Source organism: Pristis pectinata, chromosome 34, assembly GCF_009764475.1.
Source record: "Pristis pectinata isolate sPriPec2 chromosome 34, sPriPec2.1.pri, whole genome shotgun sequence".
Lineage (NCBI taxonomy): Eukaryota > Metazoa > Chordata > Chondrichthyes > Rhinopristiformes > Pristidae > Pristis > Pristis pectinata.
In genome coordinates, this window is record NC_067438.1 from 9,212,766 (window position 1) to 9,492,821 (window position 280,056).

Below are 280,056 nucleotides of genomic sequence, written 5' to 3' on the forward strand. Positions count from 1 at the left end.
TACTTGAGGGTTCGCATGGGCATGGTGGGCTGAAGGGCCTGTTACTGTGCTGTCAGCTGCAACAGGCTCTGCCTCACCGCCTCACTGTGAGAGAACAATCCAGGCTCCAGCAACCTAGTGCAGAATGTCCCCTCCCCTCCCATTCTCCGAGGGACAGCGTCTATAAATATAGGAGACCCATACTCCCGTTTTCAGGGGAAACAATCTTTCCTTCTTCATTCGATCAAACTGCTTATGGTTTATATTAATAACTTTTGATTCACTTTTGCTGTCTCTACCCCAGTACTGATTTACACAGACTGCATTCAAACAACCACCATCAACAGGTGATGAAAAATGTACCCTCATGACGTCACCCATAAACTGAGCTTACCGTGAATGGTTAGCAGGTAGCTTGCCTGTACAGAGCTGACAGGATTGGTGGCAACACAGGTGTAATTTCCACAGTCACTTCTGGAAGCGTTCAGGATAACAAGGCTTCTGTTCCCATCTCGGAGGTGATGATGAGAGACCTCCCTTCCATCTTTCCACCACTGATAGCTCGAAGCATCTCCCACATTACACATGAGCTGGATGGTGGAACCCGGAGAGCTGGCGTTACTCCATATCGAAGGCTCGGACAGCTTATCTAAAGGAGAAACTACTGGTTAATGAGGGGCAACGTTAGCAACGTGCTGTCACTGTGACCTAGAGACGAGTGTGTGAGAAACCAGTGCTCAGCAGGGCAGGCAGCTTCTGTGGAGGGAGAAATACAGCTGGTGTCTCAGATCCAACAAAGTCAACCCCAAACTTCACTTTATTTTTCTACGCAGATGCTGCTTGACCTGCTGAGTGTTTCTGCCGTTTCCATTTCATTGAATAAATTTGATCAACTAACAAGTATTAAAAGCAGTATTTGATGAATCTCTACACGTATCAGTCTGTTATCAGTAATTGTTGCCATTGACCTGATTTCACATTGATCTGATACAAAATCAATCTCTGATTTAAATAGTTTAACTCTTTAAAATATGCCAGGTGTGATTTTTATTGAACCCTTTATTAAATTCATCAGTTCTTTGTCAAAACATACATTTGCGAGATGTTTGTGCATCCATGAACATCCCAAAGAGTTTGATAGCAATGAGCCCATTTTCCAAGTTGGTTGTTTTTGATGACTGAGGAACTTTTCCTCAATCGTACACGAACAGGAATGGGATCGGTGACCACTTGATACATCACCTTTGTGCCGGGGATCCTTAATCCCTTCAGTAACAAGCGGAATAAAGAGTCTTCCAGGGAAAACAAGTCTCCGCAACATATCAACAAGCTGCTGAGTCACAATATCTTCTGGCCTTTCTGTCACCAATGATTCATCTACTAATTTAACAATGGGATCAGTGAAAACAGCTTGGTGTTCAACACCATCATCTTCTCAAAATTCCAAGACCCGAGCCTCTGTACCTCCCTCTGCAACTGGATCCTTGACTTCCTCATTGGGAGACCCCAATCAGCGCGGATCAGAAACCTCACCTCCTTCATCAACACAGGTGCACCTCAGGGCTGCGTGCTCAGCCCCCTGCTCTACTCTCTCTATACCTACAGCTGTGGGGCTAAGCACAGCTCTAAGAAATTCACCGATGACACCACTGCTGTTGGCAGAATCACGGATGGTGACGAGGCGGTGTACAGGAGCGAGATAGGTCAGCTGCTTCAGTGGTGTCGTAACAACAACCTCAGCAAGACCAAGGAAATGAATGTGAAGTTTAGGAAGGGGAAGTCAGGTGTACACACACCAGTCCTCGTTGAAGGGGCTGCGGTGGGAAGGGTGAGTAGCTTCAAGCTGGGTGTCAACATCTCGGAGGACCCATCCTGAGCCCAGCACGTGGATACAACCACAAAGAAGGCTCGCCAGTGTCTTTACTTTCTTAGGAATTTAAGGAGATTCAGCACGTCATCGAAGACTCTGATAAACTTCTACAGATGTACAGTGGAAAACATTCTAACTGGTTGCATCATGGCCTGGTGTGGGATCTCCCATGCACAGGAACACAAGAGGCTGCAGAGAGTGGTGGACTCAGCCAGTTCCATCATGGGCACTGATCTCCCCACCATCGAGGACATTGACAGGAGGCGATGTCTCAGGAAGGCGACATCCATCATCAGGGACCTCCCCCCCCCCCCCCCCCCACCATCCAGGCCATGCCCCCTTCTCGATGCTGCCATCAGGCAGGAGGTACAGGAGGCTGAAGACCCACATCTCAAGGTTCAACAACAGCTTCTCCCCCACTGCTGTCAGTTCTCGAACCCACCTGAAAAACCTGAACACTACCTCAGAATGTATTCCTTTTCCTCTCTCTCAATCTTGCACTAGTGTCGTCATTTATTTCTGTGCATGTGTAAGTTGTATATAATTTATGTTAATTTAAGTTTGTCAATTATGTTTGTCCTCATCTTGTAATGTACTGTGCTGCTTAAAGCTAAATTTTCATGGCATTTACACCCCGTGTGTGTATGCCTACGACAATAATAAACTTGAACTGTCCATTCAAATCAGAGATTTTATGTGGAATCAATGTACAGTCACTGAAATCAGGCTAATGGCGGTAAATACTGACCATGACATGTCAGGACCTGACTTGTGTATCAGTCCTGACACGAGTAACTTATCAAAGACTCTTTTGGACTTGAAATGATCTAAAAACGAGCCTTGTTGAAGTGAAGATAATGAATCAATTCCAAATCAAAAAATTTAGCAGAAATTTAAGAGTTGCCTTCTGCGCACAGGAATTGGTTGGGTTAGCTGTTGGTCCTGATCTGAGATTGACAGCGACTTGTGAATCAGTGGGGTTAGAGGCTGCCTGCAGTTGTAACTGTGAGGATATGGAGTCAGGTGACACATCTGCCATGATCTCAGAGAGTGACAGAACGAGCTCGGGGGACTAAGTGTCAGGGACACCACATTGATTTTTAATTTACCCTTCAGGTGTTACGGTGAGCATGGGAAGACAAAGATGGGAATTGCTGGACCACATGGCATCAAATGGAATCGGTAGCAAATGCTCAAGTGAAGTGGTTACCCACAACACACAAAATGGCGACCTGGGGATGGAGGCCAATGAAAAAAAGGGGGAAACACATTAAATTGGGCGTTTGTTTCTGTAGAGTTGAGGTTGAAGTGGATTTACGTTGTACATCACGGGCACAACCCTCCCCACCATCAGTTGTATCTACAGGAGGTGCTGCCTCAAGAAGGCAACATCCATCATCAAAGATCCCCACCATCAGGGCCATGCCATCTTCTCCCAGCTCCCAGCGGGCATCAGGTACAAAAGCCTGAAGTCCCTCACCACCAGGTTCAGGAACAGCTATTTCCCTTCACCCATTCGGTTCTTGAACCAACCTACACAACCCTTATCACTACCTCAGTATAGCAACACTATGAACACCTGGCACCACAGTGCACTTTTTTTTTGTTCTAATTGTGTTCTTTCATGCAAAAATTGTGCTTAATTTATGTTTAATTTATGTTTTTTCTATTGAATTCTGCTTATCTGTGCCTGTAATGCTGCTGCAGGTGAGTCTTTCATTGCACCTGTGCACACATGACAATAACGTTCTACTTTAATCAAGGTGACACTGAGGTGAAGGAGAGAATCTCATTCACTTCTTTTTAACATTTGGATAATGATACCCACACCTCCACAGGCAGCAGTTCCTCTTCAGATCTCCGGGATCAGCTCGGGAATGCTGTTTGGGAAATTCCACTCCTGTGCTTTGCAGGTTTAACCCTTTAAACTACAGCAGGATGGGGACCAAAATTCAAACTTATCTCAAACATACCCATTATACGCAGACGAACGGTTCGAACAATGGTTGCTCGTAGATTGATGGAAAGTCTATAAAGACCATCATCTGCATAAGTCAGATGACTGAAGACAAGCGATCCATCGGAGGGGGAGAAGTCGATGCGCCCGTTGTATTTTTGTATTAAGGAAGGTTTCATGGATCCCACATGATACTCGAGAACTGGTTCCACGGAGGATTCCTTCTCTGGGTGTTCTTGCAGTTTTTCCCAATGAAAAACTTCAGTAATCTTCCTTTCATTCTCATCCACTCCAAGAAAAGCCACTGAGCTGCCGGGTGAACGGTAAACCTCTGTTGTATATTGTGCTGTAAAACATACAAACCACTGGTGAGACTACACTTGGAGTATCGTGGACAGTTCTGGTTGCCACCCCACAGGAAGGATGTGGTTGCAATAGTGAGAGTGCAGAAGAGAATTGACCGGGATTTTGCCTGGAATGAAGGGCTGTAGTTATGGAGTATGTCTGTAATGGAGGGCTCTCCCTGTAATGGAGAGATTGCAGAGGCTGGGTTTGGTCTCACTGGGATGTAGGAGGCTGAGGGATGACCTTGTAGAGGTTTATAAAATTACGATAGGCGTAGATGGGATAGATAGTCAGAGTCTGTTTCCCATGGCAGGGATCCTAGAACTAGCAAGCACAGGTTTAAGGTGAGAGGGGAGGGATTTAAAAGAGACCTAAAAGGCAGGTTTTTCCACATAGTGGTTGGTGAATATCTGGAGCAAGCTGCCAGAGGAGGTGGTAGAGGCAGATAGAATGTTCAAAAGGCGTTTGTTCAAGGAATTGGACTGGAAAGACACCAAGGTGATACAGGCCTCATGTGGGGAAATGGGATTAGCACAGGTAGATGGTTGGCATGGACGAGACGGGCCAGTACAAATGGCCCGACGAGAAAAACCTCAGTAATCTTCCTCTCATTCTCATCCAGCCCCAGAAATGTCACCAAGCTGCTGGGTGAACGGGAAAGAGCCGGTGCAACCCTGTGCTGTGAAATATACAAAACATTAGTAAGACCGCACTTGGAGTTGCTTCGGAGAACATCCTCAGGCTTGTTTGCCAGTTTATCAGCCAGGCTATGATTATTCCTCATCGATCACCTTCTGCCGCCGTTAAATTCTCATGTCAGATGCGGAGGTCAAATGAACATCAGGAGTGGGGAATGCAGCAACTTTGGTGACTTGGGAGTCAGTGTGTGTGGACTTCGAAAACAAAATGCCAAGACGCCAGTCCTAACCCCTTCCATCTTCCACCCTGGGCAGGTTCCCAGAATCCCAGCTTCCAACTCAGTATCTAATCACTGAGCAGAGAAGTTTAATACAACAGATTGCAGCTTCCCAGGGAGAACTGACAATCCTTCACTCATCTGTACATTTCTTCACCCCATTTCCCACAAAAATCTCAGGCCTTTCATGATTGCCCCTTCTCACCTTCCATCCTTTCCATCTTAGGATGATTCTCCACCCCCTCCCCTGCACCTTCCCTCCACCTGGCCCCCTGCCCCTCTTTCACCTTCCCAACAGAAATTCCAACTTTCTGATTTAACAAACATTCCCACAGTCCGAGCTGACACCATTTTGTGTTACACACTACTGCAGGTAGTGAGCAGGAATCAGAAATAACTTTTGGCTAATTTTACTCTTTCCTTACAGATTCTCATCAATAACATCAAGGCTGCTAAAACAGTTACTAAAACAAGTTAGATAGAATATTAGTTTCACAAGATGACTGGCTGGAAACACAACATTGAGCTACTCAGATCTAATCTCCTTGTCCCAGACACAGACCGATTGTCACTAGGAAGCCCCTCTCTCACACCCCAGATGTAGGGGCGTCTCTCTTTACCATAGGTTGGTCTCCATGAAGATTTTGCACCAGTGTGGATTCTCCGTCCCTTCTTATATCCTCCATGTACAGTTATTTGTTCACTTCATGAGTTGAGCCCACCCGGCCCCTTGAACCTGCAGACCCAGAATTTCGTGAATTCCTGAATTTCGTGAATTCTGGATCTGCAGAATTCCGTTTCCGAGCCCAGAAATAGAGACTGTGGCATTTAGTTTCAAATTTAAATCATTCCCTTACCTTCGGCACCGATCACCCAAACCCGCAGCAGCAGAAAGAAGAGGTGACCGAGTGAAAACCTCTGGCAGCTGAGCCGGGGTCCCGGACTCTCAGACCCAGAATGAATTTCTTTCTCGACATCCGTCCTGACGCCATTCCGAGCCACACGCGTCCCCGAACGACCCAAACCCCATCTGCTCCAGGACCCTGAACCTATTCGCTGGAAGCACCAACAAATGAGGAACAAGTGAAGTTCCTCACGGGTCGCAGAACCTCGCAACCGCAAGTCCATGGTGATTGGGAAATGAGGAAGCTTGACCACAGGCAGAGATGTCGCAATGTAGAGTCGAGCATCTGGTAGTTTCAGTTTCTATTGCAGGAAGTTGTAATTTTGGGTTCCTGTGTTGTGTTAACAGCGAGACTTTTAAGGACAGCTCTGAGCTAGTTTGTGCAGTTCCTTTTCCGAATTTCAAATATAATCTTTATTCATAATAATATATCTACAAAAAGAAAAACACTGCAAAAAAAGTTTACATTCTTAGTGTCGTATTGTCAATAAAGTCAGCACTTTTTTAAACAGTTGCACCCACTGTGTTATTCTGTGTTATGTAATTATAGTATATGCCAGGGGTCACATGGGGAAAAGGAGGTGGCTGTGAGAAGAGAGAGGAAAGCAAACAGTCTGTTGTTGGTTAGCGCTGTGTTTGTTTCTTCATCAAGAGACAAACTTCCCGTGGGTTTAACATCTGTACATTTTATCAACCAACAACACCAGACTGGCTTGTTTTCCTTTCCTTTTTACAGCCACTTCCAGTTCCCCCATGTGGCCCCTGGCATTGTCTGCATTAACCTGTTGGTCACTCTTTTCTGTCTTGTCGACTGCTCGAGGCAGCACATCAGCAGCAAACATACCTTTTCCTGGTGTGTAGATCATCTTCACGTCATATTTCTGCAGCCTTATCAACATGCGCTGTATCCTCATGGGACAGTCATTCAGTGGTTTGGACATAATTGAGACCAGTGGTTTATGGTCTGTCTCCACTTCATAGATGTACTGATGGAACTTTTCACGTGCATATGTACTGGCGAGAAGCTCTTTCTCTATCTGTGCATAGTTGTCTTCCACACTTGTTAAAGCCCTTGATGCATTGGCCACAGGTCGCCATGTGCCATCATGCTGCTGCAGTAGTACTGATCCAAGGCCGTGCTGGGATGCATCAGCTGATATCCTGATACACCTTTCTGGATCATAAAACTTCAGCACGGTCTCTTCAGTTACGACCCTTTTCAACGTCTGGAAACACTCATCTTGCTCATGAGACCAAATCCATTCATTTTGTTGCTCAAGGAGTGACCTAAGTGGTGCTGATACTGTTGACAGTCGAGGGATGAACTTAGCCAAGTAAGTCACCATCCCTAAGAAACGTCTCACCTCCTCTTTGTTTTGCGGCCCCTCCGTGTTTTCAATGGCTGACGTCTTTCTTGGGTCAGGCTTCACTCCCTCTTCAGATATGACATCTCCTATGAAGATCAGTGTCGTAACACCAAACTCACATTTCTCTTTATTTAATTTCAAATTGACATTCCTTGTCACGTCAAGCACTTGTCTCAGTTGAGTATCACTTCCTCCTTGGTGGATCCCCAGACGATGATGTCATCCATTTTGGTCTCGACACCAGCTATGCCCTCAAAAATCATGTAGATGGTTTTATGGTAGACTTCTGGTGTGGACAAGATCCCATATGGCAGCTGAAGATAGTGATATCTTCCCTGTGGTGTGTTAGAAGTACATAGTCTCGAACTTGCCTCATCAAGCTTCATCTGCCAAAACCCAGACGATGCGTCGAGCTTGCTAAACCATTTGGCACCTGAAAACTGGGACATGATCTCCTCCTGTGTTGGCAATTTAAAATGCTCTCTCTTGATGGCTTTATTGAGATCTCTTGGGTCTAGACATATCCGCAATGCTCCATTTTTCTCTTGCACAATGACCAGTGAACTCGCCCAGTCTGTTGGTTCTTCAATTTTCTGTAGGCCATTCATCCATTCCATGCGTGCAAGTTCTTGTTTAAGTTTATCTCTAAGTTGAAATGGAACTTACCTGCATGCATGGACAACAGGAGCCACTGCCTCATCTATGTGAACTTTGTGTACACATAGATGAGGCAGTCAGCCCTTCAAAGATATCTGCATACTCTTACATGAGTGTTGTGTGGTTATCTTTGGTATGAGAAGCTACTGTGAAAACTCTTTTCACTAGGTTGAGCTTTTCACATGCACTCAGACCTAATATTGGCTGTACTCTCTTCTACAATCAGTAGCTGTGATTTTAACTGCTGCCCCTTGTGCTTAAAGGTCACCATACTTTTACTGGAACTTTCTCTCCAGTGTAGCCTGTCACTTTTAACTTCACAGGGTAAATCTTACTCTTTATACTGTGAGAGTCTTATAATCATCCATGGATAACAGATTCACCTGAGCTCTGGTGTCAATGGAATTACTGTCTCATTCACAGTTACTGGAACAATCCATTCTGAAGAGAGGTTAAACAGATTGGACCTACACTCACTAGAGTTTAGAATAACAAAATATAATCTCATTAAAATCTACTAAATTCTTAAGGGCTTTGATAGGCTAGATACAGACTTTATGTTTTCCCTCTCTGGGGTGTCCAGAATCTGGGGTCAACAACCTCAAAATAAGTGGCTGGCTACTCGGGACAGAAATAAGAAGTTTCTTCACACAGAGGCTTGATCTTTAAGCATCGTCTATTCAAAACAGAAACTGATAGGGTTTTAGATGTTAAGAGAATCATGAGTTTAGTGCAGGAGAGTGGTACTGAGGTAAAATGTCAGTCATGATGTTATGAATGGCAGAGCAGGCATAAGGGGAATGAGTGGCTTAGTCCTTTTATTTCTAATGGTAAAGCTACAAAGTTCATCAGTGTTGCAGCAGGTGGTGCGGCTACCTCCCAGCTCCAGTGACTCAGGGTCAGGCCTGGCCTCTCTGAGTTGAGTTCGCGTGGGCCTCGGAGACAAAATAGGTCACAGGGAAATGAAGGGAGGATGGGATTGAAGGGATGGCTCTGAGAATTGCAGAGAGTCAGTGGGCCCAATGACTTCCTTCTCTGCCATGAGGGAATGAGGAGAACCTACATGGAGGAGGAAATTCCATGTGTGGATTTGGCAGTGGAGGTAAACCAATGCTGCAACTGACCATGATGGATCAATTAATGCAGAGTAATGCAGAGATCTTTTGGTCAAATACAGTCGGTGATAATTTTGATAGCTTGACCACTTTGAGCTTCAAAAGTTGATGCCAATTACTGAATATCAATGTGAATAAATAATAGTGGAAGTTGGTTTTGAAGGTAGGCATGTAATTTATGTCAACATACTTGGAAATAAGATGTAAGATAAAGAAGGAAAACTGCAAATCTCGGAGTCTGTAATGGATGACCATCATGATTTTGTCCTTGAGGTGACTGCCCTTGAATCCATTCCATAACAAATTGTCCAGCTTCACTGCCACCCTGACCAACAAGATGTTGAAGAAGCCACATGACAACTGAAAAACAGCAAGGCCTTGGGAGTAGGCTGCTGAATATCTACAGCTTGATGTGGAGGGACTTAAGTCATGGACGACGTCGCCGTCTTCTGCTCGGACCCAAGGTCAATTCTCAGATTGCTCAGCATCTGCCCCCAGTTTGAGTTGGCATCAGGGGCCAGAGTCAACCGCGCGACGAGCGAGGCCATACTCTTCGGCAACTGGCCCCACCGATCCAACGTCGAAGAACCTCTGCGAGGTTTTTCACCCAGAGAGTGGTTGGTGCATGGAATGCACTGCCTGGGGTGGTGGTGGAGGCAGGTACATTGGACAGGTTCGTTGGCTAGGCATATGGAGGAACGTGAGATAGAGGGATATGCAGGAGGAAAGGGTTAGGTAGTGTGAGGGTGGTTTAATGGACGGCACAACATGGTGGGCCGAAGGGCCTGTTTTGTGCTGTATGGTTCTATGGTTCTATGATTCTATGGTCCCCTTCACCGTCAAGCCTGACTGCCTGAAGGTGCTGGGGGTCTGGTTTGGAGGAGCTGGGGCGTGCAACACAAATTGGCGGGAGTGGATTGGGAAGGTGAAGTAGAAACTGGGACTGTGGGAACGGCGCTCCCTATCGATAACTGAGAAGAACTTGGTTATCAGGTGTGAGGTGCTCTCAGCACTGCTGTACTAGGCACAGGTGTGGCCTGTTCCTCGCTCCTCCAGCTTGGAAATCACCCGGGCCATTTTCCGGTTCCTCTGGGGATCCAAGCTGGAGCGGGTCCGATGGGTCACCATGCACAAGTCCATGGACAATGGGGGTAAAGGTGTCCCCAGTGTCGCCCTCATGCTGATGACAACCTTCGTCTGTGGCTGCATCAGGCTGTGCGTGGAACCCAAGTACGTGGGCACCAAGTGTCACATCGTGCCGAGATTCTACCTGTCCCTGCTGTTGCGAAGGATAGGCCTGGCCCCGTGGCCACACAACGTCCCAGTCAGCTGGACATTGCCGCACTACCTGTCCTTCGTGGAAAAGTTCTTCCAGACCAACACCTTTGACCACAAGTCCGTTGGGCAGTGGTCAGCACGTAACGTCCTGCAGACACTGCAGTAGAAGGGCCTGATGGACACTGTGGGGTGGTTCCCCAAGCAGACTGTCCAGACTATCTGGCAGAATGCCTCATCGCCAGAATCCACCAACAAGCACCAAGACCTCGCTTGGCTGGCGGTGAGAGGGGCCCTCCCAGTCAGATCCTTCCTGCATGGTCAGAACCTCGCTCTCAGTGCGCGCTGCCCCTGTGAGGACTGCGCTGAGGACGAGACGGTCACCCACCTCTTTGCGGGCTGTGGGTTTGTGAGGAGGGTGTGGTGAAAGATGCAAGGGTCCTTGTCACGGTTCATCCCCAGCAGCAGCGTAACAGAGGATTCTCTGATCTACGGGCTGTTCCCGGGGACACACACAGAGACGGACATCAACTGCTGCTGGAAGGTCATCAACTCGGTGAAAGACGCCCTTTGGTCTGCCTGAAACTTGTTGGTCTCCCAGCACTGTGAGATGTCTGTAGGGGAATGCTGCCGGCTGGCACATTCCAGGCTGCAGGAGTACGTGCTGAGGGACGCACTGAAGCTCAGTGCAGCCAATGCAAAGGCTCAGTGGGGACAGACCACAGTTTAAGGTTCTTCTGCCACTGGAGAGGGAGGGGCGGGGTCAGGCAAGAAATCCCCTTAAGTATTGTAAATATGGGACTGGGTAGGCCCCAGGAAGCCACACAAGCGGCATCGGTGCTGTTTTTTTATATAAAAAGCTAACAGTAATGAATGATCTGTACAAGAATGTAAAGGCTTGCACTGTTTTATAATTGTATATAGTTTGTCTTTTATTATGAATAAAGTTTATTTTGGAATAAAAAAACTTAAGTCACATTTAAGATATCTTTATTAGTCACATGTACATCGAAACACTCAGTGAAATGCATCTTCTGCGTAGAGTGTTCTGGGGGCAGCCCACAAGTGTCGCCACGCTTCTGGCGCCAACATAGCATGCCCACAACTTCCTAACCTGCATGTCTTTGGAAAGTGGGAGGAAACCGGAGCACCCCACGCAGACTCAGGGAGAATGTACAAACTTATTACAGACAGTGGCCAGAATTGAACCTGGGTCTCTGGCGCTGTAATAGCGTCGCGCTAACCGCTACACTGCCATGCCTGCCCAACATTTACAACCTTTCTGTCATGTAGAGGTGATGGCAAAGGGTCTCAAGATTAAGACTAAGATATCTTTATTAGTCACATGTACATCGAAACACACAGTGAAATGTATCCTTTGCATAGAATGTTCTGGGGGCAGCCCGTAAGTGTCGCCACGCTTCCGGCGCCAACACAGCAAACGTCGTAACTGTGACAAGCTTCAAAAATGGAGACAAATCTGACTACAGTAACAACAGACGGGTCTCCCCACTATCTGCAACAGAGAACGGCATCATCAGGATTCTTCTCAGCTGGCTTCTCCCAGCGGCCAAATTCCAGCTGGTCTTCCATCTATCTGGAGTCACCACTGACACAGGAAGGACATGATAAACACAAACAAGGTAGGCCATTCGGTTGCTCGAGCTTCCTCCACCGCTGAGCAAGATTGTGGCTGATTTTCCACCTTTGCACCACTTCCCGGGCTATCCCCGTATTTCCTGACTTCTCTAACATCAAAAATATCTATTAATTTCTCTTTTGAATGCAGTCAGTGACCGAGCCTCCACAACCCATTCTAAGGGTCCACCACCCTCAGAGTGAAGAGCTTTCTCCTCATTTCAGGTTTAAATAACCTTGCCCTTCTTTAGTTCTGGATGTCGACAGTGGAGAGCATTCTGTCGAACCCCTGACGTGCTTTGTAGTTAGTTGTTGATTCAGCAACAAGAGTGCTACTAACTGAGCTGATGCTGACACCTTGTGGTTCTGCTGATGTGAACACTAGTCTCACATTCTGGTTACCACTGTATTAAGATAATAGTTCGGATAAGTGCAAGGTGTTGCATTTTGGGAAGACAAATCAGGGTCGGACATTCGCAGTTAATGGTACGGCCCTAGTGAGTGATTATCTTATATCACATCTCAGCTGTATGACATCACTGGAGGAGTTCGTAGCGGTTAGCGCAACGCTATTACAGCGCCAGCGATCAGGGTTCGATTCCCGTCACTGTCTGTAAGGAGTTTGTACATTCTCCCTGTGTGTCTGCGTGGGTTTCCTCCGGGTGCTCCGGTTTCCTCCCACATTGCAAAGATGTACGGGTAGGTTAATTTGGGTTTAAAATGGGCGGCGCGGACTCGTTGGGCTGGAAGGGCCTTTAACCACGCTGTAAATAAAATTTAATAAAATTTAAATTTAATTGTTCTCAGCCTAACTATATTCAACTGCTTCAGAAGCTTTCTTTATTAGTCACATGTACATCGAAACACACAGTGAAATGCATCTTTTTGCGTAGAGTGTTCTGGGGGCAGCCCACAAGTGTTGCCACGCTTCCGGCGCCAACGTAGCATGCCCGCAACTTCCTAACCCGTACGTCTTTAGAATGTGAGAGGAAACTGGAGCACCCGGAGGAAACCCACGCAGACATGGGGAGAACGTACAAATTCCTTACAGACAGTGACCAGATTTGAACCCGGGTCGTTAGCGCTGTAAAGCGTTACGCTAACCGCTACACTACCGGATCTTTCGGCAATGTCTGTCTCCAGCAACAGAGAGTCAAATTGCTACCCTTAGCATTCAATGACATTACCATCATCGAGACCCCCACCATCAGCATCCCCATGTGAATGCTGTGGCTGCAAGGTCAAGTCAGAATCTGCATATCCCGTGCTGACTAATTTACCTCTCAATGAAAGTTCATCAACACAAATCATTATTGCTGTTTCCCTCCTGCCTAACCTGCTGGGTATTTCAGTATTTTCTGATCCTCGTATCAGTTTACTTCTTTGAACTGTCTCCAAGGCAAAGTACATTCTCCCATACGTCAAAATAGATGCAGTACTCCAGGTAGGTCCGATCAAAACTTTGCACAGTAGCAGCAAGCCAACCTGACTTTTGCACTCCATCCCTCTTACAACAACCTCTTTGCTTTTCTAATTACTTGTTGTACCTGCAAATTAACTTTGTGTTCTGTTTCTGAGGGTGACTGATCTCTCTAAATCTGAATTAGCCTCCCTCCATTTTAAATTCCAATGTGGCTATTCTATTCTATTCCAGTTACCATACTTTTGCTCACTCTCTTAACCTCCCTTTATTCTGCCTGAGGTTTTTTGTTTATGTCTTCTCACAACTTACTTTCCAACCCAAGTCTCTTCGTTGTGGTCATTCATACAAATGGAGCTGAGACTAGCTGTGTCACCTCACTGGTTCTTGATCCAGCAAAACTGAAAATGACCATTTATACCAATTCCCCATTCTCAAACAGTAACCAATCTTCTGTCTATGATAATATGTTTCTCTCAATTGGACAAACCTTTATGCTGTGGGATATCTTTTCTAAATTTGGTCACTATCCCTCTGGAGGTAAGACTTGATGTAAATAAGGGACTTGACATGTGTCATGAGGTAACATAAATGTTAAATAGTAAATTAGGAACACAAGGAGAAATCAAAAGCCCGATACTTTCTGATTAAAGATTGAAAGATCAGTTTTAATTAAATGTTCATATCCAGCAGTAAAACAGGAAATAAACACAATGACAAAATATCTAATTGATTTGCAAATAGCATTTAATATTCACAATTAGGAGCACACAATGATGAAGGTATTTATTGTACTCTGTAGAATTCATTCAGACGTCTTCATGTGCAGTTGTTAAAATTATAAATAGAAATTATTCCACTTATTGTAAACAGTGGTATTATTTTATTAATTTACTGAACTAAGAACAACAACTAAACACTTCATCAGAAAATGGCCAAATATAAATCTGGTCATCAATATTTTATGATTATTTCTAAAATCTTTGAATCTGAGCATATTCTGTACTCTCTTCAGAAACTTGCATCTTCCTTCCCGCGGTTCTTGTGACACCTGATAACTTTACTTCCGTATACAACACAGCAGGGCAGTCCGTTGATGAATCCTGAGATCAAATGAAACAAAACCTGGTTACAAATTGGACTCTTAATGTGGGTCTGCATTTATATAGCTCCTCTAACATCTTGGAACGCCACTAAGTATTTCACAGGAAGATAATTAAAGTATAGCACTGTGTAACATAGGGAGATATTAGGAATGATCACTGAAAGAGTTGCTTAACGAAATGGATTTTAGGAAATTTCTTAATGGAGAAGAAGTAGACAAGTTGGGAAGGAGCCCCAGAATTTGGGCCTTAAGCCAGGAGAAGGCATGGCTACAGATGGTGAATTGACTGAAATAGTGGTTTCTATAGGAGACCAGAAGTGGAAACTCCATGGCTGAAGAAGGTTATAGAGCAAGGCATTCATAGATCTGCAAGCTGGACATTGACCTAGGCACTTACTTCAGACATGGCAAGGGCACTCCTAGTCCAGTCGACCTTGCGAAGTCCCCCTCACAAACACCTAGGGACTGGTGTCTGAGTTGGAAGAGCTGCCCCACTGACTAGTCAAGGAACAGCCTGACTGAATCACACCTTTCAGACAATGTGCCGGACTCTTCCATCACACTCCCTGGGTATACCTTGTCCCACCAGAATATGGCAGTACAGGAGAGGGAGAGCATTTGGAGCCCTGAACATCATCTCCAGACCCAGGAGGTTTCAATGCATCAGGTCAAATATAGACAAAGAAAACTCCTGCAAAACATAAACTGCTGGAGGAGCTCAGCAGGTCAGGCAGCAAGGAAACCTTCTCCTTCCTCAGCTGATGTTTCAGTGAACAACATCTGGAAAAAGCATCGAATATAGTAAGGGCACAGAATGTACCCTTGATAGGGGATTTCAGTGTCCATCGCCAAGAGTGGCTTGGTAGCCCACTACAGACCAAGTTGCTTAGGTCCTGAAGGACATAGTGGTCAAACTAATTCAAGGGATACAAGGCACGGTAGCGTAGTGGTTAGCACAATGTGCCAGCAACCTGGGTTCAATTCCAGCCGCTGTCAGTAAGCAGTTTGTACGTTGTCCCCGTGTCTGCGTGGGTTTCCTCCGGGTGCTCCGTTTCCTCCCACATTCCAAAGACGTACGGGTTAGGAAGTTGTGGACGTGCTATGTTGGCGCCAGAAGCGTGGTGACACTTGTGGGCTGCCCCCAGAACGCTCCACGCAAAAGATGCATTTCACTGTGTGTTTCGATGTACATGTGACTAATAAAGATCTTATCTTATCTAAATCTCCTTGACCTTGTCCTCAGCAAACTACCTGCAGCAGATGCATCTGTCCATGACATCACTGGTAGAAGTGACCCCACTGAGGTCTTGTGCAGAGAACGCCCCAACTTCCTTTCAAACGTGCTAAGTGCAGTAGTCCTGTAACAGATCTGGCAGCTTAAAAACTGGCCATGCATGAGGTGCCTTGACCCATGAGCAGTAGCAGAAGTGTACACCACCACAGCGTGTAACCTCATGACTTGGCATACCCTTAATGTTACTGTCAAGCCAAGGATCAACCCTGGTTCAATGAGGAGTGCAGAGGGTTTGTCAAGAGTAACATCTGGCATACCGATAGATGAAGTGGTACCAGCCTAGTGAATCTGCAATACAGGGCAACTGGAGTGCTGGACAGAAAAAACATTCAATGGTCAGAGTTAATGGATCTCACAGCCAGATCTGATCAAAACTCTGCAGTCCTTCCACATCTAGTGATGGACGGTGGTGAACAGCTTTTGAGAAGGCTCCAGTATCATCCCCATCCTCAAATGCTGGTGGGACCCAGCATGCAAGTGCGAAAAGAAAAGGCTGAAGCATTCATAACCATGTTCACCCAGGAGTGCCGAGTAGGTGATCCATCTCAGCTTCCTCCTGAGATCCCCAACATCACAGAAGCCGGTATCCAGCTAATTCGATTCACTCCAAATGATGTCAAGGCTGAAGGCACTGGATACAGCAAAGGCTACAAGACCAGATAACTTCGCAGCTGTAGTATTGGAGACCAGAACCAGCCATGCCTCTAGCCAAGATCATCAAGTACAGTTACAACACTGGCATCTACCCAACTATGTGGAAGATTGCCTGGGTACATGCTGCTCACAAAAAGCATTGAACCATCTTCAAGAGGCGGTGCCTTGAGAAGGCGGCATCCATCACTAGGGACCCTCACCATCCAGGACATGCCCTCTTCTCCTTAGGGGAGGAGGTACAAGAGCCTGAAGACCCACACTCGATGATTCAGGAACAGCTTTTTCCCTTGCAATTAGATTTCTGAACAGTCCATGAACACTACCTCGTTATTCCTTTTTCTTTGCAATATTTCTTTATTTTTGTAATTTATAGTAATTTTATGTCTTTGCACTGTACTGCTGCCACAAACCAACAAATTTCACGTCATCCAAGTCAGTGATAATAAACCTGATTCTGAAGTCAATGGGTGTCAAGGGGAACACCCTCCATCGAATGACGTGTTACTTTGCATGGAGGAAGATAGTTCTGTTTGTGGTGGTGAATCGTCCCATTCCTGGGACATCACTGCAGGATTTCCTCAGGGTAGTCTCCTTGGCTCAACCATCTTCAGCTGCCTCAATACTGACCTTCCTTCCATCAGAAAGTCAGAAGTGGGGATGTTCACAGATCATTGCACAATAATCAATTCCTTTCAAAATCCTCATCAAAAGCAGCAACTCATGCCTACATGCAGCAAGACCCAGACAACATTCAGGCTTGGGCTGATTAGTGGCGAGTAACACTACCAAAGAGCCTGGCAGTGACCATCTCCATCACGAGCGAGTCTAACCATCTACCCCTGACATCCAATAACATCACCACCGGTGAGACCCCCACCATCAAGATCCTGGGAACCACCTCTGGCCAGAAGTTCAACTGGATCAGTCACATTAATACCTTGGCTACACAAGAGGAAGTCAGAGGCAGGGTATCCTGCAGAGAGTGACTCGTCCCCTGACACCTCAAGATCTGTCCATCAGCAAGGCACAAATCAGGAATGTAATGGAATATTCTCTACTTGTTGGTGCTGTACTCTCCAGACTCAGCACCATCCAGGATAAAGTAGCTTGATTGATTGACACCCCATCAGCTACCCTAAACATTCACCTCACCCACAACTGGCGCACAGTGGCTGCAGAATGTACCATCTTCAAAATACACTGCAGTTAGTTATCCAGACGATCCAACAGCACTTACAAAACCCACGATCTCTACCACTAAGGCAATAGGCACAGAGGAACACGACCACTTGCAGGTTCCCCTCCAACTCGTACACTGCCCTGAAGGCACTATATTGCTGTTCCTTCCTGGTTGCTGGGTCTAAGTCCACGAACCCCCTCTCCAACAGCACTGTGCAAGCACCTTCACCAGCGGTTCAAGGCAGTAGCTCACCCCTGTCTTCACATAGGAAATTAGGGATGATCAAGAAATGCCGGCCTTGCCATGGATGCCCAGATCCTGGAAGTGAATCTCAAAAGATGCATATTTAAAAATTTGATGTTCAGTCGCACTATGGCGTTGCTTTCAGTACTAGGAGATCAAAATCATTAACCTGGATTGAAATGCATTTGTGACTATTATCGAGTATTTCACCTGTGCTAGCATTCTGTTGCTGGAAGACTTGATAATGGACCCCTGGCAGGCAAACAGAGACAATGAGGAGCCCATCATAGATCTTACCCAGCAAATGTTTACAGAGTCCCATTTTCACCTCTTGACTTTGACGTGAAATTTCTACAATTCCGTCCTCACTGTGGTCTGTGACTTACTGCAGGTTACCTACATGTTCACACAGCTCTGACAGCTCATCTGTTTCATAGAGTGTGCAGCTTGCCACGGCTTTTTGGAGATCACTTATATTTTACCTTCAAAGACAAATAATTTCATGGAGACACAGGAGACTGCAGACACTGGAATCTGGAGCAAGGAACAAGCTGCTGGAGGAACTCAGCGGGTCGAGCAGCGTCTGTGGAGGCAACGTGATGATCGACGTTTCGGGTCGAGACCTTGCGTCAGGACTGAGTGGAGAGGGATGATAGCTAGTGTACAGGAGGGGTTAGACGGTGGCTGATCGGTGGAACCAGGTGAGGTGGGGGGTGATGGGCAGATGGGGTCAGGTGAGAGGGGGGAGGATGAGTTTAGAGGCAGAGGCTTGTCAGTGATAGGTGGAAACATAACAAATAAAAGGGACAGATGGAACCAGGTGGGGGAGGGACAGGAAGGGTAGGCCAGGGGGGAGAAAACCCAGGTGGATAGGGGTGTGGGTGACGGACAGGTGAACAAAGGGAGAGAGAACCTATTGGACTGGTAGCAGTGGGAGAGGAACGCTGGAGGAGTGGGATACGTGAAATGATTTCACAGATGATTTGATAATTTCATTGATCGTTATCCAGAAGGGGCTTTTCCAACCATGGAGTCTTCGCCAGAGTTGAGATTTAATCTCCCTTTAACAATCAAGAGATAATCATTCATCATAAAGGATTCAATGGGCGGGCTGCCCCCCCCCCCCAAGAACACTCCACGCAAAAGGTGCATTTCACTGTGTGTTCCGATGTACATGTGACTAATAAAGATATCTTATCTTAATTCACTCAGTGCTAAGCTTGTAGTCAATCATCAGATAAACTTCCTGCTGGTCAATGGACAGCTTGCATGACCTCTTCATCCTAAGGCATTTATAGCTACCTATCGCCTTTCAGGGACAAACCGCCTCACTAGATGAGCACCATTTCTTCCAGATATAGCTTCTCTCGAGTGACGTACAGACAGTGCAGCTGAGTGCCACTACAGCAAAAGCTAAACCACCTGGGGGTAGCACAGTTCTCATCGGCCGGGATGTCATACTGCTGTTTATTCCACAGTCCAACTGTGATGAGGGCAAAGCCCTTGCATGAGGACATAGCTCCAAAGGAAGTAGCAGGAGGTTGAAGAAGATGGAGACAACCACAAAGATGAAGATGATGAAGCCCAATCACACACAGCACAGCGGGGTGTCTATTTCTGGCCAAACAGACTAGTAAGTCAGAAGTTTTCCTCAGGGAAAAGCATCAAGGTTTCACAGCCCAATCATTCCCAGTTGATTCACATACTCCCATCTTCATTTAATAGATTAGAGCTTTGGCCAATTATTCTTAAATACCATGCCATCCATTCATTTGAGCACATTTAAGGTCCATCTTATCTTCAGGATGTTGTATACCCAGACGAGTAAATCTTTGAAAAGGTCCCTCATGGTAGGCTGATCCAGAAGATGAAGGCACGGGGAATCCATGGAGACTGGGTAGAATAGATTCAAAATTGGCTTGGCCATAGAAAACAGAGGGTTGTGATGGACGGGTGTTATTGTGACTGGAGGTGTGTGACCAGAGGAGTTCCGTAGGGATCAGTGCTGGGGCCTCTGTTTGTGATCTACGTAAATGATGTGGATGAAGTGCAGGTGGACTGATTAGTAAATTTGCAAATGACGCAAAAATTGATCAGTTGGAAGTATGGGTGGAGATATGGCAAATGGAGTTTAATCTGGACAAGTGTGAGATGTTGTACTTTGGGAAGTCAGATGTTAGAGGAAAGTACACAGTAAATGGCAGGACCCTTGGGAGCATTGATGTACAGAGGGACCTTGGCCCCAAGCCCATGGCTCCCGGAAATGGCAAAGCAAGTAGATACGGTAGTGAAGAAGACAAAAGGAACACTTGCCTTTGTCGGTCAGGGTGTTCAGTATAAAAGTCAGGAAGTCACGTTGTAGCTGTATAAAGCTTTGGTTAGGCTGCATCTGGTGTACTTTGGTCGCCCTATGACAGGAAGGATGTGGAGGGTGCAAAAGAGGTTCACCAGAGTGTTGCCTCGATTAGAGAGAATTAGCTCCAAGGAGAGGATAAACAAACTCTGGAGCGTCGGAGGCTGAAGGGCGACCTGATAGAAGTTTATAAAATTATGAGGGACGTAGAAAGGGCAGATAGTCAGTGTCTTTTTCGCAGGGTGGAAATATCAAATACTAGAGGTTGTAACTTGAAGGTGAGGGGGGCAAGTTTAAAGGAGATTTATGAGGCAAGTTCTTAGCACAGAATGTTAGGTGTGTGGAATGTGCTGCCAAGTGAAGTGGTGCAGATACAATGGCAATGTGTAGGAGGCATTTAGACGGGCACATGAACAGGCAGGGAACGGAGGGATATAGACCATGTGCAGGCAGATGGACAGTTTAAATTGGCATCATGGTCAGCACAGATATTGTGGGCTGAAGGGCCTGTTCCTGTCCTGTACTGTTCTATATCCCATGTTCTTAACATTCCTGACGCTACAGGTGTCTGTGACTGAACATGTTCTGAGATTGGAGGCTCCTTGACATCAGCCTCATGACGATCGCCTCTACTGGAGAACGGCACTGAACTCACAAGGACCCCACTCCCGAGCTGGTAGCTTTCCCACTTTTCATCAATGTCTTTTCCAAAGTGGAACAGGTACAGCATAGTTAGTAAGTGGAATCTTGAGGTGTGTGTGTGGATGGTAGAGAGTTGAGAATGTCAACGGTAGGGCAAATTTGGGGGGTTTATTGATGGTTTGGGGATTCTCACCGTAGGCAGACTGAATATCAGCCACCTCCAACTCGTATGGTAGGTGTGGCTGGTCTTCTGAACACCCCCCCCCCCCATCCCTCCCACCCACCCTTCCTCACCTTCCCTGGTGCACAGGAACCTCCCCCAGCATCACCTGTGTAAATCTGAGAACTCTCTCCTCCCTCTCAGCTGTAATGTTTTCCTGCAGCATGGGGAGTGTGCCTTTAAAGGCCCTTCTGAGATCAGTGCACAGGAAAGTATCTGCAGTTGTGCTAAATCGATGAGGTTCCCTGTGGATTGTTTTAACATGGTTTGGATGTAGAGCACCCTAACAAATTTTTTAATGGGGTTTTGGGAAGTTTTGGAATTTTCTGCAGAGGACCTATGCACAACTATACACTGCAATCATCTAACACCGAGAACGGATGAAATCCATTTGCTGGGCACTGGTTCTGTCACAAGACAAGAGCAAGGCCTTCTTGGTCTGGTGACTCGATGTCTGCACACAGGAGTACAAAACGTTGGTAAAACGTGACACTGAATCCCCAGCCTAACCTTTCCCTTGTCCTCGTTCAGAACTGCTTAATAATATCAGAACAGGTATATAATGATTAAGAAATATTTCCTTAGTAGACAAATAAATGAAGAACAGGAAAGGCCCTCTCCTGTCTCCAAAGCATCAGGATGACTGCGCTGACAAATGAAACATTCAAAATGCCACCAAGACATTTATTGCAGCAATAAAACCGAATACTTACTTGCCGCACTGAAGCATACGCAACAGTTTCTTTGGTTGCGCCCATTTTTCTTTTGGCATTGGCCTTTTGAGTCCAACTGATTTCAGTGTAGACCACACCAGATCCCCTCTCTGGTTCCTGTTATTAAAGGGAGATACGTTCATGAAAGGGTGAAGTTTCACTCAGTCGTCAGTGAACAATTTCTGGCATCGGTTACCACACTGTCACTGCCTGTTGGAGACACACAAGTTAGAGATGTACACAACATTTTGGGAACATATTTCCACAGTGAGCGACTCGTTTCATATACTTAGGTCTGGAGTTTTTTCTGCTTCAATGAATGAAAGAATGTAAAGCAAAAATAAAAAGTGTGTCACTTCCAAACATGTACCGTGTTTGGAAGTGACACACTTTTTTTATTTTTAAATGCATAAATAAAACTCCACACTGACCATAAGTGTCAGCTTTACAGAAACAGGTGAGGCGTGAGGGGTGAACAATGCCACTTGTCTGTGGGGTTCGTAGAAGGGGAACTGTGCAGCTGTGAATGGGATGCACAATTGCAGGAAGGAAAATGAAGATTTTTCAAATAAGTAATTAAGGGAAAGTTTAACACTGCAGATTTGTTACTTTTATGGTTACCAGAGGGGAAAAAAAACTATCAATTTCAAGCAGCTGCTCAGTTGATCATTCATTAAATGATAAAGTCCAGCCTGAACTTCAAATCAGCAGAGAGGTAACAAGCAGAAACAGTGATGAGATTGAAAGTGCATGAGGAAGAGAAGGAAAACGGGTGGCAGGGTAGTGTAGTGGTTAGCGTAACGCTATTACAGCGCCAGCGATCGGGGTTCAAATCCCGCCGCTGTCTGTAAGGAGTTTGTACGTTCCCCCCGTGTCTGCGTGGATTTCCTCCGGGTGCTCCGGTTTCCTCCCACAATCCAAAGACGTATGGGTTAGTGGGTTAATATGGGTGTAATTGGGCGGCGCGGGCTCTTTGGGCCAGAAGGGCCAGTTACCATACTGCATGAATAAAGTTTGAAGTTTAAATATTTATGCAGTGGTGCATATCAGACACCAGACTGAATAAAGCAGAAAAATCCTCAGTGAGATCCCTACAATCAGAACTCTGCCAGACATGCACAAGCTCTACAGCAAGCGTCTGCCAGAGGGCTTTCCAAAATAATGTGACCCATCGTAAGCACAATGTGTGAGAATAAAAGAGCCACTGCACTCATTGAAGTTCAGGAGAACATCGAACATTACAGCACAGTACAGGCCCTTCAGCCCACAACGTTGTGCCGACATTTTATCCTGCTCTAATATGTATCTAACCCTTCCCTCCCACATAGCCCTCCATTTCTCTGTCATTCATGTGTCAATCTAAGAGTCTCTTAAATGTCCCTAATGTACCTGCCCCCACAACCTCTGCAGGCAGTGCGTTCCACACACCCACCACTCTCTGTGTAAAAAACTTACCCCTGACATCCCCCTTATACCTTCCTCCAATCACCTTAAAATTATGCCCCCTCATGTTAGATACACATACATCAGCTGTAAATATCCTGTTTGTGTTTTATTAATCGAGGACAAACCAGGAGGAATACAGTGACTCGACATGAAAGTTGTGCAGGAGCACAATTCCCTCTCCAGCAGTATTGCTTCAAAAAGTTCTCAACACGTTCAAAAGTCATGAAGTGACATGCTGTGCCTGCACACTGATTGTCCCAAGCTGCACAGTGAAACTGAATATTCTTAACCCTGACTTAAGAAGGATGTGTGTGTGGGATATCTGTAGTTTGTTAAACAGGATAAACGTGGCCTGAACTCTGTTCCTGAGAATGTAACAGAATTTACCAACATGTGTTAAATGTGCACAACAGTTAAAGCGAGCCCAATTGGCAAGCTGCTGGGGAAAGGATTTAGCGCCAAACACAATCTCATTCGTCACAATATTTCATTTTTTTTACCAAGGCTGTTAGCATCTTTCTGGAATAATGGCATGAGAAATAGAAGCAGGAGTTGGCCATCTGACCCTCGAGCCGCTTGGCCATTCTTCAAGTTTATTACTGACCCTCTGCCTCAGTGCCATTGTCCTGCATCATCCCCATAATCCCCTGATTCAAAACAGAGTGACAGAAATCTGTCACTCTGTTTTGAATCAGCTCAGTGACTGAGCATCAACAGACCACAGGGGTAGAAAATTCCAAATGACCAACTTCTGAATAAAGACAATTCTCTCCATCTCAGTCCTAATTGGCCTATCCTTCATTAGAACATAAAACATGGAACAGTACAGGAACCGACAGACAATGTTGTGGCAAATTAATTAAACTAGTAAATAAATGCCTAACTAAACTAATCCCTTCTACCCACACAAGGTCCATATCCCTCCATTCTCTACACATTCATCCGCCTATCTAAGAGCTTCTTAAATACCTCTGTCGTATCTGCCTCCACCACCACCTCTGACAGTGCATTCAGGCACCCACCACTCTGTGTAAAAAAACCTGCCCCGCACATCTCCTTTGAACTTACCCCCTCTCACCTTAAATGCATGCCCTCTGGTATTAGACATTTCGACTCTGAGAAAAAGAGACTGGCTGACTCCTCTATCTATGCCTCTCATCATCTTATAAACCTCCATCAGATCTCCCCTCAGCCTCCACCGCTCCAGAGAAAACAACCCAAGTTTGTCCAACCTCTCTTCATTGCACCTGCCCCCTAACCCTTGTAAACTTCTTCTGCACCCTCTCTAAAGCCTCCATATCCTTCCTATAATGGGGTGACCAGAACTGAATCCAATAATCCAGATGCAGCCTAACCAGAGTTTTATAAAACTGCGCTATTCTGAAACACTGGCCCCTGGTTCTAGACTCCTCAGCCAGAGGCCAATTTTATTTTGGTATCCAGGATGTCGAGCCCTGTAAGAATTTTGTAATTTTCACTAAGACCTTCTCTAAACTCTGGAGAATGCAGGCCCAGTCCACTTGATCTTTCCTCTTAGAGCAAACCCACCATTCCTGGACGAGTCTGGTGAATTTTCGTTGATCTCCCTCTATGACAAGTAAATCCAATCTTAGATAAGCAGATCAAAACTGTACACAGTAGTCCATCTGTGGTCTCACCAAGGCCCTTATTGCTGTAAGATTTCCATAATTCAGAAATTGAATCCTCTCTTAATAAAGACTACACCCCATTTGCCTTCCTAGTTTCATGCTGCAGCAACATGTTGATTTTGACTGACTTGTGTACAACACCTCAGTCCCTTTGAACATCAACATTACTTCACCATTAAAAAACTTTGCTTTTTGATATCATGCACTAAAATGGATGACTTGCCATTTTTCCCCATTATATTCCGTCTGCCACGTTTTCACTCAGTCACTCACCCACCCAGTCTATATCCACTTGAACCATCATTACATCCACCTCTGTGCTCACAATCATACCTAATTTAGTATCATCAGCAAACTTGGAAATAAGACATTTGGTGACCTCAGCCAATCATGAATACAGACTGTCAATAGCTGTGGCTCGATCATTGAAACCCATGGGTACACCTGTCAACCTGAGAGTGATTGTTTATTCCCATGCATTGTTTCTATCTGATAATCAATTCTCAATCCATGTCAGTATATTACCCCAATACTGTGTCCTCTATTATTCTCGACTAATCTTTTGTTTGGGAACGTATTAAAGCCAAAAATCTATGTACACTACATCCACTGGTTCCCACATCTATTCTACTAGTCACATCCTCAAAGAAGTGTCATTGTTCCCGTTGCCTGTCTGTGCCCTCAGATTAAATCCCTTGATCACTAGATTCACAATAAAACACATCCAAACACCTTTTTTCTCTCATTTCCAACCCTTACTTGCTCTACCTTCCACTGCCAGTTCTGCTTTTCTCCCTTTGGAACGTGTGGTCAAGTTCCCTTGCTCTGCCAAACTGGTTTAAATGCTCCCCAAAAGCACCAGCAACTGCACTCACAAAGCTGCCCATGGTGACAGAGGTCCCAATCCTGTTGGAGATGAAACCCATCTGGTCTGTCCAGGTCCCAACATCCCTAGAATCTGTCCCCAAAGACATAAAGCTGTCCCTCCTGCACCATCTCTTCAATCATGATTTCACCTCCACTATCCTCCTGTGTCTGTACTCACGGGCACAGGGCACTGGTAGTACTCTGGAGTTTACGACGAATGAAGTCCTGTTACGTAACCTCTTGACTCCTGAAGTTCTGAGGACCTCATCCCTTTTCTACCCATGTGGAGATAGACCACAACATCTATCTGTAACCCCACTCCCTCCTGATATCCTGTTGACATTCAGTGGTATCCTTGAACTTGGCACTAGGGAGGCAATGTACTATCCTGGAATCATGTTTGCAACTGCAGAAACTTCGACCTGTTCCCCTGCCCACACTATTCCCCACAACTATTTGTCCTTCTGACCTTTCTCCTCCCTCCTTGTACTGTTGAGTCACCTATGGCACTTCAAGTTTATTGTCATAAGCAGACATACACAGGGTATAAGTATCATGAAAATTAATTTTTTGCAGCAGGAACACAGTACATCACAAGACAAGGACAAACATAAAAAAAAACATAAATTATACAGAACAACATCAACAACAAAATTAATGCAGTGACACGAGTACCAAATTGAGAGAGGGAATAAAATATACTCTAAAGCAGTTTTATGTTTTTTCAGGCTGGTTCAGGAACAGTGGAGAGGAAGCTGTTGTTGAACCCTGAGGTGTGGGGTCTTCAGGCTCCTGTTCCTCCTGCCTGATGACAACATCGAGAAGAGGGCATGGCCCGGAAGGTGGGGGTCCCTGATGATGGATGTCACCTTCCTGAGACATCGCCTGATGGTTTTGGCTCTGACTATACTCTCTAGGGTAGCTATCTCCCTTATTGGTGTCCAGAACCATGGACTGCTTAGTGAGCATAATGCCCTCGGGCACCTCCTGAACTAACTAGCTGTTCTTTTATCTATCTGGAGGAGATCTAGTCTCTGTATGCCTCCACTGTGGGGTACACCGCCACCACAGATATGCTATCCACAGTCTGTCTTTGGTGAAAACTTGGCAAATAGATCTTAAAGTGGGAAAGAGTGAGGTCATGCAGTGTGATAAGAGGAATCGAAATGCAGACTATTATCTAAATGGAGAGGGATTGCGGTTGAGTGAAGTGCAGAGGGATCCAGTTGATCTTGTGCGCAGATCGCAAGAAGTTAGCCGTCAGGTGTGGCAAGTGGTTGGGAAGGAAAGTGAAACTTATTGCAAGAGGGTTGGAGTTTAGAAATAGAGAAGTGTTGTTACAATGGTACAGGGGTGATGGATGGGAGACGTCGGAATGTAAAATCGGGGGATTGAGATCTTGGTGTAGCAGCCGGCATAATCAAAGACCCCACCCACCCGGGACATTCTCTCTTCTCTCCTCTTCTATCAGGTAGAAGATACAGGAGCCTGAGGGCACGTACCACCAGACTTAAGGACAGCTTCTACCCCACTGCGATGAGACTATTGAACGGTTCCCTTATACAATGAGATGGACTCTGACTTCACGATCTACCTTGTTGTGACCTTGCACCTTATTGCACTGCACTTTCTCTGTAGCTTTGACACTTTACTCTGTACTGTTATTGTTTTTACCTGCATTACATCAATGCACTCTGTACTAACTCAATGTAACTGCACTGTGTAATGAATTGACCTGTACGATCGGTTTGCAAGACAAGTTTTTCACGGTACCTCGGTACAAGCGACAATAATAAACCAATACCAATACCAATTGACACAGAGGACGAGAGGAGGTCTGGGTCAGATCAGCTATGATCATGTTGAATGGAGGGGTAGATGAGGGGCCAAGTGGCCTTCTTCCTCCTTATGTTGTTATGGACTGAAGTGACATCAGCTGTTGCTTAATACCCAGAGCTCGGGCCCCTCCAGCTGATGGAACAGTGAGAGGAACGTGAGGAGGGGGCTGGTGAGAGACGCAGTGATGGAAGGGGAAGCAGATCAATAGAGAGAAAGGGACAGGAAACAGCAGAACACAGAGAGAGGCAGAAAGAGAGACACACAGGGACAAGGAGAGGACGGGGAGAGAAAGAAAAAGAGAGAGGAGGAGACATGAAGAGCAGAGGGGGAACGGGAAGAGAGAGAAAGAGGGAGAGGGGAGATGGAGAGGAGGGGGGGTGATGGAAAACGTCGGAAATGCCCAGGAGATCAGGCAGTGCCTGGACTCAGAGAAACACAGTCAATGCCATGGTTTGATAACTTTATAACACAACTGGCCAGTTCTGATATAAACAGAGAAAGTACGTTACCTGAAACTATTGTACCTAATACTGAGTCCCGATGGTTGCAACATTCCCAGTAAAAACAACCTGTCCATGCATTGTATTCACAGGTACAATGTGAGTACAGTTTTACACAACAAATTGCAGTATTTCTTAAATTAATAATGAAGAGTCTCATCATGAACTTTTTACTCTCTGCTTATCACAAATGTGTGACAATCACAAACACTGAATGAGATCGCACCTATTTTTGTATTAACTATTTTCCATTAACAAACCCCACACCTTCCCATCACACAACACACATTTTCCATTCTTCAAAGAGTAATTTTGAATAGTTGGTTAAAATATTCACAGTAAATGTCAAAGGCAGATGTAAAAATCCTCATCTCAAACTTACACACTTTGAAACATTGGTGTTTCCTATGAAGTCGTATTTGCTTTTGACCTGGTTGTATCTTTTGCAGTAACCAGCCAGGCTCTCAGCTTGACCTGTAACACCTCTGTGATCACACAGAACATCACTGCTTGCCGCCCCCTTCAGACAGGAGAATTACACAAATAACAGTCACTACCAAGTCTGGTCTGTCATTTTAACCCCGAGAACATGGATCTCTTAATATCAATGTCCCTGTTGGGACAAAACTCTTAATGCCGATGGATCGCAAACTTTACCAATCTCGTCTACATTTGTGTAAGAAATCACCTAAAGCCTTGACCATGATGGTTCCCATTCTAACCTCTGTGGGAGATACAAGCTGTTCAACAACTCAAGGTAGAAATTAGCTATGATTAATGTCAATCCCTCATGGCGGAGGAAATGATGGTTACCTGCTCTTCCCTGTGAGCAGAAAAGCAAACAGTTAACCTTCGGACCACATGCTGGACAGTGTAAGGAAAATATTAAAAACAGACGAAAGAGGAAGGTCAAATTATTCAGCCTAGGACTTGGAACCAGCGAGTTAGGGACCCAAGTGACAAGAGGAACTATATGAGACACTCCAATCAAACTGAACAATGGCAAATGGCAATGCATTCACAGAAGTTGTGTCTCCAGGATTTCTAAGGTTGTGCCCTGCTAACTACTGTCCAAGATAAAGCAACACATTTTGTCTGAGAATGAAAAGTGTATTTGCAGTCACCCAATGAGGGTGAACATTGGAATCTTTTTAATTGAGTGTTTAGGATTAATTGGAGCAAAAGCCCAAAACCGACATCCATCTTACAATTCGGAGTGGAATGTATATACTCGAACGTACTTCGGTGCTCACACAATGCACTCTCCTTCTGAAGAAGGGCTTGTTCTGAGATCTTAGTAATTTCACCGTGTGTTAAGAATGACATTGTAGTTATGCTTTCTGCTATTTAACCTGAATTTAAACATGCATTTTTCACATGCAGCACCATAGAACAAATCATATTTGTGACTATAGCCAATCCTTTGCGGTCGGGATCAGGACCTTCTGCATATTTGATGAAACATTCACCTTTTTTAATCACCAGTCTATAGCCCTCAGGTTGGAAATGGAGGGGAAGAATGTTGTGCTCTGATAAAACCAACATCGTATCAGCGATCAGAGAAGATGCCTTGTAACAGGAGCTAAAATTAGTAGGTGTAACATCAAGGGGACCATCAGCAAGTCATGTGCAAATTAGGGCAAGCGGATTAGGAAAGATAACCCATATTTGAAGGAGAGGTGCTGGAAGGAGAGATTTGGCCTCAGCAAATACTGACACTAGTGCCAGGTCAAGACGCTGTTGTACCGCTGAGAAAAGTGAACTTACTCCGGGACCAGGACTGAGATCATAGCAGAGAAGTTAACTGTGGCTATAAGTGGGACTTTAATACCATGGGACAGAGCTTGGGTGGAAACTACTTCAATTTAAAATGAACCAGGAAAGAAAAGCTAAAAGGATAAATTGCACTTACCGCATGGCCCTGCAAGTTATTTTGCTCTTCACTTTGTTCCTGAGATCTTTTACAAACTAAGGGGGAGAAAATACATTGTAATCTTCCTGCAATAATGAGCAAATATTGGTCATGACATTCACCCATTTCTGATCCTTGTTAACTAAAGGGAAGTCTGGGGCAGTGAAGATTTACTGCTGCACACCCGGCAGTGACAGTCCTGTGAGCTGACTTTGACAGTCTTGTGTGGTGGGATTTTCTCATATGTTCCATCACAAGCAAACAACAAATATTTACTCTTCGATAAACGTGAAGCAACTAGAAAGCTTGGATTTAACCAGAAGTATGCCAAATCTCCCTGAATTGGTATCGAATATATGAATTCTGAACAGTAATAAATGGAAAATAAAACTGATACAAGGGGATTCTAGTCATTATATTCAGGTTAAGAGATAAAGTAGAGACACAAGAGACTGCAGACGCCGGACGCTGAAGCAACACCCAAGATGCTGGAAGAACTCAGCGGGTCAGGCAGCATCTGCGGAGGAAAATGGACAGTCAACATTTTGGGTCGAGACCCTTCACCTGGACAAAGTACTCAGAATAACGTGGCCCATTAAGGACTGGCGCGTGATCGCGGGACATTAAATTGGGAAGTGCGGAGATGCAGAATCCAGCATTGTAGGAACATGAAAATAAATCAAAGGAAGGAGTTAGCAAAGTTTGGGTTAAGGTGATGTAGAAAATAAAGAGACTGCAGATAAATAAACCACCATGTCCCGAGTACTGCAAAAATGGATCCACTCAACACAAGCTTCCAAGATACCCTTGACTTGGGTATTGTCCCATTGGATTAGAAAATTACCAATATCTCTCCATCATTTAAGAAAGGTAGCAGATAAAAATTAGGAAACTTTTCTCCTAATTGTAGGAAACTATTAGTCTGTTGGCAGGATGTTATCATGCTTTATCACAGCTGGAGTGACTGAACAATTCATCAAACATGAGCTGGTCAAAATGATTCAACATAGACCATTGCTTATTAATTCATCTCAAGTAAACTACCTGAATGTAAACAAACGGGTAGCTAAGAGAGTTTCCATGGATATTAACTATAACGAAGTCCCAAAGGCATTTGATTAGATGCCATTGAAGGGTCAGTTTGACAAGAATGAGAGCTCATGGATTGGAGGCAGCCAACCCGTAACCAGGAAATGGGGAGGAAGCAGAGGTTTGTAATTGGATTGGATGTGCCCACTGAGGATCCATTTTTGCCCAAAACTTGTTGGTCTTCCAGTACAATGAGATGTCTGTCAGGGAATGCTGCCGACTGGTACATTCTAGGCTGCAGGAGGACATGCTGAGGGATGCACTGAAGCTCGGTGCACCCAATGCAAAGGCTCATTGCAGAAGTCTAGAGTCCTGCTGCCACTGGATGTTGAGGGGCTGAGTCCTGTGTAACAGCCTCTCAAACACTAGAAGTTTTGTATCATACAAAGGGGACAACATGGGTGATAATTGTTCTCTGTATACAGAATGTACTCACACTAAAAATGTATAGAGCTGATAACACTATGAATATATAGACTGAATGACACTCGAATGTAAGAAAGCCATGCAGTTTTGTATATTCCTCGTACATATTTTATTGAATGAAGCTTATTTTTGAAATAAAATAATGACACAGTTTCATAAGCATCTGGTTCAGTGCTAGGAACTACACCTCTGGAATAAAATAGTGGCCTTAGAATGGGGTTGGTCTCACATGAGGGATACTATGACAAATATATTGGTATTTCCTTGATTATAGAAGAGAGATAGGTTCTAATGTGTTTAAAGAGTGTAATAGTTAACAGAAATAATTTCTTCTGGGGATTGCATTGTGGCTGGGTGGGCAGGGGTAGGGGCTGTGGCAATGTTGCCCAAGGCAAAGGAAAATATCTTTAAAATTTGAACTTGACTTGTTTAGAGCTGATGCCAGAAAACACATCTTCACATGTGGAAGAGTGGAAATAATGAACTCTTCTCTCCAAATGCTGTTGATGTTTGGAAGTCAATAGAAATCTCATCTACAACAAAGGCAATTAGATAAAGTTCAGATATAGATTGGTCATAACTTAATCGGAAGGGGATAATTGGTGTCCCACCACTGCACTCCCTGCACTGGAGCCCCCATCCACACAGTGTTCTCACTGAATACCTATGTACTGACTCCCAGCTGCAAGATGCATGGCATTGGTTGACAAAGAATGGAAATCGTGGATTAAAAATTGGCAAAATTATAAAAATAAACAGTCATCGAGAAAGATCAAGTATTATTTTCAAAGAAGTAATAACTTTTACCAGCTTCTGTGATGCAAAAAAAAAGAGATTAACACCCAGGGTTAATTCTATTGATAGAAATTCATCCAAAGACAGACTCAGCACATTTCGGTTACCTGAGACTCTGTCATGTTTACTTCTTCGCATTTTCACAATAAGACACAAGATGATCAAAGCAACAGCGAGCACGACAGCTGGAATGACGACTTCATTCTTTGCCGTTGGACTCCAGTCTGTACCTGTGCACAAGAGCAGAAGGAACTGTCACAGCAGTAGGTTCACGGTGCCTTGAGCCATCTCCTCCATTCAACATCACGGCTGATGCTCCACCTTAACTCCCCCGCTCCCCTGCTCCATATCTCTTCCTCCTGGGCTTCCAAATAACTATCAGCCTCATCTCTGAATATGCTCAATGACTGAGAATTTTTATTCCTCTGGGTTAGAGGAAGCCAAAGACTCACAGACCAACGAATGGGGAAATTCTCCCTGACCTCAATCCTAAACATCTGAACACTTATGCTGAAACTATGCCCTGTCCTTAGATACAAACTATTCTGTTTATATTTTTTCTTTATCCTCAGAAACTGATGTACATCAGTCCAACCCAATTGCACTCAGAGCTTAACCTCCTACACTGTTCCAATGAAGCCAGACAGCATCTGGACTTCTGCCGAGTCACATCAGATGAGGCTCAACACTGAATCTAACAATGGCACAGGGAACGACACAACCTGTGGTTTTCCCTCCATGTCGCATACCATCTAGACTTAGAAATACATCACCATTCCTTCATCGCCAGTGGGTCTAAATCCTGGAACTCCCTCCGTAACAGCACTGTGGGAGCACCCTCACCAGAAGGACTCAGCCATTGAAGAAGACAGCTCACCACCATTTTCTAAAGAACAGTTAATAGTAAGCAATAAACGCTGGCCAAAGTAGTGAACCATGAGACATAAGATAGAGGAGCAGAAGTAGGCCATTCGGCCCATCGAGTTTGCTCCCACCATTTGATCATGGAGGATTTTTTCATCCCCATTCTGCCACCTTAGATCCCAAATCATGATTAAATAAATGAATTCATTAGTTGAGGCAATAATTTATTTTTGGAAGGTTTAACTTTGAGCTTCAGCAACACAGCTTCTACATTTGGTATCTACATCCTTTCACTCTTGCATGACTGAACAAAGTTTCGAATTCATTATTTACGCCCTGTTGGTATTGGTAGGAATTATCATTTTTGACACTTCACATTAGCTTGTAAACTGCTTTAAGTTAACTCCAATCATCTTAACATTACAATCAGCCAGTGTAGCTCAAGGAATATCACATTTATTTATTCATGGGCCGTGAATGTCACTGGAAACATAGACACTTATTGTCTGTTCCATGTTGAACAGAGGAGACAATTGAGAATGAACCACACTGGTGATCCAGGGTTAGATAGAGGTCCAACTGAGTGAGAATTATAGGTTTAGTTCCCTGAAAGACATCGGATTTTTTAATGACAGTCCAGTAGTTTAATAGTTACCAGTACTAGAATTAATTGCAGATATTATTTGAATTTAAATCCCCAGCTTCCATGGTAGAATTCAAGCCCATGTCTCTGGAACGCTGGCCCAGAAATCTGAATGTTCAACCAGTCATCTAATCATTACACGGCCACTACCACCGCGTTGTTGAAGCATGAACTTACCTTGGAACCATTGCATTCCTTGTAAAATTATGGCAACTGGAAGGTTTTGTACATAACAAAATGAGAACATCGCAATCTAGGGAGCTTTGGACTGTGGAGACCGGTTAGAAAGAAAATGCAAAATGAATAAGAAAACACATAGTCTTCCACTTTGTGCAATTGTCCACTTGGCTGTTAACTCCCAATATATCAACCACGCCGAGAAACGCCTAAGATGGCTCTTCAAATGGCACACGCAAACCCGAGGTTTGTTGGTTGAAACGGAAAGCACAAGAGTAAGGAATCGGTGTTGAAGTTTTATACACGCTAGCTGGGCCCGGCTGGACTATTGTATCCGTTCCGGTCACCTCACGCTGGGATGGATGTCCTGTCTTTGGATGGGATAGTGAGGGATTTCCTAGAGCGGTGCCAGGAATAAAAGGCACAAGTATTGTGGAATATTGGAGAAAATGTATCCTCCGCAGAGCGGGGAACTGGGAGGTTGAACCGTGTTCAGTCTCCAGTGGCGGGACTGTCCATAAACCCCGTGGGGTGTTTGTCAGAAGAACAGTGGCTACATGAGGGGAACTGAAAATCACAGCACTGTTTGTGTTCTGGGATTCACCAGCGGAAGCAGGTTCAGGAATAACTTTCATTCTGGTTCAATAAATACTCGGCATTTGCAGAGCTCTGAGGAAAGAGCATGGCCGTGGGATCAATTCAAGATCAACGATAAACAGCCCTCACTGGAGCGATGGTCCAATGGCCTCTTGTTTGTTATCAAGCTGCGATTCTTGAGCATTGGGGCTGGGTTATGGAGCAGGTGGAGTGCCCGACGAATGATTGTTTGGCGAAGAATCGCTGTTAGTTGCTAGGTTCGCCCTGAAAGTTTCTCATCTCGCTCTCTTGCAGTACAGGTCAGAAAATATTTCAGCCATATTTTACAAACCTTAAACTAACATCACCGACTATAAAGTACAGAAATCAAAGCATTGGAGCGGGAGAGGACCGGCCCAGCACAAATTTAACCAATCATCCCCCACTAAATATTCACTCTGTCCATGGATTCTTTGCGGAAAGTTTCTCAACAAGCGAACAAAACTAGCCCAGAACTGGTCACCGCTGTGGTAAATCATCCACCCAGATATTCGCTCAGATTTTCTCTCTTCATCAGCACGGCCTGGGCCGACTTTCACAACTTCTCACATTTCTATTCTCAATCTCTAACTTCCCCCACGTCAAAGGTTTTTGTCACATCTTTTTCCTCTTTGTATTTGACCCAAATAACGAAGGCTTTCTGCCACTTGTTCTGACCACAACCTTAGCCTCGTTGTATTGGATATATTCCTTTTATCCGACCTCTCCCTTCCCCACTCTCTCTGCAACTTAACACCAGTCCATTTTCTCTCCCAGTTTTGACGAAGAGTCTTCAACCTGAAACACCAGCTCTGTTTCTCTTTCCACAGATGCTGCCTGACATTTTGGGTGTTTCTAGAATTTTCTGTTCTTGTTTTCGATGTCCAGCATAAGCAGTTTTAATGTTAACTTATTCACTGCCGCTTTGCTTCCCGGAATGCCAAACGTGAAGACGTTCCCAATCCCCCGCCGGTGGGATGTCCACCCTCAAGTGATTTCTCTTTCCCTTCTTGTTTTTGATAAGGTGTTGACCAAACCATGTGTCCTGACCCAGCCACGTCTCTTTCCTTGGCAAGTGCGTCCAGGTCTAACTCACCTCACGTGAATTCTGTCGTGGATTAAACCGACATTCGAGATTGACCAGGAGACGCAGAAGATTCTTCAAGAAGTTAAACCTTTATTTGCAAACAAAAGCTGACACACAGAGAACTAGTCACTGAATGCCCCTGAAGAAAGGCTTACAGCCCTTCTTATAGCCCCTTCCTAGTCCAGTTGGCATAATCAATCATGTCACTTTCAGATACACAGCGACATCTGATTTACAGACCCTCGTTCCTCAACTCACTGCAGTCTGCCACAATTGTCTTCATAAGTCTTCCTCTAATCTAATCACAACATACTCTAGTCATTCCTGCAGTACAAATATTTATTACTAGGCACCGGGTCGCACTTAGGTCATTGTGCTCAGTCACCCGTGAGTTGCCATATTCTTCCCGAGCTTGTACCTCATCACAGTTCTTTACACAGATGTTCCTTAATCTAAACACAACATGCTTGTACCTTGCTACAGTTGTTTTCTAAGCTAATCACAATATACTCTAGTCACCTCTGCAGTACAGACATTTGTTACTAGGAACCGGGTCGCACTTAGGTCGTCATGAAACAAATTACAAGTAACCATGTGTGTACAGCCTCTATTTTCTGTATATTCTATAATTCCAACCCTCTACATTTCAGAACCTCGCTGGATCACGGGTGTTGGAACTATCGGGCGTTTCTCCGTGCAGTGTTTCTCGTCACACGCTGAGGTCCGGGCTTCAGACGCTCAGACGTACATTCCCTTGACCCCTCTCTCTGCAACAAGCCCACTCACTCTGCCTCGGTGCTGCCGTGGCCCACAGTTCCACGTGGTCATTTGTAACACTCCGAGCTGCCACAGGCAACTTTTTTCCTTCCTTTCAGAAGTGAACGGCTGAAAACCTCAGCAGCTCTTGGATTCCGAAGCCTCTCCAGGGTTTTCGCCCCCTCTCCCCTTCACCATCCTCTGACCAGACCCACCCCCGCCGCGTTCTCATCGTTTATCCTCATCTTCCCCTCCCTGCTCCCGAGCGACCGATCCTCAGCTTCGCCTCCCTCTTGATTGAATGAATTCGAGCCCAACTTCTGCCGCTTTGTGCCTCTGAGTCCATTTCTTTCTGGGATAGCGGACTATCGGAGTTCCACTGATCCCTTTATCCAGTCCAACCCTCCCTCACCCCCACCCCCCACCCCCCCCCCCCGCACCTTAATATTAACCCGTTCCTTCTTTCCGAGTTCTGGCGAAACGTTTTTGACCTGAAACGCCGACTGTGTCTCTTTCCGCAGATGCTGCCTGACCTGCCGAGTGTTTCGGCCATTGTCTGCTTTTAAAACTCTGCCTGACCCTACGAAGGACTTACCTGTTGCAGCGGGTCGGACTGTTAACATTACGCTTCCATTTTCCGTTCCCGTTGAGTGGCTAACGGATAATTCGTAAATCCCGCTGTCGTTGATCTGCAAATCTCTCAGTAGCAGTGAAGCGTTCTCCGGGAACACTTGCGCCCGGTGTTTATACGGATCGGAGACAGTGATGTGCAGCCTGCTTTCCTCTGAGACGCTGGTACATTCCACAACTTTAACCCCCGCTCTGGTCCATGTGATCCGCAGATATCCGTGTGGGTCTGGGACGGTGTAGGAGACGGGCAGGAGCACAGACCGGCCGGCGGTCCCATTCACACTGTCCTGAGGCATCCTCAGTGTTAGAGTGGCTAAAGGTGGAGATGGTAATTGTTTCAATATAAAGTGACAACATTTAAACAATAAACAAGCATTGCTCGGGCTGCAGAGTGGAACTCACTGTAATAAACACTGACCGTGTTTCACACATTTCACCACCGCGGGCCATGTTCCTGCTCCCGTTGGGTTTGATGCGGGAACTTTCTGTTCTCCGGGTCACTGGGTCTGAGCTGTTCCCCAACATCAGTCACAGGCCGGGACGTTCACTGACAACATTCCGCCGGTCCCCGGGGAAGGATCAGCACGCGCGGGAATTCTGTACCTTCCCGTCCCGGTTCTGCACCGACTGGTGCAACAGCGCCAGTGTTGGGAGGTTGTGGGACAGGACCGGGTCCATCCCGGGAGAACCGGCTGCAGTCCTGCCCTGGAATTATCCCGGACACTCTGGTTCAGCCAAGAGTGACTCTGATTCGAATCAGACAGCACAGGAGGCCAATCGGCCCATCGGACCGCTGCCGACCAGAAAGGTCTTTCACCGACCGCTCTTTCCCCACAGCCCTGTCGTTATTTATACAAACCCAAAGTCCGAACAGAAACCAAGTGTTGAAGCTGCGGGAGTTTTAGATCTAGTTCACTGAACGGCGTGTGGAACCGACGGATTATCCCAGATAATTCCCCCAACACGTCTACATCCCAAATAAACGCGACAACACATCATTCCAATGGTTAACCGTGGGAAGTCTCACCGGTAACAGCAGAGAGGTAAGTGAAAAGCCCGAGGCCGCACACCCCAGGAGCCTCTCTGAACCGCATGGTGCCGCGGGCTGTGTTCAACTGTTGAAGGACGTTGAGTTCCCGGGGCGAAGGTCCAACCGCTGTCGGTGCGGAGATGTCCGCAGTGATGCTCATCCAGTCCCGGATCCGGGGAGTGGGTGAGGTTCCGGCATCAACAACCCAACACTAACCCTTTGATTCACGGTTGGTCATTAACCTGTGAGGAGTGTCTGGACTCAACCGGCAGCACACGGGTGTCCACTTTCTGCAACCTCTGCACCCCGCACCGCAATCTCAGCGGAATGTCAGCGGAATGGTGGAAATGACCATCTGCTCCGTGTCTGGGAGCTCCCGCATCTCGGAGCGGACTTTCCCAATAGAAATACGTCGGCACTAATTGTAACGAAGGCAGTAATTGCCTTCGGGCGTCTGACACCAACTGAAGACCGGAGGTGGGTTAACAGCCCAGCTCTACGGGTGGGGGTGGGTGGGGGGGAAGTGGTTGGCAGCAGAGTGAGGCTGGTGTCTGTGGAGACCAGTGGGCGGCGATCAGAGACAGGCTGCAGGGGCGGCTGTGAGTGGTACTGAGGTCAATAACGGGGGAGCTCAATGTATTCGCACCTCCACTGGCGGAGCAACCGGCCGCTGCTGAGAGCGAGTGGACCGTCCGCTGTCCACACGGAGACACTCAAACGACAAAGATCGCTCATTTCACTTTCCTTCCAGTACGAATTGGTGACCAGTTCCGTATCGCCAATAAAAGGTCGTGGTTCGGGCGAGGGCTGGGCCGCTGTTACCCTGGATCACGGGTACTGGGACCTGGCGTCGCTGGAAAGGCTGAGACACGTTGCAGTGTCCCCTGTTCCCATCACTCACTCGAGATAACAAGAGATCTTCAGCGACTGATGCAGTCAGTGCGGGACAGACAGGCTCAGGTCTGTTGAAATTAAAACTATGTGTTACCACTCGGGCAGTAACTTTCCCCAATGGTAGAACGTGCGGGGCATCACCCATTATAGCAGTAACACTTCGTTGGTCTCAGTTGCTCTGGGGATCTGCGCTGGGGGTGGGGAACAGGAAATGTTTGTGCTGTTTCTCTCTTAATTTTACACAGTTCTCTGGCCGTCCCTTGGAAACACCTTTGGTGTTGGGTGTGAACAGTGACCGAGAGCACTGATGTACAAGGCGGTGAGCTTTGAAATGCAGATGATTAAAATTGGGTGAACGTTTGTCTCGGGAGATGACACAAAACAACCGGTTCGGTCTGATGTTGAACGCAGTGCGGTATCTCCAGAAATGGACGTGACCTCCATTAATTCGTTCAACTATTGAACTGTGCGACTCCCAAAGTCTATTCGGCAAATAGGGTCAGTTATGTGAACTCACACAATGGGCAAAATTCGTAACGTCTTCTGATTCTATTGACCAGCGTCTGTGTGCTGGTGTCTGTCTGTGTCTTGGAGACCTGGGTTTGTGTAGTGAAACCGCTCGGATTCACAGGGTTGAACCATTTGTATTGATGGAGCAGGGCTTCAGCGTGTGATCGGGATTGAGTCTCCGATGGAGGGCCGTGTTTCTACATCTGCTGTCTCTTGATGATGTACTAAGGAGCTGCTCGCCTCTCCCTCACGGATGGGACTGGCAAAGATCTCACGTCGCTGTCTGAGGAAAGGAAGGGGCGGGGAGTTCCCAGGGTCTTGGCCAACAATGTTCCCCACTGTCCAGCAAAATGGTCCTCACAGCGTTTCTAACACCAAGAAAATATACCACGGAGCTTTCATATGCCCAAACAGGCAAATGGCATTTGTGACCATATTCGCCTATGGACCATACATAATATATGCAAATGAAATAGAGACTTAGTGACAATTAAGCCGTGCGTTGTGACAGTACAGGATATATTCAGGAGGACTCGACTAATATAGGAAGAAGAACTTTGTCTTTTACCCCGGGGGACAGAGATGGTAAATGAATCCATCCCGTCCATTTTTTAAACATTGGCTTTCAAAGTTACAACAGCTACAATTAAAAGCCTGTAAAACTGCAGACTGCACAGCCAGAAGCAGCCCTACATTCACGGCCAAGTTAGAAAGCTACAGAGAAATTTGGAACACCAAGCGGGTGTGCTGGGATGATACTAAAAATATGAGTGTCCCTTCTATTTCAGGAGAATAGCTGAACCTTTCCTTGTTGCACGGCCACCGGCCACAACGCAACAGCGGGAGCTGCAGCGGAACTTCGTACTGTTGGACCTGATAATTTGTCTTCTTGTCTTCCACGGGGCAACCGGGGCGAGAGAAGCGGCATCGGCGCGGGGACCATTCATCCGCTGTTCCTACATTTGTTTCCACATCCAAGTGTATTGTTAACATTCAGTGTTGGTGAAACTGCAGATCTGCAGCTCTCTGTTCAAAATGAGCTCAGTTCAGCCCCGTGAAGATGATGTTACTATTTTCTGGGATTATGGCCCGTATCTGTAACGTTGTGCGGTTATTGCGTCCCACAGGCGAAACTTTAACTCGCCGCCGGATGGGACCGCCGTGGGATTGAGAGAGACACGAACTTTTTAACTTTGCCGAACATTTTTCTTCAGTGAATTCAGAAGAATGGGCGATGCCGTCAGTTTTCGTTTAGAACCAGGCGTCGCTGTCAAGACCAGCTGTTATTGTCCGTAAGGAGGTGACGCTGAGCCGCCTCCCTGAACCGCTCAGTCCTTCTGGTGAAGGAACTCCCGCGGAGCTGCTGGGGAGTGAGTCCCAGGGTTTAGACCCAGTGAAGATGACGGAACCGCGATATGTTTCACAATCAAGGTGGTGTGCGACTCGGAAGGGGGCCTTTGGGGAGTGGTGTTCCCGGTCACCTGCTGTCTCCATCCTGTTTGGTGGCAGGGGTGGGGGGTTTGGGAGCTGCTGTCGGAGTAACCCGGGCGAGTAACTGCAGTGCATTCTGTAGACGGTGCACACTACGGCCCTTGTGCGCTGGTGGGGGGGGGGGGGAGGTGGGCGGGGGGGGGAGCGGAGAGAGGGGAATTGTGTCAGGGTGCTGGATGAGGTGTTGCACAAGGAGACGGCAGATGCTGGAACCTGGAGCAACGATCTGCTGGAGGAACTCCGCGGGTCACAGATCCCCTCCAGTGGGGTGGAGGGGAAAGGAATTGTCAACGTTTCTGGTCAAAACCGCGCATCATGATTTCGGCCCTCCAGAGATATCCGGACGCAGAGTTTTCATCCGAATCGTTGAGAATTCCTTCCCCCTGCACAGACGCTGCTCGACCCGCTGAGTTCCTCCAGCAGACTGTTTGTTGTGTTGAACGAGCCAGCTGCTCTGTCCAGGATGGAGTCAATTTTCCCAACTTTTGAGTGAAGTTAAATAAACCCAGGAGGATCAGAAATAATTCTGACAGTGTGAAGTACTTTTGTGCTTTAAAAGATTTCATTAAAGAATTCTAAATGGACTTTAGTGTTGAATGGTTAGTGTGAGGTAAAGTTTGCTTTGGATTGTTTTGCCTGTGGGAAACTTTCATTCTTTGAAGACAAGAGACGGCAGACATTGGAATCTGGAGCAACAGACAATCTGCTGGGAGAACTCAGGGGTCAGGCAGCGTCCGGGAGGGAAATGGGTCCAGACCCTTCATCTTTCTTTGACAGTGTTCGGTCTCTGGTCGCCCCCGGGTCAGTCTATAGAATTCATAGTTATACAGCACGGAAACAGGCCTTCGGCCCAACTGGTCCATGTTGACCAAGATACCCCATCCAAGCGAGACCCATTCGCCAGCGTTTGGCCCATAACCTTCTAAACCTTTCCAATCCATGGACCTGTCCAACTGTCTTTTAAAAGTTGTTAATGTACCTGCCTCAACCACTTCCTCTGGCTGTTCAGTAGACATATCTACCACGCTTTGTGTAAAAAGTTGCCCCTCAAGTTCCTATTAAACCCCTCTCCTCTCTCCTTAAACCCATGCCCTCTAGTTCTTGATTCCGCAGCCCTGGTTCGGCTCAGCACCGCCTGGGATTTTTCCGGTTTGGTGCCGGCCTCACTTTGCAACGTGCAAGACCGGGTCACCTCGCAGGGCCTCGGCCCGACGATCCAACCGGTCTGCCCACATTGTCTTTGCGGGAAAATCGCCTGAGCGAGGTTTGGGGCTTGTTTCCTCACAGCAGCAGGGGACTCTGCTCGAGAAACCCGCAGTGATCTGCACAGAGCCTCGCCCTTCACCCAGTGCGGGAGAGATCACACGGTGAGCATGGAGTGCAGTGCACTGAACTGGAGGATGTTCATGCCAATCGCTGCTTCACCGGGAAGGGCCCAGGATCTATTTCTGGTGTCCGCGACTCTACGACTCTATCACTGAGTGGATCAGGTGGTGATCAGTCCAACGGGCATCGGGAACTCTCCTGGTGCAGGTGACGTGGACAGTTTTACAATGTTTCACCCCGATCATGACATAATCTAATAGGTACTAGCGCCAAGATGAGGGCATTTCAATGAGGTCTTGTGCCTGCCTCCTTGAGCAAATAATGTGTCAGACGCTCTCCAAACATTTTGTCAGGAGGGTGAAGTTAGATTTACCCACTCCCTTGTCTATCACACCTTGCTGGAAGGCTGGTCCGTCCTTATCCTGAGGCTGAAGTTGTCCACAAGGCCTGGTTTCCTCCGACCTCAACTCGCGCGAAGTTTCTGCCCCTACCGCAGGACAAATTTTATTTCACTTTAAACAGTTCGGTGATTTATTGGGACAATGAATTCTTACCTCTTCCTGTGTAGTTTTTCAGTAGACACAGGTACTTCAGAAAGCATTGGGTTGGTGGTGAGGTAGATTGTCTGCTTCACTTCCCGTTGACGTTTGCTCGCATGCAGTAGAACAGCAACAGTTCAAAGCACAGAACTGGCTGAAAGGGAAACAAGTCACCACTAATGTCACCAAATATGCTCAACAACAGACTGACACAGTAACATTGGACCACCGTGTTAAACTGTTCTCTACGGTTCTCGATAGTGATCTAATCTTCAGATCTTAGACTCCCCCACTCTGGGTGACAATTTTTAGCTCAAGATCAGAAATGAATCCCTTTCGCTTTCAGGAGAGATCGAAGCCCAGACCTTGGCTCAATCCCAAAAGGAAGAAAATGGACAGGGAATCCGACCAGAATTAACTGACTAAACACTTTACACAGGTGGAGCCAAGAAAGGGGATTGACAATGTTTATTGGGGCTGTGTGAAGTTATCAGCACAGGAGTGAGGTTGGCATCTCCTACATTCCACATAGAAAAGGCATCAGAAAACATAATGGCACACCGACTGTTTAATAAAGGAACACACACACACACAGGGACAGGTGTAAATTGCACTCAGCCTTGCTTGGTGCTGGTGGAGATGGGCCCAGGGTCTTGGGCGGGGAAGGGCCTCAGGAGTACGACTGGGTGTCCAAGATCTTTGGGGACAGAGAATCCCAGAGATTCACTACCTTCTAGTTTATCCTCCCAAATCTCACTTATTCTACCATTTGTTCAAACAAATGCGAACCATCCACCCATTTGCATTGGTAAGTTTAACAGCCACCATCACGTATCGGAGGGGGAAAAAGAGAGTGGTGAACAACTGGAGGACTGGGCATTGGCTTCTGATGTTCACCTAGTTTTCAATCCCTGACAGGCACCTTCTTCTCTGCTTGGTGATACGAGCATTATTACTGGCCTTTCTCAGGACTGGCAACAGTACAGAACGGCCACACACTACTCCTGGAAAACCCACAAGAAATATCCCTGTTCACAATCCCACCGCCATCACGCATGAAGGAACTGAGTGACTGTAGCTAACTCTGGCCTGAAAACAAGTGGGGCTCCATGTCCTACCTCTGCAATCATTGCTGAGGAAACAACCCAGTGAATGGGTTCAAGCTGCTGCAGCTGGAGACACTTCCCACACATTTGTTCCTGTTGGGACTGGAAGTGTCCACAATTTTCCTTCTGGTCCCAGATACACATCCCGCGCCCATACCTTCACACCTTATAATTTATAAAACAGACCTCAGCCACTGGTGCCAATCCCACAGACCCACAAAGGGGCTCCCCAATAAATCCAGGCCCTGCCGGTGACACCCAGACCCCAAGACAGCCAACCCTGGAAAGTCTGCCCCAGAGATGACGGGCAGAGCGGCCTCCTTCAGTGCTCCATTATCCTGTGACTCTGACACTAAACCCGGAGCCCAACGAAGAGACAAACCGCCAACCATGTCCCCGGCACCAACCGCAAACATCTGAGTGAATAAAATTCTCCAATTCTGTACTGAATGCCCATTTCTCTATTTTAGTGGATTGAGAGGTGATCACCAGCCTGCAGTTCCCCGGATCTTCCTTGCAAACCTTCTTCACAGTTAGAAAACAAAGGACGTCATTTGTGAATCCCCACTGGTGTAGTTCCTGACAACTCCATGATCTGTAACGTTGTTCACTGGCCTGTCTGGGACTTTGTACAGCACATCCAATGGTAACACCTCTGCTGGATACATCATACATCTTCAAAGAACTCCTTCCCTTCTGACCCCCCCCCCCCCCCCGCCCCAGTGAAACCAGATTCAGTCTCAGCATCTGTCAGTTCTGTGGATATGTGCTGTCCATGAGCAGAGTCTTTGTTGTGCCAGCGGATGTCTCACACTCGTCACCGGCAAAATCAAAGGAAACTTGGCATTTCCATTGCTGTCTTATCCTGCTCCAACTCCAGGAGGATTTCAGCAGCGGGACGTAATTGGGAGATCACCGGTTGAACACCTGCCAATATAAATGACAAATAACAGTGGACCCAACACAGATCCCTGTGGCACACCGCTGGTCACAGGCCTCCAATCTGAATAACAACCGTCCACTACCACCCTCTCACTCCTTCCCGTCAGCCAGTTTTGTATCTAATTGGCTAGCTCACCCTGGATCACGTGATCTAACATGCAGCCCTTGTCAAAGACCTCGCTGAAGTCCACATGGACAACATCTACTACCCTGCCCTCATCAATCCTTATCTTCACTTCTTCAAAAAAAATCTTAACCAAACTTGTGAGACACGATTTCCCATGCACAAGACCATGCTGTCTATCCCAGATCAGTCCTTGTTCCAAATGCTGGCTGTTCCTGTCCCACCGAATCCCCTCCAGTAACTTCCCTACCACTGATGTGAGGCTCACCAGCCTGTAGTTCCCTTGCAATCCTTCTTAAAGAAAGGCACAACAGTAGCCACCCTCCAGCCCCCACACCCATGGATAAAGATGGTGCAAGTATCTCTGTTATGGTTCCCACAATTTCGTCCCGAGCTTCCCACAATGTCCTAGGACACACTTGATCAAGCCCTGGGGATTTTCCACCTTAATGTGCCTTAACACTGACAGCACCTTGTCTCTTGATGTTCCAAGACATCACTATTCATTTTCCTTAATTCCTTCGCCTCCATGACCTTCTCCACAGTAAATACAGATGAGAAATATTCGTTTAACACCTCCATCTCCCGGGGCTCCACACAGAGATGACCCACATTGATCGTTAAGGGGCCCTATTCCCTCCCCAGTTACCCTTTCGCTCTTAATGTAAAACCTCTCAGGATCCTCCTTTACTTTATCCACCAACACTATCTCTTGCCCTCCTTTTTCCCTCCTGATTTCCCCACTCGTGTGCTCCTACATCTCTGATACTCCTCAGGGGATTCTTTTGATCCCAGCTGCCGACCCCTGGCATACACCTTTTTTCTGACTGGTGCCTTAATATCCTTCATCAACCAGGGTTCCCTAATCCTGCCCACCTTGCCCCTCACTCCAGCAGGAACACGCTGAGCCTGAACTCTCCCTATCTCACTTTTTAAGGCCTCCCAATTGCCAGGCGTCGAGATGTTTTCATTAGTGGGAGAGCCTTAAATGAGGGATAAGATTTAAAACTGAGGTACAAAGAAATTTCTTGTTGCAGAGGGTAATGTCTTGCCCCAGAGAGTTGTGGATGCCAGATCATTGCAAGTATTTAAAGCGGAAGTAAATATATTTTGAAAGATCAGGAGATTGGATGCTATGAGGAACTAGTACTGGGAAAGCCTGGGATCGATCAGCCATGGTCAAGTTGAATAGCGAGTGCCTACTCCTGCTCCTATTTTCTTGTGTGAAATGATCAGAAACTAGGAATATGTGATGAAAAATATCCAAAAGTGACAGGAAGAACATTTTGTTTTACAGAACGAGCGGTTAGGGGTCTCAATTGCACCACCAGAGATTGTACTGGAGGCAGATTCAATGCTAGCAGTCAAAATGGAGCCTGCATTTAGTACCAAGGAAAGAAGCTCCAGGGCTATGGGGACAGGGTCCAATGTGGCGTGCTCTTTATGGACAGGATATGCTATCAGACTTCCTTCTCTGCTGTTGCAACTGATGGAGTTGTCACTGTCCGGGTGACAATAGAGACAGCTGGGGGTGGGGGGAGAAGGGGGTGAAGGAATAACTCCAAAGCACAGTTGGGAGTTTCTCTCAGCAGGTAACTTGGAAGAAATTTCAAGGCAACTGGAAAAGCCGGTTGGTGAAGACGACCTGATTAAAGCTGCCGGCACAATTCCCCGCCGTGTCACGAGAATAAGACTGCTTGGAAAATAACGTAGAATATATAGCGAAAATACTACAACCAGAAAGCAATGAACGGATGAATGAGCTCTGTCTTTAGATGAGTGACCAGGGGAGAGCGCGAACGCAGTCCCCCACTACCACAAATTATGCAGTCGAGTATCCCGCATTTGGGGACATCGCAGGCGTCAGCACACCCGCAGTGCAATGGGATAGCCTCGTCCTGGAACCTCGGCCGTCCTGATCACCGACGGTTCCCTGCCAGGTAAGTATGCTTTACCCCGCTCCCGCTCACCCAGCCAACCACATGCATCACCCCTTAACATCAACACGAGCCACATTGTCAAACATTACATTGCTTCTGTTTACCCACAATCATACTAGAGAAACACATAGCTCCATGTTTTGCCTTTCCCGTCTTCCTAGTGTTACTTTTCCCCGTTTCACGCTTTCTTTTCGCCCTCCTTATCTGCATATCTTCCTTAAGTGGAAGCGGCCGACCTGCAGTGCCGCGGCTCCCCGCTGGGTGTCACACGGCCCCAGGGTTTCATTCACAGATCGCGGGCGTGGGGCTGGGACCCGGTGCGGGGCTCCCGTCCGCTCTCTGAGCCTCTGCAGACCCCGCCTCGTCCTGTCCGGCCGGGACCCACAGACCGGGCTTAGCCAGCGCTCCCTTGAGCTCGGCTCACACAGGGTCAGGGCTCTGGAGGCCGTCATCCAAGCAAGGGCTTGGAGTGCGTGAGAGCTCTGATGTTGGATCAGTGTCATGAGGGTTCATTGAGGAAACGTGCTGTTGTGTAACTCGGAAACCATGCACAATTACACCCAGAATTGAAGTAAAAACCCCGATATGATTCCATTCCATCTAAAACTGGGGCCTTAAATCTGAATAAAGACCGTGGCATGACTTGGCCGTGACAGAGGGGAAAACTTTTTTTTTACAAAATAAACTTTATTCATAATAAAAGAGAAACTATATACAATTACAAAACAGTGCAAACCTTTACATTTTTGTACAGATCATTCATTAGTGTTACCTTTTTATATAGAAAACACACGTGTGGATCCCTGGAAACTACCCGGTCCAGTATTTACAATATTTAGGGGCTTTCTCCCTGTCCCCGCCCCTCCCTCTCCAGTGGCAGAAGAACCTTAAACCGTCGTCTTTCCCCACCGAGCCTTTGCGTTGGCTGCACCCAGCTTCAGTGCGTCCCTCAGCACGTACTCCTGCAGCCTGGAATGTGCCAGCCGGCAGCATTCCCCTACAGACATCTCGCAGTGCTGGAAGACCAACAAGTTTTGGGCAGACCAAAGGGCGTCTTTCACCGAGTTGATGACCTTCCAGCAGCAGTTGATGTATGTCTCTGTGTGTGTCCCCGGGAACAGCCCGTAGATCAGAGAATCCTCTGTTACGCTGCTGCTGGGGATGAACCGTGACAAGGACCCTTGCATCTTTCGCCACACCCTCCTTGCAAACCTACAGCCCGCAAAGAGGTGGATGACCGTCTTGTCCCCAGCGCAGTCCTCCCGGGGGCAATGCGCGCTGGGAGTGAGGTTCCAACCATACAGGAAGGATCTGACAGGGAGGGCCCTTCTCACCGCAAGCCAAGCGAGGTCTTGGTGCTTGTTGGTGAGTTCTGGCGATGAGACATTCTGCCAGATGGTCTGGACAGTCTGCTCAGGGAACCACCCCACAGTATCCATCGAGTCCTTCTCCTGCAATGTCTGCAGGATGTTCCGTGCTGACCACTACCTCCTGGACTTGTGGTCAAAGGTATTGGTCTGGAAGAACTTTTCCACGAAAGACAGGTAGCGCGGCAGCGTCCAGCTGACTGGGACGCCGTGTGGCCATGGGGCCAGGCCCATCCTTCGCAACAGCCAAGACAGGTAGAACCTCGGTACGAAGTGACACTTGGTGCCCACGTACTTGGGTTCCACGCACAGCCTGATGCAGCCACAGACGAAGGTGGTCATCAGGAGGAGGGTGACATTGGGGACACCTTTACCCCCATTGTCCAGGGACTTTCATATGAAGACACGAGGGTAAACAGGTAATGACCAACAGGTTCCAATGGATCAACACATGGTTCCCAAGTCGTACACATCCCCTTTGGGTCGGGACTGGGTGACGAGTGGCCTGCTGCTGGGGTGGGTGATGGGCTCCTGGCTCTTCACAGTCTAAATCAATGATTGGGAATGAGGGGATCAAGTGCACTATATCCAAGTTTGGTGATGATCTGAAGCTCACAGTCCACCAGCACACAAAGGACATGCTGATTACTCGGAAGAGAACACAGTCGTTTGCACTGGTGGGAACGGTAATGAGGTAAACTCACTCACCTGCCAAAACCTTTCCCTTGAGGATGATGATGCAGATGGTGATCACAATAGTTCCGCTAAATTCCAGGAAGATCCAAAAACCTGCCAGGTACAGATGGTGTGGGGATTTAGAGCATATTGTTTCATTACTAATGGTGAAAATTTTAGGCAACAAATGAACTGCTCCTTACCCATCTTCACACGTGGATGAGATAACTTCGGAATATCCATGAGTGCAAACATGATCCAAAGCAGGGCAGACACCGTGTACAGAACAACTGTTAGAGCAATGACAACACCTGGACCAAAGATCCAACACGTTACTCCTGAATTCCCAGGTGACAGAAACAGTTTCTACCTCCCCCATCGGTTACCATAAGTGACCTTGGAAACTTCCATCAATCACCCCTTAAGCTTCTCATTTCTGAGCAGCAACCTTGGTTTGTGTGATGTCTCCTGGTGTGTTAACCCATGAAACCAGGGAGTGTTTTGGCAATCTATGCTGCAGTCACTCCAACATCTTCTCCCCGTGATGTGGGCCCACAACTATAGTCTGACCAGGGCTTTGTATGTCTCTGACATAACTTCTACCCCCTTGTAACCCACTCCTCTGGATTTAAAGGCCCGAATTCCATTAACCTTCCCGTCGTTGTTGGTCACTTCCCGTGACCTTGCAGTCATGTAGATGGACCCCTAGGTCAGTGTCCACTACTTCTGGACATTCTGTTTCATCCTTAGGACAAACGTCTCACGTGTAACTCAACTGAAATCCATTTGTCCCACTGTTTACCAACGAGAGTTTATCAATATCTCTTTATAATTTAATATCACCATCCATACTGCTTAAAGAGTCACTTACCTGTGCATGAAATTTTTTCCCTATCAATTGGTGCGGTGAAAAGTTGCAGTCACCACACACGTCCCCGTGGGACACCCAGTCACATTCTGCCGGTTATTCTCACACACCAGCCCCTGTCGCTGGGCCAATCTCCAGTAACTCAGTAACTTGCCTTCACTTCCCTGATCTTCAGCTTTAATTAGCAGCATCCCATGGTGGAACTTCTCAAATGCCTGCAGTGAATTGAGATGAATGACACCCTTCAGGATTCCCCTGTTCACTCCTTAAGTTACCTCTTCAAATACTCCAATCAAATTCATTAGTTATTTCTCACCCTTACAGATCCACATCAGCTTCTTCAGAGCAAGTAAAACATTTCATGGTGCTCAGACAATTGGCCCTAATTTCTCAACAAAACGGGATTAGTCCGGGTGTTGCCCACTGGTCAGTGTGGACTGGGTGGGCCGAATGGCCTGTTTTCCTGCTGTTTGACTATATGAATGTTTTACACAGCGCTCTATCATTCCCCGAGTTCCCCCTCTCTCCCCTTCGTAAAACAGCAGGGTGACACTTGCACACTTCCCAATGAGCTGAATGGTTCTTGAATTGAGAGAAGTTTGGAAAATTAGAATGAGGACATCTGCAGTGTCCTCATCCAATTCCTTTACAACCCTGGGATGTAAACCACCAGGTCCGGGGGGGGGGGGGGGGGGGTTTGCTGAGCTATTGTGCCATTATTTTCTTTATTGTTGTGATTTTACTTACACAAGACTCTTGGGATGTCTGGAATGCTGTTCTTTTCCTGTGGACTTGCGTGGGATGCCTTAGGGGATATATGCCAAAGAAACGGGAATTCATGTCAATCAGTCCGTACCATTTGTTTCAGAACCGGGGGAGTTACGGCAGAGGAGAGGAGGGATCTCTGTCCCCAGGGACGTGGGGAGGACGACAGAGACAAACTGTTACTGATTTTTGTTTACTGACCGATTCCTGTTAAACTTTGTTCATTATATTACCACAGTAATCTCTGTTCCTCACTATTGTCGTTCTTTTTGTTTTGATTTTGAGATTGCCCACAAGTTATATTTCTGGGTTCCCTGTTGTAGCTCTTACGATTTGTTTTATCAGCTTTTGCCTTATTTTGCATCTCTCAGTCGCTGGGATCTGCAGTCGCTTTCACTTCCACCTTTAGTCATTTCTTGGCAACCAAAATACTTGTCCCGTAGAGGGGCCGTTTCGCACAGAATTCCTTTCTGAACTCCTGCTCTACCTGTTGCTTTAACAGGTTAATTGGTTTTCTCATCAGATCTCAGTAGCCGTTCCACCTTCCTCCCTGCTAAACACTACTGTGAATCGTGACCTCTGTTACATAAATGGTCTTCTATCATTTCACTATTAACTAAATCAGTCTCATTACCTGTTACTAAATCCAGTGCAAATCCAGAAATCCAGTGAAGTTTCTCTCAGGATTCTCCGCTGGGCGTGTCAGTGCAGGACGAGAATGGAAGCAGGAATTTACAGCAGTTCCCCAACACTTATAGTGTGGAATCTGCCTGCAGATTCCGTGCCAGATCAAAGGAGGTGCAGGGAGAGCTTCCTCACTGAATGCAGGCGAAAGGGTGTAAAGTATTAATTTAGATTGAGGTAAGTCATGTTAGATCAGACTGGGATAGTTTGGGGGAAAGCAGGGCAGGGTGAGAGTTGTCTTGAGGATCACCATGGATCTGACTAGTTTTCCTCTCCAAGCTCTCATTGCAAAGATTGCCCCAGAAGTGTATTTTACCCAGGCCACCTGGTCATCCACTTCACCCTGCAGAGGGCAGTAGTGAGGCCCACACACTGCTGGTTGCAAATTCTACTCCATTCCTGTGAATAACAATTCTGAACACTCTCTGGATATTCATTACCTTTCAGTCATGAGATACCATTTGCTTATTCCAATCTGTGAAAGTTATAATCCCCCTTTAAAACCACCACACCTTTGCTGCATGAGTGTATAGGTTTCTGAATTTATACATTCTGCCATTTCACAGCTGATACCATGGGGCCTAAACACAGCTTCGAGATCGATGAATCTTTCCACTCAGTTCTACTCTCAAACCCTCCATTGCCTGTTTACTTCTCATATTCTCCCCGTCTTTCCCACAGACTGTATGGTCCGGCAAACTTACCTCCCCATCCTGACCCTCTTTCAGCCGTCCCTCAGTGAACCAAAGGCTTGAATGTGTGTTTGTAATTCATTGAGATTGTTCCTTTCACTTCTATGTGTTTGCCCGAAGAACATTTGAGCCACACACTATAACCAGCCTTTCTACTCTTATGTTTCAGTTACCCAGCTCTTCCATAGAGTCACACAACAGGGAAACAGGCCCTTCGGCCCAACTCGTCCGTGCCGACTGTGTTGCCCAGTGAGTTAGTCCTATCTGCCCGTGTTTGGCCCGTAGCCCTCTGAATCTCTCCTATCCATGGACTTATCTAGATGGCCTTTAAATGTTGCTCACCTCAACCACTGTTTCCGGCAGCTCATTCCAAATACGCACCACCCTTTGCGTGAAGCTGCCGCCCCTGATGTCCCTTTTAAATCTCTTGCCTCTGATGTTAGAACTTATGCCCTCTTGTTTTTAGCCCCCCCCCCCGGGAAAAAGATCTCTCCCCTAATTTAGTTATTTAACATGCCTTACTTTTCCTTTAATTCTCATCACAAAATTATCATTTCTGTTGGGCCGCTCTCTTCCCTTTAAGTTGCTTGAGTTCTCCCTTTCCTTCTCTCGTTTCTGGTCCTTGTGACGATATTGTTGGCCCTTTCTGATGGGACGCTGGTCCAACTGTGGTCCAAGTGGAGCCCCCCCCCCCCCCCAAAGGTGCAGCTCCTTCTGGACCACACGTGGTGTCCCGTGAGATGGAGCCTCACGTTCGAAAACCAATCCTTCTGTCACATACACCCTTCCCTAATCTTCTTATCCCGCTGCAAACGGGAATGTGGCTCCCGGAACAATCCGGGTGTTTGAACTCTTCAGATCCTGATCAGTCATTCAGCTCTTCGCACCTCCTCCTCTCCCTGTCTGGAGAGGAGGCCAAAGACCCTCTGTCATTGGACACAATGCACAGGCGTGATCGCTTCACCATAAACTCCCACGTTCAAACACACAACCTGTTCTTCCACAACTTCATCTATGTTATTTCTGTCTTTTCAGTGAAAGATAGAAATAACATAGGAGTTATCTTTGTTAATTAATACACTTTCTTCATACTGAATACTGGGTAACATTTTAAAAGCATCCTGAGATTGACATGAACCACAAGCAGCCCTGAGTTAAGTGACAGCACCTCCCCACTCTGCACCAAACCTCCGCTCTGACTCAGTTCACACTCCATTTAACAAGTGCTCCATTACGAACACTCTGTGCCTCCCCTCGGGTCAAAGTCTCCACCTGCACCTGACTGTGGGATGTGAGGCTGTGTGTGGATGCAGCTGGTGCAGAGAAAGCAGCTCACAATGTAGTGACTGACACACTCGTCCGCTCCATCAGACATGCAGTGAGAGACCAATCATCTGTATCCAATGTCTCAGTGCCTGGCTCACCCGCTTCTGATCCCGCACTTCCTCTAAACCCACCAGGGCCCCATTCCCCACATTTCCTTCAAATCCACCAGGGTCCCATTCCCCACATTAAACCCACCAGGGCCCCATTCCTCACATCCCCTTTGAACCCACCAGTCCTTGTTTCCTCACACTCCTTTTAAACTCACCTGGTTCGCTGGAAAATTTATTGGACTACTGTGTAACATCTTAAAAAAAAGTGAATTGAAAGTATGTGGGGAATTAATGTCTCCAGACACTCTACGCAAAAGATGCATTTCACTGTGTGTTTCGATGTACATGTGACTAATAAAGAAATCTTATCTTATGTGTGATATCCAATAGTCCAGAAAATCTGCCAGTCCAGCTGCACTGACGTGCCGAGGGTGGTGTGCGACTCGGAAGGGGGCCTGTGGGGAGTGGTGTTCCTGGTCACCTGCTGTCCCCATCCTGTTTGGTGGCAGGGGTGGGGGGTTTGGGAGCTGCTGTCAGAGTAACCCGGGCGAGTAACTGCAGTGCATTCTGTAGACGGTGCGCACTGCGGCCCTTGTGCGCTGGGGGTGGTTGGGGGGGGGGGGGAAGAGGGGAAATGTGTCAGGGTGCTGGATGAGGTGTTGTACAAGGAGACGGCAGATGCTGGAACCTGGAGCAACGATCTGCTGGAGGAACTCAGCGGGTCACAGATCCCCTCCAGGGGGGTGGAGGGGAAAGGAATTGTCAACGTTTCTGGTCAAAACCGCGCATCATGATTTCGGCCCTCCAGAGATATCCGGACGCAGAGTTTTCATCCGAATCATTGAGAATTCCTTCCCCCTCCACAGATGCTGCTCGACCCGCTGAGTTCCTCCAGCAGACCGTTTGTTGTGTTGAACGAGCCAGCTGCTCTGTCCAGGATGGAGTCAATTTTCCCAACTTGTGAGTGAAGTTAAATAAACCCAGGAGGATCAGAAATCATTCTGACAGTGTGAAGTACTTTTGTGCTTTAAAAGATTTCATTAAAGAATTCTAAACGGACTTTTGTGTTGAATGGTTAGTGTGAGGTAGAGTTTGCTTTGGATTGTTTTGCCTGTGGGGAACTTTCAAGGGACGGCAGACATTGGAATCTGGAGCAACAGACAATCTGCTGGGGAAACTCAGGGGTCAGGCAGCGTCCGGGAGGGAAATGGGTCCAGACCCTTCATCTTTCTTTGACAGTGTTCGGTCTCTGGCCGCCCCCGGGTCAGTCTATAGAATTCATAGTTATACAGCACGGAAACAGGCCCTTCGGCCCAACTGGTCCATGTTGACCAGGATGCCCCATCTAAGCTGGTCCCAGTTGCCAGCGTTTGGCCCATAACCTTCTAAACCTTTTCCAATTCATGGACCTGTCCAACTGTTTTAAAATTGAAGTGCCTCAACCACTTCCTCTGGCTGCTGAGTAGACATATCTACCACGCTTTGCGTAAAATTTGCCCCTCAAGTTCCTATTAAACCCCTCTCCTCTCTCCTTAAACCCATGCCCTCTAGTTCTTGATTCCGCAGCCCTGGTTCGGCTCAGCACTACCCGGGATTATCCCGGTTTGCGGCCGGCCTCACTTTGCAACGTGCAAGACTGGGTCACCTCGCAGGACCTCGGCCCGACGATCCAACCGGTCTGCCCACATTATCACTGCGGGAAAATCGCCTGAGCGAGGTTTGGGGCTTGTTTCCTCACAGCAGCAGGGGACTCTGCTCCAGAAACCCTGTAGCGATTTGCACAGAGCCTCGCCCTTCACCCAGTGCGGGAGAGATCACACGGTGAGCATGGAGTGCAGTGCACTGAACTGGAGGAAGTTCATGTCAATCGCTGCTTCACCGGGAAGGGCTGAGGATCCATTTCTGGTGTCCGCGACTCTACGACTCTATCACTGAGTGGATCAGGTGGTGATCAGTCCAACGGGCATCGGGAACTCTCCTGGTGCAGGTGAGGCGGACAGTTTTACAATGTTTCACTCCGATCATGACATAATCTAATAGGTACTAGCGCCAAGATGAGGGCATTTCAATGAGGTCTTGTGCCTGCCTCCTTGAGCAAATAATGTGTCAGACGCTCTCCAAACATTTTGTCAGGAGGGTGAAGTTAGATTTACCCACTCCCTTGTCAATCACATCTTGCTGGAAGGCTGGTCCGTCCTTATCCTGAGGCTGAAGTTGTCCACAAGGCCTGGTTTCCTCCGACCTCAACTCGCGCGAAGTTTCTGCCCCTACCGCAGGGACAAATTTTATTTCACTTTAAACAGTTCGGTGATTTATTGGGACAATGAATTTCTTACCTCTTCCTGTGTAGTTTTTCAGTAGACGCAGGTACTTCAGAAAGCATTGGGTTGGTGGTGAGGTAGATTGTCTGCTTCACTTCCCGTTGACGTTTGCTCTCATGCAGTAGAACAGCAACAGTTCAAAGCACAGAACTGGCTGAAAGGAAAACAGGTAACCGCTAATGTCACCAAATATGCTCAACAACAGACTGACATAGTAACGTTTGACCACCGTGTTAAACTGTCCTCTACGGTTCTCGATAGTGATCTAATCTTCAGATCTTAGGCTCCCCCACTCTGGGTGACAATTTTTAGCTCAAGATCAGAAATGAATCCCTTTCGCTTTCAGGAGAGATCGAAGCCCAGACCTTGGCTCAATCCCAAAAGCAAGAAAATGGACACGGAATCTGACCAGAATTAACTGACTAAACACTTTACACAGGTGGAGGCAAGAAAGGGGATTGACAATGTTTATTGGGGCTGTGTGAGGTTATCAGCACAAGAGTGAGGTTGGCATCTGCTACATTCCACATAGAAAAGGCATCAGAAAACATAATGGCACACCAACTGTTTAATAAAGGAACACACACACACACACACACACACACACACACACACACACAGGGACAGGTGTAAATTGCACTCAGCCTTGCTTGGTGCTGGTGGAGATGGGTCCAGGGTCTTGGGCGGGGAAGGGCCTCAGGATTAAGACTGGGTGTGAGAGATCCAAGACCTTTAAGGATCAGAAGTGGGTTTGACCGAGATCATGGGCTGGGTCTCTGGGCATCAGGGGTTCAGAAGTATCATAGAGTCAAACAGCATGAAAACAGGTCCTTCAGCCCAACTGGTCCATGGCGACCAAGATGCCCATCCATAAATCTTTCCCATCCACTGTCTTTTAAAAGTTGTTATTGGACCCACCGCAACCACATCCTCTGCAGCTCATCCCACATATGTACTACCATTTGTGTAAAAAGGTTACCCCTCAAGTTCCTATTAAATCTTTCCCCTCTCACCTTAAACCTATGCCCTCTAGTTCTTGATTCCCCAACTCTGGAAGTGCACTCACCCTATCTATGCCCCTCAGTTTTGTGCACATCTACAAGATCACCTCTCAGTCTCCTACTCTCAAAGGAATAAAGTCCTAGCCTGTCCAACCTCTCCCTATAACTCAGTCCCAATTCCTGGTAACATCCTTGTAAATCTTTTCTGCGCTCTTTCTGGTTTAATAACATCTTTCCTCTAGCAGCGCAACCAAAACTGAACACAATACTCCAAGAGTGGCCTCACCATCATCTTGTACATCTGCACCATGACCTCCCAACTTTTATACTCAGTGCCCTGACTGATGAAGGCCAGCATGCCAAAATCCCTCTTCACCACCCTGTCTACCTGTGACTCCACTTTCAGGGAACCATGTACTTGAATTCCAAGGTCCGTCCATTCTACAACACTTCCCATTCTCTGTGAAAGTCCCACCTTCATTTGACTTTACAAAATGCAACATCTCACACTTATCTGAGTTAAACTCCATTTGCCATTCCTCGGCCCACTTACTCAGCTGATCAAGATCCCCCTGTAGTTTTTAATAACCTTCTTCATTGACCACCATACCACTTATTTTAGTGTCATCTGCAAACTTGCTTACCATACCTTGTACATTCTTATCCAAATCATTACAGATAACATTGGACCCAGCACCAACCCCTGAGGCACACCACTAGTCACAGGCCTCCAGTCAGAAGAACAACCTTCCACCATCACCGTCTGCTTCCTACCATCAAGCCAGTTGTATATCCAGCTCTCCCTGGATTCCATGTGATCTAACCTTCCAGAGCACTCTACCATGTGGACCCTTATGCAGAGCACCACTGTTGGAGGGAAGGATTTTCCAGACTCCAGTCTACAGCAGGGACACAGCAACTGCCCTCACAGTGACATCTGAAACTGAAGGCTGCCGTGTCCCGTCTAATCGAGAGGAAGATTTTCAAGCTTCATTTTATGGTCTGGGCTGATAGTTTGCAATTCTTGTACTTCTCCTTTATCCTAAAATAAACAAAATGCGTTTGTTATATGTGATGACAAATCTTCACAAATGACTGAGATACAGGCGAGAGAGAAAGGGAGAAAGAGAAAAACAGATTGCACAGAACGGATGATGTAAGGGAGAAACCAAAGCAGCTCCATTCTGCAGAAGCAGACACACTGGGAGAGGTGGTAAATGTCCAGAGAAGAAAGTAGTGAAACACTAAGAGGAAGAAATCCAACCACACACTATCCACCTTAACGGCGGTCATGATTCCCTCCGACCCATGTGTGTCCATATATTAGAGAGCAGGAAGATTACAATGTGTGTACATGTGTGAGGGAAAAAGAGGGGGAAAGTTGCCTAATAAACTATCCTTTGAACACGAAAAGAAAACAGCAGGAATTTATATTAACAAAATACCTGTTCTCCTTCAGCACAGTTGTTTCCATTAGTTCCTTTGTTTCTGCCTGTAATGAATTATAAATTCCAGATAGATAATACACATTATTGTCAAAGGTGATTTGTTCCTCACCTCCAGCCACTAAAAAGTAACAATAACCCTCACTTGCAGCAACACACAGTGGAGCTGGAGGAACTCAGCGGGTCAGACAGCATCTATGGAGGGAAACAGAGAGTCGACATTTCAGGTTGAGACCCTTCATCAGTCTCCAATCAACCTCATTTGCTCTTTTGTTTTAACCTGCTTCAGTGCATTTTATTCACAGCTGAGTCATAGATTTGTACAGCACAGAAACAGGCCCTTCGGCCCACCATATCCATGCCAGCCTTTTTGTCCATCTGCACCAATCCCATTTGCCCATGTTAGGATTGTGTCCTTCTATGTCTTACCGATTGAGGTGCCTGTTGAAATACCTCAAGCATATCAATTGTGTCTGATTCCACCAACTAGTCTGGCAGCACTTTCCAGACAGCAACCACTCTGTGTGAAGAAAACCCACCCCTCATATCCCATTCATAACTCCTGCCTCTCACCTTAAACCTAAACGTTCTTGTTTTTGACACCCCTACCACGGGAAAAACATTTTCACTACCTACCTCATCTCTGCCTCTCATCATCTTTTATACTTCTGAAGGTCAGTCCTGAGCTGCCTTCAATCCAGGGAAAATAAACCCAGCCGATCCAATCTCTCTCCATAACTAAAGTCCTCAAATCCAGGCAACATCCCGGTGAATCTCCTCTACACTCCCTCCGACGCAACCACATCCTTCCTGTAGTGTGGTGACCAGACCTGCCCACCATCCCCAAGTGTGGCCTAACCAGCGCATTGTAAACTTACAACATGATGTCCCAGGTCTCATATTCTACGTCCCAGCCCATGAAGACAAGCATGCCATATGCCTTCTTCTCTGCCTTATCAACCGACATTGCCACTTTCAAGAGACTAGGAATCCCAGGTCTCTCTGTTTAACATTCCTTAATACCCTACCATTTACTGTACATGTCCAAGCCCTATTTGACTTCCCAAAGTGCATCACCTTGCACTTGTCAGAATTAAGTTCCATTTGCCAGTGGTCCGCCTAATTTTCCATCTGATCCATATCGATAATACATAGGAGTAGAATGAGGCTATTCTGCCCAACGTCTCTCCACCATTCAATCGTGGCTGATTTTTTTCAACCCCAATCTCCTGCCTTCTTCCCGTAACCCTTAACCCCCTTACCAATCAAGAACCTATCAATGTCTGCCTTAAGTACACCCCAATTACTTGACCTCCACTGCCTTCTGTGACAACAGACTCCTTAGATTCACCACCCTCTGGCTGAAGAAATTCCTCCTCATCACAGTTTTAAAGGGACGTCCCTTGATTCTGAGGCTGTGCCCTCTGGTCCTAGGCTCTCCCACTGATGGAAACATCTTCCCTATCCAGGCCTTACAGTATCCATTAGGTTATATCCTGCTGTAGCCTTGGACAACTTTCCTCACCGTCCACAACACCACTAATTTTGGTGTCATCTGCAAATTTACTTATCGTACCTCCCACATTCACAGCCAAGTAATTAATCTACATCACAAACAGGCAAAGGTCCAATCCCAGCTGTACACCACTATTCACAAACTTTCAATCAGAAAAACATCCTTCCACCACGACCTGTGCCTCCTGTCACCAAGCCAATTTTGGATCTAATTAGCCAGCTCACCTTGGATCCCGTGTGCCTCAACCTTCTGGACCAGGCTACCATGTGGGACCAGGTCAAATGCCTAACTGAAGTCCACATAGACAACATCTAACACATTGCCTTCGTCAACGTCCTTTGCTATCTCCTCAAAAAACTCAATCAAATTAGAGAGACAGGATTTCCCCCCCACAAAGCCATTCTGACAATCTGGAATCAGCCCCTGCCTTTCCAAATAAACATGATTCCCATCCCTTAGGATTTTCTCCAATAATTTCCCTCCCGTTGACACAAGGCTAACAGGCCCCTGTAGTTACTTGCCTTTCCCTGCTGCTCTTCCTAAATAAAGGAACAACATGAATCACCCTCCCGCCTGCGGCTAAAGAGAATGCAAAAATCTCTATCAGGACCCCAGCAATCGTTTCCCATTGCATTCTGGGATAGATCTCATCCGGCCCTGAGAATTATTCACCTTCTGCCTTCCACATCTAACACCTCCACCTTCTTAGTACTGACAAGCTCCAGACTACACTAACGCATCCCTCCCTGAACCTGTCATCCTCTTCTTCCTTCTCCTTGCTGAATATAGAGGAGAAATATTCTTAGAGAACTTTGCTCACATCCCTTGGCTCCTCACAGAGATCACCCCTTTTGTTCCTGAGGGGACCCCCTATGTTTCTAGCTACCTTCTTGCTCCTAATATACACAGAATTATTTAGGATTCTTCTCAACCTTATTCCCGAACTAACTTATTTCTCAAATACTCATCTACACCCACAATAGTCTTCCAGGGACTCTCCTGATTGAAGGTGCCTAATCCTGTCCTATGTTTCCATTATTTTCCTGATCAAACCTTCAATAACCTTTGTCATCCAAGGCTCTCTAATCTTGTTACCTTTGCCTTTCACCCCTACTGGCACATGCTGCCCCTGAACTCTTGCGAACTCTCTTTTAAAGACAACTCCCATTTGTCAAATGTTGTTTAATCCACAAGCACCTGCTCTCAGTCTGAGGTTGAACACCAAGTGCTGACGGTATCTCTGATTAACGGACTGGGGAAGGTCCAGGATCAGTCAGTGGGAAAAGGTTAAACCATCAATGGAATCAACCCACTGCTCTGCTCTCTCTACACACATGACCGTGTGGCTAAGCACAGCTTAAATGCCATTCATAAATTTGCAGATGACACCACTGTTGTTAGTAAAATATCAGATGGCAACAAGGAGGTGTACTGTAGTGAGATAGATCGGCTGGTTGAGGGGTGTTACAACAACAACATCGCACTCAACGTCAGCAAGACCAAGGAATTGATTGTGGACTTCAGGAAGGGGAAGTCTGGAGAACACACACCAGTCCTCATTGAGGGGTCAGCGGTGGAAAGGGTGAGCAGCTTCAAGTTCCTGGGTGTCAGCATCTGAGAGGATCTGTCCTGGGCCCAACACAGTGATCAATCATGAAGAAGGCACGCCTGTGGCCCTACCTCATTGGGAGTTTGAGGAGATTTGGTACGTCACCAAAGAATCTTGCAAATTTCTAAAGGTGTACAGTGGAGAGCATCCTGACTGGTTACATCATGGAGGCTCCAATACACAGGATCACAGACTCAGCCAGCTCCATCATGGGCACTACCCTACCCACCATCGAGGATATCCTCAAGAGGCGGCGCCTCAAGGCGGCATCCATCATTTAGGTCCCTCACTATCCAGGACATGCCCTTGTCTCATTACGATTGTTGGGGAGGAGGTACAGGAGACTGAAGATCCATCTCAGTGTCAACTATGGCAGATACTCAGGTCCAATCGTCCAATTACTCTGCAGTTCCCCTACGGGAGGATGTTGCACAGGGAATTACATCGCCAGGCGTTCAGGACATGGAAACAGGGTGACCACTGCCTGCAGCACACTGTGGAATTTCTGCAGGCGGTGTTACCGCTTTCCACTCAAGTAAAAGTAAATCCCAATTGTATAACATTGAGGCAAAACAGCAGTCTGTAATTGAATATCTGGGCCCAGTTTTCCCAGACGCAGGAATAGTTTCCATCTACCCTATCGCTCACCATTGATATCTTCAAAAGTTCAACTACACCACCCCTTAGCTGTGTAAACAGCAGTTTTTAAAGTCCATCTTAATTTAACATTCCAGTACATCTATGCAGACCTCCCACAAAAGGCTGGTGCATCCTTCCTGTAGTGTGGGGCAGATGTCTGTTTTGTTCAATAACTTGCTTTCAATTATGTAAGTTTCAATTGATGAATGATTTTTTTCAAATATCTTCTGGAATCCAGACACACATCAGGGATGGATTATGCTGGGTGTGGCCAGCAGTTCTGAACTGAACCACCGATGTTCACCCATTAAGTCTAAACCTCCTGCAGGTCTCCCTGCTCCCGGCTGTGGGACTGAGGACCAAAGGTGCTGGTGGTCCAGGTAAAGCAGTTTACAATGTACTGAATGAGAAACTCCTTTCACTCCAACCTCTCTGCAGAGCACCACAGTGAGCATTATCATCTAATGAAAGAACATTTGTGCACTTACCTTTAAAGATAATCCAGTAAAAGAGGACAAGGTATGTGTCAGTAAGAGATAAAATGTGACACACAAACAGGCTCAGAAAATAAAATGCGATTCCCAGAAGTTCTGTGGGAAAATGAACAAGAACGTGAAAGCTGTTAAAGATCCATGCAAACTTGTTATGGTGCAGAAGGAGGCCATTCTGCACATCAATGCTAGCTCCTCAGGAAGCAATCATAATCCTACCTCCATTCTCCTCATCTTCCCCTGCTGCTTATTCCCTCTCACATGCCCATCAAGTCCTCTTTGATTCTTTTTACCACTTACCTACTAAGAGCAGTCAATTCACCACCCAACACATCTTTGAGATGCAGGAGGAAACTGGAGCACCCACGGGAAATCCAAGCGGTTACTGGGAGAATGTGAAAACTCCGAAACCAACTGCATCCAAGGTCAGGATCGCTGGGAATGAAAGGTGCTGTTGAAAATAAAACTGTTGGAAACACCCAAGAGGAATTATCACCATGCCTGAAGGAGAGAGCCCCTTATACTGTCACTGCCAGGACTGTGAGAACACCCCCCCCCCTCAAACCGCATGCTACTAGATGGGGAGGAGAACCCTCCTCACATCCCTGCCCTATGTATGAATGAAGACCCTCTACCCAACCTCGCTGCCACTATCGGGATCAAAGGGCATCTTTCCCTCAGTCCTCACCTCCAAACAGACTTGGTGCTACAATGAGATGTGACAACACAATGCAGCAAACAGGAGTGAATTGAGACACCTCCTCTCAGGGTCATTTTTCCAAGAGACCAATTCAAAGGTGATTCCAGGATCATTCCAGGTGTTCCGTGTCACTGCTAGCACCACCTCACAACACGGCAAAAAATGGGCATCCCACAGGTCACAGGGACTGAGGGAAGGGGGGTGGGAAGCAGGGAGAGGGTGGTGGACAATTGATTCACCACATTTTTCTCTTGCTTTTGTTACCAGGAGTTGCCTGCAAGTTCATGCAAGAGCAAAGTAATCAGTAACAGTTACCTCCGAGTGTTTTCCACCTCTGGCGGTCCTGCAACACGGTTGCATGTAGAGACGCTGCACAAATCAGCAGTCCCGCAATTGACACAGCAACAATTACAACGTCCATGAGGGAAAGGCCTGCGGTTAAAAGCAAGTTCAAATAATTAGGCATCTAACAGGGGGCACCAAATGCCAATTGATGCAACAACCATACTGTTCCATCTATTTGCTGTAGAGAAGGGTATGTGCCAACCCCTGCCCAGTTTCACCAACCCGTGACCCAGGCCGACACTAACTAACTCTGCTCTGAGGTGGGTTAATGACACAATTGTTATACCAGCCAAGAATTGATTACTTGCTGGGGCCTATTCAGTCCCTATGGGTCTCTAGTCCAATCTTTACATCTCACCCTACTGCTAGTATTCTGCTCTGGCTGCTCCTGCTGGTGTTGGAATGGCCAGGACTTGAGTTGTACATTATGGTGCAGTTGAACATGTCCAAGATGAGGGCGGCATGGTAGCGTAGCGGTTAGCGCAACGCTATTACAGCGCCGGCGATCGGGGTTTGATTCCCATTGCTATCTGTAAGGAGTTTGTATGTTCTCCCGTGCCTGCGTGGGTTTCCTCCGGGTGCTCCAGTTTCCTCCCACATTCCAAAGATGTACGGTAGGTTAATTTGGGTTTTAAAATGGGCAGCACGGACTTGTTGGCCTGGAAGGGCCTGTTACCACGCTGTAAATAAAATTTAATTTAAAAAATGTAATTTAATTTAATTTAATGGGTTGCTTCTGCTGACACCTACAGGTTATGGAGAAGCCCTGATGATTTGGTGAGAAGGCTGTTGAATTTCCCTCCCTCAATCTGACCAGGCTCTGTCACATTGCCATTCATAACTGGAGCCACATATGAACCCATCCCTGTGGATAATTCCTTGCTGGTTCCCTTCCACTGTTACGTCCTGTAATTTTTTTCCATTCTTTTTGCCAGAGGATATTCCCAACAGATTTCCACGATGGAAAAGTTTCGAGAGATATGAGTCAAATTCAGGCAGATGGGACTAGCTTAGGTGGGCATCTTGGTCGACAGGAACAAGTTGGGATGAAGTGCCTGTTTCCTTGCTATGTTAGAGGAGAGAAAGCGGTTTCTGGATCAGAAGGTTGATGCCCACATGGTCAGTGGCACCCCTCCAACACTCACACGTGATGGGTACTGTAATCCACTACTTTCCTCCTGATGTTATGGGCTGGTACACTAGATGGTACATATGGGCAGGGAACAGGACTACCTTTTAGGCAGTTGGCTCTACTTCATCAGTGAGATGCATTATCTGCCCCTTGATACCATCCCATGTGTTGGAAGAATAAGGATAAATAAACTGAAGTAACCAACTCTAAAAGCGTTACAAGAACAAGAGATTTCCTGAAAGTGTCATTCAAGGCTGAGAAAGCAGTTAAAAGCGTACAGGCTCTTGGGCTTCATGAAGAGAGGCATAAAGAGCAAGTCATGGTGAAACTTTCTAAAACCACTTCTGGGTGGGAATGAAGGTGATTGGGAAAAGAACAAAAAATATTGAGTATTTTTTTATATAAACACAGTATTTGGAATGGGATCTGGAATTCACTGTCAGGAATAGTGAAGGAAGATTCAATTGTAGTTTCATCAGAGGACTGGATAATAATCTGAAAGAAAGAAGTTGTAGGGCTGTGGGGAGAGAATAGGACAGGAAGACTCGGTGGATTGCTCAGATAGAACCAGGAGATAGTTGATGGGCCAAATGGCTTCCTTCTGTGCTATAACCATTCTGGGGTTCTGTGAATTCAATTACTTCAGCTTTTGCCCATCTCTGCTGCACTGCTGATTTGCACAGGCTGTGTTCAACGGCCCAGCAATAGCAGGTGGTCACAAATGTTAACTGTAAAATGTCACTCACGAATAAAGCTTACCTTAAAGAATTAAGGTGAAATTTGCCTGGATGGAGCTGACGGGATTGGTTGTGACACAGGTGTACATTCCACAGTCACCAAACGAAGTGCTTGGGATAACGAGGGTCCCACTTTTATCCATTAGCTGGTGATGCTGTGAGATTTCCCCTCTGTTTTTTTGCCATTGATACTCATTTGAATCTCCACTGACATCACAGGTGAGCTCGACGGTGAAACCCAGTGACTGGGTGTTGGTCAATATGGAAGCTTCTAACAGCTCCTCTAAAGGAGAAAATATTGATTATCAAATTCTGATATCCCTGTCTTGACTTGGAATGGAGGTTCATACACAACAGAGATACATAGGAATTAAGAGCAGGACTAGACCACTCAACCCCTCGACCCTGCTCTGCCATTCAGTGAGATCACAGCTGACCTGATGGGACACATTCACATTTCCCCACAATAACCTTTCACCCCCATGCTGATCCAGGATCCATCTACCTCTGCCTCAAAAATATTCAAAGATCCAATCCATCTTCTTCAAAGAACGGTGGAAGCAAAGACTCGAAGCCCTTTAAGAGAGGGGAAAAAACCTTCCTCTGTGTTAAATGGGCGAAGTTTCATGTTTAAACTGTGACTCCCAATTCGAGGTTCTCCCACAAGAGGAAACACCCCCTCCACCTCCACCCTGTCACAACCCCTCAGGATTTGAAGTGTGTCAATGAGGCCAACATGGCTTCAGCAGTGTCAGGAAAGGGAAGGAGCTATCTCCAAGATTCACTAAAAGGGACTTTGAGAACGTGGAACAGAAAAGCAGGAGGAGAGATGTTCATTTTGCTGCAATCAGGGGGAGTCCAGGGACAGGTTTCAACACCGACTAAACCAGAGGTGATAAACATTTAAACCTGAAGCTGATGAGGAAACAGACCAGAGAATCACATCACAGCAAGGGGCCATTCAGCCCAACCCACTGTGCTGGCTCCCACACACCCTGTTCTTTCCCTGCACCATCACATTTCCTGTTGATAGTTACCGTTGAATCTGCCTCCACTCTATGAGATCTACTACTGAAGGTAATTCTCATTGCACCCTTGGAATTTTACTGAACATCTTAAATCTGTGCCACCTGGTTACAAAACCACCCGCAGTTTCTGCCTCTCCACCCTCAAGACCACTCAGAAATCTGAACACATCCATTAAGTTTCCCGTTAACCTCAGCTCAAAAAATATCAATACCAGCTCCTGGTTTCACTCGGCATGATTCAAGCCTTGGACACCTGGTCAAGTTCTGGTAACTCCCTTCCGCTTCCTCCCAAAGGCCTCAACACCCTTCCCAGAGTGCTATGCCCAGAGCTGGACAATGCATCAGAGGCCTAATTACAGATGCACATAAACCCTTCTATGTGTAGCTCCACAGAAACCCTTCCGTGTCGCCCCACATAAACATTTCTCTCCGTAGCCCCACATAAACCCCTCTGTGTAGCTCCACATACGCATATCTCTGTAGCCCCACGTATACAAATCTCTGTAGACCCACATAACCCCCCCCCCCGTGTAGCCACAAACACCTCTGTGTAACCCACATAATCACTTACCTGTGCACCCCCATATAAACCTCTCTCTGTGTAGCTCCACATAAATCCCTGTCATATTCCCGTTCCCTACTTCCCACACTCGTCCAATGCATTCTGTACCTCCCTCCCCTCCAATCCCTTCCTACTCTCATCCTAATTCTCCACATTTTCCATCCGTCCACATTTCCATCCTCCTTCCATCCTCTCCAACAGAAAACTGTCTCTTTCGTCCTCTCGAACACAAAATCCCAAGCCTTGGGTTTGACAAACTGTTCTCCTTCTCCCATCCCACCACTACAGCAATGGATGGTGAATCACAATCCTGAGCGGTCTCCTTCAGGGAATGGCAGACACATCTCAGCCATGGGGATTGACTGAATGGTTGCATTCAACATCTGGTATCTCAGTGTTTATTCTACCAGGTAAGGTGTCCAACTTAGCCTCTACTGGAAACAACAACCACAAAAACTATGGTGGATTCTGTACTCAATCACACGATGAAACATAAAGTTACCTACCAAAGAGTCGCAGTTGTATTCTTCTCAGCTCTTGTCCATCTGCAATGAAGGTGTAATCTCCTTGGTCACCAGGTTCTGACCCATTTACCATCAGAGCACCATTAGAAGTATTGAACTGCAGGCGGAACTTGAACTGGTCACTCGGTTCCACTGAGGTGTGACCTGGGACATGACGTAAAATACTTCTGGCAAAGGAAGTCCAAATTATTTCATTCTTGCTGGGATCAATTTTTAGATCAGAATCCAGTAAAACTGATGAGCCAAGAACACCAACCACTTCTTTCATTTTATCTGTTATCACACATATTGATCGTTAAGGGGCCCTATTCCCTCCCCAGTTACCCTTTTGCTCTTAATGTAAAACCTCTCAGGATCCTCCTTTACTTTATCCACCAACACTATCTCTTGCCCTCCCTTTTCCCTCCTGATTCCCCACTCGTGTGCTCCTACATCTCTGATACTCAAGGGATTCTCTTGATCCCAGCTGCCGACACCTGACATACACCTTTTTTCTGACTGGTGCCTTAATATCCCTCATCAACCAGGGTTCCCTAATCCTGCCCACCTTGCCCCTCACTCCAGCATACTGAGCATGAACTATCTCACTGTTTAAGGCCTCCCATTTGCCAGATGTCGCTTGCCAGATGTCAAGTAGTGGGCGGGCCTTAAATGAGGGATAAGATTTAAAACTGAGGTACAAAGAAATTTCTTGTAATGTCTTGCCCCAGAGAGTTCTGGATGCTGGATCATTACAAGTATTTAAAGTGGAGATAAACATATTTTGAAAGATCAGGAGATTGAATACTATGAGGAACTGGTACTGGGAAAGCCTGGGGTAGATCAGCCATGGTCAAATTGAATGGCGAGTGCCTACTCCTGCTCCTATTTTCTTGTGTGAAGTGATCAGAAACTAGGAATATGCTATGAAAAAATACCCAAAGTGTCAGGGAACATTTTGCTTTACCGAACGAGTGGTCAGGGTCTATCTTGCACCACCAGAGATTGTATGCTTGCAGTCAAAATGGAGCCTGCATTCAGTACCCGAAAGGAAAGAATCGCCAGGGCTATGGGAGCGGCCATGAGACTTCCTCGCAACTGATGCAGTTGTCACTGTCCTGAAGAACACGGGTGACAATCGAGACGGTTGGTGTAAGAAATGACTCCAGAGCACAGTTGGGAGTTTTAACTAAGGGTTGCAAATCTCTCAGCACGTAACTTCGACGAAAGTTCAAGGCAACTGGAAAAGCCCGTTGGTGAAGACGACCTGATTAAAGCCGTCAGCACATCTTGCCGTCGCGTTACAAGAGTGACACTGTTTGAAAAATAACATAGGGCACGCAACGGAGATATTACAAGAATAAAGTAGTGAATGAGCTCTGTCTTTAGATGAGTGACCAGGGGAGAGCGCGAACGCAGTCCCCCACTACCACAAATTATGCAGTCGAGTATCCCGCATTTGGGGACATCGCAGGCGTCAGCACACCCGCAGTGCAATGGGATAGCCTCGTCCTGGAACCTCGGCCGTCCTGATCACCGACGGTTCCCTGCCAGGTAAGTATGCTTTACCCCGCTCCCGCTCACCCAGCCAACCACATGCATCACCCCTTAACATCAACACGAGCCACATTGTCAAACCTTACATTGCTTCTGTTTACCCACAATCAGCCTAGAGAAACGTATATCTCCATGTTTTGCCTTTCCCGTCTTTCTAGTGTTACTTTTCAACATTTCACGCTGTCTTTTCGCCCTCCTTATCTGCATATCTTCCTTAAATGGAAGCGGCCGACCTGCAGTGCCGCGGCTCCCCGCTGGGTGTCACACCGCCCCAGGGTTTCATTCACAAATCGCGGGCGTGGGGCTGGGAGCCGGTCCGGGGCTCCCGTCCGCTCTCTGAGCCTCTGCAGACCCCGCCTCGTCCTGTCCGGCCGGGACCCACAGACCGGGCTCAGCCAGCGCTCCCTTGAGCTCGGCTCACACAGGGTCAGGGCTCTGGAGGCCGTCATCTAAGCAAGGGCTTGGAGTGTGTGAGAGCTCTGATGTTGGATCAGTGTGATGAGGGTTCATTGAGGAAACGTGCTGTTGTGTAACTCGGAAACCATGCACAATTACACCCAGAATTGAAGTAAAAACCCCGATATGATTCCATTCCATCTAAAACTGGGGCCTTAAATCTGAATAAAGACCGTAGCATGACTTGGCCGTGGCAGAGGGGAAAATTTTTATTCCAAAATAAACTTTATTCATCATAAAAAACACTCTATATACAACAATAAAACAGTGCTGGCCTTTACATTCGTGTACTAATCAATCATTAGTGTTACCATTTTATATAAAAAACACAGCACCGATGCCACTCGTGTGGCTCCCTAGGGGCTACCCAGTCCTGTATTTACAATATTTAAGGGCTTCCTCGCCTGACCCCGTCCCTCCCTCTCCAGTGGCAGAAGAACCCTAAACTGTAGTCCTTCCCGACCAAGCCCTTGCGTTGGCTGCACCCAGCTTCAGTGCGTCCCTCAGCACATACTCCTGCAGCCTGGAATGTGCCAGCCGGCAGCATTCCCCTACGGACATCTCGCAGTGCTGGAAGACCAACAAGTTTCAGGCAGACCAAAGGGCGCCTTTCACCGAGTTGATGACCTTCCAGCAGCAGTTGATGTCAGTCTCAGTGTGTGTCCCTGGGAACAGCCCGTAGATCAGAGAGTCCTCTGTTACGCAGCTGTTGGGGATGAACCGGGACATGGACGCTTGCATCCTTCTCCACAGCCTCTTAGCAAATCCACAATCTGTAAAGAGGAGGGTGACCGTCTCTTCCCCACCGCAGCTGTCTAAAGGGCAGTGTACATTGGGGATATGTTGTCTGTGCAGGAAGGATCTGACCGTGAGGACCCCTCTCACCACCAGCAAGAGAGGAATTGGTGCTTATTGGTGAGTTCTGGGATGAGGCATTCTGCCAGCTGGTTTGGATGGTTTGCTCAGGGAACTACCCCACAGTAACCATAGTGTCTCTGTCCCGCAGTGTCTGCAGGACATTCCATGCTGACCACTGCCTGATGGACTCATGGTCACAGGTGTTTACTTGGAAGATCTCTTCCACAAAGGCAATGTCCAACTGACTGGAGGGTTGGGTGGCAACAGGGCCAGACCTATCCTCCACAACACCAGGGACAGGTAGAACCTCAGCACGTAGTGGCACTTGGTGAGTCTGGTGGGGAAGCCCCTTAAACATTGAAATGGTGCATCACCCCAGGGGGCCACATGGGTGTTATGTTTGTTCTTCATCAAGAGACAAACTTTGTGTGCGTTTAACATCTGAATGTTTTTATTAACCAACAACAACAGACTGGCTTACTTTCCATCTCTTTTTACAGCTACTTCCTGATCCCCCCTGTGACCCCTTGCATTGCCTACTGGAAACTGTAGTTCTTTATTAAAACTACATAATAACACAGTTAATAAAAATGTTCAGATGTTAAACCCATGTGAAGTTTGTCTCTTGATGAAGAACAAACATAACATGGTGTCAGAAGTTAGTGTGAGGTCTGTTACGGACTCAGTGAAAGTCCCTTTAAGATAGAGAGTGTGTGTGTTTGTGTGTGTGGGGCGTGCTTATGTCAATAGAAGATAAAGGACGTAATGACGTTGTTGAAGAGGTTAGAAGAAGGAGAGAGAGAGAGAGAGAGAGAGAAGGGAGAGAGACACCAGCCTGCTAGTTTTCTCTATCGATGGATGAGAAACAATAACTGTGTCTGCCACTGAAATCCATGAATGGAAGTTGGAAGTAATCCTGTGGAGTTCACTTTGTTGCTGACCTGTAGAAGGAAACAGGTATTTGTGTGTGGACGACCACAATTCGGATGCTTTTCGGGGTGAGGAAGTCACTACCGAGTAAACACTGAAGTGTCGTTTGGGGTTCCATCGTGGAACATTTGGATTTCGTATTTACTCTCCCTATGTTCTCTACATCTACGTCTTATCTTCAGACAACGGTGGTTGTTGAAGAAGCCCTTGCTTATGTTTCACCTTATGGCTTGCGGAACTGAACTTTAAGAACCATTCCTGAACTTGGAGTTTGGGACTTTGCCACACACACACACGAAGAGTTTAGTTTTGGGGTTAACGTTCGAGGTTTAACATTTTTGATTAACTTTTAACTTCTAACTTTTATTTTACATATTATCATAAGTAGTGATTAATAAAATAGTTTTTAACACTGAATCATGCTCAGTGTGGTTCTTTTGTTGCTGGTTCGTGACAGGTCTGAACAGGGAGAGTAGATGAATACTGTGTGCAATTGAGAAAGAGACTCAGTGAGTACGAAAGAAAAGCTGTAATAAGATGGCAAAGAGGAAGGCTCAAACAGCAAATGCAGCAGATGTGGAGGTAGACACATTCCAGAGATTTGTCCTGCTTATGGAAAGTCTTGCAATGGCTGTGGGAAGAAGAATCACTTTGCAAGGTGCTGCAAAGCTGGAGCTAACAAGAGAAAGGTGCACACAGTTGATGAGGAAATGGAGGAATTCTTTGTGGATTCTGTACAGACTGTGGCTGCTGGTAAAACAGGATGGATTGTTCCAGTAACTGTAAATGAGACAGTAATTCCATTCAAGCTTGACACCGGAGCTCAGGTGACTCTGTTATCCATGGATGATTATAAGACTCTCACAGTATAAAGAATAAGATTTACCCTGTGAAGTTAGAAGTGACAGGCTACACTGGAGAGAAAGTTCCAGTATAAGGGGGCTGTATGGTGACCTTTAAGCACAAGGGGCAACCCTTAAAATCACAGCTACTGATTGTAGAAGAGTACAGCCAATATAAGGCCTGAGTGCATGTGAAAAGCTCAACCTAGTGAAAAGGGTTTTCATAGTAGCTTCACATACCAAAGATGACCACACAACACTCATGGAAGAGTATGCAGATGTCTTTGAGAGGTTTGGATGCTTACCTGGTGTACACAAAATTCACATAGATGAGGCAGTGGCTCCTGTTGTCCATGCATGCAGGAAAGTTCCGTTTCAACTTAGAGATAAACTTAAACAAGAACTAACCCGCATGGAACGGATGAATGGCCTACAGAAAATTGAAGAACCAACAGATTGGGTGAGTTCACAGGTCATTGTGCAAAAGAAAAATGGAGCATTGCGGATATGTCTAGACCCAAAGTATTTAAATAAAGCCATCAAGGGAGAGCATTTTAAATTGCCAACACAGGAGGAGATCATGTCCCAGTTTTCAGGTGCCAAATGGTTTAGCAAGCTCGACACATTGTCTGGGTTTTGGCAGATGAAGCTTGATGAGGCAAGTTCGAGACTGTGTACTTTTAATACACCACAGGGAAGATATTGCTATCTTCAGCTGCCATATGGGATCCTGTCCGCACCAGAAGTCTACCATAAAACCATCTATATGATTTTTGAGGGCATAGCTGGTGTCGAGACCATGATGGATGACATCATCGTCTGGGCATCCACCAAGGAGGAAGTGATACTCGACTGAGACAAGTGCTTGACGTGACAAGGAATGTCAATTTGAAATTAAATAAAGAGAAATGTGAGTTTGGTGTTATGACACTGATCTTCATAGGAGATGTCATATCTGAAGAGGGAGTGAAGCCTGACCCAAGAAAGACGTCAGCCATTGAAAACATGGAGAGGCCCCAAAACAAAGAGGAGGTGAGACGTTTCTTAGGGATGGTGACTTACTTGGCTAAGTTCATCCCTCGACTGTCAACAGTATCAGCACCACTTAGGTCACTCCTTGAGCAACAAAATGAATGGATTTGGTCTCATGACCATGAAGAGTGTTTCCAGACGTTGAAAAGGGTCCTAACTGAAGAGCCCATGCTGAAGTTTTATGATCCAGAAAGGTGTATCAGGATATCAGCTGATGCGTCCCAGCACGGCCTACACACCAGGAAAATATATGTTTGCTGCTGATGTGCTGCCTCGAGCCTCGACAGAAAAGAGTGACCAACAGGTTAATGCAGACAATGCCAGGGGCCACATGGGGGAACTAGAAGTGGCTGTAAAAAGGAAAGGAAAACAAGCCAGTCTGGTGTTGTTGGTTGATAAAATGTACAGATGTTAAACCCACGGGAAGTTTGTCTCTTGATGAAGAAACAAACACAGCGCTAACCAACAACAGACTGTTTGCTTTCCCCTCTCTTCTCACAGCCACCCCCTGTTCCCCATGTGACCCCTGGCATTGCCTACTGGAAACTGTAGTTCTCTACTATAATTACATAACACAGAATAACACAGTGGGTGCAACTGTTTTAAAAAAGTGCTGACTTTATTAACAATACGACACTAAGAATGTAAACATTTTTTGCAGTGTTTTTCTTTTTGTAGATATATTATTATGAATAAAGATTATATTTGAAATTAGGAAAAGGAACTGCACAAACTAGCTCAGAGCTGTCCTTAATCTCTCGCTCTTTGTTAGCACAACACAGGAACCCAAAATTACAACTTCCTGCAATAGAAACTGAAACTACCAGTTGCTCGACTCTACATTGCGACATCTCTGCCTGTGGTCACGCTTCCTCATTTCCCAATCCTCATGGACTTGCGGTTGGGAGGTTCTGCAACCCATGAGGAACTTCACTTGTTCCTCATTTGTTGGTGCTTCCAGCGAATAGGTTCAGGGTCCTGGAGCAGATGGGGTTTGGGTCGTTCGGGGACGCGTGTGGCTCGGAATGGCGTCAGGACGGATGTCGAGAAAGAAATTCATTCTGGGTCTGAGAGTCCGGGACCCCGGCTCAGCTGCCAGAGGTTTTCACTCGGTCACCTCTTCTTGCTGCTGCTGCTGCGGGTTTGGGTGATTGGTGCCGAAGGTAAGGGAATGATTTAAATTTGAAACTAAATGCCACAGTCTCTATTTCTGGGCTCGGAAACGGAATTCTGCAGACCCAGAATTCACGAATTCACGAAATTCTGGGTCTGCAGGTTCAAGTCTTTTCTCACAGGCAGAAGTGTACAGGTGTAAATGCCCATGAAAATTACTCGTTTAGCAGCACAGCACATGACAAACAGAAGTTAAGTTGGTTAAGTTTAATTTAAGCAGACTCAATGGGCCTACTTCTGCTATTTTTGCTTTGTCTTGTTTGGTGAGGGAAACTAGTCACAGGGACCAATGACATGAGGGGAAGGAGGGGGGCCGCAGGGGAACTAGTCACAGGGAAGATGTGTGAGAATCCCGTACAATGAGTCACGGGAGATATTTTGGAAAAGTTCTGATATTCCAGCAAGGGCTGAATTGCTGTTGTGTTGGCACTGGCCTTCAGGAGGACAGAGATTGGGGTGGTGGTGGGTGGTGTGAGGAGGGTGATGATGGTGGGGGGGGTGGTGATGGGGTGGGTGGGGGGTGTCGGGTGGTGTGGGTGGGGGGTTGGTGATGGTGGTGGGGGTCGGGGAGAGGGTTGAGCAGTGGGGTTTAGTGGGTGGTGGGTGGTGATGATGGGGGTGGATCGGGGGTGGGTCAGGCAGTGGGGGGCTAGGGGGTGGGTGGTGGGGTGTGCGGGTAGGGGGGGTGGGTAGTGGGAAATGATTGGGCTGATGGTAAGACCAGTTTGTAGCTGCGGCTGCTGAAAGGTGTGTTCGTGAATCAAGGGGAAATGCACATTTCTGGACTCGGGGTGTGAGCCGACCGTCGTGGGTCCACTGAAGAAGGGGAGACAATGTGGGAAGTTGCGTAAAAGTTTGCAAAGGAAAACCACAAGTTTAAGAAGCAATGTATGATTCAGTCAGTGGACTAACGAGACAGTGAGAGAAATGGTCCATGATCAAATCAGTGGACAGACCGGTGAAAACATTTGGTGCTGACAAATTACAAATGAATAATCAGGCCAGTACTGAGACCCAAACAACAACGACGTCCAGACTGAAGCTGATCAAACAAGGGCTCAACTCATCGTGAACAAATAACTGTCCATGGAGGATATAAGAAGGGACGGAGAATCCACACTGGTGCAACATCTTCATGGAGACCAACCTATGGTAAAGAGAGAACCCCCTACATCTGGGGTGTGAGAGAGGGGCTGCCTAGTGACAATCGGTCTGTGTCTGGGACAAGGAGATTAGATCTGGGTAGCTCAATGTTGTGTGTCCAGCCAGTCATCTTGTGAAACTAATATCCTATCTAACTTGTTTTAGTAACTGTTTTAGCAGCCTTAATGTTATTGATGAGAATCTGTAAGGAAAGAGTTAAATTAGCCAAAAGTTATTTCTGATTCCTCCTCACTACCTGCAGTAGTGTGTAACACAAAATGTTGTCAGCTCGGACTGTGGGAATGTTTTCAGAACTTATGGCAGTACAGATGCACATCCTCGAGGTTAAATACTGGTGAAGGATGTTTTCTTTTTTGCAGACCTTGTGTCTCTGTTTCCAAGTTCGGTGTTTAGGCCGAGGGTCGCGAGTGATAAGCAGGTGCAGGCTGGTACCACTGAGGAATGGGAAAGCACTGGGGTAAAAGTTGTGTTAAGTTTTTGCGGCATATAAAAGGGGGCACCTTCTTTGTGCAAACCGGGACCTTCCCTGAGGCTGGGTCACAACCGGTGCTGAGACACAGACAGTGGCTGCGTCAAAGGCTGTCGAACGCCTGAGGGTCCCTCCGGCAGTCTATAGATCAGTTCGTTGGTTGATAAGTATTATTTTGCTTCCTTCTGTATTGTAAGTATTCTTCCTCCTTTCTGTATTTTATTCTTCATATAACTCTAATAAAGTATTTTCTATAACACATGCACAGTGCCTCCTTTGTTTGCAAATACCTCTTGCTGCTGAATGAGGAAAACAAAGAACGAATTTTAGAATATTTTCATTACAGTGTAGTGACTCGCCGCACCGGCATTGAACCGGCTCCCGACATCGCGAATGTCATTGGAGGCCCCGATCCAAGATGGCGCGGGGCCCTCGTCCTTCCCCATCGTCAGGCTAGGAAAGCTCGCGTGCGGGAAAGTCAGGTGACCTGCACGTGACGTCAGCGCTGGAACTGTAGCGCGGGAAGTTTTCGGATATTAAAGGCGCACTGCGCCCCTGTCATTCATTCGACTTCTGATTTCAAACCAGCTACTCTGTGTCTTCATTTCGTAGTGTGTAGCTAGCCGCTACATTGGTGACCCCGATGGGCCCAAACGTGTTTGGACCCACGATGTCTGCACAATGAGAGGTACAGGCAGTAGCCCTTAAGCTGCCCACCTTCTGGACCCTCAGGCCTCGTGTCTGGTTCGACCAGGCCGAGGCCTAGTTTCAGATTCGCCAGATCACCAGGGGCGACACCAAGTACTACTACGTGGTGAGCGCCCTCGATCAAGATACCGCAGCCCAGGTCGAGGCCTTCATCCAGGCGTCCCAGGAGGAGGAGGAGAAATATGATAAGTTCAAGACCTTCCTTCACGAGACTTTCGGCCTTTTCCGACGCGAACAGGCCTCCCGCCTCCTCCACCTCAGTGGGTTAGGTGACAGACCCCTCTCTGCGCTCATGAACGAGATGTTGGCCCTGGCAGACCGCCACAAACCCTGCCTGATGTTTGACCAGGCCTTCCTGGAGCAGTAACCCGATGACATCCACCTGCTCCTGGCGGATGCCGATTTCAGTGACCCCCAGAAGGTGGCTGCCCGGGCGGATATCCTTTGGCGGGTGAAAAAGGAGAGCGGGGCATCTGTCGAGCGGGTTGCCACGCCACGTACCCAGTGGCCCAGCAGGCCAGACCCAGCAATCAAACGCACCCTACCCACCACCAGGTCTGAGACACCGACCAACCAGTGGTGTTTCTACCACCAACGGTGGGGCACTGATGCCCGCAGGTGCCGGCCACCATGCAGGTTTCCAGGAAATGCAAGAGCCAGTCGCCGCTGATGGCTACGGTGGCTGGCCACCCGTATAGCCTCTTGCATGTGTGGGACAGGCATTCCGGACGTCGTTTCCTGGTGGACACAGGAGCAGAAGTCAGCATCATGCCTCCCAACAGCCACGAGACTCGCAACTGCACAGCAGGACCTGCCCTCAGAGCCGCCAACAGCAGTGCCATCCGGACCTTTGGCACCCGTTTGGTGCACCTCCAGTTTGGCACCTGCAACTTTACTTGGAAGTTCATCCTGGCCGCCATCGCGCAACCACTCCTCGGGGCAGACTTCTTTTGCGCCAACAGTCTGCTGCTTGACCTGCGGGTTAAGCGTTTGGTACATGCCAGGACCTTCCAAAAGTTCTCGTTGGGTGAGGCCAAGCTACCGGCCCCACACCTCGACTCCGTCACCATGTCAACCAACAAGTTCGCTAGGGTCCTGGCAGAGTTCCCAGTTCTCCACCACCTTGCCCAAGCATGGCATCCAGCATCACATCTCCACCCAGGGCCCTCCCATCCACGCCCGCGCCCGGCAGCTGCCCCCAGACAAGCTCTGCCTCACAAAAGAGGAGTTCAAAAGAATGGAGGAGCTGGGGATCATCCGCAGGTCGGACAGCCCATGGGCCTCTCTGCTACACGTGGTCCCCAAGGCAGCCGGAGGCTGGCGACCCTGTGGCAATTACTGATGCCTGAACGACATTACTACCCCAGACCGATACCCCATGCCGCACATTCAGGACTTTGCTGCCAACCTCCATGGGCAGTTCATTTTTTCCAAGGTCGACCTCGTCCGCGGGTATCACCAGATCCCGGTGGATCCGGACGACATTCCAAAGACGGCGCTGATCACACCTTTCGGCCTCTTTGAATTTGTCCGGATACCCTTTGGCCTCAAGAACGCTGCTCAATCCTTCCAACGACTGATGGACGTGGTCGGGCACAACCTTGACTTTGTCTTCATATACCTCAACGACATCTTGATTGCCAGCAGCAGCTGCCAGGAACATTTCACGCACCTCTGCCAACTCTTTCCTCGCCTGAGGGATTTTGGTCTGACCATCAACTCAGCCAAATGCCAATTCAGGCTTGAGACAATCAATTTCCTGGGCCATCGGATCGACATACACGGTGCCACGCCCCTGCCTGCGAAGGTCGATGCCATTGTGTTTAAGCTACCTTGACCTTTACCCTCAGATAGTTTATCCTGGATTGAGCTGATATTACAGACTTAACCGCATGCAAAGTACCTCCACGTACCAAAGTTCTGAAACCCCAGTAAATAGTTTCATAACATCTGCCCATGTAATATGTGGTTGTTTGCTGCAGTTTTCCCTTGTTGCTGCATTTTAACGTTCCATGACTGCCACCAGTTTAAACAATTACATTTTCTTTTATCTGAACCAGGCAGAAGAGAATTGGTTGGTGCCCTTGGTTCTTCAGTTTTACTGGATCCTGAAGTCAAAGTTGATCCCAACAAGAATGAAATTATTTGGACGTTCATCGCCAGCCACAAAAGCCCTGTCACCATTCTACATCACATCCCAGGTTACCTGAAGTGGATGGAACCCAGTGAACAGTTCAAGACCCGTTTACAGTTTATTCCATCTAATGGCTCTCTAATGGTAAACCGATTAGAAGCCGGTGACCAAGGAGCTTACAGCTTCACTGTAGATGGACAACAGCTGAAAATAATACAATTGCTCCTCTTTGGTGAGTATTGTACGTGTTTGTGATGCAACATATGAATCGTTCACAACAAAATCTGTGCTGGTTGTTTCCATTAAAGGCTCAGTTGGAAGCCTCTCCTGGTAAGACAAACACTGAAATAAAGTATTGAAGGATACAGTCCTAATGCAGGCAAATGGGATGAGTGTAGGTGGGCAAAACAGTCGACATGGATGTGGTGGGCTGAAGGGCCTTTTCTGTGCTCTAAGACTCTGAGACTCCATGACTGAATGCTCACGACGGCTGTGAGATACTTGCCATTCCATGGGAATAGATCCGCCCCCTGTTGTTCTGCAGGTGAGATGGGGGAAGGCAAGCTGTTTGTCATGTCAGGAAGTTGGAACTTCTGTTGGGAAGGTGCAAGAGGGGCAGGGGGCCAGGTGGAGGGAAGGTGCAGGGGAGGGGGTGGAGAATCATCCTAAGATGGAAAGGATGGAAGGTGAGAAGGGGCAATCATGAAAGGCCTGAGATTTTTGTGGGAAATGGGGTGAAGAAATGTACAGATGAGTGAAGGATTGTCAGTTCTCCCTGGGAAGCTGCAATCTGTTGTATTAAACTTCTCTGCTCAGTGATTAGATACTGAGTTGGAAGCTGGGATTCTGGGAACCTGCCCAGGGTGGAAGATGGAAGGGGTTAGGACTGGCGTCTTGGCATTTTGTTTTCGAAGTCCACACACACTGACTCCCAAGTCACCAAAGTTGCTGCATTCCCCACTCCTGATGTTCATTTGACCTCCGCATCTGACATGAGAATTTAACAGCGGCAGAAGGTGATCGATGAGGAATAATCACAGCCTGGCTGATAAACTGGCAAACAAGCCTGAGGATGTTCTCTGAAGCAACTCCAAGTGCGGTCTTACTAATGTTTTGTATATTTCACAGCACAGGGTTGCACCAGCTCTTTCCCGTTCACCCAGCAGCTTGGTGACATTTCTGGGGCTGGATGAGAATGAGAGGAAGATTACTGAGGTTTTTCTCGTCGGGCCATTTGTACTGGCCCGTCTCGTCCATGCCAACCATCTACCTGTGCTAATCCCTTTTCCCCACATTAGGCCTGTATCACCTCAGTGCCTTTCCGGTCCAAGTCCCTGAGCAAACACATTTTGAACATTGTATCTGTATCTGCCTCTACCACCTCCTCTGGCAGCTCGTTCCAGATATTCACCAACCTCTGTGTGGAAAAACTTGCCCCTTAGGTCTCCATGAAATCCCTCCCCTCTCACCTTAAACCTGTGCCCGCTAGTTCTAGGATCCCTGCCCTGGGAAACAGACTCTGACTCTTTATCCCATCTACACTCATTGTAATTTTATAAACCTCTCTATAAGATCATCCCTCAGCCTCCTACCTCCCAGTGAGACCAAACCCACCCTCTGCAATCTCTCCATTACAGGGAGAGCCCTCCATCCCAGGCATACTCCATAACTATAGCCCTTCATTCCAGGCAAAATCCCGGTCAATTCTCTTCTGCACTCTCTCTATTGCAACCACATCCTTCCTGTGGTGTGGCGACCAGAACTGTCCACGATACTCCAAGTGTAGTCTCACCAGTGGTTTGTATGTTTTACAGCACAATATACAACAGAGGTTTACCGTTTACCCGGCAGCTCAGTGGCATTTCTTGGAGTGGATGAGAACGCAAGGAAGATTACTAAAGTTTTTTATTGGGAAAAACTGCAAGAACACCCAGGGAAAGAACCCTCCGTGGAACCAGTTCTCGAGTATCATGTGGGATCCATGAAACCTTTCTTAATACAAAAATACAACGGGCGCATAGACTTCTCCCCCTCCAATGGATCACTTGTCTTCAATGATTTGACTTATGCAGATGATGGTCTTTATAGACTTTCCATCAATCTACGAGCAACCATTATTCGAACTGTTCGTCTGCGTATAATGGGTATGTTTGAAATAAGCTTGTATTTTGGTCCCCATCCTGCTGTAGTTTAAAGGGTTAAACCTGCAAAGCACAGGAGTGGAATTTCCCAAACAGCATTCCTGAGCTGATCCCGGAGATCTGAAGAGGAACTGCTGCCTGTGGAAGTGTGGGTATCATTATCCAAATGTTTAAAAAGGAGTGAATGAGAATCTCTCCTTCCCCTAGTGTCATGTTATGCCTTGATGTGAAGTAGAAAGTTGAAAGTCGAGTTTGTCATGTGTGCACAGGTGCAATGAAAATCTCACCTGCAGCAGCATTACAGGCACAGATAAGCAGCATTCACGACAAAAACATAAATTAAACATATATTAAGCACAATTTTTACAAGAAAGAACACAATTAGAACATAAAATCAAAGTGCACTGTGGTGCTAAGTGTTCATAGTGTAGCTATACTGAGGTAATGATAAGGGTTGTGCAGGTTGGGTCAAGAACCGAATGGTTGAAGGGAAGTAGCTGTTCCTGAACCTGGTGGTGAGGGACTTCAGGCTTCTGTACCTCCCGCTCGCTGGGAGCTGGGAGAAGATGACAATGCCCGGATGGTGGGGATCTTTGATGATGGATGTTGCCTTCTTGAGGCAGTGCCTCCTGTTGATACAACCGATGGCAGGGAGGGATGTGCCCGTGATGTACCAAGTAAATCCACTTCAACCTCGACACTACAAAAACAAATGCACAATTTAATGTGTTTTCCCCTTTTTTCCATTGGCCTTCATCCCCAAGCCCCCATTTTGTGTGTTGTGGGTAACCACTTCACTTGAGTGTTTGCTACCAACTCCATTTGGTACATGTGGTCCAACAATTCCCATCCTTGTCTTCCCATGCTCACCATAACACCTGAAGGGTAAATTAAAAATCAGTGTGGTGTCCCTGACACTTAGTCCCCCGAGCCCGTTCTGTTGCCCACTGAGATCATGGCAGATGTGTGACCGGACTCCATATCCTCACAGTTACCACTGCAGGCAGCCTCTAACCCCACTGATTCACAAGTCGCTGTCAATCTCAGATCAGAACCAGCAACGAACCCAACCAATTCCTGTGTGTTGAACTTTTTTCATTTGGAATTGATTCATTATCTTCACTTCAAAAAGGCTCATTTTTAGATCATGTCAAGTCCAAAAGAGTCTTTGATAAGTTACACATGTCAGGTCTGGTACACATGTCAGGTCCTGACATGTCATGGTCAGTATTTACTGCCATTAGCCTGATTTCAGTGACTGTACATTGATTCCACATATGGACAGTTTGTTCAAGTTTATCATTGTCGTGGGCATACACACACGGGGTGTAAATGCCATGAAAATTTAGCTTGAAGCAGCACAGTACATTACAAGATGAGGACAAACATAAGTTGACATAAACTTAAATTAACATAAATTATATACAACTTACACATGCACAGAAATAAATGACGACACTAGTGTAAGATTGAGAGAGAGGAAAAGGAATACGTTCTGAGCTAGTGTTCAGGTTTTTCAGGTGGGTTCAAGTACTGACGGCACTGGGGGAGAAGCTGTTGTTGATCTTTGACATGTGGGTCTTCAGGCTCCTGTACCTCCTGCCTGATGGCAGCATTGAGAAGAGGGCACGGCCTGGATGGTGGGGGTCCCTGATGATGGATGTCGCCTTCCTGAGACATCGCCTCCTGTCGATGTCCTCTGGTGGGGAGATCTGTGCCCGTGATGGAACTGGCTGAGTCCACCACTCTCTGCAGCCTCTTGTGTTCCTATGCATGGGAGATCCCACACCAGGCCATGATGCAACCTGTCCGAGTGCTTCCCACTGTACATCTGTGGAAGTTTATCAGAGTCTTTGATGATGTGCTGAATCTCCTTAAATTCCTAAGAAAGTAGAGACACTGGCAAGCCGCCTTTGTGGTTGTATCCATGTGTTGGGCTCAGGATAGGTCCTCGGAGATGTTGACACCCAGCTTGAAGCTGCTCACCCTTCCCACCGCAGCCCCTTCAACGAGGACTGGTGCGTGTACACTTGACTTCCCCTTCCTAAACTTCACATTCATTTCCTTGGTCTTGCTGAGGTTGTTGTTACGACACCACTGAAGCAGCTGACCTATCTCGCTCCTGTACACCGCCTCGTCACCAAGTGTGATTCTGCCAACAGCAGTGGTGTTATCAGTGAATTTGTTGGAGCTGTGCTTAGCCCCACAGCTGTAGGCATGGAGAGAGTAGAGCAGGGGGCTGAGCACGCAGCCCTGAGGTGCACCTGTGTTGATGAAGGAGGTGAGGTTTCTGATCCGCGCTGATTGGGGTCTCCCAATGAGGAAGTCAAGGATCCAGTTGCAGAGGGAGGTACAGAGGCTCGGGTCTTGGAATTTTGAGAAGATGATGGTGTTGAACACCAAGCTGTTTTCACTGATCCCATTGTTAAATTAGTAGATGAATCATTGGTGACAGATAGGCCAGAAGATATTGTGACTCAGCAGCTTATTGATATGGTGTGGAGACTTGTTTTCCCTAGAAGACTCTTTATTCTGCCTGTTCCTGAAGGGATTAAGCATCCCGGCCCAAAGGTGATGTATGAAGTGGTTACCAATCCCAATCCTGTTCATGTACGATTGAGGAAAAATCACTCAGTCATCAGAAAACAACTAAATTGGAAAATGAGCTCATTGGGATCAAACTCTTTGGGATGTTCATGGATCATCCTTGCAAGTGTATGTTTTGACAAAGAACTGATGAATTTAATAAAGGGTTCAATAAAAAAACACACCTAGTATATTTTAAAGAGTTAAACTATTTAAATCAGAGATTGATTTTGTATCAGATCAATGTGAAATGAGGTCAATGGCAACAATTTCTGATAACAGACTGATACGTGTAGAGATTCATCAAATACTGCTTTTAATACTTTGTTAGTTGATGAAATTGATTCAATGAAATGGAAACGGCAGAAACACTCAGCAGGTCAAGCAGCATCTGTGTAGAAAAATAAAGTAAAGTTTGGGGTTGACTTTGTTGGGTCTGAGACGCCAGCTGTATTTGTCCCTCCACAGAAGCTGCCTGCCCTGCTGAGCGCTGGTTTCTCACACACTGGTCTCTAGGTCACAGTGACAGCTGGTTGCTAACGTTGCCCCTCATTAACCAGTAGTTTCTCCTTTAGATAAGCTGTCCAAGCCTTCGATATGGAGTAACGCCAGCTCTCCGGGTTCCACCATCCAGCTCATGTGTAATGTGGGAGATGCTTCGAGCTATCAGTGGTGGAAAGATGGAAGGGAGGTCTCCCATCATCACCTCCAAGATGGGAACAGAAGCCTTGTTATCCCGAGTGCTTCCAGAAGTGACTGTGGAAATTACACCTGTGTTGCCACCAATCCTGTCAGATCTGTACAGGCAAGCTACCTGCTAACCATTCACGGTAAGCTCAGTTTATGGGTGACGTCATGAGGGTACATTTTGTCATCACCTGTTGATGGTGGTTGTTTGAATGCAGTCTGTGTAAATCAGTACTGGGGTAGAGACAGCAAAAGTGAATCAAAAGATTTATTACTATAAATCATAAGCAGTTTGATCGAATGAAGAAGGAAAGAGTATTTCCCCTGAAAACGGGAGTATGGGTCTCCTATATTTATAGACGCTGTCCCTCGGAGAATGGGAGGGGAGGGGACATTCTGCACTAGTTTGCTGGAGCCTGGACTGTTCTCTCACAGTGAGGTGGTGAGGCAGAGACTGTTGCAGCTCACAGCACAGTAACAGGTCCTTTGGCCCACCATGCCCATGCCAACCCTCAAGTACCTATCTGTAAATCCCATTTACCGGCACTGGCATGGTAACCATTAGTGTCGTGATGATTCAAATGCTGTTCAGTGAGATCAGGTTTACGATGTCTCAGTGTCTGAATCAACTCCAGGTCCAGTCCGTGGTATCCAAGCTGTGCTCTGTACACCCCACACCTACCGGTTCTTGTATATTTCCTACTGGTTCCTCTGACCCCCACCACCTCCTCTCCCAAGGATAGTGATGGGCTGATGGATAATTCCCCGGGTCTTCAGTGACTGGGGCCCATTAGGTTCCAAAGGTGGGAGCTACAACAGTGGGTGCGGCAGGATAGTTGGAGACGGACAATTCTGGTTGGCACCGACACACAGGCTGTGGACCAGTGGAGCTCACTGGTCAATGATCGGCAGCAGGAAGTCGGACTGGTTTCTCTCCCACACCCAAGGGTCAACTGAGGTCAGTTACCACACCCTGTTGTGGCAGTGATTAACTGAATGAGTGCATTTTCTGGTCAATTAGCCTGTCAGCCCTGACTTCCAAGCATCACATAGGATGCACCACAGACTGCTTGGTGTCCTGTTGTCCATTGACTTCACTCCCAGTATCCTGTGACATCTCCCAGTGTGTAGGGGCTCCCCTTCCTCTGGTCCTGCGTCATCCTACCAGCAGTGCACTTTGATCAGACAGAAGGAATGACTCAAAGTTTGCTGCTTAGACTGATCCTTCCCTTGGATGTCTCCCATTCCTCAGTGAACAGCACTGAATCAGATGGGTGTGGGTTCAAGTCTCCAGGATCTAAGGATCCATCACTGCCCCTTCAATGAGGACTGGTGTGTGTACACCTGACTTCCCCTTCCTAAAGTTCACATTCAGTTCCTTGGTCTTGCTGAGGTTGTTGTTACGACACCACTCAACCAGCTGACCTATCTCACTCCTGTACACCAGATCCAGTGCCATTTTCAGAAAAGAAATCTAACCAGGGTCCCATGCATCACCTCAACTCGATGCACACGTGTCAGAAGACAAGCCCGGGATGAGTAGATAAGTTCTCCTGGGTGACCTGGCTGATATTTATCAGCCAACATCACTAAGAACAGACCACCTGGATGTGACGGTCTGTGGGAGCCCACAGTGTGAGGACTGTGGCTGTGATTCTTCCAACACAACTGCACTACGTTCACTGAGGAACATCTTCTGAGTTTATGGAAGGCTTGGTGACGATGTGAGGTCTTTCCTTTCATCTTTGGATAAACTCACTGAAGAGACTGAGCTCCATAACTTGTGCCGGCAACAGTTCATTGTCATGAGAACTGAATGCCTTGTTTGTTCCCTTCAGAGAGCAGAAAGATGTCAATCTTGGCCTCCAGCCAAGCTTTCCCAGCAGGGATACAGCACTGGCATCTACCCGCCAATGTGGAAAGTTACCCAAGTATGTTGTGTTCACAAAATTCTGAAAAAATCCAATCTGGCTAATTACCGCTCTCAATCAACAGCAGGAAAGTGAAAGGTGTCATTGACAGTGCCACTAAGCAGCACTTACGCACCGATGCCTGGTTTGGATGTTGCCAGGACCACACCGCTCCAAACCTCAAGGCAGCATTTGATCAAGTGAGGCATGGAGGTGCCCTGGTAACACTGAAGCCAATGAAAGTCAGAAGGAAGATCCTCCAGTGGTTGTAGTCATGTTGTGCGCATAGGAAGATGGTTGGGGTCTGCAATGGAGGTCAACCATCCTGGCCCCAGGACGTCAGTGCCGGACTGCCCCAGGACAGTGTCCTACGCCCAACCACATTCTGCTGCTTCATCGATGACCTTCCATCCTATCGCAAGGCCAGGAGTGGGGATGGTGATTGATGACTTTGCAATGTTCAGTTCAGCTGGTAACTAGTCAACAAGTGAAGCAGCCCACGACTGCACACAACAAGACCTCCACAACATTCGGGTGCCCACCAGTGAAGATCCATACCACAAAGTGCTGGACAATGGCCATCACCAACCTGAGAGAATCTGTCCACCTACCCTTGACAGTCAATGGCATTACCACTGTGGGTCACCCACCATCGGTCTGCTGGGGGTCACCACCGACATGAAACTCACCTGGACCAGCAGGTAAGTACTGTGGCTCCAAGAGGAATGGTGCCCTGCTGTGACATCCCAGTGCCTGTCTACCATCTGTGGGAAGTGATGGAACATTCTCACGGACCTGGATGAGTGCATCATCAACTCCCCTCAGCACCATCCGGGACGCAGCAGCTCATTTGATTGGCACCCCACCCACTACCCCAGGGATTCCAGTGCTTCAAGGTGGCAGCTCACCACCATCTTCTGTCGGACAATTAGGGATGGGCAATAAATGCTGTCCTTGCCAGGAGAGCCCAGATCTCAAGTGAATTTATTAGGAAAAGTCAGGTTGTGTAACCTTGACGTCCCATGTTGGCTTCAGCTAATAGGTGGCATGGTGAAGGATTTCAAACAGTTAGCTTGTTGCAACAATCAACGGTTGGTCATCTGCTTTGAGAATCCCTTCGTTATCCTAATTTGGAACCCTCTTAATTGCAGGTCTTCGTCCGGTGGAGACCGTCATTGTGGTGGCATCGATTGTTGGGATAGTATCTCCTGCAGTGTCATTTGGTGGATTGCTGCTACTGTGCTGCTTGAGGAGAGAGTTGATGCAAGGTAGGTGTTAAAAAGTCTAAGTTACTCTTATAAACCCATGGATACTCAGTTAAGTTAATCTGACTAATTTTAAAATTTTGAGCAAAAGTGTGATTGTGTGAATTTCATTGCATTCCCAGTACCACATTCCCAATACTATTTCTTCCGCTCGTTGCTAAGTGTGCTCCATCTCACAGCTGAGTAATTTTTCTATTCACCCTGACTTCTCTCCTGATGAGAGTGTCGTGGGTGAAATATCCCCACGAGGGGTGGTCTGAATTCACTGGTCAAAAAGTAAGAAAACTGCGGATGCAGGAAATCTGAAATAACATAAAAAGTGCAAAGAAGGTTTACGAGGATGTTTCCAGGATTTGAGAGTCTGAGTTATAGGGAGAGGTTGGGCAGGCTCGAACTTAAACCCTTGGAATATAGGAGACTGAGGGGTGACCTTAGAAGTGTGTAAAATCGTGAGGGGCATAGATAGGGTGAATGCACACAGTCTTTTTCCCCGGGAGAGGGAACCAAATACTAAAGGGCATAGGTTTAAGGTGAGAGGGGCAAGATTTAAAAGGATCTGAGGGGCAACTTCTTCACCCTGAGCGTGGTGGGTATATGGAACGAGCTTCTGGAAAAAGTGGCAGAGGCGAGTACAGTTGCAACATCTAAAAGACACTTGGACGGGTACATGGATAGGAAAGGTTTAGAGGGACATGGGCCAAATGCAGGTAAGTGGGGCCAGCTGAGGTTTCCATGCAATATTACCCTGACTCTAAAGTTGCTCACTCAGCGGGTCAGACAGCATCCGTGTAGAGAGAAGCAGAGTTAACCTGAGGTCATGACCTCTGATCAGAGCAAGGAAATGTTGGAACACGGGCATGTTTTAAGGGGGAGGGCTGGAGGTGACAGGGAGGATGTCTGCAGAGAATGGACGTCACAGCCTGCCACTGGCTGGAGGAGGGTGCTGAAGCCTTGATAGTGGCAACCTCTTTCAGTCAATCTCCATCATCCATTTTGTCATGGTCTCTGCTCTTATCTAAAGTGTATGTTTTGTGTTCTGAGTATTTGTGGAATTCTGGATACACCTGGTATATTCACAAGTTCCTGTCTGGGAGCAGACTTAAGTACAGATCTGGAAACGGCACTGCGGCCTCTGATCAATGCTATCACAAGGAATGCACGCCAGCGTCTTTATTTTTTTAGAGGGTTAAGGAGGTTCAGGTTGTCATCGAACACTCTAACTAACCTGTACAGATGTGCTGTTGTAAGTACCCTGGCTGGTTGCAGCATGGTCTGGTACGGTAATTTGAATGGGCCAGGACATAAGAGGCTGCAGAGAGGAGTGGACTCTGCCCGAAACATCACGGGCATATCTCTGCCCACCGTTGGTAGTATCTACAGGAGGTGCTGCCTCAAGAAGACAATGTTATCATCAAAGATCCCCACCATTCGGGCCATGCCATCTTTTCGCAGCTACCGCTGGGCAGGAGGTACCAAAGCCTGAAGTCCCACACCGCCAGGTTCAGGAACAACTACTTCAACCATTCAGTTCTTGAACCAACCTGCACAACCCTAATCACTACCTCAGTGCACAACACTGTGACCACTCTGCACTAAAATGGTCTTTGTTTCTTTTTGTTCTAATAGTGATCTTTCTTGTGTAATTTTATATAATTTATGTTGTTAATTTATGTTTTTCTTGTGAATGCTGCTTATCTGACGCTCTGTGCCTGTGATGCTGCTGCAAGTAAGATTTTCATTGCACCTGTGCACACATGGACTTGTGCACATGACTATAAACCTGACTTTGACTTTGACCTCTGATAAACTGTCAACATATACAGCAGAATTCTCAAGAAAAAAAGAGTAAACTAACAGGTATGATGTGAGCCTGCACAATTGCAGACAGCCTGACACTGCCAGGGATGTGAACAAGGGATCTGTGTGCTTTGTTACCTGATGTGCACAAGCTGGGTATAGGAATCTTATCAGCAGTGTAATGCGTTTTATAAACGGTACCACACTTCCAGAGGCTCTGCGTTGCGCACTCCTCCTGCTCCCAACAGGAATGAGTGCCCAGACCTCCAGTCCCCTCAGCTTTAAGGTGCAGTCTTTAGCTGAGGCGGTGGTGCTGTTTCATAACTGATACGATCAGTATTGTCTGCAGCCTGACCTCCACAAAGACAAGCACTGTTACCCAGGATGTACTGTTCACCTTCTGACTGTAAAATAGCTTAGAGGGTTCCAAATGTTCTAATGTTTGTCTTCGTTTCTCCGCAGCGTCATTGAAACAGTCCAAACTTTTGTTTTTGCTCCTGTTTATCTGTAACAATGTGTCTCTTGTTGCCATCTCTATTGCCCTCATTTTCTGGATCGTGATTAAAGGTACGTGCATGAATAATATTCGTTATTTACATGAAACTGATCTGTTCAGGCAAGGAGGGAGGGAGGAGGCTGCTGACCTTTGCCATCACAGAGTATACTGGTTCTCTTTGAACCATCAGCATCTGTGGCCCTATGGCGGGGGTCGTCTTCCATCGCTGTACGTGGACCAATCAGCCCGTTGTGTTTTCAGCCGCACTTCCTTGATGCTGGTCATGTTTGTAACCTCTGCACCATTCAGTAAGGTCTTGGCTCCTTCCACATCAGCTCCACTCTCTCTGTAGGAGCTATGTTGCAGCTATATCCGGTGCTGGCTACTCACACTTGGAGGACTGTAAGTGTTTCTGGGGATCGTACATTAGGAAGGAGCACAAAATAACTTACCAAAATGACAGCCAAGTTCAAAGGCTCAAATTATGAGCAGCTATGACAGATAAGTATTTATTAAGTTTGAGGGTATTTGATCAAAGTTTTTAATACATTATGGGAAGTGGTCAGGTCGATTGGCAGCAAGTATTTCTAGTAGTTTGGGACCAAAGGAACAGAGTCTAACAAACAAAAAACAGAGCCAACATTTCAGAGCAAGGGTGGGAAAGGAAAAGGTGGCAGAAATCTCACTGGGTGGAAGATCAGCTGTTCCCTTGCGATGGAGACTGGTCGATCTTTGAGCAAAGGTGCGAGGGGATGGGGGGAGATGTGCACGAGTGGAGTCGGGTCTGGACCAGACATGCTCTGGTTCAGGAGCAGAGCAGCTTCGGGGGGTTAAATGACCTGCTTGTGTTTCAATCCTTCTGTGTTCCTGGAAGGTCCCTCAGCACTTTCTCAAGGAACTGGGAAGGAGTGTAGTCGTTCCAGTGCCAGCCACAACCTGAGGCAATTTGTATAAAGTGTGAGTGAGTGTTGGGGAATGGTAACCGTGCATTATATTCATTTAACTTCCCTTCCTTAACTGTGGGTCATAATTGCAGGAGCTGCCTCTGTACCTGTGGTTGCTTTGTGCATTGCACTTATCCTGCTGGCTTTTAACGTCTGCCTGACCATCAGCATTGGGAACTTGGGCTACCCGTGTATCAGTCGCTTCTTAGACAGCACAGGTAAAGAGAAAATCATTTATCAGATAAAATCCATTGATAAACAGTGAAGCTGTCCTTCTAATTCATCCCATCATCCGCACTTAACAGGTTTGCGAGCTTCGATTGACTTCTGCGGAATCATAAGCTCCTTCGTTGTGATCGTCTTTTCGATCGTCATCCTTGTTGAAGAGATTCAGCAAAGCAGTGAGTTTACCAACAGCCCTTCATTGTTCCAAATCAGGGTGCTGCAGGGGTTGGTGCTGGGCCCACAACTGTTCACGATATACATTAACGATTTGGAAGAGGGGACGGGGTGTAGCGTGTCTAAGTTTGCTGCTGAAACTAAATTGAATGGAAAAGCAAATTGTGCAGAGGATGTGGAGAGTCTGCAGAGAGACATAGATAGGTTAAGTGAGTGGGCAAGGGTCTGGCAGATGGAGTACAATGTTGGTAAATGTGAGGTCATCCACTTTGGAAGGAAAAATAGAAGATCAGATTATTATTTAAATGGTGAAAGATTACTATTTAAATGTTTCAATTCTACCAACTGTATTCAGCTTCATGACATCTCTGCTGTGAACAGGTGAATGGCAGAATAGGAAAAGCTGCAGGCCTGGTCCATGCTGAGTGAGCCTTGGGGAGAATATAACTGATCTCATTGCCAGATTACCCTCCCAGATTCAGGAGGGTGAAGCCACTGATTGGGGCACAGTGGGGTAGTGAAAGAGGAAGGATACTGAAGGAACCTTGTCTGTCTCTAATCAAAGAGATAAAGGCGGATGTTCCTCGTCGGACCTGGGAAGGAGGGCTTGGTCAGAGTTGATTATCATGGCTAATGTCAGTAGGAAGTGGATTATGAGTAGCTGGTGTCTAACATGCAGTGAACACAGCTCATCAGACACTTACCCTTGGCTTAAGAGGAGGATCTCCCCTCAGATTATAGAGTTGTACAACATGAAACTGGCCCTTTGGCCCACCACGCCCATGCCGACCTTGCTGCCGATCTGCATTAATCTCATTTGCCTGCTGATGTACAGAGGGATCTTGGGGTCCAAGTCTATAGCTCCCTGAAAGTGGCTGCACATGTTGATAGTGTGGTAAAGAAGGCGTATGGAATGCTTGCCTTTATTAAGTTTAGGTATTGAGTTCAAGAGTCAGGAAGTTATGTTGCAGATTTATAAAATACTGGTTAGGCCACATCTAGAGTATTGTATTCAGCTCTGGTCACACCATTACAGGGAGGATGTGGAGACTTTGGAGAGGGTGCAGAAGAGGTTCACCAGGGTGCTGCCTGGATTAGAGGGCATGAGCTTTAAGGTGAACTTGGACAAACTTGGGTTGTTTTCTCTAGAGTGGCGGAGGCTGAGGGGAGACCTGATGGAAGTTTATAAGGTTATGAGAGGCATAGATACGGTAGACAGCCGGTATCATTTTCCCAGGGTCAAAATGTCTTATACTGGAAGGTGTGCGTTTAAGGTGAAAGTGGCTAAGTTAAAAGGAGATGTGCAGGGCAAGTTTTTAACACAGCGAATGGTGGGTGCCTGGAATGTGGTGCCAGGGGTGCTGGTGGAGGCAAAAACGATAGACGTTCTTAGATAGACACACAAATATGCAGTGAATGGAGGGATGTGGACATTGTAGACAGAAGGGGTCAGTTTAGTTGGTATTGGTATTGGTTTATTATTGTCGCTGGGACCAAGGTAAGTGAAAAACTTGTCTTACAAACTGATTGTACAGGTCAATTCATTACATAGTAGGCTTTTAATTACTAGTTCAATTAGTTCAGTACACCATGGTGGGCTGAAGGGCCTGTTCCTGTGCTATACTGTTCATTAGGGCAGTATCCTGCTGTGCCTTGCCTACTTAAGTGTCTGTGTAAATGCCTCTTAAATGTAGTTGATAAACGTGTCATGTTATTTTCTCCTCTGGCCTGTTGAGCTTCCCTGAGTTTAATTGTCCCAACTACAGACAATTGTGCCTTGAAGTCTGTAAATTCAGGAGTCCCCTCCCTGAATATCTATACCCTCCCCCCATCTCTTTTAAGATCCTGAACAAACATCTGGCCAATAACCCTAGTTTTTCCTTTAGGTGGTTCAGTTCCAAATCAGGGTGCTGCAGGGGTCGGTGCTGGGCCCACAACTGTTCACGATATACATTAACGATTTGGAAGAGGGAACTGAGTGTAGTGTATTTAAGTTTGCTGCTGACACCAAATTGAATGGAAAAGCAAATTGTGCAGAGGATGCAGAGAGTCAGCAGAGAGATATAGATAGGTTAAGTGAGTGGGCAAGGGTCTGGCAGATGGAGTACAACATTGGTAAATGCGAGGTCATCCACTTTGGAAAGAAAAATAGATCAGATTATTATTTAAATGGTGAAAGATTGCAGCATGCTGTTGTGCACAGGGACTTGGGACTGCTTGTACATGAATCGCAAAAGGTTGGTTTACAGGTGCAACAGTTATCAAGAAGGCAAATGGAACGTTGGCCTTCATTGCTGGAGGGACTGAATTTAAGAGCAGGGAGGTTATGTTGCAACTGTACAGGGTACTGATGAGGCTGCACCTGGAGTACTGAGTGCATTTCTGGTCTCGTTATTGAGGAAAAATATACTGGCTTTGGAGGCGGTGCAGAGGAGGTTCACCAGGTTGATTCCAGAGATGAGGGGTTAGCCTGTGAGGAGAGATTGAGTCGTCTGGGACTATACTCGCTGGAATTCAGAAGAATGAGAGTGGATCTTATAGAAACATATAAAATTATGAAGGGGATAGGTAAGATAGAGGCAGGAAGGGTGTTTCCACTGGTAGGTGAGACTAGAACCAGGGGACATAGCCTCAAGATTCGGGGGAGTAGATTTAGGACAGAGATAAGGAGAAACTGCTTTCCCCAGAGAGTAGTGAATCTATGGAATTCTCTGCCCAGGGAAGCAGTAGAGGCTGCCTCATTAAATATATTTAAGACACAGTTAGATAGATTTTTGCATAGTAGGGGAATTAAGGGTTATGGGGAAAAGGCAGGTAGGTGGATCTGAGTCCACGGCCAGATCAGCCATGATCTTATTGACTGGCGGAGCAGGCTCGACGGGCCAGATGGTCTACTCCTGCTCCTATTTCTTATGTTCTTATTGTTTCATTATTAAAGATACAGTGTAATGTGAGTTGTTGGTGGTGATGAGTGATGATGAGTGAGAGTACAGGAAGGAGATAGAGAGCCGAGTGACACGGTGTCATGACCACAACCTTTCCCTCAGTGTCGGCAACATAGAAGAGCTGGTCATTGACTTCAGGAAGGGGGGTGCACACACTCCCATTTACATCGATGATGCTGAGTGGAGGGGGTTGACAGCTTCAAGTTCCCAGCTGTAAGCATCACCATTAGCCTGTCCTGGTCCCACCACATGGACAACACAGCCAAGAAAGCTCACCAGTGCCTCCACTTCCTCAGGAGGCTAAAGAAATTCAGCATATCCCCTTTGACCCTCACCGATTTTTATAGGTGCACCATAGAAAGCATCCTATCTGGATGCATCACGGCTTGGTATGGCAACTGCTCTGCCCAGGACCGCAAGAAACTGCAGAGAGTTGTGGACACAGCCCAGTGCATCACGGAAACCAGCCTCCCAACAACCAGCATAATCAAACACCCCTCCCACCCCAGACATTCTCTCTTCTCCCCTCTCCCATCAGGCAGAAGATAGAAAAGCCTGAAAGCACATACCACCAGGCTCAAGGACAGCTTCTATCTAATATAAAACTATTGAACAGACCTCTTGTATGAGAAGACGGACTCTTGACCTCACAATCTAACTTGTTATGACCTTGCACCTTATTGTCCACCTGCACTGCACTCTCTCTGTAACTGTAACAGTTTATTCTGCATTCTGTTATTGCTTTTCCCTTGTACTACCTCAATGCACTGTAGTAATGAAATGATCTGTATGGATGGCATGCAAAACAGAGTTTTCTCTGTATCTTCATACATGTGACAATAATAAACCAATAAGAGTAATAATACTGTTATAATTCAAATGTTGAGCTGCTCACTGTGATTTTGCACAATTCACTTTTCACCTTTTCAGATGAAGGTTGTTACGTGACAGTTCTAACCTGGAGCATACTGGCCCCATTGTTCACCGTTCTTGCTGTAATCTTCACTGCATCTGTAGCAGTGTGGTGGAGTAAGTATTGAAGAGTTCAGCATTTTTTATATAAGATGCACAGTTAGAGTGAAAGAGTTTACCACTGGGTCCAGCTCTTAAAATATTTCAGTAGAACTGACTCGATGAAATCTAGGGATCGTGTTCTGCCCCTTCATATCACACATCACCGTTGTGTAAACTAAGGACCAAATGCCTGGTGGTTTGTGTGGGACTTGGTTGTTACTCAGTGCGACAACAGAAATGAGCAGTACCTCAGGCAGACACATCCCAGTTGGGATATGTCTGAGATACTTACTGGTCCATAATAGTGGGATCTTCCTCACTCTGTGCCGGGGTTTGTTGGAGAGTAAGTGGCAGGGATTTGATGGCTTTCATTGGGCAGCAACTCCCAGGACACTTGTGGATGAATTACCATCCTGCGATCAATTCTGATCAAGACATTCCAGTGCCCCAACCTGCTGTGGTTCTGGGACTACTTACCTTTCACACACTTTCTCTTTCACTGCTTTCACATTCTGGGTTGTGAGGGGAAGACTGGGGAGCGATGTGGGGAAGCACCTCTCCTAAACAACCCTCAGGTTCTCGAGCTGACCTGCACAACCCAAACCCCACCTCAACAACAGAATGCCACGGATCACCTCCTGCACCACCGAGGACTTGTCTCTGAGTGTGTCTTTGTTTTTTGCACTGTCTTGTTTTTACACAGTCTTTTCTCTCTCTCTCTCTCTCTCTCCACTTGTATAATTTATCTATAATTTATGTTCTGTGTGTTGTCTGTACCTATGTGCCTGTGAAGCTGCAGTAAGTTTTTCATTGTACCTGGACCTCATCGTCCTTGTGCACGTGACAATAAACTCGACTTAGCTCAACTTGACTCCATTACAATCACTGTCAGGAGGGATGAGTGGTGGAAACCCAGGTCACTGGTTCATGTACAGAATCCTGGAAGCTCCAAAGGGAAGACGAGAGGGATGTAGAGTTCTGGGAATGGGACATTAGGTGAACTGCAGCCCCTCCTGGGGAAATAGAGTGTCAACTTTGTGTGGTGGGGACCGGTGGTGTGGTCGAGGGTGTCTCACCCACGGGGAGCAGGTATCAGACAGCCCGGGTGATCAAACACCCATCAATTTTAACTATTTGAAAAAAACTCAAACAGTGAATGCTGAAATATTCAATTATGGGGATCTGTTGAGAGCAGGAATGCATAAAATAACCCCCAGAAATCAGAAGGGCATGACAGGTTTTCCCTCGAGGGAGTTTTATGCACTGAGGGCAGAAATGTAATGCAATGAGACATCGTCAGGCTTCCACCACTGGTTGGGTGGGAGATTGTATCCTGACGACTGCTCTCCCATCCCAGGAGGTTCCATCCACCTACTGTCACAGTTTCCACGTGAAGTGGAGGTTCTCCCCAGGATCCTGTGCAGGACCTGCTGGGTGAAGTGATTTAACCTCTGAATCTTTAGCCCTTTCCACTGTCAGGACCTGCACCTTCCCCAAGCCCGTTAGCCAGAGATACCACTGGCATTTACCGTTCAATAAACTGTGAAAGACGCACACCAAGTGGACCAAATCACAACAGTAAATCAGAGATGGTTGTAAAATTTTTAAAGGCATAAATAAGACAAACCATATAACAAGTGCAAGAACCAAGAAACATTTTATTTCATTCCAGAAGGAAATGGAGATAACGAGCTGTGAATCAAATGATCAAGAGGCACAGCAGGTAATTAACTGCTTTTAATTCAATGTTGTAGGTTTTATTAATTGGTGATCTAATACTGGTTTAATATGAGCTCAGAATGTCATTGGTGTACAGAGCAAATCCAGAGTGCACTTTCAGGCTGTGCTAATCATCTCTTACATGGGTTCAGACACGTACCAGAGGGAAAATTGTATTGAGTCTAATGTCCCCACCACCCACTGTACTTACATCACACGTACACATGTACACCCTGCCATGTTGATAACATTGCAAAGATGTGTGCAAAATAGAGGATACATTAACCCTTGGGTAAATTTATCAAGGTATGTTAGTTGGATCTAATTTATGGTGTCATATCCGATGTTGCTGCTGTATCTGGACATCCTGACTGTTTTACCTTAAGGACATTTACCAACGTCAGGACATTCTCTGTTAAATGGGTGGCCCGGCGGTGCTGCGGGTAGAGCCACTGCCTCACAGCTCCAGTGACCCAGGTTCAATCCCGATCTTTGGTGCTGGGTGCTTTGGTTGGTAGGTTAATTGGCCACTAGTTAACACTAATGAATGATCTGTACAAGAATGTACAGGCTTGCACTGTTTTATAATTGTATATAGTTTGTCTTTTATTATGAATAATGTTTATTTTGGAATATTAAAAAAAAGTGGCCACAACTGTGCAGGTGAGTAATAGAATCTGTGGTGAGTTGGTGAGAAAATGGAGAGAATAAAAGTTGGGATTAATGGGTGATTGATTGTCTGCGTGCATTCGATGGGCCGAAAGGCCTGTTTCCATGCTGTTATCTCTGAATGACTATTTTGTTGTTAGAATCAAGAATCATAGAACAGTACAGCACAATACAGGCCTTTCGGCCCACAATGTTGTGCTGACCTTTAAACCTTGCCTAAGACTATCAAACCCCTTCCTCCCACATATCCCTCTATTTTAAATTCCTCCATATGCTTATCTAACAATCTCTTGAATTTGACCAACATACCTGCCTCCATCACCACCCCAGGCAGTGCATTCCATGCCCCAACCTCCCTCTGATATCTCCCTTGAACTTCCCACCCATTACTTTAAAGCCATGCCCTTTTGTAATGAGCATTGGTACCCTGGGAGAGAAGTGCTGGCTGTCTACTCTATCTATTCCTCTTAATACTTTGTACACCTCTATCATGTCTCCTCTCATCCTCCTTCTCTCCAAAGAGTAAAGCCCGAGCTCCCTTAGTCTCTCTTCATAATGCATAATCTCTATACCAGGCAGCATCCTGGTAAATCTCCTCTGCACCCTTTCCAATGCTTCCACATCCTTCCTATAATGAGGCGACCAGAACTGGACACAGTGCTCCAAGTGTGGTCTAACCAGCGTTTTGTAAAGCTGCATCATTACCTCGTGGCTCTTAAACTTGATCCCACGACTTATGAATGCTAACATCCCATAAGCTTTCTTAACTACCCTATCCACCTGTGAGGCAACTTTTAGGAATCTGTGGGTATGAACACCAGATCCATCTGCTCCTCCACACTACCCAGAATCCTGCCATTAACTTTGTCCTCTGCCTTGGAGTTTGTTCTTCCAAATGTAACACCTCACACTTCTCCGGATTGAACTCCATCTGCCACTTCTCAGCCCAGCTCTGCATCCTATCAATGTCCCTCTGCAATCTTTGACAATCCTCCACACTATCCACAACACCACCAAGCTTTGTGTCATTGCAAACTTGCCAACCCACCCTTCTATCCCCTCGTCCAAGTCATTAATAAAAATCACGAAAAGCAGAGGTCCCAGAACTGATCCCTGTGGGACACCGCTAGTCACAGCCCTCCAATCTGAATGCACTCCCTCCACCACAACCCTCTGCTTTCTACAGGCAAGCCAATTCTGAATCCACACAGCCAAGCTTCCCTGGATCTTTACCATGTGGAACCTTGTCAAGTGCCTTACTACAATCCATATAGACCACATCTAGTGCACTACCCTCATCAACCTGCCTGGTCACCTCCTCAAAGAACCCTATCAGGCTTATGAGACATGATCTGCCCTTCACAAAGCCATGCTGACTGTCCCTGATCAGACCATGATTCTCTAAATGCCCATAGATCCGATCTCTAAGAATCCTTTCCAACAGCTTGCCCACCTGAGATGTAAGGCTCATTGGTCTATAATTCCCTGGACTATCCCTACTACCTTTTTGAATAAGAGGACAACATTTGCCACCCTCCAATCCTCCGGTACCATTCCCGTGGACAACGAGGACTCAGAGATCCTAGCCAACAGTTCAGCAATCTCCTTCCTCGCCTCGCGGAGCAGCCTGGGGAATATTTCTTCAGGCCCCGGGGACTTATCTGTCCTAGTATTTTCTAACAGCTCCAACACATCCTCTTTCTTGAGATCAACGTGCTCTAGAACATTAAACTTACCAACACTGTCCTCAGCCTCATCAAGGCCCCTCTCCTTGATGAATACTGAAGAGAAGTATTCATTGAGAACCTCACCCACTTCCACAGCTTCCAGGCACATCTTCCCACCTTTGTCTCTAATCGGTCCTACCTTTACTCTCGTCATCCTTCTGCTCTTCACATAAGTGAAAAATGCCTTGGGGTGTTCCTTAACCCTACTCGCCAAGGCCTTTTCATGTCCCCTTCTTGCTCTCCTCAGCCCCTTCTTAAGTTCCTTCCTTGCTACCCTGTATTGCTCATGAGCCCTATCTGATCCTTGCTGCCTACACCTTATGTATGCTGCCTTCTTCCTCCCAACTAGATGTTCCACCTCTCTTGTCACCCATGGTTCCTTCACCCTGCCATTCTTTCTCTGCCTCACCGGGACAAATTTATCCCTAACATCCTGCAAGTGATCCCTGAACAACGACCGCATCTCCATAGTACATTTCCCTTCAAAAATGTCATCCCAATTTACACTTGCAATTTCTAGCCTTATAGCCTCATAATTTGCCCGTCCCCAATTAAATATCTTCTTGTCCTCTTTGCTCCTATCCTTGTCCATGACAATGCTAAAGGTTTGGGAGCGGTGGTCAATGCTGTAAATCATTTACCGTAAACACCGTAGATGCCACAGGAATGAGATTCAGTCTCGGTGTATTGCAGGGGGAGTGACAGGGTACGAGGATGCCTTGACGTACCAACGAGTTCACCAGCTCCCTTATGCCCTCACGTGCTTCCGGCTCTCCACTCCTGCCTTTTGCTATGAGTGGCGGAGTCCTTCCTTCAACCTCAAGTCATTTCTGAAAGGGTTGTTAGTGGTGAAGGGTGCCCTCCTTCTCTCATACCTGCTGTCCATATCCTCCTGGTAATTAAAGGGACAGTCCCATTGCCAGTGTCCTTCCCTACCACAATTAAAGCAGACATCCCTGCGCGGTGGTGGTGGTCCATAAAAACATTAGGGCAACTCTGAGGTCCCTGACCCCGCCCCTGCCCCCATGGCCTTCTCCTTCCTTGCTGATAGGACCTTTGGAGGAGAGTCTGTGCTGGTCCTTCCGGAGGACCACCAATACTGGGGTATGAACAATCATCCTAGTTATCTGCCATTGGTGCACGTAGGGGGGGCTCATACTTCACACTGGGTTTAGTTGAGGATCCAGTTTCCTCTTTATTGTTGGGCCAAAAAACCAATACAGCCCTGCGGGATTGTTCCCTTGTATTATTGGACCAGTCCAAGTTGGTCTTTACTAATGATGCTGTTTTCTCTGGGAGGCACTGCGTCAGAATGGTATTAAACTGGGCGGATGGCTGTCCATTATTGTATGACTCTCTGATGCTCCATTTCACTGCCTCAGTCTTTCTCCTGTCTATCTGACTCAATACTTACTGTTTTTGTGGGGATATTGTTATTGCATATTATCAGTGAATTTTATTCATTTCAGGAGTGATGATCAGACTTGAATCTCAGAACTACTCTGAGAATGAAGGCAACCATCGATATTCGATGTTTTTGAAAATTGACTGCAAAAGGACTCGATAATCTTCATTATTCCGCTGCTGGAAGTAGAATAGAGCCACTGTATCAAGGCTTATTGCAAACAGTTTAGACTAGAACAAAGGTGCTTCTGATGCTGCATTACTCTTCTGTATTACTCCAGGAACTTGCAGCTTTCCTATTCGTTCAAAATGGAGCCAACTGAAGTGATGATATTTCTTCATTGTTGCACAGCCTGTGAAGCAAGGGGACACCTCAGGAAACAGGGGTTCCTCTGACTGCGTGCTGTCCATTAGAAGTTGTTGTCAGTTTAACACAAGAACGTGAACGTCAGACCTCACCATCAATTTCACAGCCACGCCAGTCTGTTTACATTTACAACAATGAACAACCTGTTGGATGGACTCAGCATGTCGAGCTCCCTCTGGAATTGTCGGTGATTTGGGCCTTTGTGAAATTTCCCACGTTATTTCACAGCACTGCCATTGACTAGAAGCAAAATACTTGAAATCTGAAATAAAAGCAGAAAATAAAGTGAGCAGCTAACAGGTCAGGCAGCATCTGTGGACGGAGAAACAGTGACCATGTCACTGGCATGATCTTATGCTGACTGTTTTATGCTGAGAGGTTGGAGAGACTGGGATTGTACACGCTGGAATTGAGAAGATTGAGAGGGGATCTGGTTGAAACATACAAGATTATTAAGGGATTGGACAAGATAGAGACAGGAAATATGTCCCAGATGTTGGGGAAGTCCAGGACCAGGGGGCATGATTTAAGAATAAGGGCTAGGCCATTTAGGACAGAGGTGAGGAAAAACTTCTCCCAGAGGGTTGTGGAATGCACTGCCTCAGAGGGCAGTGGAGGCCAATCCTCTGGGCACTTTCAAGAAGGAGCTAGATAGGTTTCTTATAGATAGGGGAATCAAGGGATATGGGGACAAGGTAGGAACAAGATATTGATTGTTGAAGATCAGCCATGATCTCAAAATGGCGGTGCAAACTCGAAGGGCCGAATAGTCTACTTCTGCTCCTATTGTCTATTGTCTGTGCAGAGAATCAGCTGGATCTTGTGCATTTTCTGATATTTTTTTTCTGCAAATTATTTATTGCTCCAGATTCCAGCATCTGCATTCTCTTGTGTCTCCCAGATATTTACAGCTGGGTACGCCAACTTCAGCTTCCAAATTCCACATTGATGTGCCTGACCACTAACTGTGTTATTTGTAGAATGTCAGCTGTCTTGGCTCAAGGCATCATTGTTTTGCCAGCTAGGAACAGCCAACTGAGATCAACTGAAATTCCACTAATGTTATACTTCTCACTATTTTTATCAACAAGTTTCTGCTTCACATGTTTATCCTGGGCAGTAACAGAATGGTCTTGTGCTAGAAGTTGCCAGTAACCGTCCAGTCATGACATTAAGGCATCTGTATTTTATATATACCGTTTTTTGCACTTTTTTTTGATTTTTGTTTGTGTTTATTGTATGTCTTCTGTTCTATGTATGTCCTCTGTTGTGTGAGTCTGGGGGAAACAACATTTCGTTCCGCCATGTGTTTTTATAGCATGGATGAATGACAAAGTAACTTGAACTTGATCTGGTAACCTGGTGGGTGTCAGAGCCTCTTCCATCAATGGGAGTTTGCATTTGGAAAAGGAAGGGAGGGAAAAAGCAGCATGGAGTGAAATTGGGTACGGAAAATGGAATTAAGGGAAGGAAATGAGGGTTGGATCTCAATGGAGAGAGAAAACAGTACACAAAAGCAAACTAAAAGTTATATTTTAACACCTTTAAAACCACTTCACCATCCGTAGGAATGAGACCTGGCATTCAACTTGTTCCCTTTCTGGGCTAGAGATGTTGACTGAGATCACACGAATCTATATGTAATTATTACTTGTGTTGTTGAGGTCTGTTCAAGAGTCTGATAACAGCGGGATAGAAGCTGTCCTTGAGCCTGGTGGTACGTGTTCTCAAGCTTGTGTATCTTCTGCCGGAAGGAAGGTGGATAAAGAGAGAATGGACAGATTGGAAGGGATCTTTGATTATGTTGGCTGCTTCCCTGAGGCAATGGAGAGGAAGCTGGTTTTCATGATGGACTGGGCTGTGTCCACAACTCTGCAGTTTTTTGTGGTTTTGGGCAGAGCGGTTACCATACCAACTATGATGCATCCAGATAGGATGTTTCATATGGTGCATCTGTGTATATATATTAGTGAAGGTCAAAGGGGACATGCCAAATTTCCTTCACCTTCTGAGGAAGTAGAAGTGCTGGTGTACTTTGCTGGCTATAGGGTCAACGTGGCTTGACCAGGACACAAGTTATTGGTGATATTTACACTTAGAAGCTTGAAGGTCACAACTATCTCCACCTCTCCACCATTGACACATACAGGGCGTATACTCTGCCCTGCATCCTGAAGTCAATAACCAGCTGTTTTGTTTTGCTGGCATTGAGAGAATTGTTGTTGTCATGACACCATGTCACTTAGCTCTCTATCTCCTTCCTGTAGTCCGTTTTGTCATTGTTGGAGATTGTGCCCACAACGATGGTGTCATCTGCAAACTTGTGTGAGAAGGTTCTTTTGGAATCTTAAAGATGGAGGACTCTGGACACAGGCTTTGGATTTTAAAAATAGTTTAATCACAAAGGCAAACGTGAGGACAGAATGAATGGGAACAGATGCGCGCACGCGCGCGCTCACACACACACACACACACGCAGAAGACCGCGAATGTGAGGGAGAATCGCAACGAGGATGTGAGACACACACACACACACACAATAAACAAGGTACAGCTTATCAGGGGATAAACACTTAAATGCCTGAACTCTTTGACCCAGACAAGCATTGGCCCTAACACTCCCTGGAATCTGACTAAAACACTCCCAAACCATATGGTGTTGCACATTCTTACCAGTGGTCTCTGCAGCATCATCTCACTACTCCTGGGGCAGTCAAAAGAGGGAGGGCCAAGGGATTGCAACACTCTTTAAAGTACTGGGAGACTGGGTGGAGCCTGGCCAGGTGATTAAGACAGGCCAATGGTTTGGAGGTCAAGCACAAAGGTGCCTGCCAAGGCCACTGGTCAGGCAGGTTCAGGAACAAAGGTGCTCTCGTAGGCCAATCCCTTTGCCCACACCTTGATTGACAGTGGTATCACTTCCGATCCGAGGAGCAATGCTGTCCCCTGACGGGAGGGGTCTCAAATTTTGCTGCTTAGACTGATCCTTCACTTGGAAGTCTCCCATTCCTCAGTGAACAGCACTGAATCAGATTGGTGTGGGTTCAAGTCTGTCTCTAGGATCCGAGGACACAATCCAGGCTGACCTCCCTGCCATTTTCAGAAAAGAAATTTAACCGGGGTCCCGTGCATCACCTCAACTCGATGCACACATGTCAGAAGCCAAAACCGGAATGAGTCGGTAAATTCTCCTGGGTGTCCCAGCCAATATTTATCAGCCAACGTCACTAAGAACAGACCACCTGGGTGTGACGGTGTGTGGGAGCCCACAGTGTGAGGACTGTGGCTGAGATTCTTCCAACACAACTGCACTATGTTCACTGAGGAACGTCTTCTGAGTTTATGGAAGGCTTGGTGATAATGTGAGGTCTTTCCTTTCATCTTTGGATAAACTCACTGAAGAGACTGAGCTCCATAACTTGTGCCAGCAACACTTCATTGTCATGAGAACTGAATGCCTTGTTTGTTGCCTTCAGAGAGCAGAATGATGTTGATCTTGGCCTCCAGCCAAGCTTTCCCAGCAGGGATACAGCACTGACATCTACCCGCCAATGTGGAAAATTGTCCAAGCATGTCCTCCTGTTCACAAAATTGTGAAGAAATCCAGTCTGTCTAATTACCGCTCTCAATCAACAGCGGAAAAGCGAAAGATGTCTTTGACAGTGCCACCAAGCAGCACTTACTCACCAGTGCCCAGTTTGGCTGTTGCCAGGGCCACACTGCTCCAAACCTCATCACAGCCTCGAACCCAGCATGGACTGAAGTGCTGAATTCCAGAGGGGAGAGAGATGGACCTTGGCATCAAGGCAGCAGTTGATCGAGTAAGGCATTGAGGTGCCCTGGTAACACTGAAGTCAACGAAGGTCAAAAGGAAGATCCTCCAGTGGTTGGAGCTGTGCCGCGCGCATAGGAGGATGTTTGGGGTATGTAATGGAGGTCACCATCTCGGCCCCAGGACGTCAGTGCCAGACTGCCCCAGGACAGTGTCCTACGTCCAACCACATTCTGCTGCTTCATCGATGACCTTCCATCCTATCGCAAGGCCAGGAGTGGGGCTGGTGACTGATGACTTTATTAAGAAAAGTCAGATTGTGTAACCTTGACGTCCCATGTTGGCTTCAGCTAATAGGTGGCATGGTGAAGGACTTCAACAGGTAGCTTGTTGCAACAATCAACAGTTGGTCATCTGCTCTGGGAATCCCTTCGTTATCCTAATTTGGAACCCTTTTGAATGCAGGTTTTCGTCCAGTGGAGACCATCATTGTGGTGGCATCAGTTGTTGGGATAGTATCTTCTGTAGTGTCATTTATTGGATTGCTGCTACTGTGCTGCTTGAGGAGAGAATTGATACAAGGTAGGTGTCAAAAAGTCTAAGTTACTCTTATAAACCCATGGATACCCAGTTAAGTTAATCCGACTAATTTAAAATTTTGAGCAAATGTGTGAAAGTGTGAATTTCATTGCATTCCCAGTACCACATTCCCAATACTGTTTTTTCCGATCATTGCTAAGTGTGCTCCACCTCACAGCTGAGTAATTTTTCTATTCAGCCTGACTTCTGATGAGAGTGTCGTGGGTGAAATATCCCCACGAGGGGTGGTCTGAATTCACTTGTCAAAAAGTAAGAAAACTGCAGTGCTCGAAATCTGAAATAAAACAAAGAAGGTTTACGAGGATTTTGCCAAGACTTGAGGGCCTGAGTAATAGGGAGAGGTTGGGCAGGCTCGGACTTATATCCTTGGAATATAGGAGACTGAGGAGTGACCTTATAGAGGTGTGTAAAATCATGAGGGGCATAGATAAGGGTGAATGCACACAGTCTTTGTCCCAGGGAAAGGGAACCAAATACTAAAGGGCATAGGTTTAAGGAGAGAGGGGCAAGATTTAAAGGGTTCTGAGGGGCAACATCTTCACCCTGAGGGTGGTGGGTATATGGAACGAGCTGCCGAAGGAAGTGGCAGAGGCGGGTACAATTACAACCTTTAAAAGACACTTGGACGGGTACATGGAAAGGAAGGGTTTAGAGGGACATGGGCCAAATGCAGGTAAGTGGGGCCAGCTGAGGTGGGCACCTTGCTTGACATGGACGAGCTGGGCAGAAGAACCCATTTCCATGTAATATTACCCTGACTCTTAAAGTCGCTGGAAACACTCAGCAGGTCAGACAGCATCCCTGTAGAGAGAAGCAGAGTTAATGTTTCACGTTATGACCTCTCATCAGAACAAGGAAATGTTGGAACACGGGCATGTTTTAAGGGGGAGGGCTGGAGGTGACAGGGAGGATGTCCGCAGAGAACGGATGTCACAGCCTGCCACTGGCTGAAGGAGGGCGCTGAAGCCTTATTAGTGGCAACCTCTCTCAGTCGATCTCTGTCATCCATTTTGTCACGGTCTCTGCTCTTATCTAAAGTGCATGTTTTGTGTTCTGAGCATTTGTGGAATTCTGGATGCAACTTCTGGTGTATTCACAAGTTCCTGTCTGGGAGCAGACTCAAGTCCAGTGCCTGGAAACAGCACTGTGGCCTCTGATCAATGCAATCACAAGGAATGCACACCAGCGTCTTTACTTTTTTAGAAGGTTAAGGAGGTTCAGCTTGTCATTCAAACACTCTAACAAACCTGTAAAGATGTGCTGTTGTAAGTACCCTGATGGGTTGCATCACGGTCTGGTACAGCAATTCGAATGTGCAGGAATGTAAGAGGCTGCAGAGAGTAGTGGACCCTGCCCAATACATCACGGGCACATCCCTGCCCACCATCGGTAGTATCTACAGGGGTTGCTACCTCAAGAAGACAATGTTATCATCAAAGATCCCCACCATCCGGGCCGTGCCATCTTCTCACAGTTCCCATCGGCCAGGAGGTACAGAAGCCTGAAGTCCCACACCACCAGGTTCAAGAACAGCTACTTCCCTTCAACCACTCGGTTCTTGAACCAACCTGCGCAACCCTAAACACTACCTCAGTACACAACACTGTGACCACTTTGCACTGAAATGGTCTTTGTTTTTGTTCTAATTGTGATCTTTCTTGTGTAATTTCGTATAATTTATGTTGTTAATTTGTTTTTCTTGTGAATGCTGCTCATATGACGCTCTGTGCCTGTGATGCTGCTGCAAGTTTTTCATTGCACCTGTGCACACATGGATTTGTGCACATGACTATAAACCTGACTTTGACTTTGACCTCTGATAAACTGTAAACATCTACAGCAGAATTCTCAAGAAAAAAGTGTAAAATAACAGGTATGATGTGAGCCTGGACAATTGCAGACAGCCTGACACTGCCAGGGATGTGAACAAGGAACCTGTGTGCTTTGTTACCTGATGTGCACAAGCTGGGTGTGGGGATCTTAGCGACAGTGCAATGCGTTTTATAAACGGTACCACACTTCCAGAGGCTCTGCTTTGTGCTCTACTCCTGCTCCTGACAGGAATGAGTGCCCAGACCTCCAGTCCCCTCAGCTTTAAGGTGCAGTCTTTAGCTGAGGCAGTGGTGCTGTTTCATAACTGATACAATCAGTGTTGTCTGCAGCCTGACCTCCACAAAGACAAGTACTGTTACCCAGGATGTACTGTTCACCTCCTCACTGTAAAATAGCTTACAGAGGGTTCCAAATCACAAGATCACAAGACAAGGGAGCAGAAGCAGGCCATTTGGCCCATCGAGTCTGCTCCAAGAAAAAGGGGAAAAAAGAAATGAAAATGGGAGCGGGGGGGAAGAAGAAAAAAACCTATTCTAATCCCAATTTCTGGCCTTATCCCCGTATCCCTTGATACCCCTACTATTTAGATATCTATCTATCTCTTCCTTGAATGCCCCCACTGATCTGGCTTCCACTGCAAGGAGTTCCACAAATTCACCACCCTCTGGCTAAAGAAATTTCTCCTCATCTCTGTTTTGAAACTGTACCCTCTAATTCTAAGATTGTGCCCTTTGGTCCTGGACTCACCCACCAAGGGAAACAGCCTAGCCACATCTACTCTATCCTTTCCTGTCAACATTTTAAAGGTCGCTATTAGGTCCCCTCTCATTCTTCTGTACTCCAGTGAGTACAGTCCAAGAGCCAACAAACGCTCATCATACTTAAGCCCTTTCATTCCTGGAATCATCCTCGTAAATCTCCTCTGAACCCTCTCCAACGTCAACACATCCTTCCTAAGATGTGGGACCCAAAACTGCGCACAGTATTCCAAGTGAGGCCTCACTAGTGCCCCGTAGAGCCTCATCAATACTTCCTCGCTTTTATACACTATACCTCTCGAAATCAATGCCAACATAGCATTCGCTTTCTTTACCACTGATCCGACCTGGTGGTTAACCCTTAAGGTATCCTGCACGAGTACCCCCAAGTCCCTTTGTACTTCTGTACTTTGAATTTTCTCTCCTTCTAGATAATAATCTGCCCGCTTATTTCTGTTTCCAAAGTGTAGAACTGCACATTGAACATTGAATCTCATCTGCCATTTCCTTGCCCATTCTCCTAAACTGTCTAGGTCTCTCTGCAACCTTCCTATCTCCTCAATACTCCCTACTCCTCCACCTATCTTGGTGTCATCCGCAAACTTAGCCATGAAACCATTTATTCCATCATCCAAATCGTTAATGTACAAGGTAAAAAGGAGCGGCCCCAACTACCGGCACACCACTAGTAACCGGTAGCCAACCAGAACAAGATCCTTTTATTTCCACCCTTTGCTTCCTGTCAACCAGCCAATGCTCCACCCATTCTGTTATCCTACCTGTAATTCCATGACCTCTCATCTTATGAATCAGTCTCTTATGAGGCACCTTATCGAAGGCCTTTTGAAAGTCTAAATACACAACATCTACCACCTCTCCCTTATCTACCCTACCTGTGATTTCTTCAAAAAACTCCAATAGGTTGGTCAGGCAGGATCTTCCCTTCACAAAACCATGTTGGCTAGGACCTATCTTGCTGCGCACCTCTAGGTATTCCGTAACCCCATCCTTGAGAATAGATTCCAATAACTTTCCCACCACTGACGTGAGACTAATAGGTCTGTAATTTCCTTTATGCTGCCTCCCTCCTTTCTTATACAGCGGAACTACATTTGTGACCCTCCAGTCCTCTGGAACCATGCCGGAATCTATCGATTCCTGGAAAATTATCACCAATGCCTCCGCTATCTCTAAAGCCACCCCCTTCAGAACCCGGGGATGCACCTCATCCGGTCCGCGAGACTTATCAGTCTTTATCCCATTTAGTTTTCCTAGCACCTTCTCCCTAGTAATCTTAACTGAACTCAGTTCCATTTCATGAGACTCCTGACTAACCGGCACATTGCTGATGTCCTCCATGGTGAAGACCGATGCAAAATATTCATTCAATTCCTCTGCCATCTCTCTATCGTCCATTATAATAGCTCCTGCACCGTTATCAATTGGTCCTATATCAACCCGTGTCTCTCTTTTACTCTTTATATATTTTAAAAAACTCTTAGTATCCTTTTGAATGTTATCCACCAATTTCCTTTCATAATTCATCTTTTCTTTGCTAATGACCTTCTTAGTTTCTCTCTGCAGGTTTTTAAAAGCTTCCCAGTCTTCTGTTTTCCCACTAATTTTTGCTTCTTTGTACGCCGCCCCTTTTGCTTTTATTTTAGCCTTCACCTCTCTCGTTATCCACACTTGTGCCTTTTTTCCATTCCAAACCTTTTTTCTTGGAATATATCTATCCTGCATTTTCCTTATTTCCTGTAGAAATTCCTTCCATTTCTCCTCCACCGTCCCTCCAGCTAGCTTACTCTTCCAATCAATTAGGGCCAACTCTTCTCTCATACCACTGTAATTTCCTTTGTTCCACTGAAATATCGACACAGCAGTTATCAGCTTCTCCTTCTCAAACTTGAAACTGAACTCAATCATATTGTGATCACTGGTTCCCAGTGGTTCCTTTACCTTTAGTTCCCTAATCACTTCAGGTTCATTACACAGCACCCAATCCAAAACAGCCGATCCCCTGGTGGGCTCATCAAAAAGTTGCTCCAGAAAAACGTCCCTTAGACATTCCACAAACTCACTCTCCTGAGTTCTACTGCCTTGCTGGATTTCTCAGTCCACTTTCATGTTAAAATCCCCCATAATTATCTTCACTTTGTCACTCTGGCATGCTTTTTCTATCTCAAATCGCAACTTATCGTCCACTTCCTGACTGCTATTGGGGGGCCTATATATGACTGGTACTATTGTCCTTTTACCCTTGCTATTTCTTAGCTCCACCCATAAGGATTCCACCTTCCCTGACCCAATGTCCTTCCTTTCTATTGATTTTATATCGCTACTAACCATCGTGGCCACACCTCCCCCTCTGCCTACCCTCCTATCCTTCCTATACGCTGTGTACCCCTGGACATTCAGCTCCTGATCACATCCATCATGAAGCCACGACTCGGTGATTGCCACAATGTCATATTTATTAACCTGTAGTTGTGCCACTAGGTCATCTACTTTATTCCTAATGCTACATGCATTTAAATATAGTACGTTTAGTCTGGTATCGGCTATTGATTTTGTTGTACTTCTATTGTTCAGCAGATTATCCTGACTTTTCACCTGTCTATCCTTCTTACCATCCTCACTACATACTATCTTAGACATGTTCCTATATACCTCATCCTCTATCCTAACATTCTGTATCCTAACATCCTGATTTGTTGTGCTTCTATTATTCAGCAAATTATCCTGACTTCTCACCTGCCTGTCCTTCTTGCCATCCTCATTGGACTTGTTTCTATAAACTTCCTCCCTTACCTTAGCATCTTGTAACCTAATATCCTGGTTTCCATCCCCTTGCCAGATCAGTTTAAACCCTCCCCAACAGCTAAATTAAACATTCCTGCCAGGATATTGGACCCTTTGGAGTTTAGGTGCAACCCATCCTTAGCAAATAGGTCATGCCTCCCCCAAAAATGTCCCAATTATCCAAAAATCTGAAGGCCTGCCCCCTGCACCAGTCTCTCAGCCACGCATTCATCTGCCAAAGCTTTCTATTCTTTCTATCATTGACACGTGGCACAGGTAGTAATCCTGAGATTACTACCCTTGAGGTCTACTTCTCAACCTTCTCCCTAACTCCTTGTATTCCTCCTTCAGGACCTCTTCTCTTTTTCTACCTATGCTCATTGGTACCTACATGTACCAAGGACTTTTGGCGCTCACCTCTCCCCTCAGAATTTTCTGGACCCGGTCCATGAAATCCCGTACCCTGGCACTAGGGAGGCAACACACCATCCGAGATTCATTGTCGGTATCGCAGAATCTGCTATCCATACCCCTTACTATAAAATCCCCAATAACCACTGCATTTCTCTTTCCCCGCTGGACCACAGTACCAGGCACGGTGCCAAGGTCCCGGTTGCCGAGGTCTTCCTCTGTCAGGTCATCCTCTCCAACTGAATCTAAAATGAGATACGGTTTTTTGAGGGGGACCACCACAGAGGTGCTGTCTACGAACTCTTTATAACTCCTGTCTATTTCCTGCTCGCTCTCCCTAACCAACCGAAGGTCATCGAGCTGCAGCTCCAGACTCTCAATCCGTTCCTTGAGGAGCCGCATCTCAGTGCACTTTGCGCAGATGTAGTTATCGGGGAGTCTGGTAGTCTCCCAGGGTCCCCACATCTGACACTCCAAACATAAGACCAACCCCAGATGCATACTGCTGAATACCACTGAGTTCAACAACTAAACTAATAACTTACCCTCCTCTCTATAAGTCTCGCCTCTTACCCGGTCTCGCCGAAGCCCCTTGAGCCAAAGCCCAAACCACTCTGCTCCCTCTCACTCAGCTTCCCGCTCTGATGCTGCCTGCTGGATATGGTGGTCTGCTTTTTAAATCGCCTGCGCGCTTCTGAGTGACGTCACGTGCCTGCACAGTCACTCGCCGCTATCCTGAACGCTGGAAAGAAAAAAAAAACTCGCTCCTCATTAATTTCCAGCACTCTCCGCTCTCTCGTCGCTGGAGGACGTTTGAATGTTCTAATGTTTGTCTTCATTTCTTCACAGCGTCAGTGAAACAGTCCAAACTCCTGTTTATCTTTACCACGGTGTCTCTTGTTGCCATCTCTATTGCCCTCATTTCCTGGATTGTGATTAAAGGTACGTGCATGAATAGTATTCGTTATTTACATGAAACTGATCTGTTCAGGCAAGGAGGGAAGGAGGAGGCTGCGGACCTTTGCCATCACAGAGTCTACTGGTTCTCTTTGAACCATTAGCATCTGTGGCCCCATGACGGTGGTGGTCTTCCATCGCCATACGTGGACCAATCCCCCCTGTTGTGTTTTCAGCGGCACTTCCTTGATGTTGGTCATGTTTGTTCAGACAGGGACTGCACCATTGGCTACTGATTGGAAAATCATACCCAGCTATTCTTCTACTGGCAGAGGTAAGAGGCTCTTATGTAAGAAGTAGGGGTATCAGGACCATTGAGACCCCTGTAACCACTGCACCATTCAGTAAGGTCTTGGCTCCTTCCACATCAACTCCACGCTCTCTCTAGGAGCTATGTTGCAGCTACATCCGGTGCTGGCTACTCACACTTGGAGGACTGTAAGTGTTTCTGGGGATCGTACATTAGGAAGGAGCACAAAATAAATTACCAAAATGACAGCCGAGTTCAAAGGTTCAAATTATGAGCAGCTATGACACTGATAGTATTTATTAAGTTTCAGGGTATTTGATCAAAGTTTTTAATACATTATGGGAAGTGGTCAGGTCGATTGGCAGCAAGTATTTCTAGTAGTCTGGGAGTCTAAGACCAGAGGAGCAGAGTCTAACAGACAAAAAACAGAGCCAACATTTCAGAGCAAGGGTGGGAAAGGAAAAGGTGGCAGAAATCTCACTGGATGGAAGATCAGCTGTTCCCTTGCGATGGAGACTGGTCGATCTTTGAGCAAAGATGCGAGGGGATGGGGGGAGATGTGCGCGAGTGGATTCGGGTCTGGACCAGACATGCTCTGGTTCAGGAGCAGAGCATCTTCGGGGGGTAAATGACTGGCTTGTGCTTCAATCTTTCTGTGTTCCTGGAAGGTCCCTCACCACTTTCTCAAGGAACTGGGAAGGAATGTAGTCGTTCCAGTGCCAGCCACAACCTGAGGCAATTTGTATAAAGTGTGAGTGAGTGTTGGGGAATGGTAACCGTGCATTATATTCATTTAACTTCCCTTCCTTAACTGTGGGTCATAATTCCAGGAGCTGCCTCTGTACCTGTGGTTGCTTTGTGCATTGCACTTGTCCTGCTGGCTTTTAACGTCTGCCCGACCATCAACATTGGGAACTTGGGCTGCAAGTGTATCAGTCGCTTCTTAGACAGCACAGGTAAAGGGAAAATCATTTATCAGATAAAATCCATTGATAAACAGTGAAGCTGTCCTTCTACTTCATCCCACCATCCGCACTTAACAGGTTTGCGAGCTTCGATTGACTTCTGCGGAATCATAAGCTCCTTTGTTGTGATCGTCTTTTCGATCGTCATCCTTGTTGAAGAGATTCAGCAAAGCAGTGAGTTTACCAACAGCCCTTCATTGTTCCAAATCAGGGTGCTCCAGGGGTTGGTGCTGGGCCCACAACTGTTCACGATATACATTAACGATTTGGAAGAGGGGACGGGGTGTAGCGTGTCTAAGTTTCCTGCTGACATTAAATTGAATAGAAAAGCAAATTGTGCAGAGGATGTGGAGAGTCTGCAGAGAGACATAGATAGGTTAAGTGAGTGGGCAAGGGTCTGGCAGATGGAGTACAACGTTGGTAAATGTGAGGTCATCCACTTTGGAAGGAAAAATAGAAGATCAGATTATTATTTAAATGGTGAAAGATTATTATTTAAATGTTTCAATTCTACCAACTGTATTCAGCTTCGTGACGTCTCTGCTGTGAACAGGTGAATGGCAGAATAGGAAAAGCTGCAGGCCTGGTCCATGCTGAGTGAGCCTTGGGGAGAATATAATTGATCTCACTGAGTCCCCTCCCAGATTCAGGAGGGTGAGGCCACTGATTGGGGCACAGTGGGGTAGTGAAAGAGGAAAGATACTGAAGGAACCTTGTCTGTCTCTAATCAAAGAGATAAAGGCGGATGTTCCTCATCGGGCCTGGGAAGGAGGGCTTGGTCAGAGTTGATTATCATGGCTAATGTCAGTAGGAAGTGAATTATGAGCAGCTGGTGTTTAACGTGCAGTGAACGTCTCATCAGACACTTGCCCTTGGCTTAAGAGGAGGATCTCCCCGCAGATTACAGAGTTGTACAACATGAAACAGGCCCTTCGGTCTTGCTGCCGATCTGCAGTAATCCCATTTGCCTGCTGATGTACAGATGGATCTTGGGGTCCAAGTCCGCAGCTCCCTGAAAGTGGCTGCACGTGTTGATAGTGTGGTAAAGAAGGCGTACGGAATGCTTGCCTTTATTAAGTTTAGGTATTGAGTTCAAGAGTCAGGAAGTTATGTTGCAAATTTATAAAATACTGGTTAGGCCACATCTGGAGTATTGCATTCAGTTCTGGTCACCCCGTTACAGGGAGGATGTGGAGACTTTGGAGAGGGTGCAGAAGAGGTTCACCAGGATGCTGCCTGGATTGGAGGGCATGAGCTATAAGGAGAAGTTGGACAAACTTGGGTTGTTTTCTCTGGAGTGGTGGAGGCTGAGGGGAGACCTGATGGAAGTTTATAAGATTACGAGAGCCATAGGTAGTGTAGACAGCGGGTATCATTTTCCCAGGGTCGAAATGTCTAATACTAGAAGGCGTGCATTTAAGGTGAAAGTGGGTAAGTTAAAAGGAGGTGTGCAGGGCAAGTTTTCAACACAGCAAATGGTGGGTGCCTGGAATGTGGTGCCGGGGTGGTGGTGGAGGCAAAAACGATAGACGTTCTTAGATAGAAACACAAATATGCAGGGAATGGAGGGATGCAGATGTGTAGACAGAAGGGGTCAGTTTAGTTAGTATTGGTATTGGTTTATTATTGTCACTTGTACGGAAGTACAGTGAAAAACTTGTCTTACAAACTGATCGTACAGGTCAATTCATTACATTGTAGGCTTTTAATTACTAGTTCAATTAGTTTAGTACAACATGGTGGGCTGAGGGGCCTGTTCCTGTGCTATACTGTTCATTAGGGCAGTATCCTGCTGTGCCTTGCCTACTTAAGTGTCTGTTTAAATGCCTCTTAATATAGTTGATAAACATTTCATATTATGTACTCCTCCGGCCTATTGAGCTTCCCTGAGTTAATCGTCCCAACTATAGACAATTGTGCCTTGAAATCTGTAACTACAGGAGTCCCCTCCCTGGAATATCTTCACCCTCCCCCCATCTCATTTAAGATCCTGACCAAACATCTGGCCAATAACCCCAGTATTTCCTTTAGGTAGTTCAGTTCCAAATTTAGGGTGCTGCAGGGGTCGGTGCTGGGCCCACAACTGTTCACGATATACATTAACGATTTGGAAGAGGGATTCCGAGTTGTAGCGTGTCTAAGTTTGCTGCTGACACCAAATTGAATGGAAAAGTAAATTGTGCAGAGGATACGGAGAGTCTGCAGAGAGATATAGATAGGTTAAGTGAGTGGGCAAGGGTCTGGCAGATGGAGTACAACATTGGTAAATGCGAGGTCATCCACTTTGGAAAGAAAAATAGATCAGATATTATTTAAAGGTGAAAGATTTGCAGGGCATGCTGTTGTGCAGAGGGACTTGGGACTGCTTGTACATGAATCACAAAAGGTTGGTTTGCAGGTGCAACTGGTTATCAAGAAGGCAAATGGAACGTTGGCCTTCATTGCTGGAGGGACTGAATTTAAGAGCAGGGAGGTTATGCTGCAACTGTACAGGGTACTGGTGAGGCTGCACCTGGAGTGCTGCGTGCAGTTCTGGTCTCCTTACCTGAGGAAAGATATACTGGCTTTGGAGGCGGTGCAGAGGAGGTTCACCAGGTTGATTCCAGAGATGAGGGGGTTAGCCTATGAGGAGAGATTGAGTCACCTGGGACTATACTCACTGGAATTGAGAAGAATGAGAGGGGATCTTATAGAAATATATAAAATTATGAAGGGGATAGATAAGACAGAGGCAGGAAGGTTGTTTCCACTGGGAGGTGAGACTAGACTAGGGGACATAGCCTCAAGATTCGGGGGAGTAGATTTAGGACGGAGATGAGGAGAAACTGCTTTTCCCGGAGAGTAGTGAATCTATGGAATTCTCTGCCCAGGGAAGCAGTAGAGACTACCTCATTAAATATATTTAAAACACAGTTAGATAGATTTTTGCATAGTAGGGGAATTAAGGGTTCTGGGGAAAAGGCAGGTAGGTGGAACTGAGTCCACGGCCAGATCAGCCATGATCTTATTGACTGGCGGAGCAGGCTCGACGGGCCAGATGGTCTACTCCTGCTCCTACTTCTTATGTTCTTATTGTTTCATTATTAAAGCTGCAGTGTAATGTGATTTGTTGGTGATGATGAGTGATGATGAGTGAGAATACAGGAAGGAGATAGAGAGCCTAGTGACATGGTGTCATGACCACAACCTTTCCCTCAGTGTCGGCAAAATGGAAGAGCTGGTCATTGACTTCAGGAAGGGGGGTGCACACACTTCCGTTTACATCGATGATGCTGAGTGGAGGGGGTTGAGAGCTTCAAGTTCCCAGGTGTAAACATCACCATTAGCCTGTCCTGGTCCCACCACATGGACATCACAGCCAAGAAAGCTCACCAGTGCCTCCACTTCCTCAGGAGGCTAAAGAAATTCAGCATATCCCCTTTGACCCTCACCAATTTTTATAGATGCACCATAGAAAGCATCCTATCTGGATGCATCACGGCTTGGTATGGCAACTGCTCTGCCCAGGACCGCAAGAACTGCAGAGAGTTGTGGACACAGCCCAGCGCGTCACGGAAACCAGCCTCCCCTCCATGGACTCTCTCTACACTGCTCGCTGCCTCAGGAAAGCAACCAGCATAATCAAACACCCCTCCCACCCCAGACATTCTCTGCTCTCCCCTCTCCCATCAGGCAGAAGATAGAAAAGCCTGAAAGCACATAGCACCAGCTCAAGGACAGCTTCTATCTGGTATAAAAACTATTGAACAGACCTCTTGTATGAGAAGACGGACTCTTGACCTTCACAATCTACCTTGTTATGACCTTGCCACCTTATTGTCCACCTGCACTGCACTCTCTCTGTAACTGTAACAGTTTATTCTGCATTCTGTTATGCTTTTCCCTTGTACTACCTCAATGCATTGTTGTAATGAAATGATCTGTATGGATGGCATGCAAAATAGAGTTTTCTCTATACCTCCATACATATGACAATAATAAACCAATAAGAGTAATAATACTGTTATAATTCAAATGTTGAGCTGCTCACTGTGATTTTGCACAATTCACTTTTCACCTTTTCAGATGAAGGTTGTTACGTGACAATTCTAATCTGGAGCATACTGCCCCCATTGTTCACTGTTCTTGCAGTAATCTTCATTGCATCTGCAGCAGTGTGGTGGAGTAAGTATTGAAGAGTTCAGCATTTTTTATATAAGATGCACAGTTAGAGTGAAAGAGTTTACAACTGGGTCCAGCTCTTAAAATATTTCAGTAGAACTGACTCGATGAAATCTAGGGATCGTGTTCTGGCCCTTCATATCACACATCACCGTTGTGTAAACTAAGGACCAAATGCCTGGTGGTTTGTGTGGGACTTGGTTGTTACTCAGTGCAACAACAGAAATGAGCAGTACCTCAGGCAGACACATCCCAGTTGGGATATGTCTGAGATACTTACTGGACCATAATAGTGGGATCTTCCTCACTCTGTGCTGGGGTTTGTTGGAGAGTTGGTGGCAGAGATTTGATGGCTTTCATTGGGCAGCAACTCCCAGGACACTTGTGGATGAATTACCATCCTGCGATCAATTCTGATCAAGACATTCCAGTGCCCCAACCTGCCGTGGTTCTGGGACTACTTACCTTTCACACACTTTCTCTTTCACTGCTTTCACATTCTGGGTTGTGAGGGGAAGACTGGGGAGCGATGTGGGGAAGCATCTCTCCTAAAACAACCCTCAGGTTCTCGAGCCGACCTGCACAACCCTGAACCCCCACCTCAGCAACGGAACGCCACTGACCACCTCCTGCACTACTGTGGACTTGTCTCTGAGTGTGACTTTGCTTTTTGCACTAAGGTCTTGTTTTTTGCACACTTTTTCTCTCTCTCTTGTATAATTTATCTATAATTTATGTTCTGTGTGTTGTCTGTACCTATGTGCCTGTGAAGCTGCAGCAAGTTTTTCATTGTACCTGGACCTCACCATCCTTGTGCACGTGACAATAAACTCGACTTGGCTCAACTTGACTCCATTACAATCACTGTCAGGAGGGATGAGTGGTGGAAACCCAGGTCACTGGTTCATATACGGAATCCTGGAAGCTCCAATGGGAAGATGAGAGGGATGTAGAGTTCTGGGAATGAGACATTAGGGGAAACTGCAGCCCCTCCTGGGGAAGTAGAATGTGCGACTGTGGTGGTGGGGACCGGACTGTGTGGTCGAGGGTGTCTCACCCACGGGGAGCAGGTATCAGACAGCCCGGGTGATCAAACACCCATCGATTTTAACTATTTGGAAAAAACTCAAACAGTGAGTGCTGAAGTATTCAATTATGGGGATCTGTTGAGAGCAAGAATGCATAAAATAACTCCCAGGAATCAGAAGGACATGACAGGTTTTCTCCCGAGGGAGTTTCATGCACTGAGGGCAGAAATGTAATGTCAGGCTTCCACCACTGGTTGGGTGGGAGATTGTATCCTGACAACTGCTCTCCTATCCCAGGAGGTTCCATCCAGTTACCGTCACAGTTTCCGAATGAAGTGGAGGTTCATGTGTAGGACCTGCTGGGTGAAGTGATTTAACCTCTAAATCTTTAGCCCTTTCCACTGTCAGGACCTGCACCTTCCCCAAGCCCGTTAGCCAGAGCTACCACTGGCATTTACTGTTCAATAAACTGTGGAAGACGCACACCAAGTGGACCAAATCACAACAGTAAATCAGAGATGGTTGTAAAATTTTTAAAGGAATAAATAAGACAAACCATATAACAAGTGCAAGGACCAAGAAACATTTTATTTCATTCCAGAAGGAAATGGAGATACGAGCAGTAAATCAAATGATCAAGGAATTAACAGCAGGTAATTAACCATTTTTATTTCAATGTTGTAAGTTTTTAATTGGTGATCTAGTGCTGGTTTAATATGAGCTCAGAATGTCATTGGTGTACAGAGCAAATCCAGAGTGCACTTTCAGGCTGTGCTAATCATCTCATACACGGGTTCAGACACGTACCAGAGGGAAAATTGGATTGTTTCTCATGTCACACACCACCCACTGTACTTACATCACACGTACACATGTACACTTTGCCATCTTGATAACGTTGCAAAGATGTGTGCAAAATAAAGGATATGTTACCCCTCGGGTAAATTTATCAAGGTATGTTAGTTGGATCTAATTTATGGTGTCATATCCGATGTTGCTGCTGTATCTGGACATGCTGACTGTTTTAGCTTAAAGACATTTACCAACGTCAGGACATTCCCTGTTAAATGGGTGGCCCGGCGGTGCTGCAGGTAGAGCCACTGCCTCACAGCTCCAGTGACCCAGGTTCGATGCTGATCTTCGGTATCCTCTACGCCGAGTTTGCATGTTCTCCCTGTGACCGAGTGGGTTTCCCTGGGTGCTCCGGTTTCCTCCCACATCCCAAAGGCAGATTGGTAGGTTAATTGGTCACTGCAAGATGCACCTGGTGTGTAGGTGAGTGTCAGTAGAATCTTGGGGGAGTTGATGGGTACGTCGGGGGAATAAAACAGATAGGATTAACGTAGGATTAATGTTAAATACATGGTGGATGGTCAACACGGACCTGGTGGGTCAAAGGGTGTGTTTCCATGCTGTATCTCTCTCTGACTCGAAATTGTTGTTAGCTTTGGTCTTCCCTGTTTTGATGATTAGCTCTCTCCATTTCACTGCCTCAATCTTTATCTGGTCTAACTGTCTAAATATGTATTGTTTCGGTGGGGTATCCAGTTATTGTATGTTACAAGTGAATTATATTTATTTCAGAGAGAAATGTTATTTGGCAAAATCAGTTCAAGCCTCGAAGGAGAGTCACAGCTTCCATCTTCTGACATTGTGACAGACCAAGGTATACATTCTCAAAGGATGTCCTGTAATTAAGGTGATGAATGAGTTTGGTAAAAACATTCCTGTTCATGTCCTGTAAATTAAGGCACTGGATGAGTTTTGTAAAAAATGCCCCTGCACTGTAAATTCAGGTGATAGACGAGTTTTGTAAAAATGCCCCTGCACTGTAAATTAGGGTGATGGATGAGTTTTGTAAAAATGCCCCGCACTGTAAATTAAGGCGCTGGGTGAGTTTTGTAAAAATGCCCCTGCACTGTAAATTAAGGAGATGGATCAGTTTTGTAAAAACGCCCCTGGAATGTAAATGAAGGCGATGGATGAGTTTTGTAAAGTCGCCCCTGCACTGTAAATTAAGGTGATGGGTGAGTTTTGTAAAAATGCCCCTGCACTGTAAATTAAGGTGATGGATCAGTTTTGTATAAAACACCCCTACACTGTAAATTAAGGCGATGGATGAGTTTTGTCTCAACGCCCTTGGACTGTAAATTAAGGCAATGGATGAGTTTTGTCGGATTGTCTCGGTGGCGCTCTATGGAGCAGTTTGTATTTTGGCACTGCTACACTCCCTTTTTTAATTTTTTTCCACCAGCCTTTTACTACCTATGTTAAAGTATTAATAATACTTTTATATGTTTGGACTTTGATTTTTAATTTCTGGAAATGACGAAGAGTGAGCTTTTCCATTAAATATGCAAGTTCCAGTCTATAGGCAATCACCATTCAGATTAGTGACGGATTATTTTACTTATTTGGGTGTTAAAATTACCAAGAAGTATAAGGACTTATTTAAAGTTAACTTTTTACCCTTAATTGATCATGTTAAACAATTGTTTATTAAATTGTCCCCATTGTCCCTATCACTGATTGGTTGAATCAATGCTGTTAAGATGGACTATTTTACCTAATTTCTGTATCTATTTCAGGCAGTTCCATCCTTTATCTCCAAATCTTTTTGATATCATTGATTTGAAAATTCTTTTCATATATATATGGCAGAATAAAAACCCAAGGTTAAGTAAGAAAATTATTTACAAAAATTAAAAAAGATTGGCAGTATGGCTTTGCCTAACTTTAGATTTTACTATTGGGCAATTAATATTCGATATTTAATTTTTTGGACACAAGATTTAGATGTAAAGCAATGTCCACGATGGGTGTATATCGAGTGTGAGTCAGTGCAAGGGTTTTCATTGGCTTCTATTTTAGGGGCCTTGGCTCCCCTTTTGCACTTACTAAATTGAATAAACAAATGATTCATCCAATAAACTAAACACACGATACGAATATGGTTTCAATTTCGTAAATTTTTTGGAATGAACAAATTTATCTTATCAAGTCCTATTCTATCCAATTTTTTCTTTCAAACCATCTAGAATTGATCTAGCTTTTCTTTTATGGAAAACGAAGTGAATAACATGTTTTTGTGATCTATTCATTGATAACTGTTTCTTGTCTTTTGAACAGTTGTCTAATAAATACAATTTGCCTAGATCACATTTTTTTTAGATATTTACAGATTAGAAACTGATTAAATGTTACTCTACCTACTTTTCCGATACCACATCCAATTGAAATTACCAGAAAAATTTTAGGTTTTAACCCTTATCAGAAGGGCTTGATAGCAATAATTTATGATCGATTATGAAATACATTTAGGGATATCATATAAAATTAAGAATGAATGGGAAAGAGAACTTCAGATACTTCTACCTATAGAGACATGGAAGAAAATTCTCCAATTAGTTAATAACTCTTCAATGTGTGCTAGACACTCTTTGATACAGTTTAAGGTGGTTCATAGGACCCATATGTCTAAGGATAAGCTAGCTCTTTTTTTTATAACCATATAAATCCTATCTGTGATAGATAAAATTCGGAGGTGGCATCCCTGACACACATGTTTTGGTCCTGCCCTCTTTTGGAAAAACATTGGAAAGACATTTTTGATATTACTTCAGTGGTACTGGGTATTGATTTACAACCACATCCCTATTCCTACAATTTTGCGTTACCAATGATGGATTCTGGCCATTTATGTGCCTCAGCTTGTCGTATGATTGTATTTGTTACATTAATAACCAGGAGATCCATTCTATTTAAATGGAAAGATCCTAAACCTCCTACTACATTCCAATGGTTTCCCAAACTATAACATGTTTAAACTTAGAAAAATTAAGAGTGGTACTATTGACCCTTCGGTTAAATTTGAAGAAACTTGGAGCCCATTTATCCAGCATTTTCATATGATGTAAGTTGGCCTTTTCCAAATCCTTCTCAATAACTTTCTATTCGAATATAGAGGAGCAGAGTTAATGACATCGTAATGTTTTTAATTGATGAAATACGACAGCCCAGCTTTTGTTTAGTTCTTGGTTAGTTTTTGTTTATTATTACTATTCATTTAGTTGTTTTTTTTTAGTTTGGGTTTTTTCTTATATAATTAAATCTCTTTTTAAATCTTTTTCATCTTCAATTATCAAGAGATTGGCGGGTTCAGATTACATATTTTACTCTGTATGTGTTAACTGTTATTATTGTAATCCTGATTTCTTTATATTATGTGTATCATTACTATTGTTATGTTTATTAATTTGAAATTTAATAAAAAGATTGAAAAAGAAAGAAAGGATGAGTTTGGTAAAAACTCCCCTGGACTGTAAAATTAAGCAGATGGATGAGTTTTGTAAAATGAATGTAATAGTCTGTAATTGAAAGCCTCATGAATTTTGCTTGAAACTATGTAATCAATCTTTTGAGTTTTTACTAATTAATAAAGAAATATAGTAGGAAAAGTCACTTTTCTGGTGTGGTTTGTGATGTGCTGCATCAGATTGGATAATGTCCCAGCTTCTGTTGGCAGAAAAGTTGAGGAATCAAACAGGATTCCATTTGGAGGAAGAATCCCAGGAAAAATAACTGTCGGGTGACAAAACAAATTAGAGAAGGAAAATAATAATAGAGGTTAAACGCAATGATTTGTGAGCAGCAGTAAAAGTCCTTCAGTAAAATATTCATGCTGAGAGGGAGAAGGGTAGGGTGGGGACAATCATTCTGATATCGATGGGAGACTGATGCACTGAAACAGTAACTCGGCGCGCAGAGGGGATTGTGTGTTGTGCTGTCACGACAAGCACAGCAAATGGGGATGACGTAGATTGGGCTTCAAGTGAGGAGGATTATACCTCATCCAGATGAGGATTATGGACCCCCGCCAACGAGGGTCTCATTCCCACACCAGCCATATTGTCGGGAGGTGAGGAGAAATTTGCTCAACCCCAGCCGGTGCCAATGAATCCTCTCATTGACTGTTCAGTCATCTTCAAACAATAATCAACAGGAGGCAGTGTGTTAGGAGTCTCTATTTTCAGTCACATACCTAGTGGAGGTAGACCAGAAGAGAGGTCAAAAGGCAGCTGCAGTTGTGGTACTTAGCATCACGTCAGATAGAAGCCATGGCAGCATGTAAACCTCAGGATGCACATCCCATACATGAGATCTGAAATAAAGGATCGGCCTGGAAGGAGATATGTTGCAAAGTGGGACACGTTGCCTGGAACTGAACAACAAACAGGTCCTGTCAGAGTCTGGAGTGTGAGAAATCTTGGAAGTTGTTGGAGCATTGGTTGATGTTGGGATGTTTGAATGTTTGCTTGTTCATGATCACTAACTTTCAGGGGTCTTTTGTAACTGTTTAACCCTTGAAGAGCAAGTCACTTACTGGCAGTCCGCCAGGTTACGACAGGGTTCTGTTCCTGAGAACTCTTCATAAACCGAACTGTTCTTAAGTCAGAAACATAGTGTGTGGGAGAGGATCACGGAAACAGCTGCAATAGGAGAGGGAGCAGGCACAAGAAGAGCGGCCATCAGCCGGCCTCACTGACACACCGAGTGAGTCTGCTCAATGCTCCCAGCTCTGCTCAGCTCCACCCAGCTCTGGTTGTTGTGGCACCTCAGTAAAATGTTGCATGAGGTGTGGCAACTTGTGAGGTAATTCCTCCATCACGGAGGTCTTAGATGACAGCAAACGGGAGAGTCTGGACCAGCCACGGACCCTGGAGGAGCTGACAGACTCCGTCCGTTCCCTTGAATAAAACTCCCAGAAGCGACGGCTTACTGGTGGAGTTGTACTCGGCTCTGTGGGACTGGATGGGCCCACAACCGCTGGAAGTGTGCAGCGCTATGCTTCTGTCTGGCAGCATGTCAGAATCCATGAGGAAGGGCACCATTACCCTCATCTACAAGCAGAAGGGGGAGAGGGAGGACATCAGAAATTGGAGACCCATCTCACTGTTGAATGTGGATTATAAGATCCTGTCCAAGGATATCGCCAACAGGGTCAAGTCTGCTCTGGGACAGGTGATCCACCCAGACCAAACCTGTGTTGTACCTGGCAGGAAGATCTTTGACAGCCTCGTGCTGCTTAGGGATACCATTGCCTACGTGCAGGACCGAGGGGTGGACACCTGCCTGGTCAGCTTGGACCAGGAGAAGGCCTTCGACAGGATATCACACACGTACATGTTGGATGTGCTCTCCAAAATGGGCTTTGGGGAGGGAATCAGGAATTGGATCCAACTGCTCTACACAGACATCAGTAGTGCCATCCAAATCAATGGGTGGGAAACAGACAGCTTCCCCATCAAGTCTGGAGTCAGGCAGGGCTGCCCTCTCTCTCCTGTCTTGTTCATGTGCTGCATAGAACCCTTTTGCCGGATCCATCAGAGGGGTGATGTTGCCAGGCAGTGAGGTCACCCAGGTGAAAACCTCCCTGCACATGGACAATGTCGCCATCTTCTGCTTGGACCCGAGGTCAGTTCGTAGATTGATCAGCATCTGCAACCAGTTTGAGTCGGCATCAGGGGCCAGAGTTAACCGCATGAAGAGCGAGGCCATGATCTTCGGCAACTGACCCGACCGATCCAACATCCCCTTCGCCGTCAGGCCTGACTACCTGAACGTGCTGGGGATCTGGTTCGGAGGGGCTGGGGCGTGCAACAAAAATTGGCGGGAGTGGATTGGGAAGGTGAAGCAGAGACTGGGACAGTGGGAACAGTGTTCAATAACTGGAAGAACTTGGTCATCAGGTGTGAGGCGCTCTCAGGGCTGCTATACAGTGCAGGTGTGGCCTGTTCCTCGCTCCCCTGGTTCTTCTGCGCTGGAGGGGGGGGGGGGTGGTCAGGCGAGAAGGGCCCCTTAAATATTGTAAATACGGGACTGGGTAGCCCCCAGGGAGCCACACGTGTGGTAACGGTGCTGTGTTTTTTATAAAAAAAGATAACACTAATGATGGATCCGTGCACAAATGTAAAAGTTTGCAGTGTTTGATTGTTGTATATGGTTTGTTTTTTACGATGAATAAAGTTTACTTTGGAATAAAAAAAATGATGTATGAGGTGTGGCAACTTGTGAGGTAATTTGATATGCATGAGAAAGAGAAGTGGGTGAGTGAATGCAAAGGCTTTTACATGTTTGTTAGATCTGTATTGGGAGGGTATTTGAATTAATCTCATGCTGCAGAAGAATAGGATGTGACCAAGTGTAAGATTCTGTTACTTATTGTGAAATAAATTTGCAAGACCTCTTGTGTTTTCAAAGGCAGTGTCTCTTTAAGAAGTTGTGTGAGTGTTTGGGGGGCCTCACCAATCCATCTTTTCCTCTATTCTTTGGAATATGTGTTAAAGTTTTTCACTGTGGAAATTAACTGTTCATTCGAAGCGTTTCAGTTATTTGTGGAGGTTCTGAAGAAAGAAAAATGTATGTGGAGTCCAAGTTAAGGTGTTAGAAATGTGAGAGTCAAAGTTCTGGATATGAGTTTTAGAGAGAAATTGACATTTAGGGAAATTGTTGATTAATGTATACTTTGAAATTTGAAATTGATATTTTTGAAGATAGATTGGGGAGTAATCTTAAATGTTGCTTTTCCTAACAAGAATGTTTTTCTAGAAGGTTAAACGATGTTGCTGAAGACCGTTTGAGTCCTGATTTTGAGTTTGAGTTCTTTTGGAAAGCCTGTTTTGATGTAATCACAGTGAATGTAAATGTATAATGTGCCTGAAGTCTACGTGGTAAAATGTAAATGAGGGTCTGTGGACCACATGACAAATCGATGATGTTGGACCTACAAGTTGGGGGTATAAATACATCCTGATCATTATTAAAGGTATCAAACAGCTTGAGGCTTTTCCCACAAGAACCAGCACAGCTAAAATTACTGCACAAATCTTGATTAATCAGATTTTTACTCATTAGGGTTTATCCCTTACTAGAGATTCCCACTATTTTACAGGCAAGGTCATGCAACACATTTTGTTCAATATTAACTAGAAATTTCACGTTGCCTATCATTCCCTGTCTACTGGTATTATAGGAAGTATGAATCTTACTTTTTAAAAAATTACCAGGTAAGGTGGTTCAACACAACTCTCGCTGGTTGACCATTATGCCTTTTGTAGTGCTGACTATTCGCAATACCGTCTCCACCTCCACAGGTGATACCCCGCACCAACTCTTGACTGATCACACCATGAAGGGTCCTGAGACTCTCCAAGGCCTTGACGTTTCACGGCCAACAAAGGATACCGTCACACGTGAAACAGCAGTTCAAAGTTTGTTGGAGAATGTATCAGCTGCCACTAAATTAGGGAAAAACAGGAAGCATCGTTCCATTGCCACTGACCGCAAGTTCCGGGTCAGTGACTCCATGCGTGGCTCGGTGTCAAGTGTCGGGACTTGATGCCTCGATCCAGAATGTTGACTTTACTTCTTTTACCTCCATAGATGCTGCTTGACTCTCTGAGTTCTTCCAGATTCCAGCGTCTGCAATCTCTTCTGACCCCGTGTCAGCGTTGTGTGTGACCCCCACTCTCATGACATGCCTTAGGCTTTGTAGAACGTTATAGGTGCTGTATAAATGTAAGTTGTTGTTGTTAATGCTCATCACCCCGGGGTTCACGCTCACTTTGTGCTCAGCTGTTTGAAACTCTCGGGACCCGAATATCCAACTGGGTGCCCCCGCCCCCAGTAAATCAGTGACGGTCTGTGGCTGCGACGTGCGCCGGTCGGTTCACCTGGCCCCCAGAAGTCCCGGTGGAGCTCGGCAGGCTGACCCTGTCACTGTGCAGAGAGCAGGAAAACAGACCGAGCAGGATGCACAGTGAGGAGGGAGCTGCAATGGATGTAAAGGGAGATCCTGGGATCGTTTTGCAAAAATGCTCAGAGAGCAGTCAGAGGATGTGAGGGACCATAGAGAAATCAGTGTCCCACCCGGTAGGCTGGTCCAGAAGGTTAGGGGCACCTGGGATCCAAGGTGTTCTGGCCAACTGGACCCAAAATGGGCTTGGTGGTAGGAGGCAGGGAGTAGGGGTGCTGGGATGTGCTTCCCACTGGAAGTCGGTAACCAGTGGTGTTCCACAGGGATCAGTGCTGGGACCTTCATTTGTCATATATGTAAAGGACCTGGATGAAAATATCGGTGGTCTGATACGTAAGTGTGGTGATGACACAAAGATTGGTGGGGTTGTAGATAGCGAGTATGGTTGCCCACGGATACAGAGGGACATCGATCAGCCGGAAAATTGAGTGCAGTGGTGGCAGGTGGAATTTAGTCCAGACAAGGGTGAGGTAACACATTTTGGGTCGTCTAATACTGGCTGGACATGTAGAAGCACTGATGTACAGAGGGACATTGGGTGCAAGTCCATAGCTCCCTGAAGATGGCCACACAGATGGATCGGGTCATGAAGAAGGCGCTTAGCTTGCTTGCCTTCATAGTCCTGGGTGTTTGAGGATAAAAGTTGAGACATCACGTTGCAGCTGTAAAAGACATTGGTCAGACCACACTTGGACCACACGACAGAAAGGATATGGCGGCTCTAGAAAGAGTGCAGAAGAGATTCACCGGGATGTTGCCTGGAATGGAGGGTTTACTTACAAGGAGAGATCGGATAGGCTTGAGAATGTTCGTGAAGCTGGGGGGTGATCTTACAGAGGTTTATAAAATTATGAGAGGCAAAGATTGGGTCGAAGGTCACAGTCTTTTCTCCCAGGGGAGTGAAATCAAAAACCAGAGGGCATAGGTTTAGGGTAAGGCAATGATTTAAAAGGGAGGAGCAAGTTTTCCACACAGAGGGTGGTGGGTATATGGTATGAGCTTCCAGAGGAAGTGGTAGAAGCAGGTATGTCACCGCACTACATTTCTTACTTCAGGCTAAAAGTAACTCAGAACTGCTCTCTGAAGATGAGTCTGCGGAAAAGTCGTGTCTCTTGCCGCTGTATTGCAAGAGTAACTTTAGACAGGTAAAACACAAGTTAGTGGAAGAGATTGTTTGAGAGACAAAAGTGCAATAGAGAAAGAAAATGTAATTGTGCATGCAAAAGGAGTATTAAATTTATGGTCATAACTAATATCTTATTGCACTCATTATAAAATACGACGAACACAACCTGAACATGGTCAACAACACATTAAGTGAATGAATTCTGTCTTTGCATCAAATACCAGGGGAGAGCGTGAATGCAGTCCCCCACTACCACAAATTATGCAGTTGAGTATCCCACATTTGGGGACATCGCAGGCGTCAGCACACCCGCAGTGCAATGGGATAGCCTCGTCCTGGGAAATCAGCCTTCTTTATTTATTTCTAAAGTAAACTTTATTCCGAATAAAAAAACGTATACAAAAGAATAAACACGATGCAAAACTTTTTTACATTCATGGCCAATATATTCAGCAGTGTTAACACTTTTTTTTAAACCCCAGCACCATTGCCACTCATGTGGTCCCCTGGGGTGATCCACCATTTCATTGTTTGAGGGGCTTCCCCACCCGACTCAGCCCCTCCGTGTGCGGTAGCGGAAGGAGCCCAGACTGTGATCCTTTGCCACAGAGACTTTGCATTGGCTGCACTCAGCTTCAGTGCGTCCCTCAGCACGTACTCCTGCAGCCCGGAATGTGCCAGTCAGCAGCATTCCCTTACAGACGTCTCGCTGTGCTGGAAGACCAACAAGTTTCAAGGAGACCAAAGGGCGTCCTTCACCGAGTTGATGACCTTCCAGCAGCATTTGATGTCTGTCTCTGTGTGTGTCCCTGGGAACAGCCCGTAGATCAGAGGGTCCTCTATTGCACAGCTGCTGGGGATTAACCAGGACATGGACCCTTGCATCCTTCTCCACACCCTCTTAGCAAATCCACAGTCTGCAAAGAGGTGGTTGACCGTCTCTTCCCCACTGCAGCCGTCCCGAGGGCAGCATGTATTGGGGGTGATATTTTGTCTGTTCAGGAAGGATCTGACTGGGAGGGCAGCTCTCACTACCAGCCAAGTGAGGTTTTGGTGCTTGTTGGTGAGTTCTGGCAATGAGGCATTCTGCCCGATGCTTTGGACAGTTTGCTCAGGGAACCACCCCACAGTATCCAGAGTGTCCCTATCCCTCAGTGTCTGCAGGATGTTCCGTGCTGACCACTGTCTAATCTGAAAGGTGTTTACTTGGAAGAATTTTTCCAAGAAGGACAGGACATGATGTCCAGCTGACAGGGACGTTGCACGGTCGTGGGGCCAGGCCCATCCTCCACAACACCCGGGACAGGTAGAACCTCAGCACGTTGTGACATTTCTGCCCATGTACTTTGGATCCACGTATAGCCTGATGCAGCCACACATGAAGGTGGTCATCAGGATGAGGGCAACGTTGGGTACTCCTTTGCCCCCATTCTCTGGGGACTTGTCCGATCGATCACGATGCACTCGCTCCACCTTGGACCCTCAGATGAACTGAAAGACGTGCCACGTGATGACTGAGGCAGAGGAGCAGGGAACGGGCCACACCTGCGCCAAGTACAGCAGCCCCGAGAGCACATCGCACCTGGTGACCACACAAGGTATCAAAGATGAGCTGTTTCCCTGTGGTGCCTTTTCTCTCTCCCTGAGCTCTCTGAATCTCTTCCAATCCAGTGCTCTGGTGTCCACTCCACTTCTGGGCTGATTGTGTTGCCTCGTGTTTGGGCACTCGGTACCACCAGCAGCCTGACCAACCCCGGGTCCCACCTCCATTACCGGGATCACGTTCTCTGTTGATTCCTCTGTCGAACCATTTGTGTGGATCTCACATTCTGAATGTTCTTGATCGTTTCTCCATTGTCGTGAAGAGGCTCAAATGTTGGAGATGGCTCCTGAATGTCTGTGACGCTGTGTCTCGTGTTGTCACCCTCGTCACTCCCATTCACTGGAGCTGGATTGAAGGTACGTGCGTGACATGCTGTACTTGCATTGAAATGACCACTATGGTACTCTGGGGGGGAACATCAGTCAGTACATTGTGAGCCGCTTTATCTGGACCACCAGCACCTGCCAGACCTCAGCCCCACAGCCGGGGCAGGGAAACCTGCTGGAGGTTCAGACTCTAATGGCTGAACGTCAGTGGTTCAGTTCAGAACCGCCGGCCATGCCCGGCACAGTTCGGCCCAGTACAGGTTGGCTCTGGAAGGGCAGGTCGTGTGTCTGGTCTCCAGAAGGCATTTAAAGTCATCCCTGAGTTGAAGCTCACGGAAGTGAAGGTGTATAATACACGGAGGTAGACAAGTGGTTCAGTGGTGGGAGGTCGTGTGTCGGCACAACCTGCAGGGGCTGAAGTGAACAGGATGGAGTTAATGTGGTGGCCACAATACCACAGTCCCATTTGTCAATTAAAGCTTTCAGTACTCTTAAGACTCATGAACGGACTTCTTGTCCGATAATGATGAACTCTTGACCTCACAATCTACCTCGGTCGTGGCCCTTGCACCTTATTGTCTGCCTGCACTGCACTTTCTCTGTAACCGTAACACTGCATTCTGCGTTCTGTTATTGTTTTCCCTTTGTCCCACATCGGTGTATTTATGCTTTGAAATGATCTGTCTGGACGGCTTGCAAAACAGAGTTTTTCACTGTATCTCAGTACCATGCGACAATAATAAACCAATTACATCTCCCTTACAAGTTAGACTCCTTGCACTGAAACAGATCCATTCGGTTCTTGAACCAACCGGCAAGACACTAATCACTACAGTTGAGCCACACTGTGACCACTTTGATTACTTTGCACTAAAATGAACTCTCTTTTGTTCTAATTGTGTTCTTTCTTGTAACAATTGCATAGATTTTATGTTTAATTTATGCTTTTCTTGTGAATGCTGTTTGTCTGATGCTATGTGTCTGTGATGCCGCTGCAAGTAAGTTTTTCATTGCACCTGTGCGGGCATGTACTTGTGCAGACGGTAATATGTTGGACTTTAAATCACAAGTTCTCTCGCTCCCCTGTAATTGGAAGAGGATCGTCATCTGACCAACAGACGGAAGTCACTCCACACTCTGCCTCCAATCACATGTCACTTAAAGGGGCTTTTATCAGCTATATGTTCTTTGGAACCTCTATTCATTCTGGTCATGTTTTGAAATGTGTGGTTATTTTACGAAGAGGATGTCTATTTGGAAATAAAGGAGCCGGTCTACTCCATTGCAGCGGTGTCCCGGCGTCAGGGAGCTTCAGACTCTGCAGACTTTACTCTCAAGTGGAACGTGATGCCTCGTCCCTTCGGTGCAGCGATGTTGGGGCTCGCTCTTTCCCCGCTTCTCTGCCTGTTTGGTGCCTTCGCTGCAGAAGGTAGGAAGCCGGAGGACGGCGCTCGGATCTTTCAATGTTTCCATTCTACAATTTTCGAAGTTTTTACTTTCAGTATCTGGGGATTGGGGTGGGAGTTCGCAGGGTCAGTGCGGCTGTGGGGGGAGGTGAAATGGGTTCCCTGACCCACTGCGACCGGTTGCATTAGCTCCTTTGGCGCCGAAAAAGCAATGATGATGAAACTGTGGATGATGCAATGAAGCACGTTTCGAAGCTTAACGCTCATGAGTAACACACACACACACTGCTGGAGGAACTCAGCGGGTCAGGAGTCCTGATGAAGGGTCTCGATCCGAAATCTCGACTGTTTATTTCCCTCCACAGATGCTGCCTGACCCGCTGACTTCCTCCAGCATTTAGTGTGTGTTGCTCCAGATTCCGGCGTCTGCAGAATCTCTTGTGTCTCCGTTTATGAATGAGGTATATTTTTGGGGATGAAGGAAAAAAGACTGAACTGCTTCCCACAATTAGACCAAGTCCACCCACCGGGTCCGGTTAACTTGCCGGTTGCGTCGGTGGTCAGGAAGGCGAATGCAATGTTAGCATTTATTTCAGGAGGACTAGAGCATAAAAGGAAGGATGTACTGATGAGGCTTTTTAAGGCATTGGTCAGACCTCATTTGGAGTATTGTAAGCAGTTTTGGGCACCGTATATGTTGCCCTAGAGAGGGTCCAGAGGAGGTTCACAAGAATGATCCCAGGAATGAAAGGGTTAACGTGTGAGGAGCATTTAATGTCTCTGGGTCTGTACTCCATGGAGTTCAGAAGGATGAAGGGGGGTCTTATTGAAAGCTACTGGATACTGAAAGGCCTGGATAGAGTGGACATGGAGAGGATGTTTCCATCAGTGGGAGAGTCGAGGATCCGAGGGCACAGCCTCAGAATAAAGGGTCGTCCCTTTAGAACTGAGATGAGCAGGAATTTCTTCAGCCAGAGGCCAGTGGAGGTGAAGTCATTGGGTGTATTTAAGGCAGAGATTGATAGGGTCTTGATTGGTCAGGGGTTAAGGGTTACAGGGAGAAGGCGGGAGAATGGGATTGAGAAGAAAAAATCAGTCATGATTGAACGGAGTAGACTCGATGGGCCAAATGGCCTAATTCTGCCTTTGTACCTTATGGTCTGTGTGTGGGAGTAAGTCTGGGAGCCTCTGACCCTGGAAACCTCTCTCTGGTTGTTGTGGAATTTAGGATCGGCTCACTCACACCTTCCTGAAGTTCACACTTGATGTGTTTGATGCAGAAAATGGTTTAAATGTTAAACTGAGTGCGGCCGCTGTTCCGGTGGGGGTTGGGGTGAATGTAAACAGAACCCCTCACCAGCAGCGCTGTGACGTTCCTTGGGACAGGAGCCTTCAGGCCCTTTTCCCCAGCAGGTTTAACCCTCTTAACTGAAAAGTTCCAGCTGGATCTTCTGATGTCTGTCACAATTTTCCTTCAACTCCGGGAGAAACAGCAGAAATACCTTCTGCGGCAGCTCAGCCAAGCTGCGGTGAATTGAACCAGTGCAAAATTGCACCCAAATTCTCTCTGGACTGTGCTAAACATATTATTTTCAGGGAACAGTTGGTACTTAAAAGCCAACTGATGGATCCCCCTTGTAAGGAAAAGGCACAAAAACACGTTCACACATTCCAGCAGAGGTTCATTGATCTGTGTATGATTCTTGCCTTCCTGATGCTGCTGCAAGTAAGTTTTTCATTACCCCTGTGCATGCATGTACTTGTGTGTATGATAATAAACTTGACATCCCCAGTTCGTGTTAAACTCCCGACAGTTACAGTCGGCGGCCCCACTGGGAAACAGGTTCAATGCGTGAGATTCTTGCAGAGTGCGGGCAATGTTATTTCGGGAATTGTCAGATAGTCTAGGAAGGTGTGACTAATGGTTGCGTTTGTTACCAGCGAGAAGGATGTACGGCACAGAAGCTCCACCTGTGTAGCAGAGTGCATGTGCCTGTAATATGTACACATTTGCCGTAGTTTACTCAGCCATGAAAGTTTCACCAGTTTAAGTGATGACGACTTTTTCTTTTGCCCTCACCAGTTGTATGGGAAAAAATGAATGGAGTCCTTGGTTCATCAGTTTTACTGGATCCTGGAGCCAAAGTTGACCCCAGCAAGCAAGAAATTATTTGGACGTTCATTGCCAGCCACAAAAGCCCTGTCACCATCCTACATCACATCCCAGGTTACATGAAGCGGGCAGAACCGAGTAAACATTTCTGGTCCCGGTTACAGTTTAATCTTTCTAATGGCTCTCTAATCGTAAATGGATTGAAACCCGGTGACCGAGGAGATTACAGCCTCATGGTAGACGACCATGAACTGAAAATAACACGTTTGTCCCTTTTCAGTGAGTGGTTTTACTTGTTTTCGATGCCGTCCGTGAATAACTCATTGCAGATAATGTGGCAGGTTGTGTAAATGAAAAGCAAAACTGCAGATGCTGCAAACCTGAAATAAAATCAGAAGGTACTGGAGAAAAACACTCAGTAGTTCAGGCCGCATCTGTGGAGAGAGAAAAAATAAAATTCAGACGATGGACTCTTGATCGAACCTGAAAAGTAGAGAGATGTATTAGTCTGGGTGGCAGTGAAGGTGGGGGAGGGTGATGGGTGCAACAAAGCGAATCTTTCTGATCAGGTAAAGGGCCGGTCAGATCAGATTAAGCTATCATGCCAGTGCAGTTTGTTGCTGACGTGGTTCTGCTGCACTGGAAAATGCCCAGCAGGCCAGACTATACACAAGGTGAAAGAGAGAAGCATGGTGGAGGAAATGGCTCTTACATTGGAACGAAGGGCACGTTATCTAAAGTTGGACAATTCAGTATAGAGTCCGGAAGGCTGCAACGTGCCCAGGCAGAAGATGAGGTGTTGTTCCTGGAGCTTGTGTTGTGCCCAGGAAACAGGCAGGAGGCCACAGATGGGGGGAGCAGAGGGGGACGGTGAACTTAAGTGGCAGAGTGTAGAAGCTGCAGGAAGCCATCACCCAGTCCGTGTTTGGTTTCTCTGGTGTAGAGGCAACCACGGTGTGAACTCCGAACACAGTCCAGTAAATTGGAGGGAATGCAAGTCAATGGCTGCTTCGCCTGGAAGCCTTTGAGTGCCTGGACGGTGGGAAGGGAAGGGATGAAAGGGCAGGGGTTGCACTTCCTGTGATTGCGTGGGGAAAGCGCCATATATCAGGAAGTGTTGGACGGGAACCAACGTGTGGACAAGGGAGTTGTGGAGGGAGTGATCCCTACAAAGTGCTGGGAGAGCAGGGGAAAGCAGGATGTGTCTGGTGGTGGAATCTTATTGGTGGAGATAGTGAAGGGTGATGCGTTGACTGCAGAGGCTGGTGGGGTAAAAGGTGAGGACCAGGGGGACCCTGTTCTTGTGCATCCTCCTTGACCGATGTTTTAAAAAAAAGTTTACTCTTCCCTTTTGACCAGCTAGAAATGAGACCCCTCTGCCCCTGGTCAGTATCCAGGACATAACAAAACATGCCTCTCGTACAACCAATCACACAGTGTCACATCTCTTCGAAGATTATACGTACCCACAGCTTGTTATCAGTAAGGATTCTATTGACCAAGTGTTTCTCAAGCCATCGGTGTTACACTCAATGTCACTTCTATAATAGTTCACACTTTTCTATAGCAGATGTAATGCAGTAGGATTCCCTGAGTATCTTTCCTAAAACCTTAACAGACAGTTTGACATGGAACGTTGTAAAGATGTTAGGAAATGGACTGCAATTTGGGAAGATATCCGGATGGGTGGTGCAGTTTTGGGAGGGAATTCCAGAGCCCAAGGGATCTGCCGGCACTGGTAGAAGGTGGAATATTGGGGACGTGCGAGAGGCCAGAGTGGAGGAAGCTGGAGATCCGAGGGTTCTGGGTCTGGAGGACGTCCCAGAGAAAACTGGGAACAAAGTCCCGGAGAACGAGCTGGAGAATTGAGGATCTTGAAGCCAGTGAATTGCCAGATCTGGCGCCTGTGTGGGTCAAGAGGACTAGGACCCGGCCTGTTCGGATGTGGCATTGGAGTCTTGCCTCAGCTCAAGTCTGAGGCAAGATTCCAAACATTATTTGCCTCTGGATGGAGATTAAAGATCCCGTCACATTTTGTGGAGAAGAGCTGGACATCCTCCTGTTTCCCAGTCACTGTTCTTCTCTCTGCCCTAACTCCACATTAACCCGTCACCCATCCCTTTCCTGTGTATGGCACGGCTGAGGGAAGATCTCTGCACAGTGGTCATGGAACCACCCAGCTTTAAACATCAGCTCATTGTGTGTGAACTTGTTGCAGGAAGTTAAATCCTTTCGGAAGCATTTGGTGCAATGTCAGATGGTGAGATTTCATTAGAATTGATTACAGTTCATTAATCAACATTTTCCCCTTCAGGTAATCTGTCAGAAGCTTTGATATTGACCACCTCCATCTCCCTCGGTTCCACCATCGGGCTCACCTGTAACGTCAGTGGAGATCCTCATCAGTTTCGGTGGTGGAAAGATGGAGGGGAAGTCTCCCGGCGTCACCAGCTGATAGACGGTAACAGGACTCTCGTTATCCCGAACGCTTCACGACGTGACAATGGAGCGTACGTGTGTGTGGCAACCAATCCCGTCAGCTGCATCCAGACGCATTACCCTCTGATTATTCCTGGTGAGTTAAATGTATGGGTGATGTTCTGAGAGTAAATTTAGACACCACCTGCTATGGGTGGGCTTTAGAAAAACAACCTGTCAGCATTGCAGCAGGGACGGTCAAAAGGAGAATTGGAGTTTACAGAAATGATGCAACACAGAGAGAGGCCATTGGGTCCATTGGTCAGTACTAGCTCTTTGAGCTTACTCCCACTTCCCTCACAACATGCTGGAGGAACTCAGCAGGACAGGCAGCATCTACAGAGGGAAATGAACAGTTGACATTTCGGGCCAAAATGACTGGAAAAGAAAGGGGCAGAGTGTTCGACTGTTTATTTCCCTCCACAGATGCTGCCTGACCTGCTGAGTTCCTCCAGCACTTTGTGTGTGTTGCTCCAGATTCCAGCATCTGCAGAATCTCTTGTCTCCCACTTCCCTGTCCTTTCCCAAATGCCCGATTTAAATTCTTTTCTTTCCGATCCTTCTCCAGCTCCGACACTACAATTAGATCCGTCTCCACTACAACCCTGGCAAAGCAGCCCAGGCCCTAACCAGCTTTGATTCCTTTTCCAATCATCTTCCTTCTCGGTCCTCTGGTCCTTGACCCTGTCTCCTCTGTCCATACCTCTCTGGTTTAACCCCTCTGGCAGATCCCCTCACAACCTCCTCTGTTCCAAGGAGAACGACCCCAGCTTCTCCTGTCTGCCCTCATTCCAGGAACCCTTTTGGTAAGTCACTCCTTCACTCCCTCCAAGTCTTCACATGTGTCCTGAACCCCAGCACTGGTAAAGATTCATCGTGACTTTCTTCACCTTGTATTCTGTACCTCCATTGATAAAGCCCTGGAACCTGTGTGGTTTTAGCCACGTTCTCAACCTGCCCTGCACCTTCAATGCACTTTGCTCATCTACCCCCAGTTCCCTCTTCTTCTGCCCCTCTTAGAGTGGTGCCCTCTAATTTACATCTCTCCTTATTCTTCCTTATGCTATGGAATGTGAAGTCTTACATTAAAGTTCATCCTCCACTGATCTGCCCGTCCCAGCAGCCTGTCTATATCTTGAAATCTATTACCATTCTCCTCACTATGTACCACACCTCCCAAGGTTGTATCGTCTACAGGTTTGGAATTTGTATCCTGTACACCAGTCAACATTAGGGTCACAATTATCCAAAATGGGAACTGAATCCATCAAACACCCATTAACACTAATCCTGCACTGATCCCCATTCATTCTCCCCACATTCCCATGGACTCTCCTGGATTCTGCTGCTTGTGCACACACCAGGGGCAACTTAGAGCAGCCAGTTACCCTACCAACCCGCATGTCTTTGGGATGTGGGAGGAAACCAGAGCACCTGGGAGAGATCCATGTGGTCATGGAGAAGGTACAAAGTCCGTACAGTCACTGCCGGAGATCAGGATTGAACCTAGGTCACTGTGGCTGTGAGGCAGTGGTTCTCTGAGCTGTACCTCTATGCTGCCCCTGTTATTGATGTGTTAAGAAATGCAGTGGTCCCAGAGCCAACCCCAGGAAGCTCTGAAGTCCCCCAAGGTCCAATGACTGGGTGGGGGGTGTTCTGAAGTTGAAGCCAATGCACCAGCTGGAACTATTGAAACTACATCTTTTGAGAACTTGAGTTATTGGGTTTAAGAAGTTCTTAGGTCAATTGCACTGGTGGTGACAGTTCTACATAAGATAAGGGAAGGTTTCTTTATTAGTCACATGTACATCGAAACACACAGTGAAATGCATCTTTTGCGTGGAGTGTTCTGGGGGCAGCCCGCAAGTGTCACCACGCTTCCGGCGCCAACATAACATGCCCACAACTTCCTAACCTACATCTTTGGAATGTGGAAGGAAACCAGAGCACCCGGAGGAAACCCACGCAGACACGGGGAGAACGTACAAACTCCTTACAGACAGTGGCCGGATTTGAACCCGGGTCCTGGCACTGTAAAGCGTTACGCTAACCACTACACTACCGTGCCTGCCCTTTCACTTCCCTTTCTCATTGCAAATTGTTTGAGATTGTTCTGGAAAGTGCCTTTGGACGTGTTGGAGATGTGAGTGGACATGGGGACTCAGTTTTGGTTTACTCAGTGGCTTCACTTTGTGCACTTTCAGATGCAGGTTATGGCAGCAGCAATGTAACCAGGTGGACTGTAACCTTGTTGATAATACCCACGGTGATCGTGTGTGCTGTGATCATTGCCGTGTGCATTATGGTCTGTTGCTGTAAGTATCAGCAGCTTCATCACTTTCTAAGGGATTCAGTCGCTGTGAAAACTTTCCCCCGGGTCTCACCGACACTTCAACTGCTGGAAGGGAGAAGGTTGTGGGGAGAATCTCCAGCACGTTACCCAGTCTGTCCCTGATTGGCTGCTGACATTCAGGAACAGCTCCAGCCCGGATTTTATCAGCTTCTGCTGCAAGTTCTCAAACGTGGAACTCTGGAATTTCCTGGCTGGGCTCTGGTGACTTCCCACTGTGCTGGGTGCCGGACTCCATGTGGACTGATGAAGGGTCATCAGCCGGAAATGTTATCTCTGTGTCTGTCTCCACGGATGCTGCCCAACCTGCTGAGTGTTTCCAACATTTTCTGCTTTTGTCGAACCTTTTTGAATCATTTAGAGCAATACTGCATGGATACAGTCCCTTCAGCCCAACCTGTCCATGCCGACTACGGTGCCCACCCAGCTAGTCCCAATGTCCTGAGTTCAACCATTTAATTTGGTTTTAATTGCACTTATATTTTTAAAAGTACTGATTTTGTTTTAACAGTTTTGTTTAGGGGAGGGAAGAGGCTGTGGTGTCTGAGGTTTCTGGAGGGAATTTGTAGACGGGACGTACTGGGGGTCCCCATCACCCAGTCACACCACTTGATCCTCGTTCTTGGGGAGTGGGCAGGGTCTTCGTGATCCAGAGGGGGTATGTCTGGGGGGGTGGTGAGTGTGGGGGGGGGGGGTTCCCCACTGGGGAATATCCGGCCTCTGTCATCACCGGGCGGTCAGACTTCCGGGGTAACTGAAGATGAGGTTGATGGGACCTTTGGCATTTGTCACCTGGAACTTCCAGTGATCCCACTGAAAGTCCAGGCAAGGTTTGGGTCAGGAAGGGGACATTCAGGAGCGAAGTCCAGAGGCTTCCCGTCCCACAGAGGCTGATCGGTCACTGGAACCTTTCCCAGGATGGGAGGGATGGGTGAGGCCCCTCCCGGCTTCATGGAGGGAACAGCTGGATGCTCCAGTGGGAGGAGGGCAGGGATGGAGGGTTCTGGGAGGAGGAGATAAATGAGCTGGAGGACATCTTCCATCTGTCACCGCTCCTGTGAGAAGACTCAGTGTGAGTTTCCACCCACACATTCCCGGGGTGAGGGGCTGAAGGGAACCTCGCCCATTGGGAGCTGACGTGGGAAATTGGGGAATGAGCTGCTGCTCAATTCTCTGCCCGTTCATTTTAACTGTTTGGAAAATTGTGGACTGTGCGGAATGTCTGATTGACGAGGCTCTGTCGGGGTCACGGATACAGGGAATGAAGTGAATGGGAACGAGGCGGCAGACCTTGTCCTGGGGAAAACCTGTCTCTGAAGACAGATTCCCTGATCCGGCTCCCAGGTCCAGGTTGGGAGGCTGTATCCAGACTCCGTGCTCTCCGAGCCCAGGAGTTTCCAGCCAGTGACGGTCACAGGCCGGGGCAGCAGAATTTCCTGATTTGCTCCGTGTGAAACACCTCGGGTCACTGGGACACTGTGGGTAAAGTGACTCTTCCATTGATGGTTTAACCCTTTCGCAGTGTCTGATCCCGGACCTTCCGCCAACCAGTTAACCAGAGATACCGTCAGCACTTGGATCAGTACAGCACCGGACAGGCCATTCGACCCACACTGTTGTACTGACCTTGATGCCAACTTATACTAAGTGTCCTCCACCTGTGTATCATCCACATCCCTCCACTCCCTTCATATTCATGTGTCGATCTAAAAGCCTCTTAAACTCCACCAAACTACCTGCTTCCCCCAGTACACCTGGTAACCCATTCCTGGCACCCACCACTCCCTGTGTAAACCTTGGTGTTCAACCTGAGATGGTGAGGAAATGATGCACTGAAACAGGTTAAAATAAAAGAGCAAAGAGTTGATTGTAACTATTTAGAGGCTGGTGCTAAGGAAGAAATAACATCTGACAATATTGTGCATCATATAAATGTATAATTGATTCTTTTATTCATTATAGGCAGAAACAATGGAACTACCAACGACAACTGTGTTGGAACAGAACAGGTAAAAATGTTGGTACAAATTCCTGTAGGTTTTCAGTGTTCTAACAATTGTAAAATATAGTGACAACTCTCTCCCTGACACATTCACACCCTCACTGGAATCTTCCTGTCGTCTTTTTACTGCCACTTTGTCCTGTTCATAGAATCACACAACAGTACAGCACAATAGAGGCCCTTCAGCCCACAACGTTGTGCCAACCTTTAAACCTCACCTAAGACTATCTAATCCCTTTTAAATTCCTCCATATGCCTATCTAGTAATCTCTTGAATTTGACCAATGTACCTGCCTCCATCACCACCCCAGGCAGTGCATTCCATGCCACAACCACTCTCTGGGTAAAAGCCTTCCTCTGATATCTCCCTTGAATTTCCCCTCAATTACTTTAAAGCCATGCCCTCTTGTATTGAGCATTGGTGCCCTGGGAGAGAAGCGCTGGCTGTCCACTCTATCCATTCCTCTTAATATTTTGTACACCTCTATCACGTCTCCTCTCATCCTCCTTCCCTCCAAAGAGTAAAACCCTAGCTCCCTTAGTCTCTCCTCATAATGCATACTCTCTAAACCAGGCAGCATCCTGGTAAATCTCCTCCGCACCCTTTCCAACGCTTCCACATCCTTCCTATAATGAGGCGACCAGAACTGGACACAGTACTCTAAATGTGGTCTAACCAGAGTTTTGTAGAGCTGCATCATTACCTCGCAGCTCTTAAACATGATCCCACGACTGATGAAAGCTAACATCCCATAAGCTTTCTTAACTACCCTATCCACCTGTGAGGCAACTCCCAGGGACCTGAGGAGAGGAACCCTCAGATCCCTCTGCTCCTCCATACTACACAGAATCCTGCCATTAACTTTGTCCTCTGCCTTGGAGTTTGTCCTTCCAAAGTGTATGACCTCACACTTCTCCGGATTGAACTCCATCTGCCACTTCTCAGCCCAGCTCTGTATCCTTTAGCCCAGCTCTGCATCCTATCAATAACCCTTTGCAATCTTCAACAATCCTCCACACTGTCCACAACACCACTGACCTTTGTGTCATCTGCAAACTTGCCAACCCACCCTTCTACCCCCTCATCCAAGTCATAAATAAAAATCACGAAAAGCAGAGGTCCCAGAAGCGATCCTTGTGGGACACCGCTAGTCACAGCCCTCCAACCTGAATGCACTCCCTCCACCACAACCCTCTGCTTTCTACAGGCAAGCCAATTCTGAATCCAGACGGCCAAGCTTCCCTGGATCCCATGCCCTCTGACCTTCTGAAGAAGCCTACCATGTGGAACCTTGTCAAATGCCTTACTAAAATCCATGTAGACCACATCCACTGCACTACCCTCATCAATCTTCCTGGTCACCTCCTCAAAGAACCCTATCAGGCTTATGAGACATGATCTGCCCTTCACAAAGCCATGCTGGCTGTCCCTGATCAGACCATGATTCTCTAAATGCCCATAGATCCTATCTCTAAGAATCCTTTCCAATAGCTTGCCCACCACAGACATAAGGCTCACTGGTCTATAATTCCCTTGACTATCCCCACTACCTTTTTTGAATAAGGGGACAACATTTGCCACCCTCCAATCCTCCAGCACCATTCCCATGGACAAAGAGGACTCAAAGCTCCTAGCCAATGGTTCAGCAATCTCCTCCCTCGCCTCGTGGAGCAGCCTGGGGAATATTCCGTCAGGCCCTGGGGACTTATCAGTCCTAATATTTTCTAACAGCTCCAACACATCCTCTATCAACATGCTCTGGAACATTCACCTTACCAACACTGTCCTCAGCGTTATCAAGGCCCCTCTCCTCGGTGAATACTGAAGAGAAGTATTCATTGAGGACCTCACCCACTTCCACAGCTTCCCACCTTTGTCTCTAATCGGTCCTACCTTTACTCTCGTCATCCTTCTGCTCTTCACATAAGTGAAAAATGCCTTGGGGTTTTCCTTAACCCTACTCACCAAGGCCTTTTCATGTCCCCTTCTTGCTCTCCTCAGCCCCTTCTTAAGTTCCTTCCTTGCTACCCTATATTCCTCAAGAGCCCTATCTGATCCTTGCTGCCTGATCCTGTTGAAGCCCACAGCCTAGAGGGAATTGTGTCCTCTGGTAATTCTGTAATATGTGGATGGATTTAATGCAGTGTATGATTTCTCTTCCTGTTTCACTGCCTCCAGATCTGGATCCACATGTAAGTTCTGGACACTTACTGTACCACCCAGTGCGTGCCTGGTTCTGCAGATTGTGGCTGTTTTGGTCCTGTCCCTGTGTCATTTCTTCTGTCCAACCTGCTGCCTCTGCCCAACTCTCTGGCCGCTCTCTCGCCTGCCCCTCTCCATAGTTTGAATGTGAAGATTTGTCATCGTGTAAATCAAATTTGTCATCGTGTACCAGGATGCTGCCTGGATTGGAGAGCATGTCTTGTGAGGAAATGTTGAGTGAGCTAGGGCTTTTCTCTTTGGAGAGAAGGAGGATGAGAGGTGACATAGTAGAGGTGTACAAGATGATAAGAGGCATAGATCGAGTGGACAGTCAGAGACTTTTTCCCAGGGCGACAATGTCTATCACAAGGGGGCATCATTTTAAGGTGATTGGAGGAAGGTATAAGGGGGATGTCAGAGGTTTTTACACAGAGAGTGGTGGGTGCATGGAATGCAGCAGAGTTTATGGGGGCAGATACATTATTGACATTTAAGAGACTCTTAGATAGAGACATGAATGATAGAGAAATGGAGGGCTGTGTGGGAGGGAAGGGTTAGATAGATCTTGGAGCAGGATAAAATGTCGGCACAATATTGTGGGCTGAAGGGCCTGTACTGTGCTGTAATGTTCTAAATGCATTTTGTTTGTTTTAGGATGGTGCAGAGTTGCAACGATTGAGAACTATCGAACCAGGTGACGAAGCCGAAGCTGAGTCCGCCCAGCGCTCTGACAACGGATGTGCCAGGCTCCATTCCTCAATGTTACCGTAGCTGGGTGTGCAAAATACCTCTCTGGAATGGCAGGGGCAACAAGGTGTGGAAGTGGTAGGAGAGTTCAGTGGGTTAACCTTGATGAGAACTATGTTACACTCGTGTCTCCTTCCCCAGCCTCTGGCTCCCACACATGTCTGAATTACTTTGCCTTGTGCAGGACAGGATCGGATTCCTGTCCTCCGGATCACTCCAGGCTGCCGCTGCCGATCTCCATCTCATCCCTCCACTTGCTGCTGCGCTCAGTGTCCGGCTGTGGCCCCGAGCAGTAACTGCTTCCCTTGCACATGAAGAACGCTGCTTCTCGGTGATGTTCCCCACTGAAAAAACACGTGGCTTTGTTGTTCTCAAAGTCACAGTCCCAAGTGGCCAGCCAACTGAATGCAGAAACCAATCATACTCTAGCTGTCCCACTATTCCAAGTGCCATAAAAATTGTTCTCAAGACGGCATTAATTCTCCTTCACGCGCTTTTCCTGGAGATACTTTGGAAGAGATCCTCCTCAACAGGTGTGAGTCTGACCCAGTGGGGGTTGCTGTGGAAACCCAACCACATTGCATTGTATTCCTTCTTTTCCAGATGGCGCTTCACAGTGCATGGAGTCACCGTTAAATGTGGTCAGTGACCGAGACAGATGGGAGGGGAGGGAGGGCGGGAGGGCAGTGGGGGGTTGCCAGAACAACACTAAGTGAGGTGGAGTCTGCACACTGAATGTCAAAGGCTGGGTTTAATCTGGATCACACAATGATCGCAATCTTCCAAAGTACCTCCTTATGTTTGCACACTAAACGCTGGAATCCTCTGCCCGTTTGCTTGAAAGTTTTATTATTGATTTTGTTTTGCTTCTGACAATTGTGAGGAAACATTCAGTGTTTTAAACATTTTTGACATTATGTATATAGGGGGGTAATATCCAGAAATGTACCTTTATTTGTTTATGTTTGTTTGCTTTGTACACAGTTTGTTTAAGCTAATGAAATTTGCTCTACTGTGGGTAATAATATAAGGGGGTAATATCCAGAAATGTACCTTTTATTTATTTACGTTTGTTTGCTTTGTACACGGTTTAAGCTAATGAAATTTACTCTGCTGTGGGTAATAATATAGGGGGGTAATATCCAGAAATGTACCTTTATTTCTTTACGTTTGTTTGCTTTGTACACGGTTTAAGCTAATGAAATTTGCTCTGCTGTGGGTAATAATATGGGGGGGGGGGGGGTAATATCAAGAAATGTAGCTTATTTAAATGTAGCTCCCTTGCCAAGAAAGCATGACAGGTCTCCACTTTTTACAGCGGCTGAAGAGAACAAACCTGCCCTCCCCCACCCTCACCACCTTCTAGGGAGGTACCATTGAGAGTGTCCTGGTATGGCAACTGTAACATCTCTGCCTGGAAGACTCTGCAGAGAATTGCAAGTACAGCTGGGAAGATCATTGGAGCACCTCTTCCTTCCATGCTGGATATCTACAACACACGATGAACCCACAAGGTCTGCAGAATCATAGATGACCCTTCTCATCCCTCCCATGACCTATTTGTCCCACTGCCGTCTGGTAAGTGGTACCGGAGCATCCAGGCCAGGACTACTAGACTGTACAACAGTTTGTTGCCCCCAGGCAGTCAGGCTCCTGAATACCCTGGAGACGGTTTCAGACAAATGCCGCGTCAAAAGCCCTGGTTTGCACATCGGCGTATAAGAATTTTGGCTGCTACTGAACATGTTTACACAATTAGTGCAACACACTGAGTTCTGTATTTCCTCTGTCCAACTCGGTTTGGCACTAACTCTGCACTAAGTTTGTATTCTGTACATACCGTTTTTTGCACTATTTGTACTTGCACAATTTTTTTTGTCTGTTTATTGTATGTCCTCTGTTGTGAGTCTGGGGGAAACTAGTTGGGTGCGTGACAGTAAAGTAACTTGAACTTGAACTTATTTGCTTAAGTCTGTTTGTTTTGGACAAGGTTTGTTTAAGCTAATGAAACTTGCCGTTCTGGGGGTAATAATTCCTTGGAGAACTAACAACAGCGGGTTCTGGAGACCGTAGGAAACCAGAAGATGCGGGAAGAACTCGGTCTGTCAGGCAACAGCTGTGCAAAGAGAAACCGGTCAGTGATTAGGGTGGAGGTTCTGGATACATCCACGCGTAAGTTCTGGATACTTACAGTACCGCCCAGTGGGTGCCTGGTTCTGCAGACTGTGGCTGCTTTGATCCTCTCCGTGTCATTTCTTCTACCCAACCTGCCGCCTCGGTGGATGAAGTCCCTGAGTTGATGAAGGGGCTGAGAACGGGAGGAAACAGGTTGGTCTCGGTAACAGAGGACGTGGTGGAGGCCGATGGGAGGAACAGACGGAATGTTTGTAACAGGGTGAAATGATGGTGCGGGCAGTTTCGCTCCTTTGTCTGCAATTTTACGCCCAGTTGCTGTAAGTGAGGAACATTTATGGCATTTAAAAAGGAATTGCGGTCAGTTCCAGTGCCTGCCACAATGTTTCAGTGCCCGCACGTTGGGTGGCTGCAACCGGTATCAAAACTACGTATGTGCGCTTTTTAGAAGTGGGGGGTTATTTATTTATTTATAGAATTATGAAGAGAATTGAAATAAAATCTTTAATATAAAGAGTATTTTTAAAAATGTTGAGTTGTACAAATTAAACAGTTATCGATTAAACTTTCAGTAATGGGATTGGCTGATCACTTGGTGGCGTCGCAGCTGGATCCGGGATCTTGCTGGGCATTTGGGCGGCAGGGGTGGGGAAGGGGGTAATTCCTCACCCCATCCTTGGAGGGAACAATTCCCCCTCTCGGCAGCGAGCACCGTCGCGTCCCCTCTGACCACATGTCCTGGGTCAGTGACTTTGTCTGTGGCTGGGTGTCAGGGTGTGTGTGACCTTACGCCTGTGCCACGCTTGGGGACTTCGTACAACATTACAGGTGCTATATAAATGCAGCTCGTTAATGCCCAGTGTGGGGCAGTCAGTGGGGTTCATGCTCAGCCACTGTTGGGGGCTCCCGGGGCCCGGCCGTCCGACTGGGTGCCCTCCCGTGAACCACCGACGGTCTGTGGCCATTGCATACACGGGTCGGTTCACCGGGACCCAGAACTCCCGGCAGAGCTCAGCAGGCTGACTGTGTCCCGGTGCAGAGAGCTGAGCTGAACACAGAAGGTGCTGGTGGGATCAGTGAAAGGGACCGAGCAGGACAGAGTGAGGATGGAACTGCAGTGAATAGAAAAGGAGATCCTGGAGTTGTTTACAAGTCTGAGCAGTCAAAGGGCGGTGAGAAGCAGGAAGGAAGCACAAAGGCGAGGCTGAGCCACAAATGAGAACCCGCCCTCGGTCGCCACAAGGCGGGAGACAAGTGCAGCAGTGGTAGAGGAAGGGGTATCAGTGTTGGATAAAATAAACCGACACAGAGGAAGATCCGTCTCAGCCTCCTCCTCAGATCCCAGAATCAGAACCAAGTCTTCAGCCAGTTCCACCCCCTCCCTGTGGTGCCAGGAGTGCACTGGATCCAGTGAAAGTCCTGAGCTCTGAGGACATTGGGTGGCAGTCACGAAGACTGGAACCACACAACTGTCAGTGTGTGTAGCCAAGCTGTTCCAGTACAGTTACAGCACTGAGATCCACCCGGCAGTGTGACCGGGGTTCCCCAGTCCACTGAAAGTAGGACCAATCCACTCTGACTAATTACCACCCATCGGTCCACTCACAGCCCCTGAGTATGGTCGCAGAGTCGGACAACATGGAGCACCCATCCATGTTAATCCCAGCTTCCAGCACTTGGCCCATAGCCTTCGATGCCTCGGCAATTCAAGAGCTCACCTGGACACTTCTTGTGTGCTGTCAGTGACTCTGCTTCCACTGCTCTCCCAGGCAGTGTACTCCAGGGACTCTCCACTCTCTCAGGAATCTCCCACCCCCTTATTTATACCCCTCATAATTCTATATACCTCAATGATATCCCCTCTTAAGCACCTCTGCCCCAGGGTGAACAGACCTGGCCGATCCAGTCTCTCCAATCCAGGCAACATCTTGCTGAATCTCCTCTTCACTCTCTCCAGTGCTAACACAGCCTTCCTACGATGTGTGACCAGAACCACACACTGATCTCTGGCTGACGCCTGACCAATGTTTTATGAAGTTGGAGCGTAACCTCTCTGCTGTTGTGCAGTGAAGGCCAGTATCCATGTGCCTTCTCAACCATGTTATCTACCTGCTCTGCCACCTTCAAGGGCCTTTGGACTTGTGTACCAAGGTTCCTCAGTGTCCCCAAGGACCCTCCCATTCATCAGCCCATTTCACCAACGCATCGTTACCGACCTGTATCCCTCGACACTGTCAACAACCCCACCAATCTTAGTGTCACTGGCAAACTTAGTAACCACCTTACCTACATCCACATCCAAATCATTCACATGCAGCACAAACAGCAAGGGTCCCAGCGCCAATCTTTGTGGAATACCAACCCATCAGAAGCATCCAACCACAACAACAATCCTCTACCATCACCCTCTGTCCCCTATTGCCAAGCCAATTTTCAGATCCAATTTGCCAACTGCTGTTGTCACTGCTAACCATGGTCCCTACTCCCTGTTCTGGGTTTGGGCTTCCTCAGATCCACTTGACTCTGGACCTCATCACAGCCTTGGTCCAAAGAGCTGAATTAGATAAGATTTCTTTATTAGTCACGTGTACATCAAAACACACAGTGAAATGCATCTTTTGCATAGAGTGTTCTGGGGCAGCCCACAAGTGTCGCCACGCTTCCGGCGCCAACATAGCATGCCCACAACCGCCTAACCCGCACACCTTTGGAATGTGGGAGGAAACCGGAGCACCCGGAGGAAACCCACGCAGACACGGGGAGAATGTACAAACTCCTTACAGACAGCAGTGTGAATTGAACCCAGGTCGCTGGCACCGTAAAGCGTTACGCTAACCGCTACACTACCGTGCCTGCAGATACACTACCGTGCCTGCAGATTCAGAGGGGAAATGAGGGTGACTAGTCCCTGTCATCAAAGTGGCATTTCACTGAGTGTGGTTTCAAGGAGCTTCCCGAAACTGAAGTCTAATGACACTGGCTGGAATTTTACTTTGCACGAAGGAAGGTGGTTGTGGTTGTTGGAGGTTCGTCACCCTAGTCCCAGGACATTGCTACAGGAGTCCCTTGGGGCAGTGTCCTGGACCCAGCCATCTTCTGCAGCTCCATCGATGACCTGCCCTGGATCATGAGGTCAGTAATGGGAAACGTTGATAATAACTGCACTCTTACATCAGACAAGCAAGCAGCCTGTCCCTTACTGAGCAAAACATGGACAATGTTCAGGTATGTGCCCCATTGGCACAGCAGGTAGAGCCGCTGTCTTCCAGTGCCAGAGACTCAGGTTCGATCCTGCCCACCGTCGCTGTCTGTGCGGAATTTGCACGCTCTCCCTGTGACCGTATTGATCTCTACTTCAGTTTCCATGTAACTTGACTCAAATTCATCCAGTTTCTGCCTGCTGTTTGTTGTACTTTCTCTGTCTTTTCCATTCATTGGTCGTCGTGCTGAGCACAGTGTTGCTGAGGTCCCAGCAATCACACTGACCTTGTTCCACTGTCATCGTATCCATCCACAGGAATCTAAGGTACAAATATAGAGCCATAGAGTTTATACAGCATGGAAAAAGGCCCTCCAGCCCTACTCGTCCATGCTGACCAAGGTCCCTACCTGAGCTCGTCCAATTTGCTTGCACTTGGCCCATATCCCTCTAAACCTATCCTATCCATGTACCTGTCCAAATGTCTTTTAAACATTGTAACTGTACCCACCTCTACAGCTTCCTCTGACAGCTCGTTCCACATACCCACCACCCTCTGTGTGGAAAAAGTTGCCCCTCAGATCCCCTTTAATGTTTTCCTTTCTCACCTTAAACCTATACCCTGTAGTTTTGGACTCTCTCTGCCCTGGGAAAAAGACGGTGACCATTCACCCTATCGATGACTCTCATGATGTTATAAACCTCTTTCAGGTCACCCCTCAGCCTCCTTCACTCCAGGGAAAACAGTCCCAGCCTATCCAGTCTCTTCTTATAACTCAAGCCCTCCAGTCCCAGGAATGTCCTCGTGAATCATCTCTACACCCTCTCCAGCTTAATGACATCCTATAGCTGGGTGACCAGAACTGCACGCAATACTCTGTGTGGTCTCACCAACGACTTGTACAGCTGTAATATGACATCGCAACTCTTGTACTCAGTGCCCAGTCCGATAAAGCAAGTGTGCCAAACACCTTCTTCACTGCCCTGTGTGCTGTGTCACCACTTTCAAGAAACTATTTACTTGTACTCATTGGTCTCTCAGTTCTACAACACTTTCCAAGTTCCTGACATTTACTGTGTCGGTCCTGCCCTGGTTTAACTTCCCAAAATGGAACACTTTTCCAAGTTAAATCCCGTCTGACATTCCTTGGCTCACTACAGTGCTATTTCAGTGATGAGCCAAACGTCCAGTGAACATCGCCCACTAAAAGCTCTGCTACTTAGAGTCAAAGGTATTTCCTTAAATCTTGGTTTGCTACTTTATATATGCAGGGAGAAGCTCAGACACAACATAACATTGGAAACATTTATCTTCCTGCCAACTCTGACAAGATAAAGTTAAACTCCCTCCAGTGGCAGAGGGCCCAGTTCCAAGGAGTTGTGCTTCAGCTGAGCAGGAAATTCAGGACTTTGGTGAATGAGGGAATTGGTGACATGGAGGAAAGAGATTCTGTCCTGGTTCTTTATTTCTGCTCTGTGAGTTAATCTAGTAATAAGAACGACTTGACAGGCCACCTCATTCCCGTTAAGTGTACATTCTTGGGACCGCGATTTGGTACCTGCTCCATCACCCACTCACCTTTGGCTGCCGCTGTTCATGCTTTGTGTGTTTGATGCAGAGGGCAAGGAGCCAGAGGAAGGGAATGTGTTAAATGTGAATCCGGGTGCCTTGCATTTTCCTCAGGAAGAGGTCCTGGTTGAAGAGATCCTTCACCGTCACCCTGACAGTGTTGCAAACGCCTTGTCCTCCTCCGGAGGGTATCGTTTCTGCCCACGATGGAGCAGGTTATATTTAAAGAGGGTGTGGAGAAGGACGTCAGGATCCTTGTCGAGGTTCATCCCCAGCAGCTGCATTATTCTGATCTGCGGGCTGTTCCTGGGGGACACACACACTGAAACAGACATCAAGTGCTGCTGGAAGGTCATCAACTCGGTGAAGGATGCCCTTTGGTCTGCCTGAAAGTTGTTGGTCTTCCAGCACTGCAAGATGTCCGTAAGGGAATGCTGCTAAATGGCTCATTCCAAGCTGCAGGAGTACATGCTGAGGGATGCACTGAAGCTCGGTAGATCCAACGGAGAGGTTTAGTGGGGAAGGAGCAGAGTCTAAGGTCCTTCTGCCTCCAGACATTGAGGGGCTGAGCCATGTGTGGAAGCCTCTCAAATACTGGAAGTTTGTATAGTCCCAGAGGATCACCTGAGTGGCAATGGTGCCCGTACACAGAATCAGAATCAGGTTTATTATCACTGACATATGTGGTGAAATCTGTTATTTTACAGCAGCAGTACAGTGCAAGGCATAAAAATTACCAAAAGTTACAAAAATGAATAAATAGTGCAGAAGAGGAATAACGAGGTAGTGTTCATGGGTTCATGGACCATTCAGAAATCTGATGGCAGAGGGGAAGAAGCTGTTCCTGAATTGTTGAGTGTGGGTCTTCAGGCTCCTGTACCTCCTCCCCGATGGTAGTAACGAGAAGAGGGCATGTCCCGGGTGGTGAGGGTCCTTAATGATGGATGGCAGCTTCTTGAGGCACCGCCTCTTGAAGATGTCCTCGATAGTGGGGAGGGTCGTGCCCGTGATGGAGCCGGCTGAGTCTACAACCCTCTGCAGCCTCTTGCGATCCTGTGCATTGGAGGTGCTCACTACAAATGTATATACCCACTAACACTGAGAATGTACAGACTGAACGTCACGACGAATAGAAAGGAAGACGTGCACTGTTGCTTTGTGGTGATAGGTGGATGCAGGTAAGAGATAGTGATGGGCAGGTGTGGAGGAGGAGGGGAGAGCAGATCCACCGGGGGATGGGTCAAATGTTCCATGAACATTGAATTCTCCCACTTTAAGTAATCCCCACCCCCTTCCCCACACCCCCCCCCCACCCACCACCACGCTTCCTCCCTTCCCTTTCCTTGCCTCTCTCTCCTTACCTTTGACCCATCCCCCGGTGGATCTGCTCTCCCCTTCTCCCCCGCACCTGCCCGTCACCATCTCTTACCTGCATCTACCTATCACCACCCTGTGCCCACCCCGCCTCCCCTCTTCTGTCCACCTATCACTGCTCTGCTTTTCCCTCCTACATATCGGCCTTCCCCCTTTTCCTATCTTCAGTCCTGAAGAAGGGTCCTGACCCGAAACGTTGACCGCCTGCTTTTCTCCACGGACGCTGCCTGGCCTGCTGAGTTCCTCCAGCATCATCGTGTTTTTCATCTAGATTCCAGCATCTGCAGTCCTTTGTTTCTCCGGCAGCTTGTCTTTTGCTCCAGATCGCAGCATTTGCCCTATCTTGCTAGGTCCAATGCTTCCCCTCCCCTGTTCACTTCGCCCAATCAGTTTCTCATGAGTGTGAGCTTTCACTCTGACTAATCTCTCCCTCCGTTGCTATTTTTGCGCGGGTTGCTCTTCTGTCCACAGTTTCACTCTGTTCAGCAGTCGTCACATGGCCCCATTGGAAATATCAGTGTCGGGCTGAGAACCTTCGGCTCCCTCTGCTCCTCTCCCTCTCCCTCTCCCTCTGCCTCTGCTCCTCTCCCTCTGCCTCTGCCCCTCTCCCTCTGCTCCTCTCCCTCTGCTCCTCTCCCTCTCCCTCTCCCTCTCTCTCTGCCCCTCTCCCTCTGCGCCTCTCCAGGATGTGGTGGCTCGCCCGCCTTTTGTGGGTGTTCTTCGCGTTTCGTGTGTCTGCTGCTGAAGGTGAGGAGCCGAAGGGAAAGGAATTGGGTTAAGGCGTGGATCCGGGAGCCGCGTTCTCCCCCTTCAGCCCCAGGCACAGAGATGCCACCGGAGGACATACAATGTGCTCTGGGGCTTCATTTGGGGATTTCCAGAATTTTCCGTCGATTCTAGTTTCATTGTTCGGTGTTTGGGGTAAGTTCTGTCACTGGGGGTGGAGAGTGTTGGTGGGACGGCTGTCGCTCGCTGGGGAAGTTTCGGTGGGGGAAGCCCCCACAGCGCAGGGACTGTAGAGTCTGAGGTCAGGGTGAGTATGCTGTCATGTGCACAAGTTCGGTGAGGTACAGGTACAATGAAAAACTTGCAGCAGCAAACACAGGTTCAGACGAGCACAGAATATACATTAAACAAGACAGTGAACTGAGAGAGAGGAAGAGAGACTGGTCAAAAAACGAGACCTTAGTGCAAAACGTCACACTCAGAGACAAGTCCACGGTGGTGCAGGAGGTGGTCCGTGGTGTTCCGTTGCTGAGGTGGGGTTCGGGTCGTGCAGGTCAGTTCAAGTACCTGATGGTTGTGGGGAAGTAGCTGTTCCCGAACCTGAACACGGGGTGGGAGAGAGGGGAGGTGGTGTGGGACTTCAAACCTCCCCTCTCCCCCACCCCGTGTTCAGTTCCAAACAGAGACTAAACCCCAGGCCCCGAGTCCGGTATCTCGATACCACGTTGCGAAGCTCAGTGCCTCTGATACCCCAGGGAGGGTCGTCCAAGGAGTGGGGCGAGGTGTGACCCCCACTCTACTGGGGCTCGGCGGGGAGCGGGTCACAGAACAAACTGCTGAGGGTGGTGGGGGGGGGGGGGAGATCTCAGCGGTCAGGCAGCATCTGTGGAGGCGGAGGGGTGGGCGACATTTCGGGGTGGAGACCCTGTCTCTGGGTCTGTGACCAGGAAGCTTTGGTTCCGGCACGCCTCTTGCCGCCTTCTGTTCTCTGCCGGGGGTGAGAAGCCAGGGACACAAAGCAGTGAGACAGCAGTGTGTTTTTTTCCACTGTGTGTATCCATGTACATGTGACTAATGGAAAAAGTCTTATCGGTGGATTATGTCAGTCAGTTGACTTTTCTGCTTTGTGGTGCAGAAGATAAGGAGCTGACAGAAAGGGAAATAATTTAATGGCTCTGTGTGGATTTCAAAATAAGTGAATTGGAAAGGCTTAGAGGGATATGAGCCAAATGCGAGAAGTGGAACTAGCTTAGATGGACGAGTTGGGCCGAAGGGCCTGTTTCCGTGCTGTATAACTCTGTCACTCAAAAGAAATTTAGGGTAATGGTAGATCCAAGCGGGTCCCACATATCCACCAAACCCCAGAGAGTTGTTTCGCAACATCAGCTGGTGAAATATGTACTTGTTGACTGCAGTTGTCTCACATGCTCCTCCATTTCAATGTTTCACTGTCCCTACAGTTTAAATGATTCTTTTCTTACCCTCACCAGCTCCCAGGGAAGAAGTGGTCGGAGTCCTCGGCTCTTCAGTTTTACTGGATCCTAACGTCAAAGTCAATCCCAATGAGAATGAAATTCTTTGGATGTTCCTTGCTGGCCACCAAAACCCTCTCACCATTTTACATCACATCCCCCATTACGCCACGGCAGAACCAAGTGAGAACTTCAAGTCCCGGCTACAGTTTTTTCCTTCGAATGGCTCTCTGGCGGTAAACCGGTTAGGAGCCGATGACCAAGGAGCTTATAGTTTTACCGTAGATGGACAAGAGGTGAAAATAGTATATTTACAAGTCTATGGTGAGTGGTTTCACTAGTTTAAGTTATGATAGGATGAGATATCTTGATTTGTCACATATATATCGAAACACACAGTGAAATGCATCTTTTTGCGTAGAGTGTTCTGCGGGCAGCCCGCAAGTGCCGCCACGCTTCCGGTGCCAACATAGCATGCCCACAACTTCCTAACCCGTACATCTTTGGAATGTGGGAGGAAACCGGAGCACCCAGAGGAAACCCACGCAGACGTGGGGAGAACTTACAAACTCCTGACAGTGGCGGGAATTGAACCCGGGTCACTGGCGCTGTAATAGCGTTACGCTAACCGCTATGCTACCGTGCCTGCCCATTACTACCGTGCTTGTCTTACTAGTTTGTCATGTGTCACATGAATTATTCAAGAGAAAATCTGTTTGTGTTTCCATTAAAGGTTAAATGGGAACCTCACCCAACTGAATAAACACTGCAGTACTAGACATTCAATACAGCCGTTCAGTCATCTTCCACACTGAGATATATCTGCCATCCATGGAGGCGTCCACCCAGAATTATGATCCACCATCAAAATTGTGTACAGTTTTGGTCACCCTGTTATAGGAAGGATGTTAATAAACTAGAAAGAGTGCAGAAAAAATTTGCCAGGATGTTGCCTGGACTTGGGGGCCTGAGTTACAAGGAGAGGTTGCAGAGACTGGGACTTTATCCCCTAGAACGTAGGAGATTGAGGGATGACCTGACAGAGGTGTATAAGATCATGAGGGGCATAGACAAAGTGAAAGCACATAGTCTTTTTCCCAAGAAGGGGGGGCTAAAAACATGAGGGCATAGGTTTAAGATCAGGGCCGAGAGATTTATAAGGGACATCAGGGGCGGCTTCTTCACACAAAGGGTGGTGCGTATTTGGAATGAGCTGCCAGAAATAGTGGTCGAGGCGGCCACATTAGCAACATCTAAAAGCCATCTAGAAAAGTCCATGGATAGGAGAGGTTCGGAGGGCTATGGGCCAGACATGGGCAGCTGGGACCAGCTCACTGGGCAGCACAGTTAGTATGGACCAGTTGGGCTGAAGGGCCTGTTTCCATGCTGTATGACCCTATGACTCTACCCACTGCTGTACTGGTGAGATGCGGGAAGGAAAACTGCTTGTGTTTAAACCAGGGGTTGGGAGAACTTGGTACAGTGGGGGTCTTCAAGGAAGGGCTGAATCAGGACTGAGATAGGTAGGGGAGAAAGGATGGGAGGTGAGACATGGGAGAACGTGGAAGTCCTGGGATTAGTGTGGGAAATGGGAAAAGGGAGCACAGTGGGAAGGTTGAATATTTTCAATTCTCCCTCACGGTTGGAAGCCACCAACTGAACTCCTTGGCCCTCCCCCCAGAAATTGTGAGAGATGTAACTGTTCTTTGTGCTGTGAAGTCAGCAATGTGTTAAATTAAATTGATAGAGGCTGGAATTTTAGGAAGCTGCCCAGGGAGGAAGATGGAAGGGGTTAGGATCGGTGTTTCGGAATTTTGTTTCTGAAGTCCCCTAGACCCAATCCCAATTGGACCGAACCTGCTGCAATCCCGACTCCTGATCCCATTAACCTCCTCGTTTGACCCCCCACTTCTGACATGAGAATTTAACTCCCAGGGAGGTGATCAACGAGGAACAATCGCAGAGCCTGGCTGATGAAATGGCCAATGAGACTGAGGATGTTCTGTGAAATAAGAGGAGCAGGACTTGTCTAAAAGGCTGAGTGTTGCAGGAGCTGAATCCTGTCTGACACCCCACAATAATCAGTCACATATTACTTTGTTCACTGGTTTAGTCAAGTGTTGACCAACCAGAGATCAGGTGTATGCTCCTGGTCAGCATCCAGAACATAAAAAGACATCCTTTTAATCCAACTGGAGTCATCTCTCTTCAATAATTATTTGTACCAACCACTTGTCATAAGTAAGCATTCTAGGGGCCAGATGTTTCCAATGCCATCAAGCTCTTCCTGCATTCCTACAGAGATTAATTACTTTAGCTAAAAGCCTGTAGCTTCTTTGTTTGAGAAATATTTCATTTGGAACCTGCAGTCAATTAAGTCCTTCCCAGCTTGCCAACTCAGTCAAAGGAAGCAGTCTGATTTCTTTACTGATTTATTACTTTACGACGTCTTTCTCCAGCCGCACCTACATCCTGATTGGCATAAAAATGTTCCCCTACACCAAGCTTTCAGAGTCTCCATATTACATCACAGACGGGTGCCCGTTGGTAGGTCACAACGCACTGATAGAGAGTGCGGGAGGGGATAATCCAATGGCCTGTTTAATGTCCACCTGCCCCTTCTCCTGACATGCTGTGCCCGATGGCTTCCTCAGCAGCGCCCGATCCATGGATTTCTGAGATAGAAAGTTACTGAGGCATTTGCAAGTGTGAGGCTGCTCAGTCCTGCTGGGAGACCAGCAGAAGCTCTTGGAGCTGGTGGGAATAGGAAATTGGGGGGGGGGGGGGGGGGGGGGGGGGGTGAGTGCAAAAGGTCAACATGGAGGAAGCTGGAAATGTGAGGGTTCTGATACTAGAAGATGTTGCACAAAAGAGGTGAAACCTCCTGAGCTGGAGAAATGAGAATCCTGAAACCAGAATTTAACCTAATATTCAGGGCTTTAATTATAGAGTCTTAGAGCAATATGTCACGGCTACAAGCCCTTCAGCCCAACCAGTCCATGCCAACCACAGTGCCCATCCAGCTAGCCCCAATTTCCTGCATTCGGCCCATATCCCTCCAAGTCCTGCCCCTCCATGTACCTATCCAAGTGCTTCTTAAATGATACTATTGTACCTGCCTCAACCGCTTCCTCTGGCAGCTCGTTCCCTATACTCACCACCCTATTGCCAGGCAGATCGAGACCCTGAGACTTGTCTCCTTCACACACAAACCCAGTGGAGGTTTTCAGAATTAGGAATGATTTTGGCAGGACGTTTGGTAACCAGAGGGCACAGGTTGACGATAAGCAGCAAAAATTCCAAGTGAAAACTTTTTTTGGAGTAAAGCCTGTATTGTTGGAACTGAATGCGAACCATCATCAAGGAACTGGCTGGTAGAATTATCAGGGCAGTGCAGATGGAATTTAATCCCCGTAAGTGCAAGGGAGAACTGATAAGGGTAAAATGTACACTATGGATGGCTGGGGCACTCAGATTATTGAGGATTGGAAGATGGTTGGTCACTGCCTGAGTGAAGGGTGGAGACATATACACTGGCAACATTTAAGAATTATCTAGACAAGCCCTAGAAGATGAGGGACCAAGTGCTGGTAAACAGGATAGATGATACTTGATGGTTGGACATAATGGGCTGAAAGACAGGAATTAGTCCCAAGGATTCTTGGAGGTAACAACACAGGTGGATAAGGTGGTGAAGGAACATGAAATACTTGTGTTCATTAGTTTTATAATTGGAATACATGATCAGGGATGTTATGGGTTACGGTACAACTTTATAAAACATTGATCAGACCACAGCTGGAGAACTGTGTGCAGTTCTGGTTGCCACACTGGAGAGGGTGCAGAGGTGATTCTTTGGAGCGTTGGAGGCTGAGGGGGAAGCTGACAGAGACGTACAAAGTTATGAGGGGTGCAGTTAGGAGTAACGTCTCCATAGGAGAGATGTCTAAAACCAGAGAGCATTGGCTTTGGGTAATGGGTAAAAAGTTTAGAGGGGATCTGAGGAAGAATATTTTCACCCAGAGAGAAGCTGTAACCATGAGCACACTGGTTGGGTGGTGGAGGCAAGGACTCTCAAATCATTGAGAGATGTATCTCTGCATGAAGGAGACCAGCACTTGAATCACCAAGGCAGAGAAGGCTACAGGCCAAGTGCTTTAAAACTTTTTAAAACTTTATTTATACAGAACAGTAACAGGGCCTTCCGGCGCAACAAGTCCGCGCTGCCCATTTAAACCCTGTTAACTTGCCTGTACGTCTTTAGAATGGATCAAGGGTAGATACTTTATGGTTGGACATGGTGGCCTGTTTCTGTGCTTTATAATTCAATGACTGTTCTGGATTGAAATGTGAAGGGGGCTGGGGAACGCACAGCGTGAGTTGAGCCTGTACAGTAGGTTGGGTTGTGTAGCCTCTTCCTGTGTTGTGATTCTCTGGTGTTTCCTTGTCAATTTCCAGTGCACACATTTATCATCTCTGGTGAAGTCGGTGTTGAAACCAGTCCCTTGGTCCATCTCCCCCCCACCCCCACCCCCAGCACCACCAGGGACTGCACATCCCTTATCCTGCTTCGGTTACACCAGCCTCCTTCAGTCCCTTCGGGTGAATTGGAGCTCCTGGTGCCATCTCCTGGCACCACCGTGGCCCCTTAAACACCAGGATAGTTTCCCCAGCATTGAGAATGAATTCTGAGGCCAATGTCTTTCTTAGGTCCCATCATTCCTATGTGCTGCGGGATCCAGTTATTTTTGAATCTGCAGGTTCTTTCAGGAGTCCAGGAATGAGTTGAAAACAACTTGGTGCTTGACAAAGTTTCATTGGAAAAGTTAAAACAAAGAAACAGTCACAGAGCACATGGCACTAGCTTTACTTCTGGGAGATGAGCCAAGACAAAAGGAACTAAAGATGAGCTCGGACCGGGGTGGGGTGGGGAGGAGAGCAAGAGAGCGATTAACAAAAAACGACACCTTTTATAACTGAAATAAAATGTACTCCTTAGCTAACAATAGTCCAATCAGGAAACCTATTAGATACTTGTGGCCAAAACCAACTAATGAAACAACACGTATTCACCGGATGGACGAATGCGTTAGGAAGTGGCCATTCATTGTGCAGCCACTTGAGGTGTATTAAACACGATACATGTTAAAAAAACTAATTAAAACAGTCGAATCCAACAATCCCCCCCCTTTGATTCCAATTCACCCATTTAGAATGATTACATCTGAAAATTCAGAGGCAGAAGAGACTTAAAATATGTAAGAGAATAGACACGTGTCCTTCAAAGCATTTATAGCCTTATGTCACGGTTAGGCAGATCAGTGGACGCACTTGCACGAGTTTGAATAATTCTACTAGTGATCGCCTTTACACAAGTAATAAAGATGTAAATTATAAGCCCTATAGTATGAGCATTATGACTAAATACATAACAACTACAACTAATAGTAGAATAGACTTCATGATGTCTAGTAGTTGTTGACTTGCTTGAAGTCTTCTGGCTGGTTAGTGATCTGCTCGCTGTAGCCCAGTGACCAAGAGGTTACCAGCACACTAACCACTTGCTGTCTTCATCTGGCGCCACTTTAGTCCGCTTGCAGTGGCTGGCGTGTATCCACTTGCTTTTACCTTCTACCTTGAGTGCTGAATTGGTGATCAGTGGTACTCGGTAAGGGCCTTCCCACCGACCTCCCAGTGGTTCCTTGTGTGATTTCTTGACCAGGCCCCACTCGCCAGGAATCAGGGTGTGTCCTCCTTCCAATGGACCGCTCCAAGCAGCAGAAACCTGTTGGGAAGCAGACTGAACCGCTTGAGTTAATTTCACACAATAACCAACCAAACTATCATACAACGTGCACCACATGTCCACTGTGTCCGAAGTTGTACTTCAGACCTGCTCCATCCGATCAAAGTGCTCCGTTCTTTGCGAGGTAAGGGGTTGAACTTGCGGTTGAGGCTCTGGTTGGAATTGTTGTTGTTGAGGCTGTGGTCGGAATTGTTGTTGTTGAGGCTGTTTAAGCCAACACTTTTTTTGCACTATGTCCCTTCTTACCAGGAGTTGACATCTCATTTTATTACCTTGTGGTCATGGCCCAGACCGATATCGCTGTGCATTGCAGTTCCACTTGTCCTGTTGGTGAGCAGGTGTGGACAGTTGGTTCATCTGTACCAATCTTATTTGGAGTTCGATATCTAGCTCCACTTGTTTGGCAGTTTGCACCAGATCACCATAGGAAACAGCAGGTTCACTCCAATTTGCTTCCATTAGCTTCACCATTTTGGCAACATCTGGTTTCAAGCCATCCATGAACGCTGACTTGAGGGGACCATATCTGGATTCCTCTATATTATCTTCAGTTATTCCTTGAACTCCTGAATAACTGATCCAAACTGTCCTTTACTGGTCTTTGTATTCAGAAACATCCTCTGAAGCCTTTTGTTTGCAATTGACCACTTTCCTCCAATTGATCTGCGTTGGGGCCTGTTCTTTCAGCCATCCCTTAATTGCATTCCAACCACCTCCTAGGTCCTATCGGTCATCTCCCACGCCATCATCAATTCTGTCACTCAGTTGTCTGGTTTGCTGAGAAGACAACATAGTGGCCAAAATTTGGAGTCCATCATATGGATGCAGTTGGTATATGTTCTTGATTTGATGAAGTTCAGTCCAAGTCCTTATGTTTCCTTTTTTAGGATGTGGAATTTCTCTGGACCATTTGTCAATTTTTTCTGTGTCCACTGGTTGATGACAAACCTCTTGTCTCCTTTCATAACCTCCATTCTCATTCTTGTGTGCTTTGATTGCCTTCGTTTTTATTGGGGCAAGTCGTGACATTGTTGCCAGACCAATTCTCTCATTGTTGTCATCATCACTTGAATCACCAGGGGTTTCTGTTGAGTCAGTGTTACATCCGTCCCACAGTACCTTAGAGTCCCAAAGGTGGCGTCATTCCTGGAAGGACCGGCCACTGAAAGTCCTGACTGTGAATCAGAGCTGATTCAGTCTGCTCTGGAGTTCCCCGCACTTAGCAATAAATGTAAGCAACATAATGCATTGTTTTCTCACTCATTCAGTTAATGCAGAAAGTTGTCCTTTGGACTTTTTACTCTCGGACTTTTTACTGTCTCTATCATACTGTTGCTGCAGCATGTTACACATTTCTTCCCTCTTCCCCAATTGTTCAGTTAATTTACTTGCTTGCTCGGTCACTTCACCATGTGCTCGCTTTAGTTCACAGGTTTGGCTTTTTAGCTCAGCATGCTAACTTTCAAATTCAGTGATTTGGCTTCTTAGCTCATCACGCTCATGCTTTCTTAGCTGTGTTAACACTGCAATAGTCCAGCCAGGTTTTGCCTTTCCCGACCACACTTTCTGAATCCTATTCCATATCTTTCCAATATCACTCATAAGCCAATTTTCACTAGAGTCGGCATCAATAGCACATTTCTTCTGGATTGTTTCATTAATCACATCAAATTGATATACTTTATCCAAGAAAGCACTTAAACCCCCAGTTATCAGTTCTCTCTCAGCTGGAGATGCTGTGGTTTGTTTCTTAACTCCAGTCATTGTTTCAGTTCAATGTCAGTGAATAATCTTCACTTAGATGTCAATCACAGTTATCAATAGAGTTTCAACCCGAAATATTTCAAATAACAAGGTCAAATAGAGTTTTCTTCTCACTCTTAAACTTCCTTCAGATGGTGTACTGAAGCAGAATCCGATGATTTCCCCAACAATTCAGAAGTGGAAGATACTCTTACCTTCTGTCTGTCTGACGAATTTTCAAACTCTGTTTTTCATAACCATCCTGCCGACCACGCCAAAATTGTCGGATCCGGTTATTTTCGAATCTGCAGGTTCTTTCAGGAGTCCAGGAATGAGTTGAAAACAACTTGGTGCTTGACAAAGTTTTATTGGAAAAGTTTAAAACAAAGAAACAGTCACAAGAGCACACGGCACCAACTTTACTACTGAGAAATGAGCCGAGACAAAAGGAACTAAAGACGAGCTCGGGCCGGGGTGGGGGGGGGAAGAGAGCAAGAGAGAGATTAACAAAAAAAATGAGACCTTTTATACCTGAGATAGGAGGTACTCCTGAGCTAACAATAATCCAATCAGTAAACCTATTAGACACCTGTGGCAAAACTAACCAATGAAACAACACATGTTCACCTGATGGATGAACCAATAAGCTAGGAAGTGGCCATTCCTTGTGCAGCCACCTGAGGTGTATTAAACACTATCCATGTTTAAAAAAACTAATTAAACGGTCTAATCCAACAGTGCGTCTGATATTGCAGATGAGGAGTAATTTATTTTTGACTGTAACTCACCGCCACCTTCTCAAGGACAACCAGGAATGGGTAATGAAATGCTGGCTCAGCCTACAAGGCCTACATCCCTTGAATGAGTATGTATAAAAAACCTGTCCAACGATACTTTATCAAACAATGTAACACCCATTTCTAATTAATTAAAACAACAACCCTTTCTCTTCTGCCACCAATACAATGAGAATTCCCTTCCTTGTTGACCATGCACCCACACAGGCATTACTGTGGAGTGGAAGTCTTCTAGTTATGACATGGGGTTGAATGGGGAAACAAGGATTTGTGATATGGAGCATCGCATTACAGATGGTTTACTTGGAATGCAGCCCCTACATATTATGGGGTTGTACTGTGTTGGTGTGGTAGGAGTGATTCAGTACAAAATTAATCTTTCTCGGAAGTGGCTGTTTAATCCAAAGCCCCATTTCCCCTGCTGCACTTTGGATGGAGATTAACGATCCCGTCACATTTTGTGAAGAGCTGGACATTCTCCTGTTTCCCAGTCACTGTTCTTCTCTCCGCCCTAACTCCACATTAACCCGTCACCCATCCCTTTCCTGTGTATGGCACGGCTGAGGGCAGATCCCTGCACAGTGGTCACAGAACAGCCCAGCTTTAAACGTGAGCTCATTGGGTGCGAACTCTGGCATGAAACTGAATCCTTCCTTTCCAACACATTCGGTGCAATGTCACACAGCGAGATTTCATAGGAAGTGATTGCAGTTCATTAATCAACATCCTTTCCTTTCAGATAAGCTGTTGGAAACTTTAATATTGACCGACTCCAGTTCCCTCAGTTCCACCATTGAGCTCACCTGTAACGTCAGCGGAGATCCTCATCAGTATCAGTGGCGGAAAGATGGAAGGGAAATCTCCCTGCTTCACCAGCTGATGAATGGGAACAGGACACTTGTTATCCCAGAAGCTTCAAGCCATGACTGTGGAACGTACACCTGTGTCGCAACCAATCCCGTCAGCTCCAGCGAGGCAAATTTTATCCTGACTCTTCCTGGTGAGCTTGGTTTGTGGGTGACATTCTGAGGGTGGAGTTTGTGAGCTCCTGCTATTGGTGGGCTTTTGAATGCAGCCTGTGTGCATGAGCACCACAGCAGTGGGCCGAGAGGAGAGCGAGAGTTCACAGAAAGGTCACACTGCAGAAGCTCATTCGGTCCACAGATGATGGAATCCAGAGCAACACACAAAGCGCTGGAGGAACTCAGCAGATCAGGCAGCATCTGTGGAGGGAAAGGTCAATTGAATTGGTTTGTGCCTGAGCAACATCTTTTTGGAGGGAAGGAGGATGAGAGGAGACATGATAGAGGTGTACAAAATATTAAGAGGAATAGATAGAGTAGACAGCCAGCGCCTCTTTCCCTGGGCACCAATGCTCAGAAGAGGGCATGGCTTTAAAGTAATGGGTGGGAAGTTCAAGGGAGATATCAGAGGGAGGTTTTTTACCCAGAGAGTGGTTGGGGTGTGGAATGCGCTGCCCAGGGCGGTGGTGGAGGCAGGTAAATTGGTCAAGTTCAAGTGATTGCTAGATAAGCATATGGAGGAATTTAAAATAGAGGGATATGTGGGAGGAAGGGGTTAGATAGATTTTAGGCGAGGTTCAAATGTCGGCACAACATTGTGGGCCGAAGGGCCTGTATTGTGCTGTACTGTTCTATGACTCTATGATTCTATGAACATAGACAGTCCCAATGTCTCCCCTCAGCCGGGCAATTTTTTCCATATCCAGCTCCCTTTTAAACACCACAGTTGGATCTGCTCCCACTCTGATCCCTGCCAATGCTGTCCAAACTCGAACCAGGTTTAATTCTTCAACCATTCATCTTCCTTCTGCGTCCTCTTGCTCTTAACTCTCTCCATCTGTTGTTTATATCCTTCCTGGTTTTAAACACCTCTAAGATCCTCTTGTTCCAGCTTCTCCAGTCTTCCCACATAAGCCAAGGCCCCTCATTCCAGGAACCCTTTTGGTAAATCAAGTCCAGGTGAGTTTATTTTCATGTGCACAAGTACAGTGAGGTACAGGTACAATGCAAAACTTGCTTGCAGCAGCTTCACAGACATGTAGATTCAGACCACGCGGAACTTAAATTATACATAAATTATACAAGACAGTGGGGAGAAAAGCACGATCGGAGACAAGTCCACGGTAGTGCAAGATGTGGTCCGCAGTGTTCTGTTGCTGAGGGAGGGTTAGGGTCATGCAGGTTGGTTCAAGGACCTGATGGTTGAAGGGAAGTAGCCGTTCCTGAACTTGGTGGCTTCTGTACCTCCTGCCTGATGGTAGCTGCGAGAAGAGGGCATGACCCGGATGGTGGGGATCCTTGATGATAGATACTACCTTCCTGAGGCAGCACCTCCTGTAGATGCTGTCAGTGGTGGGGAGGGCTGTGCCTGTGATGGACTGGGCTGTTTTGCACTCTCTCCAAAGCATTCCCATCTGTCCTAAACACCAGATCTGTTTTATAAAAAAAAATCATCCTAACTTTCTTCCAAGTCTCTGTGTCTTCATGCCTGTGTTTCTTAACCGGCCCTGCTGCTTTCTACAAACTTTGCACATGTACCATTAGATCTCTGTTCTTCTCCCTCATTTAGAACTATACCTTCCAGTTTATACTGCAACTTATTCTTCCGACAGGGAGTCGGTCCCAAATGGAGAGGAAATGAGCAGGGAGAATAGAACGTAGCTCATCGACTGGGATGGATTGTGGGTGGTGGTGGGGGAGAGGGGTGGTTTGGGGTAATTGTTACCATGTTTAAGCCACCTTCTCAGCCCTGAGAACAAAATAAATAAAGGTAGGCACAGGCCATTCAGCCCCTCGTGAATGCTCTAACATTCAGTAAATTTAGGCTGATTCCTCACCTCGGGGCAACTCCCCTGTCCCTTGATTCCCACAGTATCCAGAAATCTATCGAGCTCTGTCTCGAAAATACTCAGCAACGAACCTCTGCAGCCCCCTTGAGTTGAGAGATTGGAAGATTCACTCCCCTCTGGGTGAAGATATTTCTTCCTCACCTCAGTCCTGAATGACCAGCCATCCCTCCCACCCCGACTTTGAAACTTGGTCTCTGCTTCTAGATACCAACCCAGCGCAAACATTATTGCTCCATCTAACCTGCCATCCCCTTCATAATCTTTCAATGTTTCCACAAGAAGACCTCTCATCTCAGACTAACCCTTGTCAGAGTTCTCAGCTGTACCTCAGTCAGAAGATTTTTGCCTCTGACTGTGGGTTCAAATCCCACTCCGGAGTATTCAGCACCCAATGCAAACAGACACAGTGCTGAGGAGGAGCCATGTTTCTCGAGATCTCTGTAATTGGATGAGTCATAAAACTGAGGTCTAAAACTTTGTTCCTCAAAGTCAAAGTCGAGTTTATTGTCATCTGTACAAGTCCATGTGTGCACAGGTGCAATGAAAAACTGATTTGCAGCAGCATCACAGGCACAGAGCATCAGATAAGCCGAGTACACGAGAAACACATAAATTATGCACAATTTTTACAAGAAAGAACACAATTAGAACAAAAAAGACACAAAGTCCATTTTAGTACAAAGAGATCAAAATGGTCACAGCGCTGCTATACTGCAGTGATTAAGGTTGTGCCGGTTACCTGACTCAATGGCAAATGTGGGAGAGAGTGATCAGGTTGAAAGTGGGAGATTCCACAAATGAAATTGTGGGGCCTCCCCGTAACTGCCTGTTGTGGGTGTCGAGGGAAGCAAACCATGGGTTAGTTCCTCACTCTACCTCAGGCTATGTTCTTCCTTCTGTCTCTCTCTCAACTTGCACTAATGTCATTATGTTCATTTTCTCATGTAGCTTCTGTTAATTTACGTCTATGTTAACTTATGTTTGTACTGTACTGTGCTGCTGCTGCAAGAAGCTAATTTTCATGGTATTTATACCCAGGGTACGTGTGCCTATGACAATAACCTTTTCAACTTGGATCCCGTCAGCAGCACAGTGCACTCCTCAAGGTGTGGCCATCCCAACACCAGGAGGAGCAGCCAGTGCAGACCATTGGCAGCAGATGACATGGAAACATTGGGCTGGAGGCCCACGGGGAAAGACTGAATCGGCCCCATGAGCCCATTCTAGGCTGGTGTAAGATCTCATTGCCTTGTTAACCCACCTCTGATGGTGTGTAGTGTCAGTTGGTACAGGCCTGAAGACACAGGTCAGCCAAACTGGGCAGGAGACAAGTAGAACAGTTGTTAGTTGCAACAGTTGGCAGCTTTCATGGTTATATCCCAACTGCATTACTTAAATCTATTCTTTATTGCAGGCTTCCACCCTGTGGGTATTACAGTTGTTACTCTGTCGCTCATAGAACTGCTGATTTCTGCAGTGTCTCTTATTGCATGTGTGTCTCTGCGGTGCTTGAAGGTGGAATCTCTCAAAGGTACCTGCATTTTCTAACTTGTACTTAACACATGGGTGTCTCCAAGTAAATCCTGACTAATGTTAACAGAAGCAAGATGACAGAGGGAAACCTTTTTAGATTTCTTGATATTATATTGTGTTGTTTATCTCGTCTCAGTGCTGTATGTTTCTTGTCTGAATCCCACCTGTTCACACACAGTTTTGTTTGCATGCGCAGTCCCCTTCTGATGTAACCTGGTTGTGACGCTTTGCTTCATTGTTTACCTCCACGAGGTCCATCACCTCCCTGCCGCACCCTACCAACACCCCTCCCCTTTAATTTAAAGCCCTATTTACCACCCCACAGTTAATTGATTGACTGGGACTCTGGGCCCAGCATGTTCCAAGGGAGTAGCTCTCTCCTTCCCCAGCACTGATCCCAGTGTCCGATAATTAGAAACCCATAAACGTAGAGAAACCGAGGGATCTTAGAGTGCCTGCTGACAGGTAACAGCATGGGTTGATGAGGTAGTTAGTAAAAGTGCTGTCTACTTGCTGAGACATAGAATCCAAGATGAGAAATACGACGATGCTGGAGGGACTCAGCAGGCCAGGCAGCACCCGTGGAGAAAAGCAGGCGATCAACGTTTCGGGTCAGGACCCTTCTTCAGGACTGAAGATGGGAAAAGGGGAAGGCTAACATATAGGAGGGAAAACTGGAGCAGTGATAGGTGGACAAAAGAGGGGAGGCGGGACGGGCACAGGGTGGTGATAGGTAGATGCAGGTAAGAGATAGTGAACGGCAGGTGGGGGGAGGAGGGGAGAGCAGATCCACTGGGGGATGGGTCAAAGGTAAGGAGACAAAGGAAAAAAAGGTGGGGAAAAAAAAGAGAGAGGCTGGGAAAGGGAAGAGAAGTGTGGTGGGAGAGGGGGGGGGTTTGTGGGGAAGGGGGGGGCGGTGATTACCTAACATGGGAGAATTCAATGTTCATGTTGTTAGGCTGCAAGGTTCCAAGATGGAAAATGAGGGGCTGTTCCTCCAGTTTGCGCTTGGAATTCTGGCAGTGGAGGAGGCCGAGGACTGACATATCAGTGATAGTGTGGGAGGGGGAGTTGAAGTGACCGGCAACGGGGAGATGCAGATCGCGGTTATGGACAGAGCGCAGGTGTTCTGCGAAACAGTCACCTAGTCTGAGGACTGACATGTCAGTGATAGTGTGGGAGGGGGAGTTGAAGGGACAATCCAAGAGAAGGGATATCCTGTCAGTGCTTTGGGTCCTCCCCAGGTTACAAACACACGACTTATGTACAGCCCGTAGATACTACCGAGCGTTTGGGAGACTGGTGGGATGGATTTGCCGGCTGCTGTGGGCATCTTTGGTTCCTGGCAATGTTAGTGCACCTTGCAGAGAAGTGTGAATGGTTGAGTTAAGTGCCCTGGTTTAACTGCACGTTTCTCTTGGTTGTTTAAATACACTGCCTGGTGGTCATGTTTCTGACCTGTGAACTGTTCAGGTTAGAAGCAGTTCTCAGGAACAGAACCCTCTTGTAACCTGGGGGCTGCCTGAATATAAGATAAGATATCTTTATTAGTCACATGTACATCGAAACACACAGTGGAATGCATCTTTTGCGTAGAGTGTTCTGGGGGCAGCCCGCAAGTGTCGCCGCGCTTCCGGCACCAACATAGCACGCCCACAACTTCCTAACCCATGCGTCTTTGGAATGTGGGAGGAAACTGGGGCACCTGGAGGAAACCCACGCAGACATTGGGAGAACGTACAAACTCCTTACAGACAGCGGCCAGAATTGAACCTGGGTTGCTGGCACTGTAATAGTGTTACGCTAACCGCTGCACTACTGTGTGTATAAACCATTGGTTGGGCCACAGCTGGGGTACTGGGTTCAGCTCCAGTCACCACCCCAGAGGAAGGGGCCGACTGCACCAGACAAGGGATATTACTGGAGCTGGAGAATTCTAGTTATGATCGTCCAGGCTAGTGGTGGTTTGTGGAACAAGTGAGACCAAGGTATGCAAAGGTATAGAAGGCCCACTGTGAGTCAGCTGGTGAACAGTAATGAGGGAACATTGACTTCTTTGAAGGATCAGACAAAACTTGTCAATTTCATTTCCCTTAATAAATGTTGGGGTCTGGTACTCACTAACTGACTGCCTGATAAGGTGTTGGGCAGTATGACTCATCCTATTCTAATTTACCAGGATGACTGATGAGGCCATGGACCAAAGGCCTGGAAAAGGATATTATCCCAAGCTCTGTTCTCGGAATCTCGGACATGGTGGGCCCAAGAGACTGTGGAGGAGGTGGAGTGGTCACCTGTAGCATAGCTTGGCCTGGGTTTAGGAGGGGCAGGCTTCCACCGGGAAGGTCACAAAGGAGGTGATTTGTAACTCCGATACAGTTTGCTTCAATTCTGTGCTGGGGCCAGAAACCGAGAGATCCAAACATCAGACAGAGGGAATGTTGGCCAAGGATTGAAGAGGGGAAGGATTATTACTGTGCGAGAGGTGATGGGGGAGGTTTGAAGCCGGGGGAACCATTAACAACGTCGTTGACTTTGGACTCTAGAATAGAAGTTGGTAATGAATAGGATCCAAGTGAATAGGAATTAGGTTTTGTGGATAAGTTGAGTTTGGAGAAGGAATAGAGAGAGAGAGAGAGAGAGAGAGAGAGACAGTTTCAGTCCCAGGGCACAAGGAACATTTGGGAGGGGTGGTCCAGAGGGCGAAGGGAAGGGAGGGGGACCACAGGGGCAGAGGGACAGTCCCTGTCACAACTATCCACGGGTTCAGAGCAGGTTATTCAAACATCTCCTGATGGAGACGTTGGTGGATTAGGGGTTGTTGTTGTACTTCTGGATTATCTCTGTGGTGACGGGGAGCAGGACCTGGTGTTGATTATTTAGGGGCAGCCAGGTCTGATGGTGGTCAGTTAAACCAGGTGTTCCCCTGGATGTTCACACCCAGTCCCTTGCACTGGAGGGAGTGGAGATGGAGGGTGCACCCTGGGGAGTGAACAGTAACCCAACAGCATCAGGAATAGAAGCAGGACGAGACCATTCGGCCCTTGGCCAATCATTAAGCTCGCTGACCTCAGTGCCACTTTCCTGCACCAGCCCACGTCCCCTGGTTGCCTTCACATCTAAAGATCTCCTGATCTCTGCCGAGAGTGGAGTCAGTGACAGAACCTCCACGACTCCCTGGAGAAGTCCAAAGATTCCCCACCCTCTGAGTTTTCCCATCTGTCCCGAATGACAGAACCCTCATTTTGGGACCATCACCACCCCCGGTTGTAGTTCACTGGCCAGGAGAAACGTCCACCCCCACTCCATGACTGGCAAGCCCCACACAGATGTTGAATGTTTCCAAGGGATCCCCCAACATCCTTGTAAACTCTGGAGGCTACAGGCCTTATCTCTCATTGAATGATTAACCATCCCAGAGATGAGTCCGATGATCCTTTACTGGACCCCCTCAATCACACGTACGTTCTTTGTGGGGTAGTGAGACCTGACCTGGCTGTGTATAATCGGAACAAGAGCTGCCACTCCTGAATCAAATTCTCCTGCAATAAAGGACATTGTGCTGTTCACCTTCTTCATCATTGGCTGTCCCTGCATGTCAACTTGCAGTGATTTGTGTAGCTGGACCTCTGGGTCCCTCTGAACGACAACTCTCAATCTCTCACCGCTCAAGAAACATTCTGCTTTTCTGTTTTTTTGCCTCCCCTACCAGTGTGTATTTTTTCTACTGAGAGGAACAGTTACAATGGGAAGCAGGAGCTCGGCGAGATTGAAAGGAGTGTGATTTCCCACCCCAGTGGCTTTTGAAACATGGACAACGTGATTAGGAATTTGAAAATAACACGGAAATGGATCTGAGAGGGAATCTTTCCCAGGAGAGGGATTTAAAGAGGATCGGAATTTGGGTGGGGAGCATAAGAAAGGAGGTCACCATCATTTTCTTGAAAGCAATTTAAGATGAGATAAGATTTCTTTATTAGGCACATGCACATCGAAACACACAGTGAAATGCATCTTTTGCGTAGAATGTTCTGGGAGCAGCCCACAAGTGTTGCCACTCTTCTGGTGCCAGCATAGCATGCCCACAACTTCCTACCCCGTACGTCTTTGGAATGTGGGAGGAAACTGGAGCACCCGGAGGAAACCCACGCAGACACAGGGAGAACGTACAAACTCCTTACAGTCACCGGTGGGAATTGAACCCGGGTCCTGTGATGGACCCACCAGCAGAAACTGAATGAATTAATAAAGCAACCTGCTGAAGGAAAGGTGACCCTCGCATTCCTTGGGTCCCATGCACCAGTTACCATTGGACTCCCTGGACAACCTCTGCTCTTTCTACATTACATGTCCTACATCCCGATACTCCAGCCTACACCCCCATACAGGTGACAGTTCCATCCTGGACCAGAACACTGCCCAATGCCCGTGAGCACAGTGACATTCCAATCCTCTGCTTTGGGAAACGGGTTCACACTCAAACAGTGTAACGGCAGTGCCACAGCGGGGATTAAGTATTGTCAACATTGGCAGGATGGTTTCAACTGCAGCCCATGACATTGTAAGGATAACACAGAAGAGATGATTTACAGTGGGCTCTTACCTTATCCACTGGACGTGTACACAAGTTGCCTTGTGTTTGGGGCACTCAGTATCACCAGCAGCCTGACCGATCCTGAGTCCATCTCTGTCACCTGGAACACTTGCTCTGTTTGCTCCTGTGTTAAACCATTTGTGTGAACCTCACATTTTAAATGTTCTTGATTGTTTCTCTGTAGCCACGAAGAGGTTCAAGTATTGTCTGCTGATTCTGCTCTTCTGTAACGTTGTGTCTCGTGCTGCTATCCTTATTGCCCTCATTTACTGGATTGCGCTTAAAGGTACGTGAACAAATTTTCTGTCCTTGCATTAAAGTGATCACTGTGGTAATCTGCAGGGAGGTTGGAGTGCGGTATCTCAGTCAGTCCATTGTGAGCTGCTTTATCCAGACCACCATCACCTGCAGTCCTCAGCCCCACAGCTGGCATGGGGAAACCTGCTGGAGGTTCAGACTTTAATGACTGAACATCAGTGGTTCAGTTCAGAACTGCCACCACACCCGGCACAGTTCTGCCCAGTATAGCTCAGTTATGGAAGGGCAGGATGTGTGTCTGGACTCAGAAGGCATCAAAACACTCAAGAGGTCAGGCAGCATCTGTGGAGAGGGGAATAGAGCCAACGGTTCAGATCAATGACCTTTCGTCAAACTGGGAGGCTTTAGAAATAAGTGTTCATTTGCAGAGATGGGGGCGAGGGGCTGTGGAGGCAAAAGGGAAGGTGTGTGGAAGGGTGGACATCCCCTTTCCTTCCCAATCTCTTCCCCACCCCTTTCCCAGTGCTGGTCCCATGTTCTTGAACCCTTCTACCTCTTCCGTTATTGTCACTTTAGCACTGCTTCAGTTTGCACAACTCCACTTTGCACCATTCTGTAGTTTTTACGCTCATCACTGTATTTATTGTTGGATTCATTATCACCACGTATACTGTTTACCCTGTGAGCTCCACACAGGGAATTTCTTTGCACGCTGGGGTATAGGACAATAAATTAATTTGAATCTGAATCTGAGCCTTCTGAGGGCCTGACACGAGTCCACTCATGGCTGGTGAAAGTATTTTTTTAACAAAATAAACTTTATTCATAATAAAAGAAACTATATACAATAATAAAACAGTGCAAACCTTTACATTTGTGTACGGCTGGTCAGAGTATTTTTTTTACAAAATAAACTTTATTCATTATAAAAGACAAACTATATACAATTACAAAACAGTGCAAACCTTTACATTCTTGTACAGATCATTCATTAGTGTTACCTTTTTATATAGAAAACAGCACCGATGCCACACGTGTGGCTCCCTGGAAGCTAACCAGTCCCGTATTTACAATATTTAGGGGCTTTCTCCCTGACCCCGCCCCTCCCTCTCCAGTGGCAGAAGAACCCTAAACTGTCGTCCTTCCCCACCGAGCCTTTGCGTTGGCTGCGCCCAGCTTCAGTGCGTCCCTCAGCACGCACTCCTGCAGCCTGGAATGCCCCAGTAACCGTGATCTCCAGAATTTATCATTTGATGACAGCACCAGAATAACACACAGGCAATGAGACAGCAACAACTTTACAGTGTTGGCACACACCAGCCGAGGCAGCTGGGTTAGTATCTTGGAGTCCTACAGCAGAGGTTGCAGTGGGACCTGGTCATTCCCCTCTCAGAGCAGGCAGGTTTGCAGCTTTGCCTGTGTCACTCACATCGCCAGAACCAATATGTAAAGCACTGCTGGAGAATGGGATTGGTTTGGTTTCATGTTAGGCGCTGTATCAATTGCTGACCATTACTGCTGGATCTTTGTTCCAGGTGCCGACCCTCAATCGGCGGCAGTCTTATGGATTGCGTTTTTCCTGCTTTTGGTTTTGATTCCATTCCATGTTCAAGTGTTAAGCTGGCGGTGTACTGACTGCTTCCAAAACCTGGGTAAGGAGCAAGTCGTTAATTGAGTAAAATTTCCAATGTGTCAGTCAAGTTGCACTCTAATCATCACACGATCTGTGCTTGACAGAAAATTGGAACCAGGCTGTAGTTGGACTGCACGTCACTGTGATCATCATCTCAATCTTTGTCTTAATGAGCATGACTCATCAAAACAGTAAGTGTGTCTATATCCTTCGTCACCATTCATGATAATCAATGTGTTCTTTCTCTCCCATAAGGACTCTGTAATCACTCGCAGTAATGCTGAGTTCAGATCTATCAGCAGCAAATAATTTGTGCAGAGGATTATAAGGATGTATTGAATAGGGGGATAGATGGTGTCCTCCACAGCCAAGAACACAAGCCCTCAAGGTGTTGCCTGTCTGGCGCCTGAGTAAATTCACAACAGCTGAAAAGGAATGTGCAAAGACTGAGTTCAAATCAGTCACCAGGGGTTGGTGCTGGGACCTTCTGTTGTTTGTAATTTAAGTAAACAGTTTGGATGTAATTGTACAACGAGTGGTTAGTAAGTTGGTGTTGTAGACAGTGTAGAAGGTTATGAAACATTACAGAGAGAACTTGACCAGCTTGGTATGTGGGCTAAGGATTGACAAATGGCATTCAATCCAGATAAATGTGAGGTATTGCATTTTGGGAGATTAAACCAGGGTTGGACTTGTACAGTGAATGGTAGGGCCCTGGGGAGTGTCATGGAACAGAGGGACTGAGGAGTACAAGTGCATAGTTCGCTGAAAGCAGCGTCAGAGGTAGATAGGGTGGTGAAGAAGGTCAGGGCATTGAGTATAGGAGTTGGGAAGTTATGTTGCAGTTATACAAGACATTGGTGAGGCTGCACTTAGAGTATTGCCTACAGTTTTGGTCACCCTGTTGTAGGAAGGATGCCATTAAACTAGAGAGAGTGCAGAAAAGATTTCCCAGGATGTTGCCTGGACTTGGGGGCCTGAGTTACAAGGAGAGGTTGCATAGACTAGGACCTTATTTCCTGGAACACAGAAGATTGAGGGGTGACCTGATAGAGGCGTATAAGATCATGACGGGCATAGACAGGGTGAAGGCACATAGTCTTTTTCCTAGGGAGAGGGTGGTAGAAACAAGAGGGCAGAGGTTTAAGACCAGAGGCGAGAGATTTAAAAGGAACATCAGGGGCAGCTTCTTCATGCAAAGGGTGGTGCATATTTGGAACGAGCTGCCAGAAATAGTGGTTGAGGCGGGCACATTAGCAACGTTTAAAATCCATCTAGATAAGTATGTGGATAGGAGAGGCTCAGAGGGCTACGGGCCAAACGCAGGCAGAAGGGATGAGCTCACTGGTCAACACAGTCGGCATGGATGAGTTGGGCCGAAGGACCTGCTTCCGTGCAGTGTGACTCTGTGCCTCAACATGTTGCCTAATCCATATGTGCAATAGTTCAGATTCTAGAGAACAATAACTTGTGCTCACTTGCACCCTTTATGTATGAGAGCTCTCTCTGTTCCTCCTGCACAGTCGTTATTCCTTATGCAACCACACAGTGTTGTTAAATGTGAGGTAGATTTTAATCTCTATTTCTGGTTCTTGCTTACTCGGTGCTGAAATACAGCACTGAGACATCAGCGCCTCAAACCATAGAAATAACTAAGGGGAACAGGGAGGCAGCCTCGAATTTGACCGAATGTGCTTCACTGAAGCACATGAGCAGAAAAGTATAACCGCTGTTTAAATGGTTCCTGTAACTCCCAACTGCAACCCAATGTTCTAAACTCAGTCTCGGTTACTCTGGGTTACAAATGTTCCTGTGCTCTCTGACTCTATGAATCGTTTGGTGTGCACCATGTTAGATCACAGGGGAAGCAGGACAGGTAGGGGGTTAATCTCTAGATTATAGAATAGAAATAGGCATCAGGTGAATTAGCTCGTTACCTGAGGGTCTGGTGTGGGTTACTTTTTTTTTAATTCGCAGGCATCTGGGACAGGAAGGACCTGTACAATGGATTGGCTCCACCTGAGCCACAGTGGGACCCCTATACTAGTGGAAATAGTGGATAGGGAGCTGGCAAAGGCTTTAAACTAGTGAAGGTGCACAGAGATACAAGAACATAAGGAGTCTCTAGATCAACGACAGAAAAAGAAGGTGGTGAAGGAACAAATAAAAGAGGAGACTAAAAGGATGACTGACCCTAAAGTCCTATCAAAACTGAGTTAAACAGTGAACAGCAATGCACAGTGTCTGTAACGAAACAGGGGAGCTGGATGCGATCTTGCATCCAAAGCAATGATCACTGAGACACGGCTACAGGAGGATTGGGACCGGGAATAAAACACGGCCGGGTGTAGCACAGGTAGAAAAGATGAAGAGGTGAAAAGGGGAGACAGAGAGCGATGCTTAGCAGCAATGTAAAGGCAAGAGGGAAAAGGACACCGCTTTAAGAAAGGCAAACGTAGAACCCTTGCGGATCAAGGTGAAAGGTAAAGGATCAATCACACATTAAAGGCAGAATTTACAAACTATCTACGGGTGGAAAACAGCTGATGGAAGAAATATGGAGACAGATTATGGAAGTGACCATCAGAACCAGACGCAGGAGTTGGCAACGTGACTCCTTGAACCTGCTCTTCCATTCAGTAGGAGCACGGCTGGTCTGACCTTGGCCTCGGGCCCACTTCCTGGCCCATGACCCTCAACGTTCCTTCAGATCAAGCAGCTGTCGAGCTCGGCCCCGAATATGTTCAGTGGTTCAGTCTCCAGGGCTCTCTGAGGTCAGAGGGTTCTGAAGGTCCAGGACCCTCAGAAATTGCTTCTCAGCTCCACCTTAACCGTCTCCTTGTGAAACAATGACCCTAGTTCTCAAGACCCCCCACAAGGGGCAACATTTTCTCAGCATGTACCTTGTCGAGCCCCCTTAGGAATGCAAAGAACTGCAGAAGCTGGAAGTTGGAAATAAAAACAAATTGCTGGAAAGTCTCAACAGGTCAGGCAGCACCCGTGCAGGAGGAAAGAGAGAGAACATTTCAGTTCTTCCTCCCTCCATACGGTTTCAATATGGCTGTGCAGGTGGTCAACGAGCAGGTGGCATGCTTGCCTTTATTAGTTCAAGAGTCGAGAAGTTATGTTGCAGCTTTATGAAACTCTAGTCAGGCCGCATCTGGAGAATTGCATTCAGTTCTGGTCGCCCCGTTACGGGAACAATGTGGAGACGGTGCAGAATAGGTCAACCACGGTGCTGCCTGGATTACAGGACAGGTGCTGTAAGGAGAGGCTGGACAAACTTGGGTTGTTTTCCATGGAGCGGCGGAGGCTGAGGGGAGACCTGATAGAGGTTTATAAGGTTATGAGAGGCATAGATAGAGTAGACAGCCGATATCTTTTCCCCAGGGGCAAAATGTCTAATACTAGAGGGCATGCATTTAACGTGAGAGGGGGAAAGTTCAAACAAGATGTGCGGGGCAAGTTTTTTTTACACAGAGAACGGTGGGTGCCTGGAACAAGCTGCCAGGGGTGGTGGTGGAGGCAGATATGATAGAGCCTCTTAAATGCCTCAGAGAGCATGAATATGCAGAGGTTGGAGGGGTATGGACATTGCACAGGCAGAAGGAATTCGTTTAGTTAGGCATTTATTACTAGCTTAATTAGTTCGGCACAACATCATGGGCCAAAGGGCCTGTTCCTCTGCTGTACTGTAAAATATGTTCTATAAGAAAGGAGAAGGACAGAGATTTACTCTTACCTAGACTTCTCACAGTTTCATACTGTTGACCTATAGCAAACTGACCTTGGTTAGGCAAATCACTACACAAATATTAATTAATTAAAAACTCACACTTTATTGTCTCTACGCAAATATCCACATAAATTATGTTGACCCCGGGCCTGCAATTTAAGTCCTCAATGCTATTGTTCCCTTTGTACCAGTACTCACGCAGCCCACCACTCCAATTTATACCAAGGATTATAAAGGACCGAAACAGTCCTTTTAGGTGAGACAGAGATTCACCTGTACCTCCCTTAATATCAGCTACTGCATTCAGTGCTTCAGGTGTGGCCTCCTCTACATTGGCAAGACCAAACGCAGACTAGGTGACCATTTCGCAGAACACCTGCGCTCTGTCCGTAATCACGATCTGCATCTCCCCGTTGCCGGTCACTTCAACTTCCCCTCCCACACTATCACTGATATGTCAGTCCTCGGCCTTCTCCACTGCCAGGAGAATTCCAAGCGCAAACTGGAGGAACAGCCCCGCATTTTCCGTCTTGGAACCTTGCAGCCTAATGACATGAACATTGAACTCTCCCACTTTAGGTGATCCCCACCCCACTTCCCCAAACCCCCAACATACTTCTCTTTCCTCTCCTCTCACCCTTTTTTCTACCTTTTTTATCCTTTCTCTCCTTACCCTTGACCCATCCCCCGGTGGATCTGCTCTCCCCTCCTCCCCCGCACCTGCCCATCTCTATCTCTTACCTGCATCTACCTATCACCACCCTGTGCCCACCCCGCCACCCCTCTTTTGTCCACCTATCACTGCTCTGCTTTTCCCTCCTACATATCGGGCTTCCTCTTTTCCTATCTTCAGTCCTGAAAAGGGTCCTGACCCGACACGTTGACCGCCTGCTTTTCTCCATGGATGCTGCCTGGCCTGCTGAGTTCCTCCAGCATCATCGTGGCTTTCCTCTAGATTCCAGCATCTGCAGTCCTCTACTTCTCTGCTCCAACTTATAACACTGAAGTAGGGGATCTCTCCTTGGCCAAATGGTTGATCCTTCTTCTCCCTGCCCCTGGTATGGGGTCTTTCTTGCGATAGTCTCCGGAGTTCTCGCCGCTTTGCATCCGAAGCCCTTTGTTCTTATTCTCTTTCCTGATCAGTTCAAACTGTTGTGTTTTGATTTTGTTAGCTCTGGCCCCTCTGACTAACGTGTGTCAGTTTCTTATTGGTTCTGGTCCAAGGCAGTGTTGCATTATTGCTCTTCCCCCCAAGTAAGGACGTGTGTCTCACGTCCCTTTCTTTGTCCTCCCTGAGACAGTCCAGTTCAAACCAGTTTGGCCAGGTCAGCCATTTGCTGGGCTCGGGTTACTTCAGGTACAGACACAGACTGCCTTTTTCATAAGCCTACATCTTCTATCTTACCAAAGAACATCTCACAAACAACCTCTTATTTGGAAATGATCTCTAGTTTAGCAGATTATCAGCAGGTGCCTCACTGTTTCCACTTTTAATTGCTTTGATCCAGCTATCCCTGAGCAAAGCCAGTTCACAAAATGGCCGCTGCAGAATAGTCTCACAAAATGGCAGCCTCCATTCCTTCCACCACATGACAAGAATAAAGACATTTGGTTTGTCCACTTCTACTGTCCTTGATTCATTCCAGTTCGATGTTGTTTTTCACATTTTAATTCCGTCACGGCCAACGATACCTTTCATCGAATTCTCCCTTCAACCATCTCTGTTCCGAAGAAATCAACCCAAGCCTGTCCACTTTCCTCACAGCTACGGTGTTCCCAGCAACATCACCCTCTGCAGTGCAATCCCATCTCTCCTGTAATCTGGTGACCAGGACTGCACACAGTGATCATGTTTTGTCCCACTGAGTACTGTAGGTGGTTCTAGCATGACTCCCTGCTCTTGTTTTTTATGCCCCTGCTAATAAAGGGCAGCATCCCTCAGCCTTTTTAATTCCCTTACTGACCTGTCCTGCTTCCTTTAGGGGTCTGTCGACCGATGTTCCATGGTTCCTCTGTTTCTCCTCACCACTCAACATCCTCCCATTTATTGTACATTCACTTGCCTTATCTGCATTAAGTTCCATTTGCCACTTTCCTGACCAGATTATCAGCATCTTCCTAGGGTCTAAAACTTCTCTCCTCGCTGTCAACCACACAGCCATTTATTGTTCATCTACAGACTTCTTCCCCATGTCCTTGTGTTGGGTGCAACTCGGTAAAAGATATCACGAAAAGCAAGGGACAGATGCTTATGTCAGGAGGAAATAGAAAAGCATCCAGAAATGAAAAATGTAAGAATGAGTAGTCAGGATGGATTTCAGAAGGGAAGATCTTGTCTGACCAATCTTATTGACTGTTTGAAGAGGTTAAAGAGAGAGTAGGTAAGGAAAATGAAGTAGATATAATTTGCCTGCATTCAAAGGTTCAGATTAGTGAGAAATAGAATTTGTATCCATAGAACCGTAGAACAATACAGCACAATACAGGCCCTTCGGCCCATCATGTCGTGCTGACCTTCAAACCACACCTAAGACTATCTAACCCCTTCCTCCCACGTATCCCATAATGGACTAATGAATAAAGTTGTGAATGAGACAAACAGTCAAAATAAATGGGTCTTTTTCAGGCTGGAAGGGTGAAGCGCCTCAGGGATCGGTCTTTAACATCAATTATTTATTTGTATAGTGACCTGAAGGAGGTCCAGCTTGAAGTATCCCCGGCTGCCATGACACGAGACAGGGTCGGAGGGCATGATGCAATGAGGATGTTAGGACCTGTAATAGGATGTACGTGAGTTGAGTGAGGGGGCAAAACTCGACAGATGGAGCTGATGTAGGGGAGTGTGAGGTTATGCATTTCGGTAAGAGGCGTCAAAAGGCAGACTGAACGGAAAAGACTGCCAGATGAGAGAAGCAGGCGGGACCTAGATGTTCTTGCGCATGAATTGTAAACCATTAGCAGGCAGGTGCAGGAGTGGTCAGGAAAGCAAATGGCCTTTGCTGCAGTTTGGAGTTTAGAAATGGGGGAAGTATTGTTGCAGTTGTGCAGGCATTGGTGAGGCCACTCCTGGAGCGCTGTGCGACGTTTGGTCCCTATATTTAACAAAGGATATATTGGCATTAGAGAGACACAGTCATAGAGTGATATAGCATGAAAACAGGCCCTTTGGCCTTACTGACCAAGGTGTCCACATAAGCTCTCCCACTTGACCCATATCCCTCAAAACCTTTCCTATCCATGTACTTATCCAAATGTCTTTTAAATGTTGTTATTGTACCTGCCTCAACCACTTCCTCTGGCAGCTCGTTCCATGTACCCACCACCCTCTGTGTGAAGAAGTTGCCCCTCAGGTCCCTTTTAAATCTTTCCCCCTCACCTTAAACCTATGCCCTTTGGTTTTTGTTTCCCTTCCCCTGGGATAAAGACTGTCAGCATTCACCCTCATCTATGCCCCTCATGATTTTATACACCTCTATAAGGTCACGCCTCAATCTCCTATGTTCCAATGAATAAAGTCCTAGCCTGCCCAACCTCTCCCTATAACTCAGGCCCTTGAGCCCTGGCAACAATCTTGTAAGGCATTGTAGGCAGTCCAGAAGAGGCTATTTTCTGGGGAGAGAGGATTGTCCTACCACGATCAATTAAAGAAAGACTTTTGTTGAAGATTAGAAGAATGGGAGGTGATCCTAGTGAAAGGGGGCTGGTAACAGGGCAGATGTTGAGATATTTCCACTAGCAGAGGAATCAAAACAAGCAGACATATTTTCAACAGATTATTGAAAACCGGGGTGTGTAGGAACACCTTGCAGAGGTAAGGGAATCACTGGATTAGAGGGTATGAGCTATAAGGAGAGGTGTCTACCCTAGAAGGCCATGGAGTTTGGATCACGGGGGTGTAAATAAATTTTGAAAGGTCAGGGAATTGAGGGGTCTGGGGAACTGACACAGAAGTGGAGATGATTGTTGCTTGGAAGGTGCGTGCCTGAGGACTCTCAAACTTAAAACAGGCCAATCACTAATTCTCATTACTACCATCAGGCAGGAGGTACAGGAGCCTGAAGACCCACACTCAACGATTCAGGAACAGCTTCTTCCCCTCCACCATCAGATTTCTGAATGGTCCATGAACCCATGAGCAATTTCATTATTCCTTTTTTTTGGTACTATTTATTTATTTTTGTGATTTATAGATTTTTATGTCTTACACAGTACTGCAGCCACAAAACAACACATTTCACCTCATGTGTCAATGATAATAAATTTGATTCTGAAATGAGGCCTGGGGGGGATATCAGATGTGATCATATTGAATGGTTGGGCAGGCTTGCAGGGCTGAGTGGCCTATCCTGCTCCTATTTTCTTCCGTTCTTCCATTAGAGAATGCAGAGACAGGTGTAATTTAAAGAATAGAGTGCGAGCTGGATTCAGAACAGCCAGAGAGTGGAGCAGGTGGTCACTGTTCACCAGGAGAAGGTGGGTTGTGATGTTCCACTTGGATCGATGCTGGGACCACTCTGATTATCAATATATATTAAATGCCCAGATTTTGGAACGTAGAACTATTTCTAAATTTGTGAATGAAATCAAACTGGAGGGATGGTCAGTACTGAGGACACTGCAGCAAGTCACAAGAGGACATTAGTGAACTTGCGGGAAGGGCAAATAATTGGCAGATGACGTTCAATCCAGGCGAACTAAACATAGACCATAGAACAGTACAGCACAGAACAGGCCCTTTGGCCCACAACGTTGTGCCGACATGACTAATCCCTTCATAGCTAATGCCCATATCCCTCTATTTTCCTCTCATTCATGTGCCCATCCAAGCCATTCTTAAAAGCCCCCAATGAATTTGCCTCCACCACCCAATCCAGGCAACGCATTCCAGGCATCCACCGCTCTCTGAGTAAAAAACCTACCCCTCACGTCTGTTCTGAATCTACCCCGTCTCACCTTAAGTGCATGCCAACTAAAGTTGTCCGTTTTAATAAGGAAAATATGGGAATCACTTGTCGCTTGGGAGGTGCAGGTCTAAGGGCCCACAAAGTAGAAACGGATCAATCACGAAAGGCTTGCGGGACAGTTAACAATGAAGCAAAGAAAGCCAACCAAACATTAGGGTTTATTTCCAGAGGGATAGAATTGTAAAGAAAGGAAGTTATGCTTAATGGGGCAAACAAATAAAACTGATGCTGGAATCTGAATCAAAAACAGAAAATGCTGGAAGGACTCAGCCAGTAAAGCAGCGTCTGTAGGAAGAGAGAGCAGTCAAGGTTTCAGGTCTGAGGAACAGTCCCGACCCGAAATATTATCTGGATTATCTTTCCACCAATGTTGCTTGATGGGTTATGCTGAACTTGTTGATGTGTCCTGAAGGGTCTGTGGCTTATATGCGTGGAGCCTCTGTTGGTGGAGGAGGAAGTGTCTGTGTTGTGGATGGCATGAAGAGAGGGAGGCAGTGATGGTGTTTGGAGGGAGGATGGGATGCGGAGGTGGTGGGAAGGCACAGTCCCTGGTGAAGATGGAGAGAATTAACACCAGTGTTGAGCTCCCGCTGCCTCCTTGCCCCTTCTCTAACCCTAACCCTTCCCCTCGGCACCCTGAATGCCCCCGGTGGGCGATGCATCAGCAGTCGGACAGAGACGTCTCCACCCCCTGCAGTCCTGCGTATCAGTGGGGCCAATTGGGATGGGCACCTCCTTTCTCCCTGGCCCTTGATCTCCCTGCAGTAGTCAGTGGGTGGGTTTGGGGTGACCCCGAGCTCTGATGAATGGGTGGGGTTTTCTGACGATGGGTTGGAAGTGGTTGGGCTAGAACCATTGAAACTAAACCTTCTGGAAACTGGTTATTGGGTTTAAAAAGTGTCCCTGACACTTTCTTATGAGACTAATCACACCCACTAACAGTGACAGTCCTTCACGTCCTCATTGCCCTGCAGAGATTGCATGTGATGTTGTCCTGGAAAGCGCCATCTCTGCCGGAGATGTGAGTGGTTGTGGAGACTCGGTCTGAGTAGCTTCACTTTATACATTTTCAGATGCACGTTGTGACAACCTTGCGACCTGGAACATATACTTCGCCACAAGGATCGGCTGTGCGATGTTGTTTCTCTTGTCTGCTGTGGTCCGTCGCTGTAACTACGAAAATCAGCAAAGCCTTCAGCAGTTTGATCCATTTCTGAGGAAGTCGGCCTCAGTGAAAACATTCCACCAGGTATCCCAGTGGTGAGGAGAAACAGAGGGACCATGGACCATCCGTCCACAAAGGATGTAGAACACAGAACATCGAACAGTGCAGCACAGGAACAGGCCCTTCAGCCCACAATGTTGTGCCAAATTGATTAAACTAGTAATTAAACACCGAACTAAACTAATCCCTTCTGTCTACACAATGTCCATATCCTTCCATTTCTGCACATTCATGGGCCTTGTCTAAGAGCTTCTTAAACACTTCTATCGTATTTGCCTCCTCTACTGCCCCTGGCAGTGCATTCCAGGCACCCACCGCCCTCTGTGTGTAAAAAATAACAAACAAACTTGCCCTGCACATCTCCTTTGAACTTTCCCCCTCTCACCTTAAATGCACTCACTCTAGTGTTAAACATTTCGAGTCTAGGAAAAAGATATCAGCTGTCTACCCTATCTATGCCTCTCATAATCTTATCAACTTCCATCAGGTTTCCCCTCAGCCTCTGACACTCCAGAGAAAACAACCCAAGTTTGTCCAACCTCTCCTTACAACACATGCCCTCTAATCCAGGCAGCATCCCGGTAAACCTGTAATGGGGCAACTAGAATTGAATGCAATACTCTGGCCTAATCAGAGTTTTCTAAAGGCAGATGGTTGTGGGGATATCTCCAGCACATTACCTCGTCTGTCCCTGACTGGCTGCTGACATTCCGGAACAGATCCGAGCCGGATTTTGCTGGGTCCTGCTTTGAGTTAACAGTGGGGCTGTGGGCATTTTCAGTATAACTGCGGAACGGTGTTGGGACTTCTAATGGAGCGTAAAAGTCTGGAACTTTCTGGCTGAGCCCCGCCAGTTTCCCACTGCGCCCGCCACTGGACTCCATACACAGCCAAGTGACGGACCACAGACTTTGTGAGATTCCCTGGATTGGGAATCTGCTCTCGGACCTCTGGGTGCAGGAACCCAGAGCCCATTCATTAAGAAAGGGAGGAGGAATAAGCAAAGTTTTAACTCACCTGGTCTTTGAATTATTGAAATATTTTCATTTATTTTTATTCTGGTCAACTTTATTTCAATTTTAATGGCTTTAATCTTTCTTGGAAGGAATGGCTTTGGTAGCTAAGGTTTCTGGAAGGAGTTTGTGGGACAGGGCTTGTTCTGGAACATCCACATCACCCTACAACACTGCCTGATCTCCGCACGGGACCATCTGGGCAGTGGGATTGGCCTTTGGGACCAGAGGGGGTACATCTGGGAGTGGTGAGGACAGGAGGGGGTCCCCACTGGGGAAAATCCGGCCTCTGTCGTCGCCGGACGGTTAGACTCCCGGGGTAACTCAAGGTGAGGTCGATGGGCCTTTGGTATTTCTCATCTGGTGGTTCCAGCATTCTTACAGGCAGGCAGTCCGGAGCAGGGTCAGGGTCCGGGTCGGGAAGGGGACATTCAGGAGCAACGTCTGGAGGCTTCCCGTCCCACGGCGGCTGATTGGTCACTGGAACCTTTCCCAGGATGGGAGGGGTGGGTGAGGCCCACTCCTGGTTCCATGGGGGGAACAGCTGGATGTTCCAGTGGGAGGAGGGCAGGGATGGAGGGTTCTGGGAGGAGGAGATAAATGAGCTGGAGGACATCTTCCATCTGTCACCGCTCCTGTGACAAGACCCAGTGTGAGTTTCCACCCACACATTCCCGGGGTGGGGGGGCTGAAGGGAACCTCGCCCATTGGGAGCAGACGTGGGAAATTGGGGAATGAGCTGCTGCTCGATTGTCTGCCCGTTCATTTTAACTGTTTGGAAATGTGGACTCTGTGGGAATGTCCAATTGATGAGGGTCTGCTGGGAACACGGACACAGGGAATGATGAAGTGAATGGGAACGAGACGGCAGACCTTGTCCCGGGGAAAGCCTCGCTCTCTGAAGACAGGGAATGAGAAGGCGGATTTCCTGAGCCGGCTCCCAGTCCAGGTTGGGAGCCTGTATCCAGACTCCGTGCTCTCCGAGCCCAGGAGTTTCCAGCCAGTGACGGTCACAGGCCGGGGGAGCAGAATTTCCTGATTTGCTCCGTGTGAAACACCTCAGGGGTCACTGTGGGCCCCTGTGGGCAAAGTGACTCTTCCATTGATGGTTTAACCTTTTCCCAGTGTCTGATCCCAGACCTTCCCCCAACCAGTTAACCAGAGATATCGTCAGCACTTGGTGTTCAAACTGAACTGTGAAGAAAGGATGGACTGAAACAGGATAAAATAAAGGAGCAAATGAGAGTCAAATGTTAATTTTTAGAGGCTGGAGATGAGGGACAAATACCCTCTGACTTTATCATGTATCCAGAAGTTAGAATGGATTATTTTATTCTTTGCAGACAGAAGCAGTCATGAACACAGCAGCAGTTTGACCGAAAGAGAAGAGGTATTGTGTTAATAAAAATTCCTGCAAATTTTTGGTGTTCTAAAGGAAAACTTAATATGTTTATATATTCAGTCATTGATTCTCCCTTCTGCTCACTCTCACAAATGCACACTCTCATTGGAATCTTCTGCTGTTGTTACAGCGCCAGTCTCTCAGGCACTGACACACGTGGCCCAGGGGGAATCTCTGCCTGGGATCATTTCTGTTGACGTGCAAGATTTAATGTAGTGTCTGGCTTATCTCAAGGTTTCACCTCTTCTGCATCTGGACATGTTCTCCATGTAAGTACTGGACATATACCATTTCTCCCAGGCTGTATCTGGTTCTGCAGATTGTGGCTGCTTTGGTCTTCACCCTTTGCATCATCTGTTCTGTTTACTTTGCTGTTTCTGCCTGTTTCACTGTCCTGGTCTCTCTGTATTCCATGCCTCCATTGTTTGAATGTGAAGATTTGTCATCATGTTTAACAAACGCTTTGTCCTTCATTTCAGACTAATGAAAAACTGAAAGATTTGATGTTTCCAATTTGGTCATCAAACTGAAACCTGATGCTCTCTGGACACTGACATTGTCTTAACATTGTCTTTGGATTGTCGTGCTTACACGCAATAAATAGATGACCAGGAGAAGATGAAGATGTCTCAAGAAGATAAACTTTCATTTGCAAACAAAAGCTGTGACAGTCAGACAGTCAGTTACTAGTCACCCTCTGAATACTGCTCTCTCTGACTGCCCCCGAGCAAGGCTCGCGGGCCTTTTTTTTATACCTTTTTCATAGCTCAATTACATTGTTACAATCCATCGTGTCGTCTCTTATCTTCACATTCATCTTTCACCATTTGCCTCCTTTCACAGTTGTCTCCTGGCTCACAGTCATTTGTCTTTCACCACAGTCATTTCCTGACTCAATCACGGAGTGCCCCAATTATTTATGGGCATTGGGAGTACTGGTACTAGGCTACAGAACTATCAGTTATAAAACAATACTAGGCTTTAGCTACAAGGCTAACAGTTATAAAACATCACAATGTGTCTGTATTACTTATGGGTTCTAAGACTCGCTGGCACCTGACATCAGTTATGAAAACTATCAGCTACAGAACTGCTACAAAATCATTCGTCGCACTAGCCATAATGACCATTAACTACACAATAGATCAACAGTGTCTTCCTAGGAATGGGCTAACCATCTGTTTAATGAGCTACACTAAATCAAAAGTGTCTCCCTAGGAATGGGCTAACTATTTGTTTAATGAGCTATATGTTTCCCACACTAAGAGTTTCCTGTGCTCGAGCTGGAGAAGAAGGAGGCCCAGTGGCCATCTTAAGGAGATCAGCAGCCATCTTAAACACAGAGCAGACTATGAATAAAAAAAGTATAGCCTCTACTTTCTATAAATTCTATATATTCCCCCTTTGAGACCTAATGGTCTCACATAGAGAGAGAAGTCAAAAGGGCACGGCATTTAGATGCTAAAGCCAATCATCCCAAAAACAGGTATAATGTACTTTCCTTGCACGGGCCCAATGGATTCACTCTCTATTTCCTGAGCCAGAGGGCCAAAAAGCCATCCCTCTGTAACGGAGATGGGGAAAAAAGACCCTGAGGCCCTCACAGACTATTCCCAACATAAGCATAATTGTCGTCCGCAGTGTTATCATCATCATTCGGCACATCTCCCCGAGTCGGATCAGATGTTGTTGCAACTTCCTTTACCGGGGGGTTCGACTCAGCCATTGCCCGAAGTATCGGAAACTGTTTCACTGTGGCGTGCACTAGAAGGGACTTAAAGAGTGGAAGGAAGCAGCACAAAATAAGTTTAGACATAAGCAATGCCATACCCACAACCATTGCAATTTTGGTTAACCAGGCTCCCCAACCACCTAACTTACTTTCCAGCCAATCAAAAAACTGATGTCCAAACCCTGCATTCTGTTTAACCTCTTTCCTCAAATTTTTCAGTTTATTCATCGCCTTAGCAAAGGATCCTTCTGGGCTGGTGTTATTTGGTATAAAAGTACAACAATGTTCCCCAAACTGTACACAGACACCTTCTTTTTTATCTTTCTCATCACTTCCCCCCTTGCACAATGGTCTAGCCCATGTGCCTCTGAAATGAAGGTAGTCAACAAAGGGGTGGGTGCTACCAACAAACCGTCATCTGTGCTCCATAAGCCTTCCTGGTATCGCTTGGCTCCTCTTTATCTCCACATTGTTTGTTCTGCTAGAGCTGCCTTACCTTGTATTTCAATTCTGTCCCCCATTACGGGTTCTGGACTCAGACTCACCTGAGGTGCAATAACAGCCAAACGACATCCAGGGGCTTTCCTGGCTGCTTCATCCGCGGCCTGATTTCCCTTTGTCACTATGTCATTTCTCCTTTTATGCACTTAACACTTTATAACAGCCAACGCTTTAGGTTTCATCATTGCTGTTATTAAATCTAGAATTTGCTGACAATGCTGTATAGGGTCTCCGCTGCTTTTCTTGAAACCTCTGTTTCCATACTGCTCCAAACAAATGACATACTCCATGAGCATATGCTGAATCTGTATAAATATCAACTTTCTCACCCTCCATCATCTCACACGCTGCTGTCAGAGCCTTAATCTCTGCTAATTGAGCTGAACGTGGTTGCGGACAAGCTTCCAGCCTAATTGTTTTAAACTGACACTGATCCTGTTGGACCACTGAAAACCCTGCGTGGTTCCCATCGTGGTCCCAGTAGCAAAAGCCATACACAAACAAAATCTTTTTATCTACACTATCCAACGGTTCTGACTGTAAGTCCGCTCTTAATTTGGCAAATATCATCGTATCCCTCACACACTCATGGGGCTCTCCTTCATAACCAAGTAGAACATAATCAGCTATGTTACTTGTGGTGCACCTTTGTATAGTTATGTCTGGAAATGTCAATAACATCCAAAATGCAACTATCCTAGCTGGAGTCAGTGTAAACTTTCCCTTTTCCAATAATTCTGCTACCTTATGACGTGTGTGCAAAATTACAGGATAACCCATGGTCACAGATGATGCTTTCTCATAAGCATAGTGCAATGCTGCCAGTCCCTGATAACAAGGTGGATATCCCTGGGCTACCTCATCCAGTCTCGCACTATAATATGCTACTGGCTGTTTTGTTCTCCCTATGCCCATCTCCTGTGTCAGCACTGCTGCAGCATAACCTTCCTGTCTGTTAGACACATAGAGATGAAAAACCTTTCCATAATCAGGCAAAGCTAGCACTGGGGCTGACTGCAATTCCTGCTTAAGAGTGTTAAAGGCTATTTCTGCCTCCTCATTCCACTGCAAAACACCCTTCAAGTCTGTATGTCCAGCTTCCTTCATTATTTTCCTCAATGGTGTCACAATTTCAGCATATTCTCCAATCCAGTCTGAACTGTATCCTGCCATTCCCAAAAATGTTATCATCTGTCCTACTGTCTAAGGTTTAGGAGCTTTAGTTATCGCTGCAATTTGATCTGGCACTATCGACTTTGCTCCCTTAGATATTAATCTACCCAAATATTCTACACTCCGCTTACAAAACTGCAGCTTCTTTCTGGGTGCTTTATGACCTCCATATGCCAATCTTTCTAACAAGGCCAGAGTATCCCGCTGGCACTGTTCCTCGCTTTCGGAACAAACCAACAAATCATCCACATACTGTACCAGTGTACTTTCCAATGTTATACCCTCTAGGTCTGCCTTCAATGCCTGGTTAAAAATATGCGGTGAATGCTTAAATCCTTGCGGCATCCTAGTGTTACCTCTGTAAGTGAAAGCAAACAAATACCGGCATTGCTTCGCCAAAGGAATGCTGAAAAAAAGCCGAACACAAATCAATCACCGAAAAACAAACTGCCTCCGGTGGAACATTAGTCAACAGCATATGCGGGTTTGGGACTACAGCTGGCCAATCCTCCACTACCTCATTCACTGCTCGCAGATCATGTACCAGTCTCCTTTTGGACTTGTCTGCTTTCAAGACAGGTAACAGTGGAGTATTACAGGAGCTACTCGTGTTCTCAAGCACTCCTACCTCAAGCAATCCCTGTATTGTTAGCGCTATTCCTTCTTCTACTTCTGGTTTCAAGGGATATTGTGGCCTTCTAGGTAGAATCGCTCCCTGTTTTAGTTTTATTTCTACTGGGCTCGCTGATCTTACTCTCCCTACATCTGTATGGTGTTGTGACCATAAAATGGCTGGCAGTGCTTCCAGCCTTTTATCCTTCTGCCGGCCCTCTTCTTCTACCAGCAATGTCATATGTCGTTGAGGGGTTACCTCGACCTCTTTAGGGTTTCCTACCACCTCTATGTCTATTGCTACTCTGACATAATTATCGTCCCCAGACTTCCAAATCCTTGGTGTCACTATCTGCTTGCTTCACCATGGGCCCCAAATCTTTGGACTGGTCTCCTTCATTTACTAACAGTGTTACATGGGGAGCAGTTCCTGGCACCCTGCACCATTTCTCCAGAAATGCATTTTGTTTTATTTGCAAGGCAGCTCCCTATTTCCCTATTATTATTGCCTCACCTTTTGAATGCTGCTGAGTATTTACTTCATTGTGCCATTGTCTCTCTATTTCTTTACACTGATTTTCATCAAAAATCACTGTACAATGCAACTCAGTTTTAGGCAGCTTGGCCTTAGGTAATATTGCCAGAGCGCCCTCTTTCCATTTTCTCCAAGTTTTCCAGACTTGATCTTCGATGTCCCCCATCCAATACACATTCGCTCTTTCAGCTGCCTGCACCACTAGCTGAGTGTTTATTTTTCCCACACTTAATCCCTTCGGGGTGCATTCTAATTTCAATCCCAGTTTTAGCAGTGCATCTCTGCCTAACAAATTGATCGGGGTTCCTTTGAACACTAAAATCGGTAAAACTATTTCATTATTTCCCATTTTTGAACTCACTGGAGCTGTAAATCATGTTAACTGTGATTTTCCTGAGAAACCTGCCGTTTTAACAAATTTTCCTGACATGGGAAGGTGGGAGGTGTATTGTGGCTGTACACAAGTGGACGTGGCTCCAGTGTCTATCATCATTGGTGTTATTTGCCCTTCTAGAATGATCTGAACAATGGGCTCTTCTTCCGCCTCCCGTGTTATCATTGGGTACTGTCCCTTCCCACCTGGGTTCTCTGGGCACCCCTCGAACCTTCCATAAGGGTTCACAGGTCCAGTCAGACCTGCTGAGGCGGGACCTTGATTAAACTGCTGCTCTCTACTCATTGATTTCTGCTGAAATGTGGCAGGCCAAGGTTTGTAAGGACAGTCTCTCCTGATGTGCCCTGGCTGATTACGTCCCCAGCATAATCCTCCTGTCCCTCTTTCTACCTGTCTGTTCACTGGCCCTTTTTGCCCATTACCTCTCTGCCCCCTTCCTTGGAAGTTCCAGTCCTGTCTGGGCTGTTGTTTAAATTTATTTTGCCCCTGATATGGCGTTTGCGGAAATGCTCCCCCAAAGACATTTATTACTGGCTTTCTGGCCCTTATCTGGCAGTATAACAGGTTCCTCCAGAAGCTGGTGCTTTGTTCACTTCGGTCGGCACAATCAGATCAGTTGTTGCTGGCAACATCTTTTTGCCTTTTTCTTTTTCTTTCTTTCTAAGCTCCTCAAGCTGCATCTGCATCAGCTTTCTTTGTACCTCCTCCTGCTGCTCAATCAGCTTTTGTTTGTTTTTTCGGTATTTCTCGACTGGGTGGACCACGTGGTCCCTAGATTCTTGGTGGGACATTGACGTCAGCCCTACCACCTCCTCGAGTCTGGACTTGACTTGGGGGGGGGGGGTGCATTGCATCTACACTAGCAGTCCGAAACAACGTGGTCATCAACCGGTTGCCCTCCACCACTTGCTCTGTTTCCAGTCTCCACTTTTTCAACTGGTTTTCTAGGTGCACTGCCGGGTTTTCAGTCTCTCCCAGTGGATCCCCTTTTAAAGCTTTGGGGCCCACTTTAGGTGGATAGCAGTCTCTGAGGGCCCTCCATACCCTCTGCCTCACTCGGTCAAAACCGCTTCCATCAACCTTTGGGTTGTCCACCACACTCCTTAAACCAGCTTAACTCATCAGTTCTCTTAGTTTTGAGGTTCCCACTACCTTCACCAGTAGTGCCTTCAAGTCACCTATTGCCAGCAAACGTCCTGTGGTCTCGTCCTCAAAGGCTCTAATCCATTTTCCCGCTCCTTCGTATGTACTGGGTAATACATTTTTTTTAACCCTTCCAGGTCCTGGGACCCTCAAGGAATGTACTGTGTCTGTCCTCCTCCTTTTACCAGTGGGGGGTGTAATCCCACTCTGATTCTTCCCGACCCCTGGCTTTCTATTTCATCCTCTGACTCCTCGCCACTCTCTGATTCTGTCTCTATTTGTATTTTCTGCCACGTCAGCCTTTCCGGGGTTGCTTTCCTCCCTCGCTTCTCTTTTTGTTCTCTCCCTAGATTTCTTTCATCCCCCTCCTATCTCCAGCAGTCCTCTCACTACCGGGCATTGTTTCAGGTTCCCTTCGTCTGGACAGGGAGGGGGTTTTTCTGCTCCTCTTAAATCCGGATATAGAGTCGACCCTTCCTCCTCCTCTTCCATGGGGAGTTTTTCTAACTCTCTGGCACCCTGAACTACCAGTGCCTGATATGCTTTCCTTACTCTTTCTCCTTCCGTCCTAAAGAGTTTCAGTATCTCTGCCTCCTGCTCCCTCTTCTGGTTTCTTTTTTTCACATTTGTCTTTTAGTTTGTAGTTTTTGATTAACCCCTTCATTTCCTCACACAGACTTAAGTCAAAAATTCCCTCTTTTGGCCATTTTGTAACTAGATCTTTGGTTCACTTTTCCCATTCCAAAATTTTTGTGATATCGCTTTTAGATACTGGAAATTTTTTACTTAATAGTTCAACTGCGGTTCCGTTTCCCATCATGTTGTTTTACAGGGTGTTTCTCAGAATCTCACAACTCACTTGTTAGCGCTATTGTTTCCTATACTACTTCTACACCTCACTATAATTTTTACTGCCCAGTTTGCCGGCTTTCGTATTATTTAATCTTATCCAATTCATCAAAAGATTCTTACTTCTTTTGTTCTGCCCGTGCAGACCCTCTCCTAGGGCGGTATCCGCAGAACTTTCCTTTACACCTCGTCCGTTCAGACCCTTGTCTCCTGCGAGGCTGTATCCACGAGGACTTTCTGCCCTGCCCATTCAGACCCTCGTCTCCTGCGAGGCGGTAGCCACAGGGACTTCCCTTATCCTGTCCGTACAGACCCTTGCTTCCTGCAAGGGGGTATCCACAGGGGCCCTGCCCGTTCAGACCCTCGCTCCCTGCGAGGCGGTATCCACAGGGACTTACCAACACCACGTGGAATTTTTACTTTAATTAATTTCTATCGTCTTATCTCTACTTACCCCACTGTGCAGTTTTCTTGATCAATCCTCCGAGTCTCCTCTAATTTCAATTTATGCCAGATTCTTTGGATCGGAGAGACCTTTCCACAATCGTTTAACACTTCTGCGACTGGAGACCTCCCACACCCAACAGAGTTTAGGTCCAAATTAAGAGCGAAAATGCTTATCTTTTTACTGGGTCGTCACCCTTTACTCTGCTGGTCTCGTAGGGACTGGGAAGTGTCCTTGATTTGTAATTCTTTTATGGGTCTCTTTCCGACCCTGCTTGCAGCGCCAAATTTGTCGTGGTTACCCACAATAAATAGATGACCAGGAGAAGCAGGAGATTCCTCAAGAAGTTAAACTTTTATTTGCAAACAAAAGCTGTGACAGTCAGACGGTCAGTTACTTAGTCACCCTCTGAATACTGCTCTCTCTGACTGCCCCCGAGCAAGGCTCGCGGGCCTTTATTTTATACCTTTTTCATAGCTCAATTACATTGTTACAATCCATCGTGTCGTCTCTTATCTTCACATTCATCTTTCACCATTTGCCTCCTTTCACAGTTGTCTCCTGGCTCACAGTCATTTGTCTTTCACCACAGTCATTTCCTGACTCAATCACGGAGTGCCCCAATTATTTATGGGCATTGGGAGTACTGGTACTAGGCTACAGAACTATCAGTTATAAAACAATACTAGGCTTTAGCTACAAGGCTAACAGTTATAAAACATCACAATGTGTCTGTATTACTTATGGGTTCTAAGACTCGCTGGCACCTGACATCAGTTATGAAAACTATCAGCTACAGAACTGCTACAAAATCATTCGTCGCACTAGCCATAATGACCATTAACTACACAATAGATCAACAGTGTCTTCCTAGGAATGGGCTAACCATCTGTTTAATGAGCTACACTAAATCAGAAGTGTCTCCCTAGGAATGGGCTAACCACCTGTTTAATGAGCTATATGTTTCCCACACTAAGAGTTTCCTGTGCTCGAGCTGGAGAAGAAGGAGGCCCAGCGGCCATCTTAAGGAGATCAGCGGCCATCTTAAGGAGATCAGCGGCCATCTTAAACACAGAGCAGACTATGAATAAAAAAAGTATAGCCTCTACTTTCTATAAATTCTATAGGATCCATCTTGGACACTGAACCTGCTCGCCGCTGCCTGCCAGGACTGAGCAGACCAGGATCCAGATACCGGATACCTTTCCACCACGGGATGGTAGGAACACAAATTGGGTAAAAAATAGATACTATGGAACCTGTCCAGTAGTTGAGCTTTTACTGAATTCCTTGGAAAATTTGTTTGCAAATATTCATTAAACAATGTTGTTTGCATTACGTATTTATTCTTTGTTCTATGCACCAAGCACATATTGCATTTTGCTCGCAACATTTGCTCGCACTTGGAATATTGCTTGCAGTTCTGGTCGCCCCATTACAGGAGGGACGTGGAGGCTTTGGAGAGGGTGCAGAAGAGGTTCACCAGGGTGCTGCCTGGATTAGAGGGTATGAGCTATAAGGATTGAACAGAATTGGGTTGTTTTCTCTGGAGCAGTGGAGGCTGAGGGGAGACCTGATAGAGGTTTAAAATATTATGAGAGGCATAGATAGGGTAGGCAATCAGTATCTTTTTCCCAGGGTAAAATTGTCAAGTACTAGAGGACATGCATTTAAGGTGAGAGGAGGAAAATTTAAAGGAGATGTACAGGGCAGTGTTTTCACACAGAGAGTGGTAGGTGCCTGGAACAGGCTGCTAGGGGTGGTGGTGGTGGGAGAGATAAGATAATGTTGTTTAAGAGGTTGTAATGTAGACACCTGAATATGCAGGGAATGATGAATCACGTGCAAGCAGAAGAGATGAAGTTTAATTCAACATCGTGTTCAGTGCAGACATTGTGGGCCGAAGGGCCTGTCCTGTGCTGTACTGTTCCTCATCTAATATTTACAATATGTCAAAATGTCAGTGGTTTCTCAGTCCCAAACTGATTGATCAGTGATGAGTGTTACACCAGCCAAGGACAAGTCAAGTTGAGTTGATTGTCATGTACACACGTACGGTGAGGTACAGGCACAATGCAAAACTTGCTTGCAGCAACATCACAGGCACGTAGGTACAGACAACACACAGGATATAAATTATACATAAATGATACCAGACAGTGAAGAGAGAGAGAAAAAAAACAGACAGTGCAAAGAAACAAAGACACAATTAGAAACAGGTCCACAGTGGTGCAAGAGGTGGTCTGTAGTGTTCCGTTGCTGAGGTAGGGTTAGGGTTGTGCAGGTCGGTTCAAGAACCTGATGGTTGTAGGAAAGTAGCTGTTCCTGAACCTGGTGGTGTGGGACCTCAGGCTTCTGTACCTCCTGCCCGATGGTAGTAACGAGAAGGGTCATGTCCTGTGTGGTGAGGGTCCCTAATGATGGATGCCGCCTTCTTGAGGCACCGCCTCTTGAAGATGTCCTCGATGGTGGGGAGGATTGTGCCTGTGATGGAGCTGGGTGAGTCTACAACCCTCTGCAGCCTCTTTCGATCCTTCATGTTGGAGTCTCCGTACCAAGTGGTAATACAACCAGTGAGAATGCCCTCCACTGTACATCTATAGAAATTTGCAAGATTCTTTGGTGACATACCAAATCTCCTCAAACTCCAAATGAAGTAGAGCCACTGGCGTGCCTTCTTCATGATTGTGTTGGGCCCAGGGTAGATCCTCTGAGCTGTTGACGCCCAGGATCTTGAAGCTGCTCACCCTTTCCACTGCTGACCCCTCAGTGAGGACGGGTGTGTGTTCTCCCGACTTCCCCTTCCTGAAGTGCACAATCAATTCCTTGGTCTTGCTGACACTGAGTGCGAGGTTGTTGTTGTGACACCACTCAACCAGCCGACCTATCTCACTCCTGTACGCCTCCTCATCGCCATCTGAGATACTGCCAACAACAGTAGTGTCATCAGCGAATTTATAGATGGCGTTTGAGCTGTGCCCAGGCATGGCCTGGATGGTGGGGATCCTCGATATTTGATGTCGCCTTCTCGAGGCAGCGCCTCCTGCAGGTGGGGAGGACTGTCCCCGTGATGGACCAGGCTGTGTCCACGACTCTCTGCAGACTCTTGTCTTCATGTGCATTGGAATTTCTGTACCAAGCTGTGATGCAACCAGTGCCCCATGGAAGGAGGGAGGGTCCTGCACTGTGGCCTTGCCCACAGAGCCTTTGCAGTGGATGCACTGAGCCTCACTTTGTCCCACCAACGGACTAGCTTAGATGTGCATCTTGGTCAGCATGGACAAGTTGGGCTGAAGGGCCTGTTTCCGTGCTGTATTATACTAATACTCTATAGCCACTATACCCCCAATCACCCATAGACCGACCATCATGAACTCCACTTTTAGAACATAGAACATTACAGCACAGTACAGGCCCTTCTGCACACAATGTTGTGCTGACATTTTATCCTGCTCTATCTAACCATTCCCTGCCACATAGCCCTCTATTTCTCTATCATTCATGTGGCTATCTAAGTCTCTTAAATGTCCTTAATGTATCTGCCCCCACCACCTCTGCCGGCAGTGCGTTCCACGCACCCACCACTCTCTGTGTAAAAAAACTTACCTCTGACATCCCCTTTGTATCTTCCTCCAATCACCTTAAAATTACACCCCCTTGTGTTAGCCTTTTTCACCCTGGGAAAAAGTCTCTGACTGTCCAGTCACCCACTGCTCCCTCCCCCTCCATTGACCCCACCCTCCTCCTCTGGTTAGTTTTTAAAACCACCCTACTGGTGTTTGTGTCTTTATGGTCGGTGGCCCTCCAAGTCCTTACCTGTCTAAGCACACAGTCTGCAGCTTCCCTTATGCTTTGTGCCCCTGGTACAGAAGGTAAGAAGCCAGAGGAGGGGAATAGTTATAATGTTTTCATTGTGAAGGTTAGTAAATCATTGTGAAGGTTCTGGAGTGCTTGTGTCCAATTCTGTGCTCCCTGGGAAGGGTGTGAAGGCTTTGGGAAGGTGTCGAGTGGATTTCCCAATCACCAGAGCCTGACTGGGCAAAGTGAATTTTTAAGCTGTTTTCAAGATGAAATGAAGCACACCTTTTTTGTGGTTTTGGCTGCAACTGACTTATATTTAAATTGCCTTGACCTCTGCCTTCTTTCAGGTTGTCTGATTGAGCTGTTAGTGCAGGTTTAATTGTGTGCAAACTGAGCTCATGTCAGGAAAGGGTTAAATTCACCAGAAGTCATTTTTGATTCTGCCTTCGTATGTGCAGTAGTGTGAAACACAACGTGGTGATTGTGAGACAAAATGGTGTCAGTTTAGAATGCGGTGATACCTTGAAGATGTGTACGGATGCACATCCTTGAGATGAGATACTGGTGAAGAATGTCTTGTTTTCTTGCAGACCCGCTGTCTCTATTTCTAAGGCCTAGGCCAAAGGCCACGGGAGGTAAGAAGGTACCACAAGGGGATGGAAAAGTACTGGGGTAAAAGTTAGGTTTTTGAAGGGTATAAAAAGGGGCAACTTCTTAGTGCAAATTGAAATTTTCCCTTAGGCTGGATTGTGACTGGCACTAAGAGACAGAGAGAATGGCTGTTGGACACCTGAGGTTCCCTCCGGCATCATAGAAATTAATTCATTGATTGGTTGGTAAGTATTGTTTCTTTTTCCCTTTTGTTTTTTATTATGTGGTTAGTAAGTAGTCTATTTGTAATCCTAATGAAGGAGTTTTATATAATCTTTAACACGTACACAGTGTCTCCTTTGTTTGAGAATAACATCTATCTTCTCTCCTCTCCCATCAAGCAGAAGATACAGGGCCTGAGGGCACATACCACCGGGCTCAAGGACAGCTTCTGTCCCACAATGATAAGACCACTGGACGGTTCCCTTATATGATGAAATGGACTTGTTTGACCTTGCACCTTATTGTCTACCTGCAATGCACTTCCTCTGTAGCTGTGACACTTTACTCTGTATTCTATTATTGTTTTTACCCTGTACTACCTCAATGCACTCTACTACATCAATGCACTGTGTAATGAATTGATCTGTATGATCAGTATGCAAGACAAGTTTTTCACTGCACCTCGGTACAAGTGACAATAATAAACCAATACCAAAACTCTTGCTGCTGAAGAAGGAACTAAGGAACAAACTGTGAACTATTTTTGTTATGACCAACATAACCAAGTCCTGAAACCCCAGTGAGAAGTTTCACTTCTCATTTAAAATATGTTCATTTTTGATATGTTTTTTACACACACCTGCCGGCTCTCACTCCACCCCTTCCCTTCACCCTTTTGTACTGGCTACACACCCCCCCGCTCTGTCTTTCAGTCCAGATGAAGGGTAAGGTCACACAAAAGTTGGGAATGTCGGAGCGCTGCTCCCTCTCAACAACGGGCAAGTACGTGGTCATTGGACGTGAGGTGCTCTTGTTGTCCCGCACGTGGTGCGGGTGTGGCCCATACACAGCCCCTCCGCTGTGGCAGTCACCGGAGCCATCTGACATTTCATCTGGGGATCTAAGATGGAGCTTGTCCAAGGGGTCACGACGCACCCTGGACAATGGAGGGTGGGGTGGCGGGGGGGTTGAGGGAGGAAGTGCACCCGACGTTGCCCTCATCCCGTCGTGTGGGACTGCACCGGGCTGTGTGTGGACCCAAAGTATGTGGGCACCAAGTGTCACAACGTGCTGAGGTTCTTCCTGATTCCCCACTTTCCAAAATCTGGAGTTGTGATATCTGTAGAAGCTACACTTACAGCATGTGTCAGCAGATGCCTTCTGGATCTGTTCTCTGCCCAGATCAATTAGAGCTTCTCTCTTTACCCCTCCCCTCCCACCCACTTTCCAACACCAATGGTAGCTTTATCCTCTTTCTTACTTTCCCCCCACTCTAAATGTGCCTTCACCTCACTCGTTTGGGAAGGGGAGGATGTGACAGGGAGCCGGGAATCAGGGATTTACAAGAAGGCCATTGGTGGGACTGGATCTGAAACAGGCATCAGGAAAGTTGGCATACAGTCTGGAGCTGGTGTGGGAAATAGGAGACACTTTTTAATTCAGGGACATCGGCTCTGGAACGGGAAGGGCCTGTACCAGTGGGGTAGGCTCCACCCAAACCAGGATGGGACCCCTGTCCTTGTGGAAATGGTGAATCGGGAACTGGCAAAGGCTTTGAACTAGTAAGAAGGGTGGAGGGTGAGACAGGACCATAAGGAATCTCTATCCAACAAAGGTGAAGAGGTTGGTGAGGGAGCAAATAGAAAAGGAGACTAAAAGGCGGGCTCACCATAAGGCAAAACCTCCTCAAAACTAAGTGAAGCAGTGAACAGCAATGCACAGTGTCGGTAACGAAACAGGGGACTTGATGTGATTATGCATTGGCAGCAACCAGACAAAGCATTGATCACTGAGACACGGCTACAAGAGAATTGGGACCGGGAATAAAACACGGCCGGGTGTAGCACAGGTAGAAAAGATGAAGAGGTGAAAAGGGGAGACAGAGAGCGATGCTTAGCAGCAATATAAAGGCAAGAGAGAAAAGGGACACCACTTTAAGAAAGGCAAACGTAGAACCCTTGCAGATCAAGGTGAAAGGTAAAGGATCAATCACACATTAAAGGCAGAATTTACAAACTATCTACGAGTGGAAAAGAGGTGATGGAGGAAATGTGGAGACAGATTATGGAAGTGACCATCAGAACCAGACGCAGGTGTTGGCAACGTGACTCCTTGAACTTGCTCTTACGTTTAGTAAGAGCACGGCTGGTCTGACCTTGGCCTTGGGCCCACTTCCTGGCCCATGACTCTCAATGTTCCTTCAGATCAAGAAGCTGTCGATCTCGGCCCTGAATATGTTCAGTGGTTCAGTCTCCACGGATCCCTGAGGGGAGAGGGTTCTGGTCCTCAGAGAAACTCCTCCCTGACTCCACCTTACATGAGAGCCTCTTATTCTGAATCAGTGGTGCTTAGCTCTAGCCACCACCACAGGGGCACAACCTTCTCAGTATCTATCCTGCCGAATCCCTTAGAAAAGCAAAGGACTGCAGAAGCTTGAAATTGGAAATAAAAAATTAAAATGCAGGAAAGACACAGCAGGTCAGGCAGCATCTGTAGTGGTAAATGGACAGCTGATGTTTCGGGTCAAAACCCTGCAGCCGGACTGAAGGTATAAAGAGATGAGGTGGGGGGGGGGGGGAAGCTGGCAGGAGATAGGTGGATCTGGGTGAGGGGGTCTGTGAGGCAGATGGAGGAGGGGAGAGTGGGAGCAGCCGGGAGGTGGTAGGCGGAGGTGACCGAGGGCAGCAGATGGTGGGATCTGATTGGAGAGGAAGGTGAAGCGTGGAACTAAATGTGGGAGGTGGGAACAGTGGCCGAGGGCGCCCAGTGGGGTGGGGGGGGGAGTGTGTGGGCGATGGGCAGATGGAGTGGGTGGAGGAGGGGAAAGGAACAGGGTGACGGGGGCCCTATCCATGCTGGGCCTCAGAGGGGTGGGAGTGAGAGCTGAGGTGCAGGAAATGGCAGAGATATGGGTGTGAGCTCTCTCTTGACCACAGTCACGGGGGAAGCCCAGTTAGAAAGAAGTTGGACATCTCGGATGTCCTGGAGTGGAAAGCCTCATCGTGGGAGCAGATGCGGCAGAGGAGGAGAAATTGAGAAAAAGGGATGGCGTCCTTGCAAGAGACAGGGCGGGAGAAGCTGTAATCAAGGTAGCTGTGGGTGTCCGTGGGTTTGTGGAAGATGTCAGTGGATAAGGAATCTCCTGAGATGCAGATGGAAAGATCGAGGAAGGAGAGAGAGGTGTCAGGGATAGTCCAAGTGAATTGGAGAGCAGGGTGAAAATTTGTGGAGAAATTTATGAAACTGTTGAGTTCCACACGGGTACAAGAGGTGGCACCAATGCAGTCATCGATATAGCGGAGAAAGTGTTGAGGAACGGGGCCAGAGTAGGCTTGGAGCAGAGATTGTTCAATGTAGCCAACGAAGAGGCAGGCATAGCTGGGGCCCATGCGAGTGCCCATAGCTACGCCCTTGGTCTGTAGAAAGCGAGAGGAATCGAAAGTGAAGTTGTTTAGGGTGAGCACAAGTTCAGCCAGGTGGAGGAGAGTGTTAGTGGAAGGGGACTGGTTCTGTCTCTGGTCGAGAAGCGGAGGGCGGTGAGGCCGTCGTGATGGGGACTGGACGTTCATGGTGAAGTTGAGGTTGTGTGTGCTGGAGAACTTAAAGCTATGGAAGAGTTGGAGAACGTGTGATGTGTCACAGACATAGGTGGTAAGGGAGTGGACCGGGGGGACAGGATAGTGTCCTTTCCCGGAAATAAACTTGAACTGTCGTGTAGGTGGTCCAGTTGACATCTGAATTTTACTAAAACTCTGTGCGTGTGTTAACACTTCCCATTGTCACAATGCTTGGCTGAACTTGCATTTCAATATCTAAAATGAAGCTGCCAATGGAAATGCTACCTGTAAACTGTTGCCCATGACAACCTGCATTACTGGATGGCTCTCTGAGGTGAGATTTTGAAACTGTTCTCTAAACTCTGGCTTACCTGCAGCAGCATCACAAGCACAAAACATCATATAAGCAATGTTCACAAGAAAAACATAAACTAAACATAAATTATACTCAATTTTTACAAGAAAGAACAAACAGAAAAATAAAAAATGAAGTCCATTGTGGTCATAGTGTTGCTAAACTGCAGTGATTAGTGTTTTGCAGGTTGGTTCAAGAACCGAATGGTTGAAGGGAAGTAACTGTTCCTGAACCTGGTGGTGTGGGACTTCAGGTTCCTGTACCTCCTGCCCGATGGTAGCCATGAGAAGATGTCAGGGCCTGGATGGTGGGGATCTTTGACGACGGATGGATGAACTCAGGTTATTTTCAACCATTGAACTCTCAGAGCTATTGCCAAGTTCATTAACATGTGTCCCCGGGAGCTGGGCAGGGATGGATTCCTTCGTTAAGTGTTCTGTGTGCCATGTTATTTTCTGTATTTGATAAGTTGGAGGTGCCAGTTCCGTGATGGTGGTTTGTGCAGTTTCACAGTGCCCCATTCCATTCCTGGAGTCTACCTCTGCCTCCTGTAATTCTTCAATGTTTGAGCATCAACGTGTTTCATTTGGGATTGAGTTACATAAAGTGAAGGGTGGGGCAGGGGTGGGGTTAATCACTGGCCGTGCATGAACGTTTGTAACCCAGAGTAACCAACACTGAGTTCAGAATGCTGGGTTGCGGTTGGGAATTGCAGGAGCCATTTAAACAGCGGTTATACTTTTCTGCTCATCTGCTTCAGTGAAGCACATTCGGTCAAATTCGCAGTTGGCTCTTTGTTCCGTTTAGTTACTTCTATGCTCTGAGGCGCTGATGTCTCAGTGTTGTATTTCAACACCGAGTAAGCAAGAACCGGAAATAGAGATTAAAATCTACCTTGCATTTAACAACACTATGTGGTTGCACAAGGAATAACGACTGTGCAGGAGGAACAGAGAGAGCTCTCATACATAAAGGGTGCAAGTGAGGACAAGTTATTGTTCTCTAGAATCTGAACTATTGCACATATGGATTAGGCAACATGTTGAGGCACAGAGTCACACAGCACAGAAGCAGGTCCTTCAGCCCAACTCATCCATGCCGACTGTGTTGCCCAGCGAGCTCATCCCATCTGCCTGCATTTGGCCCGTAGCCCTCTGAACCTCTCCTATCCACATATTTATCTAGATGGATTTTAAATGTTGCTAATGTGCCCGCCTCAACCACTATTTCTGGCCGCTCATTCCGAATACTCACAACCCTTTTGCGTGAAGAAGCTGCCCCTGATGTCCCTTTTGAATCTCTCGCCTCTGGTCTTAAACCTATGCCCTCTTGTTTCTACCACCCCCTCCCTGGGGAAAAGACGATCTGCCTTCACCCTGTCTGTGCCCTTCATGATCTTGTACACTGTCAGTTCACCCCTCAATCTCCTACATTCCAGGAAATAAAGTCCTAGTCTCCGCAACCTCTCCTTGTAACTCAGGCCCCCGAGTCCAGGCGACATCCTGGGAAATCTTTTCTGCAATCCTTCTAGTTTAATTACGTCTTTCCTACAACAGGGTGGCCAAAACTGTACACAGTACTCCAAGTGCGGCCTCACCAACGTCTTATATAACTGCAATATAAGATGTACTTTAAGATAATAAAACATCTAATAATGAAACAGAACCATGTTCCACATTTATAATGATCTGAGCTCTGGATGGCAATGTCTAAAGCTGAATACAAATTCTGAAATGTGTGCTGTATACAGGAACGGATTTCCTGCCCATCTCCCTCTCAGCTGAGGTTGTTCACAGTCCGTCTCCCTCTCCAATCTGCTGTCACTCCGGTCCTCGAAAGACAAACACCAACCCAGCCCTCTCCTCACCCCCAACCCCACCACCCCCACCCACTCTTCCAATGAGGTTCCAGCCACGCTTTCGTAAGGTTGCTGCACCAAGACCCGGTCGTTGTCTCCGAACTCACACCAAGTCTCTCCCACCCACCACCCTGTCCCGCTGACCAACACTGGCTCCCTCAATCTCAACAACACTTTCCCTGTTCCCAGGCCCCTCAGTGGCCGAAGCCCTGCCCGCATCTGTTCTGTCGCTTCCCCTCGTAAAGACCAAGCTCTCCTCCCGCCCTGCCCTCCTGTGCAGCCCAGATGTTGGCCGTTCACCACCGGCAGCCGTGCCTTCAGCTGCCCGAAGCCGAAGCTCTCCGCCTCCCCACCTCGCTCTCCTCCGCCAAACCAAAACCAAACATCTCCTTCTGACAAACGTGGCCAGGTGACACTGCTACAAACCAGCTCAAGACCCAGAGAGCTCTAGAAACACAACGCGATGATTTTTGTTGATCTGTGTCCCGGAACCCAGGTCAGTTCTACAGGATTCCCCACTAGTCCCACCTCACAAACCGTCTCCTTCTCCCAAGAACTGGTCTGTCACTGAGGACGTTGATATTCCTCCGCGTTTTGCTTCAATTACTGTCAAAGCCTGAACGACAAAACCTTCAAAAGCAACCAACACGTTTAAACATACTTCAAACTACTGAACACGCTAACTATCGAAGCCCTCGCAGCCGATCCTTCCACTGGGATCGATGGGAGACTCTTTCTATGTCGCCTTCCAGAACATGCGGACCGATTTACCACCGGGTGTATTAGTATTGGTTAATTATTGTCACTTGTACCGAGGTACAGTGAAAACTTGTCTTGTATATCGATCGTACAGGTCAATTCATTACACTGCAGTTACATTGAGTTAGTACAGAGTGCATTGAGGTAGTACAGGTAAAAACAATAACAGTACAAAGTGTCACAGCTACAGAGAAAGTGCAATGCAATAAGGTGCAATGTCACAACAAGGTAAATCGTGAGGTCAGAGTCCATCTCATCCTATAAGGGGACCGTTCAATAGTCTCATCACAGTGGGGTAGAAGCTGTCCTTAAGTCTGGTGGTACGTGCCCTCAGACTCCTGTATCTTCTACCAGATGGAAGACGAGAGAAGAGAGAATGACCCGCAGCGAGCTGATGTCTCTCTCACACAGGAGTCCTCTCCCCCGTTACACTGGGGACCTGGGTCGTGGAGATCGTTGCACAGAGCAGTGCGGTGCTGCAGGTTTTTAGGCTAGTTCACGGGCTTCTGCCATTCCCGCAGTCTGGTGGAGCCCGTGTCCCATGTACACGCCGAGTGTGAGAGGTTGTAGCTCCGGTCTGATTACTTCTCACTCCAGCCCCACTCCTGAGCTTCGGGCGCCCGGTGTTGCGGGAGGTGGGTGGGTGGGGAGGAGTCAGTCGGGGGGTCCGCCTCGTCGTTCTGCTCCTGGGCCTGGATAAAGTGGCCACTCACGGGCCCAGGGAGCGGCCGTCGAGGATTCCGCCTGAGCCGACTGTCTGCCCCTCTTCCGAGGACGCATTGGTGCCTGGGAGAGAGGTCACTGTGTCCACTGGCTCTCTGAAAGCGGTGGGCGCCGCAGGGGCTGGAGTGCATCCCGCACCGGGATGGCAATGTTTTACCTTGATGTACAATCTGTAAATATAAATCGAGATCGAGGTAAATATGTGTGTAAAAAAAAAGCAACGTCCCATCCCCGCCCTGAACTCCATGGGGACTCGAGCGTCGGAGCTCAATCCCTCACGTTAAATGATTACTTCACTTCGGATTCTAATGGACTACTTTTGACCACACAATCCATTGGGTTCGCCGGGTCCTTCCAAAGCGCCCAATATTGGGGTGGAATTTTGGGCTCTGTGTAAAATTGGTGTCCCACCCAATCCCGTTACCTTCCCATCCCGACAAACGCGGCTACAATCCCACCTCCGCTTCAGTAGGGAATGAAATACACAAATTTACATCGAAGATCAAAGTCCCACGGAAATATTACCATTATTTTCACGTGGCTGAGCAGAGCTCGCTGTGAACAAGGGCCGACACAGCAGTAAATGGTTGAATGTTAATAATATGCTTGGAACTAGGAACAGGGATAGAAATAGTTTATCTCTAATCTTCCCGCCCAGGGCTGTCTACTGCCCAACATGTAGAGCTCTGCCTTTTCTATGTGTTAGACTTCTGAAGACATCGTGATTCTACATAATGCGCTTCAATTCTCATATGTCTGCGCCTCGTTGTCCGGACCACAGGAACACATAGTCACAAATACCATGGTCTGAATCTACAGATGAGAAGCACCCCCCCCCCCACCCCCCGGGATATTTTACCCAAAGTATTTTATTAAAGGTACCTTATAAGTGTAACCTTTTTGTTGGACCTTGAGGAAGCAGTGTTGGTCCGGACACTGGGCATTTCCGAATCTCTACGAAAAAGATGAACGGCTCACGCCATCACTGGATTCCACACAGAGGTCCTTCACCAGAACTTCTATCCCAGAAGCGCGGACGGGACACGTGGGTTTCGGTTGCTGGACTGGGGAATCTGTTACTTCATTCCCTTTAAGGATTTTTGAGCCTCGAAATGTCGTTTGTTCTTTATCTTTAGACCGGTTTAACTAAATCGGGAAGATTACATTTTCGATTTGTAAGTAATTTCTGCCCTGCGCCAGTCGCACACAACACAACGAGACAGATGTAATCACACCAGACCAAACACGGAGTAGAAACAAAAAAAAAACAAATTGCTGGGGGAAATCAGCGGGTCAGGCAGCATCTATGGAGGGAAAAGGAGGGATGAAGGGTGTTGGCCCGAAACGACTGTCCATTTCCTTCCACAGATGCTGCCCGACCCGCTGAATCCCTCCAGCGGCTTTGCTCCAGATTCCAACATCTGTCGTCTCTTGTATCTCCAATCTTTGTGCAGAATTTCAGCAAAGACCCTCCCTCCCCAAAAAACCCCGAGCCCAAATCCCTGAACCCAAACCCTTCCAGTCCCTGAAGTCAATTCGCTTCACACTGGGAACCCGAGTAGTCCTACCCCACAAAGCCAAGTCTCCGGGACTGACCGGCAAACGGAGCAGACCCGTCAGCAGTGGAACCAGATGACATTACCGAACGTCGCCCAGTTGTGGTTCGGGTCCAGTTACCCAATATACCGAATCTAGTTTGAGAGTTACATCACTCAACTTACAGAAGCATCTGTCCGGAAGTGATTGTGAATCTCGCCCATAAGTGGAAAGAAAGGAGTTGAATTTCAGGCGCTAACCTGGAGCGGGAAGTCCTGATGAAGGGTCTCGGGCTGAATCGTCGACTGTTCCTTTCCCTCCACAGATGCTGCCTGACCTGCTGAGTCCCTCCAGCATTTTCCGTGTGTTGCACCTGGAGCGGTAGATAGCGCCCGTCTTGTGTCACCGCCCAAGACGAATTTCCACCCCATTTGGTCCACCGCTGTTTCAAAACTCACAGCGCTGCATATTAATACCCCCATTGAGAGTGACATCAAACATCCATCGCTGTTTCTGTGCCTGGGCGACAGCCGGAGACCTGTTTCAGATATCCGAGCAGTTGGCAATTTGTTAACCACAAGCAACGTTTCCCGCCCTTCTCGAGGCCGGTTGATGCCGCCTCACAGTAAGTAGGTCAAGCTCGCTGGAACAAGTGTTACCTGCCCGTGGGCGGTGTCCGGCGCTTACTGCCAGCGGGGAGATTTGCTGCTTCCAGTTTGTAATAAAAAGTTCATTTTTTTAAGCCAGACCTTGCTATTCTGCACCGATTCTGCCGGAATTCCTTGACGTTTGTGCTTCGTTCTCGTTTTCCTCATTTCCCACTGAAACGAATGGTGGCAGCTGGCAGTGGCGGGATCCATCGCACAGGGAACTCAGGCCCGACCCGGATTAAGGATTCCATTAAATTGAGGAGGATGAATTAATTGTCATTGTTTTACTCAAAGGAAGGTAAAACGGGCCACTGTGACATTGACATGTTGCCGTTTGAGAGGCGACACAGTCAAGGGGCATTCGGTTTAATCGTTTGACCGCATGGTGAACCCAGTCGCGAATTAAAGGGTTAATGTTGGGTTGTTGAGGCCGGAACCTCACCCGCTCCCCGGACCCGGGACTGGATGAGCATCACTGCGGACATCTCCGCACCGACAGCGGTTGGACCTTCGCCCCGTGAACTCAACGTCCCTCAACAGTTGAACACAGCCCGCGGCACCATGCGGTTCAGAGAGGCTCCTGGGGTGTGCGGCCTCGGTCTTTTCACTTACCTCTCTGCTGTTACCGGTGAGACCTCCATGGTTAACCACTGGAATTATGTGTTGTTGCGTTGATTTGGGATGTAGACGTGTTGGGGGAATTATCTGGGATAATCCGTCGGTTCCACACGCCGTTCAGTGAACTAGATCTAAAACTCGCGCAGCTTCAACACTTGGTTTGCAGAACACAGTACAGCACAGGAACGGGATCTTCGGCCCATGATGTCTGCGCTGAACGCGATGCCAAATTAAATCAAATCTCTTCAGCCTGCACATGATCCAGATCCCTCCACTCCCTGCGAATTCGCGTGGCTGTCTAAAAGCCTATAGAACGCCACCTTCGTATCTGCTTCCAACACAACCCCCGGCAGCCCGTTCCGGACCCCACCTCTCTCTAGCCCCGCGCATCTCCTTGGAACTTGCCCCCTTTCTCCTTAAATGCCATGCCCTCTAGTATTAAATATTTGAACCCTGGGAGTAAAAATATCGGCTGTCTAGTCTATCAATGCCCCTCATCATCTTATAAACGTCTGTCGGGTCTCCCCTCAGCCTTCGACGCTCCAGAGAACACAACCCAAGTTTGTCCAACCTCTCCCTATAGCTCATACCTTCTAATCCAGGCAGCATCCCGTAAACCTCTTCTGCACCCTCTCCAAAGCCTCCTGTAATGGTCTGGGGGGTGGGGTGGTAACAAGAACTGCACACGATATTCCAATTGGGGCCTAAACAAGGTTTCCTGCAGCTGCAATGTGATCTCCTGCTCAATCCCCGCCCAATGCAGGCAAGCATGATGTTGGCTTTCTTTACTCCCCCTTGTCTACTTGCGTGGCCACTTTCGGTGAGCTGTGGACTTGGACCCCAAGACCCCTCTGTTAAGGGTCCTGCTGTCAATGGCATACTTTCCTCTCACATTTGACCACCCAAAGTGCAACACCTCACACTTTCCCGGATTAAACTGCATCTGCCGTTTCTCCGCCCAGACCTGTAACTGCCCTACAACTCTACTATTCTATGGTCTGTATCCCGTTGACAACCTTCTTCACTGTACACAACTTTGTGTCGTCTGAAAACTTACTAACCCACCTATTTACAGGTTCATCCAAGTCATTTGTATACACAGCACAAACAGAGGTCCCAGGACTGATCCCCGTGGAACACCACTGGACACTGACCTCCGGCCAGAATAACACCTTTCAAACACTACCCTCTGTCTTCTATGAGTAAGACAATTTTCAGAATCCAAACTACCAAATCACCGTGGGTTTGTGTACTTAACGTCAGGGCTGTGGGGAAGAAGCGGCCGGTGATCCCGACCAGAAAGGTCTTTCACAGAGCCGGCAGCGGCCCGATGGGCTGACTGGCCTCCCGTGTCGTCTGATTCGAATCAGAGTCACTCTTGGCTGAACCGGAAGTGTCCGGGATAATTCCAGGGCAGGACTGCCGCCGGTTCTCCCGGGATGGACCCGCTCCTGTCCCACAACCTCCCAACACCGGCGCTGTTGCACCAGTCGGTGTAGAACGGGGACGGGAAGGTACAGCATTACCGCGCGGGCTGATCCTTCCCAGGGGACCGGAGGAATGTTGTCAGTGAATGTCCCGGGCTGTGACTGATGTTAGGAAACAGCTCAGACCCAGTGACCCGGAGAACAGAAAGTTCCCGCATCAAACCCAACGGGAGCAAGAACATCACCCGCGGTGGTGAAATGTGTGAAACACGGTCAGTGTTTATTACAGTGAGTTCCACTCTGCAGCCCGAGCAATGCTTGTTTATTGTTTAAATGTTGTCACTTTATATTGAAACAATTACCATCTCCACCTTTAGCCGCTCTAACACTGAGGGTGCCTCAGGACAGTGTGAATGGGACCGCTGGCCGGTCTGTGCTCCTGCCCGTCTCCTACACCGTCCCAGACTCACACGGATATCTGCGGATCACTTGGACCAGAGCGGGGGCTAAAGTTGTGGAATGTACCAGCGTCTCAGAGGAAAGGAGCCCGTACATCACTGTCTCCGATCCGTATAAACACCGGGCGATAGTGTTCCCGGAGAACGCTTCACTGTTACTGGGAGAGTTGCAGATCGACGACAGTGGGATTTACGAATTATCCGTTAGCCACTCAATGGGAACGGCAAAACGCAATTTAACGTTGGTGGTCCGGCCTGACATCAGGAATAGAAACAACTCCGAGGACTTTCCTGGCACTGGGAATCAATCCGACACCAGGGATACAACGGGTAGGTCCTTTTCCAGGGACTTGGGAGGAGTTTTGTTCGGTTGGACGGTACAGGGGAGGGGGAAGAGAAGGGGAACATGTGGTAGAGGGAGGGGTTAGCCGAAGTTAGAGAAATCCATATTGATGCTGTGAGGTTGGAGACGACCAAGGCGGAATATGAGGTGTTGCACCTCCGACCTGCGTCTGGCCTCAAGGTGGCAGTACCTTGGCCCCCGCCGCCTCCAGGCGAGACCTCTCACACTGCCGCTGGGTCCTACCGCTCCTCAGCTTCCACCACTACTCCCCACCCACCCCAGGTCTCTCAAGCCCTCCCCTACCCCTCTTCCCCCTCCCCTTCACTCCTCTTCCTCCCACCCCGCCTTCCCTGACCCCTCTAACTCTCCTCTAACCCCTCCGGCCCTCTACCCTCCCCTGACCCCAGCTCCATCCCCTGCCGCATCTTCACTGCCCCCTCTGACCTTCTGTCCCCCTGCACCCGCACCTCAATGTGTTCCGCACCCACCATGACACTGAGCTCTCCTTCCGCCGCCTCCGGGCCTGCCTCTTCAGCGAGGGTTCCCCACCCCAAATCTGGATCTCTTCATCTCTAACAAAGGTGAGGGGTACGATTTTTACTGAGAGAGTGGTGGATGCCTGCAATGCGTTGCCTGATAGGGTGGTGGAGGCAAATTCATTGGGGGCTTTTAAGAGGGGCTTGGATGGGCACATGAATGAGAGGAAGATGGAGCGATATGGGCATTCTGTAGGGAGAAGGGAGTACCTATGTTGACACAACATTGTGGGCTGAAGGGCCTGTTCTGTACTGTACTGTTCTATGTTCTATGTAACTACCAACTTCTCAAACATTAACAGTCTCAATTTCACCACTCCCGCTACCTATTCCAACCACACCCCCTTTGAACTTTAACCTATCACCTCTCAGCTTCCTACATCACTCCCTTTCATCCCCCCCTCCCCCACCCACCTACCTTCCCCCCCTCACCTGGACTCACGTCTCATCTGCTTGCTCCTCCCCCTCCTCCAACCTTTTTATTCTGGCTTCTGCCCTCTTCCTTCTCAGTCCCGATGAAGGGTCTTGACCTGAAGTGTTGACTGTTTATTTCCCTCGGCAGATGCTGCCTGACCCGCTGAGCTCCTCCAGCATTTAGTGTGTGTTGCTCCAGATTCCGGAGTCTGCAGAATCCCTTCTGATTGCCCTCATCAACACATTTTGTTACATCAATCAAATCGATCAGACAGGATCTCCCCTGAACAAAGCCATGCAGACTATCTTTGATTAATCCTGCTTTACGAACTGCAGGTTATTCCTTTCCCCACTGAACTTTTTCCCAACCACTGATGTTAGATACACAGGCCTGATTTACCTGGTTTATCCCTGCTGCCCTTCTTGAATAAAAGTACCAGTCACCCAGTACCTCAGCTGTGGCCAGTGAAGATTTAAAAATCTCCATCAGATCGCCAGCAATCTATTGCATTGCCTCACACAACAGCCTGGGGTACATTTCATCTGGTTCTGGAGGTTTATCCACCTTTAAGCCTACTAAGACATTTAATGCCTCCTCCTTTTTAAAGATAACACTAAAGATAAATCTAAGGATTAGAGTTTCACACCTTCCCCCCCCACTCCCCAACTCCCTGAATTCCCCAACTACCATGTCCTTCTCCTTAGTAAATACAGATGAGAAACATTCTTTTAACTCCTTCCGTATGTCCTCTGTCTCCTCACACAGATTGCCATTCTGATCCCTAATGGGCACTCCTCTCTTTCCCTAGTTACCCTCTTGCCCTTAATATAAATTGCTTTGGGGTTTTCCTTGATCTTGGCTACCAATAATATTCCCTCTTTGCCCCCCCTCTTTGCCCTGCTAATTTCCCTCCTACACATTCTATAATCCTGAAGGGCCTCCCCTCTTTTCAGTTGTCTGTACCTGCCACATGTCCCTTTCTTCCTTTACCCAGCCTTCAACGTACCTCCACATCCAAGGTTCCTTGGACTTACTGTCCACACCTTTCAATCATTTGGGAACAGGTTGCCCCCGATCTCTCATTATTTCACCTTTGAATATCTCCCACTTGTCCAATGTAGACCTACCAGCAAATCTACTTTTGTCAGGAACATCTCACTTCAATCTCCTGGTTTTCTATTATGTGGAAGGATAAAATAGATTTTCTTCCATCCACCCCTGTCACGTGTCTTTCATCGCAGGCACACCGAGTCCGTGTCGACCGCCAACCACCCAGCTGTTTACGTTGTGTGAGGTGAAGCGGCTGGTTGTAATGTGTCCAAGTTTGTTGACAATATAAAGGTTGGCAACTAAACTGTGGAGAAGGATTTGGACAGGTTAGGTGAGTGGGTAGGAATTTAGCACATGGAGCAATTTGTGTGCAAGTGTCAGTGTGTTCATTTCTGACAGGAAAACAGATTTCTCTTAAAAGGAGATAAAGTATTAAATATTGGTGCTTTGGTGTTCTTGTAAAATAAGTTACTGCAAGATAGTATTAAAGGAAGTAATTAGAGAGGCAGAGAGAATGTTCTCTTTATTGCAAGGCAGATGGAGTCCAAGAAAGAGGGAATCTTACTGCAATGTCCACATCTTGGCTGAGACTGCACTCTGAGTACTGTGTTCAGGCTTGGTCTCCTTATCTCAAGAAAGATCCAAACCTTGAAAACAGTGCAATGAAGGATTACTAAGTTTATATAATGCTGGAGATACTCAGCATGTCATGCAGCATCTGTGGAGAGACAAACAGAGAATGGTTCGATAAATGCCGCTTCATCAAAACCAGCAAATGTTATAGAACAGACAGTTCTTAAGTTGCAGAGCGGGATGGGGTGGAAGAAACAAAGAGAGTGTTTGAGGCTTGTGTTGCTGAAGGTTTGAGGTGGTGCAGACTCATTGATAGCAGCTACTCTGTCTGGGGGAGGTGTACACACAGGGAGATGAAAGAGGACAGGAAAGAGAATAAAACGCAATAAAAACCAGTGCTGGTGCTGTGAGTTACAAATAACTGCAGTTTTGGGAAATACCCAACAGGTCAGGCAGCACCTGTGGAAATAAAGGTGGGTTAACATTACGGTTAATGTTAGCTGTCACATTACAGTTAACATTGACCTTTCAAGTTGATGACCTGACCATTCAGGTTGAGTTGGAAGGGTTCCAATGTGACCAACAGATCCTGTTGGGCTTTCTTGTTAAATACAAGTGTGAATGAGATGGAGGATTAATGTGACAGGAAACTGGAAGGTCAGTTACCCTTGCATACTGAATGGAGGTGTTCTGCAAGGTGGTCACCAAAACTGTGTTTGGTTTCTTCAATGTAGATTGATTCTTGAAATAATAAGAACAAAATAAAAACTAAAAACAAAACGATCTGTTTTTTAGGACTGGAATGTATTCTCAGGATAAGGGTCCAGGCAAATAGGATTCTCCATTAATTGGGTTGTGAATCTTTGGTATTGGTATCGGAATTGGTTTATTATTGTCACTTGTACTGAGGTACGGTGAAAAACTTGTCTTGCATACTTTGGCTTTTTTAATCTTTGATACTTAGAATCTTTGGCTTTCTCTGTCTCAGAGGACAATAAAATCTCAGTCACTGAGCGTACTTGGAGATGAGTTTGATAGTTACGCAGAACTCGGGGGGGTTTAGAGAATGGGATTGGGCGGAAAGTGGAGTTGAGGCAGAGGGTGGAGGTGCCTTGAGCAGCAGTGTGACAACTACTCTTCCAGTTCCTAATGTTCTTGTATTCTTGTGCACAGGTACAAACTCCAATCCAGTATCAAATCTTGAACTCATTGGTCCACCTGTTAGCAGTGCTGTTATTTTGATCATCCTGTGTGTTATTGTGAAAATGCGGAGAGGTAAACATGACATAAACTCAGGTAACCTGACGTTTGCTCCTTCTAACTTTGCATTACTTTCTACAAATATAATTAACCCTGAATGTTAATCTCAAATGTTTATTTCCCACATCTCACAAACTAGGAATAGTTACTGCTTGGTTGAAAATAATATTTAAACTTTACTGATGATTGCTCACTGTTCATAGAATTGTCCATTTTGTTTGCTTTGTTTTTGCTTTTCAACCAATGTTTTGCATCTCACAGCTGATTGTCACCACTTCAGTAATCATTGAGAATATTGTGTCGATGTGGCTTCTTGTGCAGGTAGAGAAACAGAGGAACAGTCAATCTTCCCCTCATACTTGTTCCCCTTTTAGGAAATAGGTAGGGAATGGAGAGATATAGACTGTGTGCAGGCAGATGTGCAGTTTAATTTGGAATCATGGTCAGCACAGACATTGTGGACCGAAAGGCATGTTCCTGTGCTGTACTGTTCTATGTTCTATGTTCAATTAAATTATGACTATATCTGAACTTTATCAAATTGTCTTTGTTGTAGATGAGATTTCAATTGGCCTCCACACATCTACAGCATCTGGGGGAGAGAGTTCAGTATGTCCCTCTCCCACATGTGAATATGTGTTTCCTGGCATCAGCTCTGCATGTTTGAGCTTGAATTTTAAAGATATTCCTCTTGCCTTGGGCGACTTCTCCCCTCCCCCCAACACATGTGCGCACCCCCCCCACCCCCCCACCACACACACACACACACACACACACACACACACACACACACACACACACACACACACACACACACACACACACACACACACACCCCATCCCTCAGCCCCCACAGGTGAAACAGGGAAAATTATTTCCATTACCCTGTTGAATACTTTGAACACATCATTGGTATCCACCTCTCTTCTATAATCACGGGAGGACGGGTTTTCTTGTCATGGTATCTCTCATGTGAGACCAACCCCACTCTAAGACCAATATTTTATTACTGAGGTGCAGTTCCTGGAACTGAGCCAGAGATTTATAAAACTGTGCATTACTGTGTAGCTTCTTGTTACTTGGAAAGTGCTCTGATTGATCTTTCTCAGCCCAGAGTGGATGACCTTGCGCTCCCTCACATTTATGTCCAACTGCCTCAGGTTCACTTATTCACTTCATCTGTCAACATCATGTTGCAATTTCCTGCTGCCATTTGCACCACCTACGTCAGTGCCATCAGCAAACTTCAATACGTGTCTCTCTGATCATGAGTCACCTGTAACCAAATTGAAAAAATGAAGAGTTGGGTGGATCCTCAGTGGGCACCACCAATCTAATTACAAACCTAAAGGCCATTCCTTCTGTTTCCTCTCCCATTTCCTGGATAGGGGTTGGCTGCCTCCAGTCCATGAGCTCTCATTCTTGTCAAACTGCCTCTTGAATGGGATCTTATCAAATGCCTTTTGGATGTTCATACAATTAATATACTTAGAAACTCTCTTATCTACCTGTTTGGTTATCTGAACATTCAGGTAGTTTGCTTGAGAGAAATTAATGTGCAATGGTTTATATTGGCTCGTCCAGACTGACTCATGTTTGTTGAAATCGATCACTCCGGCTGTGATAAATCACTGTGACAACATCCCACTTGCAAATCAATAAATTAAAATAATTAGGGCTAAAGTTTCCAAATTTTAATGCAACTTTTTTAAATAACAGAGTGATATTGGTAATTTTCTAATCCAAAGGGACCTTTCCTAATTCTAGCATCTGGGAAGTTTGCGATGAATTGATCTAGCTTTGCATTACTTGGTATCTGGTGTTCATGTACCTGCAGTCTCATTACCTTCCCCACCACCTACTTCTTATCTTACATTGTACTTTTGTCCGTTTCTTCCTTTGATTTATTTTTCATTCTCCTACAAAGTTGGCATTTGGCACCTGGGCCACCTCCCTATTTCTGTCTTTAATGGAACATTATTCCCTTTATCAGAGTATAATGATAGACCATTGTGGTAGGGTATCAGATTTGCTTTCCATTTAGGACCATTCACAATTGATAAACCCTGAACTAATTCAGGGAGAACAGGTTTAACTCTGGTTAAATCTAAACTTATTGGTTGGTTCAACTAGCCAAAGAGTAAGTATTTGTTGTTTGCTCCAGGTGAGACAGAATAGAAAGATCCCACCTCAAGGCTATAATTCTGGTGTAACGTGAAGAAGGGCTCCAAGCTGTTGACCTGCAGTATCCTGCCCACCCTAAACCAAGGCTGTCAAAGTCAGCTCACAGGACTAGCACTGAAGGGTGTGCAGCAGTAAACCTTCACTGCCCCAGACTTCCCTTTAGTTAACAACGATCAGAAATGGCTGAATTTCTTGACCAACAGTTGATCATTACTGCAGGAAGATTAACAATGGTTTTCCTCCTTAGTTTACAAAGGATCTCAGGAACAAAAAGAGGCAGGACATACTACGCAGGGTGATTGGGTGAGTGCGACCAAAAGGTAAAGGGATTGTTTTACCTGAAGTTTTATTTGATTTTCTTCCAACCCCAGTGGAACTATGAGTAGCATCAAACTCCCGTCATTCACATCATCTGAAAGAGGATCTTTGTATTGCCTTTGGCATGATCCGCCCCTTGGAAATGGTGCCAGAAAACTCTGGTGAGGTGAGGTGTGAGAGTTTTCAAGTGGGAATGACTTGGATTCAAGGTCATTACTTAGCCTGCTCCTGGAAGCAGGAAAATAGTGCCCTACCATTTTTACTCAAACCGGGGTCATTCGAGCCAAAACAGGGGAGAAACCAAAAGCTGACGACTGAGTGAAGCATCACCCTTTCCTGAATGTGTCTCCCTTTGATAACAGGAACCACAGGAGACAGCTGGCGTGCTCTACACTGAAATCAGTTGCACACAACAGACTAAGACAGAAATGAAAATGCACACAACCACAGAAACAGTCGTGTATGCTTCAGTGCAGGAAGTAAGTGTTCAATTTCCACCTTAAACCTGCCCCATGTATCAGCATCACATTTGCTGTAAAATATGGGAGTGAATGTGTCTGATGACCAAACACTACAACAGCCTGTGTGCAGGTCTACTTTTCTACATGGATACACCAGGTACCACCTGGAAGAAGATGTCCATGACACTCACAGTGGTATTGCTTAGTTAGAACATGGTCCAAGAGAAACATTCCGTGCAGTTTGATCGCGATGCAAGAAGCAAGAGTTGTCCATGATGTGCCTTCCCAGTCCTGCCTGAGAGGTTTGCTGCCAATGATTTATTCTTCCAAGAACAAGATAAACAGGACGAAAAAAAAGGGATGGATTCTGGAGCTAAACAAACTGCTGGAGGAACTTAGCCGGTCAGGCAAATGTGTTGGGGGGAAAAGAATTCTTCTATTTCAAAAACAAACTCTTTATAATAAAAAAATTAAAAATGGAATAAAACTCTTTCAGTGTTATTTGGTCAGTACATTTAGTGTTAGCACTTTTTTTTTACACTTTTTTTTCACTCACATGGACCCCCCCTGGGGTGAAACGTCCTTCCATTGTTTAAGAGGCTACCCATTTGGCTCAGCCCTTCGAGTGCAGTAGTGGCAGGACCTTAGACTGTGGAACTTCCCCACAGAGCCTTTGCATTGGCTGCACCGAGCTTCAGTGCGTCCCTCAGCACGTCCTCCCGCAGCCTGGACTGTGCCAGTCAGCAGCATTCCCCTACGGACATCTCGCTGTGCCGGAAGACCAACGAGTTCCGGGCAGACCAAAGGGTGTCTTTTACCGAGTTGATGATCTTCCAGCGGCACTTGGTGTCCATCCCTACATGTGCCCCTGGGAACAGCACGGATGCATCAGGTCGGGACCCTGAATCAGGTGTGAGAGTGGGGAGGGAAGATGGGGGGTAGAGGGAGGACAGGGGGGAGGGGTGTGGCAGAGGCCAGTAGGTGAGAGGTGGGGTGGGGGATGCTGGGCAGATGGAACCAGGTGGGGGAGGGAGAGAGTTGGGAGACAGAGGCAGGTGGGCGAGAGGTGAAAGCAGACCAAGGAAAGAAAGGGGGACAGATGGGGCCAGGTGGAGGGAGGGGATGGTGAAGGCGGAGAAGAGGCTGGAGGGTGATAAGCAGGTACTCAAAGGCTTCAAGTGCTGGAATCTGATAAGAAGGAAAAAGGGTTGTGTTGAGTAAAACCACTAATGTTAACACTCCATTGAAATGTCCAACTTGAGCCTGATAAACACTGGGGATTAATATTGTTATCCATTGAAATCATGGGTTTCAAGAGATCAGTCAACATTACCTAATACGGCCATCGTCTGACTGAACTACTTCATTGCAGGGCACCAGAAAGCCACTGCTTGGATGTACAGGCTTGTGTAGGCAGAAGGGATTAATTTAGCTGGGCATTTGGTTACTAATTTAATTAGTTCGGCACAACATTGTGGATCAAAGGGCCTGTTCCTGTGCTGTGCTGTTCTACGTTCAATGTCTGTTGTTAAATAACAGCCTAACTGCGGCGACTCGGGTTCAATTCTGGCCACTGTCTGTAAGGAGTTTGTACGTTCTCCCCGTGACTGCGTGGGTTTCCTCCAGGTGCTCAGGTTTCCTCCCACATTCCAAAGACGTACAGGTTAGGAAGTTGTGGGCATACTACGTTGGCGCCAGAAGCGTGGCGACACTTGCGGGCTGCCCCCAGAACACTCTACGTAAAAGATGCATTTCACAGTGTGTTTCCATGTACATGTGACTAATAAAGATACTTTATCTTATATATAGCGATTTTATGCAGAAAACAGCAATCTATATAATGCATGTACTGATATATATTACACATTTATTCTGGTTAACTGGAATGGTAAATATGGTTGGGTTGACTGTTGAAATCCAAATACTCTTAAATCAGTAAATTGCATTATTATTGTCACATGTACCAAGGTACAGTGAAAAACATTGCTCTGCAAGCCATCCATACAGATCATTTAATTACATCAGTGCATTGAGGTAGTACAAGGGAAAAGCAATAACAGAATGCAGAGTAAAGTGTTACAGTTACAGAGAAAGTGCAGCATAGGTAGACAATAAGGTGCAAGGCCATGATAAGGTAGATGCGTGGTCAAGAGTCCATCTTATCATACAAGAGGACCATTCAATAGTCTTATAACAGCAGGATAAAAGCTGTCCTTGGGCCTGGTGGTACATGCTTTCAGGCTTTTGTATCCTCTGCCCAGTGGGTGGCATCTTTGATTATCCTGGCAGCTTTACCAAGGCAGCGAGAAGTATAGACAGAGTCCATGGAGGGGAGGCCAGTTTTCATGATGTGCTGAGCTGTGTCCACAATGCTGCAGTTTCTTGCGGTCCTGGGCAGAGCAGTTGCCGTACCAAGCTCTGATACATCCAGATAGGATGCCTTCTATAGTGCATCTACAAAAATTGCTGATGGTCAATGGGGACATGCCAAATTTCTTTAGCCTTCTGAGGAAGTAGAGGTGCTGGTGAGTGTTCCTGGCCATGGTGTCTATGTGGTTGGATCAGGACAGGCTATTGGTGATGTTTACTTCTAGGAACAAAGCTCTCAATCATCTTGACCTCAGCATGACAATTGTTGTAAACAGGAGCTTTTGCACCACGCCCCTTCCTGAAGTCAATGACTCTTAAATATAAAGGAAAGGATGCAAGATCATCATATCATAGTAAGAGAAGAACCATAAGCATCACATCAGAGACACTTGGTGAGATGGGGAACCACACTGCTGGTTTGTAAGCCATTCAAAATGTGATGATGAGTATTTTATTCAGAGGAGCCAGCTGTAGGAAACAGCATGGTTCCTGCTTCTTTGTTCCCAGCTACGTGAAGCCCAAGAGTGCACAGAGGGCTCTATTGACTGGGCATCCAGTCACCCACCTGAACTGGGACTGGATGTGAGTTGATGTCATACACATGTTCCTTTTATTTCTGAGCGACACAGGAGGTCACTTCACTTGACGGAAAAGAGAAATCCTGTTCCCCACTAATCGCTAGAAGAATGAAAATTGCTGGACACTTCAGTGTTTGACAGATCATCGCTGTCAATGGCTACAGTTTCCCATTCTGTTCTTACAGGGCTTCACTGCAAGTGCCACAGACTCACTCTGCTGTTTCACTGTAGATACATCATATCGCAACCTGCTGCTCTGGTCAGCACCCCAGAGATCACATTTCACACTCCTGAGGACTTCTTACTTCCTCCCCCCATCTATTTCAGATGCTCCTACCCTTCATCCTCCAAGGCCATCCCTTCCCCCTTCAAGGTACTTGCTACGTAACAGCCTGCCTCAATGTGGGCCAGGTTCCGCTCTGTGCTGGCACAGACTGCCTCATTACAGTCATAGGGCCAAACAGCACGGAAACAGGCCCAACTCATCCATGTCAACCAAAGTGCCTTCCTGAGTGAGTGCCATTTGCCCACATCTGGTCCCTATCCCTCGAAACCTTTCCTACCCATGCACCTGTCCCATTGTCTTTTAAACGTTGTAATTTGTCCCACCTCTACCACTTCCTCTGGCAGCTCGTTCCATACACCCACCACCCTCTGTGTGGAAAACTTGCCCCTCAGGTCTCCTTTGGTCTTTCCCCTCTCACCCATGCCCTCCAGTTTTAGACTCTGTGACCATCATGCTGTTACCATCAATGATCCCCAGTTATGACATGAATCTGACAGGTGGTGGAGGAAGCAGCTGAAGATAGCAGGGCCCAGGACACTGCCCTGAGGGACTGCTGCACCAATGTCCTGAGGTGACTGACCTCCAACAACCACAGCCATCTTCCTTTGTGCAGAGGACAAATTCAGCCAGTGAACTCAATGCCCTTTGACTTCAATTTTCCCAGGCTCCTTGAGACCACACTCAGTGAAATGCCACCCTGATGACAGGGGCAGTCACCCTCATCTCCCCTCTCGAATTCAGCTCTTTGGATCAAAGCTGTGATGTGGTCCGGAGCCGAGTGGACCTGATGAAGCCCAAACTGAGCCTTGGTGAGCAGGTTATTGAGGTGTAAGGGCCCATGGATCACACTGACAGTAACACTTTACTCGGGAGTGAGAGTGGACCGATGGGTGGTAATTAGTCAGAGTGGATTGGTCCTACTTTCAGTGGACTGGGGAACCCCGGTCACACTGCCAGGTGGATTTCAGTGCTGTAACTACAGGAATGGCTTGGCTACACACAGACAGTTGTGTGGTTCCAGTCTTCATTACTGCCACCAGATGTCCTCAGAGCTCAGGGCTTTCACTGGATCCAGTGCACTCCTGACAGTCACTGTGGCGCAGCTGGCAGTGCTGCTCGCCAGCGACCCCGGTTCAATCCCCACCTACCGTGTTGTCTGTGTGGAGTTTGCATGTTGTCCCTGTGACTGCTCCGGTTTCCTCCGCGTGGTCCAAGTTCAAGTTAAACTTCACTGTCATTCACCCAAATGCTGTAAAGCACATGGAGGAACGAAATGTCGTTTCCCCCAGACTCACACAACAGAGGACATACATGGAACAGAGGACATACAATAAACGCAGACAGAAAAATTGTGCAAGTACAAATAGTGCAAAAAACGCCATATACAGAATACAAACTTAGTGCAAGGTTAGTGCAAAACCCAGTTGGACAAAGAAAATACAGAACTCAGTGTGTTGCACTAATTGTGTAAACATGTTTAGCAGCAGCCAAAGTTCTTATGCGCCATTGTGCAAACCAGGGCTTTTGACGCGACATTTGTCTGAGACTGTCTCCAGGGTATTCAGGAGCCTGACAGCCTGGGGCAGAAAACTGTTGTACAGTCTAGTAGTTCTGGCCCAGATGCTCCGGTACCGCTTGCAAGATGGCAGTGGGACAAATAGGTCGTGGGAGGGATGGGGGGGGGGGGGGTCATCTGTGATTCTGCAGAACTTGCGGGTGCATCGTGTGTTGTAGATATCCAGGATGGAGGGAAGAGGTACTCCAATGATCTTTCCAGCTGTACTCGCAATTCTCTGCAGAGTCTTGCGGTCTGAGGTGTTACAGTTACCATACCAGGCAGAGATGCAGCTGGTCAGGACACTCTCAATGGTACCCCTGTAGAATGTGGTGAGGGTGGGGGAGGGCAGGTTTGCTCTCTTCAGCCACCGTAGGAAGTGGAGACGCTGATGTGCCTTCTTGGCAAGGGTGGAGGTGTTGGTTGACCAGGACAGGTCGTCTGCTATGTGTATTCCCAAGAACTTATAGCAGTTGACTCTCTGTACGATAGTGCCATTGATGCACAGGGGTGAGTGGTCAGTCTGGGTCTTTCTAAAATCCACAATCATCTCCCTTGTTTTGTCCACATTCAAGGAGAGATTGTTGACTGAGCACCAATCTGCCAGCCTCTCCACCTCCCCTCTGTAAGCCGTTTCATCATTCCTGCTGATGAGGCCCACCACTGTTGTATCATCAGCAAACTTGATGATGTGGTTGGAGCTTGAGTTGGCAGAACAGTCATAGGTCAGAAGCATGAACAGCAGTGGGACTGAGCACACAGCCCTGGGAGGCTCCAGTCCTCAGCCTGGTGATTTTTGAGGTGGTATTTCCAATGCGAACTGACTATGGCCTTTCAGAAAGGAAGTCCAGAATCCAGTTGCAGGTGGCGGTACTGAGGCCCAGCAGGTGTAGCTTCCTTATGAGGTTCTGTGGGATGATAGTGTCGAAGACAGAGCTGAAGTCTATTAAGAGCATCCTGACGTAAGTGCCCTTTTGATCTAGGTGAGACAGGGCCAGGTGAAGGGCAGAGGACACTGCATCTTTGGTTGACCGATTGGGGTGGTATGCGAATTGGAGGGAGTCTAGTGAGGGTGGGAGAATGGATTTGATGTGTTGCAGGATGAGCCTCTCAAAGCACTTCGTGATGATTGGTGTCAGTGCCATACGCAGTAGTCATTTAGACAGGTTACAGGCAACTTCTTAGGCACTGGTATGATGGTGGTGGATTTGAAACATGCAGAAACAACTGCTTGGCTCAAATAGATGTTGAAGATGTCAGTGAGTACATCTGCCAGCTGGTCTGTGCAATCCCTGAGCACGCGGCCAGGTATGTTATCAGGTCCTGCTGATTTCCGAGGGTCAACCCTGGATAATATCTTCCTCACACTGGCTGAGGACAGACAGGGTACCTGGTCATTGAGCGGTGGAGGTGTCTTGCTCGCAGGCTCATTGTTAAGTGCATCAAACTGAGTGTAGAAGTCGTTCAGTGCATCTGGGGGGGGGGGGGGTGTCATTGTCGCAAGTGGGAGGTGGGGGCTTGTAGTCCTTGATGGCCTGAATGCCCTGCCACAGCCATCTTGTGTCCTTGGTATCAGAGAAGTAGCCCTGAATCTTCCGGGCATAATGCGTCTTCGCCTCCCTGATGCCGTGAGACAGGTTGGCCCTCGCTGTCCTGAGGGCTGCCACATCACCTGAACTGAAAGCAGCGTCTCGGGTTTTCAACAGTTGATGTATCTCCGCTGTCAGCCATGGCTTCTGGTTGGTGCGTGTGGTGATGGTTTTGGTGACAGTGACATCGTCAATGCACTTGTTGATGTAGCCAGTCACCACAGTTGCATACTGTATGGTCATAGGTGGCTGCTTCTCTAAACATACTCCAGTCCGTGTTTTCGAAGCAGTCCTGTAAGGCTGACATTTCATTCACAGGCCACATTTTTATCTGCTTCCGAATCGGTTTGGAGCGTTTGAGGAGTGGTTTGTATGTCGGAATCCGCATAACATAGACATGGTCTGAGTAGCCAAGGTGGGGGCGGGGGACAGCTCTGTATGCATTCTTGATGATTGTGAATACCAGGTCCAATGTATTCTTTCCCCGGGTTGCAAAGTTGACATGTTGGAAAAATTCTGGTAGCACCGATTTTAAGTTAGCACGGTTAAAGTCCCCAGCGACAATGAAACAGCCATTGGGGTGAGCTGTTTGAAGTTCGCTTATCGCTCCGTAAAGTTCACACAGTGCTTCCCTGGCATTAGCACCTGGAGGGATGTACACAGCCACAGTAACAATGGCTGTGAACTCTCTCGGCAGATAGTATGGCCGGCATTTAACTATGGCGAGCTCCACTAGCGGCGAACAGTGCTTCGAGACCAACACAGCGTTATTGCACCATTCGTTGTTTATATAGACGCACAAACCACCTCCGCGGGCCTTACCGGACACTGATGCTACCCTGTCCGCTCGGAAGGAGTTCAGCTCATCCAGCCGATTGTTGCCACGTTTCCGTAAAAATAAAAGCGCAGCAGGTTTTCATCTCCCGATGGACTGCCCTGCGTAGTCGAATGCAGTCCAACTTATTTTCCAGGGGGCGAACATTGGCGAGCAACCTCGACGGGAGCGCTGGTCTGACAGGGCGAGCCTTTAGCCTGAGATAGATTCCGCTCCGCTTACCCCGCTTCTGTTTCCTCTCACACCGCCTGCGGCGTCTCCTCACTGGGGCAGCCGAGGTGAGCAGGACCTTGGTGGGGTCTGTGCAGCAAGCCGAGGTTGCTCATCTCTGCCGTCGGTGTCCAGACAAGAGTAATGGTTTGCTGCCGATGTCTAACAGTATCTGCCGGTTGTATGAGTGATTCCGTACGTTACACGTGGTCTCTTGTAGTGTATCATTGTTGAAGGCTTCGGGAATGACACTAACATCAACATTTAAATAATTCCCAAAGATGTGCGGGTTGAGAGGTTAATTGACCATTATAGATAAGTGAGGGGTTGAATTTGGGGGCAGTTGATGAGAATGTGGGGAGAATAAAATGGGGTTAGGGTAATGAAAATGGGTGTTTGATGATCGTCACGGATTCAACGGACTGCCTCCTCTACTACTTCTGCTCTTGTCTCCCGCCTTGTTCTCATTTGTGGCCCAGCCTCGCCTTTGTGCTTCCTTCCTGCCTTTATCCGCCCTCTGACTGCTCAGACTTGTAAACAACTCGGGGATCTCCTTTTCTATTCACTGCAGTTCCCCCCTCACTCTGTCCTGCTCGGTCCCTTTTACTGATCTCACCGGCACCTTCTGTGTTCAGCTCGACTCTCTGCACCGGGACACGGTCAGCCTGCCGAGCTCTGCCGGGGAGTTCTGGGGCCCGGTGAACCGCCCCGTTTACGCGGCGGCCACAGACCGTCGCTGATTCACGGGAGGGCGCCCAGTCGGACGGCCGGGCCCCCGGGAGCCCCCAACAAGTGGCTGAGCGTGAACCCCACTGTCTGCCCCACACTGGGCATTAACAACGAGCTACATTTATATAGCACCCATGAATCCCGGCAGCATGTCATGGGAGTTGGGTCAAACACAACCTGACCCCAAACCATGTAGAGTCACTGACACAGGACCTGTGGACAGTGGGGACGGGACGGTCGGGGGGAAGGATGGGGTGATGTCCCAGATGAGAAATTTTCCCCTTTCCCATCCCTGCCGCTGTCGGACGAAAGCTCAGCAAGATCCCGGATCCAGTGATGTCACCAGACTGGGCGGTCAGCCACTCCCATTCAAGAGTTATCACTTGCAGCAAACCAGGAAAGGATTTACTGAGATGGCTTTTAACAACTACAGTAAAGAGCTAAAGTGCTACGAACTCAGCCACTGAAAATGACACACATAGTTAGTTATTTACACAAAGCCCTGCATATCGTCTGAAAACTATTTTATCATCTTCCCATCCCACCTAACCCCGAACATTTAAGTTCTTCGTGAACACACAAGTGGTGCAGTTATAACAGCCGCTGCCTCACAGTGCCGGAAACCCGGCTTCGATACCGACCTGTCTGTGTGGAGTTTGCACATTCTCCCTGTGGGTTTCCCCCGGTGCTCCGGTTTCCTCCCACGTCCCAAAGACGTGCGGGTTGGTGGGTTAATTGGACACTGTGATTCGCCCCTAGTGCGTGGATGATGAGGCTAAGTTGTTTCCCTTGGTGGGTGAGTCCAGGGGACTAGAGGGCACAGTCTTAGAATTAGAGGATACCCATTTAGAACAGAAATGAGGAAAAATTTCTTTAGCCAGAGGGTCGTGGATTTGTGGAATTCGTTGCAGGTACAGCTGTGGAGGCCCCATCATTGGGGGTGTTTAAGGAGGAGATTGATAGGTATCTAATCAGTCAGGGTATCAAGGGATATGGGGAAAAGACTGGGAATTGGGGCTAGATGGGAGAATAGTTTAGCTCAGGGTGAGGTAGCAAAGCAGATTCGATGTGCCGAGAGGCCTACTTCTGCTCCTTTGTCTAGTGATCTTGTGAGAATCTGCACAGAGTTGGTGGGAATGCGGGAAGAATAAAAATGTGGTTTGATGTAGGATTAGTGCAAGTGGGTGGTTGAAGGTGTCACGAACCAGCAACAAAAGAAACACACTGAGCATGATTCAGTGTTAAAAACTATTTTATTAATCACTACTTATGATAATACGTAAAATAAAAGTAAAAACGTTAGTATGTTAGAATTCAAAAATGTTAAACTTTGAATGTTAACCCCAAAACTAAACTCTTTGTGTGTGTGTGACAAAGTCCAAAACTCCCAGTTCCTGAATGGTTCTTAAAGTTCAGTTCCGCAAGCCATAAGGTGAAACATGAGCAAGGGCTTCTTCAACAACCACCATTGTCTGAAGATAAGACGTAGACGTAGAGAAACATAGAGAGAGTACATACGAAATCCAAATGTTCCACGATGGAACCCCAGCGACACTTCAGTGTTTACTCGGTAGTGACTTCCTCACCCCCAAAAGCATCCGAATCGTGGTCGTCCACACACAAATACCTGTTTCCTTCTACAGGTCAGCAACAAAGTGAACTCCACCGGATTACTTCCAATTTCCATACATGGATTTCTGTGGCAGACACAGTTATTGTTTCTCATCCATCGATAGAGAACACTAGCAGTCTGGTGTCTCTCTCCTTTCTCTCTCTCTCCTCTCTCTCTCTTCTTCTGACTTCTTCAATAACGTCATTACGTCCTTTATCTTCTATTGACATAAGCACGCCCCACACACACATACACACACACTCTCTATCTTAAAGGGACTTTCACTGAGTCCGTAACAAAGGTCAAGTGGACCTGGTGAGTCAAGGCCTGTTTGTGTGCTGTATGTTTCTGTGACTCTATGACAAGAAAACAGGAGCAGTCTGCCCATCAGGCCAGCCCCACCATTCAACAAGATCGGGGTAGATCTTCCCTGAGCCTCATCTGAAACACATTTTCACAGGTACATGGACAGGAAAGGTATAGAAGGATACAGGCCAAACACAGGCAAATGGGAGTAGCTTAGCTGGGCACCTTGGCTGCCATGGACGAGTTGGGCCAAAGGGCCTGTTTCTGTGCTGTATTATTTCTGGGCCAGTTCCCTATTGCCCTCAGTTCCCCATTCCTTCAAATACTTATCCACCTCCTTTTTAAATACCCCCAGTGATCCGGCCTCCACAACCCTCTGGGGAAGAGAATTCCAGAGATTCACCACCCTCTGGGCAGAAGGAATTTCTGCGCACCTTGGTTTTAAGGGACTGCCCCTTATCTTGCAACTGTGTCCCCTCATTTGAAACTCTCCCATTAATAGAAACATCTCGACATCTACCCTATCAAGCCCCCTCAGGATCTTGTGTTTCAATAAGATCACCCCTCATTCACCTAAACTCCAAAGAGCACAGATCCACCATTAACCGCTCCTGATAGGACAACCCTTTCATCACAGGAATGAATCTCTTTAAGACTGCCTCCAACATCTATACAGTAAAACATTGATAATCTGGTATCCAACCATTTATAAATCCCCATGGTTCAGTATTAACTCACTGGAGTAATATTTCCCACACTCCTGTTCCAACTCACTGGGGCCCCCTCCTTCCTGTACTTTCTTCCAACTGACGGGTCTTGGATCCCGCACTACCTTCCCACTCATCTGGGCTCTGGTTCCCTAGCTCCCTTCTATCCACTGCCTTTCACACTCCCATTCAACTTCCCGGTGTCCCATTACCTCGCTTCCTTCAAACTTAACCAGGTTTACTGGGAAATTTATTATAATACTATGTAACATTCCAAAGTGAACTGAAATGTGTTGGTGTATTAATAATATCCAATAGTCCAGAAAATCTGCCGACCCTGTATGACCAAAGTCTCAAGGTTGCCGTATTATCAGAGTTTTATTGTACATCCTTTCTTAAATAAGGGGATTAAAGCTGTGCACAGTACTTCAGGTGAGGGCTCACTAACAACCTGTACAATTATATTTCCCCATTTCTAAACCCCAACCCTTTTGCAATGAAGGACAAAATGCTATTTGCCTTCCTAACCACTTGCTGCATCTGCTTGTTAACATTTTGTGATTCACACACAAGAACATCTGGTGAATAATAAATACAAAATATAATAAATACAAAATAATCAATAGTAAAGAACGGATCTGTGGGACACTCTGCTAGCTACATCCTTCCAGCCTCAAAAAGGCCCATTCTTCCAATTCTTATCTTCTACCTGGAGTCATTACCCAAACTTTAACAGTGCATTGAAAGCACACAATGCAAGACCAGAGTTGGGAAGACAGAAACCAACCATGGAAAATCCATTCCTATTTTCTGCCATCACTGAAATCACATTGACTGTTGTGCCAATGTCCCAGGAAGATCATTTTCCCAGCACTTGGTCCATAGCCCGTTACACTGTGGAAATTCAAGTGCTTGTCCAGGTATTTTTCAAATATTGTGAATGGACCTCCACCACCCACTTAGGAAGTGGATTTCAAACTGCATCCATCCTCTGGTCAAAAACAAAATTCCTCAGATCCTCTGTAACACTCTTAGCTGAAATCTGTGCCCTCTGGTTTTAGACATCTCTGTTATGGGGAAAAGCTCCTTACCATCTCGCCTATCTATGCCTCTCCTAATTTTGTATACCCACATCGGGCATACACCTCAGTCTCCTCTACTCCAAGGGAAAACAAACCCAACCTATCCAGTCTCTCCTCAGAAATGAAATATTCCAAAGCCATCTACAAATTCGCTGATGACAGCACTGTTGTTGGCAGAATCACAGATGGTGACAAGGCGGTGTACAGGAGTGAGATAGATCAGCTGGTTGAATGGTGTCGTAACAACAATCTTGCACTCAACGTCAACAAGACCAAGGGGAAGTCAGGCGAACATGCACCAGTCCTTGTTGAAGGGTCTGCAGTGGAAAGGGTGAGTAGCTTCAAGCTGGGTGTCAACATCTGGGCCCAGCACGTAGATACAACCAGTGTGCATCTCTACTTTCTTAGAAGTTTAAGGAAATTCAGCATGTCCTTGAAGACTTTGACAAACTTCCACATTTGTACAGTGAATGGTTGCCTGGTATGGAAATTCCCATGCACAGGAACACAAGGCTGCAGAGAGTGGTGGACTCAGCCAGCTCCATCATGAGCACAGCTCTCCACACCATTAAGGGCATCTACAAGAGACAATGTCTTAAAAAGTTGACATCCATTATCAGGGACCCCCACCATCCGGGCCATGCCCTCTTCTCGATGCTGCCATCAGGCAGGAGGTACAGGAGCCTGAAAACCCACACCTCAGGTTCTTGAACTGATCTGAAAAACCTAACACTACTTTGTACGATACTTTTTCTCTCCCTCTCTCAATCTTGCACTAGAGTTGTTGTTTATTTTTATTTTTGTGCATGTTTAAATTTTGTTTAATTTATGTTAATTAAAGTTTATGTTAACATGTTTGTCCTGTTTGTAATGTACTGTGCTGCTGCTGCAAAGAGCTAATTTTCATGGCATTTATACCCTATGTATCTATGCCTATGACAACAACAAACTTGAAATTTGAAATGTTCCATCCCTGGCAACATCCTGGTAAGTCTCCTCTACTTGGTATCCAAAGCAATCACATCCTTCCTATTGTGTGGCAAACAGAACTGCACACAATACTCCACCTGTGGACTACTCAAAGCTTTATGAAGTTGTGCCATCAGCTCCATGCTCTTGTATTCTGTGCCCTGGCAAATGAAGGCCAGTATCCCGCATATCTTCTTCACCACCTGATCGACCCAACTTTCCATGTGGGACCTTGTCAAATGCCTTACTGAAGTTCACATAGATATCAATCCCATTGCCCTCACTCTTCTTTAAAAAAAGTCAGACAGGATCTCCTACTAACAAAGCCATGCTGACTCCACCTGATGAAGCCCTTGCCTTTCCAAGCGTAGATTAATCCTGCCCCTCAGATTTTGTTTTCCAGTAACTTCCCTACACACTGACCTGAGTAACCCCTTCTTGAATATACCTACCACATTCGCTGTTCTCCAATCCTGTGGCACCTTCACACCTGTGGCCAGTGAAGGTTTGGAGATTTCTGTCACAGCTGCAGCAGCTTCCTCCCTTGCTTCTCATAGCAGCCCAAGATACATCTCATCAGGCCTTGGGAATTTATCCACCTTTATATCCACTAAGCCATCTAATGCATCTGCTTTTTTAATGTTGACGAATCTAGAATTTCCATCTCCGTCTTTGAAATCTGCAATTAAAGTATCTCCTTCATGAATACAAATGTGAAGTATTCATTTAAGACCTCGCCCATATCCTCTTGCTTTCACACAGATTGCCCCTTTGGTCCCTGACAGGCCCTACTCTTTGCCTGATTGCCCACTTGCTTTTAAAATGACTTGAGGTTTTCTTTAATCTTTCCCACTGGTGATACTTCATGATGTCTCTTTGTCCCTCCACTTCTTTTAAATAACCCCCCTCCACACACATTCTGTACTCCTGAAGGACCTTCACCATTTTCCGTGTTCTTTACCTGCTAAATGCTTCCTTCATTTTTTAAAAATTGAACCCTCATTAACCCTTGACATCCAGTGTTTTCTGGACTTGCCTTCCTTACCTTTCACGTTGGCCCCTACACTCTCATTATTTCACTTTTTAAAGACTCCCACATGTTGGATACAGGGTTTACCCACAAGTAGCTGCTCCCTGTCTACTTTTGAGGGATCCCAATTTATCAGATTGAAGTTGGCCTTCCCCCACTGTAGATCCTTAATTTCAGGACCACCTTTATCCCTTTCCTCCACTACCATGGAACCTATGGTCACTTTGTCCAAAATTCTCACCCATCTACACTGCAGCCACTTGCCCAGCTTCATTCCCTAAGATTAGGTCCAGTACTATCCCTTCTCTAGTAGGACTATCTACATACTGGCTCAAAAAAACTTCCCTGGATGCACTTTAAAAATTCCCTTTCCTCTAAGCCTTTCACACTAAGGTGTACAGGGTATCGGTGAGGTCTCACCTGGAGCACTGTGCACAGATTTGGTCTCCTTACCTAAAGGATGGAGTACCTTTGGAGGCCGTCCAAAAGCGATTCACTGGGCTAGTTACTGGAATAGGAGGGCTATCCTATCAAGAGGGGCTAAATGGGTTGGGTCTGTATTCTTTGGAGTTCAGAAGAATGAAGGGTGATACACAATATGCTAAGTGGCCATGACAGGGTAAATGTCCAGATGTTTTCACTCATGGGAGAATCTCAATGGGAGATAGTTTCGAGATAAGGAGCGGTCATTCAAAACCAAGGTAAGCAGAGACTTCTTCTTGCAGAAGACAGTGAATCTCAGGAATTCTCTGCTCCACAGAGTTGTGCAGACTAACGCATTTGAAGTATTTAAAGTGGAGGTAGATAATTTTTTCAAAGATTGGGGAATTGACAGCTACAGAAGCTGCTGCAAAGAAGGAGCCCAGGCCTGGGGCAGATCAGCCATGATCATACTGAATGGCTGGGCAGGCATGAAGGGTCACTTTGCTTGAGGTGGTCTACTCCTGCTCCTATTTTCTTTTGTTTTTGTGATCTTAGTTATTATTGGGGAAGTTGAAATTCCCTGCTGCTACATTGTTCTTACACAGGGAGTGTAAGAAAATGGAAACTGATGTCATGCTGCATTAATGTAAATGGAATGACATGTACACAGGCTGCAACATATGAATAGGGAGAGAGCTGGCAGGGGCCCAGAGGGACTTGCACAGGTTGGGGGAAAACATGACCTGCAGGGAATCTTTATCAGAAAAATGTCCTGCTGAAGGGTCTTGACCCAAAATGTCAACTATTTCCCTCCATTGATGCTGCTTGACCTGCTGAGTTCCTCCAGCATTTTGTGTACATTGCTCCAGATTCCATAGAACCATAGAACCATACAGCACAAAACAGGCCCTTCGGCCCACCATGTTGTGCCGTCCATCAGACCACCCTCACACTACCTAACCCCTTCCTCCCGCATATCCCTCTATCTCACGTTCCTCCATATGCCTATCCAACAAGCTCTTGAACCTGTTCAATGTATCTGCCTCCACCACCACCCCAGGCAGTGCATTCCATGCACCAACCACTCTCTGGGTGAAAAACCTCCCTCTGACATCTCCCCTGAACCTCCCACCCATAACCTTAAAGCCATGACCTCTCGTCTTGAGCATTGGTGCCCTGGGAAGGAGGCGCTGACTGTCTACTCTATCTATTCCTCTCAATATTTTATATACCTCTATCATGTCTCCTCTCATCCTCCTCCTTTCCAGTGAATAAAGCCCTAGCACCTTAAGCCTCTCCTCATATTCAATACTCTCCAATCCAGGCAGCATCCTGGTAAATCTCCTCTGCACCCTCTCCAATGCCTCCACATCCTTCCTATAATGAGGCGACCAGAACTGAACACAGTACTCTAAGTGTGGCCTAACTAGAGTTTTGTAAAGCTGCATCATCACCTCGCGGCTCTTAAGCTCAATCCCGCGATTTATGAAAGCCAACATCCCATTGGCCTTCTTAACTGCTCTTTCCACCTGTGAGGCAACTTTCAATGAACTGTGAATATGAACCCCCTGATCCCTCTGCTCCTCCACACTGCCAAGTACCTTGCCATTTACCCAGTACTCTGCCCTGGAGTTTGTCCTTCCAAAGTGTACCACCTCACACTTCTCCGGATTGAACTCCATCTGCCACTTGTCAGCCCAGCTCTGCATCCTATCAATATCCCTCTGTAAGCTCCAACAGCCCTCCACACTATCCACAACACTGCCTATCTTAGTATCGTCTGCAAACTTAATAACCCAGCCCTCCACCCCCTCATCTAAGTCATCTATAAATATCACAAAAAGTAGAGGTCCCAGAACTGATCCCTGCGGGACACCACTAGTCACTGCCTTCCAATCCGAGGGCACTCCTTCCACCACAACCCTCTGCTTTCTACATGCAAGCCAATTCCTAATCCACACAGCCAAGCTTCCTTGGATCCCTTGGCCTCTGACCAAGGGATCCAAGGAAGCCTACCATGAGGAACCTTATCAAATGCCTTACTAAAATCCATGTAAACCACATCCACCGAACTTCCCTCATCAATCTTCCTGGTCACCTCCTCAAAGAACTCTATCAGACTTGTGAGGCAAGATCTTCCTTTCACAAAGCCATGCTGGCTGTCCCTAATCAGTCCATGATCCTCAAGGTGTTCATAAATCCTATCCCTTAGAATCCTTTCTAACAGCTTACCCACCACAGACGTGAGACTCACCGGTCTATAATTCCCTGGCCTATCCCTATTACCTTTTTTGAACGACCACATTCGCAACCCTCCAATCCTCCGGCAGCACCCTCGTAGACAACGAGGACTCAAAGATCCTTACCAGCGGTTCAGCAATCTCCTCCCTAGCCTCTCAAAGCAGCCTGGGGAAAATCCCGTCAGGCCCCAGAGATTTATCTGTCTGAATATTATTTAACAACTTCAACACATCCTCTCTCTTGATATCAACAACCTCGAGAACATTACCCCTACCAGCACTCCCTTCCGCATCATCAAGACCCCTCTCCCTGGTGAATACCGAAGAGAAGTACTCATTCAGAACTTCTCCCACTTCCGCCGCCTCCAGGCAAATTCTCCCACCTTTGTCCTTAATCGGACCTACCTTCACCCTAACCATCCTCCTACCCTTCACGTACTTGAAAAAGCAGAATCTCTTGTTTGTCTGTTTACCTGCAGGAGAGGTTCTTCTTGTCTAAGGGAACCTTGGTGAATGTCTCTGGCCTCAGACAGCAGCAGGCAGCCACTTGTGAGTTCTAGCAGGCATCAGCCGCCGCGCATACTGGAATGATCATGAAGCTCAGAATCTCAGACACAACAATCCAAGCATTTGTGGGAGCTAAAATCTGAGGTCACGAATTTCAGTCAGGACCATCTTGGTGAAACACACACGATGTAGACATTGCGTGCCAGTGAGTTGTATGACCACAAGTCCCTGTAAATGTTGGGTGTACATGTTCCTGGGGAGAAAGTCTCTCTCCACCTATTCTCTCAGCACCTGGAGCGATGATTCTGGTGCTAATGAAAATTCTGCCAGATTGCCGAGGATTGAATTTCCTGCTGAGAGCTGAGAGAAGGAGAATTGCGTACTTTATTGTTCTTGCCCAGGGTAAGCCTATTTACAGCACCGCAGTAGAAAGATTTGGCAAGAAAGATTTCTCAGTCTCCAGTCTACAACAGGGTCATTGGGATGCAAGAATTTGTACTCTAAATGACATCAGAAGATGGTTGTTGCTGTGCCTGTTCTAATTGATCTGAAGAGATTTGGGTTCATCTTTGTGACCTGGTCTGATAGTTCACAAAGGCTGCGACTCTTCTATATTCTAAAATGAACAAAATGCAATTGTTACTTGTTGACAAATCTTCACATTCGAACATTGGAGACACAGACAACAGGGGCAGCAAATTGGATGGGCCAAATGATGCAAAGGGAGAAGACTGAAGCAGTCACACTGAATGTGGAAATGGAGGGCTCTGTGGAGGAGGGAAGGGTTAGATAGATCTTAGAGTAGGATGAAATGTCGGCAGAACATTGTGGGCCAAAGGGCCTGTACTGTGCTGTAATGATCACACTCTGCAGAACCAGATACAGCCTGGGAGAGAGTCAGAGTCTATAACTTACATGGGGCATGTGTCCATACAGGGAAGCAGTGAAACGGTAAGAGAAATCGTGCAGTACATTCAATCCAATCACATATCTTGCACTTAACAGAGGCAGAGACTCACTCTGGGCCGTGTGTGTCAATGTCTGAAAGACGGTGGCATTAGAAGTACAGCAGGAAGATTCCAGTGAGCGTGGACATGTGTGAGAGCAGCAGGGGCAAGAGACAATGAGTGAATTTACAATTGTACCAAACTGTTCTGTTTGTTCTTCATCAAGAGACAAACTTCACGTGGGTTTAACATCTGAACATTTTATTAACCAACCACAGACTGCTTGCTTTCTTTTTTACAGCCACCTGTTCCCCCACGTGACCCCTTGCATCGCCTACTGGGAATTGTAGTTCTTTATTATAATTACATAGTAACATACAAACTGTCCTCAGAACACTGAGAAACAACAGGAATTAATATTAACATAATACCTGTTCTACTTCACAAGGTGTGGCTTGGCTTGTTTCTTTCTTCCTCCCTATAAGGGATAATGATATGTGACTTCCAGATGTACAGAGTCATAGAGCACTACAGCACAGAAACAGCCCCTTTGGCCCACCTAGTCCATGCCGGCCTGGTTTTCTGCCTAGTCCCATCTATCTGCACCCAGACCAAAGCCCTCCATATCTCTCTCATCCAATAGAGTCATATACAATATGCAGTGTTGTCAGAGGTTATTCATGTCTCACTTCCAGCCTCTAAAAGGTTACAACCAACTCTCATTTGTCCTGCTGTGTTAACGTGTATCAGTCTGCTTTCCACAGTTAAGTCTGGACAATTTCTGGTGACTGGTTGGAGAAATGACACAGGCTCATCGAGCTCTTATATCCTCTCCAGATTTTAAAGACAAGTCCTGCTGCCCAGATATTTCTGAGGCTGAGCAGTGAGGCTAAGGATTGGGCGGTGATAGGGTGATGTGGGCAGACTGGAACAAGTTCCACCCACAAATCCTCCGGAAACCTCAGGCACCACACCCATTCCCCCCATGAGAGGCATTAAACCTATCAAAACAGCTGAATCAGAAATGATGTCTTTTTTTAAAAGACAACATTGAAAACCAAACTCAACGATGTAAAAAGGTTCCATAAAAACAGGAAACACTGATAACACTCAGCAGGTGAGGCAGTAGCAGTAGAGACTGAAACCGAGGTAATGCTTCAGATCAATAACCCTGCATCAGATGGTATCCAGTGGCAGGTGCAGTGGGAAATCACTGGAGCAGGAGTCTCAACACCTACTGGCAGCTCTATCGGAACTGACAATAGGACCCAGCACAGCACCCTAAAAGGGCCAGAGCTGTTCCCGAATGTCAGCAGCCAGTCAGGGACAGATGGGATAATGTGCTGGAGACTTACCCATCTGCCTTTCAGTAGTTGCAGTGATGGTGAGACCTGGGGAAGGTTTTCACTGTAACCCCAAATTTCTTAGAAAGTGATCAAACTGCTGAATGCTTTGATAATTTTGATACTTACCCCAATGGACCACAAAGTACAACAGCAAGGTCACTGCACACCAGATCATTGTTACGAAGAATACTCTCCAGGTTATAAAGCTGCTGTCACAACCTCGATCTGAAAATGTACAAAGTGAAGCCACTGACATGGAGTGTCCACACCAACTCACATCTCTAACACATGGTTTGATAGGACTGCAGGGTAGATGACATGGCTAAGGAGGCACACCATGTCTCATCCCAACCTCCCAAAGAGCACCCCCCTCCCAAAAATGACTGCCTCCCTTCGCACGCACCAAATACAGACTCTGCTTCCTCCCATTGCCCCCCAAGCACAGATCCTGCCTCCTCATCCCCCAAGCATGAACTCCACCTCCCTCCTCGCACGCCCCCACTATTCACCAACTCCACCTCTCACTCTACGTGGCCCCCTTAACTCCCCAGGTACAGACTCTGCCTTCCTCCTTACCTGCCAGGGAGGGGAGTAACGGGTCACTATTCACAATGGGAAAAAGGGGGGAGTAATGTTCCCTAAGGATCAATGCTGGGGCCACATTGGTTCTCAGTGTATATCAGCTACTTAGAATTTGGTATGAAAAACATGCTTCCTAAATTTGTGCATGATACTAACTTGGAGGGATCATCAGTACTGAGGAGACTGCAGCAAAGTAATGTACAGCAAACACAGACCAATTAAGGTTGCATGTCTTGGTGGAAAAAATGCAGAGGTCACATGTTACTTGGAAGATGCATGTCTAGGAATGTAAGAGCAGGAATGGGCCAAACACTAGAAGTTCTGGCACAGGTTAACAAGGCCATCAAAAAAAACCCAACACTAGGGGTTATTTCTTGCATGATAGAACTATTAGCCCTGAGGTCCTGCTTCTGACTTTACAGCTCAAGTGCTGATACTTTCAGCAGGACCTCTGCCCTGTTCTCACCTCTATTGTTTGTTCCAACACGGTGCAGGTCAATGGGACTTAATCCTCCCTTTTCAGCTGCTGTGAAACCCTCTTACTCTGGCACCAGGTAGGCAACACTTTCAAAGGTTCTCGCTCTTGGCTGCAGAGAATACTCTCTAACCATGAAGTCTATTCTGCTTCTGCTACTGCTGCTACTCTCCCACCCCTCCCCAAACCCCTGGGCAGCCTCTGGACCATGGAGTTTTGGTCTGCAATGTCAACTTCCACCCTGAAGTCTTTTTCTTTGCCTTATCAAGAAAAGCTTAGCTCACCAGATCAGATTAGTTTATTGTCATATACATCAGGGTACAATGAAATTCCTTGCTCACTAGAAGCTCACAGTGAGTACAGGCCCAGAGCCTTCAAACGCTCCAATGTGTTAACCTTTTCGACCCTGGAATCATTCTTGTAAATCTCCCTTGGACCCCCTCCAATGCCAGCACATCCTTCCTTAGACATGGGGCCCAAAACTGTTCACAATACTCCAAATGTGGTCTGACCAACATCTTATAAAGCCTCAGCATCACATCCTTGCTTTTATATTCTAGTCCTCTCAAAATGAATGCTAACATTGCATTTGCCTTCCTTACTACCGACTCAACCTGCAAGTTAACCTTTAGGGAATCCTGCACCAGGACTCCCAAGTCTCTTTGCACCTCCAATATCTGAATTCTCTCCCCATTTAGAAAGTAGTCTACGCCTTTATTCCTTCTGCCAAGGTGTATGACCACACACTTTTCTACGCTGTATTCCATCTGCCACTTCTTTGCCCATTCTCCCAACCTGTCCAAGTCCTTCTGCAGACTCCCTGCCCCTCCATCTATCTTTGTATCATCTGCAAACAAAGCTATCAATTCTATCCAGCTTATTAACATATAATGTGAAAAGCAGTGGACCCAACACTGACCCCTGCGGAACACCACTAGTCACCGGCAGCCAACCAGGAAAGGCCCCTTTATTCCCACTCTTTGCCTTCTGCCAGTCAGCCAATCCTCTATCCAGGCTAGTACCTTTCCTGTAATAACATGGACTCCTATCTTGTTTAGCAGCCTCATGTATGGCACCTTGTCAAAGTCCTTCTACTTGAACAACATCCACTGACTCTTTTGTCTATCCTGCTTGTTACTTCCTCAAAGAATTCCAACAGATTTGTCAGGCAAGATCTCCCCTTAAGGAAACCAAGCTGACTTCAGTCTATTTTATCATGTGCTTCCAAGTACCCTGAAGCCCCTTAATAATGGACTCTAAAATCTTGCCAACCACAGAAGTCAGGCTAACTGGCTTATAATTTCCTGTCTTTTGCTCCCATCTTCTTAAAGAGTGGAGTGACATTACCGATTTTCCAGTCCTCTGGAACCATTCCTGACTCTAGCGATTCTTGAACGGTCACAACTAATGCCTCCACAATCTCTTCAGCTACCTTTTTCAGAACCCTGGGGTGTAGTCCATCTGGTCCAGGTGACTTATCCACCTTCAGACCTTCCAGCTTCCCAAGCACCTTCTCCTTAGTAATAGCGACTACACTCACTTCTGCCTCCTGACTCTCTCGAATTTCTGGTATGTTGCTGATGCCTTCCACAGTGAAGACTGACGCAAAAGACTGACCCAAAACGTTGACCGCCTGCTTTTCTCCACAGATGCTGCCTGGCCTGCTGAGTTCCTCCAGCATCATCGTGTTTTTCATCGACGCAAAATACTTATTCAGTTCGTCCACCATTTCTTTGTTCCCCATTACTACTTCTCCGGCGGTCCGACGTCCGCTCTTGCCTTGCTCTAGCTCTATATATCTGGAAAAACTTTTGATATTCTTTTATATTATTAGCTCACTTACCTTCATATTTCATCTTTTCTCCCCTTATTGCTTTCTTAGTTGCCTTCTGTTGATTTTTAAAAGGTTCCCAATCCTCCAGCTTCCCACTAGTTTTTGCAATTTTGTATGCCCTCTCTTTTGCATTTATGCTGTCTTTGACTTCTTTTCTCAGCCACGGTTGCCTCATCCTCCCTTTAGAATGTTTCTTCTTCTTTGGGATGAAATGATCATGTGTCTTCCGGATTACTCCCCGAACTCCTGCCATTGCTGCTCTACCGTTATCCCTGCTAGGGTGCCCTTCCTATCAACTTTGGCCATCTCTCTCATGCCTCTGTAGTTACCTTTACTCAACTGTAATACCTGAGTCCTTGTGGGAGACAAAGGAAATATTGATTATCAGAAACTTGCAGCGTTATGAATAATAATGAAAGATAAGAGGGAAACTCACAGTTTGGATCACTCATTAACATTAAGAAAGTGATTGAGATGATGATCACAATGACATGCAGTCCAAATACAGTCCATTTCCAAATATCTGTCAAACACAGAAGGTGTGATGATTAGAGAGTGTCGTTTCACTGAGACGATTGGAAGTCTCATACAATTAATGATCCACTGCTTACCCATCTCTTTTTGGAAACAGTCAGAAAACAAGAAGCCTAACTTCTGAACAGCGAATGGTGGAATCAAAGTCAGAAGCAGGACAGGCACAGTGCATGAAGCCGCCACTGCGGAACGGTCAGAACCTGGAGCAAAGATCCAACAGTAATGGCCGGCAATTCACTCAGCACTTAACAGGAAATAAACTAAACCAATAAGATGCAGTGATCCCATTCCCCAACACGAGAGTATGTGCTTCATATGCTGGTTCTGGGGATGTACATGATGTTGGAAAAACCACATATGTTCCCTGTCTGGTTATCCTGAGAGGGTGATGGTGAGTCTCCCGCTGGAACGTCTGCTGTTCTCACAGAAGTGTGGATTGCAACTCCACAAAAGGAAAGGGGGCGGCGTACATGCACCTGTCTACGTCAACAGTGCTGAGGTCGAGAGGGTTGAGAGCCTCAATTTCCTGGGAGTGAACATCACCAATAGCCTGTCCTGGTCAAATCGCGTAGATGCCACGGCCAAGAAAGCTCACTAGCGCCTCTACTTCCTCAGGAGCCTAAAGTAATTTGGTTTGTCCCCTTTGACTCTCACCAACTTTTACTGATGCACCATAGAAAGCATCCTATCTGGATGTATCACGGCTTGGTACGGCAACTGCTCTGCCCAGGACTGCAAGAAACTGCAGAGAGTTGTGGACACAGCCCAGCGTGTCATGGACACCAGCCTCCCCTCCTTGGACTCTGTCTTTACCTCTTGCTGCCTTGGTGAAGCAGCCGGCATAACCAAAGACCCTACCCACCTGGGACATTCTCTCTTCTCTCCTCTTCCATTGGGTAGAAGATACAGGTGCCTGAGGGCACGTACCACCAGACTTAAGGATAGCTTCTACCCCTCTGTGATGACTATTGAACAGTTCCTTTATACAATGAGATGGACTATGACCTATGACCTCACGATCTACCTTGTTGTGACCTCGCACCTTATTGGACTGTACTTTCTCTGTAGCTGTGACACTTTACTCTGTACTGTTACTGTTTTTACCTGTACAACATCAATTCAGTTTGTACTAACTCAATGTAACTGCACTGTGTAATGAATTGACCTGTATGATCGGTTTGTAAGACAAATTTTTCACTGTACCTCGGTACAAGTGACAATAATAAACCAATACCAATACACTGCCTGTGTGTGTGTGTGTGTGTGTGTGTGTGTGTGTGTGTGTGTGTGTGTGTGTGTGTAGACACTGTGAAGACATTATTATTCATTGCGTGTGCTACTATTATGATTGGCATTTCAAGGCGACGGAGATCACGGTTACTGGGGCTACACTTTCACCAGCCATGGGTAGACCAGTGTTAGGCACTCAGAAGGCTCTCCTGGTCTCCATCCTTCCACAGACCTCCCCTTTTGTTTCTCAGCCCTTCAGCCCATCTTTGCAGATGAAAATTAATTTCTAACCTCCCAGTCTGGTGCAAGGTCATTGACCTGAACTGTTAGTTCAGTTCCTCTTTCCACAGATGCTGCCTGACCTCTGAGTATTTCGAGCGTTTTTATGTGAGTGGTCTGGGGTGGGTGGTGTGGAGGAAAGAAACATCAGTGGTTACTGTTGGGGTGGTCAGGAGCTCTGAGGGAAGCACGTCGGTAACTAACAACTGCGGGCGTCTAAGTTCAGAGCTGCAACACAATTGCAGGAGTTCCCAGAACATGGTTCAGTTACCCTGCAGTGCCGCTACAGGAGGGTGTTGCACAGAGAATGACATCACCTGACGTGGAAATCCTGTTGGGGTGTGAGGCTGACCAATGCCTGCAGCACCCAGTGTGTGTGGTTTTATCTGACTGCTGCAAGTGGAAAAAAAGACCATAACTGGAGCGTACTGGCAGTTGGGGGGAGGGGGGGGGTGGAGAGAGAGAGAGAGAGAGAGAGAGCGAGAGAGAGAGAGAGAGAGAGCGAGAGAGAGAGACAGACAGACAGACAGAGGGGGAGAGAGAGAGAGAGAGAGAGGAGCAAGAGAGAGAGAGAGAGAGAGCGGAGAGAGCAAGACAGAGGGAGAGAGAGTTGGGCACTAGCTGCCAGTCTATGTATCTATGGATGAAGAACAATAGTTGTGACTGTCAGGATTTTTGGAGCAATCTGTGGAGTCCACTTTGTTGTTGACCTCTACTGGGAAGCAGGAATATCTGCGGGCGGCCACGTATCGAGTGCCCTCAGTATGGCAGATACTTCGGAACAAAGCAATGGAGATTTTCGATGATTGAGGTGTCGCATGGGTTCTATCGTGGAACTTGTGGATTTTGTAAATTCCTTCTCTCTACATCCTCTCTACATCCTCTCTACATTCTACTGTGGTTTTCAGAAGCTTTTGCTCATCATTCTACTTTATGACTTGCTGAACTGAACTTTGCGAACTGTTCCTGGACTTTGTGTTTGGGAACTTGCCACACTTCGAGTTTATTTTGGGGTCAATGTTTAATATCTAATGTTTTTATTTCTCTTATTATTACAAGCAGTTATTAATAAATAGATTCTAACATTTATACATGGCTCGTTGTGCTTCTATTGTTGCTGGTACGTAACACAGTGCTTACTACATCACATTTCTTTGTGCCAATGGTCAACTTGGTGGTGTAACTTTTTATTTCATCACCTGAGTCAATCTGATGAAAAGTTACAGTGCTAACACTGATCCTTTCATGACACCTTTAACCCCATCTTGCCAACTTAAGCACCTGAAAATCACTTCTACTGATTCCTGCCACTGAGCCAAATGTCTCCTCTTGTCAATAATATGCCTTCAATTCCATTAGCTTCAACTTACGAAGGGATTTATGAAATGCCTTTTTGAGGTTTAGACACACAATCTGGCCTTCTATAACCTCACTATATTGGGCTGTACTGTGCTGGGTGTGGCTGACAGTTCTAACCAGAACTGATGACATTCAGCCATTAATGACTAAACCTCCAGCAAGTTTCCCTGCCCCTGGCTGTGGGCTCAAGGACTGCAGGTGCTGGTGGTCCAGGTAAAGCAACTCACAGTATACTGACTGACAAACTTATTCTGTTCCAGCCTCCCTGCAGAGAACAACAGTGATCATTTTCATGCAAGTAAAAAATATTTGTGCACGTACCTTCAATGCCAATTCGGAAAATGAGGGCAATGAAGATTGCAGCAAGAGACACCATGTTACAGAGAAGCAGGCCCAACAACCAATAGTTGTGGTTCTTCACAGCTATGAACAATCAAGAACATTAAAAATGTGAGATCCACACAGATGATTTAACACAGGAATCAACAGAGAAAGTGTCCCAGGTAACGGGGATGGGATCCAGGGTTGGTCAGGATGCTACTGTGACTGTGTTCCCTGAGCAAGAGGCAACCCAACTAGATCAAAAATGGATCAGATGATAGTGCACGGATTGCAAGAGGCTCAGAGAATGCACGGACATTTGCAGCTAGAGGAGAGCCCATGTACAGACAAAAAGCACTACTGGGAAACAGCTTACATTTGATATCTTGTGTAATGGTGAAAGATTGCAGCATGCTGTTGTGCAGAGGGACTTGGGAGTGCTTGTACATGAATCGCAAAAGGTTGGTTTGCAGGTGCAACAGGTTATCAAGAAGGCAAATAGAATGTTGGCCTTCATTGCTGGAGGGACTGAATTTAAGAGCAGGGAGGCTATGCTGCAACTGTACAGAGTACTGGTGAGGCTGCACCTGGAGTACTGCGTGCAGTTCTGGTCTCTTTACCTGAGGAAAGATATACTGGCTTTGGAGGTGGTGCAGAGGAGGTTCGCTAGGTTGATTTTGGAAATGGGGGGGGGGGGGGGGGTTAGCTTATGAGAAGGGATTGTGTTGCCTGGGACTATACTTGCTGGAATTCAGAAGAATGAGAGGGGATCTTATAGGAACATAAAAAATGTTGAAAGGGAGAGATAAGATAGAGGCAGGAAGGTTATTTCCACTGGTCGATGAAAACAGAAATAGGGGACATAGCTTCATGATTCAGGGGAGTAGATTTAGGTCGGAGATGAGGAGAAACTGCTTTTCCCAGAGAGTAGTAAATTTGTGGAATTCTCTGTCCAGGGAAGCAGTAGAGACTACATCACTAAATATATTTAAGACACAGTTAGATAGCTTTTTTTGCATAGTAGGGGAATTATGGGGAAAAGGCAGGTAGGTGGATCTGAGTCCACGGCCAGATCAGCCATGGTCTTATTGAATGGTGGAGCAGGCTCGACGGGCCAGATGGCCTCCTCCTGCTCCCATTTCTTATGTAATCTCATTCTCTGCTGGCTGTGGATATCGAAAAGACAAGTACACTGCAATCCAGTGTCCAGAGGAGGAGGTAACAGCCCACTGTGAATTGGCTCTACTGTATTATCCCAATGATTTTGAGGGCTGCAATTAATTTTGTTTTGCCAGTGGCGATAATAACCAAGTCCAGCTGTTGCACTGAAGTTAAACTGTTTAAGTGTGAAGTCTGTTCCAATGCCAAGAATTGCAAATAGCACGGAATTCCTTAATAATCGATTTTAATGTTTTTTTCCTATAATAGACATCACATTAGCCACTGGCAGATTTCCAAGTCCTTGAATTAAGGAGGAACAACAATATTTGGAACATAGGATTGTTTATAATCTGGACAGAAACTGGAAGCAGTGGCATTCCCAGGTGCCAGCTACCCTGTGGCGAAAGACACAAAATGCAAAGATACTTTAAAGTTAAAAAAAAATTGTAAGGACTCAAGGGAAATCAGTACAAGGCCTGAGGGAGCCAAGCCTACCCCACCTACACACACACATTCCACCACAATCAGGATAAGAGGCACCTTTCTGTCACTCCTCACTGCCTAAACAGATTCAACATTGGAAGGAAGTTCAACAACATGACTTGTCAAGCACAAATGATTTGAGACTCCCTCCTCTCCTAAATACCACTCTGGAGTTGGATCAGAGGTGACTTCCTCGTCAGTCTAGCTGTTCTGTGTCATTGCACAGCACCACTTCACAACTGGGCAAAAATGAAGGACAATTATAAACCACAGATCACAGGGACTGGGAGGGGAACACTGACTGCTCACATTTCCTTTGCTGTCTTGCTTTTGTTAACATTCAAACACAAAACAGTACTGCACAGGAACAGGCCCTTCAGCCCACAATGTCTGTGCTGACCATGATGGCAATTTAAACTAATCCCATTTGTCTGCACATGGTCTATATCCTTCCGTTCCCTGCCCGTTCAAGTGCCTGTCTAAATGTCTCTTAAAATTAGTCAAAGTTTACTTGGAGGAGCCTACATGTTTATACTTGAATGCAAATTAGACAAAGACAGGTACCTTTCCAACCTTCCAACTTCAAGCAATGCAGAAACACAAACGCAATAAGAAACGCTGAAGAAATCACCAGTTCTATGATTGACAGAGTAATAACTGCAACGTCCTCAGGGGGAAAGCCTGCAAGTTAAAATAAATGTAATCAATGTAACAGGAGAAATTACCATGAGAGCTGCCAACTGCTGCAATGACTAAACTGTTGCCCTTACCTCCTGCAGGAACGGGAATGTGCTAACCCCTGCCCGGCCTTGCCACCCTGTGACTTCAGGACTGCACACATGCCCTCTGAGGTGGGTTGACATGCCCTCTGAATTGTTACACTGGCCAAGACCAGACAATTCATAAGATCCATTCGTCTTCCTTGTGGGTCTCCTGTTTAATTTCACCACTTGCCAATATTCTGCACTGGCTGCTCCTCCTGGTGTTGGGACGGCCAGATCTTGAGGAGTGCACTATGGTGCTGCCAAGGATCCAGGTGCAACCCATGGTTTTCTCTTGACATCCATATCAGCCAGTTATGGAGATGCCCCTACGATTTCATAAGGAAGTCTTGGGTCAGAGTGGAAGCAGATTCAATTGTAGTGCTCAAAAGGAAGACAAATATGCATTTGAAAGAATTTGTCAGGCAATAGAGAAAGGGCAGGGGAATGGAATAGTCAGATTGCTCTAACGAAGTGCCAGTACAGATCTGACAGACCTAACTGCCTCCTTCTGCACTGTCTGTGAACCCTAATTCTCTGTCTCTGCTGCTGTAGTGATTTGCACAGGTTTCATTCATAAACCCAATCCCAGTGGTCACAAGGCTTAAGACTCAGAACATCATCCATAAATTAAGATCACCAGCAATAATTAGGGTGTAATCTGCCTGGATGGAGCTGACGGGATTAGTTGCCACACACGTGTAAATTCCACAGTCATATCTTGAAGCCTTCAGGATAACAAGAGTCCTATTGCCGTCTATCAGCTGGTGAAGCCGGGAGACTTCCCCTCCATCTTTCCACCACTGATACTCATGAGGATCTCCACTGACGTTACAGGTGAGCCTGATGGTGGAATCAATGGAACTGGAGTTGGTCAATATCAAAGCTTTCATCAGCGTATCTGAAAGGAAAGAATGTTGATTAATGAACTGCAATCACTTCCATGAAATCCCCTGTGTGACACTGCACCAAATGTGTTGGAAAGGAAGGATTCGGTTTCATGCCGAAGAGTTCACACCCAATGAGCTCATGTTTAAACCTGGGTTGTTCTGTGATGACTGTGCAGGGATCTGCTCTCAGCTGTGTCACAAACAGAAACGGGATGGATGACCAGTTAATGTGGTGTTAGGGTAGAGAGGAGAACAGTGACTGGGAGAAGTGGGATATTCCACTCTTCCCTGCAAAATGTGACGGGATCTTTAATCTCTACCCAAAGTACAGCAGGGGAAGATGGGGCTGCAGATTATACAGCCACCTCTGAACAAGATTCATTTTGTACTGAATTGATGTACTATCAGAAATTTATTGTTATACAGCATAGAAACAGGCCCTTCGGCTCAAATCATCCACGCCGAACAAGACCCCGTCTGTGCTAATCCCATATGTCTGTGCTTGGCCCTTATCCCTCTGAACTTTTCCCTTCCACGTACTTGTGCAAATATCTTTTAAACATTATAGTTGTACCTGTCTCTACCACCTCCTCTGTCAGCTGACTCCACATACCCACCACCCGCTGTGTGAAAACTTGCCCGTCAGATTCCCTTTAAATCTTTCCCCTCTACCTTCAACATATGCCCACTAGTTTTAGACTCCCTTATCCTGGGAAAGAGACTGTTACTATTTACCCTATCTATGCCCCTCATAACTTTACAGACCTCTATAAGGTCATCCTCAGCCTCCTTCACTCCAGGGAAAACAGTCCCAGCCTACCCAATCTCTCCTTCTAACTAAAGTCGCCCAGTCCAGGCAACAGTCCTCTGAATCTTTTCTCTGGCTTAATCACATCCTTTCTACAGCATGACGACCAGAACGACACAAAATGCAGCTTAACCAACGAGTTTTACAATTGTAACGTGCCGTCCCCACTCCCATACTTAACTCCTCAGCTGATGACGACAAGCACACTGAATGCCTTCTTCACTACTCCTTCTACCTCTGTCGCCACTTTCGGGGAACTATGTACTTGTACCCCAAGGTCTTGCTGGTTGATAACAAAGCCCAAGTCCTGTCATTCACTATGCATGTCCTGCCCTGGTTTAATTTCGCAAAATGCATCACTTCACACTTGTCTGAGTTAAATTCCATCAGCCATTCCCTTGCTAACTTTCCCTGTTGATCTGGATCCTGTTGTAACCTTAGACAACCATCTCCACTACCTGTTATATCACCAATTTTGCTGTTTTCTGCAAACTCACTAATCATCCCACTTACGTTCTCTTCCTGATGACTAACATATATGATGAACAATAAAGGACCAAGCACTGATTCCTGTGGCACACCGCTGGTTACAGGTCACCAATCTGAAAAGCAACCCTCTACAGGAGGGAGCGAGCTCGGATTCATCCAACAGGACTTAAGGATACTGGTGGAACAGATAAATGGGAGGAAGCTTGCACAATCTGCTAGAAGGTGAAGGGGGAAGTATGATGATGGGCCCGGGGCAGGTTTCTGTGCTGACTTCACCCATGGTGATAAGCAATGAAACAGAACCGAGGATCGCACAAGAGACGAAGGGGCCATTCAGCCCAACTTGTGGTACTAGCTCCAACCTTACCATGCTCTTCCTCCACAACGTCCCCTTCCCTCCAGCTCCTTGTTGAGTTACCACTGAACCTGTTGCCAACCTTACAGACTCTGCTCTGCAAAAGGAGACCAATCTCAATTCGCTTGCTGTGACTAAAGCCCCCGATAAAGTCAGAGACAAGGAGGGATACAGCACGGAAACAGGCCCTTCAGCCCACCAAATCTGTGCCGACCATCAACCACCATTTACACCAACTGTGCATTTTTCATTCTCCCCACATTCTCATTAATTCCCCCCACATTCTGCCCCTCATCTACACATTAGGGACAATCTACAGTGGCCCATTAACCACCAACCTTCACGTCTTTGGGAGGTGGGAGGAAACTGGAGCACCCAGAGGAAACCGACGCAGTCACAGGAAGAATGTGCCAACTCTACACAGAGAGCACCCGAGGTCAGGACCAAACCTGGATCCCTGGCGCACACGAAGCAGCAGCTCCACTGGCTGCGTCACTGTGCTGCAACAACACACTGGGTCACATCCTGGACACTTAGCCCAGTTCCAGGTTCCAGCCACCCACTGGGTGAAAAAGTTCTTCCTCGGGTATAGGTCCCCTGATGCACTGAGATGTAGCTGACAGACAGAAATAACGGGACCACCAACAACCATCTTTCAACCCAGCTGGTGTCAGACAGACTTACAGATGTAGAGGCCCTGTTCAAAGAAGGGAAGAATAAACTCAGTTACTACAGGCCAGTAGCTTAACATCAGTAGTAAGAAAGCTAAGGACAAAATGGCTGCAGGTTACAGTTTTACCAAAGCCCACAGAATGGAGGGTGTAATGCAGAGTGAAAATACTGAATATTGTGGCAATAATTGTCTTGCCTGCTACGGAAATGTACTGACCGTCCATCAGACTGATTATTGGGCTCCCACTCTGCTTGCTGAGAAGGACATCAGCAATGTGACAGGCTGTTGCTCCCATCGTTATCACACCTAGTCAGCTCCATTTGTCTTATAGATCATCAAGATATTCACAAGGCCAATCCTCAGCAATAATTTCTCATCCCAGCAGAGAGACAACGTAACTGGTTGACCCCAGAACTCCTAGCAGCTCCTAGGGTTTCCGCTGGTCTCCCAGCAGCGCTGAAAGCTTCACACCTGAAAATACCTCAGTGACCTTCTGTCATGGAGGAACAGACACTGAAATCCCTGGATCAGACACTGCTGTGGAAACCATCAGATATGGCACCTCAGGAGGAGGGGCAGGTGTACATTAAACAGGCTGCTGAATTATCCCCTTCCTCACTCCCTATTGTAACCCACCAACAGGGAGTTCTGAATCTGATTCTGATGATGGTTTTATAGCCAGTAGGGAGGTTCGATTAGTCCCTTCTTTTGAGGAAGATCAGGTTGATCAGTATTTCCAACATTTCAGCATTTACCTCTGGCAAGGACTGATCTTTAACAACATGTCCAAAACCCTTTTGATTTTTGGGTTTAACTGCTTGCAAACAAGCATTTGGCACGGTCTCCTTTCCTTTCTTTTTTTCAAGAGGGAACAAGTAGCTATCACATGACCAGGCTTCTTACAGTAATAACAAGTATGTTCAGCAAGTTCCTCCACACTGGCTTCCAATCATCCTCATAACTCCTTTGGAAGGTCTTAGTTTGTCCCCATTGAGATTTAAGGGTTAAAGCATACTCATCTGCCAACCTAGCAGTTTCTTGCAAAGTTTCCACCTCCTTCTCATTTAGATATGTCATTACAGGTCGATAATGATGGGAGCAACAGCCTGTCGCATTTGCTGATGTCCTTCTCAGCAAATTAGGATTTCTGCCACTTCGGGGGGGGGGGGGGGTGGTGAGCAGAGTGGGAGCCCAATAATCAGTCTGCACTGGGATCACTGATACCTCTGTGTTGGGGAACATTTTTATGGCACTCAGAACGATGGTACAGCTGGTAAAACTTGCTGTAAAAGTAGCAAGCACATCAAACCTGGTTTCTGTGACTGGGTTGGCAGGATGGGAAAGAGTTAACTCCCCGCTCGTTCCAAATGAAATGTTTCTGAAACAAAGGGGTGTGGGCGTTGTTCTTCAAGTAATGAATCTCTCAGGAATGCAAGAAGTGCTGGTGGCTTTACAGATATTTGGTCCCAAGAATGCTTACTGATTTGAGGAAGTGTGACGGTGATTGATTGGGTGGATCAAGGGGATGTTTTGTTAAGATCTGAATACTGACCAGGGGTTGGAGTCTCATCCCTGGTTGGTCAAAAGGTAATAGCTAACTGTGTTTAAATTGGTTATGAAAATTCTCATCAATGATGTGTAACCTTAGAATTGGATGACACAGATCAGATGTCATTACGCTGACGGTATAATAATCACTGTATATGGTTAAGTCATCCTGGAGCACTCTATCTGGGTGACTTCCTTGCACATAACTTGTATAAAAGGTGAACAAGGTAAATTGTTTCACCTGTTTATTGTGGGGTATTGCAGAGGATTTGGCATTTTAATGAGGCTCTGGTCCCATTATTTTCAGAGAATGTCCTCAGTGTCATTTGCCATTTTGTCAGTCAGACTTTATGGTTTTTCCTCAATGATCATCTTCCTGGGGAGTTAAATTCTCGTGGCAGAAGTGGGAGTCAAATAAGAAGGTTAATTGGATCGGGAGTGGAGATTGTGGCAGCTTTGGTGCTGCTTAGGAGTGTGTGGACTTCTAAAAAGAAAATGCAGAGACACCAATGTTAACACCTGGAGGCTTCCCAAACTTCCAGCACTGGGATTCACCAAATCAACTGGAAAAGTTTACTACAAGATATTGCAGACTTAACTAGTTTTGGGAAGGGAGTGGGATTGATGACTTCCAGTTTAGAATGGAGGATTGCAGACACTTCAGTCATCCTATCATGTCTCCTTTCCCCATTTCTCATACTTATCTCAGGCCTTCCATGCCTCCCCCTTCTCACCTCTCTCTCCCCTTCCTACCTCAGTCCTAATTCTGACCCTCCCCTTCCTTGCACACTGTCACTGCACCATATTTGTCACAAGGAAGTTCCAACCCTCGGGTTTCACAGAAGTTCCCCTTCTCCCATCTCACCACTACAGCAGTGGATGGTGGATCATCATCCTGAGCAGACTCTTCCATGGGATGAAAGATACATCACATCTACAGAGGCTGACTTTCCTTGTAATATTCTACCAGGTGAAGCTTCCCACTTAGCCTTTAATGGAGGCAAAATCCAAAGATTTTGTTGTGAACGATTCATATGTTGCATCACAAACAAGTACAATACTCACCAAAGAGGAGCAATTGTATTATTTCCAGTTCTCGTTGATCTACAGTGAAGCTGTAAGCTCCTTGGTCACCGGCTTCTAATCTGTTTACTATTAGAGAACCATTAGATGGAATAAACTGCAAACGGGACTTGAACTGTTCACTGGGTTCTGCCCACTTCATGTAATCTGGGATGTGATGTAGAATGGTGACAGGGCTTTTGTGGCTGGTGACAAACGTCCAAATAATTTCATTCTTGTCAGGATCAACTTTGACTTCAGGATCCAGTAAAACTGAAGAACCAAGGGCACCAACCAATTCTCTTCTGCCTGATTCAGATAAGAAAAGAAAATGTAATTGTTTAAACTGGGGGCAGTCATGAAACATTAAATAGAAAAAGCTACAGACAAGACCCAAGACCGCAAGAAGCTGCAGAGAGTTGTGGACACAGCCCAGCGCATTGCGGACACCAGTCTCCCCTCCTTGGACTCTGTCTTTACCTCTCGTTGTCTTGGCGTAGCAGCCAGCATAATCAAAGACCCCACCCACCTGGGTCATTCTCTCTTCTCTCCTCTTCCATCGGGTAGAAGATACAGGTGCCTCAGGGCACGTACCACCAGACTTAAGGACAGCTTCTACCCCACTGTGATAAGACTATTGAACAGTTCCCTTAGACAATGAGATGGACTATGACCTATGACCTCATGACCTTACGATCTACCTTGTTGTGACCTTGCACCTTATTGCACTGCACTTTTTCTGTAGCTGTGACACTTTACTCTGTACTGTTATTGTTTTTACCTGTACTACATCAATGCACTCTGTACTGACTCAATGTAACTGCACTGTGTAATGAATTGACCTGTAAGATCAGTTTGTAAGACAAGTTTTTCACTGTACCTTAGTACAAGTGACAATAATAAACCAATACCAAAATGAGCATTACAGGAGCAGATACTGTGAAGTGACTCACTGGGGTTTCAGAACTTGGCTGCGTGGGTGTAGTTTGCACACATAATGTTGGTAATATCAACTTCAATCCAAGCAAAACTGTGAAAGAGGGCAAAGGCCAAAACAGTTTGAACATGAGGGAGTTACAGCCAAAGCTACTCACAAGTGCCTTATTTCATCCTGAAACAACGGAAGGATTCAGTTTGCCATGTCAGCCCCCACTGATTGTAAACAGCTCTGCCAAATCCTCTGGTAACCTTCCCTGCACCAAGATACCAACCTCAGTTCTTTCAGTCTGTCCCCGCTGAGCAGTAGTCACTTGGAACGTTTTGAGTAAATCCCCTCCAAAGCCTTCACACCCTTTCGATAACGCCCAGAATTGGACAATACTTCAGCCATGTCTGAATCGTTTTACTGGTTTGCCATAAACTTCCTACCTTTTTTATTTTGTAAGTAAAACACAGGATCTTTCTTTCACTTTCAACTGCTTGGTTAATTCTTGCCGTTTTCAGTCACATGGACCTCTAGTCAGGAAGTCATGTTGCAGCTGTGTAAAACTTTGGTTAGGCCGCACCTGGAGTATTGTGTCCAGTTCTGGTCACCCCATTACAGGAAGGATGTGGAGGCTTTGGAGAGGGTGCAGAAAAGGTACACCAGTGTAGAAGACAATGGAAGGGAGCTCTGGTGAATAAAGGGTTACTCTCTCTCTTTACTTGTAAGCAGCTTGAACCTGCTTGTGAAGCCTAGCAACTTCTTATTAGCTCTGAGCTTCAAGGCCACAAGAACAGGATTGTTTGTGCACATAGCAGTGTTACGAGTCAGGTTGCTATTTGGTGAGTGTCCCTTTAAGGCACCTGGACAGTAGAGTAGTAGTAGTGTGTGTGTGTGTGTGTGTGTGTGTGTGTGTGTGTGTGTGTGTGTGTGTGTGTGTGTGTGTGTGTGTGTGTATGTGTGTGTGTGTGTGGTGTCATCAAGACAGCAAGATTATAACAAAGCGCCGATGGTTTTGCTCAGTGAGTCGAGGAGAGAGAGAGAGAGAGAGAGAGAGAGAGAGACTGACTGCCGGTCTCTGTATCAATGGATGAAGAACAATAGCTGTGTCTGTCACTACAATCCATGTATGGATTTTTGGAGCAAACAAGTGGAGTCCACTTTGTTGTTAGCCTGTACTGGAAAACAGGTATTTCTGTGGATGGCCACGTATCGAATGCCTTCAGGGTGGCAGATACTTCGGAACAAAGCAATGGAGATTGAGGTGTCGTATGAGTTCCATCGTGGAATGTGTGGATTTTTAAAATTCTCTCTACATTTTCTCTTCAGTCAACGGTGGTTTTGCAAAAGCCTTTGCTCACGTTTCACCTTATGACTTGCTGAACTGAACTTTGAGAACTATTCCTGAACTTGGAGTTGGGAATTTGCCACACACACACTTTGAGTTTAGTTTTGGCGATAATATTTGATATCTAACGTTTTTATTTTTCTTATTATTACAAATAGTTATTAATAAAATAGTTTCTAACACTTTTTGATAGCTAACGTTTTTACTTTTCTTATTATTACAAGTAGTTATTAATAAAATAGTTTCTAACACTTATACATGACTCAGTGTGTTTCTATTGTTGTTGGTACGTAACAGCAGCCTCGGCTTGACCAATGGTAGCGTGAACTGGTCAAGCATACCCAAATATGGGTATTCCTGTGCAATAGGTGGACACCCACCAAAGAACAATGTACTTAAGTTTGTTATCCTGTATTCCTTGAGTCGGGCAACGTGCAGGGAACAGCAACACTGACTGTTTGCTCTTCTGTGTACTCCCACTCCCCCTAATGTTAAACAATAAAGGACTCTTTGTATGCTCCTTGGTTCTGCTGTAGTCTGATTTATTACAGAGTGCGGGTCGACTTTTACATTGGCGTTAGCTGGCAGGATTTCGCAAGAATACCTGGACACTTCCGGACTGACTAAGTGGACGACGGCGTTCGGAAGGTCAACAGGAGAAATAAGGCACCTTCAGACCACTTGTGTCTGTCTCCTACATCGACCTCCATGAACACTGTGATCCCTCATCTGAGGTAGATCCGGTTCCCTGCCGAAATCCAAATAGAACCAAGTAAAGAAAAGAAGGAAGCATGGAGGTTGGTAAACATTCATGTGGTGATGTGTGACACTGGGGCACAGTGTTACTGGGGAGAGATCTAAGTACTTAAAGTTCCTATGGTATAAGTTCATTCGGAATTAAAGTTCGTTTGGAATTAGAGTTCATCTGGAATACACCGGGATGCTGCCTTGATTAGAGGGTATTAGCTAAATAAAAGGTTGAACAAACTTGGATTCTTTTCTATGGAGTACTGGAGGCTAGAGACCTTTGCTGTTTGTGATATACATTAGCCACTTGGATGTGAACATGGAAGGTATGATTTGTATGTTTGCAAATGACACAGGATTTGGTGGTGGTGTGGATAATGAAGAAGGCTGTCCAAGGCTACAGCAAGATATAGATCAATTGGGAAGTTGGGCAGAGCGTCGGGAGATGGAACTTAACCCCTGCAAGTGTGAGATAATGCATTTTGGGAAGTCAAATGGGGAAAGAACGTATACAATAAATGGTAGGGCACTAAGAAATGTTGATGAACAGTTACTTGAGGTTCAAATCTATAGTTTCCTGACAATAGCAAAACTGGTGGGTGTGTGGTGAAGACGGCACATGGCATGCTTGCTGTCATTGGTCAGGGCTCAGAATATAAAAGTTAGGTTACGTTGCAACTTTACAAAACACTGGTTAGGCCATACTTGGAAGTATTGTAATTCTGGTTGCGACACTATCCAAAGGATATGAATACACTGGAAAGATTGCAGAGATTCACCAGGATGTTGCCTGGATTGGAGGATTCTACATGTGGATAGAACAGACTGGGCTTGTTTTCCTTGAAAATATATAAGATTATGAAAGGCATGGATAGTCAAGATCTTTTTCCCATGGTAGGTGCCTCAAAAACAACAGGGTATGGGTTCAAGGTGAGAGGAAGGTGTTCTGATGAAGATCTGAGGGGTAAGTTTCTATTTTAGAGTGGGTGATATCTGGCATGTGCTGCACTACGTAGTGGAATCAGGTACAATTGGTATGTTTAGGAGACAATAATGTTTATTTATTTGTCACATGTACATCGAAACACACAGTGAAATACCCTTTTCGCGTTAACAACGGGGGCAGCCCGCAAGTGTCACCACTCTTCCAACATAGCAATGCACACAACTTCCTACGAGAGGAAACTGGAGCACCTGGAGGAAACCCACACAGTCACTGGGAGAACGTACAAACTCCTTACAGACAGTAGCGGAACTGACCCGGGTCACTGGCACTGTAATAGCATTATGCTAACTGTTACATTACTGGCACAAGAAGGAGACAGTCCTAATATGGGCAAACAGTATTTGGGCAAGAAAGGTCAACATGATTGTGATAGGCCAAAGTGTCCATTTCTGTGCCATGTGACTCTGTGATACGGAGGTGATTTACTGAAATGTTACCAGACAGGAATTCCCTCTACAGATGCTGCCTGATCTGCTGAGTATTTTTGCTCCAGATTCCAGCAGCTGCAATCCCTTGCATCTCTAGCAATAGAAGCAACTGCTTGTCAACTTCCAAAACAACTCTTCTAAGTAGCCTCCCGTGCTGGCAGCTTGTGGGCTTCGACAATGGTGTCTGATTGCTGCAGGGAGACTACATGGAAACAGGAAACACAAGAGACTGCAGATGCTGGAACTGGAAATGGTTTATTATTACCATGTACCAAGTTACAGTGAAAAACTTGTCCTGCATACTGTTCATGCAGATCAATTCATTACACAGTGCATTGCAGTCAGACAGGGTAAAATACAGAATGCAGAGTAAAGTGTCACAGCTACAGAGAAAGTGCAGTGCAGATAGACAATAAGGTGCAAGGTCATAACAAGTTAGATTGTAAGGTCAAGAGTCTGTCCTTGAGCCTGGTGGTATGTAATTTCTGGCTTTTGTATCTTTTGCCTGATGGGAGAGGGGAGAAGAAAGAATGTCCCAGGTGGGTGGGGTCTTTGAATATGCTGGCTGCTTTACTGAGCCAGTGAGAGGTATAGTCCATGGAGGGGAGGCTGGTTTCTATGATGTGCTGAGCTGTGTCCACAACTCTCTACATTTTCTTGTGGTCCTGGGCAGAGCAGTTGCCATACCAAGCCGTGATGCATCCAGATAGGATGCTTTCTAGGGTGCATCGATAAAAGTTGGTGTCAAAGGGAACATGCCAAATTTCTTTAGCATCCTGAGGAGGTAGAGGCACTGGTGAGCATTCTTGGTCGTGGCGTCTATGTGGTTGGATGTTAGGGCTATTGGTGATGTTCACTCCTAGGAGCTTAAATCCAGAGCAACGAACAATCTGCAAGAGGAACTCAGCAGGTTGAGCAGCATTTGTGAAGTAAAAGAAATTGTCAATGTTCCAGTTTGAAACCCTGCAAGGTTCTGGTCCTGATGCAGGGTTTCGACCTGAAACATTGACAATTCCTCCCACCCCCACCCCACACTCACCCACCCACACCTGCCCCCAGCCCCAAGTTCTGATCAATGGACCTGCTGAGTTCATCCAGCAGATTGTCTGCTGTACATGTAAACTGGTTATTTTTCCAAGACCAGTCCTGGTGTAAATTTAACAATATTTATGGGAGCTCCTTCGTATGTATGGGCATCCTTAACCCAGGGAGGTCCTGTAACCTCTAACCTCATCACTCATGCAATGTTTTATCTAGGTTTAAATATTTTGTCATTTATAGTTATTTTTATGTCTTTGCACTGTAACACAGCCGTGAAACAACAAATTTCATGTCATGTAAGTCAGTGATAATAAACCCGATTCTAACTGGGACTGAGTCACAAAGCAAAGCAACACGGAGGCTGGCCCTTCGGCCCAGCGAGTCCATGCCAACCACGTTTTCCACCCAACTAGTCCCAGATTTCCCGGAATATCCCTCCAGGCCCTTCCAGGTGCTTCTTGAGTGCTGAAGAACTGATGACATGTTGACATATTGTGAGCAAATGTACTGAGGGGTCTGGTGCAGGGATTGAAGACAATGAAGTCCCGCATTGTACAGCTGTGCGTTCATGAACGATGTACATCTTTAGGGGGTTTAAACTAACCCTCTCCCTGTTCACTCGGCACCATTTCCCACCCAGTATTGGCTCACCCGCTCTGCCCATCTTTTCCCACTGCGGGTGCTGAACGCAGGAGGTGAGGAGATGGCACCGCCAAAACCCGTGAACCCAGCCACCGCCTTCTCCGTCTCCGCGCCCCGACCCGCGGCCACCATGGCGGCCGGGCCAACCGTCATCATCCGGGAACCCCGGGTGCAGCGCGCATGCTCCAGTGCCCACAGCCCTGGGGCTGCCCTGTGGGAACCCAGCGGGTCGGGCAGTGTCAGCGGAGGGAGATGGACGGCCGAGACCCTTCACCAAGTCTGGGAATGACAAGAGGGCAGAAAGTGTTCTGTGGTTGTTCTTAATGTCTGAGGATCCGGCACTGGAGATCGGCGGCGGCGGCGCTAGAGGGAGAGACTGGTGATTGGCGGGGGGGGGGGGTGGTGGGACTGGAGATCGTGTGTGTGTTTGTGTGTATGTGTGTGTGTGGTGGGACTGGAGATCGGGGTGTGTGTGTGTGTGTGTGTGTGTGTGGTGGGACTGGAGATCGGGGTGTGTGTGTGTGTGTGTGTGTGTGTGTGTGTGTGTGGTGGGACTGGAGATCGGGTGTGTGTGTGTATGTGTGTGTGTTTGGTGGGACTGGAGATCGGGGTGTGTGTGTGTGTGTCTGTGTGTGTGTGGTGGGACTGGAGATCGGGGTGTGTGTGTGTGTGTGTGTGTGTGTGTGTGTGTGTGTGTGTGTGTGTGTGGTGGGACTGGAGATTGGGTGTGTGTGTGTGTGTGTGGTGGGACTGGAGATCAGGGGTGTGTGTGTGTGTGTGTGTGTGTGTGGTGGGACTGGAGATCGGGGGGTGTGTGTGTGTGTGTGTGTGTGTGTGGTGGGACTGGAGATCGGGTGTGTGTGTGTATGTGTGTGTGTTTGGTGGGACTGGAGATCGGGGTGTGTGTGTGTGTGTCTGTGTGTGTGTGGTGGGACTGGAGATCGGGGTGTGTGTGTGTGTGTGTGTGTGTGTGTGTGTGTGTGTGTGGTGGGACTGGAGATTGGGTGTGTGTGTGTGTGTGTGGTGGGACTGGAGATTGGGGGTATGTGTATGTGTGTGTGTGTGTGTGTGTGTGTGTGTGTGTGTGGTGGGACTGGAGATTGTGTGTGTGTGTGTGTGTGTGTGTGTGTGTGTGTGTGTGGTGGGACTGGAGATCGGGTGTGTGTGTGTGTGTATGTGTGTGTGTGGTGGGACTGGAGATCGGTGTGTGTGTGTGTGTGGTGGGACTGGAGATTGGGTGTGTGTGTGGTGGGACTGGAGATTGGGGGTATGTGTGTGTGTGTGTGTGGTGGGACTGGAGATTGTGTGTGTGTGTGTGTGTGTGTGTGTGTGTGTGGTGGGACTGGAGATCGGGTGTGTGTGTGTGTGGTGGGACTGGAGATTGGGGGTATGTGTATGTGTGTGTGTGGTGGGACTGGAGATTGGGTGTGTGTGTGTGTGTGTGTGTGTCTGTGTGTGTGTGTGGTGGGACTGGAGATTGGGGGGGTGTGAGTGTGTGTGTGTGGTGGGACTGGAGATTGGGTGTGTGTGTGTGTGTGGTGGGACTGGAGATTGGGTGTGTGTGTATGTGTGTGTGTGTGTGGTGGGACTGGAGATCGGTGTGTGTGTGTGTGTGTGTGTGTGTGTGGTGGGACTGGAGATTGTGTGTGTGTGTGTGGTGGGACTGGAGATCGGGATGTGTGTGTGTGTGTGTGTGTGTGTGGTGGGACTGGAGATCGGGGGTATGTGTGTGTGTGTGGTGGGACTGGAGATTGGGGGTGTGTGTGTGTGTGTGTGTGTGTGTGTGTGTGTGTGTGTGTGGTGGGACTGGAGATTGGGGGTGTGTGTGTGTGTGTGGTGGGACTGGAGATTGGGTGTGTGTGTATGTGTGTGTGTGGTGGGACTGGAGATCGGGGTGTGTGTGTGTGTGTGTGTGTGTGTGTGTGTGTGTGTGTGTGTGTGGTGGGACTGGAGATTGGGTGTGTGTGTGTGTGTGTGTGTGTGTGTGTGTGTGTGTGGTGGGACTGGAGATCGGGGGTATGTGTGTGTGTGTGGTGGGACTGGAGATTGGGTGTGTGTGTGCGTGTGGTGGGACTGGAGATCGGTGTGTGTGTGTGTGTGTGTGTGTGTGTGTGTGTGTGTGTGTGTGTGGTGGGACTGGAAATCACGGGGTGGGGGATGGGGACAGCATCGGCGCGGGACAGAGAGATGTTCTGCGTCTGAGGAGCTGGGGGTCAGAGGGTGGACGGTACAGACTGGGGGAGGAGATTGAGGAGGGAAGCAGAGGAGGGGAGACGAGCAGGGGAGTGAAGCGTGGGAGGGGGTACGGGGGTGTGAAGTGGGGGGGCTGGAGGTCGGTGGGAGATTGGGGGTGACTGGGGATTGGGTGTAGGAAGAGAGTTGGGATGTGGGGAGAAGTTCAGGAGGTGGCTGTTGAGGGTGTGTTGAGTAGCAGGGTTTTGGCAGGAAGGGGTGAGGAACATTGGTGAAAGGGGAGTTGGGCAGCAGGTGAATTGGAGTGAGGGTAGAGAGAGTGAAGGGTGGTGGGATTGGGATGGGGGAGAGATTCGTGTGAGTGAGTCTCCAGCTGCCCAATAAAGCTGATGTCCAGTTCCTGATACCCACTTCTTCAAAATGAGTGAGCAGAAGCTGAAACTTTAGTTGGCTTAATACCCAGTGACGACAACCTAGAATTTCTACTCTTAACAAAACAGCATAAAGACCGTGTCATGAGATATTGTTACCTCCCTGCCATGAGACACACTATCTGTCATGAGACATGTTATATCTGTGTCATGAGACCCACTATCTCTCTGCCAAAAAGCTGCAAGAGGATGACACCAGTTGGGTGGTGCTGGAAATGATATCAATCTACTGAAGCATATAGAATATATAGAAAGTAGAGGCTATACTTTTTTTATTCATAGTCTGCTCTGTGCTTAAGATGGCCGCTGGGCCTCCTTCTTCTCCAGCTCGAGCGCAGGAAACTCTTAGTGTGGGAAACATATAGCTCATATAGAAACAGTTAGCCCATTCCTAGGGAGAACTTTTGATTTAGTGTAGCTCATTAAACAGATGGTTAGCCCATTCCTAGGAAGACACTGTTGATCTGTTGTATAGCTAATGGTCGTTAGGGCTAGTGTGACTAATGATTTTGTAGCAGTTCTGAAGCTGATAGTTTTTTAACTGATAAACCAGATGCCAGCAAGTCTCAGAACTCATAGGTTATAGGGGCACATTGTAATGTTTTATAACTGTTAGCCTTGTAGTGAATAAGCCTAGTATTGTTTTATAACTGGTAGTTCTGTAGCCTAGTACCAGTACTCCCAATGCCCATAAATAACTGGGCCACTCTGTGACTGAGTCAGGAAATGACTGTGGCGAAAGACAAATGGTTGTGAGCCAGGAGACAACTGTGAAAGGAGGCAAATGGTGAAGGATGAAACTGTGAAGATAAGAGAGAACATGATGGATTGTAACAATGTCATTGAGCTAAGAAAAAAGGTATAAAAAAAGGCCCACGAGCTTTGCTCGGGGGCAGTCAGAGAGCAGTAGTCAGAGGGTGACTAGTAACTGACTGTCTGACTGTCACAACTTTTCTTTGCAAATAAAAGTTTAACTTCTTGAGGAATCTTCTGCTTCTCCTGGTCATCTATTTATTGTGGGTAACCGTGACAACCACTGCTGATAAATTAATTCAAAGCCACATTGCCAGTACACAGTTGTGCTGATTACTTTGGGCCCTGCCATTTACTGTGAACATTCCCCCTACATTTAACCTCACACTTGCCCAGTTTAAGCTCCACCTGTCATTCCTACACCCAAATCGGCAACTGATCTATATCCTCTGTATGAAAAACACAACGATGCTGGAGGAACCCAGCAGGCCAGGCAGCATCTGTGGAGAAAAGCAGGCGGTCAACATTTCAGGTCTTCTGCAGTCCTGAAGAGGGTCCTGACCCGTAACGTTGACCGCCTGTTTTTCTCCACAGATGCTGCCTGGCCTGCTGGGTTCCTCCAGCATCATTGTGTTTTTCAACTGGATTCCAGCATCTGCAGTCCTTTGTTTCTCCTACAACCTCTGTATCCTTTAATCATCAGTGAAGATGATCAAACTCCATCTTTTGTGTCATCTGCAAACTTACTAGTCGGCCCATTTACAACATCAGCTGCTCTTCAGTCCACTCGGACCTCACCTGTGGCTAGACAGGATACAAAGCACTTTGTCAAGGCTGCAGCTGTCTTCTCTCTGCCTCAATCAATAACCTGGGATAGATCCCATCAGGCCCTGGGGACTTCTCCACCTTGATTTCCTTCAACAGACCCAACACCACCACCTCCTTTGTCCTGACATGCCCTAGATTATTAGCATACCCCATACTGACCTAACTATTCTCCAAGTCCTTCTCCTGAGTGAATACTGATGCAAAGCACTCATTTGGTATCTTGCCCACATCCTCTGGCCCCAGGTATAAATTCTGTTCTTGAGTGGTTCTACTCTCTCCCTGGCTTCCCTCTGAATTTTAATATTTGTGTAAAATGCCTTTGGATTTTCCTTAATCCTACTTGCCAAGGATGTTTCCTGGCCCCTTTTGGCTTTCCTAATACCCTGTTTGAGCTCTTTCCTGCTTTCTTTATATTCTTTAAGGGCCCTGCAATGAAAAGTAACTGGTGGAGAAGTTGGATTGGGAAAGAAACATGTTCCAAGGTTCATCAAGAGGGATTTGAACGAGTGGAGATCATTCCCAGGGGAGAAGCTGGGGCCACAGAGGGCAACAGCTAGTTACAGCTAGCAGGGAGGAGCCCTCAGCCCAGAGTGACAAACCGTGAACAGCAGGCCAGTGACCCAACATGTTAAGATTCAGCACTGTCTAATCTAAAGAAAAGTGAATTTAAAATGTTGCCTTTTGATAGGAATGACATCCAATAGTCTGGATAATCTGCTAAACCATCATCTCCAAAGTCCTGAGTGTGTCTTAACCCAGGGTCTTTTTTTATTCCAGAAAAAGGTAATTCATAAATGTATCATTATATATTTACTCCAGCAGTTTTTTGCTCCATTTTATAATGTGGGTCATTCCACTGTCTTTACTCACAGCACCAAATTACTCAGAATATGTCAACATGACATCAATTTCTCAGTCCCAAACTTTCCATCAGTGATGTGGCTGGGAAGGTATTACCCTGGACTCGGCCCATCTGTGACACTGTGGCCTCTCTGACAGCTGAACCAAGCTGAGCAAGCAGTCCTGCACCATAGGACGTGGCAGTCAGCAGCATGCAGGTGGGGTAACCTCCCCAGAGCCTCCCCAACAACCAGCCCGCCACAGCACCCCATGCAGCAGAGAAAACAAAATGCTGCAAGCACTCACTGCAGTATGTGCAGTGCATCCCTGGTCAACGTTTTGGTCGAGACCCTTCATCAGGGGAGATAGGTGGTAGGAAGGAGTGGGGCAAGAGCTGGCAGGTGATAGGTGGATCCAGGTGAGTGACGTGATAGGCAGATGAGGGAGGTGGGTGAATGAGGGAGGTGATTGGTGGGAGTAACAAATGGCTGAAGATGGTGGAATCTGATAAGATGGAACGGAGGAAGGGAGGCGAGGAAAGGGAACCAATGGGTGGCGAGTGCGGTGATGGGCAGATGGAGGTGGGGGAGGGGAAAGATAGGATGATGGAGGCCAGTTGGACCAGGAGGAGAGGGGGAAGGAACAGAAGGGAGCAGTTACCAGGATTCTGAGAATTCGATGTTCATGCCACCAGTTTGGAGACTGCCAGGGCGGAATACGAGGCGTCGTTCCTCTAATTTACAATTAGCCTCGACCTGGCAGTAGAGAGGGCCGAGGAAAGACACGTCGGGGTGGGAATCGGAAGTGGAACTAAAATGATTGGCCACCGGCAGATCCCAACTGGCACAGCAGATGGAGTGAAGGTGCTTGGTGAAGAAGTCACCCAATCTGGGTCTGGCCTCACCGTTGTAGATGGGGAGGGGACGACGGGCAGGTGCTGAAGGTTCCAGCATCTGCAGTCTCTTAAGGCTTCATGCAATGCAGGACCTTGCATCCTCTTCATTCACTGCGCCACCACATTATATTTTCCAAACAACATTTACATTAAGTAAACAGGAGTAAGTCACCTGGTGCCTCAAACTTTACCATGTTCCTCATGACTCTCAATTCCTGAATCTTTAAATATTATCTATTAACACAACATCAATTTCTCAATCCCAAACAGTATATCAGTGATGAGTGTAGGATGTTATTCCACCAAGCTCAGCATCCAGTGATGCGAGACAGGGACACTGCACTGTGACCTAACCCCATGGGCCGTTGTGGTAACTGCACCGGGTTTCAGTACATCCCACTGTGGCAATGAACAAGCTGCTGGAGGAACAGAGTGGGTCAGGCAGCATCTGTGGAGGCAACAGGATAGTCAACATTTCAGGTTGTGACCCTGCATCAGGAGTGTAAAGGCGAGATAACCAGTGTAAAGGGGTGAGTGGGAGGGGCAAGAACTGGCAAGTGTTCTCTTCGAACACAAGCTTCCTTATTCATCTACTATTGTAGATGGGGAGGGGACGATGGGCAGGTGTTCTAGGTTCCAGCATCTGCAGTCTCAAGGCTTCATGCAATGCAGGACCTTGCATCCTCTTCATTTACTACACCACATAACATTCTCCCACGATGTTTACAATAAGTAAACTCAAAAAATTAGGAGTAAGCCACTCGGTGCCTCAAACCCTCCCATGTCTCTTTCTCAGTTCCTCGTCTCTCAATTCCTTGACTATTAACAGAACACCAGTTTCTCAATCCCAGACAGTAGATCAGTGATGGGTGTAGGAGGTTATTCCACCAGGCTCAGTCTCTGGTGGTGGGAGACAGGGACACTGCACTGTGGTCTAACCCCATGGGCCGTTGTGGTAACTGCACCAGGTTTCAGTACATCCCACTGTGGCAACAAACAAGCTGCTGGAGGAACAGAGTGGGTCAGGCAGCATCTGTGGAGGCAACAACGTTTTGGGTTATAGATAGAGCAATACAGCACGGAAACAGGCCCTTCGGCCCAACTGGTCCATGCTGACCAAGATGCCCCATCCAAGCTGGTCCCATTTGCCAGTTTGACCCATAACCTTCTAAACCTTTCCAATCCATGTACCTGTCCAACTGTCTTTTAAACAAGTTCTTATTGTACCTGCCTCACCCACTTCCTCAGGTTGTGACCCTGCATCAGAGTGAAGGGGAGATAACCAGTGTAAAGAGGTGAGTGGGAGGGGCAAGAGCTGGCAAGTGACAGGTGGATCCAGGTGAGGGAGGGGGGGGGTTGGTCTGCAGATGAAGCCACACAGGGGAAGGAGGGGCGGAGATGATGACAGAGTCTGGCAGGTGACAGGTGGAGACAACAAAGGAACCTGATGAGAAAAGGCAGGTGACGGGGGGCCCTGGGTCGAGTGTGTGGGTGATAGACGGATAACCAGGTGGGGGGGGGGGAGGGGGCAGGAGCTGGGTGACAGAGGGCTGTGGGGGGGTTGGAAAGAAGGGTGTGTACCGGAGGACCTGGGTGGATCGGGAGAGAGAGAGAGAGAGAAAGGAACAGTGGGGATGCCTGAAATTGGAGAACTCAGTATTCACTGCCGATCCCACATTGCAGACTGTTGACAGCTCTTGTTTGGAAAGCACCAAGTCCCGCCCACCGCCCGAAGCCCAAACGTAAACAACCCCTTACCCCCAATGTGCCAGGTGACCGCACGCCCTGCACCAGTCCCGGGAGGTTGCCCAGCTGGGGACAGTTCCCCTGAGACAACATTTGACCCCGTCCGGTGACCACAGCTCCGAGCGCTGAAACACAAAACACGACCTTTGTTTACCTCAGCTGTTCCGACATGACGGCAGCTTACCTTCCGCACCAAGCACACAAAGCGGCAACAACATCCAGCAGCCCAGCGGGAGCCGCAGGTCGGATCCGGGACAGCCAGCCAGCCCCGAGCGGATCAGGAACTGCATCCCGAACCCCTTGCTCGGTGCACACGGAGTTAACAGCGAGGGAGAACGTTTTAGACTGGTTTCAAAATACGCACTCTTCGCTGTATACACAGTTCCACAATGCAGAACATTGCAAAGTCGCCATTCACTGCACCGAGCACCATCACATCTGTTCACAATGTTTACAAAATGTCGCCCTGTTACTCATTGCGTCATCATTGCACTGAACCCAGCCCCACAGAAGCGGGTGGGGGTGCTAACGTACCTTATGATTGCTGTTAGCACTCTGGTACACCTCTCCGTTAAATTACTTCTTGTTTTTTTTATTCTGTCTCCACACAGACTGCTCCTACATACTGCTTTCCTGAATTTGGGACATCTCTCTCTCTCTCTGGCCTTAACCATCAGTAATTAACAGCGACACTCCTTCGCCTTTTTGTCCTTCCGTGATGTCTCGTACTCCTGTGGTCCCTCCAGATGTCCTTCTAGTTTTCTGTCCGTCCAAGATGTCATGTATTCTTCGTTGTTTCGGGTTCAATCTGTGTCATTCTGCAATCCTCCTCCTGCATTTAGTTATCTGCAGTTTCGGATCGTCTTTTTGGTTTTGGATGCCAATTGTGTTCAGATACAGAACCCTCAGCTTGTCCTATTTGACACGTATCCTTGTCTACTTAAGATTTCTTTATTAGTTATGCGTACATCGAAACACACAGTGAAATGCATCTTTTGCGAGGAGTGTTCTGGGCCAGCCCACAAGTGTCGCTACACTTCCAGCGCCAACATAGCACGCCCACAAACTTCCTAACCCGTACATCTTTGGAATGTGGGACAAAACCGGAGCACCCGGAGGAAACCCACGCAGGCATGGGGGAAACCACAAACTCCTTACAGACGGCGGCCGGAATTGAACCCGGGTCGCTGGCGCTGTAATAGTGTCACGCTAACCGCTACACTACCGTGCCTGCCCTCTTTACTCTTGGATTTGTTCCTCCTACACCTATCACAGTCCATTTATTATTTTCAATCTTACTACCTTTCTCTCTAGCCCTTGCCTCTGCTCAGAACCCACAGCCTGGCGTGAAAGCAAATTGTTTTCTATCCTGGGGAAAAGGAACTCTCACAGTACTCTTACATAAAGTTCCAGACCAAGAGAAAACGAAGGACTGTATTTCCAAGTAAAGATTGTGTACAACTCAGAGGCGAAGTAATGGATCCTGATGTTCCCATGTACCTGTTGTCCTTGGAGTCAGGGTGCTGTTGGAGTGCCCCGGACATGTAACTGCAGTGCATTATGGAGATGGTACACACCGAGACCTGAGTGAATTGAAAGGGTGGGGTAGGGGCTGACAATCAAGCTGGCTACTTTGTCTTGGATGGTTCTGAGCTTTCTCAGTGTTGCTGGAGATGAACTTATCTCAGCAAGCTGATGAGAATTCCGTCACGTCCGCGATAGGCCATGTAACTGGTGGAAATACTGTTGATTCAGAAACATAAACCCTCTTGTGTGTGCAACTGCTGAAAGCTTGTGACTCTGCTACTGTCAACACTCAAGTCACGTACTGCTTAGCATCTGTGTTTACACAATAGCTGAAATGACTTTAATGTTCAACTGGCAAGTACCAGGCTAGGCTTGCTCTAACTCTTGCGGAAACAAGAAACTGCAGGAACTGGAACCTGGAGCAACAAACAATCTGCTGGAGGAACTCAGTGGGTTGAGCAGCATCTGTGGGCAGAAAGGAATTGTTGACATTTAGCGTCGAGACCTCGACAGTTCCTTTCCTCCCGCGGATGCTGCTCGACCCACTGAGTTCCTCCAGCAGATCATTTGTTGGCTTGCTCCAACTTGACTGTGTAAATTGGTTCTCAGCCTGTAACTGAACCTTTGCTCAAGCAATAGGGACAAACACAGAGCTGTCGAGCGAAGAGCTCTGTTTCACTTCAGCTCATCACAGATTTCCTTCCAGTTCTGGTTCAGTTGGGCAGCTGTACTTCCTGGAACTTCAGCTTCCATGCACTCATAAGCACCACGTATTCCACGGGCAAAGTGGACAATATAATGTGATGTTGTCAGCAGTAGCTTGTTCTTCCTTTCTACTCTCAGTCACATTTTACAAGCTTTCAGTGTTGGCATCCTCTATCTTACCAATTCCCTCTGACACGGAAAAATCCTGCAGTCAGACCAAGATACATCACAAGGACATGACCTTCGGCCCACTGAGATCACGTGACCACCAACCACTCACTCACACTAATCAGACATAATTCCATTTTTTAAAAATTCTCCCCAGATTCTGCCACCCACCTACAAACTAAGGGCAATAGACAGCAGACAATTAACTCACCAACCAGCGATGATTGCAGTCATTCGATTACCATGATATGTCTCAACATCTCTTCCATACTTTCATTTATATTGAAGAATGTTCTGATTTCAAAATTCCATATAACAGAGGATTCTAATGAACTCAAATAAATCTACACACATGAACATTCATTACACTTGATTTATTTCTTAATGTTAATTGCTGTGTTGTTCGCATAAAATTCCTAAGAAGATTTAGTTGGTCAGATTGTTTTTTGCAGCATTACTGTAACACAACCTCAGTAAGCTCATCATTGGCTTCAGGTGACACCTTCCTCTCCCTCTTTGTCTTTCTTGTTAGTGGGTTAGAACACACAATCTGAACATTACAAGAAAAAACTACAGATGCTGGACACCTGAGGCAGGATCAGAAAGTGCCGGAAACACTCAGCAAACTTCTCTGCAGCTTGAAACCATCTTCTTTGTCCCAGTTCTGATGAAAGTTCCACAATCTGAGACATCAGCTCTGTTTCTCTTTCCACACATACCGCCTGACCTGCTGAGTGTCCCCACCATGGTCTGTTTTTGCTACTTACAGTACTACCTAGCTTAAGTGGTGACACTTCTTTAACGTAGAACACGACAGCACAGTACAGGCCCTCCGGCCCACAATGTTGTGCCGACATTTTATCCTGCTTTAAGATCTATCTAACCCTTCCCTCCCACATAGCCCCCTATTTGTCTATCATTCATGTGATGTCCTGTTGTACATTATCCAGTCTCTGAAAACTAGACAGCTCTCAAAATTCAGCTGACCACGAATTCTCCAGCTTCGTGACCTTGTTTACAGTGGGGTGGCTGTCCACTTCCTGTGCTTCAAGTTGACTCCATCTGGCTGATTGTGCCTGACCTGTTTGGAAGCAGATAATGGGAAGAATGTTTGGTAATCACTAAAAAAAGTTAAATGTTATTTATATTTTTCAAACTTTATATTTACATTTTCTAAGATCAAGGGTGCTAGGTTAGGATATTGGACGTAGGACATTTCAGCTTCGTCCTACAGCTGTTGTCAGTGTGTTATTGGTTTCATGGTCACTAGCCTCTGGACTGGGTTAGAAGTACTCTTTGGGCTGGGGATATCCTAACATGCCAAGTGACTGAGGTTTCGAACTTTGTTGTCTAACTTGGTTCTCAACTTGTCACTGGACTGGAAGGGCACATTGAGGAAGGAGCTCTGCTTTGCTCATTGCCTTAATTTACCACAGCTTGTCTCAGATGAATAGCCACACATCCTGCCACGACAGCTTCTGTGTGCTAGTAGGCTCCATGTATTGCACAGGCAAACAGGATGCATCAATGCGATCTTATGTTGCATCTGCTAGCTTGTTCCAGCTTTTCAATGCTTATGAATATTGAGGTGCCAATGATGCAAAAAGGTATTCCCACTGAGTTACACAGTGTGCATCTGCTGCAAATAAATGGTCAGTTGTCTGACGACTAACTGATAAGAGGACCTGCATGGCTAAAGTAGATGGAGTTATATCAAAGGCAAAACGTTATGAAAGACATATGTAAAAAAAGTATTTATTTATTCGCCCAGATATATTGCTGAGTCATTAAATACTCAGTGCTGAACCCAGCGGGTGCCAAGCACCACACCTTCCCCTCGTCTGAGTTGCTAGGTTGCAGACTTCATATGGACTGATCTCAGGGAGGACACAGCCAGAGACCGGCCAGCGTTCAATAACTGGTCACTGTTAAATCCAACTCAGTGGCCGCAGCATCGTGTCACTGGGGTCTTTCTGCGCCAATCCAGCTGTCCCCCTTCACTGAGTAAGTGCAGACCTATCAGTGGGAGGGTGGGCGGAGAGAGGGAATGACTGGGCAGGAGAGGCACGGGATTGGTTCAGATCTGGGTTCGACAGGGTACGGAAAATCAGCACAGGGTTCGAGGGAGAGGGAGAGGGAGAGGACAATATCGCCCCCGTGGACACCATCTCTCTCTGCCCCTGACTCTGACCAGTTTTCATCCAAACTATCACTGCCCCTTTAATCGCTTGGCATTCAGTATCACCAACGCCCTTCAAAAGGCACTTTATAAAATCCCCTTTAAAGCCATGACATAAACAATTGCACCACCTTGACCCAAACTCCTGTTGATACCACCGATGGTGGGGAGGGATGTGCCCATGATGTATTGGGCCGAGTCCACCACTCTCTGCAGCTTCTTGCATCCCTGTGCATATGAATTTCAGTTCAGTGCTCATTATCTCATCTGTATCCAAGATGATTTGCCCTTTGATTCATTATTTCCCTTCTTTGATTATCCTTTATTCCTCTGTTATGAAAGACTTCAGCAGTTCCTCTAATGTGACCCATCGATCTGTTCTCTTCGACGCTTTAGACCCACGAGCTTCTTTATTCATCTACTATTGTAGATGGGGAGAGGACGATGGGGAGGTGTTCCAGGTTCCAGGATCTGCAGTCTCTTAAGGCTTCATGCAATGCAGGACCTCACATCCTCTTCATTTACTACACCACTACATTACTTTCTCCCACAACGTTTACAATAAGTAAACACAAAAAAATTAGGAGTAAGCCACTCGATGCTGCAAACCCTCCCATGTCTCTGTTTCAGTTCCTCGTCTCTCAATTCCTCGAATACTTATCTATAAACAGAACACCAATTTCTCAATCCCAGACAGTACATCAGTGATGAGCAAAGGCGGTTATTCCACCAAGCTCAGTCTCTGGTGGTGGGAGACAGGGACACTGCACTGTGGTCTAACCCCATGGGCCGTTGTGGTAACTGCACTGGGTTTCAGTACATCCCACTGTAGCAACAAACAAGCTGCTGGAGGAACAGAGTGGGTCAGGCAGCATCTGTGGAGGCAACAACGTTTTGGGTTATAGATAGAGCGATACACCACGGAAGCAGGCCCTTCGGCCCAACTGGTCCATGCCGACCAAGATGCCCCATCCAAGCTGGTCCCATTTGCCGGCGTTTGGCCCACAACTTTCTAAACCTTTCCAATCCATGTACCTGTCCAACTGTCTTTTAAACAAGTTCTTATTGTACCTGCCTCACCCACTTCCTCAGGTTGTGACCCTGCATCAGAGTGTAAAGGGGAGCAATCAAAGACCCCACCCACCCAGGTCATTCTCTCTTCTCTCCTCTTCCATTGGGTAGAAGATACCACCAGGCTCAAGGACAGCTTCTACCCCACTGTGATAAGACTATTGAACGGTTCCCTTATATGATGAGATGGACTCTGACCTCACCATCTACCTTGTTGCACCTTATTGCACTGCACTTTCTCTGTAGCTGTGACACTTTACTCTGTACTATTGTTTTTACCTGTACTACATCAATGCACTCTGTATTAACTCAATGTAACTGCACTGTGTAATGAATTGACCTATACGATCGGTTTGCAAGACAAGTTTTTCACTGACAATACCCAGAGTAAAGAGGTGAGTGGGAGGGGCAAGAGCTGGCGTGTGACCGGTGGATCCAGGTGAGGAGGGGGGTTGGTGTGCAGACGAAGCCACACAGGGGCTGTCCAAGGTGACCGCACGCCCTGCACCAGTCCCGGGAGGTTGCCCCGCTGGGGACAGTTCCCCTGAGACAACATTTGACCCCGTCCGGTGACCACAGCTCCGAGCGCTGAAACACAAAACACGACCTTTGTTTACCTCAGCTGTTCCGACATGACGGCAGCTTACCTTCCGCACCAAGCACACAAAGCGGCAACAACATCCAGCAGCCCAGCGGGAGCCGCAGGTCGGATCCTCTCCGCAGTCCGAACCGCGGAACTCCCCCTTGCTCGGTGCACACGGAGTTAACAGCGAGGGAGAACGGTTTAGACTGCTTTCAAAATACGCACTTTTCGTTATATACACAGTTCCACAATGCAGAACATTGCAAAGTCGCCATTCGCTGCACCGAGCACCATCGCATCTGTTCACAATGTTTACAAAATGTCGCCCTGTTACTCATTGCGTCATCATTGCACTGAACCCAGCCCCACAGAAGCGGGTGGGGGCAGTAATGTACCTTATGATTGCTGTTAGCACTCTGGTACACCTCTCCGTTAAATTACTTCTTGTTTTTTTTAAATTCTGTCTCCACACAGACTGCTCCTATATACTGCTTTCCTGAATTTGGGACATCTCTCTCTCTGGCCTTAACCATCAGCAATCAACAGCGACACCCTTTCGCCTTTGCGTCCGTCCAAGATGTCCTGTATTCTTCGTTACTTCGGGTTCAATCTGTGTCATTCTGCAGCCCTCTTTCTGCATTTAATTATCTGTGGTTTCACGGTGCTTTCATTGGCTGCGCCAAGCGTCACTGCGTTGCTCTGCCCGCAGACCCGCACCGTGCACCGTGCCAATGCCAGCATTTGGTTGCAGAATCTCCCGGCCCGGCCCACCCACCTGTGCCGCATGGTACAAAATTACAGAAAAAAAAACCCTCCAGAAAACGCTGGAAATGTCCGCACTGCACCAGAGCCGTGGTTCCCTGCTGGTGACCCTCCCCTCGGAATAAATGCTGTCCTCAGACGACGCCACATTGCCTGAGATGTCGCGATTGGGTTCATATTTGAACCATCCCCTTTCTCCAGCTCCCACCTTTTCTTCGCTATTGCACGAAACATCCAGCGACCGTGCAGGAGCCAATGTCTCTTCTCAATCCCGGGTCATCAGATCCCCACTGGCCACAGACCCACAACACCGAACCCGTCCGTCGCCACCCACTGTGACAGTGGCCTGGGATCTGCCGCTAGACAGCAGTCCGTTCCCACTGTGGCAATGCAGAGAGTGGGTACGTCAATGGTAGGGGTCAGGACACACGGAGGGATCACCTTCCTTTAATTCCGAAGACTGCTTGATTTGCAGATGCGTAGTTAAACAATGTGGGCTCTTACTCGTTTCGAACATGCTCTCCCATTGTTCTCAATTTCAGCAGATGTAAACCTCGTGGAGACACAGGAGACTGCAGACGCTGGAAACTGGAGGCACTCAGCGGGTCAGGAAGCATCTGTGGAGGGAAATAGACAGTCGACGTTTCGGGTCGAGACCCTTCACCTGGACAGATGTATTGGTATTGGTTTATTATTGTCACTTGTACCGAGGTACAGTGGAAAACTTGTCTTACAAACCGATCGTACAGGTATGCCTTGCCTGTCCAACCAGTCCTCACAAGACAAACCGCCAATTTCAGCTATTAATCTCTTAACCTTCTCTTTGAAACGTTTTCCAATTCATTACCATCCTGCTTTAAATAAGGAGAACAACACTGTACAGGGTAATCCAGCCAGACCTGATATAACTGTGGCATTACAATTGTATGAATGACTCATGTGGATCCACCTGTCACTTGCCAGCTCTTGCCCCTCCCACTCACCTCTTTACACTGGTTATCTCCCCTCTCCACTCTGAGTCCTGATGCAGGGTCACAGCCTGAGGAAGTGGTTGAGGCAGGTACAATAACAACTTTTAAAAGACAGTTGGACAGATCCGTGGATTGGAAAAGGTTTAGAAGGTTATGGGCCAAACGCTGGCAAATGGGATGAGCTTGGATGGGGCATCTTGGTCGGCATGGACCAGATGGGCCGAAGGGCCTGTTTCTGTGCTGTATAACTCTACGACTCTATGACTTGGATGAAGACACCAAAGGTACTGTTGCTAAATTTGCTGATGGCACAAAAGTAGGTTGGAAAATCAGTTGTGGCGGATGGAGGCCACAGAGGGATCCAGATTGGTTAATTGACTTTTGGATTTAGCGTAATAAACCATAGAATTTTGTTAGCTACCCAAATTACTTGCTATACGTGATACCACCGTAGTAGGCTGTATCTCAAATAACGATGAGTCAAGGTACAGGAAGGAGATAGAGGGCTTAGTGACATGGTGTCATGACAACAACCTTTCCCTCAATGTCAACAAAACAAAAGAGCTGGTCATTGACTTCAGGAAAGGGGGCGGTGTACATGCACCTGTCTACATCAATGGTGCTGAGGTCAAGAGGGTTGAGAGCTTCAAGTTCCTGGGAGTGAATATCACCAACAGCCTGTCCTGGTCCAACCACGTAGATGCCATGGCCAAGAAAGCTCACCAGCACCTCTACTTCCTCAGGAGGCTAAAGAAATTTGGGATGTCCCCTTTGACACTCACCAACTTTTATCGATGCACCATAGAAACCATCCTATCTGGATGTATCACGGCTTGGTACGGCCCAGGACTTCAAGAAACTGCAGAGAGTTGTGGACACGGCCCAGCACATCACTGAAACAAACCTCTCTTCCATGGACTCTGCCTTTACCTCCTGCTGCCTTGGTGAAGCAGCCAGTGCAATCAAAGACCCCACCCACCCGGGTCATTCTCTCTTCCCTCCTCTTCCATCAAGTGGTAGATTCAGGAGCCTGAGGATACGTACCTCAGCTTCTATCCCACTGTGACAAGACTATTGAATGGTTCCCTTATATGATAAGATGGACTCTGGACCTCACAATCTACCTTGTTGTGACCTCGCACCTTATTGTCTACCTGCACTGCACTTCCTCTGTAGCTGTGACACTTTACTCTGCACTGTTATTGCTTTTACCTGTACTACCTCAATGCACTCTGTACTAACTCAATGTAACTGCACTGTGTAATGAATTGACCTGTATGATCGGTTTGCAAGACAAGTTTTTCACCGTACCTCAGTACAAGTGACAATAATAAATCAATACCAATACTCACCATTTGTAATTCATGCACTGGAATGCCCAGATCACTCTGCATCTCAGACATTTGCCATCTTTCACTATATATATAAAATGCATTTTTTTAAATTTTCCCAACCAAAGTGGACAACTTCACATTTTCCCACATTACACTCCAGTTGTCAGAGCTCAGCTGACCTGTCTGTACCCCTTTGTGGCTTCCTTATATCTTCTTCACAACTTACTCTGTGTGTGTGTGTGTGTGTGTGTGTGTGTGTGTGTGTGTGTGTGTGTGTGTGTGTGTGTGTGTGTGTGTGTGCGCGCGCGCGTGGAGGGAAGGGAATTGGGTTGCACTGGGAGGGAGGCTTTGAGAGGTTGAGGGATTGGGATAGTGAGGGTTGATGGGTCTAGGGCTTGGTCTGGAAGAGGCTCAGGAGAGGCAGGGTCCATGCTGTGGGATGGATAGGGAAGGGTCAGAGGGATATGAGCAAAACACAGGCAACTGGACCCTTGAGCATCTTGGTCGAGATGGACCAGTTGGGCTGAAGGGCCTGTTTCTGTGCTGTGTGACTCTGTGACTGTATGGTGATGAGGAGGCATACAGAAGTGAGAGAGGTCGGCTGGTTGAGTGGTGTCACAACAACAACCTTGCGCTCAACATCAGCAAGACTAAGGAATTGTTTGTGGACTTCAGGAAGAGGAAGTTGGGAGAACACACACCAGTCCTCATTGAGGGGTCAGCGGTGGAAAAGGTGAGCAGCTTCAAGTTCATGGACATCAACATCTCAGTGGATCTATCCTGGGCCCAATATGTTGATTCAATCACAAAGAAGGCAGGCCAGCGGCTCTAACTTATTCGGAGTTTGAGGAGATTTGGTATGTCACCAAAGACTCTTGCAATTTTCTATAGATGTACAGTGGAGAGCATCCTGACTGGTTGTATCACCACCTGGTACGGAGGCTCCAATGCGCAGGATCGCAAGAGGCTGCAGAGGGTTGTAGACTCAGCCAGCTCCATCACAGGCACAACCCTCCCCACCATCGAGGACATCTTCAAGAGGCGGTGCCTCAGGAAGGCAGCATAAGGACCTTTATGACCCGGGACATGCCCTCTTCTCCTTACTACCATGGGGGAGGAGGTACCGCAGCCTGAAGACCCACAGTCAATGATTCAGGAACAGCTTCTTCCCCTCCGCCATCAGATTTCTGAACAGTCCATGAACCCATGAACACTACCTTGTTATTTTTTTTGTTTTGCACTATTTATTTATATTGTAATTTGCAGTAATGCCTTTGCACTGTACTGCTGCTGCAAACCAACATATTTCACGTCATATGTCAGTGATAATAAGCCTGATTCTGAATGTATCTGTTCTCCGTATTCTGAAAGATCCACTTAAATGTCTGCCACTGTGTTTTGACTGATAAATCTCTCAATGTAATTTACAGTCTACTTTAGCTAACGCTGCATTCATGCCCTCATAATTGCCTTGAGTTATATTTAAGACAATAATCTTGGACCTATTCTTCTCTCTCTCAAACTGAATCTAAAATTCAACGATGTGGACAGGTGCAAACAAAGAGAGCCAGCGGGGGCTGGGTAGGCAGGGCGATGAATGCCTCAACATCGCCCCCAGGTGGACACCACCTCTCTCTGCCCCTGACTCTGACCAGTTTTGCATCGACCCCATTAATCCCTTGGCATTCAATATCACCAAAGTCCATCAAAAACCACTTTATAAAATCCCCACTAAACCTATGACCTGAAACAACTGCACCACTTTCACCCACCCTGCCAGTTAATCTGTTGCAAAATTAAAACAAAGTTTGTCAGACACAATTTGCCTTGGATAAACCAATGGTGACTTACACACATTAATCCTTGCAATCACGATTTAGGATTAATTTATTCCTGGGTTATAGTTTCTCAAAGTGTCCCCGCCGCGGATGTCTCCCCAACCCCGCCACCAAGTGACTGGGTTTATTTCTCTTCCCTTTGAGCACAAGGTTGTAAATGTTCCCTGCTGTCACCTGGGTTAAAAGACTAGGATAAGATCCGTTGTTAATTCCATCCCTACAACCTGGAAGCATCACAACCAGAAAGGGGATTATTCTACTTCCAGCCCTGTCACAGATCAGTGAAAATAAAAAAACCCACAGACGCTGGAAATCTATGATACTCAGTGGGTCGGGCAGCATCTGAGGGAGGAGAAACTGAGTGAAACACCTGGTGTCCCAGTTCAAGCACCTCCTCTACTTTTACAGAACCCCGTTTATTTACCATCGTGTTGGGTGCCTGGAACGGGCTGCCAGGGGTGGGGTGGAAGCAGATACGATAGAGGTGTTTAAAAGTCTTTTAGACAGGCACATGAATCTGCAGGGGATGGAGGGATACGGATCACGTGCAGGCAGAAGAGATTTACTTTAATTCGGCATTGCGTTCGGCACAGACATTGTGGGCTGAAGGGCCTGTCCTGTGCTGTACTGTTTTATCTTCTATGTACCTCATTTCCTGCAACACTGTCATGCCTTTATCATCGCTGTAGACGTTCAGTGCAGTGTTCGTTATCTCATCTGTATCAAAGGTGACTTTCCCCTTGATTCATTATTTCCCTCCTTTGATTACCCTTTGTTATGAAGGACTTCAGTATTTCCTCCAATGCAAGCCATCAATCTGTTCTCTCTGACACTTTAGACCCACGTGTTTCCTTTTTTGGTGCATTTCTATATTCCGCCAACTGCCAGTGTAACTTCTGTGAAATAAGATTTCTTTATTAGTCACGTGTACATCGAAACACAGTGAAATGCATCTTTGCGTAAAGTGTTCTGGGGACAGTCCGTAAATGTCGCCACGCTTCTGGCGCCAGCATAGCATGCCCACAACTTCCTAACCTGTACATCTTTGGAATGTGGGAGGAAACCGGAGCACCCGGAGGAAACCCACGCAGACACGGGGAGAACATATAAACTCCTTACAGACAGCGTCAGGAATTGAACCCGGGTCGCGGGCGCTGTAATAGTGTTAGGCTCATTGCTACCCTACCGTGCCACTGTATCAAGGCATGAGTCTGATATCTTTCGATTCCCCAGTATCAGGGCAGGGCCAAGGGAAAGCCGTGCGATGGTGCTTCTGAGATCCAAGAAAACCAGCTGCTGAAATCGCGTGAAGGGCAGGAGGAGCTCTGACAGACTCGGAAAACCAGTAGAGAGCGGAAGGTGATGGAAAGCTCACCAGCACCTCGACTTCCTCAGGAGGCTAAAGAAATTCGGTATGTCCCCTGTGACACTCACCAACTTTTATCAATGCACCATAGAAAGCATCCTATCTGGATGTATCACGGCTTGGTATGGGAACTGCTCTGCCCAGGACTGCAAGAAACTGCAGAGAGTTGTGGACACAGCCCAGCGCATCACGGAAACCAGCCTCCCCTCCATGGACTCTGTCTTTACCACTATTGAACTGTTCCCTTATATGATGAGATGGACTCTTGACCTCACAATCTACCTTGTTGTGACCTTGCACCTTATTGTTTACCTGCACTGCACTTTCTCTGTAGCTGTGACACTTTACTCTGTACCGTTATTGTTTTTTACCTGTACTACCTCAATGCACTCTGCACTAACTCAATGTAACTGCACTGCATAATGAATTGACCTGTACGATCAGTATGCAAGACAAGTTTTTCACTGTACCTTGGTACAAGTGACAATAATAAACCAATATCAATACTAATACCAAAAATACCAACAGACTGCATCCTGTGGGATGACTTCTGGAGCAGATTGTCAAAACCATTTGGCAGAATGCCTCATCGTCAGATGCCTGAGCCATTTCTATATTCTGCCAGCTGCGCCATGGAACCTCTGTGAAGTCAAGGTGTGGGGCCAAGAGCCAGTTCCTGCGCCGTGCTGGTCTATGTTCTGTGCTCTGATGCCACTTTCCCATGCAACAGCAGGAGATGCTGCACTTGTCCTCTTACCCCTTCCCTTCCCACCGTCCAGGGACCAAACTGCCCTTCCAGGTGAAGCAGTGACTCACTTGCACTTCCAGCGAACTGTATCCGGCATTCACAAGGTGTTCTCCTCTGCACTGGGGAAACCACACATAGAATTGGGTGTCCTCTTTGTGGATCATCAGCGTCCACTCTGTGTCCCCGAGTTTCCTGTTACCTGACAGTTCAATTCTCCATCCCACTGTGACCTCCCTGTCTGTAGCCTCCTGCACTATTATAACAAGGCCCAGTGTAAGCTTGAGCAACAGCACCTCATCTTCCATCTTTGTTTAACTATATATTTGAATACGGGGACACAGATTGGGTGGCCGCTTCGTCGAGCACCTTCGCTCCGTCCGCCGCAACAGCCAGGACCTCCCGGTGGCCGCCCACTTCAATTCCACATCCCACTCCCACACTGACATTTCTGTCCACGGCCTCCTCTACTGCCACGTTGAGACCAGGTGCAGGTTGGAGGAACAACACCTCATATTCCGCCTGGGGAGTCTCCAACCTGACGGCCTCCACATCGATTTCTCTAACTTCTGGTAACCCCTCCCTTTCTTCTCCATCCCCCCCCCCCCCCCCACTCCTTTGTCTTCCCTTATTCCTGTGGCTCCCTTCCCCCGCCGATGACCTGCCCATCTCCTCTCCTCCCCTCCCCTCCCCCATCCTTTATTCCATGGTCCACTGCCCTCTCCCACCGGATTCCTTCTTCTTCAGCCCTTTGCCCCTTCTATCGATCACCTCTCAGCTTAATACTTCACCCCCTCCCCTACCCACCTACCTTCCCCCTCTCACCTGGACTCACCTGTCCCCTGCCTGTGCGTGTGCTCCTCCCCCTACCCCCGCCTTCTTATTCCAGCTTTGTTCCCTTCCTTTCCAGTCCTGATGAAGGGTCTCGGTCTGAACGGCGACTCTTTATTTCCCTCCATGGATGCTGCCCGACCTGCTGAGTTCCTCCAGCACTTTCTGTGTATTGGTGTATATTTGAATCGATGTGGTGCCTGACAGGCTCAGCCATTCAGAGCTGATGTCCACATCTGCCCACCTCACCTCCCTTCTTTGGTTCCATGGTCTACCTTTCCCATCGGATTCCGTTACCTGCAGCCCGTTGTTGCCTCCACCTACCACCTCCCGGCCTCTGTCGCTGTTTCCACTCTTCCCACCCCCCCCCCCCCAATCTACCTGTCACCCCTCCTCACCTGGATCCACATCACCAGCTCTTGCTCCACTCCTACCCCCATCCCTTTACACCGCCGATCTCCCCTCTGTCTTCCAGTCCAGACGAAGGGTCTCGACCTGAAACGTCGACAGTCCGTTCCCCTCCGCAGATGCTGCCCGACCCCCCTGAGTGCTGCCAGCAGCTCGTCTTTTGGCCTCAAACTGACTTGAGGAATTTGGCCGCTCTCCGTCATGTTTGAATGGAGGTTCTGTAGACAACCTTGAGTTGTTCCGGATGTTGGAGGAAGTCTCGACCGGTTCCTTCATTCCCTGCAGCACGTTCCCCTGTGTTGCTGCCACACCACTGTAACAGTGACGGTGTACCTCACGACACAGTCTTTCTGCTGTTCAGTCAGAGTTGAACATTCAGGTTATCATGTCACTGGTAACTAGGCAACCATCTACCGTCAGCATCTCCTCATCTGCGAGCACCTTGACCACGTGAATGGAATTGAACATTGTGCAGTCATCAGCGAACATCCCCACTCCCGAACACGTGATGGAGGGAAGGTCATTGATATGCAGTACAGGAACAGGCCATCCTGCCCAATCAATCCGTGCCAGGATTTATGCTTCACTCGAACCTTTTTCCTCAGCTAATTCTAGCAGCATGGCCCTCTTTTCCCTTTTTCCATGGTTTCTATTCCAGCCTCCTCCACGGAATGTTATTCCAGCTTCGTCTCTTCAATTCTATACAATGCGAGTTCCACGTTCTCGCTGTTCTTTAGCTGTAGAAGTTTTCCTGAATCCGCCACTGGCTGACCTGTAATTGAACTGTGTAACCAAACACTCCCCTCCTTACAGCACTTCCCCTTGCAACCACTTTGATTTCACCTCTTCCTTTCC

At 47.0% G+C, this 280,056-nt stretch overlaps 6 protein-coding genes, 1 long non-coding RNA gene, 2 other non-coding genes and 1 pseudogene across 25 annotated transcripts in view; 5 read left to right on the forward strand and 5 right to left on the reverse strand.

Moving 5' to 3' along the window:
* LOC127586085 (uncharacterized) overlaps positions 1-3,933 on the reverse strand; it is a 15,112-nt gene extending 11,179 nt beyond the window's left edge. The window contains exons 1-2 of the mRNA XM_052043894.1: positions 3,823-3,933; positions 374-628 (exon numbers count right to left, since the gene is read on the reverse strand). Of these exons, the coding sequence (XP_051899854.1) occupies positions 374-628; positions 3,823-3,826 (259 nt within the window). The 5' untranslated portion in view covers positions 3,827-3,933. The remainder of the gene's footprint in view (positions 1-373; positions 629-3,822) is intronic.
* Positions 3,934-46,888: 42,955 nt separating this feature from the next.
* Positions 46,889-47,052, reverse strand: LOC127586145 (U1 spliceosomal RNA). The gene has a single exon (XR_007958650.1). It is a non-coding gene; the product is annotated as a U1 spliceosomal RNA (small nuclear RNA).
* A 21,846-nt stretch (positions 47,053-68,898) lies between these two features.
* Positions 68,899-69,062, reverse strand: LOC127586146 (U1 spliceosomal RNA). Its single transcript, XR_007958651.1, has one exon. It is a non-coding gene; the product is annotated as a U1 spliceosomal RNA (small nuclear RNA).
* Positions 69,063-74,001: 4,939 nt separating this feature from the next.
* Positions 74,002-120,939, forward strand: LOC127585771 (uncharacterized). Of its 4 annotated transcripts, XR_007958592.1 has the most exons (16): positions 74,002-74,338; positions 78,750-79,055; positions 80,638-80,967; positions 84,126-84,380; positions 87,299-87,415; positions 89,672-89,776; positions 90,742-90,867; positions 90,955-91,050; positions 94,924-95,022; positions 96,680-96,730; positions 100,592-105,047; positions 105,131-105,247; positions 111,919-112,011; positions 112,237-112,300; positions 113,107-113,232; positions 117,307-117,405. XR_007958592.1 is itself a non-coding variant. In XM_052043443.1 (11 exons), exons 1-11 carry the CDS (start codon positions 74,065-74,067, stop codon positions 120,085-120,087), a joined length of 1,833 nt encoding a protein of 610 aa, XP_051899403.1. In that variant the 5' UTR covers positions 74,002-74,064; the 3' UTR covers positions 120,088-120,939. The 4 variants fall into 4 exon arrangements, 3 of the variants coding, with proteins under 3 accessions (XP_051899403.1, XP_051899400.1, XP_051899402.1); XM_052043443.1 differs by lacking the exons at positions 90,742-90,867; positions 90,955-91,050; positions 94,924-95,022; ... (3 more) ...; positions 111,919-112,011; positions 112,237-112,300 and adding exons at positions 113,320-113,415; positions 119,032-119,083; positions 120,015-120,939; XM_052043440.1 differs by lacking the exons at positions 94,924-95,022; positions 96,680-96,730; positions 100,592-105,047; ... (2 more) ...; positions 112,237-112,300; positions 113,107-113,232 and adding exons at positions 119,032-119,083; positions 120,015-120,937.
* A 7,653-nt stretch (positions 120,940-128,592) lies between these two features.
* On the reverse strand, positions 128,593-128,747 carry LOC127586155 (uncharacterized; annotated as a pseudogene).
* A 2,726-nt stretch (positions 128,748-131,473) lies between these two features.
* Positions 131,474-146,214, forward strand: LOC127585779 (immunoglobulin superfamily member 10-like). Of its 3 annotated transcripts, XM_052043471.1 has the most exons (7): positions 131,474-131,729; positions 133,790-134,098; positions 136,134-136,394; positions 138,502-138,612; positions 140,610-140,656; positions 143,507-143,666; positions 144,918-146,214. In XM_052043471.1, exons 1-6 carry the CDS (start codon positions 131,648-131,650, stop codon positions 143,621-143,623), a joined length of 927 nt encoding a protein of 308 aa, XP_051899431.1. In that variant the 5' UTR covers positions 131,474-131,647; the 3' UTR covers positions 143,624-143,666; positions 144,918-146,214. The 3 variants fall into 3 exon arrangements, with proteins under 3 accessions (XP_051899431.1, XP_051899430.1, XP_051899432.1); XM_052043470.1 differs by lacking the exon at positions 144,918-146,214 and having other exon boundaries at positions 143,507-144,258; XM_052043472.1 differs by lacking the exons at positions 138,502-138,612; positions 144,918-146,214 and having other exon boundaries at positions 143,507-144,258.
* Positions 146,215-152,071: 5,857 nt separating this feature from the next.
* LOC127585772 (leucine-rich repeats and immunoglobulin-like domains protein 1) lies at positions 152,072-186,438 on the forward strand. 6 transcript variants are annotated; one of them, XM_052043448.1, is made up of 10 exons: positions 152,072-152,622; positions 154,092-154,397; positions 163,159-163,419; positions 166,706-166,822; positions 171,603-171,704; positions 173,212-173,328; positions 173,414-173,500; positions 183,083-183,258; positions 185,591-185,637; positions 185,780-185,915. In XM_052043448.1, the coding sequence occupies exons 1-9, from the start codon at positions 152,562-152,564 to the stop codon at positions 185,621-185,623; spliced, it is 1,260 nt and encodes a 419-aa protein (XP_051899408.1). In that variant the 5' UTR covers positions 152,072-152,561; the 3' UTR covers positions 185,624-185,637; positions 185,780-185,915. The 6 variants fall into 6 exon arrangements, 5 of the variants coding, with proteins under 5 accessions (XP_051899408.1, XP_051899407.1, XP_051899405.1 ...); XM_052043447.1 differs by lacking the exon at positions 152,072-152,622 and adding an exon at positions 152,639-152,796; XR_007958593.1 differs by lacking the exons at positions 152,072-152,622; positions 185,591-185,637 and adding exons at positions 152,914-153,154; positions 186,129-186,438 and having other exon boundaries at positions 185,780-185,918.
* Positions 186,439-207,550: 21,112 nt separating this feature from the next.
* On the forward strand, positions 207,551-220,794 carry LOC127585842 (uncharacterized). The gene is made up of 6 exons (XM_052043543.1): positions 207,551-207,713; positions 209,508-209,918; positions 213,679-213,801; positions 216,197-216,269; positions 219,606-219,680; positions 220,704-220,794. The coding sequence occupies exons 1-6, from the start codon at positions 207,551-207,553 to the stop codon at positions 220,792-220,794; spliced, it is 936 nt and encodes a 311-aa protein (XP_051899503.1).
* Positions 220,795-226,134: 5,340 nt separating this feature from the next.
* On the reverse strand, positions 226,135-271,517 carry LOC127585773 (hepatocyte cell adhesion molecule-like). 7 transcript variants are annotated; one of them, XM_052043449.1, is made up of 11 exons: positions 265,248-265,425; positions 264,726-264,838; positions 250,897-251,202; positions 245,709-245,969; positions 244,872-244,988; positions 242,664-242,765; positions 239,552-239,674; positions 239,377-239,463; positions 236,176-236,274; positions 235,135-235,181; positions 226,135-234,372 (listed from the first exon to the last, which is right to left on the reverse strand). In XM_052043449.1, exons 1-11 carry the CDS (start codon positions 265,385-265,387, stop codon positions 234,346-234,348), a joined length of 1,422 nt encoding a protein of 473 aa, XP_051899409.1. In that variant the 5' UTR covers positions 265,388-265,425; the 3' UTR covers positions 226,135-234,345. The 7 variants fall into 7 exon arrangements, 6 of the variants coding, with proteins under 6 accessions (XP_051899409.1, XP_051899412.1, XP_051899414.1 ...); XM_052043452.1 differs by lacking the exons at positions 264,726-264,838; positions 265,248-265,425 and adding an exon at positions 271,011-271,510; XM_052043454.1 differs by lacking the exons at positions 264,726-264,838; positions 265,248-265,425 and adding an exon at positions 270,981-271,000.
* LOC127585780 (uncharacterized) lies at positions 253,917-272,293 on the forward strand. Its single transcript, XR_007958596.1, has 3 exons — positions 253,917-253,960; positions 254,809-254,874; positions 272,254-272,293. It is a non-coding gene; the product is annotated as an uncharacterized LOC127585780 (long non-coding RNA).
* The last annotated feature ends 7,763 nt before the right edge of the window (positions 272,294-280,056 follow it).

What these genes read in the sequence shown, in the direction of transcription:
- LOC127585771 (XM_052043443.1), top strand. Translation starts at nt 74,065, where the DNA reads ATGGACTTGCGGTTGGGAGGTTCTGCAACCCATGAGGAACTTCACTTG. An exon ending in TTGGGTGATTGGTGCCGAAG is followed by an intron (nt 74,339 to 78,749) that starts GTAAGGGAATGA and finishes TATCTGAACCAG; the next exon opens with GCAGAAGAGAATTGGTTGGT. An exon ending in AATACAATTGCTCCTCTTTG is followed by an intron (nt 79,056 to 80,637) that starts GTGAGTATTGTA and finishes TATGTTTTACAG; the next exon opens with CACAATATACAACAGAGGTT.
- LOC127585773 (XM_052043449.1), bottom strand. Translation starts at nt 265,387, where the DNA reads ATGGTTAAGGCCAGAGAGAGAGAGAGATGTCCCAAATTCAGGAAAGCA. An exon ending in TTACACCCTAATTATTGCTG is followed by an intron (nt 244,989 to 245,708) that starts GTGATCTTAATT and finishes TTTAACTTGCAG; the next exon opens with GCTTTCCCCCTGAGGACGTT. An exon ending in GTACTTTGTGGTCCATTGGG is followed by an intron (nt 235,182 to 236,175) that starts GTAAGTATCAAA and finishes TATCCCTTATAG; the next exon opens with GGAGGAAGAAAGAAACAAGC.
- LOC127585842 (XM_052043543.1), top strand. Translation starts at nt 207,551, where the DNA reads ATGAGCATCACTGCGGACATCTCCGCACCGACAGCGGTTGGACCTTCG. An exon ending in TAAACATGACATAAACTCAG is followed by an intron (nt 213,802 to 216,196) that starts GTAACCTGACGT and finishes TTTCCTCCTTAG; the next exon opens with TTTACAAAGGATCTCAGGAA. An exon ending in CACCTGAACTGGGACTGGAT is followed by an intron (nt 219,681 to 220,703) that starts GTGAGTTGATGT and finishes TCTCGAATTCAG; the next exon opens with CTCTTTGGATCAAAGCTGTG.
- LOC127585779 (XM_052043471.1), top strand. Translation starts at nt 131,648, where the DNA reads ATGCCTCGTCCCTTCGGTGCAGCGATGTTGGGGCTCGCTCTTTCCCCG. An exon ending in TGGTGCCTTCGCTGCAGAAG is followed by an intron (nt 131,730 to 133,789) that starts GTAGGAAGCCGG and finishes TGCCCTCACCAG; the next exon opens with TTGTATGGGAAAAAATGAAT. An exon ending in ACTGTGTTGGAACAGAACAG is followed by an intron (nt 140,657 to 143,506) that starts GTAAAAATGTTG and finishes TGTTTGTTTTAG; the next exon opens with GATGGTGCAGAGTTGCAACG.
- LOC127585772 (XM_052043445.1), top strand. Translation starts at nt 152,923, where the DNA reads ATGTGCACAAGTTCGGTGAGGTACAGGTACAATGAAAAACTTGCAGCA. An exon ending in TTACTGGATTGCGCTTAAAG is followed by an intron (nt 171,705 to 173,211) that starts GTACGTGAACAA and finishes TCTTTGTTCCAG; the next exon opens with GTGCCGACCCTCAATCGGCG. An exon ending in CAGTGAAAACATTCCACCAG is followed by an intron (nt 183,259 to 185,590) that starts GTATCCCAGTGG and finishes TATTCTTTGCAG; the next exon opens with ACAGAAGCAGTCATGAACAC.